The sequence below is a fragment of the Triplophysa rosa genome, linkage group LG17 (assembly GCF_024868665.1).
Source record: "Triplophysa rosa linkage group LG17, Trosa_1v2, whole genome shotgun sequence".
Classification (NCBI taxonomy): Eukaryota; Metazoa; Chordata; class Actinopteri; order Cypriniformes; family Nemacheilidae; genus Triplophysa; species Triplophysa rosa.
In genome coordinates, this window is record NC_079906.1 from 15,616,033 (window position 1) to 15,902,900 (window position 286,868).

A 286,868-nucleotide genomic window follows, 5' to 3' on the forward strand; every position below is an offset into this window, starting at 1 on the left:
GGGTTCACAGGCAATTCGGTCGGTGTTAAAATTCCATAGAACTGAAAAGAGAAAACCATTGACTTATTTTTATGCTCCTTTACAAACACCAAATTGAGGTTGTAAATAAATCTCCCAGTGCTACTGATCTGGCATTCAGCTGTAAGAGGTGAGGTCTTGTGGTGCTGATTCTGTGTGCGTTTATAGAGGTGTGTTGGTGTGGCCTGCCCCCTACAGGCGAAAGGAGGTAGCGAAAGGGCTCTTTTGACTGAAAAGGTGACTGCCGTGTCGACCTTATGACCCTGAAAGGGATCTAATAAGATTATGTTGTAGTAATGAACAACTAGCCTCCAACATATAAATCCCAAGGTGTAAATTCACATAGCAAACGCTGAACGTTTTATATTCATGTATGGACGCACCTGTGCATAAGAATATAGTTACACCTATGTCCACCAGGGGGAGCCAAAAATATACACATACAAATGACATACATGGGCTAGACTGTTAGAGGTAGGTGAGGGAAGTTACAAAATCAAACAAAATCCACACCCTAAAAACATTAAGGGCACAGCAGATTTGGTCAAAATGCCACTTGGATCTGATACATGTGACCCTAAGCAAAGGCTGACATAGTTACCCATAAGTCATGGTGACCCAAATGACGTCCCAGAAGATCTAGAATATCACTGGTATGATCTTTAAAGAAAAATAACCTGAAACCTTGTCTCAGCCCCAGGAATATTACATAACCAGCCTCCTCACCAGGCTGGAGGGAGGGGTGCTATTACATTTTTATGGCCTATCCCCATGAATTCAAGAAACATCTTTTAGGATGATATGAAATCAAAGTAATCCCACCCCAACAATATTTATTTTGTTCTAATCAACAATATAAATGGTAAACCAACATGATAACAATGGGAAAAAAGTGAGGTCTTCACGAGGGGTTCATCATATGCAGGGCTGGAAATAGGGGCAACGCTGGGGAACGGAGTCCAGGGAGTGAATTTCAAGGGGCGACAGAGTTCCATCTAAAAGTATAGAACATTTCCATCTTTACAAAATGTGAATAAAATGAAGGGGGATGAATACTTTTGCAAGGCACAGTATGTAATGGCCTCCAAATGATATGTACAATTTATACATTGGCCTGAATAGAGTGATATTTTCAGCAACTATGGTTTAAAATTTTAAAATTGTTTTCTTGTTTTGTGTCATCATGCTAGTAAAATGTTGCAGTGTTAATTATAACAATTATTAATTCCTTTCAAACTAATTTATTAATATTAGGCAAATTAATTAAGACTAATTTAACAATTTATATAAAAAAATATGTTTTTATTTTGTCCAGACACAATGGATCATGGACTATGCAACATAAAATCAAGTTCTGACAGGATTAAACTGGTTGCCTTAGCAGCTCAACCAACACCCATAAACTAGTAATTTTATTTTGAATATTTCGTTGCTTCTTTATCCTCTATCCACATTAAAACAATACAAATATCAGACAAAATATAATATTCATAAAGTATATAAATTGCATAGTTTCCTCCAATCATTGAATCATCTGCCGCTTCCGTTCTGTGATCCACTAATGTTACATCATACACAGAGTCACGCCCCTCACCCCGCCAGGGGGTGTTTCCCACCTGCGTGAGAGTTCTCGCTTTACCGGCTAAATTTGTCAACAGATATCACTCCAGTTCCTCGTGGGGTGTATGTATAAAGGACTTGGAATCTACTAGAAAGAAGACAAATCACGCATAATACATACTTTTTATTTAGACTAATTTGGAGCTATTGTAGGTTATTTTTTAGGTTATTATTGTGATTTGCACAAATAAATCTCCGGACTGATTATGCATTGTGTCAAAACGCTACGAGCGTCCAGCGCTGGAATTTTGCTCATTAGAAATGCTGTAAAATGGGAGAGAGTTGCGGGATGTTGCGGAAGAACACAGACATCTGTGCGGCTGCTGCACACGAGCGCGTCACCTGGTCAGCATCCGCGCCATCAGCACCTGGCAACAGATACGGACTCAGCGACGTACAGGTAATTCCCTACAGATGACGTTGCCTTATCATTGTGTTTTTGTTTTTAGAGAGTGACTGCCTCTTGCCTGCATTCAATATTTAAATAAGGGTGATTTTGATTATACAGGTGAAATTATAAAAGTAATGTTGTGTTGTTTTGTTTTGAGAACTAAGAGGGTGGTTGCTGGGTTGGAGGACCTGTTGTTCTACACCATCACCCAGGGAGAAGAGAAAATCTCTGTGGCACGTTTTCTAGCTGTGAGTAGCACAAATAAAGTCACATTGCTGATGACAACTACAGTATGTGTGTGAGATGTGCAGTGACTGTGTACACACAAAGAGAACAAAATGTAATAGTTAATATCATTTAATATAGGCTACATATTATGTATAATTCAATGCATTTAAAGTTACAGTATCTGAACTTTTTGTCCCTTTAAGGTATGACTGGTATGAGGTACATTTAGAGTTACTCAGTAACAGTCAGAAAAATGGTGGGTATTGTATAATGTTGTTACTATTAATACGCATCAGGTTTGGGTCATGTGGTTGAACCAAGCAAGAGCTACAGTCAAATAGCCCCAACATATCCATGACAAAACATACATGGTCCAAGTTTGGATATTTGAGTTTATATTATATGGAGTAATAAATAAAAAACTATGTAAAACAAAACCTAAAACACCCAGAAACATTCACCTCTTTATTTCTACACATAGTCCTGCATAGAGAAACCAAGCATTTACATTTGTGTGTGTGTGTGTGGGAAGGGTAAACCCTACGGTATGGGGACAAAACGTCCCCACAAAGATGGCAATATCCAAAATCTTTGTCCTTGTGGGGACATTTTTTGGTCCCCATGAGGAAGCGAGCTTATAAATCATACAGAATTAACTTTTTTGAAAATCCAAAAGAGCAGACAGTTGTGTGTGATTGTTAGGGGTAGGGGATATGATATACAGTTTGTACAGTATAAAAACCATTGCGTCTATGGAATGTCCCCATAAAACATGGAAACCCAACACGTGTGTGTGTGTGTGTTCATGTTTATATTTATTACCTAAACCTGAATGCACACCAACACATGGGGACTCGTGTCACCGTGGGGACCAAAATTGAGGTCCCCATGGGCAAAAAAGCTAATAAATTGTACAGAACATTTTTTTTTAATCTAAAAATGCAAAATGTTTTCTACGATCTTTAGGTTTAAGAGTAGGGTTAGGGATAGGGGATAGAATATACAGTTTGTACAGTATAAAAAAACATTACGCCTATGGACTGTCCCCACGGCGATAGTAAACCAGACATGTGCGTGTGTGTGTGTGTGGACTTGGTTTTTATATGTTAGTGGGGACCTAAACCTGAATGCACACCAACTCATGGGGACTCGTGTCACTGTGGGGACCAAAATTGAGGTCCCCACAGGCACAAAATCATATAAATTGTACAGAACGATAATTTTTGAAAATCTAAAAATGCAAAAAGTTTTCTATGATCTTTAGGTTTAGGGGTTGGGTTAGAGGTAGGGGATAAAATATACAGTTTGTACAATATAGTGTGTGTGTGTGTGTGTGTGTGTGTGTGTGTGTGTGTGTGTGTGTGTGTGTGTGTGGGCGTGCGTGCGTGCGTGCGTGCGTGCGTGCGTGTGTGTGTGTGTGTTTCAGTGCACATGGCTCCCTGAAATAGAAACAACTTCACAATCTCACACTTAAATGTCTGCTAACATATATATGCATGATGTTCTTTTGCTATATATATGATGGTCACCCCACCAATAAATCCATCATATATCAAACAGCTTTGTGCATAACTGAAATGTAACAGCTATATATTACTGACTGATGAAAACAAATTCATACGAAATGACTGATGGTTAAGACTATTATTAGACTAATGTAAGCACTGTCACACTGTAACACAAGTGCGTCAGATTTCAGCCATAATTAAAGATATTCATATACTGTATATCACAAGTAGCGCACATATACAGTACATACTGTAGCCTATATACAATTAATGATTTATAGGGACAAAAACATATCACAACCCTCATATATATATATATATGTATATCTTTGTATTCCCTCTTCAAGCAAATAGTCAACTAAATATTGTACTAAACACTAAGCAATAAGCCATTTCTTTTGAAATAATAAACGGTGTGTTTATGTTTTTATAGGCCCTCAGAAGCACCGGGCTGCTCACATCGGACCCCCGTTTGAGAGACTGCATGCGACAGATTCACCATGCAGTCCTAGATTTTGTTGGAAACGCAATGATGGACCAGGAACTGTTCAGAAAGTGAGTTGGATATTCACTAAGCAATGTAATTCTATATGCATGTGTTTATTTGTGCCTTTAAAGGGATAGTTCAAAAATGAAAATTATGTCATCATTTAATCACCCTCTTGTCATTTCAAACCTGTATGGCTTACTTTTTTCTGCAGAGCACAACAAAATATATTTTGACAAATGTTGGTAACCGAACAACAGCGGTACCCATTGACTTGCATTGGTTTTGTGTCCATACATTAGAAGTTAATGGGTACCGCCGTTGTTTGGTTACCAACACTCTTCAAAATATCTTCTTATGTGCAGAAGAAAGTAAGCCATACAGGTTTGAAATAACAAGCGGGTGAGTAAATGATGACAGAATTTTCATTTTTGAGTGAACTACTCCTTTGAGGAACATAGAAAAGATTTTGGTGTGCACCACTAACAGTTTACATCAGATATGATATATGTCAGAATGTTGGCACACGCAGGGTAAACAGGAGCCCAATGTTCCTGGAAGACTGAAAATACTATTCACACACAATCATAAATCATACTGTCATACACAAATAAATTACCCAACTCTCTGTCCTCCAACAGTAATAGAAAAGCACCTGTCACATTTGTTTTTGCATGTGAGTGTGCGTGCGTTCTGCTGGAGCATGTGTGGAGCACCTGAGACTTGTTAAGCTGTGACACAATATCTGTTTGTCGTCTTAGTCGTAGTTTATCTCTGTATCAAACCGGCTCAGCAGTGTTAATGAACGGGGATCAAGTATCCATGGTTGGCCTTGTAAAACTCTCTTAAACACATTACACTTCACAGGTGGCTGTTTAGTCACAGTTGTGTGACACAAGCATATGTGTGTTTGTAGATGTGTTGGCAGTAATATTGTCCTGCTGACTCAAGCCTTCCAAAGGAAGTTCATCATTCCAGATTTCGAGGCCTTTTCATCCCTCATCAACCACCTGTATCATAACGCACAAGCTCAGGAAGGAGGAAAAGTGAGTTATATACATTTACTTCTCTGTTTAATCACCTTTATATTCACATTTATTCACAACCTCTTCTGTGTTTGTATGGGTTTGTATAGGTAGCCAACTACATCCCTCAGCTGGCAAAGTTCAGCCCTGATCTCTGGGGAGTTTCTCTGTGTACAGTAGATGGTCAGAGGTAAAATCGAAAATCTTCAAACACTCTTTACTCACATGCATGCGATGAGAACAGAATCCAGAATAATCTTCAGACAAACAAGACACAACTTACACAAACTATTTCTCTTTCTAGATTTACGTTGACTATCTCCTGATTTTCTCTTGTTTTCATTTCTGTAGACATTCTATAGGTGACACAAATATGCCGTTCTGTCTTCAGTCCTGTGTGAAACCTCTGGAGTACGCACTGGCTGTGCATGAGTCCGGCACTGAACAAGTGCACAGATACGTTGGAAAAGAACCTAGCGGCCTTAAATTCAACAAACTCTTTTTAGATGAAGAGGGTGAGAAACACTTTTTCCTGTGATTCAATGATACGGCCACATAAGTACTTAAGTGTACCTGTAAACACTCAGGTGACCTACAGGTATTATAGAAATTTTCCCAGCTGGTTCCTGGTCATTTTTACTGAATGTGAGAATGTAGTTCTCATAAAGTTTCCATCTTTAAAATAAATGTTACGTCTGATATAATTACACAGCTTTTAAACTAAGGGCATAAGGTAAATTAGAGATATGATCAATAACCTTTGTGTTCCACACTCTTAAAAATAAAGGTGCTTAAAAGGTTCTTCACAGCCATGCCATAGAAGAAAACAATTTGGTTCCACAGAGAACCATTCAAAGGTTCTTTAAGGAACCACATCTTTCTTAACTTTTTATAATCTGAAGAACCTTTTTCGTCACAAAAAACCTTTTGTGAAACCGAAAGGTTCTTTGGATGTTAAAGGTTCTTTATGGAACCATCTAGACAAATAAAGTGCTTCTATGGCATCGTGAAGCATCTTTATTTTTGAGAATGTACTTTAACCAAGTTAGAGTAAGAGGAAGTTATTAATTGTAGAAATCTTATCTAAGAATTGTATCACCTCTGGGAAATATTACATGAAATCGTTTTCTTATGGAAGGACTTTTTCAGCACCTTTAATGTTTTTGTACACTGTTTTTGTTTTTTTCAGACAAACCCCATAATCCCATGGTGAATGCGGGGGCCATTGTAATTAGTTCTCTGATAAACGTAAGTGTTAAATTGTTCATATATTTGTTGTTGTTAGTTTAGTTTGTTTGTCAGTAAAACTTTAATATACTGATCAATTTGCATGTTGCCGACTGAAGTAGAAACTAAGATAATTGTTTTGGGCCCTTTTCTCTTGACAGTTTAAAATAGATGAAAATGTGTCTGCGTGATGATGTGGTAATTGTGTTGTGAAAATGAATGTCGGGTAGGAGGGGGTGGGCATATGGGGAATAACATAATATGACCTACAGTGGCTCAGGAGGTGTGTCCAAACAACCAATCAGAAAGTACGCAGAGAGGCACAACCCGTTTTACATGTTCATAATAATTTCTTGTTTTACATTTATGCATTTGGCAGACGCTTTTATCCAAATCGACTTACATTGCATTATACTATACATTTTTTTCAAAATGTCCAATCCCTGGGATCGAACCCATGACCTTGACGTTGCTAATGCCACTCTCTAACCACTGAGCCACAAGAAAATGAAAAAGTACAAAAAAAGAGAAAATAAAAAGTACATAAAGAAATGTAAATCATTTAATGAACTAATAGATTTATGATCTGACCGCATGCTTTTTCAATTCAATGTAAATGTTGTAACTCTCATTGTACGTACAAGTTCAAAAGTGCAAAGGTTTGTCATTAGATCTGTTAAGGTTATTACACAACATGTTGTGAACCAAAGACAAGCACTTTTTAAGATGGAAGACATTTCACAGCTATGATCGCATTGCACTGACCTTTCCTGATAGACCCTGCCACCTGCCTTACAACTAGTCATCTTTACATCATATTTTTAGGACACATGAAACAACATGTGCAGCAGTTTCACTTTCACTTAATGATCAATTTCACGAACGGTATAGTCATAACTTTACTTTACACTTTACTTTACTAACACCTGTTTAATGTTGTCCTCATTATTTTTATTTTTCATATTTTAGAATAATCTGAAGCTGCTTTACTATCCGGCCCAACTCATTTATTATAAAATAGCAAATAATAACACATACACAAAAAAAGATTTTTAAGCACAATGTATATTTGTTTACATGTTTATATTTTTAAGATCATGGGACATATATTCAGGTGTCCAGACCTTTCACTGGTAGTGTAGGCATGGTCATAGTGGACTAATTGTGTAAGACATTTTTTATTTAGAATTAAAATAGTTTTAATTGAAGATGCAGTTTCTCATTTACAATTGGCAAATGCTTTTATTCAAAGCAACTTTTTATGCCTTTAAAGTATACATTTTATGCGTTCGAACTCATGACATTGGTCTACCAGTTAAGATACAGCAACTATCAGAGTTGGTAGGGTCTCACACACATTCAAAATTTCTAAATGAATGGTCTCAGATCGCACCACGTCTAACACACTACGTGTACACACTGCCCTCGTGTGTCAGACTGTATACTGCACTCTTTGTAAAGGTATTTATGGATTAATCCCAAAACAAACTAGTTTATTTGGCAAAATGTGAAGATTTGCAGTGTTAATATGTTATTATGCATGTTGTAAATTTTATCAGCATGAAAAATTATTATTTTTTTATTATGTATATATATATTGTTTTTTTATAGCCTGGGTCCAACAAGGCAGAGAAGTTTGACTTTGTAAGTAGATTGCACCATCTTTGCAATATATTTAACGTCTGCTGTTATCTAGTTTGTTATTAATATTAATTTATCTTTCAGATGATGGATTATCTGAATAGAATGTCTGGCAGAGAATATGTTGGGTTCAGTAATGCCACGTGAGTTTTTGACTTTACAATTTAAAATCAATGAATGTTCTGGTTTGATGGTGTATTAGTAATATGATTCATAATAACTTTTATTGTTTTTTAAAGTTTCCAGTCAGAGAAAGAAACCGGTGATAGGAACTATGCAATCGGCTATTATCTCAAAGAGAAAAAAGTATGTTTTCATATTCTTTCTTCACTCCAGACTGAAATTTATTTTTGGAGGTCATGATATTGTCACTCATGTTCCTTGCATCTGTCCTGTAGTGTTTCCCCAGAGGAGTTGACATGATGGCAGCCCTCGATTTCTACTTTCAGGTATCAAATGGCTATTTGCTTCATTATTGTTGACTGTAGAGATCAACAGATTAGACAGATTTGTAGTGCTCGCTTTTATCGTTCATACAGAGTTAGGAAACAGTTTGTCTTGCACTGTTTGTGATATGTGCATGAATGTTTTTATTACTACTATTTTAAGCAATATCAATTGAGATTTATGCCTGATGCCAAATAAATGGCAGGAAAAATCCCCCACACATTGATCAGAACACTCTAGCAACTGAATCACCCAGCACAGCCCTAGTTGTCTTTTAAACCAATATCTTCATCTTTTTATGTCTGTTTCTTTCTTTAATTTACAGCTATGTTCTATCGAGGTTACATGTGAATCCGGCAGCGTCATGGCAGCTACATTAGCTAATGGAGGGATTTGTCCAATCACAGGCGAGCGTGTACTCAGTGCAGAGGCGGTACGAAACACACTCAGTCTCATGCACTCCTGCGGCATGTATGACTTCTCCGGCCAGTTTGCCTTTCATGTAAGTCCAGAAGGACTTTCATGCTGTGCAGATGTCATTTTTAGTACTTTAAATATTAGGGGGGAAAAAACGAATTTACTTGCTGTCATGTCAGGTCTGTAAGAGTGAGTCAATTAAAATATTTGAGGAACTAAATTTTGCGGTCACCTTCCACTTTAATAAGAAAATCACAATCCCTCCTTTATTTTGTGTGTGTGTTCCTCAGGTGGGCTTGCCTGCCAAATCTGGGGTGTCTGGTGCCATGCTACTTGTGGTTCCTAATATCATGGGGGTGATGTGCTGGTCTCCTCCCATTGACCGCGTCGGCAACAGTATCCGAGGAATTCACTTCTGTCAAGTACTTTACAATCTCTTTTTCTTCTACTGGGTCTCTGTTTGGAACAAAATACTAGCCTAAATTGAAGTACAATGTAAAAAGCATAATGCTATACTGACCACTACTCAGACCTGCATCTTTTTTTTGTAGGAGTTAGTTTCCCTCTTTAACTTCCACAACTATGACAATCTGAGACACTTTACCAAGAAGCTAGACCCTCGCAGACAGACAGGCCACGATAGGGTAAGACCAAATCTGATATTCCATTCACAAAGCGCCAACAAAGAAGAGGTAACAATAGATGTATATTTATTTATTATGTGTGATATTGCAGAACAAGTCAGTGGTGGATCTGATGTTTGCTGCTTACAGTGGAGATGTTTCGGCTCTCAGAAGGTAAAAAAATATATCTATATATTTCTTTTTTATCAAGAAAAATGAATTGAGGTGTTTCCATATGTGCAGAAATTTATATCAATAAGAGATGTATTTGTTTTACAGAATCGCTCTGTCTGCGGTCAATTTGGAACTGACTGACTATGACTCCCGCACTGCCCTACATGTGGCTTCAGCAGAAGGTAAGAAAGTCAGAAAATCTCTTTTTTTTGGTTTTCGGACTCAAAAGTTGTTTAGTTAATAATAATAAATGCTTTAATTATACATTTAAAAAATCCGATCCAAACCACATTCAGTGTTAGTCAGTCCTATATTGGGAAATGAAAATTGAGTGCAGTATGTCTCTAAAACTAGAATATGTCTGATTTCAGGACACTTGGATGCTGTCAGGTTTTTAACAGACGCCTGCAAAGTCAACCCAAATGCAAAGGACAGGTAAAAACACCACTCTCCTTTCTGTTCCATTTTATTACTGCCTCTCATTTTGTTAGTAACGCACATCAAATCATCTTCTCTTCAGATGGGGGAACACACCATTCGATGATGCTATGCAGTTCGGGCACGATGCCGTGGTCAAGGCACTGCAGGAGTACCAGAGCATTTATACGCACACACTAATACCTGAAGAGCTCAGTACAGACACGTGCCCTGATTCCACAATGGATGCCGAAGAACTGAAAAGCATGGAAACTCTGGAAGGTTTGATGTGAATGAGCATTACCGTGGGAGAATCCTACACCATTGCTCATGACTTCAGACTGTAATGAAGCATGTTGTTGTGAGATGCCAATCAGGGGCCCTGAACATTTATGACAGCCTGTAGAGGAACATACTGTCCAGACATGCATCCAATAATGTAGTACTAGGCTTCAAACCAAAGCTGTACCTTATTATACTATGGAATATGAAACTACAAGTGGTTAGACATTTCTGGTGCAGTTCACAGGACAGTTTAGTTTATTGGACCAACATAGAAATGTTTATGCTTTTACTTTTTATACAGAATTATATTTAACAATATTTAACATCTTAACTGTTGCTTACACTCCAACAATGGTAAAGTCATAGAAACTTAACAGCATCTTACAGGCTTGCTGAATTAAGACAAACATATAAACACATAGAATAACAATTAAGCTGGTTATGAAATAACCCAACTAGAAAATGTTTCATTTCCATGTCACTTGGGCTATTAATATTATAGAGCAAAACATTTTTGAGCAGATATTTGTATATAGGTACAATTTTGTAAGATGTTTTAGACATGTTTGTAAATTATTATGTAATTTAAAATGTTATATTAAATGTTGGGCACAAAAGCTTTAACTTGAATTTGGCAAGAAATAAAAAGCATTTGAGACTTGTTTGTATATGCACTTTATCGTTTAACGGATAGTTCACCCAAAAATGAGAATTGTATCATTATTTATTCACTCTCTGTGGAACACAAAAAGAAGATATTTTGAGAAATGTCTAGATGGTTTTGTGTTCATTCAGTGGAAGTCAATGTGGGCCCAGTGTTGTGGGGCACCAACGTTTTTCAAAATTTATTTTGTCCTCTGCAGAAGAAAGTCATACAGGTTTGGAATGGAATGACATGACGGTGAGTAAATTATGACAGAATTTTCATTTTGGGGTGAACTGTCCCTTTAAGGTGTCTGTAAAGTTAAAAAAGGATACGAATGGAAAGACGTAAATTAAGCGAGAAGAGGAAATTGAGGTTAGAAACTGTAAATAAAGTTAATAAAATCACAAGTCAAGAGTGTCTTTATTCAAAAGCATCTGTCATGTAAGCTGGACCAAACACACTGTACTCAAACACTAATGGAAAATGAAAAATCAGAAATGACAAGTATTCTTATGTGAATATGTAGGTTGATCAGTTCACCTGCATGATCAAAAATGGCACAACATGAGAATGTTCTCAGCAGCAGGATGGACAGACGCTGGGTAAATACGCAGCTTAGTCAAGTTAGTTTAGGACGGCAATGAGAAAGGGCCATAAAGGGCTGTGTTCTTAGTCTTTCCATATGGCCCTTACTCCCCCTTCTCTATCCATTAAGAGGCATGTACCATCCGTGCGTGAACGAGCACACACGTTACTAAAGTCCTTCTGGAATCTCCATCCCGGAGTGTGTAAGCAACTCTCCATCCCAAAGCCCAAACGCAGGACAGACGGGAGAGCGGAACTGTGTTTTTATTGTATGCACCACTTGAACTTTCTGGGTGTCCACCAGACTGAGACGCCCAGCCTCGTAGTCTAGCAAGAGCCCAACCCGATCGGGTTTCCCCACTAATGGCACCGGGACCTGCTTTCCGCTGGTCATGGCAAACCACTTCCTCTGGACATATGCGAACACCCAGGAAGTGGAATTTGTGCCCACGCATTCATCACGTGAGGTCAGCACGTCAGCCACGCCCACCCGGAACTCATCAGACTTTTTGACCGTGACCTCCCAATAGTGACAGCCAGAATCGATGTGTGCATCAGCAAGGACCACGGCCCAGTCACGGAACCGTAGAGGGGTGTCCTGCACAAGGGTGGGATCCACACCGAGAATTCGATAGATCACACCTGTGTCCTTTTTAAAAAGATCCAGACTGCTATGAGCCGTCCGTTCTTCAAGCTTAAACTGTAAATCTGTTGAAAGACACAGCATCTTTAATAATATGTCTAATACGTCTTCAACAGTACCATGATTTTAGTAGCTTTTTTATCCTATGCCATTCTTAAAAGTACATTAAAGTATATCATCTAAAAGGGGTAGTTGACAAATAGACCGTACATGTGTCCTATAGTATAACAAAAAAAACTAACAATGTAGAAAATTCTCTCTTTTGCTATTTTGGTTTCTAATAACAAATATTAATCATATAAAATAATGTTAACAGTTTGCTGTCACACCATAGGACACATGGAACGGTTTATCTGTCAACTACCCAAATATCATGATATACTGTATGAACATGGTAATTCAGTATCTAATAGTGCTTTCCAAACTGTGGGCTGTAGTGGTATTTTAGGGGGGGTGGCTTAAGCAAAAATAAAGATGTAAAAATTGCATTACAAATATTGATATGAGTTTTCATTCAAAAAGATTTATGACTGTGTAGCTTTTGTTACATAATTTGATGTAATTTGCAGTGTTATTGATTACAAATACAATTTATTTATAGATATCTTAAGCATATATAAGCAGCATATTTTAGCCCATGCAAAAATAGCATAGTATACTATAGTATTCTGTACTGTAGCATTAAATATAGTAAAGTGAAAAGCCGTACTATATGTTCAAAACGGTCCGTATTGTATATGTTTAAAAAAGTACAAAATCTAGAAATATTGAAATTACTACAGTACTATAGCAATGTTTTATGTGGGAGGGCACAAAATTCACAAGAAGCCCTAAATTTACAAACTAGTAATTCATTTAAATTATTCAAAGAAATTTTGTTTACTAAAAATATATTTAAAAAGAATATGGGGGTATGGATTTGATGAGCTTTACCCATCTGTTTGCAAAGCTCTAGTCTAATAACATTACTGTGCCACTGTACTGGAACAGTGTATTAGGATAAGGTTACCATTGAAGTGGCAACATATCCATTTTAATCCCACCAAGTATCAAAATTAACTGTGATATATTTAGTATTTGAAACTAGTATGCCAAAACCATGGCAAAGGTCAGCATGGAAAGCCATGACCATACTGAAGGGTAAAAGCATGACCCTCTCATGTTGAGACAATTGAGTACACAACGTTCTCGATGTCAATTTCTCGAATGCATGATACAGAGGTAAATTAGCTTGGGCTGTAATTCACTTGGGGTTATTATCACATCAATATCACAAGCTGTTTTCCCCTGTATTCTAAGATCGTGCAAATCGTCTTCACTCAAACATGTGACTCTATAGCATGTTCACTACCGAGTTCACATCTATGTGCCATTTCATTGCCATTGGTGTAACGTTAACTACTAAATAACAATGGTTAAATGCTGCACGAAAATCTTATCCGTTTCTTTTGACCTCCGACTTTGTCTGGACTGAGACGTGTGTGGATAAGATTAAAAGCATGCGTTTTACTCACTGTTCGTCACACTGGTAGTTATATACCATCTCCGGCTTGTGAGGGGTTTTCCACGGCTGTAACCGAGTACAGTCCCTAAAGATCGGCCTGTCAAACGGCACAAATGTACCACACCCGAGGACATCGCCATGTTGTCCCAAGTGCAGTACGTTTTGATTCCGAGTCCGACCTGCCACAACGTCTCGCGCTCACAATTCCTGCGCGCTACTGCCACCTACTGTGAGGAAAAGCAAAGCACGTCACCCTATTGACATGCTTCATTATCATTGCAAGGCATTCCTTAAAAATAACGAGATAAAACATTTTATCATTAACACTTTGCCTCGTCTCCTAGACATACATAACGTAAAAACATGTCATATGAACTCTTTATTTAGTAGTTACTAAGAAAAACAAAAATGTAATGTGTGTAATCCAAAGAAAAACAGCTTGAATATTGTTGATTGTAAATGCTTAAACACATAAAAGATACATATATCAAAAGTCATCAGCTAATATTATTAATGTTCTGTTTTGGCACATTACACTTTTAAAAATAAGTTAGTTAAAGCCCATGTTGTATTTACTACCAATTAGTAATAATAAAAATATTAAAACAGTAACAATGATAAAATAAATACACATGAAACCAAAAACATACCTAAATACTAATTTCATATGTGACGGAAGATTATAATATAATATATAATTTAAAAAAGGTCAAACGTAATCCTACTGCCACAGTAATTCAATGTCTTAAGGGTCACTGCAATATTGGAACAGTTTCCTATTCAATACTGATTTTTTTTACAAAATGTTGGCATGAATTTCAGCTTATTCATTCACAGCCCTATACGAGTAAATGTATGACCATTAATTAAGTCATTTGGCATGTCTGTCTTTCATGAAACACAGCGAGCGGGTGTATTCTGATTGTGAATCGCAGCATGATATAAGCTTTAGTGAAAAAGCAACAGCAGATACTCCATTTGAGATACAAATAAAAGAGGTAAACTAAACCAGACTGAAAACAATGTATCAACCACTACTCCAGAGTAATCCTGTTGAGAAAACTTTAATATTTAGGTTAAAAATAACATTAAATAAATCGCAACTTTTTGCATAATTGCATACATTTCAAGAGTACTGACTGAGTCTTGATTTGTGTAGTTTATGCATTACAGAAAACTACTGAAATATTTACTTTCTTATCACACATCAAGAATTTTCACCTTAGACAAAATTAAAACATACATTTTTCCTTATGAATAACAGTTTATCTGATCCTAAATCTATCAACAAAAAGAACAACAAAGTCTAAGCTTTATTTGTTAGTCACAAGGTATTGATGAATTCAGTATTGACTATAAAGATTTAAATATTAAGACATATTTTGGAGTGCTGTGGTTTGAAAAAAGAAAACCTTGATGCTCCATTGAACTTCAGGTAGTTTAAAAAACTGGTACTTCCTGGGCTGTGCTGTGGCCGAACCAGCTGTGTGGAACCATATTAAATGTAAATCATTGTTTTCCCGGATTTGTGAGTACTCTGTTCCACAGTCAAGTTCATCCAGAGTTCACAGTGATGTAATAAATGGCTATGGCACCTCCGCGGTAATCCCACATGTTTTAGCCAATCAAAGTTTATTGCTATCTTCTCCCATCTCTCTTCGTCTATGTAGGTTTCAGAGTTTAAAGAATAAGGCGATACAGGACCCAAAGGCCAAAGGTCAACCAGTGGCTTGTCCAGCTAAGCTGTGTCCATTTCTGAATGGTGTGACTGGCCATACCATCCTGTGGACAAAAATATAATTGTAATGACAATTTGTAGACTACATGCAAGGAGATTAGAGTGAATAAAGTTTTTCGAACCTCTTCAGAGTCCAAGTCATCTGTGCTGGAGCCGAAAATGGAGCCAAGGTATGTTAAGTGTAGCACTGCTAACATGCTAAATGTCCAGTTTATTAAATATACCCACAATGCCTAGAGAGAAGAAAAAGATTTGAAAATAAAATTAATTGTTATAATGTCCTAGTCTTTACTAAAAATGATGTTATGTATTTACCTGTTTAAATGTTATGGCAGAACAACTATCACAGCTCACTTGAAAATGTATGACTTGTTTTAACAAGTGCTTTAATAGCCTTAATGACATGTATAATACCTTTTTGTTTGGATGTTTGCAGTCAGATGGGCATTTCCTGGAGAGGACGCAAGCATTTAAAATCACTGACAATCTTTTCCTAAGCACTGAAACACAGAATAAACAGAAACTGAATAAAAGCACAATCCATCAGACACAAAAACCAAAAACATCAACATGAAAAACAATAAATAGTGTTGAAAAGTCTCTATGCATCTAATCATCCCTTAAGGAAAGAAAATATGTTTTCCTAAATAAGAACTATCAATTTAATAAATCTTGTAATATATATTTGAAAATACATAGAATAAGACATTGTTAATGTATTCCAATATTTCAGTATATTGAATAATACACAAGGAATTTGCACTTTTCAAATATTGAAAAATATAAGCACTTGGTTCCAACAAATGGAAATGTATAGTTTAATATATTGCATTATATTTTCCAGTATGCTCCTGTATATTTTTGTTTTGTTAGGCAGCTAAATGGCTTAATTAATTTTTTTGAAATGTCTTATGCATATACTTACCATGCTCAATGTATGTTATAAAGCCAAGAGTAAATAATACTGCCCCAATATGAAAGCTCAGACCCTGAGAGAACCAAGTAAATTGTTTTAAAGTACTGCACGAAAAGGTGTGTCTAAGAAAAAATGCACTACATTACAATAAAAATACATTAGCAAGTGTGCAATGCCAAAGTGCCACTTACATGAAGCAGAGTGCTAGCTGTGTATGTCAAGATGATAGCGGTGAAGGATCCATATTTGAGAGACTTCTTAAACACATCTAAAAGAGGAGCATAACTGTGAATTACAAATATATATGAAGGAAATACAGAAAACACACACAACATGGGTTAAATAAAGGTAAATGAGACCATTTTTGGTTCATCAATCAAGCCCTATAGTGTGACCACTCCTTTACAACAAATATCTAAAAAGCAAATAACACCATCAATAAAAAAACACACATACAGGTGTTGAGCCAGCTGGACATGGGCAGGTTCCAAGAAGTTACAACCTCCACCATAGACCGTGGAAACTCAACATTCAACGGCTTTGCTATTGGCATGTCCCTGAAACCACAGAAACAGCACAACAGAAAGAGTGAGTGAATAAAACACCATTGACCATTTTTTTACATTGAAGTCTGTCACATTTGTACAAACCACTTAAGGTTGTCTTTCTCCTCTGTGAATCCAGCACCGGACAGTGTGGTTGTTGTCTCACCCAGGTAACTCACAAAGTAATTACTGAAATGGAAGGACAGAGTGTTCTCATAGGCCTGTAGCCACCTGGTGAAAAGAAAACATGAAGGTTACCAAAGACTAGACAAAACAACAGTCGAGTTTATTCTGTACTAACATTGTGACTATATGCTTGCTTACCTTGTTATGGAGCCTCTGAAAAGCATGAAATATTGAAGTAATATTCAATAAAAAAAATTATTAAATATAATCTTAAAATTCTTAATTTTTACTAATGGACACTAACAGACTAAACGTAAATAAACAAAGCATAGAGAATTCTCTGATCAAATAGGACGTGTTGCTTCAATCCAGAAAATGTAGCCAAAATATAATATATACTGTATATAACATTAAATTCCTTTTCTTCACAGTCAATGATTATTTATGTGTCATTTTGACATTTTTATTAAGTATTGATTAATAACGTAAGCAGAATAATACCTTATCTTTCGCCTTTTCTTGCTGGGGGAGTAAAAGGAAAAAAGAAATTACTCAAGACAAAAAGGGAAAACCTTTAAAAAAATCCAAAGCAGCTAAACAATCAAAAAGCATTATTTGTAAAACATATTATCCAATCTATTCAACTCTTGGTAAGTTTTGAAAAAGAACTTATAATAACAAAATATTTAAAAAATATTATATTTGTTTCCTCCTTTTTTCTTCGGATAAAAGCATCTGTTAAATGCAAAATGTACATGTAACATCTCCAAATGATGTATTATCAAATCATAGTCTAATGATTCAAATCTCTATACTCACTTGCGAAGCAGCTTGTCTCCAAACACTGGAATGAAATAGGGAAATATATATGGTGCAATACAATTAGAGATGACTAAACAGACTTGACTCATCACACAGCTGCAGACTGACTTTACAAACCAGGAGAGGCTCTGAAAAAAAGACAGACTTAAAGCAAACTCTAAAGAGCCTAGAGAAACACATTTACCCAATTTTGATCTTATACTGAAAACTGTTTAAATTGACACTCACAAGTTTTCGACTCTCCACTGCATCCATATAGCCGTTGAAGCTGATCCAGGGCCCAAAGATGACTGTACCCACAAAGTAAATGTAGCCCATGAACTCCACTGGAGAGGGAACTTTCTCCACTATGCCTGTGTCAAGGTCAAAGGCAAGAGAAATTGCCTTCATGGCCACTACCATCTGGGAACCTATGGGAACACAGTCATGTAATATCAAACTCAGTTACAATCTAGTATAGTAAAGGTATATCCAGCATGGTCTAATGATCATTATTAGGTAACAAAACAGCAAACTCACCTCTCATTTTATGCCAGGTCATTGTATCCATCATATGCAACTCTCTAAAACAGAAAAAAAATCTTGTTTTAAGAATGTATTCTGCTTGCATTTTAGATGAGCTTTCAAAAAATGTTTCTTTTTCAGTCTCATGGGAGTCTATGAGAAGCTACATTTGTTTTTGAAGATGGTGGACAGATGCAACTATTTTTTGTTTTGGAAAGCGTTGCTAGTCTTCATTTTTCCAAGGGCCTAAACATTTTCCCAATTTTCCCAAACCTACACTGTTTAACCAATAAATGACATGACTGTCCCAAAAAATCTTTCAATATTTTTTTTAAATCACTTTCAATGACTTCCATTACAAATAGCAATTTCTAGTCAGCGAAATAAATAGTTAGAGACCATCGAGTAGCTGGTGACCATCGAGAATCCTTTTTTAGAGAGATAACGTTCACATATAAAGACGAAAATGTGTTCAAAAATGTTTTAAAACATTAAATTCTGAGATTCTTATTGCACACAAATATACGCAAATTGACTATCTTATGCATACACTGCTGTTAAAAAACACACACACAAGATGTAACATGATGTGTTTTATACCCTAACAGCAGGTAGATGAGGATAGTAATGGACAGGAATGGACCACGGCTGCTGGAATGACGACACAGGAAGAGAATGAGGTAGCAAAGCAGGCTAAGAAGCACCACCCAGACCATGTGCAGCTCAAAGAACAAGTACAGCACGTAAAATCCACCCACCACCGTACTGAGATGTTTCAAGAAAGGGCGCAAACCTGTTAGAAAAACACAATTTACAAAATCCGTTTCTTCAGCAGCATTACATTTTGCTTTGAATTGTTTTGTAAGTGTAGAATTTAGGGATGTAACGATTCACCGTGAGCCGGTTGAAAATCGGTTATAATGAGTGACGATTCAAATCGGTTGAGGTGTGAACTGAATCGCAATACATTTTTTGAACAGCAGGGGCCGCTATTTTTACTGCAAATCTAAACGTGGACATGTTGATATTTCTTAAATGCAAAAAAATCCAAGAAAAGCTCAGACAGTATTAGTTTGTTTATATTAAAGAGACTTTTTCTATTATTAATTTGTTATGAAATTGCAGTTTAGTTTTGTTATTTGAAATAAAACATTATTTTATTATACAAAGAAACATGAAGCATTTAAGAAATAATGGAAGGGAAATTGTTCATTTCTAATTTGTTTCAACTCAATTTGTAAAAATAAATCGTGAGTAAATCGTGAATAAATCGCATCGTGAGATCAGAATCGTGACTCGCATCGCATCATGAGCTGAGTGAATCGTTACACCCCTAGTAGAATTATTACTATAATCATAAGACTACATAAACCCTCTCACCCAATCTCCACAGCAGCCGACACACTAGGCAGATTAGTAAAAGTTGCCATATTTGTTCTAGACCCTGCTGGAGAGTTGGAAGCAAGCAACCTGATCCCAGTTCTTGGAAGAACTCTTGTCTGCTTAGAGCTACCATTGCCCTGTGTTTCAGAAAAAATATATAATTATTTTATATGTCTGAAATATACACCAATTAGCCTAACTGAGGATATCTGTTGAGGTCAGAGAATTGATACATGTGGACATCATTGAAAACACACTACTATATGATATAAACATATCCTCTTGACTTTAAGAAGTTGGGAGTTAAATGGGAGAAAATCTTTGTTTATGTTCGGTGTGATTTTTTATTTTAACCAAATGCTTTATGTTGGATCGTAATTGCGTGTCCAGATTATCATACCCCTGCAAGATTTTAATACTCTTACACCTTAAAGCAGACGACAAGCATCTATAAAATCGTGGTCGAAAAGAATGGAAAATTAGCTGTGAAATCGCCAAAATGTATTACATCCCCTAAATGTAAAATATACAGCACTGCTCAAAACCTAAAATGCACAAATCGTTATACAGCAGACGAATGACAGACACGATGCCCCCACGACAGACACCGACGTCCGGCGTGTTTCGGTAAAATGTACGATTTGTATGAACTGTCAAATGTTGCTTACCTAATTCAACCGAAAAGCCCTTAAATCTTCTGTCAGGTTTTAATCCAAATATGGACAGTTATGCCTTGCTTCCGGCACAATTGGTCCAGATGATGCGCCTGATGTGGCTCACTCCCATTGATGCTATCCGTCTTTCAAGTTTACAGCGTCGCAAAGGGAAACCCAACGGCCAAATCACCTTTCTAGACTTCTGTGGCTACACCAATCATGTGAGTGAATCAGATTGAGGGGAGATGCTCATCCAATGGGTGACAGTCGTGTTTTGAAGTTTATTCAAAGCTTTAAATATGTGTACACTGTGGATATTTTTTAACTGCACACAGAAAAACACATCTCGTTTTTAAATTATGTTTGTTAAATATTTTATTACTTGCGTTGTCTAGCTTGGTAAAGGTAGGGGGAATGGGTTGTTGGAGGGGTTAGCCTTATGTTTTGTACGGGAGGAGGTTGAGCAAGACAGCGCAAATCGTCAGAACACCGGTACTTTTATTTTGAAAGGCGTGACAGATCGTGTGAGGCGGAAGTAAAGAATGAAATATTAAAGGTTAAATTTTTTGTTGTCGAAATTTAAAGCTTTTAGAAAACAATGTTTTAAGGCATTTAGTACATAGATCTATTGAAAAAATAAAAAGAGTTGCTAATATTTTATTGGTAGCTAATTAATTGTTGGCGGTAAATTGATCGGTTTATGAGCAGCAACCCTGCTTTCATTCAGTAAGTCGGATGACAACAATAAACGTGAGACGGACTATTTAAAAGTTAAGATCGATTTTGGAAGTTAGTAGGAATTAGGAATTTATAACGTCTTATCTTGTAAGTTGCATGATGACAGGTTTTCTCTCTACCCAATATTATTCGTCGTTGGGTAAATTAAAACTACTAAGGAATCAACATGCCCTATCAGTCCTAACAACATCTCAGCGTAAATACAGCAGTAAGGATGCAGCTGGGATTGAGTTTTTGCAAAAAAGTGTCGTCCCGACCATGCACTATCAGAAGAGCTTACCAAGGTAAAGTTACCTGGATATATCACATATGATTTATCACCCAAATTATAGGCATAATCGCTGTGATGCTTTTATTTTTTGTCAGTACAAAGAAATTGTGATATTGTCGATGATTTTAGATGTAAATGCTGCAATTGTCACTTTAAAAACGCTAATTTTAAGATATACGATTGAATATAGGTGAAAGTGCAAAGTCTACGCCTGAGTTCCAAGGGATGACACGGTGTTACATGTTATTATGTTCTCCTTGCCTGAATTTCCGTTAGCCCAGTCCCCCAGTGTTTGTACAGTTATTTACAAAAAACTTAATGATAATAAATGAACATAAATACGTTTTTAAAAGATTATACAACATTACACAGACCCATAAAATACCCAAAACAGTTTTTTGGATGGCTTTCAAAAATGTTTCCATTTACAGGTTACCAGTCCCAAAACTGGAGGACACAATACGGAGATATCTGGCAGCTCAAAGACCCCTGCTGAATGATGAACATTACAGGTACTTGACAAGGGTCTGACTTACTCATCTTAATATCTGAATTAGTTTCAACAGTTTTTCTGACTACTTCTGTGTCCTTGAAATCCAACAGTAAAACGGAGAAAGTAGCACATGATTTCCAGAGTGACTTAGGTAAACAATTGCATGAAGAACTTGTGGCCTTAGACAAACAAAACAAGCACACCAGCTATATATCAGGTGATATATATATATATATATATAGTATAAATATTTTGGTTCGTAACCAATATTTCTATATTGCAAGCTCATTTATGAATTTCATTTTTCCTTGCAGCTCCATGGTTTATCATGTACTTGTCTGCCAGGGAGTCTGTTGTGCTTAACTTCAACCCCTTCATGTCCTTTAACCCTGACCCCAAACCTGAGTACAATGACCAGCTTGTGCGGGCCACCAACATGGTTTGCTCAGCCGTGCGGTTTATGAAGACCCTGCGGGGTGGTCTGCTTGAGCCGGAGGTGTTTCATTTGAACCCTGCTAAGAGTGACACCAATAGTTTCAAGAGGTTCATCCGATGGGTGCCCTCCTCCATCTCATGGTTTGGAGCATACATGGTGAATGCGTATCCTCTGGATATGTCCCAGTACTTCCGTCTCTTCAACTCCACACGCATACCCAAGCAGAAGCGAGACGAGCTCTTCACGGATGATAAAGGCCGCCACTTGCTTGTGATAAAACAAGGCAATCTGTATGTATTTGATGCACTGGATCGGGATGGTAACCTGATGAAACCCTCTGAGATTCAAGCTCACCTGAAGTACATACTAACAGACTCTACCCCAGCTCCGTCATTCCCCTTGGGTGTTCTGACCAGCGAGAACAGAGACACTTGGGCAGGCTTAAGACAAAAGCTACTGGATGCTGGAAATGGTGAAGTCTTGCGGTTAGTAGACAGTGCTTTGTTTTGCCTCTGCCTGGATGAGGAGGTAATGAAAGATCACATTCACATCTCCCACAACATGCTGCATGGAGACGGCTGCAATCGCTGGTATGACAAGTCCTTTAGTATCATCTTGGCTAAGGATGGGCAAGCGGCCATCAATTTTGAGCACTCCTGGGGTGATGGCGTAGCCGTACTCCGTTTCCAGAATGAGGTCTTTAAGGACACCACTGAGAAGCCTCTGGTTGGCCCCAGCTCCCAGCCAGCATCTGTGGACTCAGCCTCTGCAGTTCGAAGACTGGATTTCAAACTAAATGAAGAGTTAAAAGCAGGGATCGTAAAAGCTAAAGAGAACTTTAATTCTGCTGTATCAAAGCTCACCATCGATGCCATGGAGTTCAAGAAGGGTGGAAAGGAGCAACTTAAGAAAAAGAAGCTTAGCCCAGATGCAATTTCCCAGCTGGCTTTCCAGATGGGCTTCTTACGGCAGTACGGGCAGACTGTTGCCACATACGAGTCCTGTAGCACTGCAGCCTTTAAACACGGTCGCACAGAAACCATCCGTCCTGCTAGCATTCACACAAAGCGTTGTGCCAAGGCTTTCGTGCAGGAGCCAGGAAAACACACAGTTGATCAGTTACAGGGGCTGCTACACGAATGCTCTAAATACCACGGCCAGCTCACCAAAGAAGCAGCCATGGGTTAGTATAGAACTTCAACAGCATGCTGCTTTAAATCTGTTTATCAATACTTAGCAATTCATTATATATTTTAGGGTAATTGTTCCCTTGTTGGTATCAATTTCTTTGTTCATTTACATCTAGGTCAAGGATTTGATCGCCATCTTTTTGCCATGCGCTACCTGGCTAATTCTAAAGGAATGGCACTGCCCGGTCTGTACCTGGACCCAGCATATGCTGCCATAAACCACAACATCCTGTCCACCAGTACCCTCACCAGCCCTGCAGTCAGTCTGGGTGGGTTTGCTCCTGTAGTGCCCGATGGTTTTGGAGTGGGCTATGGTGTCCACGATGAATGGATTGGGTGCAATGTGTCCAGCTACCCTTCCAGGAATGTTCATGAATTTCTTAAGTGTGTTCATAAGTCATTGGAGGACATTTTTACAGTCCTTGATGGAAAGCCCATTCATTAGTAAAAAGCACTTATTCTGTTGAAGTCAATTAAACCATTGGGCATTTAGGATTCATAATATCAGTTTTGTTGATTTAGATAGGGATACATCTGCAAGCTTCATATGACATAATTGTCCTTAACGGCTTATTGTTCTGTTAGGATAACCATGTGTGATTGCCTTATAAATCTTATTGTGGTAATAAGTTATTGATCTAAAAGCAAAAAATATATTATCAGTTAAAATCATCTAAATATTTGTGGCACGCAAATATTAAATATAGGCCATTTTTGATGTTTGGATTATTTTATAACACACTACTGTTGATGAAATCATTTTTCTCCAAATACAGGAGAGTAATTAAGATTCATTGTAAGAGATGCACACAAGTAAACAGACCACAGATCTTAGGAAAATGAAGTTGGTGAAATGTGAGGCTTCTTTCTGTACCTTATCTGAGAATGTAACGGAACAGACAAGAGAACGTGGCTACTTTACAAAACAAAATGGTGAAAACAGCTGTGAGCAGCAAAGCGTATTAAAAGAATTTCATGAAACAGCTGGCATAAAAACATTTGTGACATATTTGTGTTTACGAGGTTTATATTGTCATTAAAATATTATCTGACATAATATACACCCCATAGTAGAAAGATGAGCCTTTAAAAGGAACGTAAAGAGAGACAATGATAGACCAAGTTTTATTTAAAAAAAAAACAATCAAGACAACAAAACTGCTAAACAATGTACAAATTCTGAAAACAAAAAATAAAAACATTTTCAGCCAGACTAAAAGCAGCTGAACAGTTAAATGGGCTTGATTTTGAAGTGGAGGCCAATGAGACTGAATACAAGGCATTTTAAGTCCTGAACCAGATAGTAGAAGACTCTGAGCCCCTCTGGGTCCCTGAAGAGTAATATTAAAAATACATGTGAACACTTTTATAATGACTCAGAAAAACAAAGATACTGAAATTGCCTTAGACTTAAGGAGTTACATATGAAAGATGCTTACTTGGACTGGTTGACATCAATTAAAGATCCAATCTTTGAAGTTGTGAATGAGATGTGTTCATCACCGATGACAATCTCCAGTTCCTTATAAAAGCATTTAGTATGTTTTATTACAAAAGGTCAAAACACTGCATTTGTATGTAAACAAGAACTTTTCCCCACAAACCTGTCGGCCAACTCTGTCTGGAGGCGGCCACAACGCATCATCTTCTTTTGTGATTTCACTGTCGTCAATGATCCTCTTTAACTCTTCCATCACGCTTTTATGAACATAAGCCTTTAGTAGGAAAAATTACCATAACTTTAATATAACACCATTGACTCACATTATACAACCGTGACGTAATCAGGCAGTTAAATTCACCTCTTTTCTGATCATGACGTCGTTCTTGTAGTTACTGTTGTTTGCATATCGCAGCTTGCCTGGAAAACAACACAAATCATTTATAAATCAAAATGTAAGCACATCTTTAACAGTCACACTGACTGAACCTTTGACCGAACGAAAATAACAGTCCAAACATTCCTTGTAAAGCTAAACAACTGTACCATTACAATATTGGTAACTCAGTTTTAACTGGTGTACTGATAAATCGCTTATTATTGGGAAAAATAACTCGTGTTCAAGTACTAAGCGTAAAACAATAAGCAACACAATCCAAAACTGCCAAAATGATGTTTGGTTTGGAAGGAAAGCATGCAAACATGATTTCAATAGAAAGGCTGTTAGCATGATAGCTAGCTAAAGTTGGCGCCTCACTTACCGTCAGGTCTGAATTCAAATTCCAGAAATTCGTGGCCGAATTTACCTTTGTGGCCAACATAATACCTCAGGTAAAAGTCACTCGTAGACATACCTGAAGAATACTAACGTATATGTTTGTGTACCTAAATTACCCCACGCACACTCTTCGTTAAATACAACGTTTGAGCTTCCAACGAACAATATGGAATCTCGTGCGTCTGCGTACTGAGGACGCGCTGTGACGTCATGTGGAAGGCGCATAATGATGACGCGCACACAGTAACCACAAAAGTTCCACTGTGTTTTTATTTAGCCAAAGATACACATTTCAAAAATGTATCCTTCTAGTAATTTTTTGAATGTACAATTCAATACTGAGGATTCTCCATGTTTTGATGGAGAATGAGGTTGATAAAGAATGAGGTGGTTGCTGATGGCTCACATTTATCTACAAGAATGTATGGGTTAACCAAAGAAAGACTGTTGTAATTTGTCTTATTTAATTAACAATATTGTAATATTGCCCAAATACTTAATTCATAAATGTAGATCATAAATCCCCTCCTTTATTCATTGTGTTTAGGAACGAGTTAAAACATTTCTCAAAAGCCCATCCAAAATGAGGGGCCATAGGCAAGGAAACTGTTAGATATGCTGCTGACCTACGATTTATTGTGAATTTTTATTTTATTTTATTTTCCTTTTTGATATTATTTATTTAATTTATTATAACTTTAGTTAGTTTATTTTATGTATGTTATACATTATGATATTGTGTTGAGCCTTTTTTGTCTTTTTGATGTATGCCTAGATTTGCCTTTGTTGTGATGTGTGTTTTGTATTCATTCAATGAAAAATACTGTTTTTATTTTTATTTATTTAAATTATCCTTTAATTTAATTTTGTCGAACTAGTTTATGTATGCACCTTGCATTTATTTGATGTATATTTACTTTATCTGTGATGTTCTGTGTTGAGCCTTTGATGACACCAATTCTGTGATATTCTGTAATTTAGTTCTACTTTAGACCATTAATGCTGTTCACCTTGCAATAAAGTTCTTAAATATTTGTCATATTTACCCTGATACAACCAAATACGACCACATTTCTCAAATGGACATGTACATTTAACAAACTCGGTACAAAAACTTTTATTCAGCTTTGCTGTCAATCACTTTGTTATACAACTTTCTGCAACTGTTTACACATTTACATGATGATTCAGATATTATGGATTTATTAAACCACAGGGACACTTAAAAGGGAACAAAAAGAGCCCATCTATTTCTCCAGCTTCTAGAGTTAAATATTTTCAAATAATGTGTTGTTAATACTCCTTGACACAATGTCACAGAAACTGTTTTAAAGCCTTGCTGCCACCGTTTGGGCCAACGTGTTTTGAGCATGCAACAATTTCATCAATGAAAACAATTCAGCGGTCAGTTTGTCTTTGTCTTTCTTTCCATGTGGCACCCCCTTTGCAAGTATCACAACTCAAAGGCATCATTAATAAAAAAATTAAACGTTTAAACATATAATGGTCCATCATGCAGAACCCACCCCAAAGCAACAAGGACAACCAACTGTTCCAGACAAGTCTCTGCAAAACCAACGCAAATAAATCAACATAGAGGTTATCACATGTTCTGATTAAAGCATTTACCATATTTACAGACAGTATTGTGGGACCCAACAAATTGATTCCACATTAAATGACAACAGCTTAAATCCCAAACAATTCAGTAAAAAAATTACTATATTTGCATCATTTGAGTCAAGTAGGAATAGGATTACACAGTGTGCGCGAGTTAAGACAGAGATGATAGTTGTGAAACCATGATTGTATCGAGGGCTGAGTTATGTGAAAAGTTCAAAAGATGGTGTTTAAATCTGTGCTGATGTGCCCAAACCCTCTCTGATGGTGGATGAGATGTCTGAATATCTCAGTTGTATGTGTTGGGTGTTTCGTTAACCCACCAAAGTATTGTTAAGAAATGTAATATTTACAAAACTTTAGCCAAGCCATGTAACATTTTGAAAGGGATTTAACATTTAAAATAAAGGAAAGCGTTTCTAATTTCAACATAGAAACATATATGATGACTTTAAATGTGTTGCATTGGTTTTAAATGTCAAAACATTTGGTCATTTCAAATGTAAATAAAGCACAAATGTATAAGACTGAAGCAAAAAAAAAAGACTTGGACACAAAATAATTATTTATATAACTGCTGCCAAACAAATAGCACAGGGGTCAATACAAGCATTCAAGTCACAAAATTTGATATTTTTGCATGTTGCCCAAATAAAAAATGATTATGATTAAAAAAATAATCTTAATGAGTTTACTCTCATGTCAAAAACAAAAACACACATATATTCATAACTGTTTTTACACTGGATGGCAAATGAGTCACCCTGTTTCATAGCAGCAATGCAGAAGAAAAAAATATAAGCTAAGGTAGAAAATATGTACAACATAGTGAAGTGCAAAATAATGGGACTGAATAGTCCTTAAATGATTAACCCATTTATGTGTGAACATTACACAAAGTTAAAAATTTCAAGATCAAAGGAAAGAGACACAGGATCAATTCAGAGTCAAGGTCAGATTGTTTAAGTGAAAACCCTGGGTCAACGGTTGGGCATTTTACAACCCAAGTCCCTGAATGATTGGAGCGGAGTTAAATGAAAATACTTTTCTGTACCTCTGCAATCCCATATGTTTAGCTACACGGTAAAATAATCACTGCATGTGTAATGTATATCAAACAACTTGAAATGTGAATGGTTAAAAAATACTAAATTAGTTTAATCAAATACTGACCAAGTTGGCATCATGGTGTATATTTTACAGGTGGCCAGGTGGTAAATCATTTAAAAATAAAAACCATGAAGGAGACAATGGAAAACTGCAAGTAGAGACAATGGACAAGAGACTTTGAGAAAAGTATAAATTTCAAGTAAACATCAAACTTATTTCTCGAAATTCCACTCTAATGAAAGTGTCATAAACTGAGTGTCAAAATGCATTATTAGAGTTAAGGGTACAGTGCATAGTACATGAACAGAAATCTCTTAATAACTAGCTCAAAATCATTGACTGGCACGTATTATTCCAGGGGTCCAGAATTGAATCAGCATCTCAACTTTGCCACCCGACAGCACTTCTGGAATTAAGAAGTGAGCAAGATATACCCAACTTAAATGAGCTCCTTGAGGTGGATATTTAATCAATAAAGCACTATCTCAACTTGATATGTTTTGTCTGGATCATCTGAAATTACGTCTCGTTCCCTTTTAGAATACAGTACAAGTTGTTTTCCATTATAATAACTACACCCTGAGAGGAGTGTTGTGACTCAGCAACACTTCCTGAATTGTTCAAGTGAAACGGAGGAAGTAACAGTTATCTTTCTGCCATAAACACTGATTTTAGAGGGACGTCGTAAAAAAACTGACATACCACTAAAACACATCACTGCCAAGCAAAAAGTAAAACAGAAGGGGTTTCAAAACTCCAATCATCTTTGGCCTTTGATACGTTTTTCAGTGATGAAAAAAACAAAGTTTGATCACAAAACTTTGTTTGCAAATGAAAGAGCAGTAACAGTTGAAGATAATATTACAACATTAAAAAAATAATGCAAGTAAATCTCAATCCTTTTTAGCATGGAGTCACGTAATAGTCAAATATTTTACCCCTCCCCATTTAACCAACAAACACACTTGCAAATAGTTACAAAAAAATACTGAAATAAATACTGAAGAAAAATCAATGTCGACCTTTAAGTATCCCCGAACTCTAAACTCCTAAAACATCAAGCGGAGCCAGTCCAAAAAGTAGGAAGCAATAGGAAATAAAAAGGCAGTCTTTGAGATTCTCTTTCTTGAATACAGTGTTGGCTATTTAACAGAATGCACAAGCAATCGTTCATTTCATCCAGCCAGTCCTTTTGCATCCCTCTTTCAAACATTCTTTTCCTCTTGCATTCCCCAACTTCCTGTGAGAGGGCTGGTCAGTGCGGCCTGCTGCTGGACTCTGAGGGATGCCGTTTACGAGGCGTGTTGTGACCGTTGAGGTAGCCGTTCAAGCGTTTGGTTAAGCCACCATTCAAAATATCCTGAATGTGCTGCACTATTAAATTTATGGCAACTAGAAAGAGAAAAAAAATCTGACGTAAACATCTTTTGTATAGAAACTATATCAAATTTAATTAATTCATTATATATCTATATATATCATGCAATACATTGCATAAAAAAGAAATTTAACACCAAAAAAATGTGCACTAGTTTTACAATCCTAGTTTTGTAGTTAAATTAACTCTGAATAAGTTGCACCAAGAGTGAGGAAAACATGTTGGAAGACTCTCAAAACTCAAAGTGTGACCTTGTTTGGCACCCTCAAAACACTCCCACTTTCAAAACTATGTATACGATAATCCCTTTCAAAAACTATTTCATATCAAACGATTTGTCCCTCACGTCTTCCAAGGAAGTCTAATAACATATTTGGACAATAAACACAAACTCAAATCTCACCCATATTATCAGCTCCCCTTGGAATGATCACATCAGCATACTTTTTCGTCTGACAGTAACATAAATAAGAGGGGGAAAAATTAAAAGAAGCCCTGAGGGGAAGAAAAAGCAACGTTCCACAGACCAAATATTTTGCCACACACATCCTGTTGATAAGATGCTTAACATTTCTTGTTCCATTGAAAACCATTAGGGATCTTATTATTTTTAAGGTGCTGTGTGTAATTTTTTGGAGGATCAAGTGACAGAACTGCAATATAATATAAATAAATATGTCTTCAGAGGTTTTTATTACCTTAGAATGAGATATTTCTATCTACATACACTGCGGGCCCCCTTACATGGAATTCACCATATTGTTTATACAGTAAGCTATATGGTCAAACTGCTTTACAGAGTATGTTTCGTAAATATGTTATCTCCTTTGGCAAAGAAGCGCAAACGTGACAACATCTTTGTTCCATGTTACACCGTGTCTACACCGGACGCGACAGGCGCGACGCAACATGACAACCTGCTTGTTCTTAATGGGTTTGTCGTGTCGCACCGCGCCGCATCCAGTGTGGACAAAATTTGAAATTATAATGGGTTCTAATGCGTTTCTAATGTCTGGGACACGGTGTGGACACGGTGTTAGCCTCCGTAGTGCTTGGAAAAAGAGGGGTGGAGTGAGCGTTAGTTGCACTCGCCACCAGATGTCGCTAAATCTCATACACTGGACCTTTAAATCTTTTTTCAGAACTTTTTAATTTCCACTTTAAAGCCGAAGACACTTTCTAAGCACTAATAGTCAGGATAAAGATTGGTAGAAAGAACTCACTGGCAGACAGAACTCCTCAAAGGCAGGTTTGACAAATGTTATGTATTGGCTCAGCACTTGCTCTAGGTCACGGCCCCTTTCACTGATGTCTCTCAGGACTGTGGACGGAGGAGAAACATGGGCCGAAAAAAGAGAGAATTGAAGGAGGATATGAATCAAATTACTGTGAAAAACTTTCAACGCCACTCTGTAACTTACACTCTTAAAAATAAAGGTGCTTAAAAGGTTCTTCACAGCGATGCCATAGAAGAACCATTTTTGGTTCCACAAAGAACCATTCAGTCAAAGGTTCTTTAAAGAACCATCTCTTTCTTAGTGAAGAACCTTTTTTCGCCACAAAGAACCTTTTGTGAAACAGAAAGATTTATGGAACCAAAAGGTTCTTCTATGGGATAAAAGAACCTTTTGAAGCACCTTTTTTTTAAGAGTGTAGTTCAGATAAACAAACTGCTAGATCTGCCGTGATATTTGTTGCGATTGTTTGATTCCGATAAAGCCCACACGCACCTCTGCGTGACAGTCGCGTATCTGCGTCCGTGTCCACAAACAGCTTCATCTGAAACAGATCTCGGATTTCTTGCGAGTAAAACATGAGGATTCCTTCAAATAAAACCACATCTGCTGGATACACTGTGACTGTCTCCTCCTTTCTGTGTAAAGGAAAGGAAATACCTGAACAACCAGACTACTAAACCAAACTCAAACATGTCCAAACAGACACAATGGGATGATATGTTTATCTATTAAAGTATTGCCTGTGCTGACCTTGAATGGGTAACAAAGTCATAGACTGGAATTTGGACGGTACTTCCGTCCATGATATCGCACAGGGTTTTGACTATCAACTCATTATCAAAGGCATCTGTGGGACAGAGAAACAGAGGATGAGAGAGGCTATTGCTGCACAGAAATTGTTCTGTTTGCCTCATTCACAGGTGGTGGAATTCCAAAAACATGAGATAAGCCACCTCTGCTAGTGCAGAACATGGGTGAGGGTGGCCTAGTCAGGAAGACAGCTGCAAGTACGCAAAGTGCATCTACTGTCATATTCCCTCCCAATAACACATTGGGCTTGTAAATAAAAGTACAGAGATATCCGAATAAATGGGAACATGAGGTCTACAGCTTCTTTACCTGGGTGATCAAAGTTGAATTGTCCTTTTAGAGCCTTGGACTTCTGATCAGGGGTGAGTACCCTGTAGAAACTGTCCTGGCTAAGGATGACCACCTGCCTCTGATGATGGTCGATCTTATTCTGTCCAAGAAGCTCCATTATCTTTCCACATACAGATGACTGAAATAGAAAAAAAAATTACAAAATCATAAAAAGGTTCTGTTCATGCACCAAAACCAAGTTCCAATACTTTATTCTAACTGTGCTTGCGTGCAATTCAGTATATTCAATAAATGTAATAAAAACTGACACGCATTAAAGGAACAGTTCACCCAAAACAGTTCACCTGTCTTCATTTACTCACCCTCAAGGTTGTTCCAAATCTGTATAAATTTCTTTGTTCTGATGAACACAGAGAAAGATATTTGGAAGAATGCAACCAAACAGTTATTGGCCACCATTTACTACCTGCAATACTGTTCAAAGTAAGGAAGGAAGGAGGCGGGAACCAGCGAACGATAACCAACTTTTAATAATAAAATAAACAAACAACAAAACGAAAGTAAAGGGCCGACAGCTACCTCACGGTCAACTGCCGGCCACACATTAATAAAACTTAACACAATGTCCAGGCCTGGTCCTCTCTCGTCGTACACTCCTGTCACTCGTCCTTTTATGCTTCCGTAGCTCCTCCGTGACAGATGCGAGACCGGTGCAACGCGCAGCTGACACTCATTATCACTCGCGTCACCGGCCTCGCACCGTTCCCTCACGGCTCTTGTCCCGCCTTCCTCATTACACTACCATAGTAGGAAATATTGTTTTATCCATTTCTTTGTTCTGTTGAACACAAAAGAAGATGTTCTGACTACCATTGTCATTTTTCCTACTATGGTAGTCAATGGTGGCCAAGAACTGTTTGGTTAAAAGCATTCTTCCAAATATCAAAACAAAGAAATTTATACAGATTTGGAACAACTTGAGGGTCGGTAAATGATTGGGTGAACTGTCCCTTTAAAAACAAATCACACAAAGACATCTCCCCATATCAAGGCATAAATATATAGAACTTTACATAACAAAACTGGCTCTTGTTAAATGATTGCATAACAAGACTTTGTCTAAACAAGAAACATGCCTTTAAAAAGATAATACCAGGAAAGAACGCTAAAGCCTACAAACACACACAGGTGACACCCTACACTTAAAAACCACAAACCTGGAGCAGTTATATTAAACAAACATAGGCAGGTGCATGCTTGCTTTGTCACTGAAGCATGAGAATTCTGCACCCTTCTGCAATTTAGTAATCTCTGATAGACCGATCTATATTCCAAAAATGGTTTTAACAGGACGAGCCACGCAAAACACAGACCATATGATTTATATTTTAAGTAATTTAAAAACACACAATTGATGTGGATCACATTTTTGGTGGAACTAATTTTACAAACAATAAACATTAATGCTCACATGATTGTTAAGTGTTCAAATATACACACTGTACTCACAAAAATTATAACCTCACCAATCACCATACTACAATGAAAACCACCAGTGAAGGCATGTGCAATAGAATTCTGTAGAACTTCATCTACAGCATCTAACTCAGACTGGTGCTTAAAAGTCTGACAAAGCTTTCCTTCAACAGCTGCAATGCTGTCAATCCTTTTAAAACATAATCCACAAACGGTACAAGCTGTTCCAGGCCCTGTGTAAGAAGCTACATGCAAGCATATGTTAAAGGAGTCATCTGATTTTTCTGTGTTTAAGTGCTATAATCCGGTCCCCGGTGCATCTAGCAACCCAGAAAATGTGAAAACCAAGATCGCAGTTAGGGTTGGGCCGATAGACGATGACATCATGTTGTTGGGCGGGCATCGTGATTCCCCTGCATGACGCAATTTTCGTCATCAGGAGGGTCCGCGGTCGTCCGCACATCCTGTCCGCGTTCGCGTACAGCACATTCCCAAGACAAATGTTGACAGCCGAGTCCACAGTATGACTTTCTGGGCATGTGATAGGAATCTAATCTGGAGCACTGATATAATTGTTTTTAATGTTTTGGCAGATGGCCATCTAGCAAACTGATATACCCCAACCCCCAACTCGCCCCACACCACCCCCCGATGTCATCGTCCATCGTGATGTTTCACTGTAGGCATCGTCCGATGCCAATTTGGTAGACATGTTTTGATGAGCCTTTCCCTGCAAGCATGTGAGAAATGGAGCCGTTCAGATTTCGCTCCTGTTGTGACGTAAAAGCAGGATTTTATTATAATATTACCGCCCCTTAATCTACACAATTCCACCCACGGCGCTGCCGCCATTGTGGTGTACGTGTGGTGACAGTGGTGTACGTGACACCACAGCTAAAGTTCGTGGAGAACATGCAACATGCAATGTAGTCGCTGCACAGAGTCCTAACCTCGGAAGAGACAGGAGTGGATTTATTTTATTTTTTGTGGAAATCCCTCAGAAACCATAAGTAAAAACCTGCTTGTTTGCGCGAATCACTTCAAGCCGGAGTGCTTTATCAACCTGGGACAGTACAAGCAGGATTAGCTTCAAAGTTGTTCCTCAAGAGGGATCGAGACCAACTGAACGAGACAAAGCAGCTGTGCGCCGATGTAAGTAATATTTATCAACCGTCTGAATTGACGTACATGTACAGTATATATAGGAGGATAATGTTAGCATATGATAGCAAAGGGAGCTAAGTCAGTCACGGGCTAAATAGAACATTCAAAGCCAGTGTTAAACTTACTCTATATTTATATGTTATTTGGCAAATGGATACTTGGAGTTTAGCTGTATGTATGTTAATTCATTATGTGCGTTAATATGTTCAGCTGCGGCAAGCTGTTTATGCTAATGAAACAGGGGTGAACACTGCTGTTAGTTTTGTTTTAAACGTCTCAAATCATTCGTCCTTAGGCTGAAAAATCTGTCACAGCATACTAGTTATGCTCTCACGTTGTGTGTGTAACGTTATAACTTGTCAATGACAAGCGCTAAAATCCACGTAATTCCACTGAGATCTGCAGGTGCGCATTCCGTGGATTTTAGGCAAGCATACACGCAAAACGTGAGCGCATTAGGATGCGCTGTTTGCTGTGACGGATTTTTTAGTCTCTGGAAGAATGATTTGAGATGTTTTAAACGAAACTAACAGCAGAGGAGTTCAGGAAAAATAATTTAGCTAAACCATTGCCATGGCAGTAATACAGGTGTGTTGTAGTGGTGGGCGGATCGATCCTGAAGTATCGATACTGAGGTTGTATCGAAAAGGATCGATCCTAACATAAAAATATCGATACTAATGTGTTTTTAGTTTTTATTTATTTACTAATGTAGCTAATAATTGTATAATGAAGAAAAACTATTTCCCATACACCTAGTTTTGCACACGTTGCTCCTAGCTCCCTGCCCTGCTGTGTTTTGTAGTCCGCTATCACGTGACTCAGCAGCGCCAAGCGCAAGCACGCAGATGCTGCTGCAGCCGGCGAAAAGAAGAGGAGCATCGTGTGGAGTTTTTTCACCTCGGTGAATAAAAACACTGCGAACTGCGATGTATGGCAGTGGGCCTTTGGGGGTAAAAAGCCAAAGATTGAAAGTACTTTATTATTTAACTTTATTTACTTTGTGTCGCAAACAATTGTGTGCACTTTGTTTATAAATTCACTTAAAAAAGTGTAATGAAAGGGAAACATGTTAATTTGTTCTATTATTTTGTCTAAACATTACACTGAACAAAAACGGACAAGCAGTTTTAAAATCTTTGTTCTTGAGTAATAAATTTGTCCACTTTGTTTTTTTTTAAAGCTAGAGAAGTAGTACCGGGATAATGATAAATTGTTTTGTTATATATCGTTTTTCTGTTCTGTTAATCTGTTATTGTTACTATTTTCCAGTAATAATTTGGTGCAAAGTTCATGTTTGCAAATTCGATTACAGGAATAAATAACTAAATAAATAGATTTATTTGGTTTAAATGATGTTTTAACATCTACATGATTAATTAGCCTACAGGCACATTAAGAGCACAAATCACAAAATATTTTAGTGGTCATGAAAATGTATTCAGATTGAGCATATTAATGATGCATTCATCTGATAAATCATGACATTTCATCTACAGGAAAGTAAATGTAAGTTCAAGTGAATGCTTTTTAAAAGTAAAAAGTATTGGTATCGGTATCGAAATCGGCAATACTGGCCCTGCATTTACTTGGTATCGGATCGATACTAAATTTTACAGTATTGCCCACCACTAGTGTGTTGTGTTGACACGCCAGACGGAAGGGGGGTGGGGTGCGCTGTAACTCATTATCATTTAAAGGTACAATGCGGGATGTTTTGTATGATCTATTAACAGAAATGCAATATAACATACAAAACTGTGTCTTTAGATGTGTATAAAAACCTTACGTAATGAAAAGTTATGTTTTTATTACCTTAGAATAAACCAGTTGTATCTACATAGGGAGCGGGCCTATCTACATGGAATTTGTTATGTAGCGCAGCCATGTTTTGTACAGTAAGCTCTAACGGACAAACAGCTCTACAGAGCGCGTTTCGTATATGTTGGTCTTCTTCGTGTGTTTTTTTAGACGCAGCTTGCGTCATCACTGAGTTGAAGATGCACAAAGTAGTAAGTCGTAGTACGGAGAGAAGGAGGAGCAGTCGTCGTCTAGCTGAAGCAATTGATTGTTCTGTCTTAGAAGTTTTGATAAAATGGAGGACCATGCGTATTGTGCACAAGAGCCGACAGAGCGTGAATCTCCGTCGTCAAAGAAGCACAAACGTGATGCTGCCAGACGAATTAGAGACAAACGGCGGCAGAAATCCAGGATAAACATCGGTGTATCTATTACCAGATGGAAGGCACTGTTGAAAGACAAATGTTTTCAAGGCGACGCCGAAGTTGCCTGTTTTCTGCTAGACTGGTAAGATAATTCAACATTTTCAATGTTTCCACTTTTTCAATGTTTACCAAACAACTGTTTTGTTGAAATGGTAACATTAGCATTTTATACAAATGGCCATATAACCTCCGAATAATAATGTTTTTCCGTCCCTGCATTACATACTCCGGTTGTTCCTGACTTTACAAAGGGGGAGACAAACGTCTACTAACTTACACCTAACTGCCTATCAGTTTGATCTGACAGCGACGTCAGATCAAACGCTTTGAACAGAGTTGCTATTTACGATTAGCTAACTTTAGTTACTTCACTACTCTCAGCATGTACTAGATAGCACGCAAGAAATATATCTAATTATAGAATTGTAACAGTAACTTTCGCAATAGAATACATGTTAAATGATTAATTACGTTAATATATTGCCTTATCTTTGTAAAGAAACATCGTTGCTTGAATCACTGCTATCCGCTGTCTCATCCGCTGTTTTTTACTGTTGCGGCCACCGTCGTACTTCGAAAGGGAGGGGTGAGCAAATGACTCAGAGATTCGTTGCAAAACTATAATACAACGCTAGTGGCCGCTGATTTTCAAGAACTGCGCCTTTAAAGAGACATGCACCAAAACGGGTTGCTGTGAGCATAGCTTTTTGACGAGGCAAAAGGGGTTTTGTTTACACAGCCATTGAGTGTTTTTAAAGAGTACATTCCTCGAGATCATAAAAAATACATTTCATGAAGTGTTTAATTTTGCCGTGTTTGAATGTAAGCAATCTGCCAAGTTGTAAATCCGAAGGTGAACGAATAACAAAGTTATTAGCTTATAAAAAAGGTAATCGACTCTGAATCACGCGAACAAGCCATGACCTGTCCGAATCTTTAACCACAATGTACCTACGTCACTAGAAAAATCCCCGCCTACTGACTGCGAAAACTTAACTCTCTCCTCCCCAAACACTGTACTAGCTCGTTCGTGACGTGTGCATCATGTCTAAGAGAAGCTGTGTTCTATGTAGTGAAACTAAGTCAGTCTTATTTTCACTACCAAAGGAAGAACTTCTGAGGAAAAAATGGTTACTATTTATTTTTCAAACGACACCAAAGGAGTATAAACCGAACGTTTTACTTTGCGCGCGTCATTTTACCGAAGATTGCTTCATCAATCTTGGCGCCTTTACTGCAGGATACATTAAACGTCTTTCCTTAAAAGATGTTGCAATACCAACTTTATTTGGACCTGTAAGCTCCACCGAATCACAACCTGTAAGTGTGACTCTTTATTTTTGTCTTTACTTAAAATTAAATTTGTGTGACGTTATCTCATGTCTGTGTTTAGCTAACGTTACCGTTATTTTTGGGGTTGTTACTGTTTGTTTACCTAACGTTAGCTATAAACTCGTTGCGCTAATGTAAGTGTTCAACCATATTAACTCGCAAAGTCTTTATTTCAAGAACTGCGTGGTGTACTATAGTTATAATAACATCTGAAGATACGAACACCGTACACTGTATGCCGTGATAACTAACTGTTACAAGAGAAGTGTCTAAAACAGTCCTTTTTCTTACTGGCATCTGTATAAGGATTAAAGAATGATTCGTCAGACTCGGGCTCGAACTGGTAAGGTAAAATCGACGCCATCTCTCTCTATACACTGTTAATATCCAACCACCTGCAAACCGTAATACAGCAGTAATGACAGGCGGTCCATTTGCGACACATGCTGAACGCGTTTGACCAATCACAGCAGACTAGACCATTTGACCAATCACAGCAGACTAGACCATCTGACCAATCACAGCAGACTACACTATCTGACCAATCAGATCAGACTACGCTGGCGGAAAGGCGGAGATTACACAGATGAATCGCGGAACGAATCATTTGAGAGTCAGTCAAGAAGTAAGGTAAAAAAAACTGCATATTATTAAGAAATAATAGTATTTTTACATAATGTATGTACATAAACTTGTTGTCGGACACTCCATAAACCAAAATAAGCCCTTAAAAATATTGAGGAATGTACTCTTTAAGCAAAATATGTTCCAGACATTTCATGAAGACCCTAATAAATCATACCAACTTGTTGAAAGTGCTCATCTGATGAGTCCTTTAAGATGCGCCAGTCATGAGCTCCCTTAGGAAGATGAGGAATAATGGATCAAAAACTATGTCTAAAACAATTGTACGTCATAAGCAGGGTGAGGCTGCACATTGAATGAGGCAGCACTAGTCCACCCAGACTGAAGACAGGTCCACCCAGAATTCACAGTTAATTGTTTCATGCTGCACAGTTTCAAGAAACATTATTAGAGTAGAATACCATCAGATCATTGCTGGCATTTCTGTTTTGTGGTGTCTTATATCGTGAGAAATTTGTATCGATTACGGTGAGCTAAAGAAAACCACTTATTGTGTACACAGAAAGGACCATGCACGCAGTTGAAGGGCAATTTATTTATATAAATCTATATAAATAAATTACAATACAATGGCATGCACGGTCCTGAAAATCCAGCACGCAAACCACAATAATGTGACGCACAAAAACCACATAATTTAGGCCTGAGAGTCACTTGATGGCACTCCGTGGTGCTGGGACCAGAGCCCTGCGTGAGGGTGCACCTACTTAGATATTTCTTACTTATTTGGATAATTACATTTTTTCCCCAACATTGTTGCTCGAAAAGCAAGAACATGTGGTGCAGTGGTTTACACAATCTGAACATTTGCTGGTGCAACCTGTCGTCACATTAACTCCAGACAAGCAGTTTTTAATACGACTGTCTTACTTGCCTGCACGCAGATAAAGCCAAATATTTCCCTTTAAATCATTTAAGTGACGTTTAGGGAATTTTTAAACAAATAAACCCTACATTAGATTAGCGGAAGAGACCACAGTTCTCACTGAGCATCTTCCCAAGCCTAGCCTGTCATCATCAACATCCATAACAGCAGGCCCTAACTTAGTCTTGCAAAATATTAAATGTGCAAATTTACCAAATAAAAAAACTTGCAGTGCAGTGCTGAATAAACTTGCTAGTTCATTCCCAAGCACAGTCACTAGCAAATTAACATTTAAAAGCATTACGTGCATTTAGTGTTTCTCTAAAGTGACATACACTGACAAAATGTATACCCTGAATGCACCTTTTTTTCCCTGAGTGGTTGAAACCACAACCTTGGCATTGCAAATGTTGTGATCTACCACTTTCACGAACACATTATCTGTTTTGGTTGAGCATTTTCCGTCAAAATGTAAATACAATCTGCGTCCTTAAAACAACACACTAAAGACAGAACATTCAAGGCATAACATAGCGGTGGACAAAACATTCAGGGGAGAAGTGCCCACAACAATGATAGCATACTGATTTAGGGAGACTAGCCAAAGATTAAGTGAGAAAGGAGACAACACATTCTCCCATGCAGAGTGCACAGGAAGAGAAGTATGTGCACCTGACAGCTGGGAAGAGATTATTAGTCACACCATAATAGATAAACGGCAGAAAACTTTAAACATGTATGCTTAAAAGTAAGCAAATAAATTAACAAAGGAACAGACACTACAGAGGCATTTTAAATTAAATTGTAAATAATTTAATAAAAAGTAATTAAAAATACTGCGCAGCGTATTTAAACTGTTATTCCTACCTATACACTATAATAAAGACATGTACAGAAAAAAGTCCAAAGGCATACGTCAATAAAGGAACTGTTTTGACGCACGCCACGCACGCCTACAACGCACGTAATGAGGTCATATGTGACACAAATTCAACGTGCCGTTGACCTCAATAACGCTAGCCACCCAAAAGCTCCGCGATTACTCATATTGACCATCCAAAATTCTTTAGTTTGGTTTGACGTTAAACACAAACAAAGAGACGTATATGATTATGTGATTTCACCACACACCGTCATCACGTGAAACAAAGGCGATGTTCTTTGTTTCTGCTAGGATAACAGCTATGGTACTAGACAACATCCGACAACATGAACATCACAGGCTCAGACAAACGGTGTATTCAAATACAACCGCAAAGTCATACGTTCCTCCAATCACAGTGTGTATTTAGCTTAAAAAATACACCTAAAGCGTTCAACAGCTCATCGGATTTGAATGAATCTGAAGGAATGTCCGAGATGCTGGTTGGATTTTAACCGGCGCGAGTTAACGTTATGCCTTCTAACAACAAAGACAGTCGATACATGTGTCGTCTCGACGGTAAACAATGCCTAATACATAGCAATACTGTCATTTTTTATTTATTATGCTATGTTGAGCATTCCATATGGAAATGATATTAATTAATTGATCATTAATAAGTTGGTAAGTTTACCATCGTCGTAACGTATGGCGATTGTGCATGGGTGGGATGTTCTAAGCACGGAAACGATTAGCTTTATCAACGGCTATATTATAAGGGATATAAACAACCAAAGTGCTCACTTTTCTCCTAACATATAAAACAGCTTTTAAAAATATAATCACTTATTTATTTTTATCTACATACATAAACATGAAATGTATTCAAGTAAATTAAAACACATCACAAATTAAAATTAATTTCGTGTATATTTGTTGTATGACAGATGTTAAATAAATAAAAATGTAACCAGCACATTGATGAAACCGTGTGACAATGAGCCACGCGGTCAAGTGTGAGCGCATCTCACAAACACAACGATATAATCCGTAATATCTCCTAAAATGCATGTTAGGGAAACCAGAATGCCAACCTTGCCGCTGGCAGTGCCGCCGGCCACCCCGATGAGAAAAGGTTGCCTGACAACATTCTCATTTTCGGCTTGATTGTCCAACTTGCTCTCGCTGTCTCCTGTCATGCTGTCAGTGCGCCCACTGAAGCTGTCGGCTGTTTTTACCATGACAGGCGGCGGCGCTCCTCCTCTCCTTCCTTTCAATTGTATATTTCCTTTGGAGCGTTGTGTGTTTGTTTCCATGCAGACAAAAATAAAGCGTAAACTTTTACTTGAGTCTTGACTACTAGAAAAAGAAACATTTCCATGAAGTTCTAGTTATTACGTGTAAATATTACGGTTATATTTTGCTAACAAGTGAAACAACTTGAGAAATACCCTTACAAGTACAGAAGGCAGAACGTTTTGAATGCAGTGCCATGGCCAGAATGAGGTTTGCAACCTCAATGCATGTAATGCTGCTACAACCAAAGTTTGCATTCTGTAGCCTATGTAATGTAGAAATTCCGGTTTTGGTTTATAGAGGGGCGTCACTTTCAGGGGCGGATTTAGTGATTTGGGGCCCTAGGCAAATCCATGTATGGGGGCCCCAACTATGCACCATTTTACATTACTGCAACCCTTATTTTTCTTCCTCCTCAAAGCACACAACTTTTCACCCCCAGTCAAAGTGACAGGGGGAAAATAAGCTTAATAAACACAGATGCTGACTAATAAAAATATATATAATAATGAATTCCCAAGTGAAAAACATGGGATATGTGTCTTAACAAAACACTTATATTAAAGTTCTAAAAAAAATTGATGAAATGAAAACTAATATGTTATATAAAGCATTAAATTTATTCAATCAAAAAGAAAAGTTGAAAATTTTAATATAAGCCTTTTTTATAAGACCTTTAGCCCATAAGTAACCAGTCTAACTAAATGAGCAAAGCTCATTCACACCCTACTTTCTCTTGTAGTTCACTGAGCTTTGAATGATTCACTGATCTCTTAAATTCTGTGTAAACGAATTGGTTCAAAGGAGTCATTTGTTTGCGAGTCATTCTGATCGCAATTTGCGTTCATACTGGCAAACTCGCTGTGTACAAAATAACGCTGATTCAACAAGCCAACTTCACAGCTAAAAACATTAGAATGATGTACAGCAAGTTAATTTAGGAAATCTTTTCCATAAATTCAAGAAAATGTAAATTGAACGTAAAACTCCTGAACAGCCGTGAAACACAGCTAATACAGCTCCTAATATAGCTATTTTACTGAACTCTTCAGGGTCTCACTGCTGGTAACGAAACAGCGCCTCCATTGTTTCGTAACTGCAGTTACAAATGACAATCTGTTCAATAATGCACGCTGTGTTTTTTGTGAAGACACTCGACATATTTTTGACAAGAGTCTAAGGCGGCACGAAATTTGATTGAGGCAGCTGCCTCCAATTTCTTTATGCAGGAAAAACCCTGATCTGGGATTACTATATACAAAGTGTGCCCTCTCTCCGTCCTTTCATGCATTTAAATGTGACCAAATTTCTGTACTAGTGGTTACAGTATGAATCGTTATCACTGCACTGACGTTATTATATTATGTCTTTATGTGTCCATCGGTCTGCGCAGCGGAGTCAAACCTTTCTACCTTTGAACTGGCCCTCTCCTACCAAGCGCACAGCACTCTTTGTTTGACAGATGTTTTGGTCATCAGTCATTATAACTGTGTTGTGGGTGTTCATGGAGAAATACTCACCGGCACAGTATCATTGCTCGTGGCCGGGAGAGTGCAGTGTCTGGCGGGAGAGAGAGGCGCTGCTACTGTAGGAGCAGCGGTGGAGTTTGTGTGGGGAAAAAGCAGAGACTTTGGCAACAATCTTTTGTAAATCGTCTTTTTTCCTCTCCGCTGCATGGTGTAGCTGCGTTCTTTGTTGTTTTATTTCCCTGCGACTTTTACTTCGTTTTGCAGCTAATGTACCACACAATGACACTCGCTGTGGGCAGTTCAACTAATTCCGCCGCTGCGTTAACTTTCTCTAGCTGGTGTCGAACTCGTCTCGCGCATGTACGGTGCTAATGGGAAGGTCCACTCTAATCTATAATGGGGGGATTGCCTTCGTACAGATGTAATAACGTAAAACGTTAACAGGGATATCCCGACTATTTTTATGATTACTTGGGGCTCTACGTTGCTGCTGACATGGCTTATTGGTTAAGTCCACCCCTTCCTTTTGGGGGCCCCTGGTAGCTCGGGGCCCCAGGCGATTGCCTACCTTTGCCTAATGGTAAGTCCGCCCCTGGTCACTTTTAGTCAACATTACAGTTGGCCAATATTAAAACGTTATTGTAAAATTGACTACTATTAAAATGTAATAGTATCTAAGCAAATGTGTAATTTATTTGAGACAGCGTTCGACGTCATATAGTTATGCCACTACAAACTTATACTTATCTCCAATGTTTTTTGATGTCCGTTCTAAATGCAAGTAGGTACTGCTCAGGGAATTGTCCTTTTTCATAATCCTCATATTGCCTGCAGTCCTGTGTTAGTGTATTTAGTACATCAAGGGTCTTCAATGGTGGCCTTGATATCTAGTGGTACTTGGTGGTACTGCAAAGAATTCTCAAATCGTTGTTGAATATTGTTTGAAAAATATACCATAAAAAGTTTATAATATATTATATCAAAACTTATTTAAAGTGAAAAACATAAATTCACATTAAAGCTTTGCATGCCAGGAATGATTATTTTAATATCTTTGTTAAGTAAACATCATAAAGTATGCAAACCCATTCAAATATGATGTGTACATCTGATTTCTATAGGCTTTTCCAGTTGTCACTCCACAGCACAGACTGTAGAATGTATCTCCTAAAATGATCCTAGAATCTTTTAAGAAGAAATTACTAAATTTTTAAAGCGTGTCCTGCAGGGTTTTGCATTCTTGGACATATGGGGAAGTCTGTGTTGTTACTGACTGGCTGTTTGTGGGCAAAACATTTTGTCATTTTTCAAGTCATTTTTATTTTTTTCAAGTCATTTTTATCAGCATCATAAATTTATATTATTTAAAAACACCATGATATTATAAATGAGCTATTAGCATGTTAAACAACTCACAATCTTTAAATGTTTAAAGGAACTGTTAGACTTGGATATACTAATTATTACATTGAAATTATTACTAATTAATTAATTACTCAGTGAAAATATTCAGTAATAGCTACATATGACAAACGTCTTTTACAAATAATCATAAAATGTTCATATTTACCCGTGAATTTAGAGGCCTGTTTTACTGGAATTACCGGGATACTGCCACTAGTGGGAGAAGTGGAGTCGCGAGTTCCTAATTTAACACCAACGAGAGACCCCGGCGCACGCCGCACGTTGATGACGTCGCCATATTAACGCTGACGCCGCTGCTTAGTAGGGGGTTGTTCGTGAACCACAGTATTCTGCAGCTTTAGCATATAATCACAATATCTCACCTTCTTTCAAAATGAGCACAATGTTTGCAGATACGATACTGATTGTGTTTATATCTATTTGTACAGCATTACTAGCGGAAGGTAAGTACGCTGTCGTTCATCGGCTTTACATGACATGAAGCAGCGACTGACTGCTGGGAAAATATACTTAGCACAGCAAATAGAGGACAGATTCATTAAGTAAGCTCTTTTTAAAGTGATAGATAACATATTGCTTTTGTTTATGTACAGGAATTACATGGGTTCTGGTGTACCGCACAGACAAGTACAAGAGATTAAAGGCAGAGGTTGAAAAGCAAAGTAAAAAACGTAAGTATGAGTATTTGACCTTTGTTGAATTCAAGTGATCATATTTTGAAAATGTGCAACTTGTTTTAGTGGAGAAAAAGAAAGAGACAATTACAGAATCAGCTGGGCGTCAGCAAAAGAAAAAGATTGGTAAGACAGTAAAAGTATTTACTATTATTACGTGTATTTTTTACAATGTGGTCATTTAATGGTATAACTATGTTGTATTCAACAGAAAGACAAGAGGAGAAACTCAAGAACAATAACAGAGATCTGTCTATGGTATTGTAATGTTCAATTTGATGACATAACTAAGATTGTTTTTATCAATTTCAAAGTAAATGTTGTGTTTATACATGGTAAAAGAAAAAATGTTTTTTATTAAATTTATTCTTTTAATTCCAGGTACGGATGAAGTCAATGTTTGCCATTGGCTTTTGCTTCACAGCTTTGATGGGCATGTTCAACTCCATGTATGTAGGCTCATACATTTTACAGAGGAGTTTTATTATAAATGTTTAGTAATAACTTTTGATTTTTGATGTGAAATGGCCAGTTATTTTTTACTTGTGTGTATTTGTCATTACAGCTTTGATGGTCGTGTTGTGGCCAAACTTCCATTCCTCCCTTTGTCTTATATCCAAGGCCTCTCACACCGTAATCTCCTTGGTGAAGATTACACCGACTGTTCCTTCATCTTCCTCTACATCCTGTGCACCATGTCAATTAGACAAGTAAGGTCTATCTGTTATTTTTATATAAAGTCCTTTTTTTAACTCAAGCTAAATAAGAAACTCAAAGGAAAAAAGCTTGCTGTTCATTGGTCCACAGACATATTGTCATTATGACCAAGTCATAATCTTGATCTCGGGATACTTGGGGATTTCAATATTTTCACTTAATCAAAATAATACAGATAATGAATAAGAGGACATGCAAGTATTATAAAGAGAAGAGCAAATATTTGGACAAAATAATGAACAGCTACTTGGAGACACTGGGAGGCATTTTAATTGAATGTTTTTTTATGTTTACTTCCAACACAAATTCTATAAACGTTATTACTGTAGTTTATATTTCTCTATGTACTTTATTTCTGTGAGTCTGTATTTCAAATTCAGAGTGTTACGTAATAGCACATTATAGGATACCTTTATTTTGAAAGGAGCTTAAACCTTTGATGCTGTTAATTCAGCTTACTATAATGCATGTTTTAACTTTTACCTCTGATTACTTACACCTCAGAATATCCAGAAGATGCTGGGTCTTGCTCCCTCACGTGCCGCCACTAAACAGGCTGGAGGATTTTTAGGACCTCCTCCACAAGCTGCCAAGTTTTCCTGAACATTTGGAGACAGTGACATTCATACATAGAGGCTCTATACTGTAAAAGGATGAGAGTGTTAGTCAGGTTGTGCAGCTACACGTGCTGACTGCTGAAGTCATGTAACTTCATTTTTTGTTTTTGATTGTTTGTTTTGTTTCTATGTATAGGTTTTCAGTTATCATAAATGTATAAGTTAATATGTAGTCAAGTTTTTAACAGTAAAGTTCCTTGAGCAAAGGATGTAAATTCAGTCATCAGCATTTTTGTAAATGTATATTTGCATGTGTATCTATATTTGCAGATACTTCATTGCTCAAAGGGTACAATGATTCTTTCTTAAAACTAGTATTATTTTATAATCATCCTTAAGCTATATTAATTAATATTAGACTGAGATTAATTTTTTTTTAATTTCCTCTTTTTGACAAATGAAAAAACTATTTGACCCCGGATTGTTATCATGTTTCTCTGTAAATGTTTTATTTATGGAAAATAAAATTTGTGAGTTTAGATCTCATTTCATTCTTATGTAGTCTTTTTTTATTTCTCAATTACATCTGAGTTTAAGTATGCAAGAAAAGGCGTAGGTCCTATTCATCATTTTGCAATTGGAGTAAAGTGTCAAGTTTTAGCCTTGCAATTGCTCTGCATTTTTGCCGTGCATGCTATAATTTTCCTTCGTTACAGCTTCATTCTATATTATGGATAAATAGGAATAGTTCATCCAAAAATGAATTCTGTCATTTACTAATCATCTTATCAGTTCTAACTCACCCTCTTGTTATTTCAAACCTATGTGACTTTCTTCTGCAGAGCACAAAAAATACTTTTTTATTTTGGCTTTCTTCTGCAGAACACAAAATTAGATATATAAAAAAAAAAGATGGTAACAGAACCATGGTGGTACCCATTGACTTGAACCGAACAACGGTGGTACCCATTCAAGTCAGTGGGTACCACCATGGTTCTGTTACCATCTTTTTTTTTAATATCTAATTTTGTGTTCTGCAGAAGAAAGTCACACAGGTTTGAAATAACAAGAGGGTGAGTAAATGATGACAGAATTTTCGTTTTTGTGTGAACTATCACACACATGGCAGTTAAAACGACTGGACGTCAAAAAGGGTCAACCTATTTGGCTAAAAACATTAAAACGTGCCTTGTCGCTGTACATTTCATTCGGCTTTCCATAATTAAAATGAATAGCATGCAGCCAGGTGCTGCGTGGATTTTTACTTATGGCTGCAGAATGGATCAGGTTTATACAGCCAAATGCAAAGGAGTTAAAAAGTTAACTGGGATGAAAAAGCACGTTCTATAAGGGTGGAGCACGACCCAGTTTATAATTCTTTTCTAAATCCCTGGTGGGTTTATTATCTGAAGAGTGCTACAGTAGATTGCCTGCAATTGCTCTGTTCACAGTCTATCTGCCACACAATTTGAGGGGAAACATTTATAGATTATATTCAACCACAATAGGGCAATGGTCAATAATAATTATCATCTAATTGGACACAAGATTGCCTCATTCTAGAACTTCGGCCAAAATGTGTTGAAATCCGAAATCTGGTCAATGTCAAAGGCGGTGCCAGGTAACACGGTGTCCCACCCATATTGTGCAACCGAGTCAATTTAAGCAACAATCTGCTCTAAATTCAGAGACAATCAGGCAGCTGTCCTCCTTTTCTCACGACAGAAGAAGCGTTCTGTACTTTGTAGAGATCAACTTTTTATTGAAAAGGTAAGGAGCATTCATACGACTGCAGAGTGCGCAACTTCACTGCATGCATTGCTGTTAAAATGGTCATGTTTAGCAAAACTTCAGTATTTATATAGCGCTTTTATACAATTTGCTTCAATGTAGCTTCAACAAAAATAGTGCAAATTGGACAGTAAATCAGTGCTAGATGAGTTTGAAATGTTGCATGCAACTTACATACATTAACTCGCTGTTGTACGGTTGTTGCTAGAAGGGATACAGCTACGGTCGGAAGTGGTGCAAAATCTCGCCATATAATTACAACAAATTACATTAGCTAAAGCCTACCCCAACCCTAAACCAGCCTTACAATAAAAAATATTAATCAACTGTTTTGAGCGTGACAAAAACTATGCAGTATTGAAGTGCGCATGCCCAGTGGGGCGTTTCCACGTTGTGGTAGCAATAGCAAGTATCTAAACTGAAGTGAACTGCATACAAGCTTGTTCACACCAAGGACGATAACTATAACTTGACTACAAAGTTTAAAAATCGTTTTCATTTGATCAGAATAACAAAAGTGCACATCAGAACGAACGATATCGCTGGTATCACTTGAAAAGCGTTGTTATGCTGATGAACGACGAAACATTGCAGCCAATCAAAATCCATTCGAATTTAAAGGGCTGGCACAACTAAAATGTGAAAGCGTACAAAAACATAACGCTATCGTCCTGGAGTAAACTTTATTGTTATATTCTTTCTTGATCTTAAGTCGCCTGAACGTGCATACAACTTTAACATTGCACGATCTGCACTGCACATCGTCGATTTATGACCTGCGTTACCTACACACTCCCTTGCAGATCACAATGGCTCAACAACCGCTTCTGTCCCTGCCCGAGTTTCAGAACGTATCCATGGCCACTTTGGTAGTGAAGGAGCCTCTGAACTTCTGGGGAGGACAGAGAGTGAAGCCGAAACATGAGAAGAACGCCGAGGCAGTATACGAACCTGCAACTGGTATGTGTTATTTTCACTAGTATCTGAAACATGCATGTTCAGTGCTTAGGGGCGTGTACGTGCATGTTCAGTGCTTGGAGCGTGTACGTGCATGTCATGCAACTCCTCATGAGTGCACCCCTGTGACTCTTCGTTGACCTTTAACTGTCTGCAGTTATTGATTTACTAGCTTCACTATCCTAGAAGCAATATGGAGACTGTTATCTTCAGTTTAAATCTGGACATCCAATTCATTCTCTCTCTGTTCCCAGGCCGTGTGCTGTGTGACATGATTCCCTGTGTGGAGGAGGAGGTAGACCAGGCCATAAAAAGCGCTCATTCTGCATACTTACAATGGCGCAAGCTGTCCGGTATGGAGAGGTCCCGGATCATGCTTGAGGCTGCCAGAATTATCAGGGTAAATTATGTTGTGTTTTAAGATTATATAGCCAAGAATAGTCTTACAGATACCGAGGCTCAGTAAAGTTATAAACTAGCTTCATCTAAAGCAAGCATTGACTCTACCACTGCTCATGAAATGTCTGCAAACAGTTCATTGCCCACATTACGTTTATGCATTTGGCAAAGTATACATTTTTTTCAGTATGTGTGTTCCCTGGGAATCACACCAACAACCTTTGCATTGCTAATGCAATGCTTGACCAACTACAGGAATCCTACACTATATAAACAGTGAATAGGTTATTAAATCATTATGAAGACTTTGCACAAACGTCCATACTTGTATGAAGATTTGCATTGTCACCTAATGTATAGTTGTACCAATTACTAAACAAACTAACCATTGATCTTTTGTGCAGGAGCGCAGAGATGAAATTGCAAAAGTGGAAGTGATCAACAATGGCAAATCCATCACTGAGGCTGAGGTGGATATTGACATAGCCTGGCAATGTATTGAGTACTATGCTGGCATTGCCCCCACATTGTCAGGTAGGTTTGACAAACCCATAGCATCCTACTGTTGTGCCAATTTACATTCATACATTCGATAGTCACGTATCTAAAATGTATATCCTAAATACACGCCATTTCATTTAAGCAGTTTATGGGTGCCCTTGGAATCAAACCCCAAGCCAGGGTTGCCAGGTTTGCGTAACAAAACAAAAATCCTAGTTTAAATACCAAACTTCAAAATATGGCACTCCTATAGCTAAAATACATCATTTACAATCATCGTTATGCATTACACACAATTTCTTACTAAAAATCATAAACACAGTTTGTAACTTAATCTTACCCTTACTGGCGCTGATGAACAAAATCATTCCCCTTTCAACCCGCAGAATAAAAAACAACCTACGGCAACCGTTTAAAAGTAGGCCAAGACGTAGCAAGGCCCTAGCTCAGTCACTGGTGTAGAGCATGGTCTACTAGTTGAGGAATGTGTTATTTATGATTTAATGCTTACTGATAACCTTTGCCACTCTCAAAATATTTTCTCTGCCATATCTTATAATCTTTGTCTTAAGGCCAGCATATACAACTTCCAGGAGGATCTTTTGCATATACACGAAGGGAGCCGCTGGGTGTTTGTGTCGGCATAGGAGCCTGGAATTATCCCTTCCAGATAGCTTCCTGGAAGTCAGCCCCGGCAATGGCCTGTGGTATGAGCTGAAATCCTGGATTTTTTTTCAAGCCATTTATCTTTTTGAAAGAAGTCAGTAACACATTCCTGAGATACTTTTATGTGTTTTTTCTTTGGAGTATTCACTAAGTACGTTGTGTATGTTTAGTTTGTTACCCTTTGTCTTCTCTCCAAACCATTTCCCCCATTTAGGCAATGCTATGGTCTTCAAACCATCTCCCATGACTCCAGTGACAGCAGTCATTTTGGCAGAGATCTACAAAGAGGCCGGTGTCCCTGATGGACTCTTTAATGTGGTGCAAGGAGGAGCTGAGACTGGATCTCTGTTGTGTCACCATCCCATGGTGGCTAAAGTGTCTTTCACTGGCAGCGTGCCCACGGGAAAGAAGGTATGGCATAGCATGAAAAGCAAATCAACCTCGAATAGGTTATAATGGTACAAGCACTTTTAAGTGAATGTCCTTGTCTTTATTGGATAAAGGCTATACATGCTCATTTGCCTGCAGAAGTGCTTTGTTTGAAGAATGTAAGAATGGATATTACAAAATACTTTTAATATGCATGTTTGTTTGTGGCATTTTAAAACTCTTTAAAGGTTATGGAAATGGCAGCCAAAAGTGTGAAGCAAGTGACACTAGAGCTTGGAGGGAAGTCACCTCTTATCATCTTTAAAGACTGTGAACTTGAGAATGCGATCAAAGGAGCCCTCGTGGCCAACTTCCTCACACAGGGAGAGGTGTGTTAAAATGAATGTGACCATCTTTAAAGCAAACTGCTCATTTTTAACTCTAAAGTTATTATGAAATCCGCTCCACTCTACATGCTTTTTGCTGTCAAACATGAATGGAAGGTTATATGTTACCTGCAATATCCTTTTAAAGCATAAATTCAACAACCCAGAGGGAATTCATACCCATAATCCTCAGCTCCTAAGACTGATACCATATCTGTTAGCCCACTGGGCCCTCTGCTACAGTTTCAGTAGTTTTTTTAATCAAAGAATGCATTGATAAATATACTTTAGAGAGCTAGACTCACTACGTTTGTCTTTAGTCCCAAAACTTATACTGCTCCTTTCACAGGTAATATGAATTGTTGAATAAATCCATTGTTTTAAAACGTACCCAGGTGTGCTGCAATGGAACGCGAGTGTTTGTGCAAAGGGAGATCATGCCTCAGTTTCTTGAAGGAGTGGTGAAAAGGACCAAGGCCATTGCTGTTGGCAATCCCATGCTACGAGATACACGCATGGGTGCGCTTATTAGCAAACCTCACATGGAAAAAGTGTTGGGTTTCATCAGCCAAGCTAAAGAACAGGTATGGCAGAACACCTGTTTAGGTGAAATGTCACGTTTTTCAATGAGTCTTGTCTTTTCTTGGTTTGCAGTTTTTTTCTTTTTTAAAGTCTTTGTTAATTATTCATTTTTTAGGGTGCAAAGGTGTTGTGTGGAGGAGAGCGATTTGTTCCCAGCGATCCCAAACTGAAAGAAGGATACTTTGTTTCTCCATGTGTGTTGGGTGAGAGAACTTTATTATTTGTTATATATTGAACCATAATGTTTTTAGCTTGTTTCAAAATCCCTATGAACTGACTCGAAGTGTGCAGTTATATTTCCCCTGTTGATATATTGTATTAAAAACGGATGTTTTATTAAACTTTTAGGTTACGTCACAGCCAGTGTTCAGTATACTAGCACATAGGTGGTCTCAAAGCTAGTTAAAAGGATTCTTTCTGTAATTACACACAGATAACTGCAGGGATGACATGACTTGTGTGAAGGAGGAGATCTTTGGCCCCGTGATGTCCGTTTTGCCTTTTGACACAGAGGAGGAGGTTCTTGAAAGAGCTAACAACACAACCTTTGGCCTGGCGTCTGGCGTCTTCACCAGGTAACTCCATCATTTGTGACATTATTGTTCAGGCTATTTATGTATTCTCATACATATAGATACACATACATTTCTAATATTTATTTAACACTCTAATATATTTTTATTTAGGGATATAGCTCGAGCCCACAGAGTGGCTGAGAACCTCCAGGCAGGAACGTGCTACATCAACAACTACAATGTTGGCCCTGTGGAAGTTCCTTTTGGAGGCTACAAGATGTCAGGTACGCAATATGCTACATTTAACGAGATAATCATTAATATATCATCTGCAGATATGCTGTAACCTGTGAATCTGTTTGACTAAGTATCTCAGTTTAGAAAAATATCTGAAAGAACATCTCTTTGCTTTTTTAGGTTTTGGGAGAGAGAATGGACAAGTGACCATTGAATACTACTCTCAGCTCAAGACTGTTGTGGTGGAAATGGGAGACGTGGATGAATTCTTTTAAGCTTGTGGGGTTAACAATCAGCATTTCTTATGACAATGTGATTTTTACAGTGTTCAGATCAATAGCTTTTTCTGTGAGCACATTAGTGAATGGTACATATCTGTCTTCCGTAGGCTTCAAACAAGGATACACATATATGCAAAGTTGCTAAGTGTAAAAAGGAATACATTGGGCAAGAGTGGTACTGTAGTAGCAATAGTTGAATGTTCTTCTAAACTCCAGCTTTTCCCAAGGCAATATTTCTGTGTTCTTTGTTTCTGTCATAATCCATGGAAACACTAGAACAGGATTAACCGTTAACCATATGTATTTTACAGTACTGTGAAGTATAAGCGTTTGTCATAGTAGTCAAAGCTAGCTAGTTTTCAGATACAAAGCAAGTGCCTTCCTGATTATTTACAAGTTTATAGCATTTAAAATAAAAGCACCTGGGTTTCCACAAAACAAAGTCTGTTTTTGTTTATTTTTCAAGTAACTTGTGCACAATATTGGGAGTTTTTGTAACATTTAGTTTACAAATAAATATTTTTAGAATTTCTTTGTGATTTTCATATTTGCTATATTTTTAAGTCCATGCTAATTTATTTTAAAGGTTAGGGTTAACTGTACTGAACTGTAAAATCTATCCTAATGAAATGTATTTGGGCGACAGAAGTTTCTGGTTGATAACTTCAAATTGAGACAATTTAGATTTTTCCCCATTAAATACGATTCGTTTTATTTAATTTTATTATTTTTAGTGCCATCTGGTGTTGGTTCGATGGAAAAGACGTGTAATGCCATTGTCTGCTCTCTGGAGGCTTGTAGATTTAGTTATTTAATTACTTTCAATAGGGTACAGATTAATTCAGATACATATTCTCAACGACTACTTTGTCAAGGTTTAGATATTATTGGTTTGAAATGTTGAGTTGAGAGTCAGTAATGCATTATGATGATTACATCATACATTATTTTAGGAAAATAACACATGCGTTTACTCCTTATTTGATTTAAAATTTAATACAATAATATTTAAAATAATATTATTTATAAAAAAACAGGAATTGGATAGGGAATTAACGTTAATCAGACGTAAAACTTATTTTCGTACTTCTGTAAAAATGACTAAATGTAAGAAGTCACCGAAGCCTACAAGAGACTTAAGAGAGCTAACGTTAAAACAGCTACGGAAAGGGCATCTTAATATACAGTTTATTATTATTATTTATTTATTAAATTATCTATTTATTTGCTCTCACTAAATCCTTGGTGTTTCGAGTCTGACGTCATCACCCAAACGTGTTTTTTCGTCAATTTCAACAATCATAGGTAGTTTTGATGGTTAGAGTAAGGTTAGGGTTAGGGTGTGGTTTTAGGGGCTCTCACTAAATCCTTGGTGTTTCGAGTCAGATCCGTGGGCGTGGCTTGTTGGTTTTGACTAAATCCTTGGTGTTTCAAGTCTTACGAAACCTTTACCCTAACCCACACCCTACCCTAACCTTACTCTAACCATCTAAACTACCCATAATTGTTAAAATTGCCTAAAAACACAGTTGCGTGATGACGTCAGACTCGAAACACATGTTGCCTTGCCGTGAACATGTCCGTCTGTAGAAAAATCCGCGGGAAACAATTCGGTAAATCAAACGTTCCTAGTCCTTTAGAACAACCAGTTATCAGTTCCTTGTGCACAATAGTGGCGCTATCGGGTTTGCACTTGGGACTTGACAGTGCAAAATCCCGTACATTCGGTAAGTTTGGTTGCTTTTACGCACTAGCAGTGAAATATTCCTATACATTATGTAACGTTATCCGATAAGGTAACTTGGTCACCGCAACAAGCAGTTAACGTTACTATGTGATTATTGTTGGCTTTAATTGACTTTTATACAATTTGTACAGCATTTATTATTAATATTTGGACGTTTTGCGTCTCATATACGTTCGTTTTGCATGTTGATATAAAGTGTCTTTGAGAGACTGCGTGCTTTCATTTTCTGCACGTATTCATTGCTGGTATGAGATGGGATTGTTGTGTTTCAGGTTATACCTGGTTGTGTCTTTCGTTTCGTGTCGGCAGGTCATTTAACTTCCTGTTTGTCTTTACACTCAGGTTCATCTCAAATGCTTTGCTACAACACACCTCATTTATAAAGGAAGCATTTACCCAAGAACAATGGCAGAAAGCGGTGGTAAATAATCATACACACGCATTATGTAGTTTGTATATCTTACAGTAACTGCTACATCAGTTTTCTTTTACAGACACGGAAATAAAGTTAGAACCAAACAAGGGAAGTGATGATGAAAATGACAGCAATGATCGAGTCTCCTCCCATGTAGCGGAAGGTAATTGAATCAGTTGTAATATTATGTTTTATATATATTTTATTATACATTTGATACATTTAAGTTTTGTATCGTGTTAATCCAAGTCTATGTAGTAGTTGGCCCAAGTGGTTCTAGAAAAGAGAGGGTTGTAAGTGTGGTATATTTGAATTCAGATGTGTATTGTTGTCATTCTTACAGAATAAAATGTTAAAACTGTATAATAATAATATAATGTTTAGCATTTTTAATCATGTTTATAATCAGTCACAGAAACTATTCACAACCCTGGAGACACTGATTCAGACACTAAACAACACGGGGACGGCCCTCAATCCAACCCAAGAATTACTACAAAAGTTGACAAGGGGAAAGACAATGAAAATGGGCAGAGACCAAAAGGTATTTATGAGTACATCAAATCATTGAAATACAACAGGATACTCATATATTATATATAATGTAATATAATTATATAAATTATGAGAAAAAAACGATTGGAATATAATTTATAGGCCAAGCATTGTTGCATCTTGCTGCATGAATATAGAATGTCACAGGTGTGTGTTTAAACCTAAAACATGCTTCATCCATTCAGAATTTGGAGCCTATAAAAATATTTGTTTTATAAAACGCCACTTTTCCGTGTTTGACATACAGGGTTGACTGGAGAGAAGCAGAATCATGAACAGAAGGACGTACAGAAGACTGCACAGGAGGTCAAACAAGAGAACAATGAATCCAGCGTGAGAAAAAGTGAAATAGATCATGACTCCTCCCATGAAGGTGATATATTATATTCTGTTTTCGTTTAGTACAATTTTAAAATAAGAGTATGTAGTATGCAGTAGTTGACCCAACTGGTGCTTCTTTATTAAATAACATCAATAAAAGACAGGGTAGTAAGTGTACTATATTTGAATTCAGATGTGTATTGTTGTATATTCATTTTATAAAACACCATATACTTTTCGGTATTTGACATACAGGGTTGATTGGACAGAAAGAAGAGGCCGAACCTGAGGCCGAACCTGAGGCCGAACCTGAGGCCGAACCTGAGGCCGAACCTGAGGCCGAACCTGAGGCCGAACCTGAGGCCGAACCTGAGGCCGAACCTGAGGGCGAACCTGAGGGCGAACATGAGGGCGAACAGGATAAAATACATGTGCACGAACAGGATGATATACAGGAGGACAATGAATCCACTAAGAGAAAAGAAGGTAATTTCCCACTGGAGAGACAAAGGAATGATACTAAATTCTCCCCTGCATGCGGACCATACTGCATAAACTAATTTGGGCGGTTTCTAGGGTTTAGACTAGTCCAAGACTAAAATAAATGTTACAGCTTGCACTGACATATCTTAAAATACATCAGTGCCTCTGTGCTGTCTCAAAATGCACACAAGTAATGTTTTTTTTGTAAGGCATGTTTGTTAAAATACTTAAATTTTCAAATTAAACTAAGGCCTAGTCTAGTCCTGGTTTCAACTAATCCCAATCCGGGAAACTACCCCATTATGTGTCATAAAGAAGTTTTTTTATCGTTGTTTTACTCATTTTCACTCAATAATTTCTTCCTTTACAGAAAGGGATCGGTGGATTCTTATTGCCCTTGCGGTGGTATTTGCGTTCTTTGCTTTGCTATATCAGCTTTCTTACTCAACCCCACCTGTGCAAAAAGATGTTGATGTGGTGGATGTGTTCATCGAAAGAATGGAAAAAGTTAAGTCTAGCTTTCCAAATCAGCGTCCAGAGCTCTGGAAGAGAAGTCAGATTCATATCAGCCGCCACCTAAAGACTATTAACCCCACTGAGCCAGTCAGTCTGATTCTGACATCTGGTTATGGCGCCGAAAGAACGCTCGGTTGTCTGGCTCAACGCTTGGCTGAGTCCTTTTCCGGTGCTCTTAATTCTTCAGTTCTGAACATTGATGGAAAAAGCAAAACGTCGCAAGACAGTGACCAAGTCAAGCTAGACATTGATAGTGATTTGAGGGAAGCCTTTGGGGGTGAGAAGCTTGCGGCAGTTATACAACGCTTTGAGGAGCTCCCACCTGGATCTACTCTCATCTTCTACCGTTACTGCGACCATGAAAATGCGGCTTATAAAAAGGTCCTTCTGGTGTTTACTGTTATGCTGGATGCGTTAGTGGAAATCCCTTATAATGCCTCTCTAGCTGGAATTGAGGACATGGTACTTGAGCAAATAAAACAGAAGTTTGTCTCCTCGGACAAGTCAGCTGTGTTTAATCAAATGGACGTGGATAAATTAAGTGGACTGTGGAGCAGAATCTCTCACCTCATCCTGCCGGTGGCTGGAGAGGAGATGATTGAACAGCAGGGCTGTGGGTCTGAGGGTGAATCATTCTGAAAATAGTTCATGGACGTTTAGACTCTTTGCACAAATTACTACTTGAAATATTCAACTAATTTGCCTCTTAAAAGAGGGCTCTATACTTTGGATACAAACAATTGTTTATTTGAGTTGTTGTGTGCTTCTGTGTGGATGATGACCCTCCGAATTGTTCATTTAACATATTAAACGCATGATATTGATTTATTATGAATCTGAGTGCTTTAAACAGAAGGAAATGTTTTTTTTTTCCCATTCAGAATGTTTGTATCTAAATTATGTTTTAAACGTCAATGAAGGTTGTTCTTAATCTATTTGGTTGGCCAGGGATTGCATTGGGAAATAGTTGTACTTGGTGTCTATGATTATTATTTTGTTAATTTTTAACCATGGCTTTAATAGAGAAAACAACAGTGCCTTAATAAATACACATTCTTCTCTCAAGTTCTGTCGACGTGTCATTAAGTTCAAAATTAATGGATCTTGGTGAGAAAAATCTTTGCAGTGACTTGTGAAAGAGAAACTAACTAGGATTGATAACTGCTTCCGGGTGAAGTGTGTTCCACTAAAACCGCTCCGACAAAAACCTTTAATCAAAGTTTCGTCTTCCGGTCTCAGCAGCTACGAAACGGTAAAAGTTTCGAGCGAGTGGCATGATTTGACATGAAACAAATGGATTCGGGTGATTCTAATGAAGATCGATCTAAAACTAGAAGGAGAACCACCAGACAATCATCCAAAACAGGTTTGTTCATCCAAAAAAACGTATGTCAGCTGAAAATGGGCGGGACGGAAACTTACTGATTAGCTTGAGCATTTGAGCTGAACAATTTGTGTACTTTTCATGCATTAAATAAATTATTTAAACATATAATCTGTGTAATTGTTATTTACAAGGTTTTATTATGACCATAGTTTGTATTTGTTGTAGTTGACGGTCATCGCGTAACGTTACAACCATCTGTCATTATTTAGAGCTGAACTGAAAATAGTTTAACTTCTTTCTGGTTACTGACAAACTAACAAAATTCGTTTATTTACATACATGCACAGAAAGGTCGCAGGAAGTTAATAGCTTAATACATTTTCCTCTTTAGATTTCTATAGTGCTGATCTTAAGCCCAGACCTCCTTTAAAGAGAACCCGGAAGGTGATGGAAGAGGAAGCGCTATCGCGAGCTGTCAATGGATCCGAGGAGACGAAGATCCTTACAGAGAAAGACGATGACGGTACGGCAAATGAACGAATATAAAATTCCCTTACGAAAATTTACCATGGTTTTACTACAGTTAAAACCAAAAAAACATGGTTACTGTAGTAAAACAATGGTTATCACAAAATAACCATGGTTTTGAAAACCATGTTTTTTGTAAAAACCATAGTAAATGATGGTTACTGTAGTAAAACCATGGTTTTGCCCAAAGTAATCAATCCACCAAAAACCATGGTTACTACACTTGTACCACAAAAAAAAAAAACATGGTTAATTTTTGCAAGGGTTTGTTTTTAGATATAACATCTATGTGTGTTTTTGGTTGATTTTCTTCAATTCAACCAACACAGAATCCCCTGTTAAGGTCCAAAAGCTTCAGGAGCCCGATGAGGCAGGGTATGGAAATAACAGGGGTGATGGAGATCAAGCAGATGTGGAGATGGATGAGAATATGGACCAGGATGAAGATATGAACTCGGATGAAGAGGCTGAGCAGGACCTGAAATGTAAGATCCTATTTGAGATGTTAGAATAAGTTAGGTTGTTTTGAAAGTTGACATTATATATATATATATATATATATATATATATATATATATCTGTGGGGTCCTTAGTTAAGTCCATAATAGATGACAAGTATGCTGCAGATGTACAGGAAGAAAATCTACAACCCAAGATGGTTCTGAGGAGCCGAAGATCCATTCATAAGGCTGTGGAACCTGAGCTACCCAAACCCAAAATGGGTCAGACATCAAATTACTCTACATTTAGAGGTTTGCTTACACAAATAAAGTTTACACAAAAATAATAAATGTTTCGAAATAACGTTTATTTATAGTAAATCATAAATGTCAGTCAAAGTTCATTTAAATATTTCTTTGCAGAGTCCTCTAGTTTGGGTGCTGTACCTGTTCAGCTCAAAACATTGGAGAACCTAGAGGGGTTCGAAAGAAGAAGTAACATAAAATATTTGGACCACAGAAATGAGAAAACAAGAGGTTCATAATTTTTTAATAATTTCTATTTCTAATCTATTGTAGCAATTTTAGTTATTTAGCAGTTTAGTTTATTTAGTGTTGGTTTTACTAAATTAGCACACATGTACACATTAAGACAATAACTTTTATTGTTATTATGCTACAATTATATGTTACAAGATTAGAGATTGAATTTTCGCAGGTGCCTTCAGAGGTTCACTTCCTGAGAGTGGGCACAGGTGCCAACAGTCTGAACCCTATATATTTTCGGTACACCACACAAACAACCGTCCCATCAGACAAAAAGACCCTCAGCTCAAAAATGCTGGTAAAAACCTATATTTTTACTAACTTGTTTTTCGTGTGTTAAATAAATGCTTGTCACTCATTTGACGAATCTCTTCTTGAAGAACTGAAAAATTTTAAGGTATCGCTCAACTCAAGAGCAAGTCCAGCTTCCAGCTCTAGAGGTATTTTTTTTCACCGACCGCTTATCCTTATAATTGTTTTTTCCACCAGAAAATTCAGAAATTCTTGTTCTTTCTAGGTTGTATGTGGTACGTGTGTAAACTTCTGCAGTGGTCTCTGATACCAATAGTATTGCTGGCTTTGAGCTTGTGTGCCTATCAGTCCTCTTTGCTTAGAACTGATGTGGTCAAGCCGATTATTAAGGAGAAGTTCAAGATAGAGATAGCTGCCCTGCAGCTACTTTTTCCAAGTCAGCTCTCCGTGCTTTGGACTAGGACTGCGAAACATCTTGAGCGTCACCTGCAGACAGCCAATCCAACTGAACCAGTCAGCTTGATTCTGACCGCGGGCTTGGGGGCAGAAAGGACATTGGCTTGTCTTGCACGAAGCTTAGCCACAGCATATTCCACTTCCCTCAACAAATCTTCAATCTTAGAAATCGATGGGACTACCAAAACTACGCAAAATAGTGACCAGGTCAAACTGGACATTGATACAGCTCTGAGGAAAGCTTTTGAAGGTAATGAAACTGCAGCCGTTGTCCACCGTTTCGAAGAGCTTCCTCCTGGTTCTACGCTCATATTCTATCGTTACTGTGACCACGAGAATGCAGCTTACAAAAAAGTTTTTCTGGCTTTCACTGTGATGGTGTCAGTGGATAAAATAGACCCAGGGACCAGTCTGAGTGCCGTAGAGGACATGGTATACGATCAGATAAAAGAGAAGTTTGTCTCCTCAGATAAGTCAGCTGTGTTTAATCAAATGGACGTGGACAAACTAAGTGGACTGTGGAGCAGAATCTCTCACGTCATCCTGCCGGTGTCTGCGGAGGAGAAGATTGAACAGCAGGGCTGTGAGGCCTGATTGAAACCTATTAGACCCCCAACTGGAAGGCACAAAATCTCCTTTGATATTTTGTACAATTTTGAGTTAAACTTTTGTGGCATTGCGGCCACATAAATGTACAAAAAGAAAATTCTCATTCCAAAGAAGTTTTTAAAGGACAACTGTAAGATTTATTTGTTATTAACATTTTATAAAAATGCTTTTGTATTTGTTTATATTTTGTTTCTGTTAATATGTGAAAACCATAGAACACCATGTTCAACCATGTGTGATGGCAAGCACTTGATAATATTTCATCAGTGCTTTTGCTTTATTCAAAAGCATGTGAGATCCAGTATAAATCCGCTCATGAATTAGTTGTACAGCATTTCCTTGTACTTGTGTTAATGTTTAAACTGTTGCACTGAATTTTTGAAAGTTTAACTCTTTAAATCCAAGCTTGATTTTTACAGATGAAAATTTTGTTTTGCTTGATTGTTGTATTTTTGTGTGACTATAAGATCAAATATAAACAACTAATTTGTTATCTTGTTGTGAGTTTTCTGCTCTTGCCATGTTGTTTAGCCAATTACATCAAATTTCTTGCCTCTTTAGATATTTTAAAGGTGTGTATAATTTATAGAATTTATTTGTAATTTAAAAAATATTAGATGAACGTACAGTTGAAGGTAGATACCTTGCCCTGGCTTGTCCTGGAGTTTGATAAGGGTAACTTAAAGGCGGGGTAACCGATTTCTGAATTACGCTTTAGCCAACTGAGTCGGGCTGAGTACCAAAACAACCTTGCAGCCAATCAGCAGTAAGGTGCACAGAACGGACATTAGCTGCTGACGAAAGCGAAAGATGGGGTTAGGGATGTGTTTGTTTTGGTGATTTGAACATCAACAACGGCTAAGAGAAATCGGACACCCCGCCTTTAACAGTGTTTTATTTGTAGGTTACTGTCCATTTTAACAGCATCTAGGCAACAGGTGTTTGGAATTCAAAAGGTTTCATATGAAACTAAATAAGTGCCAGTCCTTTTTTATGTTAAGGTACATCATGGCATTTGTGAGTTATCTCCTCAGTGCCAGGTATAATGTTACACGCTCAGACAAAATCTGCAGAATGGTAAAATGTGTTCAACAGAGTTGTGTGTGAATACTTTCATGGTCTGATAAAGGGCATGATCAGATTATCAGGTTGTTTTAAAAACCACAGAGTAGGTAGGAAATGTCCTAGAACTGTGTGAACGGGGGCCGAGGAGCTTATCTGGAATTCTGTGGGTGTAATTTTTATTTGAGTGTTCTGACACTTAAGTCAACACTCGGGTGCTGTAAACAATTCCAGCGAACTCACTATGATGGAAGTGATTGGTAAAGAGATCATTAAAGGTTCAAAGGGCTTTTAACAACAAAAATGTGATTTGTTATAAATCTGTTGGTCTGTGCCAGTGAGATTAAAATTACAGTGAACCAGGAAGATAAACAGAAAGTAATTTATTACTGTGAGAAGTTACACACCAGGAAATGTCAGATAATATTCCAATATATTTCTTTGCACAGTTTTCAGTATTCAAGCACTACTTTGTCAGAATATCTATGTATGAACTGGTGAACTTTACTAAATAATGTTTATTGCAGATCTACATGGCAGTCGTGGCCTAATGGTTAGAGAGTCGGAAGGTTGCCGGTTCGATTCGGGCCGGCGGGTAACGACTTGAGGTGCCCTTGAGAAAAGGCACCTTAACCCAAGTTGCTCCCCGGGCGCTGCAGTGATAGCTGCCCACTGCTCCGGATGTACGTGTGTTCACTACTCACTGGATGGGTTAAATGCAGAGGTCACATTTCGGGTGACAAATAGGTCACTTTCACTTTTTTCACTTTATGTGGGAATGCTGCACAATTTTGTTACATTTATAATACTATCAGCACTCAAGTCCACCGGCTCAGGAAAAGAGTTCTTAGATGATGGCAAAAAGGACTATGACCATTGTTTAGACAGCAAGATTTAAAAGCATGAACCAACATGCTATCATTTAAAAACTTTTCTGATTTGAAAAGTTGCAAATACATGTAAAATATTTATTGTGCCACGATTCATCATCACCTTTTATATTCTTGCTTCAAATCATACACATGTAACATGCCAATGTGCAGCTTACTTTAGGTTAAGAGTTAACTTCACAGTTTCTATCAAAAAGCTTCGTAAAGTAGCACATTGTGAATTAGTAAATGACAAATCTATGCACATTTATTTCAGCTAAATTCTGTTTTAAATAATTACATTTTACTGTAATAACCCACAAAAAACTGTAAACAACGAAAAAGTAGAGATCTAGGGGGAAATATGTAAATATACAGTAATGTGATAGATAGATAAATAGCAGATTATCAATATCAGAACGCTTTCATCATACAAAAAGACTTTGGGGTAGTTTCCCATACAGGACTTAAGACTAGACAGCTGCACTGACATATCTAAAAATATATCTGTGCCATTGTTTTGTCTTAAAATGCACACAAATAACAATTATTTGTAAGGCATGTTTGTAACTATTTAATGCCCGGTTTCACAGACAAGGTTTAGGATTAGTCCCAGACTAAAATGAAAGTTTGAGCTGTCTTAACGGAAAATAAATTGCCCTGACATATTTTTAATATGTAATTAATATTTTTATGTAAGACATTTTAATAAAAGCGATTTAAATAACCTAATTTAACTAAGGCATAGTCCTGGTTTAAGCTAAGCCTTGTCTATGTAACCGGGCCTAAATGTCCTAATTTAAGTCCTAGTCAATCTAGTCCCAATACCATGGAGGTCACAAAGACTCCTGTTATAAGTGCAATTGTAAACATTATATTAAAAACAGAGAAAACGCCTAAAACGATCGACTGGAGTATCTGCAAAGAAAACAAATTGAAAATGTGTGATATGACAGTGTTATTTCGAATCCTATAAAAGAACAACAGTATAATGTTTACATTGAGCATTTAGTAAACTGGAACTGGAATTGTTTTCTACAAGTATAGGATAATATATGAAAAGTTCACTTACCCTCCTTCTCATACCCTGATTCTGAATTCCTGCTGAGGTAAAAAAAAGCAATCAAATAAGATTAAATACATTTAACAGAGAAAATAGCTGGTGGAAGTTCACACAAAAGTATGATATAACATAGGAAAAAAGTAAAATATGACAAATTCATACGTTTTGAAAAATCATTCTGAGAGTATGACTAATCACAAATAGTATTCTGTATAAAGTCTACTAAATATAGTAACAAGCATTAGGTGGAGGATTTTTCTCTAGAATCTTAAGTGAGTCAATGTTTTTACCTCCAGTGTGTCTTCTTATCTGTTTTTTTTCTATTTGGTCACACCTAAGTGAGATCAGGTGAAGCAAGATCTCCCAAATTACATAAGCACCCATTAAAATTGGTAGCCAGCGCCCTTGAAAACACCACACTCCAACAAATATTGTAGCAGCTAAAATGAGAGTACAAACAGAAACAAAAGAGATGAGGGAAAACAGGTGGATAAGAGAATAAGAGAACAATTGTGTATTGATACTGCAGCACATTTTTAAATGTTATTATAAATGTAGTTTATATTTACACCTATGCCAAACACTAAATGTGGAAGTAAATAAACAATTGCTTTGAGCAAAGAAACAAAATTACAGGTTTGGAACAGTAAAATACATTTTAATAAAAGTCTTTGACATGATCACCTTTGCCTAAAATATTATAATATTTAAAATTGTAGATAAAAGTAAGTTCAACAACATATAGCTAAGCTGGAAAAACCTATTCACTTTACGTTAATGGTAAGTTGTACAAAATATGAACAGAAATTGTATGCACCGATAAGGACTGTGAAAAGCATAACCTTACTTGTGATGCAAGTATTTAGCAGATGAACCACTATGGCAGCACAAAGCCAACACTTCCTTCTATAATTAAAGTTCAACACACACACAGTTAAATGCAGAAATGATAATGCAGGTCACAGTAATATGAGCTGATCTGAATACAAACATAAAACTCCCTGTATACTCTGCCTGCAAAAAGCTGTATAACATTTAAAGATAACACTCACAACTCATGGCTTGGTCCACAGAAAAGGAAAATAGTGATGGTGTGCAGCAAACTTAAAACCATGGCAATCCCTGTCAAAGCAGTAAATTCAACCCTGAAACCAGCACACTGCCACACAGATGGGTACTAAAAAATGCTCATAAAGGAGAAAAATTGTGATCACTTGAAATTTTATCTACTAAATTAGGCAACAATTATAAGATATTAATATAATATAAAATATATAATGGCAGAAATGCAATTTCTTACTTTTTTGGCTCTTATCAATACGAGGATGAAAGCAATAATTTTGGATGCTAATTCAAGGACAAACAGAATTTTGGCGACCTGTGAAGAGAGACAGTTTTTGCCATCTGTAAAAGTTACTAAATATACAGTAATTTGGATGAATCGAAGAGATAGGAGTCTAATGCAAGTGATGACATTGTGTCAGTTATAAAAACAGACTTGGTACTTCAATGGCAGATATGAAAAATGTTTTTCGTGCATTTTAAGACACTTAATTTCTTACATTTCTCTGAACAGGTGTAATGAACTGGACAGACCATCCACCAAGAAAGCACAGACGACTGAACAATAACAGTGCTAAAACACATCTCTGAAATGTGTAGTGTGCAAATATAAACAAAAAGACAAACAAATGCAAAGTTAAAAAAAACATAATATACACAAATTAATTAACTAAAGCAGTTGATTTATGGACTAAAGATCGAGGTAAAATCCAACACAATCTCACAGCAATTCATAACTATTTTACGAGGTGACTGATTTGTACCAATTTGAACAATCTCCTTCATGCGCTTTAGTACGATTCGTTTTCACTCCAGTGACTGTCAAGTTAGGGGTAGCGCTTCAATTTAGCTTTTTTCTTTTAATCATATGTTTTTGTAAGATTAACATTGTACGAATACATATAAACTCGCCTTGTAAAACAGTTTTGAACTCCAGTGAGATCAGGCTTGTATAATTAAAGAATGTGGCAAGATAGCCTTGCAAGACTTATTAGATTTGTAAAATGCAAATAATGTGCATACCACATAATCCATAGGCACCGGAGACAGTGGTGTGACTACAGGTAAATTAAAACAAAAGTTAAGTGTTAGAACCACATAACAAATAAACACTGATATCTTCTTTTGTCCTGTACATAGAAAGACTTTTTAAAATATGCTTTTGATAGAGGTACAGTTATACAGAGGACTTGTAATGGTTAAAGTGTAAAGATAATCAAAACGTGAACTGCAACATATACATATAAAACTGAAATATTAAAATGAGGAAGCATGAACAAGAACAAATTAACATGTATATGCTTCATTTGGTCCTGCAAAAACAATGCAGATCATTGAGTACTGAAATTACTGCATTTTAAATGCAGAGAAGTGAAAACTTGAAAGGAGAACATGTGGTGGTTCTTGCAGTGAATGCAGTTGTATCTGTTTGTGGTTGCAATGGTGCCTGCTGTGATAGCTGCCCCGGTTTTCTTTTTTTATTGTTTCAGTTTGTATTGTTTTGTTTGCTTGTATCTGCAGTACTATTTGCTGTGATTGCAGTGGTTTCTGCAGCTGTGATTGCAGTGGTACCTGCATTGTTGGTTGCATTGGTTTCTGCAGCTGTGATTGTAGTGGTACCTGCATTGGTTTCTGCAGTTGTGATTGCAGTGGTACCTGCATTGTTGGTTGCATTGGTTTCTGCAGTTGTGATTGCAGTGGTACCTGCATTGTTGGTTGCATTGGTTTCTGCAGTTGTGATTGCAGTGGTACCTGCATTGTTGGTTGCATTGGTTTCTGCAGTTGTGATTGCAGTGGTACCTGCAGTGGAGCCTGTATTGTTGGTTGTGGTAGCAGCATCTGTTCCAGTGGTATATGTAGTGGTAAAAGCGGTACTTGTGGTGGGGGTTGCAGTGATTGAAGTGTCTGCATTGGTTTCTGAAGGGGTTGCTTGAGTGGTTGTTGTGGGTGCTACTGTTGTAGCTTGTATCGGCTTTCTTAGCCAAAAGACACTGAAGGTCTGTGTGAATGCAGCTCTAAATGGAAAGTCCATTAAGGTGCAAAAATTCTGGCATTTTAATATGAATACAACATGAAGCATGAAAAAAATGGTTATAGAGTTCTATTATTTTGTTAAAAAGAAAAAGTACCTGAAGTGGAAGGTTCCTGCCGCAGGCACATGCCATTTTACTGTGATGGAATATTTATTGAAGTTATTACTGTGACTTACAGCTCTGTCCTGAAAAAGGCCATATAAGTAAACAGTACAGTATTTTCATCATTAATTTACAGTAAAGTTACATTTTTATCATTACTTTAGTTAACATACTAACAATGGACAAAACATCAACAGCGTTTATTAATCTGTTTCTAAACTGTAACTAACATGAACAATGAGAATTGTATTAACATTACCTAAGATTAATAAAGGCTACAAATATACACTAATCATTTTTAGTTCATGTTAGCTGACGCATTAGGTAATGTTTGTTGGTGAACTGAAGTTTGAACATTTTTTTAACTCACTTTCTTAATACATCGACCCGACCTAAATTTGTTGTTGTAAATGTATTGCCCTACATTCTTCTTGAGTTTCCTGTCTCACTCCAAAAATACATTGTATTACAAAAATAAAATGGGTTGGGAAAACCAAAGCATTTGCAATTTAGATTGAAGTGTGATTAAAGTGTAAGAAGCCTTTTTAAAAAGTGAGAGAACTCACAGAATGGCCATCACATTTCAGGAGGACTGTGCTGCTCGGGTCAGTCAAACTGAAAGTCCCAGCAGGTTTACACCCCTCACACTCATAAGCCTCCAGCATAAAACCATTAAACGGAGATGATGTAGTTGAAAGCACCACTGTGAAAAAATGACAGATAAACAATAACACATTTTAGATTTGGTAGGCCTTTAAAACCCACTATACCTTAAAATCTGTGTTTGTGTAATTTTCATACGTGGGAGAAAGAAACCTTTTTTTATTTTGTTTTATTTAAATTTCTCTTTTGCTATTTTCCTTCATTAAAATACGTACATTACCTTAATTTAAAAGAAAAATAATATGTTTATTAATAGGCTTTTGCTTATGTTATTAATAGGCTAAGGCTTATTTTATATTTCTAATTTAATGATATAGCAGTATTAATAAGAAAGAAAGAAAGAAAGAAAGAAAGAAAGAAAGAAAGAAAGAAAGAAAGAAAGAAAGAAAGAAAGAAAGAAAGAAAGTCTATAACGTTAATATTTTGTTCTATTTCCGAATTATTATATCATTATTTTAATGTCAAAATCACATATGCAAAAATAATTGTTGCCCATCTACCGGAAATGTTCCTTCCCACGTATGAATCATTGAAGGTTTCGTTCTCTGGATCGACGGTAAACGGCGATTCGCTGTTTTGTGGTGGCTTTCCGTGGTTGATGTTCATTCCTTGACATTCTTCTTCCAATAAAGATCCATCACTGTAACAGCAAATCAACTGCAACATGGCACAGCCAAATAAAAGAGAAAGAATACTCCCTGGGTTCATTTGAAATAACAGAGCAACGCTGTGACGAGAACCTTTGAGAGCTTTGAAATGATTCGTACCTTTTCACTGTTCCATATAGGCTACTGCCTGAACCCGCCTTTCAAATGTTTTAACCCGCCTATCAAATGTGTCAATGCGTGTATTTAGAGAGACGTCATTTAATACACGTTAACTACATATGCGAAACTATATTTTTGCTTTTTATACTATTCTAAAATATTTATTACAGGGCAGTAAGTCCGTTTTAAGCAAGTCCCATTTTAAACTTGAAAAAATATGATGATATTCGTTAAACGACCAGTGTGGGGCAGCCGTCTGCAGTGTCTGATATCAGACACATCCGAAGAAAGTTCTCTTGCCTTATTTTGAATGCATCGTTTTTTACAGTAGCTTAAGATTTGGGTTAACTGTTATAGGCCTACCTAGCAGCACTGCTGTCCGTCCACCGGATAGTATTATACATTTCCTTGCTATAAGTAAACATTTAAAAGCTGCCATTCAAAGATTGCAATGTCCTCGTTAAAAAACTGCGAAATGCTGCGTTTCAAATACAATTATTACATGCGATTTAATGCCGACTGCATTGTATGAATTCGTGGTGCCATCTAATGGCTGTGTGTGTGGAGCCTACGGTCAGTGCCCAAGGGCCCTTGACTCCATGAGCCCAACGGGCTCATCCAGTTTGGTACAGAAAACCCAACAACAATGAAAACAAATGTTTATCTATGTTATCTATGTTTAATATATGGGTCCCATAGCCGATACATGGCCTCTGTATCAAAATGGTGAAAATCATGGGTTTGATTTCCAGATGTATATCTTGATTTACTCTACGTAGGTCTCTTTGGATAAAATGTCTGCCAAGAGGCATGCAGCACAATACTACCTACAATGTGTGAAATATGCTGTAGTTGTAGTGATATTTTACATTTTACCATTAAATGCTTGTATGGCTTTTCTTGCCCAGGAAATCAGAAGTGAACCTGGGCCCATATTTATCATTTCACGCCTCTGAGAATTTCACTAGCAGTTATAAGAAGTATTTCAGTAATACATGTGGATGAATTTCACTAAGCTCGATCGATATTTTTATTTCACTAGTGCTTGTAAGAGGTATTTCAGGCACACGTATGTGGAGGACTAAACCTGCAAAAACTATAAATAAATGAATGTATAAATAAATAAATATATAAACGAATAAATGTAATAATATGAAAATAAATACAGGACTGAATGGTTTGATAAAACAAAATAATTCGTTTTAGCTATTATTGATCTTAGCTTTAACTTTTCTTTTCATTTTTTAAATTAATTTATTATTTTTTGTGTCCATTTTTAATTATTTTTAATTATTATTATTTTTTATTTTTAGATTATTTTATTTATCATTTCCTTTTATTTTTACATTTATTTATTTATACGTTTATTTATTTTTATATTTATTTATTATCGCATGTATTTATTTCCACTTTTATTTATTTATTCTTGTATTTATTCTTACTTTTCTGTGTCTTGTATGATAATTAGATGGGTTGGTCTTGCCTACTATTGGTTCAGCGTAGATTGAAGCGTTTGATCGATTACTCTTGACTTGTTTTGGACTAACGTCACGTCACTCACTGATCGTTTGCTTCGTGTATAACGTTAAGTAACTATGGCGGGCGCACAATTAGCTAGAGAGTTACAGCATTTAGCCAATGAAGTCGATAACCATGCATCAAATGACTATGTGTCATTCAGATTAGATGCATTTATTGATGATTTATTACAGATTGACGGCGAGATAAATGACAAAGTTCTTCAAAATCTGTGCGAGTCAGGGGGTGCTAAGGTGGTGACCAAGTTCCGGTTACAGGTCCTCTGCCAAAGAGGTGCATGAACGACCTCAGCAGATTCGTCGATTCTGAAAGCACAAGACGACTTGATATTAAGATGTCTAATAAACACAGACTTTCTTGTTACATGATTTTGACATTCTTGTTAAGATTGCAAATTATTGGTATGATCGCCCGTAACGGCTGAAGCGAGGTGAAAAAATAAATAAAGCGATTTGACACGGGATTCGTACCCATACAATAAAGCGAGGCAGCGTGTCACTACGGTAACAATCACACTAAGCTATTTCGCAATGCTAGCTGCTGCGGATCTTTGCAATAATATCAAGATGTCACACAACAATATGCAGCTGGATGAATCAAGGGAATATGCCCGTTTTAACTTGTGACCTCTGTGTTATTTATCTCTTATGGAATGTAGTTTACGAGTACCGTTTAGTAACCACGTCTTTTTAGAAGGAATGGTTTCCATTTGATGGCCCCTGTAGTGAAAGAACGATGCTCATTACTACCGTGTTAACTTGTGACTTAAGTTCACTATGTCTCAATTCATTTACATTATGTTACATCATGTTACATTAAATCTTTACGCTTTTTCTAACCGAAAGGCTGCTTATAACTATCACTTTGACAAAGCGTTAGCTTGCGACTTCGGTTTACAAGCTCATCTGTGTAGTTAAACCTTATTACATTTTGTGCTTTATGATTTTCACCAGTTGAACTGTAACGCCACCATAGCACCCTCTGACTCGCACAGACTTTGAATGTGCTGCAAAGAGGCTAACAACCGAGGGAGAACTTTGTCATTTATCTCGCCGTCAATCTGTAATAAATCATCAATAAATGCATCTAATCTGAATGACACACAGTCATTTGATGCATGGTTATCGACTTCATTGGCTAAATGCTGTAACTCTCTAGCTAATTGTGCGCCCGACATAGTTACTTAACGTTATACACGAAGCAAACGATCAGTGAGTGACGTGACGTTAGTCCAAAACAAGTCAAGAGTAATCGATCAAACGCTTCAATCTACGCTGAACCAATAGTAGGCAAGACCAACCCATCTAATTATCATACAAGACACAGAAAAGTAAGAATAAATACAAGAATAAATAAATAAAAGTGGAAATAAATACATGCGATAATAAATAAATATAAAAATAAATAAACGTATAAATAAATAAATGTAAAAATAAAAGGAAATGATAAATAAAATAATCTAAAAATAAAAAATAATAATAATTAAAAATAATTAAAAATGGACACAAAAAATAATAAATTAATTTAAAAAATGAAAAGAAAAGTTAAAGCTAAGATCAATAATAGCTAAAACGAATTATTTTGTTTTATCAAACCATTCAGTCCTGTATTTATTTTCATATTATTACATTTATTCGTTTATATATTTATTTATTTATACATTCATTTATTTATAGTTTTTGCAGGTTTAGTCCTCCATACACGTATGAATGAATTTCACTAAGCTCGATCGATATTTTTATTTCACAAGTGTTTGTAAGAGTCATTTCAATAATTAAGGCCTAAACGGCTCCTCATAATTTACAGTATATGATATATTATAGATTACTGGTTTAAACTAAGAAAGATAATGGTGAATGTACTGCACAGTAGTTACAGTGTGACAAACTGTCAGCTTTGTGAAGACATTTTCTACCAAGTGTGCCAATAACTGCAAATTTGTTGTTATTTATATCAGATCGATACAACAATTTGATTTGACAAGAATTCTCATTTTCTTATGAGAACATGGATATTTTGTACAAGTTGTTAGCAGTTAGCACCAATAATAGAAAACCAGGAGCAAAACATTACATGCAGCGCGCGGACAGAGACTGTCTGATACTGGGGAGCGAGCGGGAAAACACGGAGCGGATAAGCAGAATCAGAGGATGTTTAGCTGAGGGTTAACAGACATATTTTAGCGAGGACCTTTAATAGATGCCTGCCCGGAGGTGGGGTTGGGGTTGAGAGGGGCACCTCAGAGGATGAGGGGCAGTTGTTTTGTTTTTATTTGCTTTAGTCGAGTATTTTTGCTTTAAATACAATGTTATTTTCGGTATAAATATTTTCTTGCGTGTGAAATCACACATACCATTGAGAACAATACAGCATAACGAGAACGCGCAAAAATTATACAAATTCATTGCGATAGAGCATAACAAGATGACCCATAGCAATACAGCATAACGAGAACGTGCAACAGTACTGATGATCCATAGAGCATAAGCGTACGATCGCACAGAACGCGCTTTTCATGTTCGAAAACGCGAGGCGCGCTGCGCTGCTCTTTTGGTTGACTCTTTGAAAAGAGAAGCGCGCAGCGTTTTTTATGTTGCTAGGTAACCATCAAAACAGCTGTCCTGTCAGTCAAGGATTATAGCGCGAGCGCTCTAGTTCCTGTTAACTGTCTTATTATCAGAAACTTTAAAAAGGTACAAGCAGAGGGCGTTTGCTCGGACCTTTCTCGGTTAACCAGTGTCAGCCAGCACAAGTTTCTCCTTCATCATTGCAGTCTCCGGACGTTTCAATCAACTGTAAAGTTTCGTCACCGTATCGGAAGGCCCGCCTCTCCACTCATTCAATTGGACAATGGAAAAAAGCACACATGACGTCAAGCGCTTTTCTGCTCAGAGTTGAGATTTTTTCATCGTGTGGTCCCATGCCATCTTCGTCCTCCTCCTACTCCTCCACCGCCTCTCATATGCACCGCAATGTTGTGCAACATAGCTGTTACTATTATTACTGCACAGCACTTTTGTGGAGCAAACAGAAGACCACCGCTGGACTGGTGAATAGCCTAAAAGCGCAGCTTCCACCTTCCTCTTGTGCGTTCCACAATACTACGTGCAACACGGTGTCCTTCATTGAAATCTGTGTCCCTGTTATTCATAGGATTAGTGTAGCGAGGAAGGCGGGACGAGAGCCGTGGGGCAGGAAGGCGGGGCCGGTGGCGTGAGTGATAATGAGTATCAGCTGTACGCGCACCGGTCCCGCATGCCTCACGGGGGAGCTAGGGAGCATAAGAGGACGAGCGACGGGACTGCCGAGGAGAGAGGCATGCGGGACCGGTGCGCGTTCAGCTGATACTCATTATCACTCACCACCGGCCCCGCCTTCCTGCCCCACGGCTCTCGTCCCGCCTTCCTCGCTACAATTAGACATAGGGGTGAAGAGATATGGCCCCAGTGGGTAACCACTGTCCTCAAGCAGCCTCCACTGTCCCTGTGTGTTTTGTGCCTCCTGACCCACAGATGAATTGGTTAACATGTAGGAGTCGTGTGTGCTTCCGGGCCACCTTGCCACAATGTCTGTGATCAAAACCTTATGTTCACAGATCACCTGGCAGTTGACAGCTGCATAACCTTTGCGGCATACATATACATGGCTATCCACAGATGGTGTAAGGGACAAGACAAAATTTCTCCTGGTGGCACGCATTAGTTGAGGTCCAATGCTATTCGGCAGTTGGGCTATTTGTCCTCTTGGCAGACGGTATCTCCTAATTATAGCCATGTCATCAAGGATATCCAAGGGGTTTTGATGCTGTCTGATAAAGGCATTTAATGTCACCAATCTACTTCATGGTCGTCTCTGTCGTTGTCTTTCTCTGACCCTCAACTGAAGAGCAGCCATGATTTGCTTTGCAAGTCTAATGAGGTGTAAGCTCTATATACTATCCTAACTTACTTGAAGAAACCATGTGAAGGTTATCAGGCTGTGATAATGTTCACACATTCCACTGCCTATCATCAATTTCAGTAATCACATTAGGCCCTGCCTTGAAGAAAGTGATGGCGTTGCACGCTTAGAATTTGTATAGATTAAGGCCCAATCCCAATTCTACCCCTTACCCCTACACTTTCGCACGTTCATGTGAAGGGGTAGGGGTGTCTCAATTCTCTTTTGGTTGGAGGGGTAGGGATAAGGGCCAGATAGCCCTTCAAACGAAGATTTTTCGGAACCTCACTTCAAACAAAGGGCTAAGAGAAATTTCCAACATGGCTGCTCACTCGAGCAAGCAGACCCATAAAGGTAAGTAATTTTTTCAGTAATAAGGATTTTTATGACAATTTTTCATTTTATGTATGTTACATTCAATCTTGTGTTTGTATTTACGGTGATGTTTTTTTAACGTTTGCAAAAAAAATCGCTAAAGTTTGCTAGTGGACAGCACTGATTGCACGAAATTAGAAAATATATTTTTATGTCATATACCCGTGCATCGGTGTATGTCCTCTGATGTAACGTTAGGAGCTAGCAACGACGTATGATGACGTATACCAGTGTAGTAGTGGTGTCCCATTTCTTAGCGGAAAATTTGTAACCCTTCCCCTTGCCACTTTGTTTCAAGGGCAAGAGGAAGGGGCAAGGGGTAAGCGAAGGGGTAGAAAATAGAATTGGGATTGGGCCTTAAGTCTTCCTTATATCCTCTGTTTGGAATGACCAAAGGTTGTGCTTCTTAATATGTATACATAGAACAGTGCTGGTAAAACTGCAATAAACTTATTTTTTCTGTACCTGTAGAAATGTATTGGCTAGATTTGTGCTACTGTCACCCTTAATATATGTACTTACATGCTTATGTCGGAAAATAATTATCAATCATTAGCAATTCACTTCAGAAACACTTGGAAGAACTCCGAATTTGTATGCTATTTCACAGGGCCTTAGGCCTTGTGTGGTTCAAAAAACACATGGACATCAAAAACATTGCAACATAGTTTTATTAATTTGGGTTATTCAGTTCCCCAGGACCTGCAAAAGACATTGTACAGTGGGATGAGTCATAACTACATATAGAAAACATTTCTGATTGCACAAGAAAAGACAGAAACTGAATGAATCCCCATTGAACAATACTCATATTACCTGACTCTTCTGGCAAGAGAATTGGCACAGAAAGGGAGGGCCTTGCCAACTTCATCTCCTCCAGTGCAAGTCTCCTCTCTTCAAAGGCCAGCTTGGCCTTCTTGAGCTCAATGAGCTGCTGTTGAAAATTGTTGTCCCTCTCCTTGGCTTCTTTTAGGCATTCTCTGATGTCTTTCAAAACATAGTTTCTCCCTCTCCAGCTGAACTAAGTCCTGACTACAAGTACAGGCATTATCAAACCGCTGAGGTGTTGTGGCTGCAGTCTGGACAAGAAGAGAAGAAGAGAGAGGCTGAGGCCAGTTTCAAGAGCGGTCATTCCACTGAGACTGCGCTGCTCTCTGTCATTGAAGCCCTGAGACTGGCAAGAGCCGCCTCGAACTCATCTGTACTCATCCTACTGGATCTATCTTCCGCCTTTGACACCATTAACCTTGTCGACCCTCAAGTCTATGGGTGTCTCCGGAATGGTGCTACAATGGTTCAGGTCTTACCTCTCAGGTAGGTCATTTAGAGTATCCTGGAGAGGTGAGGTCTCTGAGTCCCAACATCTTGATACAGGGGTGCCACAGGGCTCAGTGCTTGGGCCGTTGCTCTTTTCTGTATACATTACATCCATTGGCTCTGTCATTCGGAAACATGGCTTTTCCTATCACTGCTATGCAGATGACACACAACTCCACCGCTCATTTCAGCCTGACGATCCAACTGTGTCTGCACACATTTCAGCATGCCTGAGCGACATTTCGCTCTGGATGAAGGACCATCACCTGCAGCTGAACCTTGCTAAAACAGACCTGCTTGTAATCCCGTTCGACCCTAAGATCTATCACATCTTCTCCATTCAACTGGGCTCATCAACCATCACATCTTCCAGAACGGCCAGAAACCTGGGAGTGGTGATCGATAATCAGCTAAACTTCACAGATCAGGTTGCCAGCACCACTCAGTCCTGTAGATTCATCCTCTACAATATCAGGAAAATTAGACCTTTCATATTAATAGTAAACAAACTTGGTTTGCTGTCCTCGAAGATGGCACGAACCCAAGGCTTGGCTCGAGCATAACTCCCCTTGTAATAGAACTGCACAGAGGAAGAATAAAAGCTAAGAAGCTGGAGATGGGGAGGAGGAGGGATGCCGGAAGGATTGGCGCTGGGTGACGTGGATACTGCCGGTTATATACTCTCTTAATGATGATTGACAGGACTAAATGTTTAGGCTCAACTTCATAAGAGACACTGATTTTATGACGATTCTGTCTTAGTTTGTTATATGTGTGTAGTGCAATAAAAATGTATGTCAAGAAGGCCAAAAAAACTGCAGGCTTCATATACAGCACTGTTATGTTTAATTAATTTAAATGGAGAATGTTTATAATGTACTACATACCTACAGGGGAATTAACAAAAACAACTCAAAACAAAGAATTTTACAAATCTGCAGTTATGTTGTGTCTTGTGCAAAGATTTTCAATGGTTTATTGAAGGAAGCAAAATTAAATGCAGGACTTGAATTGTAAAGTTGCAAAATGAAACAACAACATATAAAATATGAAATAAGAAGGAAGCATAGATAAGAAAATAAATATGTACATTCTTCATTTGGCCCTACAATTGAACTTCTCAAAAATAATGATTCAGATCACATTTGATTCAGATCAACAAAGAAAGTTAATTTTGAATGAGATTTTTCTTTTACAAAATTTTTGTTAAAAAATAATAAAATAGAAAAACATAATAATTAATTGTGTCTGCAGCAGTATTATTTTGCACAATACCATTTGTAGTGACTGCAGCTGTGTTTGCTTGTGGTTGCAGTGATGTCTGCAAAATACCATTTGTTGTGACTGCAGTTGTGTTTGCCTGTGGTTGCAGTGATGTCTGCACAATACCATTTGTAGTGACTGCAGTTGTGTTTGCCTGTGGTTGCAGTGATGTCTGCACAATACCATTTGTTGTGACTGCAGTTGTGTTTGCCTGTGGTTGCAGTGATGTCTGCACAATACCATTTGTTGTGACTGCAGCTGTGTTTGCTTGTGGTTGCAGTGATGTCTGCACAATACCATTTGTTGTGACTGCAGTTGTGTTTGCCTGTGGTTGCAGTGATGTCTGCACAATACCATTTGTTGTGACTGCAGTTGTGTTTGCCTGTGGTTGCAGTGATGTCTGCACAATACCATTTGTTGTGACTGCAGTTGTGTTTGCCTGTGGTTGCAGTGATGTCTGCACAATACCATTTGTTGTGACTGCAGTTGTGTTTGCCTGTGGTTGCAGTGATGTCTGCACAATACCATTTGTTGTGACTGCAGTTGTGTTTGCCTGTGGTTGCAGTGATGTCTGCACAATACCATTTGTTGTGACTGCAGTTGTGTTTGCCTGTGGTTGCAGTGATGTCTGCACAATACCATTTGTTGTGACTGCAGTTGTGTTTGCCTGTGGTTGCAGTGATGTCTGCACAATACCATTTGTTGTGACTGCAGTTGTGTTTGCCTGTGGTTGCAGTGATGTCTGCACAATACCATTTGTTGTGACTGCAGTTGTGTTTGCCTGTGGTTGCAGTGATGTCTGCAAAATACCGTTTGTTGTGATTGCAGTTGTGTTTGCTTGTGTTTGCAGTAATGTCTGCAAAATACCGTTTGTAGTGACTGCAGTTGTGTTTGCTTGTGGTTGCAGTGATTTCTGCAAAATACCATTTGTTGTGATCTCAGTGGTTTCTACAGTTGCGAGTGCAGTGGTTGGTGTTGATCTGGGTGCAGCTGTTGTAAGTCTGGCTATTGGCTTTCTTAGCCAAAAGTCACTGAAGGTCTTTGTGAATGCAGCTCTAAAAGGAGAGTTGAATTAAACAAAATGTGTACATGTTTGTTAAGAATTTTAGTAGGGGAAAAACTACCTGAAGTAGAAAGTCCCTGCCTCAGGCACATGCCATGTTACTGTGATGGAATGTTTATCCAAGTTATCAGCATGACTTACAGCTCTGCCCTGAAAAAGACCATCAAAGTAAACAGTTTGTTAGCAGTGTGTGTTAATCAAGTTTGGTGATAAAACCTAACAATAGATTTTCCTTTGTAATACTGGCCAAATATGTTAGTTGGCGGAACAAAAAAGAAGACTTTTACCATTAATTAAGCCACAATGAACTTACATAAACAAACAATAAACAACTGTATTCCTTAAAGGTGCTGTGTGGAATTGTTTAGCGGCATCTAGGGGTACGGTTGAGAATTGCAACCAACTACTCACTCCTCCCTTTCGAAGCACTACGGAGGCCGAGAGAGGACATCGTCACGTTTTCGCTTCTTTGCGGAAAGAAATAATACATTTACGAAACGCGTTCTGTAGAGCTGTTCGTCTGTTTAGAGCTACTGTAAAAACAACATGGTTTTTGAATGTCAACAACATTCCATGCAAGGGGACCCGCGCTGTATGTAGATAGAAATAGCTCATTCTAAGGCAGGGGTATTCAATTAAAGTTCCAAGAGGTCCAGTCTTTATACTTTCTTCCAAACGAAGGTCCGGACAATGTTTTTTTTTAAATAACAAAAAATAAATATTTAATCAATTTATCCCACTTGGATATATATATAAAAGTTATGATCTTTTATGAGGCCATTTATTTTATATTTTGATATCCACAGTATGTATGTATTGTAGGCTCTGTGGCTTTAGGGGAATGCCCTCTTAATAGAAGTCTGATCATTAATATTTGTAAATAAAAAAGCTGCAAACAACAAATTTAATGTAATAATTAAATTGCTCTCATCATGAACAGAAAACATTACTTACTAAATTAGCCTTTCCATGCCTTTCATACCAGAACTACTTCTATCTTTAAATTCCCAATTAGAACAAAATGTGATCCTGTTAGTGAAAACACAGCGAGTCTTTTTACTGTTTTCTACATAAAACCATCCTACAGAATATTCTGTGAAAATACAACAACAATATATTCAATATTGACTGAATAATGCCATTTCAAAGATTAAAATTTTAGTTAATGCTTGAAATTAATCTTTGATGCTTGTTATTTAATAATTAATTCGTTTATGAGACTTTAGCCTGGGTTTTCAAAGGGACACACATGTTTACATGCTGATCAATAATGCTAATGATTAAATGTAGGCTAGATAAAAACGTTCATAAAATATCGCAAATCTGGTTGAAAGGTTGAATACATATAGCAAACAGTAAACAGACAGAAACAAATACTTTAATATTGCTGCATTTTGTTTACTGTTGTGTCTCCATTTATCTGCTCTGCGTGTCTGCACTAGTGTTGTTAAAATAAGCATGTGTCTGCTGCTCTTCATGCGGCGCGTCTTTGGCGTGAGAAAAGCCACGCACGCGGAGCGGAAAGGGTTCAAATGAAGCGCGTTTATACCTAAAAGATATCGCAGGATATAGCGACAAAAGATCAATTACATAAATGTCCCTGAGAGTATGCGTGATGTGATTCTCCGTTGTGTAGACGCGCGGCTCAATTTAAACAACTGAAAGAGTCCAAATTTTAAATGTCTCGCGGTCCGGATGAAACGAAGCAAAGGTCCGGATCCGGCCCGCAGTCCGCCAGTTGACGATGCCTGTTCTAAGGTAAGAAAAACATAACGCTTCATTATGTAAGGTCTTTATACACATCTGAACACATAGTTATGTACCGTATATTATATTGCATTTCTTTAAATAGATCCTCCAAAAAACTACACACTGGTCCTTTAACATTAAGTAAGGGATAATCCACAGCTAGCCGTGCGTTAAAGGGTTTTAATGCACGACGTGGAGGCCAAGAACCTCTGTGGTTGCCTCTGCGAAGTGCATTAAAATCCTTTAATGCGCGGCTAGCTGTGGATTATTCCGCTTATACCATGGTCATTTGCCAAGTTAAATCTTTTATTGATGTTTACAGTGAAATTTTAGATTAAACAGGTGAAAATTACAGTGATTTTCTCAGTTAAATTTCAAATGTAATCAAACTTACTGGAGCTACCTGTGAAGGGTTTTAATGCACACCTTCCAGCCAATCAGAATCCAGTATTCAAAAAGACCATGGTATAACAAAGATTAATAAATAAAAATATATTTCCTTATGTTAGTGCAGGTTTTGTTTTTGTCAAGTGTATTGTGTGTATGTGTGTTGTCAATTTAAATCGAACCCTTCTCAACATGACGTTAAAATTAAGCCTATTTACTTTTCTACTTTCAAGTAGAAAAGAAACTTTTTCTGCCCTACTTTTTACTGTAACATGCATTATTTTACAAAAGGAAAATCTGCTGTGAAGCCATAGCATTTGGAATTTAACACACCCATTAAAAGAGTAAGAAACCTATTAAAAAACGCAACAGCACTCACAGGTTGACCATCACAGGACAGGAGGACAGTATTGCTCGGGTCAGTGAGACTAAAAGTACCAGCAGGTTTACACTCCTCACACTTAAAAGCCTCCAACATGAAGCCAATAAACGGAGATGAATTAGCCGAAAGTTGCACTGTAGTAAAATAACAGATAATCAACAGATTTTAGAATCAGTAGGCCTGAGAAGCCCACTATACTTTATACCTTAGTTTGTGTAGTTTGCTTACATGATCAATGGTTTATTTGAATTGTATTTTGTCATTTGTTCATTTCCTTAAATACTTTTACACCTAATGATCTTTACTTAGCATGTTTCTCTGCTCTTCAATGTGACGTGGTAAACCAGACATTTTGCCCTAAACCCTGTATTAAATGTAAGCTATGAGATGATGTACATTGATGTTTTTTTTACACATTATATGTGAGTATACTGAATGTAGCCTTCCCAATCTATTTTCATGAATGAGTTTAGCCATTTGGGAAGTAAACAAAAAATAGACTTTTATGTGTATTGTTTTATGTAAGGAAAAATATAAATAATTATAATAAGAATTGAATATATTAAATATTCAATATAAGGAATTATAATAAGAATTAAGTAAGTTAATTAATGTTGACTAAGGGGGGGGGGTTGATCTGCCAATTAGCTAAAAAAATAATTTGAATTTTGTTTTTTTCTTGAAATCCTAATCCAAGTCTATTTGTTTTACCCCACTAGCATGCAGATTTTTTGCTTGTTTTAAACAAACTTACTTCATTCTTATATTCTCTTTCATAAAATAAGTCTATATCTTAGGTCACTTTCCTTGTCAAGTAAGCCTAAATCTATCTTGATTTAAGAATTTTCAGTTAAAAACAATTATAAACAACTAGTAATAATACCAGTAAAGAAGAGAAAACTACCGGTAAGGGTTTGTCCCACTTCTGAATCATTGAAGGTTTTATTCTCTGGTTTGACGGTAAACGGCGATTCTCCGTCTTGTGGCGGCTTTCCGTGGTTGATGTTCATCCCTTGACATTCTTCTTCCAACAAAGTTCCATCACTGTAACAGCGAATCAACTGCAACATGGTACAGCCAAAAAAAAAAGAAAGAAGACCGCCAGGATACATTTGTAACAACAGAGCAATGGTGCGATGAGAGTTGCTGAGAGCTCTTAAGTGATTCGCATCTACTCGCTCTTTCAGGCATGAACCGTGAACCCGCCTATCAAATGTATCAGTGCGTGGTTTTAAAAAGACGTCTTTCATGAACACTACATGAATACCTTTCAAACTATTCATGGTTGGGTAATCAGTTTTACCGAAGTATTTTTTCTCAAAAATATTAATTTTATTGCCCAAATGGTACAATGAAAGAGCTGCCCTTCTTACGAAAATTGTTTTTACAATTTTTTTTTTAAAAAATGCTATAGTAAAACCAAGGTAAATTAAACATTGTTTTGCTACAGTAACTTTGGTTTTACGAATGGTAAACAATGCATTAAAATCATGATTTCTACTCTTGATATATGATGAATTTCGTTAAACAACCAGTATGGGGCAGCATCCGCAGAAGCTGTCGGACATTCAACGGAGGCGAAGAAGTTCTCCCGCGTATTTTGAATGCATCGTTTTTCTGTGATAGTTTTGTCCTGCATGTGATATTTGGATAGGAGAGACTGTAGTTATAATTTATTAAAATAAGAAGTCTGAAAAGATGGGGAGTCTCAGTCGAGAGCTGAAACGTTGGGCTGTTGAGGAGCTTGAACTGCCAGCAGTGAGACTTCCGGATGATGGTTATATAAAGACGTAAGTTAAGTTTGTTATGAATGATCTCAGCATAGTATTTTTTATTAACGTTAAAGGATTTACATTTTTATGTTTGTATGGTTATATGCTTTGTTGTTGTTTAGGTTGTGTGTCGGTCCCGGTGCTTCTATTTGGAAGTATATCACGCAGCATGTTTACAAAGAGAGGTGACATCCCAGCATATTAAATCCCAGTTTAAATGATTTCTTGCTCATAAAATTTAATTTCATTAACTGGTTCTCAGTTATATAAGTGTATGTTTCTGTGCTTTTTAAAATGATGTACAGGAATGTTCGAGTTATGAGGGGGAATCTTCAATGGTATCCTTTTATCTTCTCTGCCTGTTTTAAATATAATAAAATACGTGACATGAAATTTGAAATCCATGACGCATAAAAGTAAGTTATATAGAAAGGGCCATTAAAGTCTTTAGTTTGTATATACGTATACATATTAAAATATTACATAATAATTTACAATATTTTTTTGAGATGTTGAAAATGTATTTAGTCCTTGACAATCTCAACCCTAAGGTACAAGGTATTGCAGGATAAAGAGGTAAGAAAGTTTACTTTCCAATTTGTTATGTGCCACAATAAATTTAAAGTAAAATAATTTATAACCGTCTTTGTTCTGTGTAGCTCAGCCAGTTGAAGAATCAAAATAAAGATGCAAGAAGGCTTGAGCTTCAGAGCGAGATTAATGGCCTTCAGACTGAACTGAATCAACTGGACACAAAGATCAGCAGAGTAGAGGATCAGCTTGCTACTGCAGGTTAAAATCCTTTCTCTTTCTTTCTTCTATTGCTTTATACCAAGCCCCTTTGTGGTCCAGTGCATTTCCAATTGTATAATGGGCCATCCACATTTATTTTCTCAATAAATATCTTGTTTTACTTGAAATCTACCATGTGATCATAACCAAACAGTTCTTTGTGTCTGTTCCTTCCTAATGTTGCTGTTGTATTGTTCTTTTATGACTAAGCAGATCAAGATATGAACAAAAACTGGGAGAAATTCATGGACGGCAGACACAGACGGCTCCTGATGGATTCCTTTAGGCAGCGTTGCGCTGAGAAGAGAAACTTGCTCTCAGAGGACACGCACATTATTGGGACACAACGGCAGGCCCTAGAGGACCTATCCAAGTGAGCAAAAGCCCATGAAGTTTCCATTAGACATTTGCATAAGACATGTTTAGAGTTACTAAGGTTTTTCATAGGTTACACAGATATGTAATATGGAAAAGTAAGTTAATTGTAGTGGTATTTTACATTTTACCATTAAATGCTTGTATGGCTTTTTTTGTCCAGGAAAGCAGAGATGAACCTGGTGTTTGGACCATCTGGCAGTGGAAACAGGGAATCTGGCACAGATCCCATGATTTTAGTCAGTGCTTCTCTGTTTAGTTGGATTCGTGTTGTACTCTTTTCAAAAGCATCCTTTCATCAAAGTTGATTGCATTTTTTACTAATTTCAGAGAGATGTCCGAGACCTCTGTGACGACAGAGTTCTATTTTTCCGAACCTTGCTAGAAAGCGAACTAAAGGCAAATCAGTCTGCAGAGTAAGAACAAGTGATCTCGAATATCCACATTATACATGCAGTGTATTAGATTTGACGTTATATGTTCCTGTCTTTTCATCCAGATTTACTGTTGATCAAAGGAATGCTGTGATTCAGCACTGGATGAGTGCAGCGCAGGTGGGCGAAGACATGTATTGCAGGAGTATTTTTGCACTGTTCTAACCGTGAAAATATCAACATGTTTAATTTTTTAGAACGTCCTGTGTTCTCATCCTCCAAACCAAGTGCTCTCGGCTCTGCAAGCCCTGACCTCCAGGCAGCAGGTGGAGCTAGAAGAAAAGATCGTAAATTTGGATGTGGGCCGTGATGTGTCGGCTCTGGGGTAAATGTTTACATTGTCTACCAAAATCAAAAGCTTTTATTTTGTAACTTATTTAAGCTGCTTTTTGTAGGATTCGATATGAGAGCGATCACCTAATAGATGTGTCAGCTGAGCAGAAGGAAGAGTTAGCATCTGTTCAAAGTCTATTACAGGTGATAACAAGGGATTTCAATTCTGTTTTCCTTGTATAATGCTGTAAATAAAGCACTTTCTCTTCACGCTGCTTACTTTGTGTTCAGTCAGCCTGGGAGGAGGTTGAACGGAGTTATGTTGAGTTGGCTCAGACTCGCTGCAGACGTGGGCAGCTGGAGGCTGAACTCACAGCTTTAATGAGTAAGCCGGCACTGGCCCTGGCCCTGGACACAGACCCACTGGCCAGGTGAAACATTGTTCATCTAAATGTCTCATACGTCGGCCTGCTATATAAACTTTTAGGCTGTGTATGATTTGTTATGTGCTGGGAACAGAACTGAAAGCCTTGTATCTGTGTGTAGGAATGTGTTTGAGTTGGAGCTGGAGGGAGTGAAGCAGGTGGCGGTTAGAGACAACATCAGAGAGCAGTTTACCCAGCTGCAACTACGGGCCAGACAGGGACAGGAAGCCATCAGGACCCTGCAGACACAGTGGCAAAGTGTCATGGACTTTAGACAGCTTTTGGTGGGTCGTCTTGGCTTATTTATTGGTCACTAAAGTCCCTTGCTGTATTGTTACCAAATCTCAGAATGTTGGTTTCGAGCCAAGTGACGTTTCTTGTGGGTCTGTAGGACAGGAGACAAGAACAGATTCGGAGCTTGATCAAGGGGAACTCCTCTTTGAAGGCTGAATTAACTCGTGTCCAAGCTGAGGTACATATCTACTTTTTTACAAGCACTGGCAACATTTATGTATGCATGTATGCATTTGGCAGATTTTTTACAGGACATTTAAATACATTCATAATGCCAGTTGCATCAAAATGCTTTGTTTTAATAAAGCTTGATGGTTTCCAGGTTAACCGGTTTGTCCAGGAAAAGCTTGGTCCTCAGTTTGGGAATGTGATTAAAGCTGCCAGTGGACAGCGCAATGCTGTGTCACAGGGGGCCAAACACCTTAGCTGTGTTTCACTGGCTGCGTTGGACTGTAGGGTCATGAATAGGTCAGCAAATATATGTATTCATTTTTCTCCACTTTACATTTTACAATTTCATCACTTAGACCTGGTGTTAAAAACATCCAAATTTGTGTAACATGGTATAGCTGCATGATTGGATGACCTGAAAACTGTGAATTCTGTAATCTGCAGAGGCCAGAAGGTTCCAGCAGCTCAGCTTTCCATCCACCGGATACAATCTCCTGCTTTCCACAAACTCTGTGAAGGTCTTTCATTTCCCATGTATATGGTGAGATACACAGTGTTTTAACAAGCATTAAGTAAATGTTTAAAGTCGCAATGTGTAACTTTGTACCCTGTTCTATGTACTTGCTTAATAACTAATTATTGATTCAATTTTCAAAAAACGTACGGATTGCAGTTGTAAGTAAATCTATTGTTTTGACCACTTTAGTACTGCATTTTTGATAAAACGGATATTTCAGAACCAAAGGTGAAGGTTCCTAGACTACAAATGAAGTGTTTGGTTCCAAAATGAGATTACATTTTTCAAAAATCATGTTTTTATTATATAAAAATGTTTTTACTATTTATTTTTTTAGTTATTATGGCTTAAATCAAAACAAACCAACTGCAGTTTGATTGATATTAATTGGAATGCACAATAAAAAAACATAATTTTTGATCTTATTTTGGAACCAAACTCTTCAAATGTTTATGCCATGACTTCCAATTTAAAGTGATAGTTCACCCAAAAATGAAAATTGTGTCATCATTTACTCACCCTCTTGTCATTTCAAACCTTTATGAGTTTCTTTCTTCCGCAGAACACAAAATATATTTTGAAGAAAGTTGGTAACCAAACAGCACTGGGCCTCATTCACTTCTATTGTATGGATACAAAACCAATGCAAGTGAAAGTGGACCAGTTAACGACATTCTTCAAACTATCTTCTTTTGTGTTCTCCGAAGGAAAGAAATTCATACAGGTTTGAAATGACAAGAGGGTAAGTAAATGACAGAATTTTTATTTTTGGGTGAACTATCACTTTAAGTGTCATATGCTTCAATCATGTAGTCTTCAGAAATCTCCTGTTGCTGTTAGATGGACTACTCATGTGTCTGTCAGGTATCATTTTTGGTTTCTGTTTGCTAGGCTCCCGAAGAGCTGTGGTCTCAGGCTACGAATCTGAGACTGGAGATCCGAATTCTGTGCAGACTTCTTCATCTTCTCTCCGAGTCAACAGCAGAGCTGCAGACGCTGAATGCGCAGTTACCATCACCTGATCAGAGTATGTCATCACACTGAAATTTCTGGTATTGCTGAAAGTAAATATAAGAGCCTGATCAAAAATGCTCATTTTAACGAAAAATCGTCTGATGGATTTACAGGGTTGCATCTGAACTCTTCAATTACTACTGCATATGAATTTGTTTTCCCAGTTATCCCTGGCTACATTCAAAAAGAAAATTGCTGAACTTCTGCACCACAAAATATGGTTGCAACAGTATTTCATTTTTAAAACCGGTATTTCTCGAAACGTCATGCACTGTTGCTGGTCGATCAAGCAGAAAAGCCACACCTCAGACTTGGTTCTGATGAACTGATGAAAATCAACCTATAAATAGCTTATAAATAATAGTCAAGATTTCTTTCAGCCTTGCTGCAGCATGTGAAGATGACGGATGAAGAGATTCTGGAGACATTGCTCCCTCGGGCCCGTGAGCTAACAATGAGATGCTCTAAAGGCCTGGTTTATGCAGAACAAGTAAAGACTGCCATCGCACACTGGTAAGTGCTCTGACATTGTAACATTTGCAATATCTCAGGTGAATCATGGGATAAAGTTGGTTCACACTAAAACCTGTAACAAGAAGTAATACTACATTGTCAGTTTGACTTTTATTCACATTGACAGTTTGTTTTAACACAATATTTACTGTGTGAATGCAGGTGGGAGCAGCCCGGACAGTTTGCCCTGCCAGAGATGCAGAGAGAAGGTCTGACTTTCCAGCAGTGGTTACAGAGATGGAAACTGGCATCAAAAGAATCCTGACTTGCACTTAAAACCACTGTTCATATAGAGTGATTTCATCTGCATAGTTTACACTTCGCGCTCATGTTCATATTTCTATTCACTCGATGACAACAATAAATAAAGTGATCCTTTACCTGCATTCAGTTTGTGTCTGATGTTGAATTCTTTTAAGGAATATTGGAAGGTTGAATAGAAAATGTATACGCATGTTAATAAATAATTGACATACTCTAGAATGAAACGTTTGAATGTCTTCTGTGGTAGTAATGCAAATCTCTTTACTGCAGGTAGAAGTGTGTGATAACCAAGTGCCCTGAGATGCTCCACATTTTGGAAATTAGTGGTGTCTTCAATATAGAAGCGCTGTGCCATGTTGTGAGCCCCTAAAGCAGTGTACTTTTAATAAGATAACCAGGATAATATTTCCTTGTGAAATGTCTAACACAATACACCTGATCTGGATCTTTGTTTTGACCTCAGTTCTTGAGAATGCTAAATTACAAAAGGCGAGAGCGACCGGTTTGACAATTTTTGCTGGCCAAGGACAACAATGGTGTAACTTAACAGAACAATGCTACCTTGTGTTGAAATCTTACATTTTTTTATACCTGCCACAATAACCACCCTCTGATCAATCCACCCATTTAAATATTAAAACTGCTCATTCAAATCTGGTGAAGAAAATTCATTCCTTATGACAAATAAACAAGACAGTTTTTTTCAGGGTGTTTTATAATACGTTATAATCATCTCAAACAACTCAAGTTAAAAACTGAATTTTTTCATAAACATTTTTTTCACCCTTACAATCAAAAGAGCACCCCATTAGGATTCTCACAAACTATTCCAGAGGCAGTTGTTTCACAAATGGCAATTTTTCTTTAGACCCTGATTCAATGGCATTATGATCTGGCTTAAGGCTTGGATGACATACACGTTCATAATAGACACTTCTTTGTAACCAAAAACAACCGACACATAAAATAATGAACTGAACTGTACACATAAAAGTAACGTCTGAACTTAAAATTAAATGACAAATGTCCCATGTTTTGTGTATGAGATACTTTAGTGATATGCTGTCTACTGTGTGTGAAATCGACGACATGGATATACATCCCTTTTTCAGCAGCCAAATTATCGTATTCTGGTAAACAGGTTTAAAACTGACACAGATTCCTGAAGACAAAACAAACAACAAATAAGCACACATTGAAGAAATAAATGCAAAATATAAAAAACGGAACTTGCCTTTGTTGATCGTGTTTTACTAAATACATTCCAAAAGCGCAGAGTTTCATCACCTGCTCCTGTTACTATTGCTTCCCCATCTGGAGACATTGCCTTAAAAAACAAAATCATAGAATTAGCAAAGTCACGTGTATTTTAACTATTCAAATACAGTAGCAGAAGAAAGAGGTGCTTACCAGATAGAGCACTCTGTAAGAATGGCCGGTTAATTTGGCTACTTGAGTGAGCGAGGGGTATTTCCACACGAGAATCTGATTCTGAGAGTAACCATGTGTGCTTACCTGGAGAAGACAAATCATTTAATTAAACAATATTTTTTTTTTACAGATATAGAATAAATATGGTGCGGTTTTCAACTGTTTCTTTGTTAAATGATCAGAATACACATACCAGCTCATTGGTGTGTTTGGACCAGGCCAGGTTGCAGACCTGTGACCCTGTGTCAATGCACTGCAGTGGCTGCGCCGTGAGTGTGTTCCAGAAGCGGATGCAGCGATCAGCCGTTCCCCCTCCGGAGGCGAGCAGCCCGTGCTGGTGAGGAGACCAAGCGATGGCTTTCACTGCAGCCAGGTGCTCTGTGTACTGCTGCATAGGCAACACGCTGGAGTGGTTCCACACTAACAGCTGCAAAGATCATAGAAATCCTTCTAGAGCAATGCACTTCTTCTCAATCAAATGTTTTCCCCAAGACAAAATGTTTAAAAATGACAGGCTTTGAAATGTAAGTTCGATCTCTCAAGTCTAATTGAATGGTGGATAGAACGCAGTCTCATAAATCACACTTTTTTAAGTGTTCCATCACACAAGCAGTTACCTTATTGTCATTTCCACCGGAGGCCAGCAGCTGGTGGTCGGTGCTCCACTTGAGTCCGCACACCTCCTGCCTGTGGCCCTGCAGCCTGCGCTCTGACTGCAGAGGTGGTGTCCTGATATCTCTCTGCAGGATCATGCGGTCCCGACTGCCCGATGACAGCTGATCTGCATTCCAGGCCAATGCACCTTTGGGCACATGTTTACAGTTTAATTTGTGCAACCTCTTTGATGAACATAAAACAAATCACTAAGTGTTATAATGAAGCAAAGAAAATAATTGAATTTGCAGTAAACGTCACCTAGAGGTATAACAAAAAAGTTTCTTACCCACTCTTGCTGTGTGCCCTTCCAAAGCAAACAGTTTTTTGCCAGCTGTAGCATCCCAAATTTGTACAAAGCCTTTATGCGTGCCAACAGCAACCAGATTACCCTATAACAGAACAGGAGGCGCTGTTAGGCATCTAGACTTAGGATAAAATACCTTCTGGAAGAGGTAAAAGGTTTAACTTACTCTCTCTGACCAGCCGACAGACGTGACTGAGTCTCCTTCTACTGACAGATCACACAGTCGTGTTACCTGCAGACAAACCAAAGAGATACAATCTTATTAAACTTCACATACTGAGTTTCCTCAGGGACAAAATTTCAGAACATTACAGGTAGGGCTGTGCAATATATTGAAATATCGCACATGTGCATATAGCAATATGCATATCGTGATGGTTTGCGATAAATGAGCTATTTAATTCTTCGAAAAGTTATGTATGGTCCAAGTTTTAGGTCAATTCGGATAGTATAGTATCTACTGGCACGCGGATATTAGTTGGGATATGCATGCGTGCGCATGATAGCTTGTTTTATTTATTTTTGTTTGTTTACAAAATGTCAGATTTGTTTAATGCAACAGTAAAACATGGCTGTTCACTTTCTGAAGTTGTAGTGATGCTTTCTTTTTCCTAAAATAATGTGAAATATATGTTGGTTATATCATTTCTTTAATATATTTGAATGCAATTTAAATAGATTTTAGAAAAATAACTACTGTATCGCATATCGCATTATTTAGCATGCTATCGCATATTGCACTTTTCCTCAATATCGCACAGCCCTAATTACAGGTGTCAAATGTTTGAGAAAATGCATACTTGACTGGTGCAGGCACTCCAAAGGTAAACACAAGTTCCCAGTCCAACACTTAGCACATTTAGGGAGGACCAGTCCACTAAGTTGAGGTAGAAGTCATCCTGAAGCTCAGGTGCATCAAGCACCTTAAATGGAATCTTGGAAATTTTGCGTGTGGGTTTTCTTGGCGACCGCAGCAACTTTTGACTATAAACAAACAAAGCATGACATTTAAACAATGCGTTCCACTGTCAACAATCATGCCTTTTTCAAAATAATAATGAAATACCTTTTGCTGCTAACAGGTGACAAGGAGTATGGGGAAACACTGTTATCATCGGGCGTGGATCTCTTGGCACTAAGAGAATACTGGGCATAGACACAGAAGTTCAGAGCTAGAATTTAACACAGATTAGTAGTATGTATCATATGACCACAGAGACATACACTAAAGAGGCTCCTCCTCTCTGGTGTGGAGGGCTGTAGTCTTCTATCTTCTGTCTGAGGATCCAGGACCTTCTCAATCCCAGCTCCTAGCAACTCATTCTTTAGCAGGGCAGAATACGCCAAACCATCCGCTGTAAATCAAATCAATACGAAGGAAACAGATGTTGCATTAGACTTGGAGTGCATTTAAAATACATTTTTATTACAGAAATTTTATCAGTATGTGTGTTCACTTTTTGTTCGTTTAAGGAAAACAAACTGAAATGTTAACAGCATTTAATATTCTTTGGTGGTATGCAGAAACTGAATTTACGAAAAACAATCTTTGAAGAGACATACGAGTCTGAACCTTTAAAGGAAGTACACAATTGTCTTGAATATAAAGAGGCACATACAGCTTGGAATTTTTTTAAACTTAAGTAAACAAATACGTAGGTTGCAAAAACGACATATTATCTCCATTTATATCTAGTCTAATGGAGGCAGTAAAATAGTTGATAGAAAACACTGCAGTTGCTCTCTACACACATACCTTTACCAGTGTCTGATGTTGCATCTTTGGTTTTTTTATTCTGGCTTGGGGATTTTTCATTCTCCTATTATAATGATAAAAAGAAATATGCAAACTTTAAACTCAAAACCAAATAGCAAGAGATGTTATCTAGATATTAAGCAAAAGATATCAAGTTATAAAGCTAAAATTCGTGACCCACATTTATTCTGTGGAAGTTGATGCTCCAGTTTGCTCCAGCTCGAGAGGGTATAAACCGGTCGCCATGCTTGCTGGGTGATGAAAGGGGTGATTCCGGAGTTGGCGTCAGATGACTGATCACATCTCTTACTTTCTGTTTGTGACAGGAGAAATACAAAAACAAGGATATAAAGAGGAAAATTATTAGTAAGAAGAGATATACTTAGAAACAGATCATATAATAAGAATCTAACCTACGTAAAAGAAATGGAATGCAGCACATCGACTTAAAAAAAATCAACTTTTAAATTACCATGGGGCTGGTGTTGTCATTCTGGACGTTGATCTGCCGCAGTAACCGGCGCTCATAGTCCTGATCCATGGATGTGATTTGGATGCCTGGGTGTGTGGAAATCCAGTGGCTGACTACATTCAAAAACAAAATACAAACAAAGAGTGTTTTATACATGAAATGTAATAGCATTCCTGACCATATGGACCAACTAGAGCTATAGATCTACATTTAAGTTACACTTATTTGTTGTCTGGTTAACGAGGCAGAAAGCTGTTCAGAAACTCGTCAGCAGATGCCATCTGCTCCCACAGGCAGGTGTTAAACAACAGCTGCTTAAATCGACAACCTCAAACAATGAACCATGGGCACATAGACACAAAAATGTGCTGGGTTGCGAATTCTAGTACATGACCATTCAATAAGAGTCCCCAAGTCTTTGCATTTATTCGATTGCTACCCTAAGCTAACAATGACAGCGAATCGAACATATATACATAACATATCTTTAACTCTTGTTCAAATGAAACGTTTTAGGCAGAGGAAAAATCAACATTAAAGTAATTTTATTCTACCCTGAATAATAGTTAACTCTGAATGGCTGTCTAAATTCCTTTATCAACATTACTACCGAGATCAGCGTTAAATGCCGCTTTACGTTACCAGTCTTTCTGTGGTTCATCAGCACATAATATCCGCACTATTACGCATAGTAATAAACACAGATATACTACAAAATAATACACTCAATATTAATGTCTCACAGTTACTCAAATGCACTGATTATTATTATATTGGTTATCCACAATGGATCACCGAGTGGCTAGTTAAGCTAATTTGAACCTCAGAAGTCATCGGACCTACCTTGACCACGATCTGTTTGGTGATTTTATTCTCTAACCGAGTCGACTTCAACCACAATACAGCATTCGAGTCGAAAACTTGATAAATAAGTAGAAAAATGATTAGAAAATGTGTGTGCTGCTCCGATACGGTTAGCAAGCCGATGCTGTTATTATCGATGGCACCGCAAAGAATCATGGGACTGTCTTAAACGGTGACGTCACGACATTTGAAACAAAACAAAAAGCCACGTTGCTATGGTTTAAATGTAGTAAGGAAAGCGCTAGTTTAATATAATCTGCACGGACAAAATCATCTATTTGTTTAAATGTCATTGAACACATTACGTTATGAGGAATGTGCATTTGGATAATGTATTATTTATTATATTAAAAGGATAATTATAGATTTCACCAGAAATATGGCAGTGAAAAGCAGCGGGGCAAATCAATGAAATTACACCACAGACTGCCCAAGGTAACAATGCTGAAATATAATTTTTGTCGTGAATATTCAAGCAACCGTTAAACTTTTATTTTGACAAACCCATGGGTCACCGCCGGAAAAGAGCTGTTTCGGGCATGTGCACCGTTTATTTTCGCCGTATTACTTCATCTTCGACTTAGTCTGTTAATAAAAATGCTCCTAAAATAATAAACGCCACTCGGTATTATTTTCAACATTTCACTCGAAAATGCTGCGTTCATACTTGAAAAAAGACGAGGCGAGAGATGCTGCTGAGATGAAACACTTGCTTGCCTCAAAAATAAGGCGGCGAAAGGAAGAGATCAAGAACTACTTATTAGAAAGGCGAGCTGAAGTTAACAAACGAATCCGATATCGAAGGCATCTCTTCCAGACTTATCTGAAGACAACGGTACATGTGTAACTTATATTGCAATGCATTGGCAGTCATTGTCTGTACATTAGTTAGTTTTACAAGTAAAATCAGTTGAGCTGTATGTATAACACAGGGCTTGTCTGAAATCCATATTAAACGTTAAAACATGTTTTTCATTGACTCTCGTTCATTTTTCTGCCTGTGTGCTTTAGTTGCCTTCACCAGATGATGATGATGATGAAGAAGAAGATCTGCAAGATCATGTTCCAATCCCTGCAGACCCAGACTGGTGGGAGCGAGTTGTCATGACAGAGTTTGGACCAGATGACTGGCTTGACAAGTTCCACATCACAAGAAACATTTTCTTTCTTTTGACCGCCAAACTCAAACCCCAGCTTGAGCAAGTGCACACACAACAAAGCGGGCAAACCATTACACTGGAGAGATGTGTTGCCATGGCCTTAATGCGCCTGTCCACCAGCACAGAGTATTGCTTTATAAGTGAACTCTTTGGTGTCTCTATTTCCACTGTTTGCCAATGCGTGAGAGAAGTGTGTGAAGCCATCATTTTGTTACTAAAACCGCATTACATGCAATTGCCAGCTGACCATGAGCTGGAAGATAATGCCAATCAGTTTCATGCCCTGTGGGGTTTTCCTCACTGCATTGGCATCATTGACACCCTGTACATCCCTATTCAAATGTCCTCTACGGACGACCAAGAATGCTGGGACCCGAGAGGGTGTTACTCTGCTGTTCTTCAGGGTGTGGTGAATGCACACGGCACTTTCTGGGATGTCTGTTCTGGATTTACAGGCAGCACTGATGACATGATTATCTTGCAGAGCTCAGAGCTGTGGACCATGGCTGAACAAGGAGGCCTCTGCCCTCAGCCACCCAAAGAACTTATGGGTCAGCCGTTGGGATTTCTGCTGCTTGGGGATGCAGGTTACTCACTGCAGACTTGGCTACTGAAATCCTATCCTCCGTCTCCAAATCTAACACCACCACAACAAACGTTCAACACTAAACTAATCCATTGCCTTAAAGTCATTGAACACGCTTTTCAGCACCTTAAAGCTCGCTGGCAGTGTCTACATAACAGGAATGACAGTAACTTAGACTTGGTGTCCAAGATGGCCGTAGCTTGCTGTATTTTACACAATATCTGTAAGGTGCATGATGTCCCTTTTAAAGAGGAGTGGATTGAAGCATTACATCAGAATGAATGTCCACAGCCTGCAGATGAATCTACAGTCTATATAGATGATCCAAACGCCGAGGCAGTTCGTTCTTTGCTTTGTAGTTATTTTGAGCAGCAGAAACAGAGCAAGCAATTGGATCAGTCTCCATCTACCAGTTCTGTTCTGCCTCCAGCACCAGAGCCTCCTCTAGTGGACAGTAGCGGAACAACATAGCTTGTGCTTTATTTTGTTGTTCTGCCCCAGACAGTTAATAGTCTGCCAAAGCTGTCGTTTAATACTTTAAATATCAAGATGGGTTAGCTGGTCGACAATAGTCACCTGAGATTATCTGTTATCATCTTTAGAAGTTCAATAAGGTGTATCATTTATTACAATACAATTAAAACAGTGCATATGTCAGAATCCTGCTTTATAAAATAAAGCAGTATTTTTGTTGAAATAAACTGATGGTAATACGTGTTTGAAAGGTGCGTAAATTACTACTGACTGGACTGCTGGTTTGTGTGTGTATGTATGTACTTGCGCTAAATTCCTCCACTCCGGTAGGTGGCGCTTGAATAATGCGGACTTTCCAAAACTCACTGCTGAAATTCACGAGTGAAAGCTCGAGCGTGAGGCATGGAAAACACCCTATGAACATATTTAACAGTGAGTTCATTTGATCTATTTTTTAAGTATACTTTGTCAGGTTTTACGCATAGTCAGCGTCAAAACGTTATCAAAATTATATTTCGAAACCGTTTGTATTACTGGCTACATAACGGACAGATGACGTGCGTGTTGTAAAAGCTCAACAATAGTATCGCAAAACATCTCAGTTATTTAAACGGTTTGATACATACCAGAGCCCCTTTTTTCCATGTTACATAATCATAATGTGCATTGTAAACGTTTCAAAACAGCTGTCAAGGTAGACAGCCCACCAGTTTATGAAACACAGCATACTGTTTCATTTGCCACTACGACGTACTAGTCATTCATTCCTAAACCCAACACAAACCTGTTTTGCTTTTCATTTTAGCTGCTGTGTCTATGCTGCAGAAATATCCTAAAGGTCCAAGGCATCCTGTTGTATAACGACATAAGTCATAAAACTTTCCTCATGGCAAGTGATAAAGACGCAGCGGCAGTGGGGAGCGTTCTTGTGAACTCGAAGCAGGACCTGACAACTCGTTTTAGAGCACTTTTTACTCTGCGTAATCTCGGTGGACCTGAAGCCATTAAATGGATCAGTGAGGCTTTCGCAGATGAATCTGCACTCCTAAAGCACGAGCTGGCCTACTGCCTGGGCCAAATGCAAGACGAGCGGGCCATTCCTATTCTAGAAACTGTGCTAAAAGACACCAGTCAAGAGCCAATGGTCAGACATGAAGCAGGTATGAGACAAAATCTTGATTATTTCTGTAATGGATGTAATTAGTAGTATTGTCATTATAATGTTTTATCGTTTTAGGGGAAGCGTTGGGAGCCATTGGAAATCCCAAAGTCCTGGATTTACTGAAGCACCATGCTGAGGATCCAGTTATTGAGGTATTCCTCCAATACCTTGTTTACACGTCGTTTTTACATGTAAATCAGGCATTTCCTGTGACCACTTGTGAATGTTGTTTGGGTGACCAACATTTTTTGAACCTTTTTAGCACTAACACTTTGTAAATACCAGGTGTGAACGTCGCCCAGGAGTCAGTTTTGAGTTAAAACCTGAACATTGTGTTGCGCAATACAATCTTGCCCCATGCTGTTTTTATAAAGATGTATATTCTCTTACGAAGGTGGCAGAGACGTGTCAGCTGGCGGTCCGGAGGTTGGAGTGGTTGATGAATGGAGGCGACGAGTCGGCAGAGAAAGATTTGAACCCCTACTGCTCCGTTGACCCTGCACCACCAGCCCCTAAAAAAAGCGTCTCAGAATTGAGGGTGCAGCTCTTGGATGAAAGCTTTCCCCTGTTTGAGCGTTACAGAGCGATGTTTGCCCTGAGGAATCTTGGGACTGAGGAGGCTGTTCTCGCTCTAGGAGATGGTGAGGGAAAAAAAGCTTTAGTTTTCTTTAAAAGTTATGACCACTGTCCTCTTTAAAGGTTACGCCCATTGAAATAAAACAAGTTGTAATAAGAAGTGACCAAACAATAAGGATTTTGACATAATGTTCCTCTCTTAGGTCTTCAGTGCAGCAGTGCCTTATTCCGCCATGAGATCGGTTACGTGTTGGGTCAGATCCAGCATGAAGCCAGCATCCCTCAGCTGCAAGCTGCTTTGGAAAAGGTGGAGGAGAATGCCATGGTCAGGCACGAGTGCGCTGAGGCACTGGGCTCCATTGGAAAGGAGGCGTGTTTACAGATCTTGGAGCGCTACAAGAAAGACCAGGAGCGGGTTGTAAAGGAGAGCTGTGAGGTGGCACTGGACATGCTGGAGTATGAGAACAGTTCACAATTTCAGTATGCAGACGGACTGCTGAGACTGCAGGGCACTCAATGAAACCGTTTATCCACAGTTTCTAAAACATGTTTGTTACACAATTGGCTCATCTTTTAAACTTACAGCTGGGATAGCAATTCAATGGATGTTTTGGCCCCTTTTGAAATATTTAATACATGTCAGTCTGTATTCTCACATAAGTGCAAACATTCACTCCCTTGCAAATTCTGTACAATTAAAACCTGTATATAATAAACAATTCCTTTGGCCACATATACTTGTATATTTTGCTCTTAGAAATTTTCCCTAAAATTAGTCATTTGCTCACTGTCATGTTAACAACTCTGTATGATTTTTGATGAGTTTTTTATAGCAGTATAATCGTAGTGAATATTTGTGTTTTATTAATTACATTTCCATAATTACAAATCCACTCCTGGGATGATGTGATCAGGGCCGATAAGACAGTCTGAGCTGAGAGCAGTACTCAATATAATGACTAACTAATCCTAACAGCAGTCTACCTCATCCAATAAGACTGCTCATCTCCAAACAGGCACATGTAGAATTCAAATTCAAATGCTCTAATATGTAATGTAAGTGATTGTTCCTGATTAGAATATTACATAAAATTACTGTAAACCAACAAAAATGCTCTATGATTACTTTTGTAGCTATTTAATTTCTGTAAAATTACATCAGATACAACCAATTGGCAGACTTTCTACATGTCCTAAGAAGACAAATGTAATTGTTCATTTACTTATGGTGAGCAGAAAGAGAGGTGGACACGGAACAACGTGGTCAGCAAAGACTGATAATTTTTAAGTCTTTTAAGCTTAGTTACTGAAGCAAGAGGAGGAGCCTGGTCATGAAAACAGTGAAAGTAATATAAAGAGAAGAGATGCTGTAACAGCAGTCAGAGGAAAACATCGCAAACATGGTACACCCTTTAATGATTGGCATTATTACGATTAATACGTCCATGACCATTGCATACTGGATCTTTATTCTGACAGAAGCTTTTCATAAAAAGACTGAAGATGAAGACAACCCGGCATAGCCAACATAACCCGTGTGTAGTTAAATATGGAAAAGTTTAGGGTCGAGTGTTTTTATACATGTGATTTATTTATTTATTTTGAAAACCCCAGGAATGTTTGCCTTTTAAATCATCCGAATTGATCCAGTCTCTCGCAATACAAATTTTCCAGGGACTGCTTTACCTCCAGGTAACATATTTTGAAATTATTGTTAGCTTTTTGTAGCTTTTTTTGTGGCGCAAACATTAAGGTGTATATATGTTTATGCAAAAAGGCAAACAAGAAACATTTATCTTATACCTTTCTTTCTGAATCTGTATAACACAGGTATGAATGCAGAGGGTGGGTGTTCAGTAATACAGAATCAGATTCATTCATACAGAGGATCATAGCTGGAAATCTGGGTCACTTGCTCAGACATAAACAAGATCTTCGTCTGTCAGTCAGAGCACAATATTTATACATTATCAGCCTCTAGTTTTGAAGAACATACCAACTGAAACTAGAAATGCATCCTATATTGATCAGCATAGTGACCGCCAACTCGACTTTAACCATTATCTACTGGAACTTTCTTGTGTCTCAGATTTTCTCCAAGAATATCAAGGATGAGCCAGAGCCAGAACCAGAGGAAGTTCCTGTCTGAGTAAGTAACATTTACTGTGTCGAAACACTTTGGGTTTTATTGCCTTAATCATCATTTAATTGAATTGTTAGTTTTTTATTAGGTGTTACATGCATTCTGTGGTTATTTTAAGAATTTGCTAAATAATTTAGGCTCGGCTTCACAGACACGGTTTAGTTTAAACCAGGACTATGCTTTAGTTGAATTAAGATATTTATGTCGCTTTTATAAAAATGCCTTAGAAGAATACATTACTGGTGTGCATCTTGAGACAAAACAATGGCACTGATATATTTTAAGATATTTCTGGGCAAGTTATATTCAGTTAAGACAGGTCAAACATTCATTATAGTCTGAGACTAGCCTTAAGCCTTGTCTGTGAAACTGGGCCTTAATGTTTCAAGGATTAAAGGAGAAAGAAAATTCCTAATTAACAGAAAACAGTTTATATTTAATATATATTTATGAAAAGTTTATATTGTCAAGTCAGAATTTTCTTTTAAATCTATCTGAGCTTTGTCCTGTTTATTAGTCTTGATCTGGTCCTTTGTTAGTTTTATTTATCCTTAATTTAGGTTTTTGCTTTGTTTCAAATAATCTATAATTGAAGCCTTCATATAACTCAGTTTTTATTATTTTTTATAAATCACGTTTTTATTGTGTTATTTTTTCATTGTGATTTATTGTGTTAGCTGTTTTTTAAGTTAATATTACCTGATCAAAACAACCCAACTGCAGTTTGATTGATAGGATAGAATGCACAATAAAAAACATGATTTTTAAAAATGTTTAAAAACGAATCTGTTTTTGCAAATGAACTCTTCAATTACCAAAACAATACCACTTAGAATGCAAAGGAACATCTCTGACAGGATTAGTTGGATTACAGCGTAGTAATTCTTTCACCTTCATGAAAGACGACTGCAATTGACCTCAATGGAATATCAGAGTCAGCGAGATGATGGCCAAAGTCTTAAACTAGGATTAAGAGCTTTTTAGACCACATTCTCTGACCTTAATAACAGAATACACTCTGTTGTTATTAGCTCATAGATCTACAATTAGAGACAAATGTTACACACAGAGTTTCTTTTTCAGACCGATGAAGGTCTTGACCCTGAGCCTGGTCATGATGAAGAGGAAGACCCATCCAAATGACTGTGAGAGGAGGAAGAGGGATGATGGAAAGAAAACAAGAATAAAGACTCAACAGATGTGACCCAGACGAGGACCAGAAGAGAAATGTTCCATGATCAAAACCACTATTGTACTCTTTTCCACCAGTCATACAAAGCTTTAAATGTGTTTAAAAGATGTAAGGGAGGATGTGTTTTTGTAAAGAGAATTTTTCGTAGAAATCTTAAAATTCTTGTCATAGATATTGTAAAAATATTAACTATAGTTTGCTCAGTTTAGAATGTTTTTAATTTCTTTAGCTAGTAAACTGGCATGTATCGTTTTCTTAGTAATAAATAAATAAATAATAGAGTACAGGGTGTCATTGTGATGCTTGTCCATTAGCTCTTTGACCCCGCATATAGTCCACTTTGTTAACCTAAAAGTTGCTGCCTTAAGATATTTAGATCATTTTAAAATATTTGAATAAAACATAATGAAATATGTCAGAAACTGATTTAATGTAATTAACAAATGTTTTCATCTGAAATCTTTTCCAGACACAAGCTGACACAATTCACATTTGTCTTTATTGACGTCATTGGTTCAGTTGCACTACACAGTACATCAGGTGTTAAAATGCAGACAGTTAGAAAAAAGACTATATCCAGGCTCAAGTCGCCGCCTCATGGCACTAAGAACATTAGCTTGATTGTCTTCTGCTGTTAAAGCACTCCAGGAAGGAAATACACAGGAAGACCAGCCATGGCTACTACAGAAGAAATAATTGATATTACTGTGTGGCACACTGTTGTGATTCTACAAATATGCAACAGGAAGGAAAGCAACTGAGGAGCACTGAACTCAGAAAGAGAGAGAGGGGGAAAGGGTGAGAGACGATTCAAGATGATGGATGATCGACATGTCAATGAAACAAAGCTTTGCAAGTGGTATGTAAACATGGCTACTGAGATCCAACTGCAATTTAACCCAATTCTAACTACTAACCATATTGTCAAATGTGTTGTCAAAAGACAGCATAAACAGTTTCTAATAACAATCATTTATTAAATTGCTTAAAAAATAGATATGAATATTAGAAATAAATAAAAATATATTGATATTTATTTATTGTTCTCACACAGATGAACAAACGCTTGTGAAGTTGTGGTGCCTAAAGAGACACATTGGAAAAATATATATGGATTTAGAGCAAAAGACAGATAATCCTATCAAGGAGGATGTTTATTTCAAGGACTACAAACCTGTAGAAAAAGATCTGATCACTTTACCCAAGCTTGTCATATACCTGCTGCTGGCTGTAGGTGTGACCGGGATCACCCTGTTCGCCATCATTAGACACCTCATCAAAGATCTCCTCCATGATCTGGCTGGTACGTGACCTGTATTTTTATAGATGCATGTAGAGACTGATGTACCCTGTCACTGATGCATTACAAATCTTCTTAGCACATCATATTTCTACATTGCACATAGCATCTGAAAACTATTGTAAGAAACAATAGGTTAAACCTGTAAAAAACACATCTGTACACTCTTTAAAAAAAAATTATATATATATATATATATATATGTTGTCTTTTGTCTATATATTTTTTCACTCTTTGTATATAGTGCATTATTGTTTTTATTTAATTTCTCGTTTTTTCAATCTTAATGTATATTTGCACTATGTTTGCACCATGTGTACACTTTCTTCTGCACTAAGCTCCTGTCGCCAAGTCAAATTCCTTGTGTGTGTAAACATACTTGGCAATAAAGCTCCTTCTGATTCTGATTCTGATTCTTACAGTTGTTGTATTTTCCTAGAGGCGTCATGCTGGTAAAGAGAAGAGATTTTGCTCTTCTCTTTTAAAACAATAGTTCATCCAACAGTGAGAATTCTCTCATCGGCTATTCACCCACATGTTATTTCAAAGGTCTATGAGAAAATGAACCAACATCTGATTTGTGAACAAATGGTTCCTTTGAGTCAGAAAAAAATACATAAGAAACCCACATTAAAAACCCACATTAGTTAGACAGAACTGAACACGCTCACCTACTATATTGTGTCTGACCGTGATGATTTAGATTTCCTGTTTGGAGAGCAGCCGGTGGAAGAGCATGAGAGTCCCTGGGAAAGATGGGAAAAGTTCAAGGCAAGCTGGATTCCAGAGACAAGCATTGAGTTGGAGGAAATGGTGAAGGAAAGTGAGATCCAACATCTCAAAGAAGGCACAGTAGACCTACCATCTCCATGGATTATAAATTGTAAACTTCAGCACACTCCTTATCAAATCTCAAAAAAGCAATTGTGTTCCCCAAAAAGGAACATTAACTTTTTTTCTGATTTTGTGTCATTAATATATTTTTATAAATAGAAAACCATTCAACATAGCAACATGTTGATTCTTTAGCGTTTAAAGACCTTGTGTCTGTAAGGATTTAGAACAATATAAGCAGCCATGACTAAACTCGTCAGTATAGTTGGTGGTAACTAAAACTTTTATCTTTACAACATAACAGCACATGAGAGATTACCTAAGCATAGTTATGCATAGTCTTCCAGTGATCTGTGATCTCTCTTATGGCATTTGCACTTTGGTCACTAAGAACCCAGCACATATTTACAGAGAACAAAGCAGACTGCGTCTACATATTGTAAATCCACAATGTTTCATCTAAAGAATATCCTTGCCTTAATATTAATGTCTGCCTCTATTTGTCAGGCTAAAACTGGTGAGTGAAATTAAATACATTTCTATAACTTCTGACTTTTCTCTTTGTGTTTTCAGTATAGCTGTAAGATTCTGCTGTGTTACACTGTTATTGTTAATACTTTTAATATTTTCTGTGCAGGTTGATTTTTAATTTATTTCATTCTATCTTAAACACAAAAATGTCAAACTATTTAAAGATATAATACATATAAAAAAATTAAAACTGTAATTATATACTTACAGTAGATTTACACCGTGTCTACACCGGACGCGACCGGCGCGACACGACAAAAGACATTAGAAACGCATTAGAAGCCATTATAATTTTACATTTTGTCCACACTAGATGCGGCGTGACACGACAAAACAGGTTGTCATGACGCGTTGCGCCTGTCGCGTTCGGTTTAGACACGGTGTTATTTGATACAACAACAGGGTGACAGGCAGAATGGACTTTCAGTCTTAGTGGCGATTCACATTTCGCGTCTAAAACCGCGCGGAAAACGACCCCCATCTCGATGCGGCGCCAACGCAAAAATGTGCGCGCCGACCGCGTCGCTCCCTATTTGCGCGAAATGTGAATCACCCCTTAGTCACTAGTCACTTTCATTGTATAAGAAAAACAATGTAACAATGTTGTCTTTCTGTTTCACGAAAAATGATGTGGTTCTTTATTTAATGTAATATTACTCAGGTGGTCTACGGGCCTCAGATACTACAACTAAAGTGACACTACAGCCTTGGTTGGTGGGACTGGCAGCTGTTGTAGGCTTCCTCTTTATTGTCTTTGTGGTACTTATTGTGAACAGACTCTTTTTCATGAAAGACAAGTGAGTAAACTTACTGACCTTTAAAATGATGCGTACAACCAAAAATATAGCCTACAACCAGTCAGTTGAACCTAAACAAAAGTTATTTATAATTTATATTCCGATATGAAAATCATCAGTTGTAGTAATGCACAACTTTTTTCAAGTGTAATGTTTCAGTTTAATGTATGAGATCATAACTTAATGTGCATGTGGATTTCTAGGTTTGAAATGGCATTAATGCTGTTGTGACAGTCATTAATCATACAGGTAGTTACCAAACAAAAATTGTGACAGTCATTAATGACATTGTAATGATAAGATATTTATGGCTCTTAATTGTTGTCAGTTTATTAGGCCTACTTTATCTTTTAAGAGTCAAAGGCTGCATCCAGACAGAGCTGGTTGTTCGTGATATTATGACATAATGCACGTGGACAGAGTCACAATATATTTTTAGCCACTTTTTTCATTGCTTTCTAATGTAATTTTTTTATTTCTATATTAAGCATAAAAAGTTACACCGACCCCCAACACACAATCTTGTTTGAGTCGGTTTGAGTTTAGTTTTAATAATTAAACTACATTGCCTTGGTGAAATGTTACTTTTTAAACAAAGCATTTAAGAAAAGCATGTGTCTTTTTTTTGCAGAGATGAGATGATAGAAAAGGAGATAGAGGACTTTACCTTTGAAAACAAAGCAGCTGATCTGGAGGCAAATGAGGAGACCAAGCAGACCACTTTATAATGAGAAGATCAGATGATGATAGAACATTTCACTTTTAAACTCTGTGGAATTTACGGCACAACTTTGATTGAGCAATTCTTAAAGGAACGATAACCCAACAATACATTTTTTGTCATTATACCTTCAAGTCTAAACCTGCATGTTTGTATTGGTTCTGTGGAATACTTAAGACATTTTGAAGCGTTAAAAAAGCTGTGCTGTATTTTAAGATTCTAATATTTTTAAAGATTCCTCTTTACTTTTCCACAGCAAAAATAAAAACATACCGTTTTGGAATAACACAAGAATGAGTAAATTATGAATGATTTTTCACTTTACTTTTTTGATTAAAATGTTCATTTATTATATGTGAACTTGAGTAATTTATTTGCGTCCCTGTTGTTATTTACTTATGAACTAAAAGTAAACACTTGCGTCAGATGTGTTTAGTTTTGTTTTCATTTCTTTACACATTTTTGAGTGTTGTTCTCTAAATCAACCACTAGATGGAGTACCCTTCACCCAATCAAAACCCTGGGTGCAAGCAAAGCATAAGAACCATTTTTCGCACTTTCTCATAGTAATCTTTACTATGTTGTAACTGAAGCATACTTTAATTCCAAACACATTCATTTGGTTAGGAAGCATAGAAAAATACAGGCTCATTGAGTTACAGTCTGCACATAATGCTCTCATTAACCGGGTTTTGACTTGTGCGTTTTGGTTCGGCATGTACAGTATATATGCTAAACGGACAGGGCTATGAGATCCATTACTCATTCTGAGTGACAGTTTGGACATGTTAAATGCTTCCAGTGAAATGACGTAGCATACAGTTGCGAAGAACTTTGGTTTTGGAACTATTTGTTGGTCCAAAAAATCTGTCAGGTGTTCAGTTGTATTTAATGGTGTGCACCCAATAATCAATAAAATAAAATAAGTGGTTGAACTGTAGTTCACATAATGCCAACACCTAAATAAACATGATGTGCTGTTAGTGATAATGGAGAAAAACTAATTTGAGGATTTAAATAGAAAATCCTTTAGTGATAATTTATCCTTCCCAATACAAAGATGATGAACTTCTTCTTTTGTTTTTCCATAAACAAATGGTAATTTATTGAGCTCATTCCAAACCTGAATGCTGTTTTTACTCCGAGGAACATTTTAAAAAAAACATTTTAGACATTTTCCATACAATGACAGTTCGTAGCGGCCACAGAGCAGTGCTCAAGATGTTTGGGAGTCAGTAACATCAAACATAACTGTATTGTGACCTGTCTGTGAAAACCCAGCTGAGGTCAGTTTTTGTGATTTATGTTTTCTACATAAAATAATTCTACATAACGTAAAACACAATCTATGAAAACATTATCTTAGTAATACTGACCAAGTAAGGCCATGTCGAAAAATTAAAGCAATGTTTGATTATTTACAGGCCGTTTTGAAGCTTGACAGTATGTAGTTACTAGAGTATCTACAGACGGTTTTAGACCAACGACATAAACAAACGTTACTGTGCATGCATGCTTTTTGTGGCCCAAACCTATAACTTCGGTAAACATCCGCAGAGAGTCCCTGTAGATTATTTCTGAAAACAAGCAAAAGAATTAACAAGTAAATTACATTAGCTAGCAAGTTAAAAGTAGGCCTATGTCTAGCCATTATTATTTTAGGCTGTTCATGAACATTGGAGCTGATAGCTGCAGTCCCAAAGTACACCAAAAAATGAGTTACTAAAATAAAGGTTGGGGCTGTGCTTGTCTTCTAAGAGAGGTTAAATGTGTTTGAGCTCAATTGCTCGAGGTTGTGGGTTTCTATTCCAGGAAACACAGATACTGATAAGACATGTATTGACTAAATGCACTGTAAGTCATTTTGGATAAAAGCGTCTGGCAAATACATGAATGTAAATGTGTTACTTGTGTTATGTGTATTTAGAGTTACAGTTTTTCCCTGTTAATACAATTTCCATGCATCAATGTCATTTTATTGGGCACAAAGAAATTTCTACTTGTTTGTTCTGTTGTATAACAAAATGTCTGATGTTTTTTTTTCCTTTACATTTTTTTATTTTAAGGGCAACACTTTACAATAAAGTCCTTTCATTGAAAAAGTGTGTTTTTTTTATTTAGCTAAATTTGCTAGTTAGTAAAATAAGTTACTTAATTTTTAGTACAGACAATAAGCTACTTTAAGTTGAAATGAACTTAATTTTTAGTACAGTCAACTTGAAAAAGTATATGTTTACGATTTTCAACTAAACCAAGTCCAAATAACTTTAAAAAAGTTGTTGGGCCAAAAAAATTAAGCTATGTCAACTAAACTTTTTAAGTTGAAAGTACTTAGTTAAGTTTTAATTACTTAATCTTCTGAGTCAAAGCAAAAAGATAACTAAAAAATTTTAGTTGAGTGAACAAATTTATTTTACAGTGAATCTGGCCAGTATTATTTTAGATACTTGGCTAAACTTAAATGTGGCAAAATTACACAATCCATTCAAAAAAAAATTATTTAATCAAAGTTATATACAATAAAATTCAACAAATTGTCTATTTAATACAAATATGACACAAAAATATTAATATAAATGAATACAAATATAAATTAAATAAAATATAAATAGTTATATTATTAGCCACTAGCCAGACCGATCAACAAACACAGACCGGGAGTTAATTTCGGGCCAGGCACGTGCATCTGATGAAACAGTCTATAGAGATTCTATAAGAACTCTTGTTTCTTTTAATAAAAAAATAACGGCATAACTTTCATTGTTGTCTAAACAAATCCTTTAAATCAGAAAAGCTCATTTGCATTTCCTCATTTATAATAAATTCATAAAAGGCGCATGAAATATACAAGAAAAGTCATATTGTGTGTATGCAATATAGTCTTTCCCCCTCCCTTCCTGAAACTACAAATAATAATAGACCACAAAACTCATCGCAAAGACTCAGGGAGAGTGACTGTGGGAAGCGGGGGTCACATTATGCATTGGCACACAGTTCAGACTGTATGCCAGAGTGACCTGATTGTGGTGGTATTGCAGAGAGGGGAGTCCTCAGTGAATGACAATCCTTTGTTGAGACATCTGCAGCCCATTACTGACGCATGCTTTTACAAGCCTTTCACATCACATACTGTAAATCGAGATATTAAATTCATGAGCACAGCCAGAGAACTGGAAAGCGGGGAGAGGAGCCACTTTGAACCTGCGAGTCTAAATAGATATGATCAAAACTGTCACCGTTCAACCTTGTGCAGCTCTCAGTGCATACCAAAGATACATATCAAATCTGTAAAATTAACGAAGCAAGAAATTAAAAGACAAAGAAAATGAACTATTTGCGTAACCAAAATGGTATTTTAAAGGTCCAGTGTATGAAATGTAGCGGCATCTAGTGGTGAGATTGCAAATTGCAACCAGCTCCTCATTCAGGACTTACATATGTTTAGATGTACGCATGGCAGCATTGTAGTGTCCTCTTCAGCGGCCTGAAGTTAAAATGTTCCTTCAGAGGCTCTTGAGAATTTTCATGAATTGAGTTATGTTTCCTCTCGCTCATGTGCTGCAGTTCACGCAGCTCCTGATGTCTCAATGTTTTCATTGGAGTGAAGAACTGTGATTTCAGATGTGCTGGAGGATGACTGACCCAGGCTTCAGGGGATGGATTGTAAGCACTTCATTATATGGCCAAATGTAAAATAAAATAGTCACACGACACAACATCATTACGGCGTTTCATTATGTTGACTTGAACAAAACCATATAAATAAAATCAAGTATATGTGATACATTTATTACCTCAATAGAGTTATTAGATAATTTAGGCCCAAACAAAGAAAAAATACACTGAAAAAAGGGTTTCATTCAACCAATTAAAAAATTTTAGGGTAAGGATTCACATCTACAGTATATTTTATAACTTAAGTCAATGAAAAATAATAAAGAAAAGGAATACATTTTTAATTGGCTCAAGTTATAAAATTTAGATGTGAATCCTTACCCTAAAATATTTTAATTGGTTGAATGAAACCCTTTTTTCAGTGTAGAAAATAAACACAATCGGACTAATATAGCATTTTTTTTATTTGGTTTGATTTTGTTGAAATTAAACAGACACTGGACTGGAATGGCCACAATATATCTAGAACTGTACTGAATGATTGCCATATTTACATGTCATAGTATTTACATATTTTTTAAGGTACTTCAAAAGCTACCATGGTACATATTGAAAAACAAACAAACACGGTATTGTCATACTGCATGCCCAGTAAATTCTGGCAGTTGCATAATATGTTGTTGTACTATAATTAAAATGATTATATAAAAGCTTTTCTTATAAAGTACAGTAACTGCAAGCAAGACTACAACTGAGTGTTGGCGAACCTTTCATGAAAATCCTGAACTACACATTGAAATTCACCAGGTACTTCTGGTTCATGTCTTCTCGTATTATGGAATTCGACTCATTCCGCAGTGAGCTCATGTGGGGCGCCTGGCAAGATCACGCTGTGCTATTGCACTCGTTCACCCCCCTTTATATGTTTAAAGAAGAAGGAATGTGTGCTGGTTTGTGCTATTTTCAACCATTAAAATGAAATAAAACTTGACTTACTTTCCAAAACTGAAATTATACTTTTCCAAATGTGGCTCCAGCAATCTTGTATGTGGGATAATGGATTGAGGTATGATTAGAGTCAGGTGCATTACGCTCCGGAGCCAAGCTGAACTGAAAACAAACCTCAAACCACAAGCATTCGGTGCTCTCTTTCTTCTACGTTTCCCTGTTCTCTGCAGTCCCTTCTTACAGAATTAAAACTGTCACTTAAATGATCTGGTGAGCCAAAGTTTGTTCTGCAAAGAAATGAGTCATTCTCTTACTGGGTTCCTGCTATCAAGTGACAATTACCATAATAAAATCTATCATCTTAAATGTATCATAAAAGAGTATGCTGATACGTGCTCACGGAGCACTTGGCTGATTTTTTTTGGCAACACATGTACCCTAGTGTTTAGTTTAGTCAAATAAATGTGCTTTTTTGAAGAATTGAGATATGGTGGCTTCCGTCAATGGAAATGATGTCACAGTACCTAAATACAGTGAGGGAAATAAGTATTTGATCCCCTGCTGATTTTGTAAGTTTGCCTGCTTACAAAGAAATGAAGGGTCTATAATTTTTATGGTGGGTTTATTTTAACTGATAGAGACAGAATATTAAAAAAAATCAGGGAAAAATGTTATATTTAGTTTATTTCACTTTTAAAGCACACAACTATTGTTGCCCAAGGTGCTGTACAAAACAAAGTAAAACAAATAAAAACCAAAAAAGTTACGAAGATAAATGCAAAAATAAACACTAAAAATACAGAGCCACCCCTCAATACTCAGTAGAATTAAAAGCCTGCGATAATAAATGCACTTTTAAGCGAGTTTTAAAAGTAAATATAGTCGGAGCTGCTCTAGAGAATTCCACAGTCTAGGTGCAACTACCGAAAAGGCCCGGTCACCCCTAAATTTTAATCTAGACCTAGGAACAGTTAGAAGCAGCTGATCAGAGGATCTAAGGGATGTAGAAGGCGTCTGTTGTTTAAGAAGGTCTGCAAGGTATAGAGGAGCCAAACCATTTAATGATTTAAAAACAAACAGTAAAAGCTTGAATTCTATTTGGAAACGCACTGGCAGCCAATGTAGGGAAAATAGAACTGGTGTAATGTGCTCTCATTTTCGAGTACCTGTCAGCATCCTAGCAGCTGCGTTTTGGACTGCCTGCAAACGCGACAATGCTTTCTGGCTAATTCCTATATAAAGGGAATTGCAATATTCAAGCCTTGAAAAAATGAAGGCATGAATGACTTTCTCAAGGTCTTTAAAACAGAGAAATATCTTCACCTTAGCTTGAAGCTGGATTTAACGACAGCATTATATTAAGGTTATAAATTGATTTGCATTTCAGTCAGTGAAATAAGTATTGGATCCCCAAGCAAAACATAACTTTGTACTTGGTGGAGAAACCCTTGTTGGCAAGCACAGAGGTAAAACATTTCTGATAGTTGGTCACCAGGTTTGCACATGTGTCCGGATACATTAAGTCCACTCCTCTGTCAATCTTTAAGGTTTCTTGGCTGTCGCTCAGCAAATTGGAGTTTTCGCCTCCTTCACAGATGTTCTATAGGACTATAGGGCCCGGTTGCATAAAGCACCTTAAGTGTAATTTTCCCTTAAGTGTGTCCTTAAGTATACCTTAAGTTTTACTTAAGTTATTCTCCTATTGTCTTTGGTAAAGGAAAATCACCCCTTAAGTGTCATACTTAAGGGAAAAACTTAAGGTGCTTTATGCAACTGGGCCTAGGGTCTAGAGACTGGCTAGGACATTTAATGTGTTTCTCCTTAAGCCACTCTTTGGTTGTCTTGGCAATATGTTTTGGGTCTTTGTCATGTTAAAGGCTCATCCATGACCCATCTTCAGTGAACTAGTTAAGGGGAGGAGGTTCTCGTCCAAGATTTCACGGTACATGGGCCCGTCCCTCACCCCCTCAATGCGGTGAAGTCATCCTGTATACCCGTAGCAGAGAAAAAGCCCTAAAGCAGAATGTTTCCAACACTGTGCTTCTCTGTAGGGATGGTGTTCTTGGGATCAATGTCAGCATTTCTATCTCTCCAAAAACAAGAGTCAATTTTGGTCTCACAGCAGTGCCAGCACTTTCGCCAAAGCCTTTTCTGAATCATTTTGATGTTCATTGTCAAACTTCAGACGAGCCAGGCGGGCCTTCTTGGGCAGGAGGACCTTGCGGGTGCTTCAGGATTTCAATCTATTGCGGCATAGCGTGTTACCAATGGTTTGCTTGCTAAATGTGGTCCCAACTGTCTTGAAATCATTAACAAGCTTCTTCCGTGTAGTTCTGGGCTGATCTTTAACCTTTCTCATGATCATCTTTACCCCATTGGGGAAATATTGCAGGGAGCTCCAGACCAAGGGCAATTGATAGTTATTTAGTATTTCTTCTATTTCCAAATAATCGCACCAACAGTTGTCTCCTTCTCACCAATCTGTAGCCTATTCAAGGTTTGTGCAGGTCTCCAATCTTGTCGCTGACATCCTTTAAAACCTATTTGGTCTGGACCATGGTGTTGGAGAGGTTGAACTGGAAGATACAGATTCTGTTGGCAGGCATCTTTTATATACATAACAAGCTGACTTAGGAGTACTTTCTTAAAGTGACAGGACTAATCTGTGGTCCATATAGGCACATAACCAATCTGTGGAGCCAGAATTCTTGCTAGTTGGTAGGGGATCAAATACTTATTTCACTGACTGAAATGCAAATCAATTGTAACCTTTATATAACATTTTTTCCCCCTGATTTTTTTATATTCTGTCTCTATCAGTTAAAATAAACCTACCATAAAAATGATAGACCCTTCATTTCTTTGTAAGCAGGCAAACTTACAAAATCAGCAGGGGATCAAATACTTATTTCCCTCACTGTATATCCTGCCGCAGGATGCTGCTCACCCATTTAACACACCATTACAAACTGTGACATTTCTTCCTCCTCTGGCTTTGTAACCGTGATGGCGAAAGAAGCTCTTTCCTCACCCAGGGTCATTTTGAGCTGACCTGCAACTGAACAGCACAAGACATCCAACATACACACAGCAATGTTATTACACCTTCAAAGTACACATGACCGATGATCAAGATCGGTCAACAAACCCAACCATTCAAGTCTGAGAACAAACTTCCGTAGTCACCGAACCGTGGTTGAAAGAAAAACGCAACGTCATTTCTGAGTCGTAGCATAGCTTTGTTTATTTTTATTTCATTTTAATTTTATTTACTTTTTTGCATAGGGAAACATACTCACTTCCAGTATTGTATTCATGAGCGTTTTTTGCGAACAGCGATGGCTGAATACAACGTTATAATGAAATATTGTTAAAGCTGTAATTTCCCCCTCACACCAGTTAAAAACACATGGCAAATTTAGTTGGTTGTGCATATGAAAGACACAAAGTCTTTTCTCATCTGCTTTCAACCGACATACCGACTTTTGCTGATAGGTTACAATTTTGCGAGGTTCTAGAGGAACACAGACGAATAACAGAAAATCTGATGCTTTCCAAAAAACACGGATGCATGTGCCAGTCGTGTGAATCATTCCATAAAATGTGTCTGAACTAAATGTCCACATGCCCCTTCCTGGTGTGAAGTGTGTTTATCTGTGCAGCAAGCAAGCGTTTAATGAGTAACTACTATGGTAATAATTGTAAAGAATAATGTGATAAAAAAAAGAAGAAGGAAAACCAACAAAAACCTTGAAATTTAACACTGCATTAGAATGCTCTCTGAAACACATTTCATCCTTCGTTCTTTCAACTCAAAATCAGCCTCTAAATTGAGAGAAAACAGCATGCTTTAAAACAAACAAACAATAGAAATATTCATAGAAACGAAATCTTAATTAACAAACAGAACAAAACGAAATCATTGTTCTAATGGGGAAAAAAGGGCACCGTGAACCAAAATGATGTGAATATGAAGCATTCACGTGTTACTGTTTTTAAGGGCATTACACATTCGGGGACGTCATGTTAGCGGAGCAGGCGGTGTGTCAGGGTATTTTTGGCAATTCACTGGTGATAGACTTAAATATTGCATAACAGCGAAGCCCATTAATGGCTTTTCTCCCCTTTGTACAGAGACTAACACGATGTCTTCACCCCCTTCAAATAGCCATTCTGAATCCCCTTCCTAGCATCTCCTCACACAATGGTTGATGTCAATATGTTGCAGAAGGTAGAGGTGTGTTATTGAGAGGCTTTGGCATATCTGGCTCCTTGGTTGGACTGTACAAAAGCACTGGATAAACAAACGCCCAGATGATGTCAGCAGTACAGTGAAAACTCGCGTAACAGCTAATGGCTTACAGAGAAACATGACTGAAGAAAACAAACCAAACAGAGCAGTAAAATGACAGGCACTGCAAGTGTTTTCAACCCATTTTTGACTATATTAACGTATATAGCTTTGATTCGACTTGCTGGTTTGCCAGGAATGAAAAAGTGGGCATAAAAATAACTAGCCAGTTTACAAAAAGTTTAGGATGTATCTTCATTCAAAGTTAAATACTCAATCTGTGAGTTCTCGAAACTGTCACCATCTTTTTTTTTTAAAGTTTGATGAACATACCAACATTAACCCAGAGTTTAAATTGAAAAACACGATTGCCTCAATCCATAACATGTCTATTCCAAACCTTATTTTTTTTTAAGGAGTTTGAGTTACATATTTGGTTAATGTCAGTATGACCTCACATATATACAAACAGATCTGTGAAACCCTCTTATATGACGACATGTCAACTCTGAAACTGTTTAAACAGACCTACAGAGACCAGCCCAAACACACTGAGGATGAGTTATCAAATCCATGTTTCTCATTTCTTTTAGACTGCTATAATGGAAGGTTTAGCGTAGTATGCATGGCTTTGGGCAAATATTAAAACGTACTTAACATTATATCTGCTCGGCATGACGTTTTGCACAAAAATCTCATTAAAGCTATAGGATTCATTGCATAGCTTTTGTTTACCCAAGCACATTCCCAGATGCCTTTAGTGTATTACTACTAGTTTGCTTTATAAACCTCGCCTGTTATCCTAACACTGCACATTATCCATCCGTGCAATCCATTTCAAATTCACCAGCCGCTGTCTCAATTTAACAATTGATAAGAACCGCAACATCATATCTGCCAAGTGTCACAACATTTACAGAGCCCTTACTGCTAAGAGACAAAAGATCGGAGTACATTTCTATCTACATCAACCGTGCAAAGTTCATATTGCAGGGTTTGGATTACACAAACCACAAAACGCTACAGTGCAACACTCAGGCAAATTTAATATTCAGACAGATGCCTAAGTAGGGTCTCTTCATGACAGAGTGTTGGGAAATTGGACTATGGGACTAGGCATTACATGCCTTTACATTCTATGAAGTGGACTTACATGTGTCATTGACTAAAGTGCCTGGTCCTCAGAATTTAACAATCTTTTAAGAAATACTGAGCACATTCTGCCAATTCTGGTAAATACAGTACAGTCATGAGTGGGAAAGATCGTATCACGAAAGGTCATAGACCCTAAACCCACATTCAGGAGTTGTAGGGTGAATCCAGGAAGGCACTCAGAACAGCTAGGTCTACATTTCTGCTACACTTACAAAAAAGTACCGAAAAATTCCTACAGGTATTATGGTTTTGCTATGTTTTTGTTACAAATGGTACAATAAGGAATCGCAATTGAAATATTTTGTACCATTACCAAATATATGGTACACGTGAAAGAACCACGGTATTACCATCTGACACCATCACTGTACTATTTTGTAAGGGTAGTTATGTTAGTCTGTCTATACACACCGCATACAACTTTCAACAGACTGAGGTACAGTAAGTCAATCATGCCATTGATTGTCCAAAACAGACTGCGCACGATTTTATCTCAACAATCCAATATGACCAACCTTGATATCTGTAGTGCACGGAAAGTTGACATGGCCTTAAAAGGGTAAATTTATCATGAAACGACAAGATTTAAATAAATGGCGCCATTCAAGCAGCTTCTTTCTCGCGTTCTCATCGAAAGTCTCTGTGGATCGAGATGCATCAAAAAGGCTGAGAAATATATCCAGAGGAACAAACCTTAAAACAAGCATTATTAGATCAATAGCAGATTATCTAGTGCAATCTTCCGAGTAGAAGTACCGGAAGGAAATGTTCAAAATCTCGAAGCTTGCGTGACGAAAGAGAAAAACAAAACAAGTTCAGAAATTTAAAATAAGTGTTGGAGATAAACTAAAGCGATGAATTCTGCATATACCCCTCAAATCTAAGTGCAACTGTTGGCTCTGTTTAAAATGACAACAAGTGATGCTGAATTTATTGATGGCCGTATTTTCTAAGCAAAATGAAACCTGTTTGACATGAGTGTGGTGAGGGTGCGGAGTTTACTTACAGATCAGATCCTTCAAAAGGATCTTGCATTATTTCTGTGGCTTGGCCACAAGCTTATGACTAAATCCAAATGTACGAACGAAAACGTATCTACTCATAAAAAACACATTTTATGTACATTTAGCTTTTTCTTATTCTACTGGATATATGGTAAGCATTTATACACAAGAAAGCCGTGTTCAAAACGTAACTTTTCGACAACACGCATACAAACGAAAATGACTGCTTCTAAAACAAATATTAGTCAAGCGCTTCAAAATGAAATGGTAAGATAATGTTTGTTTTTACATGCATCAGCTAACAAATGCATTATCAATCATCACCTGTGGCCACTTTAAAAAACGCACGTCAGACAACGTCGCGTCTCGTGAAGCGTTTCGATTCGTCAGCCTTGCGTAGCCATTTTATTCATTACAAAAGCAAACAAGAAGTCGGCACTGTGCCGGCGAACCCATGATCAGCCCCCTGTTTTTCTGAGCCCACAATCCCACCCTGGCCAGAGGGTTTAAACTGCTTTAGAAAGATGAACATGGAACAGTGCAAATCTTCACAGGACAGACGGTGGGCAATGCAAGTCTGAACTGAGACGTAATTCTTTACTGGAACTTCAGGTCCCATTGTGAGGCATTAAAAAAAAAAAAATTGTCCAAAAAAAAGAAATCAACGTGAAATGATTCCAATATAATATTTTACTGTGGATGCAATAGAGGTGTTTGGGCCTACAAGCCCACAACCAACCTGGACTCCGTGTCAGACCCGTGACCCATCGCCTGTCCTGTTAAACTCAAGGTAATTGCTTGCTGAATGACTCTAGCACTTCTGCAAAAGTTTGGATCATGGTACACATGGAATGCCTTTCTGCGTAAGCACTCCATTTTAGCCAGGGTGAAAAAAGTGGGCTTACAAACTTTCTGCTCTAAGATCTTACCGGAGCATCATGTAAACAAAACTCGTTCTTTTTCAACTTTAAATAGCTACCAGCAAATTGTATTAGCTACCAGCGTTGCAACATCCATTGCAGAAACAATACTGTACACTGCATCACATACTACCTCATGGCCCTTCCTGACCCAGCTCCAGAAATATCTTCTCCTATACTCCCCTGACACCACACAGTACGAAATTATAAATTATTTCCTACCATCTAATTTTAAACAAGAATCAGAAGATGCAACCTGGTGCGTTAATCATTTTGAAAGAAGATGCAAAGTCAGCAGTTTAAATGGTATTTTGTGGATTTGACTCATTTCACTTATTCTCTAAAAATGCATTCTACAAATGAATGTATGGACATATACAAGGGACGAAATAACTAAAACAAATCTGTCACATGTTACTACACAATCTATCGCAGTCAGTATTATGGATCCCATAAGTTTACATCTTTTGGTTAAGCACTAAAAGGGATAGTTCACCATTTATGTCATCATTTACTCACCTTCAAGTTGTTCCAAATCTGTATACATTTCTTTGTTCTGTTGCTCAAATATATTTAGAAGAATGTGGGAAGCCAAACAGTTCTGCGGCACCATTGACTGAGTATTTTTTTCCTACTATGGTAGTCAATGGTTCCCCAGAACTGTTTGGTTACAAATACTCTTCCAAATATATTTTGTGTTCAAAGAAATTTGTACAGGTTTGGAACATCTCGCAGGGGTGAGCAAATGACAGAATTTTCATTTTTGGGTGAACTGTCCTGAACTGAAAGGTCTTACATGTGTTTTAAAATAACGTAAAAAATGTTGAGCAAATAAAGTCAATTGATTGCTTGTTGACAAACAGTTAAACATTTAGTTGTGTGGTTCATATCTTAACTGATAAAGATTTAAGATCAATTTTTTTCATCTTTCATGGGAACAAACTCTGTTGTGAGAGATTAAACACAAAATACATTTTAAATCATTTTAAAGAAACAAAAAACGTTAAACGTTATCACTGAAATGGAGAGCTGTTACTCCATCAATCACAGATTTTGTTACATTCCAATTACATTAACCAATGGAGGAAACGCTAACAAAATATTAAAATGCATGGAAGGGCGATTTCATGCCATGGACATACAACTACGGTGCTTGTAAAGGAGGAACAGTGCCATAAAAGCTTCTCTTACCCAACCAAAACTACATCTATTGGGTAACCAGTTAGTCTTAATCTGATTATGACAGGCAATCAAACATGCAAAAAAAATTTCCCATTGTGACACTGCTTACATAAAAATCGACTTTTTAAAATTATTATCTATTATTGTTCTTAACTAAAGGCAAGGCACATAATATGTTTTATAAAATATCGTGCAAAGTAGAAGAGGGATCGTTGGATAAAATTCAAAACCAAGTGTAGTACAAAGGTAAAATTCACGGGTGTCATTGGCTCTTCGCTCAAGGTGGGGGGTTGTCATAAGGAGGAATCGGGGAGCGTTTAGCTTCAAAGTTAATACTAAGATTATCTGCCATGCGCTCATGTCATTTGAGCTTAATTCTTGTGATTTTTCTTTAATAAGCACCATGCAGTTACATATAATTTATATATAGAGATTTCCATATTACTTTCATATCAGCACCATTAAAACAACGTTGTATGTATTCTGAATCTTGCTATGGTGAATGCAACTAAACGTGTATGCAAAGCCATATAAAAGGTTAAGCAAAAGCAACCAGACTGTGTGGATATTATTCTTTATCCGTGTATATATTTGTGGGGGAAACCTATAAAATTTCTGACATGTGTTGATTTTGTCATGTTCTGGCAGATTACAAGGGGGTATGTTTGCTTATTTTGTTCTCCATATTGCCATCTTCGCTACCTGCGGCTAAATGTGAGCCTGTGCATATCATATCTCTTTCTCCGGGTATAAAAAAGAACCCCTTCACTTCTACAACAACCCACAGTAGATGAAGCAAACTTCCCAAAATAAAAGTCATAAAATAAGACTTCAAATGAATATCTCACAATGTCTCAGGCACTTTTCGTGGCTTCGTGATTTGAGTTTGGTAGCGTTGTAAAGCCCTGATGTTTTTTTGATAGTACAAATCAACACTTTAGAGTGCAGAAAAACGCGTTCCTGTGGCAACCAGTCAACAACCAGCCAGTAGAGACTTTTCTGCGATAGAAACATGGGAAGAAAAGGATAACTTGTGTTTGTTTTTTCTTAAACTATGGGATTGTAAAAGTGTAATCACATAAATACATAGACACTTATGACTTCTACAATAAAAATGTTGCATTGTTCTGATCAACCTCTTAGCTACAAAAAACAACCCTCATCTACCTTGCATTCAGAACATGACAAAAGAAAACGAATGCAGCATTCCCTATGATTAGGCCAAAAAAAGAATTTGCAAAAGAGGAAACTTAAAAATTCAAAGTAGTGCAATGCCTGTAATTTTCAATGCATTTGAAACAAATTACACAGAGAAAACTATCCTCTACACCCAATACTGTCTTAGTAGTGACAAAACTATATATAGTTATATAACTATATATTTCAACTCCCTTTGTCACTATGTGGAAAATCTCCACCAACCAACATGAATCAAAAACCTTGTTCTGTAAAATCACAGAGATGGATAAGGGACTACCAATGTTTATGAATTTTGCGTGCGCACACACACACACACACACACACGCACACACACACACAGTCCATGAAATCAGGGGCTTTCATATTGCAAAGAAAGGAAGGTGCTAGTTCACCCCTGGTATTACCTGGTTCGTCCTATTCGGGCTGTTTTACAGCTCACGCACACCTAGTGTAGCCTTAACAGTACATGCCTTTGCTCTAAAGCCTATATATAGGTGTGTTTATACGTAAGTGTGTGTGTGCGTTCGTGCGCGTATACACACTGACTGTGGTGTATGATGTCACAAGGTACCACTATTAGTCCTCCGATGTACAAAAACATGACAGGCTTCCACGAAAAAGTGGAACTCCGTTACAAATGGTGGAGAATGCGATTTAGAAAATGTCACCCTCTGAACAAAACCAAGGACGCAGAAACATGATTGTCAATAAAAGTGGATGAAAGTAGCCGAAACGGCGTGTGAACGGAAGCATCGACCAGTCAAAACCTTTCGGTTTCCTTTTCCACATCACGTCACCCCTATCCTCCGTGAACCTAAAAAAGCAGACCGTGCTCGCCTCCGAACCTGTGGCGCGATACAACCCGTTCCTCTGGGTTTCTCTTCCCTGTCTGTTAAGAAAATAAAGGATACTTATTTTGCATATTGGAGGAAGCAGCACCTGTAGCGGAAGAAGGGGATAGAGGAGAGGTGATCCGGGAGGCAGAGAGTCAGGGTGGGCCGTTTCGACACATCCGCGAATGTACCAGCCATAGTTCAGACTGCGCCCCAAACCCAGCAGGAAAAAAGCAACCTCCTTGTCTTCTGATCCATCCATGGCCTTTCTCTCACTTTCTCTCCTACGTTTCCATTGTCTTTTCGAAAGTGTATTGAAGCATCTTATACGTTGTTATGCATATATAAATATGTGTGCACATATATCTATACATGCACACATATTGTGTATATATATGTGTGTGTGGGTATATATACAAATACTGCATATATAGCTGATTTTCCCTCTTCAATCTCGTTCACGATTTTTTTCTTGTAGATTCCACAAAAACTTGATTTTCAAATCCATGTCCGTGTCCTCTGGTTCATCTGTGTGTGTGTGTGTGTGTTCATCAGTTTCCCAGATACCAGGACTGTAAAGAAGAAAAAGAGAGAAATCAAAATTAGTAAGGCTGTATATATTTAAAAAAAGAGAAATATATCCATCACTCTGACAACATATGTAGTTCATATAGATTTGATTCGTCTAAACTGAAGGTGATGTACCCTGATAAGCTCAAGGTCACTTATAGGTGAATGATACATAGAAAACATAACAACGGATGAAACAACATAAAAAAAGAACAAAAAGGACATAATGGATGCTGCAATTCACCATCTTGCAACCCTGAGTGCTACAGGTTTGAAGAGAATTTACTAGGACATTGCGACGTCCCAGTAAATCTACAGCATCGTACCATTGCGATCCAGAAACCTGAATCGGCTCTTTGCACTCGACTGCACCACAGCTCTGGACATGTGCCACATTCTAATGCTCTTCTCTATTGTTTGGTCAACATTTGATGAAGCACTACTGCTATGATCAATAAAAATGTAGAACAATCCTTTTGAGTAAAAAAAAGAAAGACCAGTCTGCTTTGCGTGTCGCACAGAAGTAGCACTTAAATCTATCAAATAAATCTCACATGAACAGAAGGTGGTAAAAAGTCCAGTGTGTAATATTTAGGAGGATCTACTGACAAAAATGCAATATAATATACATAGCTATGTCCTCAGAGGTGAATGTTTTTACATACCTTACAAACAACCTTATGAAGCGTTATGTTTTTATTACCTTAGAATGAGTTATTTCTATCTACATACACTGCAGCCACCACAGTGCTTCAAAAGGGAGGGGCGGAGTGAGCCGTTGGTTGCAATTCGCAACATCACCACTAGATGTCATTAAAATCTCAACATTGCTCTTTTAAATAATGCATTATTTTGTAACATCTGAGGCATGTATTTTTTTAACGTTTGAAGGAAATTCACTTTAAAGTCGGGGACCTATTAAAACTAATACAGAGCTCAAATCTGCCAGCACCAGAAAGTGAGAAATAAAGAGAGGGAGAGAAAGAGAGCTCAGCAGGATCCCACCCAAACCTTTTAAAAGCATAACAGGATTTTGGCTTTCACTCACAGACCGCTGAAGTCTTTTTAACATTTGACAAGGCTTAAAAACAGAAAAATCAGTTCAGCCTCTGGCTCCCATTTTCCACTAAGGTTTAAGTAATTTCACAGCAGTCTAACAGACATCTTTAACTACACCCAAATGCATTGATTTAATAATGCTAACAATGGAAAATGTGTTTCTATTGCCTGCAGAGACGTTTGTATACATTAAACTGCACCAAATCACCATCTAATCACTCCCTAAAATCATAGGCAACAAATATATAAAGCACACTATCACTAGAATCGATTAAAATACATTCAAATATAACATCAGATGCAACTCTGAAGTGTGACTTAGTAGTTCTTGCACTGTAAAATAGCCCGACAATTCTCAATCTATCACCACAGATATTAATCTATAATCATAAAGTGCATTAACAGCATTTCACCGTCTGAGTTCTTAGTCTAATGAAATCAGTCTATTTTGACTTCTGCCTGCTTGCTAGATGAGATCTACTGTTATTGGAAATGGAGCTAAGTTTAACCTTACACAACCCAGGACACTTGGGCATACTCAATAAACTACTGCCAGGAAGTGAAATAAGTTTATAATGACAGCAGACGCTGCTGGGAAATGCAAAGATGTCGTTTTTTGAGTGATTAGTACAGTGAACTTTTCCCCAAATCATATTTCCTGTTGATTACTGGATCAAATATGAGCCCGGGAGAGTGTGCAGTGTGGGAATTTCTACTTGTTTTTATGCCTTATACTGTATGTTTGACAGCAAAATTACATCCATTCCTTTGTCAAAACTCATTTAATCCGAAACTGAAGTGAGCTAAACTTTCTTTTTGAATATTTGAGAGGGAAAACTAAAGGTATATATATATTACTGTATCTTGGATAATGTAATGTGTGTATATTTTAGAGGTCTGGATATCATCTTGACTTTGTGTTAAAGTAACCACAAGGCATTTTATACTAAAATGTCTCTTGATGAGATGAATACACAATCCTCTACTTCTAGACAATCATGTTTTATTTACTATATTGTAGTTTATGCAACAGAAACTCAGTCCTTGTTTTGTAAGGAAAATGGGCCACACAATCACATGTTTGGTTTGACATTTTTGAGTTTTTTTCCCCTCACATGACCTTTGGCCTGATTAGTATTTTACACTTAAAAATGATCAAAACAGCTGTCGAGTGAATGTCATGTGTAGCATCTGTTCATGTTATTTCATTGAATAATGTGGACCAAATCCAAGTGCTGATACATGCAAACCTATGTAAAACCACTACTGAAGTTGACTTAAGAAGTATGCTTAAGTCAACTTCAATTATAAGGCTAAGCTGCAAAAATCGCTACACATGTTATTAGTTCATATAACGACTATTAATACTGAACATCAAACTGATGTTTCTTAACATTTTCTATACACCGAGCACAAATTCCTTGCATTATCCTGTCTTCTTTTGATTGACAGGATTTATCGGCCTTGATTATCGGCTGTTTTTAAGCTATCGGCCGATAGCTGATAGTATGAAAATCGCTTTTATCGACCGATACCGATTATTGGCCAATATATCGGTGGATCTCTAGTAATAAACTTATTTAAATTTTTAATGACTGTGTTTCTAAAAGTTACACTTCATTAAGTGTCGAAAATCAAATTAGTCTAATCACTTTATAATCTGAACTTTGTTAAAAATATATACATTTAAAAAGTATAATATTTATTATACTTATAATAATAAATTACTTCTATTATTTAAAAAGTATTTAATGAACATATACATTAATAAATGACTATAGGCTATTTACTAACCTCTGAACCTTTGACTATATTTAATTACTAATTAAACACATTCAACGATCCAAGTTAAAAAAGACAACAACGAATAATAACAAAAATCACATAAAAACACAAAACTGTTTTAATTTGCCAGGTGCCAACATGATATTTTCATCTTGCACCAGGGAACATTCGAGGCAGAAATGTTCTGAGAAGACAATAAGCAGCACAGCCCAGGCTTGGTTCATTCCAATCTAGACATTTAAAGGCTTTGTCTTGGTGACACATGGTTTAGGTTATACAAATATAAAACTGAGACAAGGGCGGGTTCTTGGTTTAAGTAGGGGACGCATTAGGCCATAAGGGCCTTACAAATGACAGTCTCCCTTCGGTAAGCTCTGGAGGTGAAGCTGAAATATGAGCGTCTCCAAAAACAAGAATCGTTAGCAATGTCCCCTTTTCATTACAGGAAAGAAAGACAGAAACTAAGAAAGAAAAAAAGCTCTCATAAAGTTACACTGAAAAGAAACTCAAATTTTTAAGCTTCATAAAGGACACAAAAGAAACATAAAACAAGCCCACATGAGTTCAGGACAATGAGTAAATCACAGTTCAGTCCAGTGCTTTTCTCGAGCAAGCAAGACAAATTGGTCAATCTGAATGGTCTAGCGGACTCTTCCTGCTCTTCAATCACAGGGCTATCCGACAAATTACATCATGTCTGGTTTCCCCAGCAACCAGACAGCCTCGGACGTGACCATCCCGCATGTGAACAGGACCTCTTCTTCCCCCTTTGTTCATTTCACTCACTCTTCCCTTTCAACTGTACTCTCACCTCACTGGACCTGAGCTCACAATACCCTCACAGGAACCAGTTTTGACCCCCTGCCTTTGACGGTAAAACAACAGTAACGAAAGACTGTGACAGCGGGTCACGACATCACCTGCTGTTTGTAAGGCTGAGGGTGTTTATACATGCACACTGACCTGTGGCTTTTAAGAAATGACTCCACACAGCACAAACAAGTCCTCTGATCTCTCTTTGTTTCTCTCTCATCACACGCTTCAGTGAAGTGCATTTACGCTTTTTTCAAGGGACTGAAAGCACTGCAATGCAGCACGCTTGAACTCCTGAGCCCTGTGGTTCACACACAGCCAGACTCATCTCACACGCTTGTGATTTTACCTGTGCTGCTGCATTCCCCAGAGCCATTACTGCAGCCAGAAGGATTCTTTGTTTTACCGGTTAGATTTCCTTGGAGGATTTGTGTAGGATCCCAGATAGTCAAGATTCTTTTATTCTTTTTTTGTTTGTTTTGTTTAACACGGTAGGGGTCGGGAATTTGCTAAGCATGCAGAAGTTTGCTGATGGCAATAGATAAAAAATGAGAATGCATTAATAGAATTTCTCTGTGTACAGTATGATTCAAACCAAGAGCGATACTTACTACTAGGGCTGGGCGATTAATCGAAAAGTAATCGAAACCGACATTAAGAAGAAGCTCTAACAGACGTTATTTCGATGACTTTCCCTTTAATATCCATGTCGACGCGTGCCGCTATACCTCACTTTTTTCTTATCCGAGCAAAAGAGACTTAAAATATTCGATTTATTTTGGGCATACACATATATGTAAGACATTATTAGAAATAACTAAAAAAAACCTTTTTGAGGATGGCCTGGTGTCAAGAAGGGCAGCAAAGAAGCCACTTCTCTCTAAGAAAAACATCAAGGACAGACTGATATTCTGCAAAAGGTACAGGGATTGGACTGCGGTAAAGTCATTTTCTCTGATGAATCCCTTTTCCGATTGTTTGGGGCATCCAGAAAAAAGATTGTCTGGAGAAGAAAAGGTGAGCGCTACAATCAGTCCTGTGTCATGCCAACAGTAAAGCATCCTGAGACCATTCATGTGTGGGGTTGCTTCTCAGCCAAGGGAGTGGGCTCACTCTTTTGCCTAAGAACACAGCCATAAACAAAGAATGGTACAAAAACATCCTCAGAGAGCAACTTCTCCCAACCATCCAAGAACAGTTTGGTGATGAACAATGCCATAAGGAACTAAGTGGCTCGGGGACCAAAACATCAACATTTTGGGTCCACGGCCAGGAACCCCCCAGACCTTAATCCCATCGAGAACTTGTGGTCAATCCTCAAGCAAAACAAAAACCTACAAATTCTGGCAAACTCCAAGCATTGATTATGCAAGAATGGGCTGATATCAGTGAGGATGTGGCCCAGAAGTTGATTGACAGCATGCCTGGGCGAATTGCAGAGGTCTTGAAAAAGAAGGGTCAACACTGCAAATATTGAGTCTTTGCGTAAACTTAATGTAATTGTCAATAAAAGCCTTTGACACTTATGAAATGCTTGTAATTATACTTCAGTATACCATAGTAACATCTGACAAAAACATATAAAAATCAGTGAAGCAGTAGACTTAGTGAAAATTAATATTTGTGTCAATTCTCAAAACTTTTGGCCACGACTGTATATTTCATGTGAAAGACTACATTTCATTCAGCTGCTGAGGGTCCAGTAGCAGATATCTCTGATCTATAATTGAACACAGATGTCTTTGGTCTCACACGGAGTGCACTGAGCTCCTGAGGGCACAGGGTTCAAGGGAAATTTACAAGTGCTGTTTGAAATCAAGATTGAATTTTGAAAATGTCACGGTGCTTAGGTTTCCTAAAGTTATCAAGAAAGTTTCCAGCGGATAAAATATAGTTATTCCTTTTAGTCTATAATAAGCATTACAATTTCATTTAAAACCAAGTGTGTCTTTGTGTCGGAAAGTGGTTTGTGTGTGTGGATGCAGGTGTACATTTATGTGTGAACCAAATGGGTTTCTGTGGAAAGGGTTACCATCAATATTTCATGACTTTTTTACTATTTGTGACTATTGCATGGAATTTGCAGAAATCATTTCGCAGGGTGGGTTTCCGTTTATCCTATTAATGACAGTGGGAAGCCTGTGTATACATTTTGTATAGAGGATTGTATTGTGATACCTGTGCCTGATACAGACTGCCAGGGTCTCGAGGACCAATTCCTACGAAGGGGCGGTTGGCAGGTGTCGTCCCAGGAGCAGAGTACGCTGAGAAAAAAACACGTTAAATAATAAAATGCTTATTTTTGCCCATCAATTCTAACTCATTTCTATATACAGTATCTGCACTGTTTTACTATCCGAGAAAGTACAACAGAATCTGGACCAATCAGAATCCACAAAACCAGCTTTATGTCTTTTAGCCTATATGAAGTGCATTATACTATATATTATATAGCCGTTCATCATGAGCTCTTCAATCACGTGTGAGCACGTACAGTGTGTGTGTTACACAAAGAGGCTGCGCTGATGCTGCACGTGAGTCAAAGCTTATCAAAATGCTCTTTGAATAAGAAGATTCTATCTGAATAATGATGTGCATCATTGACTCGGGCCATGTGATATGATAAAGAGTCAATCTATCATTGGGGATTCTGCAGTGGAACGGTCAGGGAACATATTGAGCTGTTTTCTGCATTTATTAATTCAATTAGCATGATTAATGGATGGGACAGAAAGCACTGGCCCATTCAAGCTTTTATAAAAGCATCGGTGTTTATGAGATTTTCTGATGGAAAGACAATTGATGGGTTTCTTTCAAGATGAAAAGTCTTCTGTAAAACTTTACGAAACAGCGATATCTTTGAAATGCTAGTTTGCTATATTGGTTAACAACATAAACAGTTCCAAGTCTTTTATTACAGTGAAGTTGCAGTCATTTTACAAAAGCCACTTGAAAGAGTGCACGACACTGATTTTAACACAGTTGTTAAAGGGATTGTTCACCCAAAAATGAAAATTATGTCGTCGTTTACTCACCCTCTTGCCATTTCAAACCTGTATGACTTTCTTTCATCTGCAGAACACAAAAGAAAATATTTTGAAGAATGTTGGTAACCAACATTGACTTTTGTATCCATACATTCAGAAGTGAATGGGTACCGTCGTTGTTCGGTAACCAACATTTTAAAAAATATATTATTTTGTGTTCTGCAGAAGAAAGTCATACATGTTTGAAATAAGAAGGTGAGTAATTAATGACCGAATTTTCATTTTTGGATGAAATATACCTTTACATTATTTAATGCATCCCACTTCACTATATTGGGAATGCCACTTATCCAAGGCAAAATAACTTCCTCATGATTTATTGCCTCATTATGTTTTGCATAAAATAAGTGCAATATAAACATCAAAGGACAAAATGACTCATCCAATTCAAAGCAGCCAAGACTCCATTAAGGTAACAGTGACCACACATTAACAACGCACGTTGTGTCTTTGTGACTGTGTGACATGAGCCAGACCACAAACTTTGAGCCAGACACATCATTTGTCTTCAAATGATCATTAGTGCAAAGGTAGCAAAAACATGAGTGTGTTTACGCATTACAAATTTAATGAAACACAGTCCTGCAACTGGTTTCTTGTCTTTAAATAATTCAAACTAATATATAGATCGTGGGGTTTAACTCTATTATAAATTGGTGTATGTGCTCATTTTATTTCTTTTTGGCTACATAGCAGTATTTCCTAACTGTAGCCCTGTCAGAGGTGGGACAGAGGGGGCCAACGGACGCACGGGCATTGCATGTGTCCCACTTACTGGGGGAGGTGGGTGAGCTGGCTGCTGCGTCTGCAGAGGTGGTGTTGGATTTGGACTCTGGGGGCAGCGTCAGGCGGGGCAGACCAGGGGGTGGCAGGGGGGCCAGCATCTGAGAGGAGATGTAGTGACTGGATACTTTCACCTGACCACTGCCATTCAGCTGCAGAGGAAGAGAGGGCAACAATCAGCCACTGAGGGGAGGGACACCTCACTGCCTCTACACAGCCAACATCACAAAACATGCAAGTGTCTATCTACTGCGTTCCTGATTCTCTTTTCTCAGTAAAATTCAATTACCATTGTCGCCCCATTGTCACTTAGTAGCTAAATCAATGTCAATACAAAGTTAATACAGAACGTTTCCAATACTTTATTTATTAAAGGTGTACTACTGCATTCCAGCTTGAACAATTTCGGCGGAAAGGTTCAAACTCGACTTGGCTGAAATGTGAGAGTATGGCATCATGGAACATGAACTCACCCTGGGGGATATACAAAGTTAAGGGGTAAACTGTTGGATTTAATAAAAAATAATATAATGCATTTGAGTCAAAGTTCTCATATTTAGCAAATACATTTTCAAACTTCTTTGTTAACTATAGACATAACACATTAGCGTTGCATCAAGCAGGAATTGCCAACATTTTTTCAAGTTATATATTTTTTGGTCTTTTAGACCTTTAATTCATATGACATTATATAGATTGGATAGGAAAGTACAGGGTGGAGAGAGGGGAACAAGATCGCTAAAAGACCTTGAGCCAGGAATTAAACTCAGGTCACCGGAGGTGCGGGTGTGATATGTCGGAGCATTGCCCACGAGGCTTTCGACTCTGACAGAACGTCCCACATATGACTTCAAATGAATCAAATACTGTGTAAATAACCACATTTGGGTTTTTCTGACTCTTCGTTGCCCTCTTAAACAACTTCGAGTGATGTATTACACCCTTTGCTGCCCCCACTAGCTCTGGAGCACTCATGGCATTGGCAAAAAACACATGACTTCACCTCATACGTACATGATTCTTAACATATTTGTCAAAATCACTTCATTTTGTCAGGTTGAAAACTATTTTAAACAGAAAAAAAAATTAGAGCCCCCTCTATTGAAATTACTTAAAACGGCACAAAATTGACTTTTTAGAGATGCATCTTTAATCCCAATTCTATACAAATTAAATATCCCTCCTAACTCAAGTGATTGTTGCACCGTTCAGTCACAAATCTCCTTCCCATCCTTTTCTCTTTCCATCAGCAGTTATACGAGAAAAACAAAGTAACGTTCTCCGCACCGAGAACTATTCCATCGAACAACCCATTACGCATCACCTGTTTGTTCTTCCCTGGCCACGAATCCATAAAGCCCTCCATCATGCTCTCTCAGAGGGCTTGGCTGCTGGTTGCATTCTCTCTCTGTAAAACTGCACACTCACTGCCCTACACAACAATAGGTGCTGAGTGAGTCAGCGGCATTGTGGGTCGGTGCGGTTGTTCTTTGTGACTGCAGCAGGGGGAATTTCAATGAGTCTGCAGAATCAGCAGGGCCCGGCTGCCACAGGCCAAGATTCAGAAATGTATCTCTCTATTTCTCTCACACACAATCTCTCTTCCATCGTTTCTATGCCAGCATCAGCAACACCCCAAGACACAAAGGTCTCCTCCCTCTTGGCTGTCTTTCCTGTTTCCTTTCAATCTCTCTTTATTTTGACGTGGAAACGGCAAAAGGAACTGGCACATGGCTCGGGTCTCATAGGGGCACCCCTGTGGATAGATTATTCACACTTTGTGTTAGGTCCTTTAGTCACTGTCGGATTCAAGCCATTCAGCCAGTGCACAATATTCATTCACGTTTAGAACTGAGAGGAAGGGACTGACGCTGCTGAGAATGTGAGTTATAACAACAGGACAAGACATGCATCATATTTATTTGCTTAAATATGATGCAAACATAATTTGCAGAGACTGCAATATAATATAATTAAAAAAATTCTCTTCGAATCCCTACAAGAAAAACGATTTACAGATTTGAGCTACAGATTTATTAGATAGTTGTATATTCATAATTTCTTGGCAACAGTCATCCCATCTATGTCTATTTCACTTTCTCTAAATAAATTTGAGGAGAAACATCAAAGACAAAGCTCTCAAGCTTTCGAAGAGCAAAGGCTGCCAGACAAAATAATATCCAGCCAAAGAGGTATTTACCTGAAAATGAGGATAAAACAGCTGATAAAGGGCCTCAGAATGACTAAAAATCTAGATATTTCTTAGTCTTATTGATGTATATTTTACATTTCTAATTATACCACGCTCTATTTTATACAGTAGAAATTGAGGGTGGGGGGACTCACATTTACATTTACGATTTTATCCAAAGCGACTTAAATTGCATTATACTATACATTTGTTTCCAAGTATGTGAAAGACTTTACAGAGATACTCTAATATTGTTGTGGTCAATAAGGAATCCTTTAAGTAAAAAAGGTTGAGAAGCATTGCGCTGAAGGAATTTGTTCTGTGAGGGACACCGGAGTTTTGGACCCTGTGTTGTAGGCTACATGTTATTTTAACAAAAATAGAGAAATCTGACCAAAACTTGTTTCTCTATCACCTGTGTGACTCAGATGACTGTACACATTCTACAACAGTGGTTCTCAAACTGGGGGCCGTGGCCCCCTGGGAGGCCCCAAGATGGATCCAGAGGGGCCACAGATTTTGCGTCATTTAAAAAAAAATTTTTTTGGTTTGACGCGCCACGTTAAAAACTGGCCAACCAATGAGATTGGCGCTTTTGTTCACGTGCCTGGAGCTTCTGAAGTTACAGAAAAACACGACTTTGTGGCGCTCAAGCACACACGAAGAAGAAGCAAGATGAATTCTTCTTCTTGTGTATAACAAGCTAGTGTCAGAAGCATAAAGTTGCGCAGCACCACCTTGTGTACTGCGGTATTTCTGTTTTTCATTAAGCGGCATCTATGTCAGGGAGTGAATTTGCACGTTCACTCGGCTCATCGCCAGAGAAAATCGTTTGGGTATGAACGCCGAAAAACGTCTCAAAAAACGCTGGAAATAAGCATGTGTGATTATCGTCCCGGTGTGTACGAGCTTTAAAATGTCAGATTTGTTAAAAATCATCTTGTTTTAAATTTTGGGATTCTTCCAAAGAGGTGCTGCTGATGGAATGATAATGTCCTACGTTATTACATTGCCTTGAGAGGTTTCGTTGACGTATATAAAGATGTATTTAACACTGTCTGACGTAAGAATCCGCTGATATTCAAGTTTATCAGTTTAGTTTTAATAAATGTTTTCTTAAGAATAGCAAGAAAGTCACAAAATGTTCATATAATACAGCAAGAAAATTTCATTCATTGCAATATTACATCTTAAAGTACAAATTGATCATTTTAATTTGGCATGCTTACAAGACTGAATATTAATATGAATGAATGCGACAGGCTCAGAGCGGTGCTTGGCTCATGTCCCACAAGGTCTTACCAGAACTACTGTATAAGGCTGCTTATTGGCTAAAACTAATCAAGCGAGACTGATGATTGAATGATTTCATCAACATACAAAAGTATGTTATGATTATGATATTGTTAGATCTTTGATTAGTAGAGTGTGGATGACAGGTTAAGTCATATAAATTGGTTCTAAATTATCAGAGGGATGATCTCACCGGGCTGGGCTGTTGATTGGACGGGTCACAGGCCAGAGAGACCAGGTCCTTCAGCGGGTCTTGAGAACTGAGGTGCGGGGGGTACCGGATGGTTGTGTGGGGGAAGTAGGTGGAGGCAGTCTGGGGGAGGATAGGGGCGCCAGGAAAGTGGAGAGATGAGGAGGGATGTGGACTCCGGGAGATACCTGAGGGAGACAAAGACATTATGAATACGAATAAATTGATGAACACTATTATTTATTTATTATGGATGTTGGTTTTAAGGGAAACAATCAATGCCCAACCATATTTGATAATGTGCCATATAGACAGTTTCAACAGCAACAACATAGACAAACGTTGTGTGGCCCAAACTTAACTTCCGCTAGACTCCCGCAAAGAATCAATAACTGTTGAGTAGTTTTAATGTAATTTAATACGATGAATATACAATAAAATATTAACAAATTAAATATAAAATAAATTGTTATATTTTAACACAACACAGTTAACTTCGGGCCAGGCACGTACGACCGATAAAACAGTCAATACAATGTAAAAAAAAATTTTTCTTAAAGGAGTCATATGACACGGCTAAAACGAATATTATCGCTTGTTTAGGGTGTAATGCAATGTGTATAAACGATTTAAGGTTCAAAAACGCTTTATTTTCCACATGCCGTGCTTGTTTGTATCTCCTCTTTGCCCCGCCTCTATGAAACGTGCAGATTTTTAACAAAGCTTATCGCTCTGAAAAGCGAGGTGTGCTATGATTGACCAGTGCGTAGTGATTGGTCGAATACTGCAAGCGTGTGACAGAAATGTAACATCTTGTAAATGTAAATGTAACATCAGGTTCCAAAGCAATTGTACTGACAGTACATTTGGGCGGTCTTAGTCAACTCATACCACGAACTGACGTAGATTTGTGGGGGTGTGGTTACACGAGGCTTTCAGGCAGGTCTGGGTGAGCATTCGCTTTTAGATAGAATGCATGTTTTGTTGCGATACTTTAATTTTTGCAATTTTACGTGTCTAATACATGCATGGGCAACTTATAACACACCAAAGACACAGAAAAAACACGTGTTCGCGCCATATGACCCCTTTAAGCAAAATGTTGCAAAAAAAGCAAAAAAAATTGAACGTTTATGCGTTCAAAATCTGCTAATGGGGTCAGTAAAATAAACTTGAATTAAACACTTAGAAAATATATATTTGTCTTGTTTTAAGCATAAACTTGCCATTTTTACGGAAAAACGGACTTAATATTATTTTGTCTTGTTAATATCAGTTTGCCTATATAATTAATTTAATTTTAAGTAAATGTATCTTGATTTAAGATTTTAATAATTTTTTGACATTTGTACTGGAAAACAAAACAAAAATACTAATATACTAAAAGTATTAATAATTTTACTAATACTAAGTAAGATTTTTTTGTGTGTGTAATTGACATCTTAAACAGAAACTTCACCCAAAAAGGATCACTTTGAGTGAACTATCCCTTTAACTAAAGAGAGTTGTCAGCTGTCACACCCCGTCGCATTCAACAAAAATAATTTCTAAAGAATCCCATCGGGTATGTGCGGCAATGCCCAGCAGTGGTACTATCAGCGCAATGCTTCTGTGCTGGCAGCATAAGGGTGTCACGCTCCGCCGATTCATCTGAACAGTCAGGCTAATTGTCTGAGCACAACCCAGCCAGCTGTGAGTCTCTGCAGGATGACAGATCACTCTTCAGTCTCCCAAAAGCAATGACCTAACAGGGACGGTATCACCCACCTGACTCTCTTCTCAGTCCTATAAATAATACCATAATTCATCATTAAATTACCCTCATGTCGATCCAATCTAGTAAACTGTTATTTTTAATGGAACACACACACAAGACATGCTCCTTCCTTTGAAGGCGATCCATCCATCTATTATCCAAACCCTCTTGTCTGGGGTCAAGGGTGGTCAAGGGAAGCACCCTGCTGAGATGACCAGTCCATCCCAGGGCAAACACTCGTAAACCATTGCAGTAGAATGAATTATTATATAATGTATTTTTGATTCCTAACTATCCATTACTTCTTATAAAACACTGCTGTGTGTTTGTGTAGTTAGGCCCAAGATAAAAGAACAGAGATCTATATGCATGTGTGTCTCCTCACCGCTGTGCACTGAGATGACGGGTCTGTGATGCTGTGTAAAGCTGAGACGTGGAGAGCTCTCCTGAGGGGATGGACTATCCATCTCTGTCTTCTTAACAGTGGGGGATATTCCTGAATAAGAGAGAAAGAAAAAAGTAAACAGGGGAAGAGAGCTCACTTTGCTAATATAGAATTCTGCACATTCAGCGCCATTGTTCTACGCAAGGACAAATTTTTTGGAGTCGAAAGCTTAGTCAGCTATTTAATGAGCACTGCATGCCTGGTCAGTCTTGTCTCTGTCAGGTCAGTAAATCTGCCTGCAGTTACCCCAGCTGACCGCCGGGTGGCGCACTGTGCGAACCGGAATTTTTCCATTGCTGCAGTGCATTACAGAGTGTGCATTGGACTCTCTTCTCTTGTTGCACCCAGACCGGTGGGATTATGGGAAAGTATGTTTATAGCCGACGATCCGTGCTGGTTATTTAAGGTCAATCCAATGATATAGTCTCCATATGGATTTTCGAGAGTACTGCTGCATTTAGATTCCTCCTTTTACGAATTTTCCCAACAAGTGAATCATATATGTCTTAAGTTTCCAGTAATTGCTTTGTTTTCAAAGGGAGAATATGCAGTCATCTTTCCATCAATGTTTTCATACTGCTCGCGGTTGGCTCGCTGTCATTTAAGGTTACAGATTCACAAACAGTACGGTTTCTCTCACACGATCTGCCCTCAAATGAAATATTCTGTTGGTCTACAGTTTCTGCTGAGAACGGGACGTCCCGTGAGCCTAGTCTCTATAACCAAGTGCTCACCAAATCTTAAACAATATGTTCCTAAAAAGCCTGAGCACAGAATGATCTGATGGGCTCGTTAGAAAAAGAAACTCGTTAGGATCGTCTAGACAGGAAGTGAGGTGGGCAGGGCCGGTCTCCTGCTATAGAGTTTCTGATCTGAGATCAGTTCTGCCATTTCATATACAGTGACAGAGTTCAGATGCCTGCTGGTTATACATCAGCGGGAAGCCGTGAAGCTGATCTCCTGAGATCTTTAGCAATGCCTGGAGAGTTTAATGGATATTCAAGGGTGTGACAGTAGCTGGATGCTACGCTAGGCCTGAAACGCTAACTCAGCAACTTTCTCATCTCACGATTCTTAGGGGAACCAGGACAAACTTGCAGACTTCTTCACTCTTTTCTCAAAGAATAAACCGTATTAACATTTATATATGCATATGAATTTCAATTTGTGATTCTTTTACCTTGAGGACATTATAGTCAACGGGAATAAATTTTACTTATAGTATATTTTAGTCACAAACAGTGCAGTGGACTACCACACAAGCACTTTTACGAGCATGCACAAGCTCTCGAACCGAGATTGCTCATAGAAACTTTCCCTGTATACATATCAAGAAGTGGATTACAGTATTGTTTCTATATCTACTGCCTGTCCTACTTTCAGTGCAGTTTAGCTGGTTCAGCATTAAAAAAAGAGCTGTCTAAATGGTTTTAAGAGATGGCTGTCAAAAGCACTGATTTCTCTATTTTAATCATTAGTTATGCTTCAACATAAAGTGTGATTGTTCTGTTGTCGTATGCAATGTCTCACACTCTATTCCCATGAGCACTCTCTATAAAAATCTATGCAAACAACATGTAAATAATGCATAAATCTCTGTCCTTGCATGACACAGGGAAGGTTTAGAGAGAACACAATGTATATAGCAAAAGGAACACTGTATTCAGAACGACGGACAATTAACACCACGGAAAAAACTTCTAGATCCTCCGTAGAAAGATCCAATATCAGCGCTTTAGAAATTTTCATCTGACACACTTCCCATAATGGCAATATACTATAGTAAGAGTGCATGCAAAATCGTCCAAGCAAATACCGTAGGAGTTACTGGCATGCTAGCCTGCTATTCTGCTCCAAAGGGCAGAGGAGACAGCAGAACTGCTTTCTGCAGACTTTCACAAAAATGAGAGTTCATGAATTAATGAAGAATTTGGCACTATGTGACGGAATCTGAAATCCAAATCTAACGTAAGCCTGCGCTTTTAGACTTCCTTTACTGGAGCTGAAAACCTGATCTGTTTGTCATCTGACTGTACTTTAAAAAGAGAGGACTATGTTTGTGGAGATTAAAACCTAGAGCAAGGAGATGATGGCAGAGTTCATGTTTTACATGTATAAGGTCCTGGAGAAAAGAGGTCCTTGCAGTTTGACATAGTGTAGTTGGCAAAGGTATGAATTAAATGAATACTATAGGGCTGTCAAACTATTAATCGCGATTAATCGCATCCAGAATAAAAGTTTGTGTTTACATAATATATGTCTGTGTACTGTGCATATTAACGTTGTGTTTATAAACACATACACAAACATGCATATATTTAAGAAAAATATAAAATATAAAAATTAATAAACGTTTATATGTAATTTAAGTTATTGGTAAATATAAATAATAGATCTCAAAATTGTATTAAATATATACATTTATGTGTATGTTTTTGTATTTATAAATACTAAATTAATATACACGGACACATATTAAGTAAACACAAACTTTTATTCTGGATACGATTTATCGTGATTAATAGTTTGACAGCCCTAATAAATACATTTGAAACGTATAATAAATACTTACATAATATATCATGAAGTCATATTAGCAGCCTAATAAGAGCTGCTTTATTTTACCTAGCAAGTAGCGGGTCACATGTTGAGATAACATGCCAAACACTACATACTTTATCTTTTTGGTACGGTATTTGGAGGCATGTTTTATCTCTTTTTAGTCTTTTTTTTCATCAGACTTACTCTGTCGAAATTCACTATTTAAAGTCAACCATAATCAATAACATTTACAATTAAACATAAAACACTAAATACTAATGATTAAATCATCAAAGCACATTTGATGTTATTTGGCACTTTATATACAGTATTTACTATTATTATAGGACTGAACACAAGCTAACCTCCTTCCATCTCCTCTTGCCAGTTACGTGAACTGCTGGCGGGGGAGTTGGGTGAGGTGTAGTATTCGCCCCCTGGGCTGGTGTCTATATCGTCCTCCATGGATCCCGACTTGTGTCTCTTACTTCTGTGTGAGACAGATAGTGAGACAGACAGAGAGAGCATATGGAGAAAAACGTTAGGTTTGGTCCAAACTTTTTCACGCATTCAACATAATTCATCAAGCGTTACAGACATACACCCTCCTTAACTTCTGGACGTGTATTATGGACATCCCTCAGCCCGGTTTTCTCAGACGCTCCGCTACTGCAAGCATACCGGCCAACACTGACATTTGGTTTCAGCTTTGCAGTGTGTTAAATGGAAAATAAGAGCATCAATCAAGACTGAGGCTTTGGCTCACCACATAATACTAATAAATCAAATAAACTGCCCTCAGATGAGTAGCAAACCTGAGCGAGGCGCTATATTCCACACTCGCTTATGATTCTCAGGTGCATGTAAGGATGTAATTTGGTGATGCTTTTATTCTGTCTTTTGCTCGCCTGAGGTGGTTTTTTTTTTGCCTTGATGCACCCTTCACAAATTTTATTATCAAGCATCAAAAGGAATCTGGCTGCCTCTGTCTAAAGCAGCCAATACTGCTGTTAACAGCCAACATTTATCATGGCGAGACACTGACAGGCACATATGAACCTCTCAAAGTCATGGCTAACAACCCTAAAATCCTCTGCATCCTCATTTCGCTCCAAGGTTTGCATAAGCAGGCCAAACCGATTCTGGTTTGGACCAATCAGCAACCGCTGCAGGCTGTGCCAATCAAAGAGTAGGACCACCAAACTCAAAAAACATCAGCTGGAGACTAAACATCTACAACATGGCCACAGTTTCTATTAGTCTGTGATGTAGTTCCAATGGTAGTTTTTGGTAGTCCAATGTTTGCCTCCTGCAATTGAGTTTTACAGGCACCTTTATGAGGGCATTGTTACCATATAAAACCACACAGCGTGTGATCTATTTATGTCAAATACTTTAAGTTCTCAATCTAAATGTTTATGGCTGTTAGTCCAAACCAACATCAAATACCAAAGTAGCTGTGAATAATGCACTTGATATCAGAACACACAGAACAATCTGCAAAGATATGTTTTTAATAACTGTATCATCCCTGTGTTAGATTAAACAGCTGTTGACTGTCACAGCGATTTGATGTTTTCATCACGTTCATTGTTTTTTAATTTAGTTTCTTCTTTGGGGTTGCTTGAATTATTTTCTTTGTTACTTAGCCAAGCTGACTCAATGGCTCTGGTATGAGGATGGTTTCAGGTCCACCTGACCGCCCGATCAGATGTGTGTTTTGAGGGGACGTCCTAAAACACAACGTTCAGTTTAAAAATGCAATAAAAAAGTGCAGATCATGGCGCTGTCAAAAGTCAAGATCTTTTCTGAAGAAAAGCACAGCATGTCAATTAAAGGTCCAATGTGTAATTTTTTGGAGGTTCTATTGACAGAAATGTAATATAATATATGTTATGTCTTCAGTGGTGTATAAAGACCTTACATAATGAAGTGTTATGTTTTAATTACCTTAGAGCAGAGGTGGGCAAACAACGGCCCGCGGGCCTCATCCGGCCCCACAAGCAATTTCATATGGCCGAGAGGCTGTTTTTAAATTTATTCAATAACATTGTGTTTAAGTTAGGATTTTGGTGAAAATGACTAATTTGATGTAATGCAAACAAAAAATCCATTAGATGGCGCGAGTCTGCAACGCTGCGTTGAACCCTGCATTCGCGTCTCATGTCTTTTGAACGAGTGTTATGAGCTTTTGGTGAAATATGGCATGGCTCTCAGCAAATCAGATTCGAGAACCAGAATAATTGTAGGTATAGCTCACAATGGATATAAATTTAAATGAGAGCTGAAATGTTTAACTCGGACTGTAGTATTACAATGTTTTATCTTTAGAACTGTATATTACACATCTGATTTCACATTTGTATGTATGTATATAACCAGTGATATGCACAAAGAATAGAGATACAGATAAGTGTATTAGTGGTTTTTCTGTTTTTAAATATAAAAGTGTTAGTTTACATCAGACATTTGCAGCATTTAAAAAGCCATAAATTCAGTATTGAGCAGAATTAAGTTTAGGCTTTTGATTCAGCCCTTCAGACCCATTTCTCGTGGCCCCTTGGGATTAATTGCACACCCCTGATTTATAGAGGAATAATTGAAAAAATGTCAAGAATAAAAATGTATACTGTATAATGTATACTGTAAATTATGATAAATAATATGTCTTATCACAATGTGCAAATGTTTTGCCATTTTTTCCAATATCCTGTAAAAGTGTTTATAAAATACAGGGCAGAAGGAATTGCATGTCCATACACTACGGTAGTTATCAAATTTCAGTTAGGAATAAATAAAGGTTTAATTCGATGTGCGAATAATATGCTGCCCTTAACATGGATTATAAAATTTGATGTGGCCCTCAAAGTTTGCCCACTCCTGCCTTAGAATGAGCTATTTCTATCCACATACATCGCAGGTCCCCTTACATGGAATTCGCCATGTTGTTTCTACAGTAGCCCTAAACGGACAAACTGCTCTACAGAGCACGTTTCGCAAATGTTATCTCCTTCGGCAAAGAAGCGAAAACGTGACGACATCTCCTGTGTCAGCCACCGTAGTGCTTCAAAAGGGCGGGGTGGAGTGAGCCGTTGGTTGCAGTTCGCAACCTCAACGCTAGATGCCGCTAAATTTCATACACTGCACATTTAAGCACAGCACACTTATGAAAATAAAGAAATAGTTTTTAAAAGCTTCACTAAACGCAAAGGCTACCATTGTGACCTATCAATCTGTGTGATTTTAGCCCCCAAACTAGTTAAATTCTGACCCTGTTGGCAGAACAAGTGAAAGTTATATCAACATTAAAAGAACACAAAGATCCTTTCAGTTCACTGTGGCAGACATGTGACCACGCACAATGCCAAAGCTATCTTGTAAAGATGTTTGCTCACTGATTAAGATCAGACTAAACTGCTGGACCAGATCAGAGTTTGAGATCTCATCAAAGCCAGAGTCAGCTTTCTCCTAATGTGAGAGAATTCTGCATGGCAATAAACAGATGTTGCTTCATTTTCTTGTTCTTTTGCAAACCACATAGACAGGTTGGACTCATCAATAGCTCAAGGACAAAGTGCTTTTCACAAGAGGGTTCATGCACGCTGCAGACAGATGTTGTTGTGTGTGCGTGTGAAGGTGTGTGTACAGTAAGCATGTGTGTACTGACCCGCTGGAGGAGGTGCTGGGTAGGGTCCTCCTCATTCCCACACCTGACGGGTTCAGATCGTAAGCAAGATGCCCCTGCAGCTCTCCGAGGGAAAAGTTGGGCCCTGTGCCTGTCACCACCGGTACTGCGTGCACATACACAGAATCTGTTCAAGAATAATATATATCGTTGCTGTCCTTCCAAAATCTTGGATGTCCGATTTCGCTGTTTTTCAGGAAATGGTACTTTTTAATTGATGTAATACTGTTTTGTAGTTGACTTTTCAACCATTTTTTATTGGTTAGATATTTGCAAAACCCAGTGACAAACATAAAGGGTGATTACTAACAATGATTTATGGCAAAAAATAAAAATCACAAAATATGGAGATATGAAGGAATTGTGTTGAAGTTTACTGGTAAATTTGATTTGTAAATGCCGATAAAATGCTAACAAATGCACTCCAAGGCTTATATTTTCCTCATCTGGTTTAATTCCTCCGAAAAGTGGGTCATGGAACAGTTTGTTGTTTAGACAAAACACACCGGTCTCTTAGGACATATGCATAATCATTACACAACATCATATTAGACAAATAAACACATTATATTTGTCAACCCAAAGCCAAAAGGGTCCAGATGATGAGAACTTAAAAAAAAAACTTGGCGTTCTAGTCTCCTCGGTGAACCACCGACGATAAGCATGAAACCACAGCATTTAGTTTCTGTGTCACACAGATGCATCGCCTTAGCTGTAACACCGTAAAACTCGACGAAAAGAATAAGATATTTGTCTCAGGCAGCTGACAGATGATTTATGAATGCCTTTACCATCTTATTTTATTTGCAATCCATCAACGTGTTTGTAGAAAGTAAAAGCGCAGTGATTACACACAGGTGTGAGGGCCGCCCAGGCTCACGTTCATTAACACGGGCCCTTATCTGATTACCAGTCAACAGGAAGTCTGCTGGGAAAAGAAAATAATTTCAGCTAAATGCAATCAATTATGTTGGACGGATTGGCGGGATTCTTTCTCTTCTAATGAGGAAAGGTCAGTCTTGACATGAAGCAGCTGTGAAATTGACAGTTAAGTGTAACACGCGGCGAGGCCTTGTGGGGAAACGAGAGCCGGGAGGGTTGAGAGAAAAGACGAAAACCTCAGGTGCTATATGTGGGTGAACAAAATGAGTGGCTAAAATAAATACCTTCAAATGCATGCTGAGAAAAATACAAATTGACATGGATAGAGGTAGGTTTTCAATTTAATCACCTGAAGTTGATGCTCAACATTTTGATGATAATCAAATATGATTATCACCTCATTTTCAAAGTGCCATTTATTGTGTCACTTGTAGCATCACATAAAAGATCAATATGAAACTATTAAACACAAGCCTCCATTTCAGAGTCGCGACCCTCACAGATGCGTTCTCTAGTAGTTAAAGTCTTTAATTCGACTCGGTCATATCTACATCAGCAAGGGTAACACTACACCATAAGTTGCTGGACAAAACATCTTGATACTGGAACAGTTATACTATTTTAAAAACAGCTGAGCTACTGTCTCTTTTCTTCAGGGCTCCTTATCTCGGCAGATTAAGATCATGTTCAATTATTTGGGACGAGATCGAAACCAACACGCTAATGTGGGCCAGTAGAATTAATTCGCAGTTTTCTGCAGCTGTGTGCAAACCAACATTTTTAAAGCAAGTCAGTGCACTTGGCGGCCATATTCATTACACCCCCAGGCAGCTTTTTCCAGTTGTGCAAGTAGACCTCAGATGTACTTTAATTGGGAAAGATAGAAATCTCCAAACCTGTTAGTCGAGATTACAGTGCGTTACAACAACACGCTTAAATCAGAAATGAAATCTAACATCATTGGTATCAAAATTACGCGTCTATATAGCATACATTTCTTTGTTCTGATGAACACAGAAGGATATTTGGAAGAAAGTTCTTGGCCACCATTGACAAAGTAGGAAAAATGACAAAAGTGCCCCAGAACTGTTTGCTTTCCTACATCATTCAAAATATATTCTTTTGTGTTCAACAGAACAAATACATTTATAAAGTAATTCTTCCTACTTTGATAGTCAATGGTGACCAAGAACAAAGAAATGTATTCAGGTTTGGAACAACTCAAGGAAGTAAGTAATGATGACAGAATTTTCATTTTTGGGTGAACTGTTCCTTTAAAGCTAATCCAGCTAATGTTCTTTTGCATTTTAGAGGAATTTATTTTGCCAACTGTATGATTTCTCTGACTACTTAGCTAGTATTGTTGGGTAACTATTCATAAGTCATTTAATAGCTAGACAGGTTAGATAAATTATACACATATAGATCCCAGAGGCACCTTTTGTAATTGTATTAAAACAAATGATCTCACTTCTTGATACTTGCACCAGTTCTGTTACACTGAAGACCCCCGAAGTCAAAAAGCTCTCTTGAAACTCCGGAGCATCTGTTAAAACAAAAGAAAACATGGAATAAATGATGGATCGGTGCTTTTTAGCACGCGGATGTCAACAGCATGTCATGCACACAAAGACTCAATTAACTTTCCATTTCGAAGTCACTTTGGATAAAAGTGTGTTTTGTGTTTATCGAAACCATCGCACCCCAAAAGCACAACAGCAGAGGATTATGGGTAAAACTGCCATGTGGGCTTAACCGCCAGCCATATCGCAGAGATGCTATGTTTGGCACTTTTGTGGTGCAATCTGGTGTCACAAACCAGAATAAACCAGTGCCTTGTCAGCTAGTTGTGCATAGGGGAATGTGGGTAGGAGTGTGACATGAGCTGGGCAGAGAGAATGAGAGAGAGAGATTGTGTGTGTGGGTGTGGGTTTGCGAAGCCGTACATGTAGGTTGACTTGAGTAAACAGGATGTTTGTATAGTGCAAGAGAGAGCGCTTACAGGACTGCACCGCACTGTACAAATGCTGCAGTCACACACGTACAGTACATGCATGTTTGCTGCAGGTATTCTTGCATTCTTGCAAGTGTATTTGTGTATGTGTGTGCTTTCTTACCTATGGTGGCTGCTCGGCTGTCCTCCTGGTCTGAACCGATGCCTGTGCGAGGACTGCTGCTCTGTTCAGCTTCTGAGAGAGAGAGAGAGAGAGAGAGAGAGAGAGAGAGAGAGAGAGAGAGAGAGAGAGAGAGAGAGAGAGAGAGAGATAAGTCCCTACTCAGCAGATTCTCACAATACATACAAAAGAGTTCAGGTCAATGTTCTGATTTTGAACGCTGAACAAAATGAAGTGGATTAATGACTGTTCAAATCAGTTATCACATGTTTTTACTATTAAATAAGTATTAAATGTTGAACACTGTTACTTAATGTATGTTTACTACATTATGTTACTTAATGTTACTTCACTGTTAATGTATTTTTTATAATAATATTATAAATGTGTTATTTTGTTCGCATATTAAAAATGATTTGAACAACATAGACACAGAAGTCTATAGAAAAGTGCTTGTTACTTATTGAATTAAAAAATAAATCCTATAAGGATAATGTTTTTATGACTAGACATTTTACAAAAAGTTGCATTAGGGAAAAATCTAAGCTTGCCATTTAACAATATATTCAATGATGCAGTTAAAAAATACATACTTTATCATCTTATATTAAAAAAAAATGTGTGTGAGCACTGTTGTGTACAGTATATTAAGTTCTGTCCAGCACAAATAAATAGATATATAATTACAGTTGAAAGCAAAAAAATACAACATTTATTCAAGAGTCTGAGTCTCTCATGAGGAAGCTTTTTTCAACAACAAAAAAATGTTGTGGTTGATCATGTCAGCGATAGCTATCGTAATCTGACATAAGAACACATTTCTGTATAAACAGCAGAGAGAAAGAGAATACTCTGTATGTTTTATAATTATCACTCTTAGGTTACTGATACAACCACTTGCATTCTGATACCCGGGCAAATCTTTGCCAAATGTCTCATAAGCCTTGTAAATGAGAAACACGCTGTATATCAAAGTGCTCCAAAACCATTCAAATATCAACTTGTTTGGCAATGACGAGAGTAATCTTGTTGAACCCTCTTCATTGGCAGTGCAGGGGGATTGTATTGCCAAAGTGTAAACTCAATGAAGCGACACAATAAAGACAAAACAACCTAATCCAACCATAAAAACCTTCCCGTTTGTCTGCATTCCGGCTCTTTGCCACGCGGATGTGAGGGAGAAACACAGATAAACATATCAAACTCGAGTCAAGAAGTGGCAGAGGATTTTCTGAATACGGAATGAAAGAATGGTCGGGTTAAACACAAGGACTCTGGCAGGCGTTCAAAGAAAAGGCAGTAAAAAAGCTTGCGCTGGATAAATAAGAGCCCTCCCTATCAGATGGGCCGCAGTTCAAAGCTGGGGAGAGTCCAACCGGCTGCACACTTCTGAATTGTGGTCTGCAGGACTCGGACGTCCACTACAAACAATTGTTATGCATGGATATATTTATATATTTTTAGATATATTCATATTTATTTATTTTTCTGTCAGGTGGCCTGTAAAGATGCCGGCTCACTGGCTTATATTGTTTTGGATGTGGTGCTTGTGGCCTTAGCAGGCTTCTTAAAGGGATACTCTACCCAAAATGAAAATTCTGTCATGAATTACTCAACCCTAAATTGTTCCAAATTGTGTCAAATGTTTTTTGTTCGGTTGAACACATAGAGAGATATTTGGAAGATAGCAACTGACAGTTCTGGGGTAGGCCTACTATTGACTACCATATAGCAGGACAAATTATTGTATTTTTTTGTTTGTTTGTTTTGTTCTGTTGAACACAAAAGAAGATATTTTGAGGAATTTAGGAAAGCAAACAGTTCTGGGGAACCTTTGACTACTATTTGAATTTTTTCTCTTATGGTAGTCAATGATGCCCCAGAAGTGTCAGTTGCTAACATTCTTCCAAATATCTTTCTTTGTGTTCAACCGAACAAAGACATGTAAACGGATTTGGAACAACTAGAGAGTGAGTAATTCATGACAGAATTTTCATTTTTGGGTGGAGTAGGCCTATCCCTTTAACAACTGTAAGAGATTGGCCAACCAGGTTTACCATGAAGATCCTGTCCCACAGGCATGGGAAAGAAGAAAGTGTAAAGATCTCTTTAATATCTTAATTGTTTCTTCTAGATAGCAATTAGATTAAGACATTTTCCTTAACTCTTCTGTTTTGCATGGAAAACAGACAGACCCTGGTTATCTCACATGTGTGTCTTCTAAAATGTGTGTAAAATATGAAAAGAAACATCGGAAACAAAGTTGATATGATATAAAATATAACTGAATAAATAAATAAAAATAACACGAGAACCAGGTTTAGCGTGGCTATTCTGATTTACCAGCACCAAACCAGCATTGATTTTCATGCGGACATAAGCCAGACTTTTTAGCTTGGTAGTACAATATGCAACCTAGACTTCCATCTGCCTGCTGGGATAATGACGGTGAGTATGCTTAAATTATATGCGCACACAATAGCGTAATTATGTTTTCATAAGTAAAATACACATGCTTTGGGAAAAATAATTTTATAAACCCTACAAATCTGTTTATGTTCCATGACATTTCAAAGGAGCCAGTTGGCTCTGTGCCATATAACTTGGTGTTTTGATCATGAAAAATTGGATAGGCTTGCAACAGCAAGAGACAGATGGACGCTACAAGATGGAGTTTGTTCCAGAGGAGAGCAGCAATGCTTAAAATCACAACAAATTAAAAATAATAAAATAACCCAATACAACAACATAAACAAACACGTCTGTCATCTGAGCGATTCTGTGCAGGCCAGGATGATTAGCGCTGCCAGACGCACACAGGGACCCGCTCCAGTTCTCTCTCTCGGCTTTCCTATTCCATAACTGTCTTCGGTACGCTCCTGCCAAAATCTGAAGCGGTTTGTAGGCAAGCAGCCCTCAAACCCAATCCTTGGCAGAGAGAATCGGAGGGAAGGAAAAATAAAAGTGTCAGTTTGAGGCAGAAATTGGCACCGAGCACCTCCGACACATCTTAAAATGGCCCGTGTCAAAAAGGGCCCGTGAAACTGAGGGCACAAAAACATAAATAAGTGCTGCTGAACCTAATCGAGAGATCCATATTTCATCTTTTTATAAACTCAACAACAAAACGCAGATGGAAAACATGATGCAATAGTACTGAATAACGTCCATTTTGCCTCGTATAAACGTTTGCCATTTTGTGAACTTCTATTTTAAAACCTTTTGGTATCAAAGTCAATCTACGACATGACATCAAAGCCATTAGAGGGAAAGTCTACAACTTTTAGCCAAAAAAGTTTTTGTTAGCCGTTACAATTTCTCCAACTGGAAGTATTACAGACTCCTCTATCTCCCTATAATAAGAGTATCTCTGATGACATGTAATCCTGACATGTGCTAGTCTAGTCGAATAACAACCCACAAATTATTTTCTAACCCATCGCTATTTCTTCCTCAACAGATAATTTTTGCCGTTGTACTCTGACCTCTGCTTTCTGTAATATCTTTAGCATCTTGACAATTTAATGGCCCACAGCTTAAGAACTTTTTGTCCTTGTACAGTATGTGCTTTCCATACTGAAACAGCAATAAAAGTGAGGTTACTTCTGCAGAAAGTTGTAGCTATTTCTTTTTAAGCAAGCTACAATTCTAGCCAGGAATCATTCATCGGACACAGCCATTTAAGTTTTTTTTTCTGTTTTGGCAGACATTTCACGAGCACAGAGGAGTTTGCCATTGGCAGCCATTTTAGATTTCTCTTTCTGCTGTCTGTATCTCTCACACTCTCTCTATCCCTCCCTCCTTTTCTGAAGCAAGAACAGTAAGCCTATGTAACCCTACTAAAGACTGCCAGCCTGCCCATGTGCCAACTCACTCTGTGCGGGGCAGTAAAGAGAAAGAAAGAGACAAGACTAAATGGCCGCTACTAAATGGCTGGCAGACACTCTGAGGATTCGAAAAGTTGGAGTGGGCAGAGACAGAAAGTCACAGAATGAGTGAATGTTTTAGTTGTGGAAATGACCGTACGTGAAAGACATTCCTATGCACTACCTCAGCTATTAAAGTGACTAACAGCTAAATAACAACATGAGCTATTACGCAGTGAGTCAGTGGCAGGAAAAGTGAGTGAACTTTTACTCTTTTGGAGCTTTAAGAAAATAAATGCAGCCTGCAGATGAGTGCACAACACCAGTTAAACCTTTCTCTAGAAATTGTTTAAAATAAAGTTAAAAAATAAAACCCTTCCCTTGATAACTAGACAATATTATATATTTATAGGCCTATGTCGCTGTCCTTCTGAAACCTCAGATGTTCAAATTCGCAGTTTTTCAGGAAATTGAAAAAATACTGTATTTTTTAAAAGATTAAATACTGTGTTGCCAAAGTTGACAAGCACTCTTTAATATTTTTTCATTGGTTAGATATTTGCAAAACCCAGAGACAAACATAAAGGGTGACTAATGATAATGATTTACTGTATGGCAAAAAATTTTTTATCACAAAATATGAAGATATGAGGTTTCAGCAGGACAGCAGCGATTATTAAATATGCACAAAAGAGATGAGCAAATAAAATGCCGTTTTATTTAATATTTCCAAAATAGTGTAATGTTTCAACACAAGGTACTTTTTCCAATCCTAAATAGCAGAGTGATAAAACACGTCATTGATGGTTTATTAAACATTATATTGCACTCGCAGTGTTGCAACTGAGAAAACAGTGGCTGTAATTTTTGAGTCTTTCTCTCTCTCTATCTCTTAGTCAAACGTTGCTGTTTAAGATATGATGTGTTAAATTAAGTTACAACCTTTGCTCTACCACACCCGAGTGTTCTCCATCACTCTGAGAGGTTATTCCCTGGAGGAGAGCGTTACATCCAGAGACAATGAGACAGTTGGACTGGAGGTCACTCAGCTGCCGAAATACTGAAGTAATTATGAGCTGTTCCTTTACACTACAACTGTGGAATTTCACATGTAATAGAGCGCGAGCAGCCCTTGTTAACCTTGTGTTACTCACACAGCAAATGTTAACATGAACACTTCAGGCACCCTTTAAAGATCCTCAGATGCTTCACTGATTAAATCCTAGGCACTGTTTAGATGAGAATATTTACTAAATAGACTGTAATATTTCAGGTGGCTTAAACCTCTCTAATGGTAGGGTTATTGAAGGAACCATTGACAATCATTAGAGTTCATGTTGTAATTTTTTTTAGAGTAATTTTTTTAGAATCTTTTCATTTTTATACTCCAAAGTATGTTTGGAAAGTGTTTAAACCATTTAACCAAAATTAAGCAATCCTGCACATTCCCGACTCTCAAATTTAAGGAAATCAATGGAGGATCCAATGCCAACAATCTTGAAATGATTGGAAATGATTGCTTAGCTGGATTCATTTCAGCTTTATATAAAACGCAAGTCACAACACAGCACCACATTGCAACAACACAACCTAACACAACATTCAATGAATATGTGTCTCATACAGTCTCTCTCACTCACTCTACTTCCTTCACTTCCCTACTTCCATCTCTTTACTATCTTTTTCTCATTCTCTCTTTCTTCAACTCTCCAAATCGCTCTGATTTCATTGCTGATCTGTTTTCTGCTGAGGACAAAACACAGTAAATGCAAATCACTATAAAACAGTCTCCCTCGGTTTCCTCTTCTGTGTGTGTGTGTGTGTGTCTCTATCTCTCTCTCTCTCTGCTGAGTGCAGGAGACATCGTGGTAAGCGTTATTGATCCTGACCATCAGAGTCACAGCCACCCAATAAGTCATCTGCAGTAAAAAAGACTGCGTCTGTGTCAGAAATGAACTTTTTTATTAGCGGGAAACTGATATTCAGAGGCATTTTTACCCTTAATGTTTAACTTTACAATATAAAACACACAGTGTGCTAACCGTTTACTTTAGTCAATTAACACAGAATTTACATATATTTTGATATATTGTTATTTTTGCTTTGTTAAATTAGGAACTTATTGTGCAGTGAAAGAAAAATATGGCATCGCTGAGCATTTATAAGTCTGGCAGACTGCTCAGGCTCCAGGGCCTTCATGGATGTGAATCCACTGGGAAATGCTTAACTGGTAATCCTAATATCTTATGAACACCAGTGTTTGGCTAAATTCAATGCAGACCCTTAAAAATGGGAAAGAGCCAGGTTAAGTGATATGAGCAGTACAAGAGCAGGCTTTTTTAAGATCATCATGTGTCAACAAATGCTACAACGCTCCTTCATTTCAGAGAACCCACAAGCAGAGAGGAAAAGTTTGGAAAAAACATACAGCACTTTAGAAAAAAGCGTACATGAGTGAAAAAGAGAGATAAAAGAGAGAGAGAATGTCTACTCTTAAATCTTTCTATGAAGTTGCTGAGGTAAGGGGAACAGGGTCGATGCCGCAAAGCGGTCGCTTAGTGAAGGAAGCTTTTGCTTTTATGTGGTCCAGCAAGTTGGAGCTAATATGAGAGTAAGAGAGAGTCGAATAAATCATAATATAATATAATAATCATAATTTCACTTTGTAAATAACTTTTTTATTCATTATTTTGTCAAAAGAATAAACAAACAACATTTTAAATTATAATTAAACCTGCATCAGTATGGCTTTAAAACATTCTTGATCAACCACCAATAAAAAATAATGAGGAAATGAAAAGTGGACAGGGCAACAAAACGAGTTAGATAAATGAAAAAAATCATTGTGTTCGGGATTAAAAATAGAAAGAAAATGATGTACTCAAAAATAATTTTCAGTTGGGACAATCCCTCACAGATATACAACAGAGGAGGAAAGGTCAATGTCCAAGTTCCAACAGCTGCAAAAGCCAAATGACAGTCTTTAACTTCTCATCCCAACCACTGGGGGGGGGGGGGCTGTGAGGAAGGAGTAGGCGAGTGATGCTAAGGAAAAATAGTAGGTGGGGGTAATTGGTCCATCTGACCTTTTCTACTAGATTGCAGCTTCCTGTGGCAGAGGGGCATTATTGGGCGGCCTGACAGTAATAACACCCCAGCTATTTGCTCAATCTAAACGCCTTGAGAAATCACAGCCAGCTGCTGGAAGACAGGAGAGGCTATACAAGAGTCACACTGCAGGTGCGCACGCACGCACGCACACACACGCACGCACACACGCACACACACACACACACACACACACACACACACACACACACACACACACACACACACACACACACACACCTATGAATCATATAAATCCTGAACTCAAGTGTCTAACTCAACAAAAATGACTATGTCAAAAAAGGAAACCTGTTTCAAAACATATTTTTTGCAAAAGATTTTTGGCGATTCCAGTTGCATACAGTTTTCAAATTTTAAACAGCTCATTTTTTAAAAAAAGCTGTAAGAATTGTGAGCTAATGGTTTACAAGTGTTCTTAACACAAAGACAAACCCACAGACAGTATGTCTTAAACTTAAACAAAAGAGGCATGGGTATGCAGCGCGATTCCAAACACATGACAATGCTAATTGTTTTTTAAGAAAAGCATTTACACGTCAATTTGCCAAACACCCTTTAAACTGACAACACACTTATGAGATAACTACATTATAATCAGAAACATCTGTCTCGAGTTTCTCTCATCAGTGAACAATGCTGGCTCAATAAGCATTTTACACTTCTGAAAATATCTACACAAACTGGCTTCTATTTATCATTAAGTCTGTATTAAGTGACGAGATCTCTTTTTTATCATTTAATAACCCGCAAGTCATTCCAAACCTGTATGACTTAATTTTTTCTGCAGAAGACAAAAGAAGATATTTTAAAGAATACAGGTAATCAAACAACATTGGGCCCTATTGACTTCCATTGTGGGGATACGAAATCCACATTGATTCACTGAGACATTTCTCAAAATATCCTCTTTTTGTTGCACAGAAGAAAGAATCATATACTGGTTCTGAATGGCATGAGGGTGAATACATGATGACAGGGTTTTAATTTTGGGGTAAACTACACCTTAAAGATATTACAGAGATCTCAGATCTTTTCCATCAATGAAGTTAAATAGACAGCAAATGGAAACTTTTGTCTCAGATATTCCTCTTGAGACCCTAAATCTCACAAATGTCTCCATTACAGTTTCAGAAGAGATCTCAACCAACAATGTCACAAACTGAACTGAGGTTTATCAAGTCTGCAATGAAAAGTCAATATTATTGATGAGTTCAATATGAAAAAAAACATCAAATTTTAATTTATCAATGTCCAGATTATTTTACCTACAACAATCTACATTCATTTTACAGCTCCATACTCTAAATGTATTTAACGTATTGTCTCAGTTGTTTCGGTTTTATTTCTCCTAATCAATTTTAGGAGGAACGTCTTATTAAGTTAATACAGGATTTAACTGAAACACTGAGAATAAAATCTTCATCATAAAAAGCCTTGAAAGAGCAGCCTTTGAGCAACACAATTTTCCTCTGGGTTGTCATACAATAAAGGAAATAAAACCAACTTGGGGTTCAACACACATGTAAAGTAAATGTACAAGAACTGGAAACAATTTACTCACACACAGGTGTAACAGTGCTATACAGTACATTTGAAAGACAACAAGAAGATCTTAGGACTGGTAAAGTGCCCTGCCAGCTTAGGAGGTCCTTCACTGTGGCCCAGAGAGCCATTCAACAACAATAGTGATTGAGGCTGAAGTTGAAGAGGGCACTCTGGGGCTTCACTCGCATTGTGAGCAAAGAATTATAAAGCTCCTATTTTTTCTGCTTTTCCGCAAGCCACAATATAAAAACCAGATGTGAATGGCGTATTCCTTTCAAGTTATTTTTGGACGAGTTTCATAGACATATTAAAATATATATTTATATAAAATGGCTTGAACCACCCACCATAGCCTTTGGATCAGCTATAAAGCACTCTGCCTGCAATTTGAGCATAGCATGTCATTTGTGAGGACTCATGCAGAGCGCACAACCCCTGGCATGCGATATTATGATGGTAAATGATTCTGCACATATGTGGAATGTACCCAAATTATATGCACATTCATTATACAAATGCATGTACATTATGCATACAGTATTTACAAAAAGATGTCCTGCACAGACGCTATGAAAATCAGCATTGCAACTATTTCAATACGTGTAATTTATGTCTATGGTGTGTGTGTGGGAAAGCCTTCACCGGCTAACAAGCCTTGCCTCCGCTGTCCAATATTTCCATGATTATGGGGACGGAATTGAGAAAAGATTTAGCTTGGGTTTCCATCAAAACATTCGCTGACATCTCTAATTGGCCGTCAGAGCAAACGAGACAGTGGAGGCTAGAGAAGGTCATGGCATCCGGGCTGATCTCAGGGCACATTGCCCGGCTTGCCCTCCATCTCCATTCCGGGAGTGGAAGCAGGGCAGTCTGGGTGAGCGCAGGGAGGGTGTTTGGTTTGGAGAGGGCTCCAAGGCCAAAGTTGGGTCTCACCCTTTAAGATGTGGTCAGAGATCCATAATAAATAGTAAAGTTCCTCCACTGAGGTCTGAGAGGCAGCATTCTCCTCTGATCTGACACCCGGGTCTCCGGTTCCCGCCCTACTTTAACAGACTTTACCGGAATGGGCCGGCCACAGAACCCAAGCCACTGAAATGAACACAAACAATGTAACTTCTTCAGGAATCACAATAATAGTAGCTGATATCCTGCCTTTTACATACATTTAGATGGAACTAGTCTAATTGTGCAGGGTTTTATTTGATGTTTAATATTACACTGATCACATTTTAAATGGGATTGTATTGGTATGGATGCAAGAGGCATGTATCAACAGTAGGGGGCAGCGTTGCTGGAGCAAGTGTCATATTGATGAATGGTGAACAGCATGGTTTGTCATGAGACACACTGCCTAGACACGTGAAATTTCCAGTACCCATATTCTTGATTCCACAGGCTGATATTGATCGTAATACTTATATAGTTTAGGTAATGCACTGTAAGGCAACACTGTGTTTAATGCACAAATCTAAAAATTAAATAAAATGATTCAATACTGTTTGAACTAATCTATGTACATTACAGATGTACAACAAAATAAGTCATTTAGCATAATGAAAGCCTACAAAACACTGTTTATTTCATCTTACAAAAAAAAACTCATAAAGCTGTCCAGTTCGGTCAGCGCACAAAGCTGCAGCCAAACGCAGAAGCTTTTCATGCCTCCGCCACATGTCATGTCATGTTTGTTCTTGGGGAATTAGGGGAACCACAAAATCAAGCCGGGTGTCTGAGGGTGCAAACCACCCCATTGTGGTGGAGAAGCGGCTGTGTTCCCTGTCTGAAACACAGATACACACTGGCCATTTCTGTCGCTCTCTGCCTCGGGCTGCTGGATCCTCCTGCCGTCACGTGATGGTCTTCACTGCTTAAGTGCGGCTTGGCTGCATGCATTCAGGCTCTCCGTCCAGGCCTGATGAGGGCTTTCCTCATTCAGAATGCCTGGAAAACCTTCACTAGCGGCTGTGTAGTCTGAGCCCTGACATGTTATGATTCATCTTTACTGTTTTGCTTTTTCAAAGCAAAGTAATTAAAATAATTGAGAAGTTAACTAACGTCATTCAGTCAAAAATTAAACTTCCTTCAATGTTACAATCATTTTGCATATTACAGCTTGAAGTGCAAAAATACCCGAATGCAACATAGATGCAACGTTTGAAAGACGTAATACTTCAGTTTAGGTAATGCGCTGTAATGCAACACTGTGTTTCAGGCTCAAATCTCAAAATCAAATAAAACGATTAGGTTAACTAACATCATCCAGTCAAAAAAGTGACGTGCTACCTTCAATGTTACAATAATTTCGCATATTACAGCTTGATGTGCAGAAACAACTGTAATGCAACGTAGATGCAACGTTTGAAGACATCCATCTAAGCACGTTTACATTATGTAAACAATTAAAAAACAGGGCATGAGAGTGAACGGGTCCAGTCACGTGTCTAAAGCATAACGGTTATCATACCTCACTTTTTCTGTTCTCGCTCACTCAGGGCACGTCACTTCTCCGCAGGACGGGTCGATTATCAGTCCAGACAGAGCATTACTACTGCACTCTGTTTTTACTCTGATTACACCGGCTGCACGTTGCAACCGATCTTCTATCTGATTTACTTGAAACATTTCCATTTAAACCAACCCTATTCACGCTACCCAGTCTGACAACGTAACTAAATCTCCAACTTTGCAGACATTGTGAACGTGACACCCAAACAGTATGTGGCACAGATTCGATCTCATAAAATCCTGTCTGCAACATATGGCGGTAATACATCAAAAGCTCAAACTCTGTGTAATAGTCAGCGATTGTAAACATACATGGAGAGAATATGCATTTATGTTAAATATGACACCGTCCCATTTAACTGGAGACAGTGTGTAAAACAGGAAGAGCACGCAGCACAGAGATTACAACAGTGACGTAGCACTGCTGTCCTCAGATGCCCTTTTCTTCAGCGCAGGCCGTCTGTGCCCCTCCTTCAGCAAGCTCACTTTCCCTCGCTCTCCATGCCATCGATTTTGCCTCACTCCCTCTCTTGGATTTTTATGATATGCTCTCTGCTACAATGCAGCAATGTGGCAAACATTAACATGAACCTCAAGCCATCTGGACAACTCGTTATAAAAAGAGCAATATCTGCTTTTCAACCCCCCCTCAGTCTCTAACTCTGTTTTTTATTTCTCCTCAAAGCCACATTAACCCACTTCAGCAGTTTCCTGAACGTTGTCCAAGCAAACGCTGCATTTGATGAAAAGAATTATAGATCATGGAACGCTTCAAACGGAGGAGTCGATAAAATTAAATACACAAATTGTGAACGTTCAAGCAAACTACTGTTTTTGAAACTCTTAAAACGCAGGGTTTGGTTTTTACTTTAGCACACACATTAGCACAATGTCTACGAAATTACACAAACGACAGGTAATTGCGTACAATAAAGACGATATGACTCAAAGTCTAACCATGGCTAACACCTTAACCAGATGTCAGAAGTGACTTAACCCAAGCCACAAACGTCGCAATTAGCTAAAACTGTAAATCAAGCACGTTAGTGTCTGTGGAATATTTCAGCCCGAATTTCCACAGATCACCACAGAGCATCTTTCAATGTGTCCCTCCATCAATCTGAGTAATGTGCAGAAATAACAGACATTATGGCGGAGAGCTGAGCCCCAGCAGGGCCAATGAGCTGCTCCAACAGAGTGCTGCAGGGACCTGGGTTATAAATAGCATGGAAAACCCTGATCAATATTAGAGAGACAGACAGCATGAGGCAGCCAAGAAACTCAATCTCTAGTCACTAGCATGCAAGTGTCTGGCTCTGAGTGCTTGCAGGTTTTCTCGGCTATGGCGAACACATAGCCATATACTCTCACTAGTATACTCACTAACAAACAATAATTTGCAATCCACAGAAAGTACAGTACAGAAGTAAAAAAACAAAAATGGCCGACAATTGGCTATACTTGTGTTGGCTTGTAAGTCCTCATGAAAAGTTCATTTGGTCAACATTTAGTTACATTCCTGTATTCGGTTGTTAAGTGGTGACGTAAGGAATACCGTTTCCCGGGTCCAAGCATCTATTCATTTCAAGAGGGGCTACAGCTTAAACAGCTGTTAATGAGCACTGTTTACTCACATCGCATATTTAAGCAGAGCATTTATTAACTCACAGTATGCACTACAGTCTCCAGGCTTACGGAATCTCTGACATCAATATTTGAATAAATTATGAAAAAGGAATCACTGACTGGCCATGTGGGATTTCGTTACGAAGATAATATACGATAGCGTATATTAGCATTTTTTGTTGTTTGCCTATAGCATGTTATTGAGCGTTTGGACCCGGAAACGTATATGACCTCCCATATGGTGGTGCGTGACATCAGACTTAACAACCGAATTGACAATAACTGTATTATTAATATCTGTGATTATCAATATTGTGTTAATATTGTGACACATATGATAATATCATACATAATTCAGCACCAGTACCTGGTTGACACAGCATTTAACATTTGGCCAAATGCATAAATGTAAATGTAACATGTGAAATTTTGCCTCAAGAGCCACTAAGGTTATGTACTCAATATGAGGTTACTCAACTCAATATGATTGGGCAAACACAAAATTAAAGATTAATTTGACAGATAGATTATTAACTTGTTTTATTTCAGTAGATATCACAATAATATTGTCATCATGAAATCTTTTGGCCTAATATCGACTAAAAGTCACAAATTTTGATTCAATTGGGTCTATAAGTTCTTATGACATAAGTTTGGTCACTTTTGCACCCAACACCTTACAGTATCTGGCATTTCCTCACATTGTGATCTTTTTTATCCTCTGGCACAAACAAAGAGAAACAATGAAACAAAGAAAGAGAGAGACAGATGAGAGGCAAGAGAGAAAGTATGAACCCAGAGCAGTTAGAAAGAAAATGCCAGTGTACATGTCACGACTCTTGGTGAGCAGTTCTTGTGAGGACTAAATATGAACATATTTACTAGACATTTTTGAGGCACAGACTGAGAGAACTGTTGCTCTAAAAGGGTTGTTTTTTAATCACTCGACATAAAGACTCAAGGTTGATGAGTATTTTAATTTGGCACTCTACTGTACGCCTCAATAACACGTTCAAAACAGACTTCTTTGGCCACCTCAAACTCTCTCACTGTTGCTTTTTATTTAAAATAATAGCACTGTAAAAAGTGTGTTGAGATCCCTGTATACTGCTCTTTTCTGTTATGCTCAATCTATTTCTCAAACGGGGGGGGCCTCAAAAAACTTTCAAGCGTAAGTTAACAAAAAATATTTATAACAAGACAAATACGCTGAAACAAAATTCAATTCATTTCTTAGTTTACACATACATTTTCTATTTATGTCAAGTTCTAGATCATTTCATTGGGAAGAAATGGTGAGTTGGGAGGGGGCATTCAATGGGGGGACCTTGAGGTCAAAAAGGTTGAGATCCATTGATCCAGCACCAAAATATGTCTGATGTCAATGCCCCTATAGAAACACATTATCTAGACTAAATATTTTTATTATACCTTCCATAAAACACTGTATATGTTAGTGGGTTTTCTGAACTTACATTGAAAATAGGTTCAGTATTACCCACAATCTTATGCGTAAGCCCCAGTGCAGATTGTTTGATTCAGATTGTTGAGTACAATGAAGGACATATTATACGACTCAAATACCCATCAATTCCTATGCAGTCAAATCTCCTCTGAGCTGTTATCTATCTAGTATGCATGTTTCAGGGTAATTTATGGGGCAGAAATACCTAGAACAGACTAAGGGCAGAGCGAAGCTTTGCGGGTGTGGTGTGTGGGGGGGGGTTCACGGAGGAGCGCAGCTGTGTAACTCAAACCTCCGAAACAGCTGGTGCCAGCATTTTCTCTCTCCACCTAATCCCCCAGCATGCCATTTTATTCCAAATAAACAGACATAGAGAATGTTCCATATTTTTCAGGGTGGGCTTAAGCATCCCAGCACTGTTAGGCTGAGATTTTCCTGCATTCAATCACTTTAATAAGCAATGGGACTGAAAGCGAAAGTGAGATAGAGAAAAAAGGAAGAGAAAAGAGCGGAAAGATCGACGCTCTCTTTCCAGGCCAATAATTTTACGTCTCTTGGCTGATCCTTAAAAAATGTGATCTGGATTATATGAAGAAAACTTCCATCTTCAATCGCTGCGTAAATGGGACCCTCACGCTTGAAACACAAGACCCCCTTAATTAAGCAAATTTGACCTCAGACGCACTATAAAATGCTGAAGAAGTGAAATGTGTATTTTTTACTATAAACCCTGAGTATGTTTTCTGAATTCTTGAATGTCACCGTGTGTGCCAAAATAAACAAAGGCAAGAACAGGCGATTTGTATTAGGAAAAAATATAAAAAGCTCTATGACATGTTAAATGTAGCCTGTCAGTTCAGTCATCCTTTAAAGTTTGCAGACCCTCCCATACACACCTGTTGTTTTTCTTATTTCTAACATGAGTATTTAGATTGGAAGGATGGATATATATCCAGGCACGAGGGTCGAGTAATCTAATCATGCCAGTCCTTCGGATGAGACGTTAAACCGAGCTCCTGACTCTCTGTTGTCATTAAAAATCCCAGGATGTCCTTTGAATAAGAGTAGGGGTGTAACCCTGGCATCCTGGCCAAATTCACCCATTCGCCTCTACCATCATGGCCTCCTAATCATCCCCATATGTACTAATTGGCTTCGTAACTCTGTCTCCTCTCCACCAATAAGCTGGTGTGTGGTGGGCATTCTGGCGCAATATGGCTGCCGTCGCATCATCCAGGTGGATGCTGCACATTGGTGGTGGTTGAGAAGATTCCCCCTTCCATTTAAAGCGCTTTGAGTACACAGTTAAGCGCTATATAAATGTAACAAATTATTAATTATTATTATACAGGTCTTTTATTGAAAAATTATGATTTTTTTATTTTTGATAAAGCACAGAGCAACATCACAGAATATATAATATCTATCTGCCCTTTGTTACTAATCAAAATTCATGAATAATTCTGATGCAATGTACAGAGATCACTGGCATATCAAATCTTTTTTACCTGTCTCCCTTTGCACAAACACACACACACACACACACACACACACACACACGCACATGCTTTGGTTGACTATTGACAGTCCATAGGCGTAATGTTTTTTATACTGTACAAACTGTATATTCTATCCCCTATCCCTAACCCTATCCCTAAACCTAAAGATCATAGAACACAAACACACACTTACATTATAAACAACACCAGCCTGGTATGTGCCCTTCTTGTTACCTTATAATCCCAGGAAATTTTTTTATGACTGGGCCTCATCACCACTGGACCCAATGAGTAGGCTATTAACATTCTGCAAATAGCAATACATTTGTCAAAATTGAGTAATTGTGTTGACCATGACCTGTTCTGACACAAATCTACTGTATATCCAAAGAAACCAAAGAGTGAAATTTACACCTTTCCAAAATCAAACTCACATTGCCACAATGAGCACCATAGCTCAATATGGTAACCACTAGCCTACGTCAAATGAAACCCGTAACAATTAAAACTTACCCCACTTAACATCTGGGTCTGCAGAACAGAGCTTTACCAGAACCTGCATCTATGCGTGTTGCTTCATCTCAGTTTCCTCAATACATTGTGTGACAAATGCTTGTTTTGGTCTATAGTGTCTCACACAAAACTTTCATTCGCTGACACCGAGAAGTCGGGGGGTTTCCCTTTTTGCTGGTAAATATAGATGTAATTAAAGCAGAGAAAGACATAGACAGTAGAGCGGGGTGCATTTGAACGAACAGCAGGATGAAAAGGCAGAGAGAGATCGGGAGCGTATGGCGCACCAGCCTGCACAGTTGTAATTGTTCTGTGAATTCAGACTCTCTCTCTCTCTTGCTCACAGCTGTGTGGAGGTTTTAATCAAAACATAATGAATTAACTAAGTGTAGGGGCGCAACAATTGAGTAAACCAAAACAACCATATAATTGCCTTATCTCTCTCTATTTCTCGGCTGTCATTTCCAAGTATCACCCCATCTCTTCCACCTTTTCACCCTCTCTTAAAGTGGGCAAAGGGCCTGATGCCAACCACGTCACCAGTGGCATTGACATTGTCCCAGCGCCCCCAGTGATGTTGTCCGCTGATGTCAGGAGCACTGGCAGCCCACAGGCAGCTGTGTGTAAGATGGGAGCAGGAGGGAAAGGAGGGTCCAGGAGAGGGGACAGGGACGCTACTAAATGCCACATTTCAATTAAAATACTGAATAAACTGAAATGTTCTGTGGGGCTTTGAATGATAATATCTAGATCTTTGGTGTATATATTTTTTGTATGTATACATAAACAAGACTTAGAATAATATAGTCAATATGGGGTAATCTTTGCTTGTAAGAATAGTATTATATATATTGTATTAAAGAATTGTTAATTTATATATTTTAATATTTATTTCTATCCTCATTATAATATATAATATAATGTAAAATATAAAACGTATATAGGTAGTCAAAAAATATATGTGTCCTATGGTATGCCCATAAAAATCCAATGTTTTAAAAAATCCGATACCTCAATTTACAGGAATAAAAAACATCAAATTGTTAAGTATGTTAAATATTTGGGGGTTGAAGTTTCTCAATAAAGGGATCCTTCAGAAAATATATTTTTTCCAAAAATACAGAGAAATGAGCCACTAGTAACTGCAGTGTACATAAGGCTACATAAATGTATTTTCTAGATTAACAAACAGGACACCACATGCACACAAACTATTCGCATTAAAGCAATTTCCTGCTACTAACAATGCTGCAAGTGTGTTGCTAGTGGGCTCCTGCTGGTATTAGCCAATCCCTACATCCCGAGCAGATGGACTGCCAACAGCTCTTCTGTCCTGCATATACAGTACAGTGTCTGAAATCAGGCCTGTGACCTCTTTAAAACAGCCGGATTATCTGTGTGTGTGTATAGAATAACACATTGCAGACATCAGCTAAACATCTTATTTCTAACGATGTGGGTGTTAAGAGTTAAAAATGACGTATTCAACTTAACCAACGCAAGCCTCTTACTTTGTGTGCCCCTTTTGAAATCTACAGTAGCCTACTGGCTTATTTACACCCATCTGTAACATACGCCATCAAGAAACCAGCTTGAGGGGCTCACGCTCTCACATACACAATTGAGTGAAGTCACAGTTATAAGCCCTTAGAGCTATTTTGAACGGTTCCCTAGTGTAACATGATAGACTAGCGTACCTAAAGCGAACTTCTTTACATTGTGTGTGAAGTGTGAGTAAGTGTGCTTCTCAAGATTTTCTCCAGGATAGAGTGATTATTGCGATTAATGATGACTCGTCACCCACAACACCTCCTCACCATACACACACATACTGTACACACACACTTAGTAGGAAAACACACCATAGTAGGAAAAATTGCTTTATAAATTTCTGTTGAACACAAAAGAAGATATTTTGAAGAAAGTAGGAAAGCAAACAGCTCTGGGCACGTTTGACCACCATTGTAATTTTTCCTATTATGGTAGTCAATGGTGGCCAAGAACTGTTCATCTGAACAAAGAAATTTATACAGCTTTGGAACTTGAGGGTTTAGCAAATGACGACAACAGAATTTTTATTTTAGGGTGAACTGCCCCTTCAAGTACATTAAATATTTGAGGGTTGAATTACAAAAGTATGACATGAAATGAATTATAAAAAATCATATCATAATCTATACGTTGATACATAATTACTCATATCGTGATATGAGATGTGGGTCATATCGCCCCCACCCTAAATCAATAGGAAAATCCACACAGCTCGGTGAGTCATTACTGTACAGAGTTCAGACCCAGCTGACTTATCAACGAGTGTTATGATGCAAATGGCAGAGAAAGCACACAAAAGTGTGGCTTCATGTTCAAATATAAGGTGTAGGCTATATGCAACCCACAGTGATCTGAAAGGATAAAATGAAATAAAAGACAAAAACGAACAAAAAAATCTAGAAATAACCCTGCCCTGAGGGCACCCAGCATGCCACTGGACTTATGCCAGTTATCCATCCCACATACAACTTTCCTTCATTAGAACCCTGAGGATGGCCGAGGCAACCGCAGGCGCTATTAGAGGGAAGGCCAGTTTGGGTTCTAGTACTGGGGTTAGCGTTTAAGCTGCGGGGAGCAGATTGTTTCCAGCACATGTCATTCCTTTAAAACTCGTTCCAAATGCTACAATAAAGAGTTACAATACGGAAGCGTGTTTGGGCACCACACACAGCGCTTGGCGTTGAGTTTTAATGGAGAGCACGATGTTAATGAGGCTTTTCAACGTAAATAAGACATATGCTTGAGCAAAGGAAAAAATAACGGACCCCGGCGTGACCACAATGGCTCTGCAACAATATTTTGCCACATTTACCGGTATTGTTATTTTTGACTCCAACTCTCTGTATTCACTGCATGATTTAAAAAATCAATATTGACAGTGTGATGCTTGGTAGCCCCAAAACACGAGGTAAGAAAAAGGAACATTTGAAAAAACCCATTAGCGCAACCGCGTGTTGGAAGGGGACGAGAGGAGAAAGGAGAGAGGCGCATAAAAAACAAGGAAGCAAAAACAAATTAGAAGGCAGCTAGGACTGGCACAGAAGAAAAGAACACATAAAGATGGAAGTTAACATGGAAAGAAACACAAATAGAGAGGGCAGGAAAAACCGATCAAAGCCATCAGTGTAACCTTGTATTTTTCACACAAGAAGACGTATAGCATCTGACCTCACTGTAGCTATGACAAGAGTGGCAGCTACCTATTGAGAGAGGTCAGGATCTCTCAACAGGCCAATCATCACACAGGGGAGAGGTGGATGGGTGGGGTTAACAGATGTCAATCACAAAGAATTCTGAGTGAACCCTTAAAGTTGGTGCTATGAATGAAATAAATAAATAAATAAATAAGTAAAATATTACTTATTCAAACATTATGCTCTTCAAGTGTAAAATAAACCAACAGGTTGAATTTGAGACAGCAAAAACACTAAAGAACATAATACATGCAGTGTAAAAAATCCAACTTCATTTAAAAAAAATAGATTCTTTTGTTACTTTTTTATCACTATGGGTGCTTACAGATACAAATATTTTTGCATAATTTACAAATTAAATAATACAAAAATGTTTTCTGTAAAGCTTTAAAACAATCCACATTTGAGAAAGCAAAACAAAATGTAATTCTTTAATTTCATCTAATATTATATATGTTTGCAGACTTCAAACAGCTATTAGATTTTTAAACTACATACTTAAAGGAATTAACATATCAGTTTTACTTAATGTTAAAAGTGTTACATGTAAAGCAAATAAATGATGTCGCAAAAATTGCAATGCGCGGGAGCTTCAATGAGTCCACACGGCCGCGCACGTGCGCTGCTTAAAGAGAACAATGGTTGTAATATTTATGTCCCATGCTTTACATTTTTTTTTAAAAGTTGCCTTTGGGTAAACAGTAATTAGCGGACCCTTTGCAGCTCCAACGCGGACCCCCGGTTGAAGACCCCTGCTTTAAACCACAGATTCCTCAGAAGAGACCAGAGCAGCTTGCTGATGTCAGACGGGGGTTAGTTGACAGCGGTCCGCTCTGTGTGTAAAAGTTACTGTAAAAAAAAACTCAGTATACTGCCGCAGAGCTGGGGACCGTAAATTAAAGCGACAGTTGGAATACGTCAAACCAACGAACCAGAACATGCCTGCCCGAGCCAAAAGTATGAAGTGCACCCCGTTCAAATCCTGTGTGCACAATGAACAAAGGATATGGATTAAGATCTCACAAGGTGCTTGCCAAGCATTAGAGGGCGAGGAGGCGGAGCTCCTTGCTAGAGTAATTGCATTTGAAGTCCGCAAAAGACGTTAATTAAGGTTGACTTCCCTTAAACATATAATGTGGTTTGAACCATGAATCAGGCAATATGGACTGCATGGACTGGAAAGGGCAGCTGATTTTAGAGATAAGGTAATGCTAATGAGTAAAAGGGAGAGTCCTTTTAACATGTGATACAAAGGATTTGAAATATCCTGTTGTAAACATTCTCATTGTGATCGACTATTAAAACCAGTGCTCATACTAGGGATGTGGAACATTTAGCAAATAGTCAACCAGAAAAAACCTTATTTGCAAACTGACATAAGAGTGATTACAAATATATAAATCTTGCTATTTTTATTTAACTGTAGTTTTATTGCACAGAATAGATTGGTTAAGTTATCATATTTCAAAACTATTAAATCATATTTTACATTAAATTTCAATAATTTAATTTAATTAAAATATTAAATTATTATATTTTTTATTCAATATATAAACAATAATTAATAGTATTTACTGGTCTGTTCTAAATTCAAATAAAAATGTTTAACTTTTTTAACTGTGCACCATATAGAAAAACGTACAAAAAGGGACAAAAATTCATCAATCACTTTTTATTTTGAAAGCTAAACAAATCTGGAACTCTGTTGGGTGACCACTGGGATGTCCATCAATGTCAGTATCTGGGTCTCGAAACCGGCTAAATAACACACAAACTCACCCATTAAAGTGAGAGTTCACCCAAAAATGAACATTCTGTCATCAATGACTACGTTTACATCCACCCTCATAATGCGATTATAATAGGATTTTGGCAATACTGCGATTAAACTTTACCTCATGTAAACGCAATCCTTAGATTTAAATAATGTGATTAAGATCTAAATCGCAGTAAGCATAATCAAAGTAACTTATGTGGTGTACGCTGGTTTTAATCGCAATATGAAGGCATGTAAACACCTTAATCGCATTTATGATGCTCTGATCAAGGTGCGCATGTGCTTCTGTCACGCACCTTAAGCGCAAATTCATGGTAAACATGACAGTCTGAAGTTTAACCGTCAACACAGGTTGCTGTCAGCGGTTACAGAGTAACAGATTAGCGTACACCACCGTTGCAGAGACATTTTCCATCATATTTCTATATTCAACACGGCGACAGTGTTTTGCATTTGATGCAATTCACGCGAATATATTAAATCGATAGCCAGTAACACACACCTACTGTACCCGAGAGCATCGATTGTGCTCCGTATTATAGCAAATAATCAGACAAATAAAACTTCCATGTAAACGGGAGGTGCTCTCACGTCATGTAAAAACATGTTACTGCGATTAAGTCCTTACTCCGATTATTGGAAATAATCGCATTATTAGTGCGCATGTAATCGTAGTCATTAGGCTACTCACCCTCTTGTCATTTCAAACCTTTATGACATTCTTTCTTCTGCAGAACACAAAAGAAGATATTTTGAAGAAAGTTGGTAACCGAACAGCACTGGCCCCCATTCACTTCTATTGTATGGACACTGGGGGTCAGTTAACAACATTCTTCAAAATATCTTCTTTTGTATTCTGCGGAAGAAAGAAATTCATACAGGCTTGAAATGACAGGCTTGAAGAGGGTGAGTAAATGATGAAAGATTTTTTTTATTTTTGGGTGAACTATCACTTTAAGTCCAACAACACTAGCTCATACAAACATCTGGTCAAGCTTCAGGATCTGCTCACATCATCATACAAAGTGACTGATAATGGAAATGGCAGAGAGGATAAATTGTGGCGAGGGGCAGAAGAATATCAGGAATAGAAAGACAAGCGAGATTGAAGGAGGAGTGATGGTTTCCATCTGTGCTGCACGGAAAATTTTACCATGAAGTACCCTGCAGACGTTCATCAGAGTGACATGACTGATGTGAGGACATAGTCAGGCTATACCGTAAAGGATAAACTAAGATTCTTATAAGAATACATAAGGATAGTTCTGTTTTACAGTCATATATCTGGATGTATTCACATTACTACAAATGAATCACCAGTTCTAAACACTGACTGTACGGCTTAAATGACACAAAGTTCAGTAAAAAGTGATGATACATCACCACTAAATGTGGATTAAAGGTGAATGTTGTAAAAATGTCATTAATCGACCACTGGAACACATATCACTGAGAATCAATACCTAACTTAAGTTTGATACACTCAGCCACCGCTTACAGTCTGCACACAAGTAAATCAAGTTTTGATTCTTCACTTCACACAAAGTTCACGGTAGTTCACAGTCTGACCCACTCAAGAAAGTCTGGACAAGCTTTTTCAAATGGGGCTCCCACTCCAAAACAACCACTTATGCATCATTTGGCCGTCAATGCGCTTGGCAATCTCGCTCTCTAACTGCAGGGATTAAAGGCAGCCTCTTAATTGCTTCCTTTGAGGGAGGGAGGATTAGATCAGAGGGAACGCTGAGGTGATGAGGACCCCGGCACCTAAACTGGGCCAAGACTTTCTCCCAGGATTCCCCAGTGTAAATCAATGGGCATGAAGCGCTCATTAGTGTGAGACCCGAAAATGACTTCTGGGAAGGGATATCAATGACTTGTGAGGCATCGCTGCTGTCACGGTGCTATTTAAAGATGCTAAACTTTACAAGTTATGTGTTGAGTGACGGGTAGGGGAATCGGGTCTTGCGCAGTCCACTTCTTAGGTGGTGTAGCTTTGAAGTCACAGAACCGGACCATTAACCGAGAGGCTTTAGGTTCAAATCCTACAAAGAAGCAACATCACTGTTGAGTGAGTTTTATGTGATGAAAGCAACCTAAATGGCAAATTAGTAATTTGTACAGTCAGTTTATGACCTATACAAAATCCCACACATTCTGAATAGAGGGTCTGCAACCGAGATGGCAGGAGAAATGAATGTCTGTGTGTGGTTTACACCGGGGGTGGGCAGACGTGCTTTTGTCACATGCTGCTGGAAGACGGCACTACAAGACATAACAAAAGCCACAACCCACTACACAGAGACCATGTGCGCTGCACAGATAAACACGCATTAGATGTGACACAACGGCACCATTCAAGACCAGCTAACCAGCTCACAAAAAATGTATCTTTTACAGCCTGCAACTATAATATAGATATAATATAAAGAATAATGCCACAAAAACTGTACATAAGCCCTACATGATATTGGTGTCTACGTTTAATAATAAAGTGTGCATTTGTCCTCACGTTATAAAAAGAAATAAAAAAAATCACAATAAACTGCATATGAAAGTGTGCGTCATATCTTTAGCACTAAAAGGAGGATAGTATGCAATGCCAAGAAGACAGGATGTCAACCCTGTCTGGCCTGAGAGCTTCTGCACGGCTCTCTCCTCTCTGTCTTTCAACCGTCACTCCTCACTTTCACCACTTTGATCTGCTGCTCTCTGTCAAACATCTCTCAGCCTTAAGATATCATTCCTCCATGGAGCAATAGCAAAGCGACTTCAAAGTCAGACAGGGAGAGAAAGAACGGGTTGAGTTTCTTCCATGGCCTTCTGCTCGCCGAGTACTGTAACACACTGTGCAGTGTATTTCACACAGAGCTAATACTAGGCTAACTGTAGCTGAATGTACTGAATGTAAACAATGAGAAACTGCCAAACAAACATGGCAAATATTTAACTAACAAACAGCACAGTGTCAATATAAAACACACAACTGAGTCAAACTAAATTATTAGAAGCAATAACTGAGTGTAACGATAACTTTTTTTACTATAAGCATTTTTATCAGAGGGAACTTTGATATTTTGAGCATCAAAGTAGACACAGCCAAAAATGACTTGGAGAAAAGATTTTGAGAAAAAAGTACTCAAATTTTCATTTATAATACTGAAATTAATTATCTTAACAACGGAAATAATTCGATTTTATTAACAATACATTTTCCTGTTGTCCACAAAACATTGGAGGTTGACTTCATAAACTTTGATTTTAATCTCTGACATAGCCTTATTCAGACATTATTAAATATACCAAGGTTATATGCTCTTAACATGATGTAGGATGAATTTATGTAGAAAACACACAACAACAAAAATCACAAAAACTGTGTTTTCACAGACAGAGTCACATACAATATGTGAACATGTGCATCATTTTGCATTTCAAGATGTAATTTTGACAAATTAAACAAATTAATCAAACAACATAATAGTATGATACAACAAATGTTAGCTATGAAATAAACCTCAGTTAAATTTTATTTCACCACAGATTGCCAAACACATCACGTGCTTCAGATGTGGTTAAAAAGTTAACTGTTCACAATTTTATTGCGTACATCCGTGTACAAAACTCCACATCTAAAAGCCCCCTGCATTTCTTAACCCCATCAAACATCTGGAAAGGAATCAGATGAAGCCCCTCAAATGGTAAATGACAAGTCAAATTGTCTGACTCATCAATTCAGCTTAAACACGGTAGCCAGAGAGGGAAATTTTGGGGTTAAATGTGTCATTTGGTGTAAAATACGTTAATGTGTCATCAGCGATGCTGTCACAGCGCACCACATTAAAGCAGAATTTTGCTATCACGCTGTTAAAGATTCTGGTAAAGTTACAGATGACTTGCGTCAGCGTGCGTTAAAGTGCGTATATATGAAGTTTCATTTATAGCAAAGGAGTTTCAGTAACAGCATTTAAACGGAGCTGTCAACGATGATGAAAAATGAGAGTGTCACTTCCTGTTTGGGGAAAATGTCTTCCGTTGTCGTCATTTCAGACATGGTTCTGAGACGGATTGAGTCAAGATGGAAAATGATACCAATATAATTTCCCATTTGTGGTTGCAAAAGCATTAGTTAAGACACATTATGAGAGTTAACAGCATCAACGGGATCCAACCAGAATTGACAAAGCTGTCAAAAATCTGTGCAAAAGGTAAAACTTTGGTCTAACCTAGTTTCAATCTAAAATTTCAGTTTCGGTCCCCAGACGGTGGCATCTTGCTGAGTGACTTTCTATAAAGTCAACATTACTTAAAGCTGCAATCTGTAAAATTTTATTGGTGAAAAATAAACAAAAGTTACTGAGCAAGTATATTAAAAAATCAGCGTTTAAAACTGTAGCCTCGCAATTTATAAACTTAATCTATAAGAAGTCGGGTAAGATTTCACAGGAAATGTCAATTTGACGTCATTTGACTTTAACCCACATGAAGGTAAGTGCAATTTCATGTTTCAGACAGATAAGACAACAGAGGCAAAAGTTACGGCTTGCAGCTTTAAAAGTGGTTCTCAAACTCAAAAACTTTTTTATTTACCAGCTGTTTTCAAACTAAAGAACTAATGTTTTGTTACATGTTTTTCAAGTTAGTCAGCAGTAATAGTGAACACAAAACATTTTTCTGTAGTGCACTGTAAACAGGGCTCTGTAAATTACTTATATGGGGGATTTATTAAGTTTGTGGGGACTTGCAGAAAGACTACAAACCTATATTAAAGACAGACAATGTGGAAAGAATATTTAACACAAAAGATAAATAAATAAAATATACGTATACTTAAACACCAAGAGAACAGCTGTATATAACCAAAGTCCGATATAACAAACCGAGACTCACAATTCACAGCAGCGGCTCTTGTCAAAGTGGCGCGTCAAAACTAAATCGCAACACGCGCTTCATTGATTTAACCTTGAGAAGATGCAGATGCGTGTTGAATTAGCACTTTACAGCATTAACAACAGCTTTTAACAGCGGTTCAGGTTCAGAAATACATAAGAAACTTAATTTACATGCAGTACATCAGAAGAGAAGAATGATGAATAAGTAAGGAATAAATGACGACGGGCTATTCAATTATTCGAAAGTTAATGCACACCCCGAGGTAGTAATGCGGCCGCGAAGTTAATGCATGCCCATAGAACGTTTGTCAACCAATCAGATTGAAGCATTCAACAGCCGCGTGGTAAAAATTAAATTAAATGACAGCGAGAGAGTGAGATACTCACAAGCACCTGTCTGCTCCCGCTCTGTGTTTGAGCTGCCTGTCACATCGACCAATGATAAATAAAAGATCATTCATACAAGTATCCACCTTATTTTTGAACGCGGAAGTAAACAATGTGACGTACTTCCTTGCGCAGTTATATATAATGAAATTGTTAATCTGGTTTTCATTTTCCTCATTTAATATATTTATTTAAATTCGGCAGGATTTGCCTTCCATAGATCATAGGGTGCGTGACATCCAGATTCAGCTCATCCAGTGCATGGATTAAGGTAAAAACAAATGTTTTGTAGACATTTTTTGCATTTACACCAGCTATTATGGCAACCTCTAACTGCACACATTAAGCTTGTACCTTTGGGTTCCATAATAAATATTAAGCCAGTCAAAACAGCACGCTTGTCTCACTCGCAATACGACACAGGAAGTCTACACTGCGTTCCAAATTATTATGCAAATGATATCTTTCTCTGGTTTTCCTAATTTGTCGATGCAAATGCCAGTCAGTATAATTTTCAAGTAATCAACAGTTAGGGTACATTTGGAATTTTATTGAACAAACCTCCCACTGACAACAGTATTTATTTAAAAAATGAAAAACTCAAAATGCACTGTTCCAAATTATTATGCACAACAGAGTTTGAAAACATTTCATAGGTTGTAAAAAACTGAAAATGGTCATTTGTTGAATTTGCAGCATTAGGAGGTCATATTTACTGAAATCAAAAGCTATTTCAATCAAAAACATCCTAACAGGGCAAGTTACATGTTAACATAGGACCCCTTCTTTGATATCACCTTCACAATTCTTGCATCCATTGAACTTGTGAGTTTTTGGATAGTTTCTGATTGAATTTCTTTGCAGGATGTCAGAATAGCCTCCCAGAGCTGCTGTTTTGATGCTAACTGCCTCCCACCATCATAGATCTTTCGCTTGAGGATGCTCCAAAGGTTCTCAATAGGGTTGAGGTCAGGGGAGGATGGTGGCCACACCATGAGTTTCTCTCCTTTTATGCCCATAGCAGCCAATGACACAGAGGTATTCTTTGCAGCATGAGATGGTGCATTGTCATGCATGAAGATGATTTTGCTACGGAAGGCATGGTTCTTCTTTTTGTACCATGGAAGAAAGTGCTCAGTCAGAAACTCTACATACCTTGCAGAGTTCATTTTCACACCTTCAGGGACCCTAAAGGGGCCCACCAGCTGTCTCCCCATGATTCCAGCCCAAAACATGACTCCGCCACCTCCTTGCTGACGTCGCAGCCTTGTTGGGACATGGTGGCCATCCAACAACCATCCACTACTCCATCCATCTGGACCATCCAGGGTTGCACGGCACTCATCAGTAAACAAGACTGTTTGAAAATTAGTCTTCATGTATGTGTGGGCCCACTGCAACCGTTTCTGCTTGTGAGCATTGGTTAGGGGTGGCCGAATAGTAGGTTTATGCACAACTGCAAGCATCTGGAGGATCCTACACCTTGAGGTTTTCGGGACTCCCGAGGCACCAGCAGCTTCAAATACCTGTTTGCTGCTTTGCAATGGCATTTTTGCAGCTGCTCTCTTAATCCGATGAATTTGTCTGGAAGAAACCTTCCTCATTCTGCCTTTATCTGCACGAACCCTTCTGTGCTCTGAATCAGCCACAAATCTCTTCACAGTACGATGATCTCGCTTAAGTTTTCGTGAAATATCTAATGTTTTCATACCTTGTCCAAGACATTGCACTATTTGACGCTTTTCGGCAGCAGACAGATCCTTTTTCTTTCCCATATTGCTTGAAACCTGTGGCCTGCTTAATAATGTGGAACGTCCTTCTTAAGTAGTTTTCCTTTAATTGGGCTCACCTGGCAAACTACTTATCACAGGTGTCTGAGATTGATTTCAGTGATCCAAAGAGCACTGAGACACAATACCATCCATAAGTTTAATTGAACAATATAAAATTAAATGTTTACGACACTTAAATCCAATTTGCATAATAATTTGGAACGCAGTGTAAACTACTAAAACAGCTTCATGTAAAGATTGCATGTGTGCAACATTGTGCGTTTACTTTTAATTACAACAAATACATTATTACATTATACAGTGAGGGAAATAAGTATTTGATCCCCTGCTGATTTTGTAAGTTTGCCTACTTACAAACAAATGAAGGGTCTATAATTTTTATGGTGGGTTTATTTTAACTGATAGACACAGAATATTAAAAAAAATCAGGGGGAAAAAATGTTATATAAAGGTTATAAATTGATTTGCATTTCAGTCAGTGAAATAAGTATTTGATCCCCTACCAACTAGCAAGAATTCTGGCTCCACAGATTGGTTATGTGCCTATATGGACCACAGATTAGTCCTGTCACTTTAAGAAAGTACTCCTAAATCAGCTTGTTATGTATATAAAAGATGCCTGCCAACAGAATCTGTATCTTCCAGTTCAACCTCTCCAACACCATGGTCCAGACCAAATAGGTTTTAAAGGATGTCAGCGACAAGATTGGAGACCTGCACAAACCTTGAATAGGCTACAGACAGAAGCTTGGTGAGAAGGAGACAACTGTTGGTGTGATTATTTGGAAATAGAAGATATACAAAATAACTATCAAATGCCCTTGTTCTGGAGCTCCCTGCAATATTTCCCCAATGGGGTAAAGATGATCATGAGAAATGTTAAAGATCAGCCCAGAACTACACGGAAGAAGCCTGTTAATGATTTCAAGACAGTTGGGAACACAGTTAGCAAGCAAAACATTGGTAACACATTGGTAACACGCTATGCCACAGTAGACTGAAATCCTGAAGCACCCGCAAGGTCCTCCTGCCCAAGAAGGCCCGCCTGGCTCGTCTTAAGTTTGACAATGAACATAAAAATGATTCAGAAAAGGCTTTGGCGAAAGTGCTGGCACTGCTGTGAGACCAAAATGGACTCCTGTGTTTGGAGGGAGAGAAATGCTGACTATGAGCCCAAGAACATCATGTCTACAGAGAAGCACAGTGTTGGAAACATTCTGCTTTAGGGCTTTTTCTCTGCTACAGGTATACAGGATGACTTCACCGCATTGAGGGGCTGAGGGACGGGCCCATGTACCGTAAAATCTTGGACGAGAACCTCCTCCCCTTAACTAGGTCACTGAAGATGGGTCATGGATGAGCCTTTAACATGACAAAGACGCAAAACATATTGCCAAGACAACCAAATAGTGGCTTAAGGAGAAGCACATTAAATGTCCTAGCCAGTCTCTAGACCCTAGTCCTATAGAACCTCTGTGAAGGAGGCTAAAAACTCCAATTTGCTGAGCGACAGCCAAGAAACCTTAAAGATTGACAGAGGAGTGGACTAAATGTATCCGGACACATGTGCAAACCTGGTGACCAACTATCAGAAATGTCTGACCTCTGTGCTTGCCAACAAGGGTTTCTCCACAAAGTACAAAGTTATGTTTTGCTTGGGGATCAAATACTTATTTCACTGACTGAAATGCAAATCAATTTATAACCTTTATATAACATTTTTTTCCCCTGATTTTTTTTAATATTCTGTGTCTATCAGTTAAAATAAACCCACCATAAAAATTATAGACCCTTCATTTGTTTGTAAGTAGGCAAACTTACAAAATCAGCAGGGGATCAAATACTTATTTCCCTCACTGTATCTATCATGTACTAAACATTTAAAATTGTATTTAAAACATGAAATTTAAATTAATATATAGAGTTTTAATGTTATGTTGTGTTACGTACTACCAGGGTTCTCTCCAAGTACCACTAGTGGTACGAGTACCACAGTTTGAGAACCACTGCATTACACAGTCTCAGTTATGATGAAAAATACCTGTTCACCTAGATACTCTTTATATTACTCATATCGCCCGATACAGGCCTAAATTTAGATTCTCACAAGTTAGCTTCTCATGCCTTATATTGCATAAATTCAGCACATAACACAATGACGCATTTCACATGAACAGAATGCTTTTTGCAGATCCTGAAATGAAAATTAATTAAACACCGAAGATACACAAATTATAAGTACATGACCACAATCAGGAGTTCACAGCCCGTATTCATATTCACAACAACGTATTTACTGGCAGCTGTGGTGAAGTTAAGAAACACATGCTGACACATTCCCTTACATACACACGTGGCCTGGCATAGGCAAAGAGTCAACATAGTTGTCTATCTACACTACAACAGCTGGGATATAGGCATTTCAAAATATTTTTTAATAGGACTTTTGTCTGCCACGAACAAACTCTCACTTTCTCACTCTATTCAAACAGATTCCTTCATTTCTTTATTCACACCCCCACAGTGATTAGCAGAAGTAGCAAGACTTCAACCGTGGTCTTTCATTCAGGCAGAAAGCAACAAACAGTAAGTATAATGTAAACGGTTCTCTCACTACATACCGCCTGCCAAACCCTATAATATGTCCCAAGGACATAAACATGAGGATCTCTCTCTCTTAATCACACAAACACACATGTTTATTTTTCTGTCATGATGGGGACTTTCCAATAACTTCTATTGTTTTATACTGAGCTAATGAGGGAATTTGTATCCCCATCCCTCAGGCTGTGTTGAACTTTAAGATATTAATTAAAATATTAGTTCTTATGATTCAAGAATCTCCCTATGTTATATACTTTAATATAAAGTTAACATCATCAATGTAATTTATTCGCTGACAATTGATTGGCCATTTTGAAAGCATCTTATAGTGCAGTATTTAAATACATTTCATATATTTAATCATTTAATATACAGTTCTTCTCTTTATTTCTAAGTTTAAATTCGATTTCCAGTGTGGTCTCAGACTTTGGACCTCACAGGTATTAAAAACCAGAATTAAACAATACAATTATTACACTGCTTATTACAAGGCATCCCTGCAGTAAAGACATTCCCACAACTTATATATTAACAATTCTGAAAATGTTTCAAATTACAAAGCAATAAAGACGCCATAAAATCTATCCAAATAGACCAACGTGTAGTAAATGAAGCCTCAGCAGCTCCAAAAACTTAAGTGGCCTCTATTAAATTTCCTAGAAGCAGAAATGTTGAGGGAGCTCCAGATGGTGACCTGTTACAGTGGTTTAAGATACAGTAACGCAGTGGGGTTTATCAGGGAGTCACTGTTTAATCAGGGAGTCACGGTTTAATCAGTGAGGAGCCATGCCTGCTTATCACCCGCTCCCTTCAGAAGGCAACGCAAGGTCACACTTTTGGTGCACGCTCATGTTGGGTTGACCGTCTCCTATCAGATGTAGTTTGGATGCCCTTTGATAGAAGACACCGTTCTGTCATATCACCTGATGGCCAGATTTATTAGATAGAACATGGTGTTCAAATACTTTATTGGGACATTTTCACAGGTGAAACCCAGCTCAGCAACAGATGGATGGTGAAAAAAACACACACTTTCAAATGACAGAAAATCAGAAAAGTTATGGGTCAAATTTGTTTTTTAACAATTCATAATTTTAAAATATTTTTTATCATTTATATAAAATGCCACCTGTTCGCAGTATTTTAATACAAATCAGGCAGTGTATTAGCTTCTAGAACGTTTTCTTTTTACATGGAGCATGCATTGCAATTCCTATACATTCCTATAATTTGGTTGAAAAGTTACTACTTCATGAATGTGATCTGTGTTAGCATGGCACAGCAGCGAGCAACACTCAGCACTATGAGATCTATTCTACCCCACACATTGATCTAACAGATTGATCACCATACAGCTGCAATGCTACTGAGTTTCATCTCTGACCTCTTACTGCAAACATCTCTCTCTCATCACAAGTTCTAAATAATCTCATAGTTTTCAATTCTCTCTCTTTGTTTTGCCCTGTTAAGAGTCAATATTTCAATCTATTCTTTTTTTCTAAAATGACAGTACCACAATACAGTGATGATATCAGATGGCAATTTCATGGTATACTTTGATTTACTAAAAAAGTATATCTTGTATTTAAACAATGGTATTACCTTGTTACTTTGTGTAAGTGGTTTTTGCTTTTCTTTTTCAAAAATGACAACCTAAATAATACTGTAAGTTTTCTCAGAGAACACCATGTACTGTACCATGGTACTGTATGGTTCTTTCCAAAAGTTAAACAGCAACAAGAACAGAGACCATAATGTTAACAGAGGAATCAAAGTTTCTAAATATCAACATATTCAGAGTCGTGCAGAAACCAGCAGGATATGTTCTTGCACACAGAGTGGTTACAGGTGAGACTCGTTCTCTCAGAAAACCCTCACTTGGAGAGCACAAGCGTCCTGTGAGAAGCCAGAAGATTGGCTAACAGTAATTTACTGTGATTACCAGGAAAACATATTTTCTCTGAAGCACCTGAAGGTTCAGTAAAGTGTGAATAGAAAGTTTGTGGGGTCGGAACACTTTGATGTTTTTTCGTAAGACCCACAAGCTTCAGCCGCAAGTGAGCAGGTCTCGTTTCGTGTCAGGAAATAGTGCCGTATCTCTGCTTTAGTATCTACGATATCCAAAATCGATTTAAGTTGTTTAAACTTTTTTATGTTAACTTTCCTTTTTTGTACTTTAAAATAATGTAAACAAGTTTAAATAAAAGTTAAATGTTCAAGAATCTGTCATTGTGAAACCTCATACGTCTACGGTGGTTGGCCCTAAATATGTGATGCCAAGCAAAATTATTACTGCAATATACAACATACTAATTATTACAGTACCATACTTGAACTGCGTATCAGTTTATTTTCTAAAAAACACTCGAACCGAAGAGATTGCAACAGTCTAGACGTCTTCTGTTAATACGCTTGTCTGCAATAAAACAGCATGTGCTGAGATGCTGCTGGCCCTTTAAGAAGATAAGCATGCCGAACACCTCCCCCTGTTGGAGGCCGGCGGCGCTGTGAACTTGACCGGATCTGACCCCTTTTCTCCCACCCCTCCCAAATTTCCGCTGCCAGAGCACTGGAGCACATTCCAGCTCCGCTGTGTTTACTGAACATATGTGTATGTGCGTGTGTATGTGCCTGTGTGTTTGCACTTGTCTGTGCTGTATCTTCCTGTCTTACAGTGCACCAACAAAGTGAAGCTAAGCAACACAGTGTGTTTTTATACCTCCTCGTTCACTGTATGCAGAGGGGGAAATGACAGGATATGGAGGCTCATAGAACCCTTGCTTAATATCTTCTATACTGACTGGCAAATTTACAGAACTTGCAAAAACTCTGTTATTCAGTTATTTCTTATTTTCTTCCATTGAATGCAGGCAGTAAACTGACTTTTATGTTGTAGAGATTGTTTGTTTACATTGAATCCGGCAGCATTCATTTATTAAATGTTGGTCAAATGATGGAGAAGCACACATTCAGCATTTTAAAGAGCTAAAATAGGTGCCTGGGTCGCAATACTGTTGTTGTCCCAGTACTTACTGTATTATGCTCAGTTGTGGTTCTCTGCTGCATCCACCCAAACATCTCTAAACCGTTTTACCAAATGGTAAACTGCAAGTGCACACGGCGTTCAACTCACATTTTGTGGGCATGTTTGCACCATAACCAGTTTGCATAAATCATTTTGCAAACCAGGCGGCAGAAGCTAACCCAGACAACACGTGCAAAAAAAAACTAAACACCCTGATGTGCAGAACAGGTCATGTGATATTTCTACAAAACAGATAAAGCCTGAAACAAACAGCATATCAATCTTTAAGCCTTAATTAAACCTTAAAATGTAATTAATTCGATTGTCTTTCTAGGGAGCCGTTTCACCCCATGAGGTTTGCGGTTAAAGCAATCGTGAGTGAAATATTCTGTTGAACGAGAGAGGGAATAAAAATAATAGCCCCTGGTTCTCTTTCACGCCTCCATTCGGGACCACCCCACTCTGCGCTCCATTAGCAACGATACTGAACCAAAGCTGAAAGTTTCAGCACACACACACAGCTGCTGGAAGAGCTAAACACTACAGGCCCTGTAATGGAATTTCAGCATGGCGCTGTGCCTTTAAGAGCAAATGCTGACTGTATGACTGTTTTTTGAGGCCACTCCCCCTTTCCTTGACTTCTCTCTCTCTCTGTGGTAACCATGTGGTTAGTAGAAGGGCGAGCGACACAGTTTCTTATCAGAGGGTTTACAGCAAGGAGTTTGCAGGCTATTAGGCAGGTCAGGTGACACGCGGGCTGCCTGCCTGACCCAGACAACTGAGGGTGAAGGTCGCTGAGAGGGTGGAGAGACTAAAAGGGGCGGAAAGGAGAGAGAAGCAGAGTAAGGGAGTGAAAAGATAGAGAGAAAGAGACCCAGCTGTGGACCTAAATCATTTTCACATGCCTGGGAAACATTTTTCTCTTTCTTTGGCTTTAATGTTTTGTTTGTTTTCTTTTTAATTGGTTTCTTGCATGTACACTACTGCTTTAAAGGTTAAGGGTCACAACTTAGTAAAAATTTTGAATAATATTAAACTTTATATAATTTTTTAAAAATAAATTTTAACAAAACTATGGAATACCACAAATGTAACTATGTTATAGAAAAAAAATTCAAAAAGAAATCTATAAGAATCGTTTTTAGTGTAGTCGCCTTTTGCACAGAATTAACAGTAATGTTCTCTTAACAATTTATCAAGTTATAAAATGTATCAAATGTGATAAAATTTTGTTTTTGTAATAAAAGAAACTTACATTTACACAATTAAATGTTTGTCTATAAAAAGACATTTCACTCAAGCTACTCTAAACTTTTCAAAAGTATAGTGTATTTATGTAGCAAAAAATGTCAACTGCACATGTAACACGATTGTATATTTTTACAAGCACTGACACACAGTCACACACATGCAGACACACACGCGCACACACAAGAATCTCCTGCAAGTCAAAGGATGGCGAGTGCAGTAAAACACTATAAACATAATTCCTAAAACATAGCAACTGGGTAATTGGATAAAAGGTTTGTAACACATAATCTAGTATTTGAGAGAGCTCTCTGACTGTTCACACAAACTCATATCGCTGAGTCATTCTGCCTCCATACACACACACACTCCATCAATCAGATCCAGTGACCACTAAACTGAACTCATAACTGTCACGCTGCCTCAGCAAGTCAGCATATACATACTCCAGTCCAGCATACTTTTACTGGCTAAATAGGCAGTCTAAACAGACTTTATTTTAAACATATCATAGCTGAGTAACTGGCCACCTGTGTCCTCAATCTTAAGTATTTCTTCAAAGTTATGTACAGCTTAATGTGCACGGACAGCATCTGAAAATAATTTGTACTTCAGAAAACCCCACACTTGAAGTGCACAGAAAAAAAGAAATAAATTGTGCACAGGATTCATTTATAAATTGTTTTGCATGTCATGTGCAGGGCTCTGTAAATAACAAATGAAAACTGTGTTTACAGTAATGCACATGTACTGGCAGATACCACTGAAATATCACTGGTGTTCTGTGAAATCACACCTGTTCATATGACCATAGACAAAAACGTCAGGGGGCAATCATTAACAACAAAAGGGCTAGATTTTAAAACCAGGATGTGATGAAGAGATAAACTTTTAATCTGGATGCAATTAATCGCAATTAATTGTTAAACGGCCCTACAAGGAACTTTAAAGTCCTAGTGAAATAAAAAATGACAATTCTTATTTTTTCATGAAATATTGCAGCGTTTATAGTAAATAGCTTATCAATGTGGGGTCATTGTCTTTTTAAAATTCATGTACCCTCATAATCTTCAGTTAAAGTCTGAAAATGCACTTCCGACTTGAAATGACTATCAATCTCAGATGACGTAAAAACGGCTTGGCCGGAGCATCCGTTAAACTCCTCCCCTTCAACTGTCAGTCTTCTGCCAGCTTCATTTCAAAAATAAATGCAACAGCTGTTTTTACACATCCAATCAATTCAAAGTGAAAAACGCAAATCATGCTAATTTTCTCCTTTGAACTTCCTTTTCACTCAGAAATGTGTCAGAATACAGAAGTAAAAACGATGGCAACTTACAGGTTCACAGAGACTTTAAATTGAACCACTATAGAAGTAACAATCAAAACTCAGGATTGTAAGCATAAGGTCAGAGGTTAAAATTCAGGTGTCAGGAATGAAGGGTTTAGCGGTACATTAGAGCGCAGCCATGAGACTGTGTACGCCAGCAGCCTTCAGAGCGGCAGTAACTTGGCTGGCACAAGCGGTAAGATCATCAGCTGGCTTCCAGGCAACCTCCTTTTATACAACACAGTAAATTGAAACACATCTCTCCGCCTGCCAGTCGAGCCCACTTATTTTAAATGAATCATAGTGTCAGTGCTTGGCTCCGTGTGAATCTTAATTTCCCTTTTTTCCAGTCTCTCTGGTTTAAAGCCCAGTTCAACACAAGCCCAGCTCGACACAAAGTTCTAGGACCTTGACAGCTGAGTTCTGCTTTTGAAAAGAATGGCCAGCGGCGTGCCTCATGGTACATTCTGAGGCCTGCAGCAAGAACATGGCACTCCTGGTACCAAGCAGAACAGGAGATGAGTCAACAGCTTTCTCAGAAGAACAAGCCAGAACATCTTCTGTGATTTACGCCATGCAGTAAACCGGCGTCCGTTTTCAACTGCCACAACGCACGCATGGGTTACTCTGTGCATTTACACAACAACACTTCCAAGTACTGCAGTCACAATTCAGAGGCAGCACAATTCTGAGAATCATCAACGTCAGGTATTGAACGGACGGGGACTCGTTCACACACACACATAAAAACAATGTGAAACCAAAGTTAACATAGCGCAGTGTGAATTTCCATGCTGTCTCGGTGCTGGTTGGACCAGTATAGTTCCTTGGAGAAACAGGAAGAGATCTTGTATCCTGGTGAAAAAACTAGCAAAGCCACAGTGGAGACACAAAAAACAACATATGCACATCACTCACCTCTCTCCTGCACAAAGTAGGCGAGGTAGAGGTCCAGCTCTTTGACGGACACGCTGATGTGATGAGGCTGGACACAAAGGATGGGATTGGAACACTGGCCGCCCTTGACTAGCCGCTCCCCATCTGTACTCTCCAGCGGGATGCCCTTGAACAGAATCACCATCACCAGGTCAAGACGCCACACCTTATCCGCCTGTCGCAGACAGTCAATGCGCCTCATCTTCCCTTTCTGGTCAGGGTTCGAGAGGACACAACACGGAGGCTTTTTCCCTGTGATGGCAAGCACGAAGTCCTCACGACACTCCGGACGGATGTCTTTGCGGAGCTTGGCTAGGAGGCGTGACGCCCATTTCTGTTTGACCTCGGGCTTCTCGCCCAGGAGTTCATCTTTGACGGCGCGCTCTTCGTCCTTGGTCATCCGCTTCTCGTGCTTTTTGAAATACTTGCGCTTGCGGGCCTGCAGGTTGAACCATGTGTAGGCGAAGGCACGCACGTGCGGCAGCAATGCCTCAATGAATGGATGAAATTCATCCTGGAAAAGAATAGAAAAAACAGATTAGTTACATATCGAGTTTGGTTTAAATCGTTTTTGTGCCCCTAGTGGCACTAAACTGAATTGCAAAAATAAAAACGTATTAAAATCAATATTTTTGGGGAAAATTAAATTGATGATCATTCAAAGCAGGTCTGTGAGGCAAACAAACTGCAGCAAAAAAACGAAATAAATATTAAAGAAAAATACTAAATAGTTTGGTTCAGTTTTGGTATAGAAATAAAGTTAAAACAGAAAAACAAGGTGGTAAAAAATAAACCATTCACCAATATGATTTCATGACCCAGAAACCCATGTATTGTCACACTGCAAGATCTTTGCTCATACCCAAGTCTACTTACACTGTAGTTGTCTCATAAAGCTGCGATGTGGTAAAGTATCCCACCATCCAAAAAATAACACTCACCTCAATAAAAGGATGGAAATCATCCTGAGAAAAATGAAGGCTTACTCATCAAACTGTTTACTCAAAATCTATTTCTGACAAACAAAAGCCACGTCTGAAGTTCAAAGAGGATATGAATCATTCCATTTCTTTTCTGTATTGATTCACTTTGTTGAAATGCATTTTTTCCGTTCTCTCTTGTTTACAAAAACAGAAAGCGTAAATTCCAGATGTAATGCTTTGAAAGTCCCAATGATATTCTACAGATTTCACAGCTAAGTGTGTTCAGAGTTTACAGCAAATCAAATGCATCCACGCTCTGCCGTTGCTTCCATTTTTGCTAAAGCACCATGTGCAGTCATCATTTATCCAATTATGCTTTGTTGACTATTTTCACATTCAGTGGTAAGTTTTTAACAACAACAGCAACACCACACACATATGCACCTCCCGGGCACGTCGCAAACCACAGTCCCCTAACTGTTTGGGGCTGGATAATTCTGCAGCATTCATTTGGTCTGACTAATTACTTCCATATTTTACCATTTCTAAAACCCTAAACTTGCACCAGGCCTTGCTATGAATGTTACTAAAACCCCAACTGAACATTAAACATTCACATCTATCAATTATCATTAACAAGACTTCAAGCTCAGCGCACACTGCTGTGGCTATTTGTGCGTGTGTGTGCATAAAATAGTCATAATGAGAGCGGAGCTCTAGAGTTCTGTGATAATCATCAGTCCAAAAAATCCCCACATGTGAATGTAGTTCAATAGGAGGGGTTTCGCGCTTATGGCAAAATAATGAAACTCAGACTTGCTCTGAATGATGTCAGCTGTGGAATCAATATAGCATGACATAGTCACCAGCGTGTCAATTTTGCTTAGGTATAATGCAACCGCAAAGAGAGGAAAAAAGAGAGATGCTTAGGGCTGCTTGACCACAGTAATTCAAAAAAGAAAAATAAACGAAAAAAGAAAACACAGCAGCCCTCAATCTGGTTGTGCTGCAAGCAGTTTTTTGTAAGCAGGAAAATAATTAGATATGCATTCGGCACGCTGTGAATCTCATGCGATAAACATATTCTACAGCTTACGGCGGTGAGAAACGTCCAGAACCCACCTACAACATTTTCCTCTAACACCTCCATAACCATCTCATAAAGTTACACTGTATAAGTAAAGAACGATGTCCTATGCCTTCTGTTTGCATATATACTTCATAATGAATGAAATATACTGTAGTTTTGATCAAAATTGATATCCAACCTTTGAAATGTTACATCTCCCCTTTTCATTTGAACACATTATTAAAGATATATTCTATTCATGTTGCATAGTTGTGCCTGAAGTGAAAACTGAAAAATTAAAGGAGACATATAGCCAAAAAAAATTACACAACACATGTACAAAACTTACAGAGTCAAGGCCCAGGAGAACGGCTACAAAATATTACTACATGAGAGGATCAACAAATATTAATAATAAAAAAAAACTGTGATCAGTGTACATTTTATTTCTTGTAAGCTTTTTGGGTGACACATTACAGTAAGGTGCTATTTGTTAACAGTACTAAATGCATTAACTAACATGAACTCATGTTAACAGTTACAACGTTTGATTTTGAAAATGTATTGGTAAATGTTGAAATTAACATTAACTAATATTAATAAATGCTTTAAAAGTATTGTTCACTGTTAGTTCATGTAGTTAATGCATTAACTAATTGTTAACAAATAGCACCTTATTGAAAGGGTTCCCGTTTATTGTTTTACTACAGTATGCATTTTTTGTATATTTAAATAAAACCAATATTCCCTAAAATGCTGTAGTTTGCCCTTTAATTTCCAATATATACCTTACAGGGGGTTTCCCAGACAGGGTTTAAGCCTATAGTCCCAGACTAACTGAAATGTTAGAGGTGTCTTGATCGAAAACAACTTACACTGACATCTTAAAATATATCAGTGTGATTGTTTTGTCTCAAGATGCACATAGTAATGTTTTTTTGTAAAGTATGTTTTTAAAATCACTTAAATATTCTAATTTAACTAAGTAATAATCCAAGTTTAAGATAATCCTTTCCGGTAAACTGCCCCTAAAATATTTAAAAGTGTTTTATATCATTATATCATTGCTTTTAATGGTTGGAATATTGTGTTTGCCACCTGAACATCACTTTTGTCCACTTCTGTACTGTATATGCATACAGCATATGTCCACTTACAAAACTATAATTTTTCATATCTAAACCTCATACTCAAATTCCAGGTTCTATAAAAAAAACCTTATCTTTAACACACTGTACCTCTATAAACACTGATTTTCCCTCTTTGTGCTACTTCAGAAGTCTTTGAAAACTGTAAAAACCTGCTTTTCTAGAAGCTACTCTCGCTGAGCTGGACTAAAGAAAGGAAACCAGATTTAACATCCTTCTTTTACCCAAGAGCAACAGCAGAGCAGAACATGCTTATATTTCTAGTTATTTCAACTTTTGTGCTGGGAGAAGCTGAAAGCAAAATAGAGTGCAGTAATTGTGAGGTAGAGAAGCCTGCAGACAGCAGACAGCAAAGTACACACATTCACATCTGTAATCAGTCGAGTCAAGCAGATCCGATACAGTTACTGAGTACACTCTACCAAGACTTACACGAAAACACAGACAGAAAAAGCGTTTTTTGTTTTGTTTTTGATCAACTGCACAAATTTATAGAAAGTAGAGTCATTCTAATGAACTGTAAAAATAGCCGGTCCAGAAAAAATAAATCTGAGTATATGGGTATTATGATACAGTAAAAAAAATATGTATTGTAGAGCTATAGGGACGTTGTTAAGATATGATGCCTGTTTAATCCTACACTCAAAAAAATTAGTTTTACTTAATACATCCTTGTTCACAGTACATAAAGAATGCAAGTAACTGAATTAACGTAAGTTAACTATGTTATTTATACTAAAAATTTAGATCTGTCAGCTTTACTTAACAAGTGTTTGACTGGTCAACTTAACATTGGTGAGTAGAACGTAAAATAGTTTACTTAATATAAACAAGTTAATTCAACATGACTGGTTGAGGGGGATTTTCAGTTCCCAGCATGCTTTGTGTAAGACTGCATTTAGGCAGTAAATTTGAAATTTAGTGTTATTTTAAGTGTTTTTCAGTAAAGAAAAAAGACTTGTTTGTGCTTAATGTTCATTTATCTTTGAGGTTTAAAAGACTGTTGTATTTTTTAGTTTTAGAGAAGAGTGGTACATATGCTTAGGCTGTGAGAGGTTAAAGTGCACCCATGATGTCTATTGCATCATTCAATGAGCTTTAACTGTGCTAATGCCAGTATTGAGATGCCTCTCATCTGATTTGCTCATTGTGCAGTAAGTCTGTATATAATTTATGTATGAAAAGTACCATTGAGAAGGATAAATATTGAGTTCAATTAACTTAAAATTACTGGTACAATCGGAATGGTTTGGATTTACTCAAAAAAGTTTTGTCAACTTTACTTAAATTTCTTTTGTTCATACAACTAAATTGTTATTTGTTCAAATTACTTAATATTGTTGCGTGGAACCACTTGATGCAGCTTTTTTAAGTAAATTCAACAAATCAATTTTTGAGTGTATTGGTTGACCTGCCAACATCTGACCTCAATGTATGTTTTAATGATTTATTTACGCTTTCTTTGTATTTTTTCTTAAGATTAGAGGGTTACTTCACCCAAAAATGAAAATTCTGTCACCATTTACACGCCTTTGAGTTGTTCCAAATCTGTATGAATTTCTTTGTTCTGATGAACACAGGGAAAGATATTTGGAAAAATGCTTATAACCAAACAGATTGACTACCATAGTCGGAAAAATTACTTCTGTTGAACACAAAAGAAGACATTTTGAAGAATGTAGGACATAAAACAGTTCTGGGGATCTTTTGACTACCATTGTATTTTTCATTGCCATTTTATTTCTATTAATATACAGAGAAGATTTCTTAAACCTTGAAAGTTGATAATTTTATACACTAAGTACAACAACAAATGTTACTGAAAATGGTTAATGATTTGGAAATAAATCTGTTATTTGCATTTGTTTAATTTTTTTATTTGGTTCAAAATATTGTTATACTATCATATTGTGAACTAGGGGTGTAACGATACACTCAGCTCATGATTCGGTAGATATCTCGATGCTGGGTTCACGATACGTCACACATCTCGATATTTTGAACAAAATAAAAAATTCAAATAACATTTATTTTCAAAATACTTTCAAAACTTATTTTGTTGCACATACAACTTAATAAAGAATTTTAACATTTTAAGTTTAACTGAAATTAGAATTAAGATCAGTGTCAATTTTGACAGCAAATTTTGATTTAGTTTTAGTCATAGTCTTTTGCATCGCGAAATATCGTAATACGAAGTATCATTACACCCCTATTGTGAACCCAATACGGTGCATTGCATCAAATCATGAACTGAGTCTAACTTTACAACCCTATCTGAATATGTATGTTTAAGAAATACAGTATACTATGGACAGACATTTAGATGGATATTCCTGTCTTCTCAATGAGCGTCAAGGAATCAAGGCAAGTTTTATTTGAACAAAATGTATTATGGAAAGTGCTTTACATATGAAACTCACTTAAACTGACTAGGGGAGTCCAGACCTGAGCCATTGATAGAGAGAGTCGCGTCAACTCCGTTGACTCCATTCGAACAGTTTTCACAGCAATGGCAGTTCACGGAGCCTCTCAATAGTTCCCGAAAGTTACTAGCAACGCATGGAGCTGCGGCTAAACAGACCAACTGAGATAAACTTTTAACACATTTAAAGACGTTTATCTTTAAATTTATCTTAACACATTTAATGAATGAAAAAAAATGTAAAAGAAATTTTTAAAAGTATTAAAAGAAAAAAATAACTTCCTGGAACTATCCGAACTTCCGTTGTCGTGACTCTCTCTCTCTCAACAGCTCTGGTCCAGACAAAACTAGCACCTTCTGTCTGCAGATGTTATTAAAAAGCTGGGAGGAAATGGTGAATTCAGGAACAGAGGGCAGTGAGAGATGGCTCTATTTCTCTGCAGATGTCTGTGAATGTGTTTTCTTTCAGTTTGGGATAAAGCTCCTCTTATTACATTTGCTGCAGAAGCAGCGAATCCGCCAACCATTCTTTGGCAAAATTAAACATTTGTTGGGATTTTTTCTCCTCGTAAATGCGGATAAAGCTAAGAGGCAGGTCAAATAAAGCACGGAACCGGCCGAGGCACACATGCTTGGGGCAAATATCTCATATCTCACCTATATTACCATTCTAGATTTACACAAATTTTTACCTCCCTCGACACACATATGAATTACTTACTACAAGTAAAACATTTGATCCCAAAATATAATAATTCACAGATTAATTACAAGTCTGGCATCCTTGCAACAGCTTAACATTATTTGACTCTTAAGTTAAAATAAAAAATAGCAGACAATGCTCTCTTTATAAAAGCTGAAATTGTAAATTATAAATCTAATCAAATACTGACCTGAAAATGAACTTTAATTTACAGACCTTCAGTATTTACAGCATCAAGATATGAAAATCTTATTTGAATTCTCTTCTTTCCTCCACTTCTGGAAAATCCAATTTACACTGGTGACTGGACTTTGGAAAATTGATCTTATTTCGTACATTCTAAACCGGCCAGCGTGTTTAAAAAAACATCTCGACCAAGAAGCTTACACAAAATCGTCTACCAGCATTACCATCCACCACGTTCCCGAACACAGCTACCAGCTTAAGATAGATTTTCCAGCATGATCTTTTTCTTTCTCTCTTTCCATATTTGGCCTGGACAGGCTCCAACGGAATGCTCTGTTTTTACTACAATCAGTCTGAGAGGAGCGCTGCGACTGGATTTCGTGTGCAGATTAAGAATGAGAATGTTATTGATAAACATGGCTGATGAATGGCTTCATTAAGACAGAAGAACCCGAGTTATTGGATCTGCTGGAGGATGATGGCTGGCTGGCTATCACAGATGGTTTGGTGAGGAGCGGTGGCTGCTTTAGTAAAAAAGCCAGGCCTAGCAGCTCTGCCGCTCTCTCTCTGTCAGCCACACACACACTCACACACAGCTGTATTTATGCAGTAATTGAATCATTTTGTTATTGCGGGGCTCAGGGAAATGTGTTTTTATTCCTGTCCGTTGCTCGGATACCATCTTTATTATGTCTTAAACAGAGAATGTGATTTTTTTCTCTTTTGGGTAAATCTTTTTCCAAGACAAAAAGAGAGGGAACAGAAAAGTCTAAAGATGACAAAATGTGACCATTGCGGTCACACACCCTGACACAAAGTGTTGCTATGGTCACCCTGTGTGTCACAATCATCTTAGCTTTTCCCTGACAGTTCTTGCCAAAATTGTGCGGTCAGGAGAACTGGATACTAAAGGAATAGTTCAACCAAACATTTAAATTCTGTCATCATTTACTCACCATTTTGTCATTTTTAACCTGTGTGACTTTCTTTACTTTGCACAGCGCAAACGATATTTTGAAAAATGTTGATAAACAAAAAAACTTTGGTCCCCATTGAGGATGAGTAAATGATGACAGAATTTTCATTTTGGGGTGAGCTATATCTTTAAGCCTGGTTTCTAAAGAATTAAGAGATTTTTCAAAGCGCATCATTAACAATATAAACAACTGCAGGCTTTTAAAGCTACTATTTTAGTAACACCATGTGCACAAATAAATAACATCCAAAATCCCTGCGTTTTTCAAATTTCACCATTCACCTTTCACAGCCTGCCAAGGAAACGAAAATGCCAGTGAGCCTTGAATTTTTGTAATGCTGCAATTTACCCAGGATGCCCTCTGAGCATTAACAGCAGACAAACTTCCCCACCCTTCCTACACTGTTGCCAAAAGCATTTTCACTCTGTTTCTAATGACTGGCTATGAAGTGGACCGTCTAGGATCTGGATAATGGATTCAGCTTTAACACTCTTTCAAAAGCCAATGCAACAAAACAGAGAGTCGGCATGCTTTTGTTTGGGATACATACAGTGTGAGAGATACAGATATTCATTTTACTGCATGTTTACACTATTGCTACAGTAGTTCTCATTGCAATAAAATAAATGCACAAATGAGACTAAGAGAGACATTCAAGACATTCTTGAAAACTACGCGGCACAATAATAACACAAAATACTGGGTTTGAATTTTAATCTATAAGAAAATAATAAAGGTTTAAAACTGCAACTGATAAATAGCTAAATAACTAATGTTTTTTTGTTGTTGCCTTTACCTTAAAAACTGCATGAATGCTTTAGCTAAAGTGTACTTGAAACACATCTGCGATTTTAACCATGACAACAAGTTCAGTCTCTATTGTCAGAGAATAACCAGACACAGAACAGCTGCAGTCAGGTTATTTCTCTGTGCCCAGTGGGCTGATGGGATGGGGTTCTGAATGCTGAGTGGATCAAAGGGGATGTTCTGTGAGCCACACTGCTTCTTTTTCCCCTCTCTCTCTCTCCCCCGCACAACCGCTGAGTCAGCCCTCAGCCATGCAGCATCATAATGGAGGGAGGGGATGCTGGGTAACCGTCCTCTCTCTCTGGAGAAAAGGCAGTTTGTTAGAGGATGTGCTGCAGTGGTATTTGGGTTGTTCTCTCTCTCTCTCTCTCGCTCTCTCTCTCGCTCTCTCTCTCGCTCTCTCTCTCTCTCTCTCTCTCTCTCTCTCTCTCTCTCTCTCTCTCTCTCGTTTTTTTTATCATTAGTTGTTCTTAAAGAGTTGTACTGTACTTGAACAGTTATATGAAATCTTAATGTAATTGTCAATTACTTACTCAAAAAATGACAAAGACCCATTGCTGCATGTGACTCCCATTGAACAGAGTCACAACGTTCATGTTCCCAAGCCAGTTAAAGGCACCTGTTCCATTAGCATCTGAAACGGTATAAACCTCCATTGATGGAACACAGAGAGCGTTTGTTTACTTAAGATTTGAAACAAAGAGACACCAGCATCATTATGCACGACTCAACCTTTGCAACAATTAGTACCTTAGATCTTCATGTTTTCAGGCATCCCGGGACTCAATGACAAAACACTGTCTAGACTGATTCGTCTGTGTGTCGATTAGAGCAAAGTGGGGGGGAGCTTTCTTTAAGACACTGCTTACAACATGGGAAATGCAGCCTTTCGCTTCATCCTTTACTTACTGAGCTTATTTCACTCCATCTACAGTTTCCTTCATTTGGAAAGACATCTAAAAGCTGGAAAGTATCACTGTGCATGCAAAGAATTCACTGTCGTATGGTTATTTCCACTTAACAGTTGCTTGGAAAATTTGCAGGAGGGGCTGCCAGTTATGTAAAACCTCCCCAAGTTGGTTTCTAAATGAGTAAAAAAAAACATTCTTGCGAATAATGAAATGAAGCTCTGAGGTGCACGCTTTGCACCTTACCTACGCATACAAAAAAAGTACAAAACTTTTTCCTTGAAATTATCTATCATTATTTATATTAGCTATTGAAATTTCTTTGGTCAGAGCCTGACAGAACGGTCTTCTCCAACAGAGCCGTAAAAGGCAAAAAGTAACAAGTAAAGCCCATTGCACATTGAGTCCGAAATTAGCGTCCGAAATTTTCGCACGTTAAAAAATAAATACGACCTCACGTTGTGTCAATCACATTTACACACTGCCTCCGATATTTTCGTCCGTCATAAAAAAATGGACCGGGTTCGATTTTCTGTGTTTTTCGCATCAGTCAAGCATTTTGAGTGGCCTTTTTTAACAATTCAGAGACACCGTACAAACGAGAGCCAAATACGAAAAAATGCATACGAAAATTTCGGACTGTATGTGCAAAGACCTTAACTCTGTAAGTCTTGTTGAAATTCACTCTTTATTAAGGAACAATAAGTACAACTGTATTACTATTTACTGTAGATATTTTGTAAAATAATTCTTACCTAAACAATGGCAGCATTAGTGATATTGACATCCAGCAATACACGGCCAAAATATGTTTGTTATTGTTATTATTTCCAGATTTTTTTGGTCTACTTATATCGAGGAAGTATCTTTTCATTTTCATTATTTATTTGATGCATCTTAAATAGATAACAAGAATTCGTCATACAGCTTCTATAATATAATTTATTTCGCGGTTTAGAGGATTTTATAGGCTAACATATCAGGGCTCGACATTAACGCTTGTCCGGGACAAGCTAATGTTTTGTATGGGCAAGTGAGAAAGAATTTTACTTGCCCGACCGGACAAGTAACTTGGAAAAAAAACAGTGCGACATATGTAGAATAATAAGAATATGTGCATTAGACAGAGCTGCGTGATTGTGTGAAGTGCGTTTGTCGTGGTTGTGCTTGTTTGTGTGTGACAATAATCAATCAGTCCGTGCGGACGCGGAATCCTGTTATTTAAATGTCATCTGGCTGTTCTGCGTGTCTGAGTGAATTATGTGCACAGTTTAACATATGACACACGAGTGATGGTCGAGGATTTATCTGCGTCTGCTCTGTATGAGGACATGAACACATGAACTTCATCTCCAGAGTTGCTCTGAGAGTTTATTTTACGATCGTTTTACTGTTTGAGTGATGCTATCTGCAAACACACAAAACCTCAAGCGTCTTCCCGAAGACCCGTCAAAATAAAAGTCCCGTTAAATTGAACACTCAGACAAAAAATACTGTAGTGTACTATAGTATTTGTTATTGAAAATTGAAGTGCCCTTGTAGTAAATTAATAAACACTGTATACTATAGTAAAGTTCAAAAACAATATAGTAAGAATTTTTACTGCAGTTTACAGTCTACAGTCATTTATGTGGACAAATATATCACTATTGTATAGTAAAAAAGGAAAAACACAGAACGTAGAAATATTAAAACAAATTTAGGTAATCTAAAAATGATATGGCCCTAATTTATCCATCTGTATGTAACATGAATGTCTTTTGTCAGTTATCTGCCTATTCATAATGAACTACACTTGCACATTTCTGCCTGTGCTACCAAACTTTAAACCTCTCTAGCACCAGTGCCATGTGCAAAAAAAATCAACTTACAGCCTTAACACTAATAATAATTACTGCTTGCCTTTGTTTTATAGCAGTCACGGAGAGTAGGCCTATAACCAAATTCAGGCGGCCAAAGCGGACACTAGTTAAAAGGTTTAGAAGCAAACTTGACCAATCTAAATCCAAAACAACTATATTGATTATATTATATTATAATTCAAATGTAATATCATTTTTTTATCTTTTGACAAGTAATTTTTGTACTCGGACAAGTGAATGACAAATTTACTTGTCCGAAGGACAACCACATGACAATGCTTAATGTCAAGCCCTGCTTATTATAAGTTAGTATTATTGTGGCCTTGGTTACGTCAGCGGAAGATGTTAAAAATACTTTCAGATATTAGGCTTACATTTTGAATGTTGATAAAAGATTCTACAAACAAACATTAGGAATATTTTTAGACTATTGATGGACCACCACAACAAGACAAGGGATATTTATTTGACAATTAAATTGGTTCAATTTGATACGTTGACATTAAGCACTACTGTCAAACAAATGTGCCAACTACTAAAAACAACCTACATTGTCTTTCAGTCTGGTAAAATAAATTAATTCACCACAACATTTGTCTGTTCCACTCCCACATGCTTTCAGAAGAGGGACATCAGCAGCTTCATCTTCTTAGCATACATGCTAACCACATAACCGCAAAAACAAACAGCCCAGTGACTCCAAACACTCCCCAACAAACACTCTGGCAACAATTTGTTCTTAAGCTGTTTGAGCATTGGGAAATGCTAGGACAGACTGGGGCATAGTGGGACTCCTGGGTTTATGGGGGGAAACAGCTGTGCCTTCGCAGAATTTATTTGTTCAGTGAATTACAAACTCACACAGAGCTTTTGTCTTAATGGCATTCGATACACATTGTGCCACTGTAGCTTTCTGCGTGTCTTTTAACAGTTTTACTATGATCTACTGCAAATTATTACTAAAACGGAAACATTATTTAAAAATTCCTTTTCTAAAATAAACGGGGTCATTTTTGATTTCATGTTGACTTTAAAGTCTGGTGTCAGTGTTGCAAGTGTCCCAGACAGGTTGAACAGCGGCAGTAGTACTGAGTTTTCCAGACTCATACGGTAAATTAGAGCAGCACGCAGTCTGGAAAATGCAATGCACCCACTCCACTTGAGCTATGACCTTTGCATGCCAGAACAATAGGCATCCATTATAGAGGATTAGAGAGGGAAGCTGGGTCACCCTACTACAAGCCCAATCTTTGTATGAATCCAAATCTCTCTCTAAACAGACGGGCCCCAGATGCCCCGCCTCGACTAGCTTAAGATCGGCTCATACCTTAACTCTCAATTGTCATCAGACAGAGGTCATGACTCCTGGATCCTCTAGTTAGACATGCATGAAAACATCAGCCTGCTTCACAAATATGAGCCACAAAAACAAGGTCTTCACTACTTAAAGGGACAGTACGCTGAAAAAACCTGTATATGACTCCTTCTTGGAACACAAAAGAAGATATTTTGAGAAATGTCTGAGATGTTTTGTGTCCATACAATGGAAGTCATTGGGGTCCAATGTTGCTGAATTATAAATGATGAAAATAATTACACACTCGATTAAATCGATTAAACGATTTTTTTTGGGTGAACCATCCCTTTAAATGATTATGATACTATAGACATTTCATTTATCAATTTCCAAAAAGGAAAATTCAGTCTTCATTTACTCACCCTCAAGTTGTTCCAAATCTGTATAAATTTCTTTGTTCTGATGAATACAGAGAAAGTTATTTGGAAGAATGCTTGTATAACCAAACAGCGCTTGCAACGCCAAGTTCATGGGTTAGATCCCAGGGATTGCACATACACAAAAAACAAATGTGTAGTAAAATGCAATGTAAGTTGCTTTGGATAAAAGCGTCTGCCAAATGCATAAAATGTAAATTGGTGAGAAAAATTACAAAAGAACTGTTTGGGGTTTTGCATTCCTACGGTTTTGTTTTTCTGTGTTAAACAAAACAAATATTATTTTTCTACTAGTCAATGTTGGCCAAGAACTGTTAGTTACAAGAATACTTTCAAATATATTTCTCCGTGTTCATCAGGACAAAAAAAATTATACAGATTTGGAACAACTTGAGTGTGAGTAAATGACAGACTTTCCATTTTTGCATTAACTGCTCCTTTAACTAATATTCTATTGACATGTATTGTTTTGTGACATGTTCAAGGTAAATATGCATATACTAATGAAAAATATAAGAATGGTTAAACTGAACACTTTATTTGAAAGAGTGAGTTAGTAAAATAGTCCTAATAAAAGAGAATTGCCACAGGCATCCAAATAGATCCTACCACGTCAGGTCTGCAAACAATGACACAGTTACCTCAGGTAACCCTCGAGTATTACCCCGCCTGACCTTACGGACACAGTGAGCCCAGCGGTGCACTTAGACCTCTCTCAAATATCTCTCCAAACAACCAAACCACACCTCTCAAGTCCAAGTGCATTACAACTGAACTGGATGTGCAATGGTCCAACATAATCTTGGTTAAGTACAAGCAATCGGAAAGCGTCTGTCTCAAGGGTTTATACACAGATCGTGTAAAGCCTAGGTGTGCCACTCACTCTGCACTCATGCAACAGCTGTTTGACTTATGGAACGGTTCATCTTTCATGTAGGCTAGGCCAGAATGAATAAAAACGTAATGTATATTTTTTTTTAAAGGATTTCATGAGACCTAACAGTGGTTTAGTCGTGGGTTCTTCACACTGTGTTAAAATGCTGATTTAGATCCTGAAGTAGTGAGTCACTTAAAAAAGCCTTTTAATCTGTTAATCAGACTCTAAAAATAATGTTGATATGTTCCAAATATGCTTTTACATGTTTTAAACATGGTGAAATTACTAAAATGGAAGACTTTCTCCATTACAGTAGACTCAAAACCCAAATGTTGTGATGATATTTCCATTCTGAAACACCTCTTGTTGATTCAACAGGAGTAAAAAAGATCCGATTCACATAATATTTTCTGATTCAGTGAATAATATACTGCGGTAAAGATGCTTTTATCTTTCTCACTAATATTCCAACTCGGTAGGTAGGAATATTATCCTGAAAATAATATTTCTCTCCGGATCATATCTTGCAGCATGTGTACTACAACGTTTGCCTGACATGTTATTAAAATCAACTGTGATGCAAATAAAAGCCAGATCCATAGCCAAATGTGCTGAATATACATTTTCTGAATATAAAACAAAAGCTAGCAATAGAGAAAATAATAGCTCAGCATTTACAAGCATATTAATTATGAATGGGTGTAAGACAAGCAAACATAAGCACATCATTAGTATTAGGAAATGAACAGCTATTAAAACATGCTTGTGAGAACATAAGCCATTAGGGGTGTAACGATACAACAATGCCACGGTTCGGTTCATACAACGGTTTTGGGACCACGGTTCGGTTTGGTTCGGTTCGATGTGAGGGCAGGGTTCATGCCATGGCACAAGCAATGCTACAGAACACTAGAATCGTTTTAACTTAATAATCATAACAACAACAATTTCACTTGTTTATTGAACTTTATTGACTTTAGTTTTATATATTTTTTTAGAGGAGTAAGCCTCAGTAAACAAAAATTAAATAACACTAATGTAAACTTAAACTTGTCAGAACAGGGCTCTAGACTAACACTTGAGAGAGGTGGCACTGGTGCTATCAAGTTATTCAGTTGGTGGCACCAGCCTTTAATTTAATAGCACCAGAGTCGTGGGGTGAAGTATAAAAAAGAATCACTAAAACTTCATTGAAATGTATTTAATACATTAATAAATCAATTAGATATTAATACAAATCATTGTTTATGATTGAATTCTTTTATTGTATATGTAAACTCTCTTTCAACACTTTACCATATTTAAAGCACATCTTTCTTAAAGCTACTTTCTTCCTTTATTTGTTGTGAACAACTCCTATTAGAGAACACAATTCCTTTAATATCAGTGAGTGTTTTAGGGCCCGTCCTTTGTTAATTGATGAACATTATAAACAGAGATCTTTATTATGCTGCTGCCCCTTTAAGAGCTCGCGCAATATACTGGAACACACATGTTTTGTTTCCCAACTGTTTGGTCACGAAACTAAATACCTTTACAAGGTTTCTTTTTAATATGGGAATATTGACGTTATTTTGTGTTTATGTGTCCTTTTCAGAGTAAGAAGGCGTGAAAGAGAACTCCGTTTAGTATTTTGTGCTCTGACTCTCTGGGCGCGCGCGCATATCTCAAACAACCCGCGAGACCTGAAGGCTTTTAGTGATTATTCTTCATGAAAGCTGCATTGATACACGTTTGGCTTCTATCAATAGCGATTTACAAATAAATAGTATTTAGCGTGATGTATAACGTGTTGTATGCTTTGGAGTATTGTTAGAGAGCTTTATACAATAGTTCAGTGCTTAAGTTTAAACACATGTTTCCTGCATTAGTTTCACATGCATAAAATACTCGCAAACACATTTCGTTATCTTTGCTGTTTTGTACCTTAGCCGGAGAAATTCTTGCATTCTGCATATTTATTTCAGTTGCAAGATGCTCTTTCCGTCCTTCGCCTCTTAAGCCACGTTTATACTCGCGCCTGGCTCCGCTTCGCTTCGCGAGCCGCTGACTGCGCGCGCACCTCTGCAAACGGACGAGGCGTTTACACTTGACGCGTTCGCCGTTGAGATATTCTTTGAAACGACAGGGGGCGCACAAACGAAATCGTCCTTTAAATCCGCAGAAAGTAGAAGAGAAGTAGGAATTTTACCGGAAATACGTCAGATCATTCAAGATGGCGTCTCGCGAGCAGCTGCTCGACAAGCAAACGGAGGATATTTTGTGTTTGTTGCTACTGTCAAAAAAAGGCGAACTTGCAAATACGAACTACAGTCCCACACTAATTTTATAGAGACTACACACTTGTTTTTTGTCCTTTATATTTGTATTTTTATATGTTGCAGCTTTGATAGTTGCTGGACTCAAAAAAATCTGACGAATGGGAAGCGGCGACCTGACAAAAGCTGAGATGATAGAGCTGGATAAAGAAGGACGCGGTCACCTGACACGTCTTCATCACAAAATTTCAAATGCTATTAGATTATGAATGATAATCTTAAACAATAATTTACCTTATTATTAAGTTTATTTATTTTATTTAGCCTTGTTGTGCAAGCTCTCTGGAGCTTGTGCAGAGGCAGCAGCTTTTGCCAGAGGGGAACTGGAATCCCCTGGTTGGGCCTGGGTTCTCCTGAGGTTTTTTTTCTCAATTAGAGTTTTGGGTTCCTCGCCACCATTTGCATACTGTTTTTTGCACTATTTGCCTGGCCGGGGGGGGCTGCTTTACAATTTTCAAGTTTTACTTTTACGTGTGTGTGTGGCTATGTCTATGTGTGTTAGTACATGTGCATATTGTGTGTGTGGAGTGTTTTGTATGTGGGTATGTCTGTCTTCTGTGTTTTCAACTTTTTCTTGTTTTTGCAGGTACAACTTTAATTGTTTTGCTTATAGTCAACATGTCTTATGTACAGCTGCTTTGTAACAATGAAAATTGTAAGCGCTATATAAATAAAGTTGAGTTGAGTGGACTATTTTTTGTTGATTTAATAAAATTTTACATCAAACTTTTTGCTCACTCTTTCATTTCTGTGCATAATGCAGACACATTTCAACATATTGTTGGTTAGGGACTGCTAAATGTACTTTAGATAGATTAACCCATGTGATGTCTTTGTTATATAAACTGAGAATATATAAGAACAGTTCAAAAGAGCAATGTTGATAAATATTGTTTTATTCTGAATACAATATAATACAGACACATTGTTTTGTGATGCAATAGAATAGGATCATAAAGATGTCTGTACAGGCGTACCTGTTCAGCCAAAAGCTGTTCATGTTGACTGCGGCGCAGCGCGAACTGTTCGCTCGAGTCACAAAAAATGCCGTGCACACCGCCACGGGAAATGAGGTCGCGCTCACCCAAAGAGAACTTCCGCTAACACCGCGATGACGTCATATTTGGCGCGCGCACCAAAGCGAACGTGCGGATGCGTCGAGTATAAACGTGGCTTTACCCGCGAATTACGTCTTTGGGGGCGGGGGCACTGATAGATAAGTGAGGAGACAGCAGCGTATTTTTGGAAAGTCGCTTGACTGTTTAAAACACAGATATCACTTAGACGCTTTTAATGAGAATTAGTTACTGAATATGTCTGTTGTTTCTGTCAATCTATCTGCATTCTGCCCATTAACAATGCACTGTCATCACATTATTGAGCGTGATCAAAGTTGCTGCACTGCTGCTTCAACTTGCGAAGTGATATGCTCTAACCTGCGCAAGGAAAAGCGCGCTCGTCACGCGCAGCTGACGCATGTGATGGATGGGGCCGGGGGTTCGCGGTACACCATGGGAGTTTCGCGGTTCGTATCGAGGGAGGTGTATCGCGGATCATTCGGTTCGGTTCGAATATCGTTACACCCCTATAAGCCATGTAAATGTGCTTTAGAGACAATGCTAAACAAACTTCTGACCATGCTTTTGAACGATAAGCCTCATTCAGCCATTTTTATTTGTAAAATAAATGCACGAAACACATGATGTTTTTAAAACACACGAAAAATGAAATGACAGAAGTTTTGTTTACGCTGCTGTCCGTGCAATAAAAATGGATGAAGATCAGGGACGGTAAAGCTCAGAAAAAGGGCCCATAAAAGCGTAATAAATTTAATCTATTCCATATAACTTGAATTCATACAGGTTTCAGTAGATCCATGGGTAAACAAATTATGCTTTTTTGATGAACTGTTCCGTTCCTTTAAAAGATCTAAAAGTTAGGTTTCAGTTTTTGCCATTACCCCAATGGGATTCACCCTGCATGCATACTGTATATCTGTGCATACTGAATTATTCTCATAATGTCAGAAAAGGCCACTAAAAAAGCATGCAGGTGATTTGACTTATACTATATCGGAGTGGTTAATTGTGAAATGATGACAGAGGTAAAGTTGGCTGTGATGAGACCTTCAGTCTGTCTGCAGTGTCTTGGATGCGGGCTCACCATGAAAGAGCAGGACACTGTGTCTGTCTCTCTGTAGGATTAATCACATTAGCTCTGTAATTGAATTTAGCCGTAGCTTCGGCTCACTCTCTGACAGCACGGTTCTAATACTGGAGAACCCTGGGAAAATGAACTGGGTCTTCCCCTGCTCTCTCCATCTCCCTCCATCTCTTTTGATTTTTGTTGTGCCATGGGAGCAGATCACATCTGTGGATCCCCAATCAAATTAAATCTACTTTCACGTGGGATGAATAATTTATCAAGCGAAAAAGGGGAGGTTACAGAAGGGTTAAAGGACTGCATTTTCAGCGTCTGTCTTTATTTCCTCAAAAAAGGAACCTGGGGTTCTTATGTCTGAGAGACAACAGGCAGGTCTTCATCAGAGTCTGAGACCATTAACTGTCCCTGTATCGACAACCTATTTCAATTTAAAAATTCAGTTGACTTTTGTTTTTGATTTTAGCAATTCAGTAAAAGTAAAACAATGATTAAATTATACTAAATCTCTGCGCTTTCAAATTGTGTTGTAAGCAAAAGTACAAAAATGCTATTATAAAACAGTCAGTTCTGGTTCTTGATTCTGATTGGCTGAGCAGAGTTCTAAGCCGTTATAAAATACCCCGGTAACCCACTGCTTCTTGGGGCTTATTGCTTTAATACGTACACACCAAGTCTTCTTGAAAATGAACTAAGCCTATACGGAAACAGTATCGAGAACCTATATTAGAGACAGTATACAAGGGTATCTGCAGTTTTATCTTCATTTACTTGAACATTTCACAGAGTCATGCGTGCCGTTAGCGCTGGGCGATATACCGGTTCATACCGGTGTGTATTTTTATTATGATATGAATTTGTAATATACCGCATTACCGGTGTATGTCGCTTAAACAATGTGCGGAACGCGGCAAGGCGCGACACTGTTTCAGTAGGGTCCCTTTTCACTGTTGCACTGTGACCGGCCATTCACACAGAATGCGTCTTTCTATGCCGCGGCACTACTTTATCATAATTTTATCATAAATTTTTCTATATAAACTAGGGGTGTTCGGTTCCGGGTTTTTTGGAGTCGACTCCGATTCTCGACTCCCACTTTTGGAGTCGATGGAATCGACACTTCGACTCCATTTACTGTCATTCAAAAACCGCCCAATTGGAATTTGATTGTGCGGGTAATAATTGGCTTGGGCGGGTGGACAAAATTTGGGCGGATTTGGGATCAGTTTGGCGGGTTTGAAACATGTACATTGTATAGGCTTATTATTTAACAAAACCAAAGTGTGCATGTACTCCATCCAATTAGTAATCGTGACGTTACTAAACACGCCCGCTGACGAGGTCGCAGGCAGCTCACAGGCTAGCATGCGGCTTTTAGCCAATCACGAGTGATAGTTTGCAACCGCCAAAAAAGAAGCAGCAGCCAGCACTCAGCGGGAAATATAAACAGTCAATATGCCGAAGTGATTCTGAAAAGTTGCGTTCAGCTGTGTTCTTCAGCATCCTGTCAAGTTACAACCGACACCCTGTTACTGTTCTGCATTTAAAGGTAGGCTTAAGATCTCCCTCTCTCTGTCTGTCTGTCTCGCTCTTACTTACACACCTGTATATAATGAGTAAATAGTAATAATAATAGTTAAAATAATAATATTTGAAGTATAAAATATAATTTCAATACACACTGTTGAACTCGTTAGTAATGAATTGGGTATGTGAATGATCTTTAAACTAAATCTACACTGTAAAAGTGCATTGTGTGTGGTGTGAGGGCGGGGCCATAGATGTGAACGACTTATGTTGTCATTTTGTTACTGTGGTTCCATTGCTGCTGGTGTATGTCGCTAACCATAGTACATTAATTGTGGCATTTAAAATAGCTAAATATTGATCAAATTTAACCAAATATTAATCAATTATTTTGGGTGTTTTTTTGTGTGTTTGGGTGGGTTTTGGACCGCTTTTGGGCTGGAAACCTTCAACTCTATGTGGCAACACTGCACGCAGCACAAGGACATGACGGCCCAGGTCTAACCGTAGCTGTAGACTTATGGTAAAGCTAAGACATTTCGTTTCCTTTATTGTTTTTATATTTTTTATTGCATCGATTTTGGAGAGTTACAGTTACACAAATGAATATGTTTTGTACGTAAAGACACCGCGTTTCATTATTTTGAATTGAGGCTCCGTACATGTGCGCTAAACAAGCCTAAAACATTTATTTATTTATTTTCGTTTAAGAGTTTATATACACCCTGTGCTAAGTTCAACACTTAAAAAAGACATTGAGCCTACCTTGTGTTCTTTTCTTAATGTAACTCATTGCAAAATAACTCAAAATATCAACATGTAATTTTAAAACAAAAACAAATATGCTATAATAATAACCCAGCAAAAATAACTTAAAAAATCAGCAACAGTCAGGAAGTCACAAATCATATATTAAGTTTTTAAGCTGGATGAAACGCTTTATAATTTGTTTCCACAAACTTGATTTTGATTTGTGTCCAGTTATGCGCACAGACTCACATTTAAGCATAGTGCCACGCTTTCATTTAAAGCAACTTACAAAGTCTTAACAGTTGTTTAGAGAAATAAAAGCTTGAAGAGGGACAGACGAAATATAGGACAGTTTTAATAAGAATTTTTTAGAATTTAATGAGATCGGATTGAAATATTGCGTGTACTTTTGTCAGCGAACAAGTAGGCGTCGCTCATGCTCTAATTAACGCAGTGTTTTGGATCGGCTGTAAACGTGTACAATCAGAGAGAGTGGAGGTATGACTTTTATCTGATTGGTTTTCAAATGTTATTCGTTGCTTTGCGCCAATCACAAAGACAATGTAACCGATTTGAGTCAATGACAACATTCAAAATTACGGAGTCGACGAGTCGATTCCTGTCTTTTAGAGTCGACTCCCCATCCCTAATATAAACATGCGCTAAAGGGAGGCGTTTGGATGTCTGCGTGCTTCTCGCGCATGAGCGGTGACGTTACATATTTCTTTCCCGTCGCAATGGGAGAGCTCACCTCGCGGCTGAACAGCAGTACAAGTGTAGCAATAGGCCCTTTTCACAATGACGTCACTTAACTTCCGCCTTTTCGCAAAGCAGTGTAACATAACATCCGTCTTGCAACAAACAAGAAGAAGAACTTCTGTTTTGCCGTTGCGCTGGAATTTAACAACAGTGGGAAAAAAACTGACAGAACACGTATTCAAGTACTTATCCTAGCACCGTCGCTATCTCAAAAAGAAAACAAAACACTTACCCTTCCTAATCAAACAGGTACTGTTCAACGAAGAATTTGTATCCTTTCTCTAGCTTTGATCTTGTCGTTAGCGAAAATTTGTCTGCAAGACGTTGTACATCATCTAGCCGTATTTGTGGCCGATGTGCAAGGGACTTGGAACTCTGAGGCGCTATAGCGGAAGTAACTTCTTCTTGAGTTTTACTAGCGGTTGGCAAACCAGCTTATAGGTGCATTACCGCCACCTTATGAACTGGAGTGCTAGCGGAAGTAACGATACACTGCTTCGCGGCAGAACGGAAGATGCGTGACGTCATGTGAGGCGTATTGGGCGTATTGCCCAGGGCGTATTGCAAGTTCGCATTACGTTATATTAAATATAATCACGAACAAACATTTTCAAAAAATGCTCGTGTTCCCCCCATATGTTTTTAGTTTGAACTGTTTCTCTATATGCTTTGATGAGAAATAAGGGTCAGTAAGGAGGATTGACAGCGTGATGCGATCGCTTTCCTCTCACATATCTAATTTAAGCCTTTGTTTTATGATTTAAAAATATGATTTCAGGAAATCATGAAGCCATTGTGACTATGTAAAACACAACAGACATCACATGCATCTTTTAATGGTAAATTGTTACTATTTTGTTTTCAACTATTCAACTATTAATTTTTGGGTGGATGCTCCTAACTCTTGAAGATGGGAGCACCAGTGCTTCCAAGGAAAAAAGTTAATTTCGAGCCCAGTTCTCTATTTATTTGCTTAAATATTATGCATGCAAGTTACCTTCGCATGCTATTCAGTTGTTAAAGGAGTCTAAACTTTGCAGTTATTATAGGGGATACTATCACTGTCACCATAACGGTATGAAAGGGCATTTTAAGTCAATCAACAGCACTATTTCCTCTCTCAATCAGTAGAAAATGTGGTAAAAAAAAATACCGCCATGTACCGGGAAACCGGTATAAATCTGGAAAACACCGTTATATTAATTTTTGGTCATACCGCCCAGCACTACGTGCCGTATACAAGACCAAATCTATATTTCCTTTTAACTTTGACTTTTGCAGATGCATGTGAACAGGTGAACTTCATCCACAATAATGCTGATAATCAAACTTGGCGGTTTGATCTTAGGAGGGAAACGAGAACGATTTCTGAGACACGCAGAAACGCTTCGACCCGCCTATGAGAGTGCATGAACTCTTGCATTAAGTCAGTGTTTCCTTTCAACCACATCGAGCGAAAGGAAGCCAAAACCTGTGTGACCCCTCTCTGACCTTACACCGCCCATCAAACAAAGGTGGGACAAAGGGAAAGCCCTCTCTGTATCTTTCTCTCTCTCACTTTCTTCCCCATTGTCTGTCTATGTCGCTCTCTCTTGCACTTGCTTTCTCTCCCTCGCTCTCCTCACTGTTACATTCAATTACATAACCAGATAGCCTGCTAATCTCCATAATCCGAGTCGTGCCACGACAGGGCCCCGTACAGAGCTCAAGAACAAAGCCTGCACTAAAAATCTCTTGTGTTCCTCTGAGACTTGAGGAGTGTAGAACGGTGCTCTCTGAAAGCTCAACAAAATGTCATTCTCACAATCAGACCGGGGATAGGTGACTGCTTGCCTACAAATAACAGTATCTTATTTCACTGGTGATGTGTGTCGATGGCAATATGTTACCAAAAACCCTTGTAATACCGTTACCTGAAAAGAACGAATCGCAGGTGTTGTTGGAAGAATGTTGGGGGAATGTTTATAAACGCAAGATGTTTTAAAAATAGATGTGTGGCTTTTACGCCATGTTTGTTAGATTTAAGAAAATCTACATGGTGGGTGTAGTTCTAAACACAGACAAAATTCACTTTTAGCACATACATTGATGACTCATCTTGCGCTGCAGATTTTTATCCAATCAAATACAATCAGTTACAGATATGAGAATGTCCCTCCCACTAATACTGCTTGCAAACAAACAGCAAGTACCAAATGATGGTTCATGGCTATATGTAACTATAGACCATTGGAAATGGGACAAACCTGTCAATATGTTCCACCCAAACGTCCTGGTATGTAAACACAGGAGGATTGTCCAACAATTTAAAGAGATTAAACATGGTTTTTTTTACTTAAAAATGTATCAAGTTAGTTACCAAAGGGGGCAGTACCCCTTCAAAAAGTACTCCTTTGCACCTGAACAGTGCGTATTAGTACCTGAAAGGTACATATTGGTACCAAATATATACATATCTGTACCTAAATACATATAAGGACCCTTTTAAAGGGTGACAGCACTACCATAGAACACTAAGCTTATAATAATCATTTACTGCATAATTTGAGCTGTCAGATACAGTTTCATGGGGAAAAGTTTGACGTCATTTCACAAAATTTCACGTCATGCAAAGATAAAGATAGGTAAAGTAACCTGCAATTTAACGTTTCAAACAGTGATGGTGATAGAGATGCAAAAGTTACAGATTGCAGCTTTAATTAACCGAAAGTACAGTTTTGTGACTAAATAAAAAAATAGCTTTTCATTCAGCATTTCTTGCCCAAACCGCCTATTCACAGAGACTAGGTGGGGCTGATATAGCGAGCATATATTAAAGCAATAAGCCCCAAGAAGCAGTGGGTTACAGTGCATTTTATAACAGCTAAGGGCGTTGTGGCACAACGCGAAGCAGATTTTTATAACGGCTTAGAACTCGGCTCAGCCAATCAGAATCAAGGACCAGAACTGACCGTTTTATAAAGACAATTTTATAATAGTGAGTCATTAGAAAGATTTGTTAGCAGTAAGTTTTAGATAAGAAGTAGTAAAAGTGTATATAAAAATCAAGATTAATTACAATTTTCGGGTATTTCACCAGCCCTAATCTTTCATCAGAACCGAACCTCTAACCTCAACTCTCCAATCCTCTTGCACATCACAAATAGTCTGCTTCTCCTATGTCCTTAATCTATGACCCCATGCAGCCACATTCTTCTCTGGAACGCATCCCTCATAATGTGATCAAGTGCTGCTCTGGTGTGTTTTGAAGCAGTTCCTGCCTTTTTACTACGTCTCAAAGTGCAAAAGTGGGAAATAATTTACCTCTGATTTGACTTTAATATAATTCTTGCCCAAACCCCTGTCATCCTAGAATCCTCCAATATTTCACAGCAACAGCTTGCAGAAACATTCCAACAACTGTTGAGATGCGCACAACTCTTTTAGAAATTCAGCTGTAGCAAACCACAAAGCCCTGCACATAACCCCCCCCCCAAAAAAAAACACATTACTAATAAAAGAAAAAATAAACATCATTATACATATTGAAATGACATGTGTATCTAAGGAAGAGCTGCTTCAAAAAAGCTACCCCGTTTCTGCCATGTTGCAAGGCGAAGTCATATTAGGTCATAACCAAGTGTTGACATGTCCTCTTGCTTTCCCAGCTCTGCTTTGTTTGGCTTCAATCATAATTCATAGAGATATCTGTCTAGGCCTGTGGTGTTTAAACACACACATCTAAAGCATATAGGCTGTCTCCCCTTAAAGCTTTGACACCTTTAAATCTGAATTATATGTAGAGAAGGACGAAGCGCACGTGAGCAGTCACCTCGAACGGGGTCAAGAAACGTCAGGATGGACTTCAACATCTGCCATGAGGCAAAGCGTGAATGGACATGAATGGATGTACTATATTCTCTCCCTCTCTCGCTCACTCACTCATGGAGGCAGTGCCATTAACAAAAAATAATCTTGCTAATAAGAAAGTGAGAACTAGAGGGCATTTGAAAGGCTATTATCAGGTTTGACTGAAAAAAAAAGTTTGGCAATTAACACAGCTGTACTCACAGAGACTAGGTAGGGCTGATATAGCGAGCATATATTAACAATTTTATTAATAGTGCGAGTCAATAGAATGATTTGTTAGCAGTAAGTTTTAGATAAGAAGTAGTAAAAGTGTATATAAAAATCAAGATTAATTAAAAATGTTTGGTATTTCACCAGCCCTAATCTTTCGTCAGAACCGAACCTCTAACCTCAGCTCTCCAATCCTCTTGCACATCACAAATAGGTTGTTTCTCCTGTGTCCTAAATCTATGACCCCATGCAGCCACATTCTTCTCTGGAACGCATCCCACAAAATGTGATCAAGTGCTGCTCTGGTGTGTTTTTAAGCAGCTCCTGCCATTTATCAAAATAACAGATTGCTGTCACTACGTCCCAAAGTGCAAAAGCGGGAAATGATTTACCTCTGATTTGACTTTAATATTTCTTTGTTGGAGAAGCAAAAATAATTTCACTCATATTTGGGCTGCGTGCCTGGGAATGAGAGACAGCTAATGCCAAAAGGTCCTATTCATAATTTTTCCAGTATAATAACAGCCATGTAGCCTAATTCACCACATGCAGGTCCAACCCATCTAAAAAGGCTTTTACCTTCTCGTAAGAATCAGGACTAGTTTATTGAATCTACATTCTCGAATTTCCATGAATTAAATTCCAATCAATTCAGTTGCGATCTCAATCTTAAGTACAACACAATGGCTATGTTTACATGCGCCCATTTTCGTCAATCCGAAATCATTCAATCTGATTGCAGATTACGAAAGTGTTGGTTACATGTCCCCTAAACATTGCAATACGATTAAAAAATGTGTTTACATGAAGGCTTTTCAGTCCGATTGAGCCATCAATTCGATTGCAAGTGAATTATTTGGTTGCATGTAAACGTGGCTAATGAGAAATATTGTCTTGGACATCAGAACTAAAGAGTATTAGGAGCTTTGGGTTCACTACAGTTCAAAACGGCGAATTTCGCCAAAAAGCAACCAGTTTGCAGGTATGATTATTGTAATTTTTCCTACTATGGTAGTCAATGGTGGCCAAGAACTGTTTGGTTACAAGCATTCTTTCAAAAATCTCTGTCTGTGTTCATCAGAACAAATACATTTATTGATTTGGAACAACTTGAGGGTGAGTAAATGAAGACAGAATTTTCATTTGTGGGTGAACTGTCCCTTTAACAAGAAAGTGTAAATTGGGAAATCAAGCATGCCAGAAGTTTCAGCCTATTTCAAGTTCCTGCAATACTAAATTAAATGCATCGCCAGAGGTACTTATTCATTTGCATGTCACTGAAACAATGAACAATGCGTCAGAACCCCCGCGGCATACCTTAAGAATTCTGTTTGCATGTCTTTCTGTATGAAGCAGGATCTGGATTGCCCCTTTTCTTCAGAAGGTGTCTTAACCTGCTCCGGGTGGGCAGGCACCTGAATCAAAGCTGCCTATAGTCAAAGTTGTCAATAGCACATACCCTCAGCCTTATGTGCACATCTCATTATTGTCTTGGCTGAGAACTTGAAAGTCCATCATGGAGGATCCATAAACTCCCTGTAAAATAACAACAGATTATGCCATCTATACCTCCCCCTTAACCCACTCAAACACGCGCACACACACACACTCTTAATTAAAAACAGATATATGCTCAAACTGTAACACATCACTCCTTTAAATCACAGTGAAGTCATTCTAATTTTATTGATCTTTGGAAGCTGGGAAAAGTAGAGATACTACTGTATTTGTCTGTCTGTGTACAGTAAACATTGAAACATCACAAATGAAGTCTTATTTTGTAATATCACAATCTTAAATGTCCAGTGTACGAACTTTAGCGGCGAATTGCAACCAACGGCTCACTTTCGAAACACTGCAGCAGCTGACACCAGGCTAAGATGTTATAATGTTTTCACTTCTTTTCCGAAGGAGATCTCAGATTTGCAAAGATACCAACTTTTTGTTACCTTAAATGAACAATGGTCTCATTTGTTTCTGCCTTTTCATGATTATAATAGTAGTTAATTCTTTAATGACATCTCCTGAGCTATGAAAGAGTAACCTTAAAGAAATACAAATTTAACTTTGAAAAGACAATATGAACTTCAGCTAAAAGGTTCGCTGCACTCTAGGACACAGAGATCCAGGCCTTTGCCTTCAAATGCACAACAGCAGAGGCAAAAAAACAAGTCGCTTATCTTGCAGTATTGGAGTCTCCATTACACCACAAGCTCGGTGGCACACTCGTCCAGACACACACACACACACACACACACACACACGCACACACACACACACACATTTACAGAGTGGAAGAGGGTGAAAGTTTGCTCAACGACCCTATAAAACCATTTGCAACAGTGGAGAATCTTTTGATGGATTATGGCTTATAAGGAATGCAACCAGTGACATGGGTCTTTATGCTTCCATTCATCATCCGGTTGCAACCCTGGAACATTAGCAAATGATCAAAGAAGCATTGTGTGCGAGATATCCGTAATATTTACTCTCGCTTCCAAAAGACAAAACACAAATGGGCTACCTTTGAAAACCGAAAGAAAACATTCCATAACCTGACTTTTATGGGTTCTTTGCGCATAGTGTTCAATAAATCCACCCCCAGCCATTTTAAAATTTGTCAGGATATGTATATTCAGCATTTTTGTAGCTCATCTGAAAACTGCAACACCAAAGTCGTGGGTTCAATCCGGGGAACAATACAAATGTATACCTAGAATGCTCTTAGTAGCTTTGGAGAAAAGTGTATGCATAAATATAAATATACGTCTGCATGTATATCTGCACCAGAGAATTAAAAATATTTATCTGCTCTATAATAACAGATGCCGTTATATCACATGAAGTGCACCTGAAACAAAGGCAAAGAGCTCTCAACAGCAATTTTGCATAAGTGAGATGCAATCAAAAAAAGCTCATGCATTCACGATTTATTTGTCTGCCTCGTCACAAACAAACGATTCATATTGTGCGGCGTTTCAGCATCGGGGCTTTGGAGAGCAGCGGAGGGTGTAAATCAGATACCAGTGCCAACCCCCCCCCCCCTGCATCTGTTCAAACTCAAATATAGTGCAGGTTGAAGCAGTCACATTTTCTGGAAAAGCAGAGCCACAGTAGTGGAGAAGAGGTAGATTTAGAGATGTTTTAAATAAACAACCCGCTTCACCCTGCCACGCCAGCACTGCTCTTCTTGATCGCCTTCCAGTTGGAAACATTTCTTAAAGCCTTCCCAGCAGAGCCGACACTGCCAAGAGCGGAGGTTCTTCTAAAAATGACCTACTACTGTGACTCCAAAGCCCAAGGCAGAAGTCGAAAACTCTCTCCCTGCTACAGACAAAGAGCAGCAAATCAGAGCCAGAATATCGAGAATATAAAAAATAGACTTTAACATCTCCAAAGGTAAAAAACGACTTTCTGTCAGGTAACAGCATTCTGACCAATTCGAGCTATAAATTATTCACCATATTCCAAGATTTGCAGATGTATCGGTACGCAGAGGTGCTCACAGTTTTGGAGTCAAACATATTTTGTCTTTGTACAGTTGATTAAGTTATTCCTAAGGTCGAATTCTTCGAGGTTCATTTAAAAAATGTGACTCCAGAGGCTGAGCACGTCTCTCCTAGAAAACAAAAACAAACGCTTCCTCTCCTATATACTATATTGGCATGGAGGAGAGCGAGAGGCTACAGGCTCAGGTGGAATCTAAACACATCTTTATAAAGTAAATATTTAGGGTTGCTCACCATTCTCCCCGCAGAGGAACCTGGGTGTGATATGAAATGCAGCCAACCTTCCACAGACATCTCCAGTCCTGGCCACATCAAGTCCTCTCCTCATGCCAAGAGCTCGGGCCTTTATAACTGAGGCTACTCTTTGTGCCCGACTCTCCTCCCCATCCCCTCTCCAAAAATCTCCTCTCGATGTCCTCTAATGAGTATCAGCCACTGGGATCTACACATGAAAGCTAATGCTCCACTTAAAATTTCTGACCCTTTTATCCGAAACGCTCCCTGGCACGAACAAGCCGACGAATATCTAAAAAAGTTGTGATAAATGACAGCCGGATGGAAAACCAGGCAAAGGGGGTGATCAAAACAGCTTAATTAATCTGTTAACGGGCACACAGGGAGCTGCCGCACTGGGACAAGACCGTGACTGTGCCACTCAGGGCTGTCAGTCGAAACTGGGGCAACTGAGCCGAACGCAAGAGCAAACACTCCCTCCTGAAAAAAAACCCCTGAGGCAGGCAGGCAGGCACGCATACACGGACCAAGAGAGGACCAGTAAAACACACTGCGGGGGTGTTCTGGACCGTTTGAGTGCCCAGTAGCGGCACTTCAAACACAAAGTGCCCAACCATGGAGAGGGGTGGAGAACATTTCAGTGCTCATTACATCAAGGCCTAGTTAGACTGCTTTCCCATGCGCACATAACCGAGATGAGCAAAACTTTTATGCTGAAAATAAACAACAGACCATGCATGCATGTATTTAGAGTAGGTTTTTTAAATCATAAAGAATTTGGAAAGAAAAGAGCCTCAGTTCTGGAGACAAACGTTTTGCACAGACCTATGAAAATAAAAACGCACTTGTAAAACGTCAACGTAGAGTAAGTCTCATAAGCATCCCGATTTCACATGCTATATACTTCATGGGTCGGTGCGACCGAGAGTCTCTGAATGGCTCGCCGCTCGGATCGGACCTCCCGAGGGGGACTAATTGCGGCTCTAACAGAATGAATCGATGAGGAATGGGGGCAGGACAGCATGTTGCCAGCTCAGGGGAATAGAGCCTCTCAGATCTCCCACTGATATTACTCTACACTGTGGGCAAATACGCTTCATGCCGCATACAGCCAAACCAAATAAATCTGAGCGCCGAGTAACTGAATTAATAGAGAAAACTGGGCATGACCTTTTTACTATATTAGATCTTCGATGTCCCTTCTATATTTAATGATTACTAAATTTTCAATATTCTGTATTTTCAATATTGTGCACTTATGTGACCAGCTTTGAAAGTGTCACAATGACAATGCAAATATTTACTATATTTTCCAATAAATAATTATTGACTATACAACTTAAATAAAGTCTTAAATATAGTATAATATTGACAAAAATATATGCATATGTTCTGTTTGAAATGAATTAAATTTCATTTGATCAGTCACAGCTAATAAACACAGTGTACCGTTTAAAAACAAATTAATTAAAATTAATTAAAAATCTTAGCAAATCTTTATAAAAAAACTTGTTGGATGTTCCACAGCAAAGAAGCCAGTCAACAACAACATATCCTTGCTTTCCTATCTAGCTAAACAAATTAAGAGTCAAAGTTCTTTACCACGACCAAACTTTCAAGAGCCAGTTTTCACACTAAGGACAGATTCATTACAATGAAACCATAAGGAACTAACTTGAAATCTAGATATTATAGTATGAAGCGTGTTTGTGGAGCGAAAGGCCCCTCTGGCTGTCAGCGGGGCTGCGGTGGAGTCTGGCACACGCTTCGTCTGTCCCTCTCGCTCTCTCTCTTTTGGCCCGACACACTCACGCAGACTACAGCCAGAACTTCTCTGCACACCGCGTGCTCTCTCACAAGCGCTGCGGTCTGCAACATTAGATTAAACTATCACCAATCCCAAACAGCCAGTGGACACACTGAGTGCTATGAAAAACCCTAAACCTTGATACAATCTGCACAGTATCTAATGGAACAGAGATTGTCTTCCATTCAACAATTTACAGCAACCTGTTGATATCTGCTCTGAGTGTAGAGTATTTTTTTGCTGTGGAGTTTAATGCATTATAGTTTACCAAAAAGAACTAAAACGCTAAAATAGCATTTGGTTGGTGGACTCTGGTTAATCTTGATGTGTTTCTTCATGTTTGGACAGAGTTTGCTAATCCAATGCTGAAGTACGCATCTGTCACGAAGCACCCAAAAAAACATCAGAGAGCACTGAAACATAGCCTCATTCAATTTATTTAATAATAAATTCAGGCGCTGCAGGGTGAGGCGTGTATTTTACTGTTACCTGTTTGAACACATTCACTAAGTGCAGAAAAGTACAATACATATTTGTGGGACTTAATACCTTAAATCCCAATGGTTTCACAAGCATTTGTTTAGACAGCGTTTGATATGGACAAATAACCAAATTGCAACCATTTGCTACTCATTAAACTATCAACAATAAATTTTGACCTCTAAAATAAACCTACCATCTACATATTTTCAGTGTGAAATTGACAGGTATAATAAACCGTTATTAGGTCTGCCAGTTGGTATTTTAAAATTAAGCATATGGAACAGCTCTCATACCAAGATCTAAAATAAAACCTTTTATAATTCTATTTTTCCCCAACCTGCAATGTAATGTCTAATATTATATGTTTTTTTTATCATTTTAGTCAGTAATATAAATTCTTACGTTTACATGAGAAAAGGAGAGCAGTAGTTGGGCAGTGGAATGCATAGCAAAACTTTGCTGTAGTTTTTGCAGCAGGTTTGCCAGTGACTTACTGTAGATTTAATTACTACTTAATATACTTTCCAATTAGTACTGTTTTCATTTACTTCAATTAAAATTAAAACACTTTGACTTTTGAGATTCAAAATGAGCAAGAAGAGACTGGCATTAGCACAGCAACACTGCAAAAAATTACATTCTTCCTAAGCATTTTTCTCTTGTTTTCTGTAAAAATATTTAAAACTTCATAAATCACGATACATTTACATAACAAGAAAAGAGACCCAAGATATTTAGTCTTGTTTTATGAAAGAAAAATATATAAACTAGGTACGTTTATGCTTAATTATTTAATTGTACATTAAATCTACAGTAAGTCACTGGCAAACCTGCTGAGAAAATACAGCAAAGTTTTACAGTGACATGAGGGATCTAAAATTTTGAACAAACTCTTGAACAAAGCAAAAGTACTCACTTTTTCTGAAACCAAAGGTACAGTCAAAGCAGTGGCCACCAGCCAGCCATCTAAATTAGTGACTCATATTGATAGGCTACACATAAAGCAAAATATGACACATTAAATTGACCTTCAGAAACCCCTGAATAAACCTTTTTCCTGCCTCAATTCAGAATGCTGAGAGATTTAAAAATACCATATTTAAGCTCAAACACAATCGCTGGCCATAAAATGTTAAGATGTTTCCTAATTGTTTTATTAATAAGCAGCAACTTTGTTCAGGCTCTAAGTAAATTATGATGGACACGTAAAAAAGGCAGCTTTATTCTTTCTAGAATGCAAAAAGTTGTTTCTCTCTTTAAATGACGGTCTCTTTGTTGGTCAAATATAAACAGTCTCTGCAATTATTGCTCAATAGCATTTTCATTTTGAAAACACAGGAAGAGGTAAAACTGTCGGACAAAAAAACTGCTTTGTGAATGTTATAATAATATCCTAAATATCTCTGTGAATAACTAGCCTATACATAGATTTTATATATTTGGGGATTTTTTTCTTTTTGGTTAAAATGTCAAAATGACAACTTTAACAGTCTTGGCGAAATAAACATTAGCCTACTAATACACTGTCTGTCGTGGCAGGATGCAAGAACTGATATAACCCGTGTGTTTGCTTCCACCACAAGCAGCGGCCGTTGAAATGTAGGCTAGATATGCTAACTTTACACATTTTAATCCCATTTAGATAGTGGCCAAAATATTACACATTTACTATAACCCAAATCAAAGAAATATAAATAGTTAAATTAAATAATAGTAAAAATTGACAGTGTGATAATTGCTTTAACTTTCTTATCTAAGATCTAAAATATGATCATGCCTTTACATTTCTGTTGGACAAACTTAATCAAAGTAGCCTAAATAAAACGGAATACAACAAATTATGTCCTATTTACGTTGATTTTTCGACATTGTGTTTACAATAACACGACAATAGGAAAATTACAGTCAAATATACTCAGCATGGGTAAACAGCATGGTGTTACATGAATGGATATGCAAAGAGATATACGGGTTCGCTTTCATTGTGGAATGAGCCAGCGCTCAGCCCGCCCTTTTATGAACTCAAATCTAGTTTTGCGACCACAAGCAATTCCCTCAGTTATGAACAGAAAGACACAGAAAAAAATCTTTACCTGAGTTAGACAGAGAGGAGAATACATCATGTTGGAAATGGAGCGCGTGACTCGAAACGTGGCAAAACACTGACACGCTAGTGGATCATTTTTCACAGTTAATCATGGTGAGCCTCATTATGATTAACACTTCCACCGCTGCCGCCGCTTCAAGTCCGTTAAACTGTCTGTCGTCCAAAAACCAAGGGAAGCCCAGAAAAACAGAGAGCGCAAACTGTGTACAAGTCTGAAACCAAACTTTGCAGGCAAGAAAGCGCGTGGTGTGGTGCAATCTGTTCCATTTAGGAAATGGTGGGAGAAAGAATCAAAGAAAGAGAAAATGAAAAAGAGGGAGGAATGAAATGACGTTATGAAAATAGCCCATCCCAAAGAAAGAAAGCACTTGAAGGAGCAGGGCAGGCTAACTCTGCTTTCCCCCGTCAAGGGACATCCGTCGACTACACGAAATTAACAAATAAGTCATTTGCCTCGCTTTCTGGAGCTCATATGGTGCCACCGGGTTGAAACAAAGCTCGAAATGACTTTCTCCAGCTTCACCGGGGCGCGCGCACAGCCGCTCTTTCCTCTCACGCTGATCCCCTTCTGAGCGCAGTAATGTTGTGCCCGCGCGCGTATCCCAAACAATTTTACTGCAACACGCACTGCTACAAAGTACGAATTAGAACCGAGCTGGCGCGGACATTGCGTCACAGAGAGCGCACATGCATGAATCCATTCATGGCAAAGTGTTCGAGGCTTATCGTATGGCGATTTGAGTGGATAAACACTCAGCCCGCGTAAAATGTCATAGGCAGCGATAAACGGTTCATCGATATGAAATGGGCTGTGCGTTCTGACTGGTATTGCGAGATCAACCTCTATAACTTTACGCGAACAAGCAATTTCCGTGAAAGTGAAATATGATGGGATGACTTGGCAGTCAGTCACCCGACGTGTCTGGTTATAAATATATATTGAAAATCATCCATCTTACCAATAGAATGCAAAAAGGTATTGGTATCTTCAAGGATTTATTGACAGGACATTTTACTAGAGAGTTTTTTGTTAAGAAATGTAATTCCACCGTGCTGCAGTGCTCACACGTCTTCAATTGATTTCAATTGACCTGGCGCGCAGGTTATAATAAACAACACCTGTTATTTCAACTTTAATATAGGCTACGCGTTGTTTGCTAAGAATAAAAAAACAAGTAAACGCCATATAGCCTACCGTGATTCTTTACTTTTGCAAACGTGTGACATTGTTTGACCCTCAATTATTAAATGATCCCTCTGAGCGAAAGAAAACGATACAAAATATAGGCTACATTCCTAAAACCTAATACCAGACCATTAATAGCCTATAGGCAGACACAACAAAACAATAAACGCCTAAACTCATTGCAAACCCGAAATGTGACTGTTATTAACCCAAAACAAAGAAGAAAGTATACTTCCTGAAATTAAATAAACGGAAAATATCCCCGCAGAGCGCAAGTCTTGGTGTGTTTTTAAATAGATTCTTGTATTTAGTCACACCCGTTAAAACACAATGCAAACTAACTGATAAAAATAGTTAAAGTGACTAATATGTTCTGTTGTTACATGTCTCCTTAAAGGGCTGAATGGTCTCTTTATTAAACATATTTAGATAAAAGAATCAAATTGTGTACATATAGGCTACTCGTCATTTTGTCCCTGGCTTGTGAAGAATACTCTCATTTAAAGCATCCAACTGCCACACGAACATGGCACGGTTTTTATTGCACTTATACAAACTGCTGAACTCCCGGTTTGTGCGGCTGTGTAACGACGGTACACCGTCTGAGACTGAGTCCGGGGAGGGAGCGCCTCTGTCGGTGTGCATGTTAAATTCATTCCGGCGAGCCTGCGGCTTCGGCCATTTTCTGCTGAGTAAACTACAGACGGGCATCTGCATCTGCTGGCTTTAAACTTCAACTTGGCCTTCGGAGTGCCGTGGTTAACACACATCTTGCACCGCTTTTATCCAACTGGCAAAGACCTAATAACTTTCACTAGAAGAGAAACGCCAAATCGCCGCGCGTCTTGATCCTTGCGCGTCTCTGTAGCATAAATAACACGACAGCGTTTGTAAGCCTTTCCCACAAACCTTACGTTTGGCTCAAAACCAACGAGAAAAAGGAGTAACTGGATGGTAGGAGAGGAAGCAGGGGAAAAAACGAAACACGCGGCGCCTGTGTGATGATGATCTCATTTGACTTTAAGAGTGCACAACTCGTGATCTCCTCGCGTCTTTTGGAGCAGCAACAAATAATGATGAAATTATTAACGTACCATTTCCAAGCGAAACTGCCAACCTCCCCCAAAAAGTTAGAGCTCTGAAGGTTTTGTAGTAGCCTATTGCAGTTCAACGCCTGGTCATCTCGTCGGGGTGCTTTTATAACTCCGTATCCATGTTCGCTAAGAAGTAATCCGTGCTCTCCGGATGGGAGGAATAAACCCGGACGCTGACCAAATACAAACGTCCCACGCAAAGTCTTCAAGCATCGAGCGATCTGAAATCCTCGTTACAAGGTACAGCACGACAAAACGAACATTTACAGTAATGCACCGCTTACTCGAGATCTGGCATGGCTGTTAGCTGCGGAGTGCACTGGTTAAAGGTGCTGGTTACCGTGCAGTTTTATTTATTTATTTTTTCTTCGTGTATCCTTAATTTACAGTGCTGGATCGACGGTCTCATAGCTTTGCAGCATTGCACATGCAGCACGCATAGATGTCATTGTGGATAGAGGAATCAATGCCTCGTCTGTTTTTTTGTTTGTTTGTTTCTTACTCCGCGAAAGGCAACACGGACGGCCCGTGCGACGAGCACCGTACACACATCTTACAGTGTTTGCGGTGAAGGAATGGTTGAAATACGGGGTGAGTGCGTGCGTGTCTGTCTGTGTGTGTGCGTGCAATGGGACAATTGGTTTTAAAAACTGCACTTAATGGAGAAGTTTATATACTGTATACACTTACTTGATATGTATAATAAGATCTCAGTTGGCGCACGTCTAATTTAAATAATATATCATTATTAAATAAATGACTGCCTGCCTGTAAATGAGCGTGTAATTTGCAGGTGCGTCTAAAGTATACAACCTGAGTGTGTTCCACTGTCTCCGAAATAAAATATCAATAAATCAAAGTGAGTGTGTCTACACACACGTGGTCATGCGATTTTTGTTTTGTGGACACGTGGGTGTTCTCCTTTACAGAGATAGTACATAAAACAGAGTTAGAAAATAAAATAGGCTATTCATTCTGCAGTTGTATAACATGTAAATACATATTCAGTTTAATAAAGAAATTCTCGAGTAGCATATAAGTGATTTTTTTTGTTTGAATATCTGTTTAAGTCATTAGTCAATGTCTGTGCCACACTCAGTTTTGTGCTCTTTTTTTTTAGAGGGTTGCAATATGACGGACAGACTTGACCCTGTGTAATATAATAAACCAGTATTAGTAGGCCATCCGGGAAATGATTGGAGTTTTTTAAAGAAATGTACGATTTAGGCCTGGTAGCCTATATATATTTATCTTGCACGCTGTAAGAAGAAAACAAGTTTTATGCTGACTGGATTATACTGTGGCTGGCACAGACTGCAATGTTATTGAACTCACCCTCTTTTCATGTATTTTAGCTAGCAGCACGTGTTCCAGTCTGTACAATACAAGAGCAAACCATATTTTTAGAATATATTTTTTCTTTTGTGAACTTAAATCTAAAGTTTAAGTTGCTGATCAATACACAGATCAGAGACAAATGTAAAAGTTGTTGCTTGGAGGAGAACTGTCTTGGCTCAAACTACTCTTAAATTCAGGTGATTTGATTACATAATTGGGTTAAGAATATTTATTGAAAAATAAATGCATTTCAATGCTTTCTAGAATATGAGCATGACGATTGCTAAAAATAGAATGTTTGTTTGATAGCCTGTAGCTTGAAAATGAGTGTGACATTTAGCACTGCCTAATAAACCTGATCATTTTCTGGCAAAATCGATTTTTTTTTTTCATTTGAAAGACGTGATTTCCTCTTATTTTATTTATTTATCTTTCAGAATGTTCACTAAGGCTAATAATTTGTTACTAACTAAAGGCTTGATATCGCAAATATTGTGCTACAAATGTATTATTGTACAGTATGTGGTGGCCATAAACTTTACATCCCAGAGTTCAGATATTAAATCAATAATTTTCTGTATTTGAGATACACGAGAGGAAATTATTTGAAATAATCACATTGTGATCATTTATATTAATTCATCATATATTACAAATGACATTTCAGTTTCCAAAAAAACAAGGTTACCCTTTTATTTTAAGATAAGTCGCTCGACTTAAAAATAAATGCAACCCATAGACCTTTTGAGATAAACGTTCCTCCAATTAGTAATATTTTGATCATTACAAAATATCCGAGGTTGTCTTCTGATTGGGGTTCTGCAAAATCAACAGGTCCTAGCCTGTGCTGCGTGTTTGGATCACTCACTGGTTTCATTTCTCAAACTTCTCCTTTCTTTCTTTAATCACAAAATTCTTTTTTTGACTTTGACTTGCTTTTTTATATTGTACATAGGGCCTACTTCTTGAAAAAAAAATCTGTGATTTTTGTGATACTTATATATTTATATAAATTACAGTCTAGACTTATTTTACATAATGCATACACTGTAGCACAGATTTGATTTATAGCACATATCATTTTAGTTATACTCAGGAGCAGGGTTGGGTGTACAGTAACTATTACTAAGTAATTAAAAACTGTAATATAATTACTTTCCCCTTAAAAAAGTAAAGTAAGGGATTACTCTTATTTTTTCTGTAATTTAAATACAGTTACTTAGGATGTTATTGAACTAAATACTGTGAAATGTATACAATAGTGGAATTGACATTAAAATTCAAAGTCTAACTTTAAAATGCATGCCTTAATGTATCTTTCCCACATTTGTAATACTTAAGTCAGTTAATAAGAGTACTTTATGTAGTTTTATATAATTTATTTGAATGAATTAGAGTCGTTTCGTGTCTATCCTTGAATCGCTTAACTAATCAAGATTGATATAGTATACAGAAAGTAATAAGGAATTAAATACATTTTGGAGAGAGTAATTTGTACAGTAATCTAACTACACTATTGAAAATGTAATTAGTAACTAGTAATTAATTACTTTTTCAGAGTAACTTATACCCAACACTGCTCTGGAGGCACGTGTGCAGGATTCCGCACATACAACACACATAAAAAAAGTTTCAAAAACGTACTGAACATGTATTCATTTTTTACTGTCAAACCTGAAATCATCTGGAAGAGAAAGAACAGACATTTAATACAGGGAACTGCAGGAGGAGAGACCAGCATTGGCCACAGACAGGCAGTTACCTGCTCACAGCAAAGTTTAGTGCTGAGTAAGCTGCCCTAGCGTGCCATCTGCCTCAGGTAGAAATATGAACCAACACTTTTAAATGAACCAAAGTTAATTTTGATTAAGAAAGACTTTTCTTGTAACAAACTAATTTAAGATGCAAAGGCATCTGCATGTTAGTAAAATATTAATTCTAATTACAACAGATATATGCACATCATATATAATAAAAATGAATATAAATATTGTTGTATCTTTGAAGGATTACTGTCTTTTACTTGGAAAATCTTAAATATTTATGCTCTTGTATTTGCTACTCTATGTATTTGTTTTAAATGTCAAGTGTCAATAATTTTATCAATATGCACAAAATAAAAAAGTATTTAATGATGTTGTTTTTTTCATTCTCATCTGATTGGTTACTATTCAACCTCATGATCTTAAATGAAAAATCCAGGTTTGTAAGTGTTATGAGATCAGACAGGTAAACACTATGGTAAGGAAAGTAAAATGGAGGAAGAGAGCAAAACACTGTAAAGACTGAACCAAATGCTCCTTCTCATTAGTTTTTTACTATCAGAAAAAAATCATATAGGACACATTCAGAAATGACACTGCACAGATTTATTGTATTGATACACGAGAGTTAGATCATATTCTACATAAACTTAAACTATTCGGCAGAAAACTTGTTTGGTCTGTTAACCACGCAAGTAAGAACATCATCTCTGAACAAACACCCTGTGGGTCAGTAATCTCACATAGGCCTATAAAGTGAACTTTCTCAAGAGGGCAGGCAAAAATGGTGATATTGTTTCGTGAAAAAGCCCAGATAATTACACATTCATAAAATACAGTTATGACATTTAAACAAAAACAATATGTTAAAAACATAATATGTTAAAAAAATATTATTCTTTGTTATAGTGAGAAAGACATAGAAAACATTTTGTCTGAGTATTATTATGAGTACTGAGTATCAATTACTGTCCCATCATGTTCTCAGTGTTCTTTATGGTGTCATACGCGAACTAGTGGTGAGATGGAGGAACTACAATGTGCCACAACAGAGATGTCTATGATTAAACCTAGATGTTTTCTTTTTAGGTACCATAATTCAATTTGTACAGCACTTTTCAAAATACATATTGTACCAAAGCATCTAGTGTCTTACAAATTCCCTTTAAAGCAGGCCAAAGATGACAGCGGTACTTTAAATGGCCTAATTTATCAAAAATACCCTCTAATAGCTGGCTAATTAGCTATTTATCTGTTATTTAAGTGTCTTGCAGATTTAACATGTCAGGTTTTTTATTCTGTTCCCATCTGTAAATTGCATCATTGTGCTTGCTCGCAGCATATGCGGCCCCTGCCATTATGTGGCTTTTTCTGTCATGAAATCACAGGCGAGCGTGATGCTTAAACACGATTGGCCTGTTCAAGGAGACACACAAATACTTCCCAGGGTTAAATCCGAGTTTCCAATACAGCTCCACTTTTTCAAACTACTGCAATTTTAATGGGGGGAGGGGGACGTGTCTGGAAACTCTCAGGACACAGATCCAAGCCAAGCAGTCAAATGCCAAAACTTTTCTCCTTCTTTTCAGAGAGGAACAACTTCTCCTTCACTGCTCTTGCCATCCGAATGCTTACTAAGTGCAAATTGTGCATAATGTTCCTATTTTGGATCATTTGTGGTATATTATGGTCACCGTCAGGCTGAGCCAAGCAATTCCATCAGAAACAAGAAGTCAGTGGCACTCTCAGTGCACAGTTTGTACGTCTTCATCCGGCACAATGGAAAAAAGTTAGGTCACCTAATAATGTACTTAAACATGATGTACTGTATGTTCTGTACCTGTGAAATAGTCAGGACAAAAAATAAAATGTAATCTTCTAAAAGTTATAGGAGGTGGAACTAACTCCTTAATGTAACAACTGCACATTTGCAGGTTTTAAAGTGTGTTTATGTTTGCTCTAAATAACATTATATACTGTATATAATGAAATATTTTTTAACATAGAGATGGATTTTATATTAACAGTGCTATATTGTAACATGCAAAATGCAGATTTCACAACATGCAATATGCACAACTAAAATAATCAGTGTACACAGCACTGATGGAAAAAGTTATACACACAGACACACACACACACACACACACACACATGGATCTATACAGTAGATGCTGCCATGACAACATAACTCTTCCAATGTGGTAGAGCAGAATAGTCGTGGACCATTGGATACGATGCTGAAAAAAGCTTGGCTTAGCATTAAATATCCTGCATTTGCATAAAGTTGAGTTTTAATTTATAACTGAATCTCCGTGGGACTTCACTCTATTAGAAAACGATTACGCGGCAATAATCCACCAGTGATTATCCTGTGATGAACTAATGACCCTGAACACTACAGGAACGTCCAAGTGCTAATTACATGCGGAAGTGTCAAACCCTAAAACATAAGACATGTTCGTATATTTAACACTACAGTCCATGTAAGCTGCTGTTTCAACTAATGATCTCTTCATTTATTGAATGACATATAATAAATTCAGGAGGGGACTCGCTCCAAACCTGTATGACTTTCTTCTGCAGAGCACCAAAGAAGATATTTTGAACGTTGATAACCAAACAACATGGATCCTGTTAGACGTCCATGGAATGAGGATTTATTAAATATCTTCTTTTGTGTTGTCATATAGTCTACAGGTTTTGAACAATATGAAGGTGAATAAATGATGATTCTTTTTAACTGACCCTTTAAAGATGATGTGTTTAATTTAGCCAGAAAGGGAGCAATTAAATCATATTTAAAACATGTTTTTATTACAAAACTACTGCAACAATATTAAGAACTCTCTAAATATAAACAGTTATTTTCGCTCCAAGCCATATAATCAAATAGAGCAGGTTTACCTAAAGCTTTACTCCATACACAATAAGACTGTGAAGTTATGATTAAGCTTGAATCATTGGAAGCAAAAACAGCAGTATGAATTTGAAGTGTTTTTCCTTTTACGTGTGTTTGTAGAGCTGTCCTTTATCCCACTGTATGATATTTTCATGTGCTTCGAATTTCTGTTTTGGAGACAACTCAAAGCTTGTGCCATTTTCCAACACAGATAAAGTAGAAAATAATGCCACATGTTTACAATACTACGAAGATAATGCATGAAGTTTGGCTTCAAGTGAGTTCCAGCTGTGATTCTGTATTTTTTAAGGGTTGGGACACTGCCAATAGCTGTGACTTGATGCTGATTGGTTGGATTTGTTATGAACAACAGAAGAATGCAGAATGCCAGCTCTAAATCCCATGTTATGAAAAGTCCATAAAGTATGAAAGCAAAACAATAAAATAAAATAAAATAAAGCAATATTTTTGAGTAGGCTAATAGAGGGGCAAAAAATCTATAATAATACCACTAAATATAATGATTAATGCTCTAAACTATAATCAATCGTTATGGTACGATTACAAATATTATATTGTCATTTCTTTGAAAAACTGTCTTTGGGAAAATATGTAAACAAAGCATCAAGGAAAAGGTAATGTGTTGTCTCCCCCTTGTGGTGATAAATAATATTCACCAATATTCAGATATAGGCTAACGTTTTTAAGATGCGCTTAAAAGTGAATTAACACAAAGAGTTTATTACTAGAATGTGATAAACGTGTGAACTTTACAGTAAATAATTACCTTCATAGACACTCAATTGAATTTATTTCTTCGAAACACTAATTCAGATGCAATAATCATGGTTTTGGATAATTCGATTCCTTTAAATTATTAGGCTACATTTAATATGCAATGTTTAGCACATATTGTAAACCGTTCCTGCCCTGAACAAATCTCTCACAATCCGATTATTAACGGCCTTTACTGAATATCTTTGTAGGCTAGACGTTAATGCAAGATGAAGTTTGTATTCTGCTTCAGTATTCACTGTCTACACTGCAGAATAAACACATCATTGCATGCAGCTCTCTGTAGATCTCCTCACACATATGGCTTCAGGATTATACTGGACGGCTGGCAGGCAGAACGCAAAACAAAATATTTTCCCTTTTTAAAGTGTCAGATAATCCACAGCCATCAGATTGCCATTTCTGTGCCTCAGCTCTCCACATCATTAAGAGACGAGCGCTAAAACTTTAAGATCCTCTAGGCAGAAGACAAAATGCTTAATTGCACGGCGAGACTTCATTTAATTCCTGTGTGTTTAATGTAGTTGATTTGACATGAGCTGTAAGAAACAGTTCATCCGAAAATTAAAAACAGTTATTATCATTCATGCCTTATGGCTTTCTTTTTATTTGTGGTAGTCTAGAACGTCATATAGCTACTCGTTTGCATAATGGAAGCGAATGATGACCACATCTATCAAATTTAGAAACACTGAACTTCTTTTGTGACAGAAAGGTCACATGATCCCAAATCGTACGGGAAATGACAAAAAATGTAAATGCACACTGTGAGGACAGCTCAGCGGGCTCTGATTGGCTGCATGTGCAAGGGAGGTTAGTGCGCCTCCTCAATGACCAATTGACCATTCTCTCTAATTTTAGCTGCTTTGCTGTCTCTACAGCTGGGAATGATTCATGTCAGTTTCCAGACGTCTGAAGTCAAGAGCTAGAACCACAACCCCCGTACTGTCCCACTTTAATGCTGTAGAAAATCACTATAGGAAAAGATTCATGGGCTTTCAATGCTCTGTTAGAAATGTTGCCATCCTCTCTGTTTATAGTTCCCATCAAACTCTTGCGTTGCCCGTACAAGCCCGATACGCACTTCCTGTTGAGTCTGAGGTGTAACGCATGCTGGCATTCGTAATCTGTGCCACAATGATGTCACTGCACCGTCACAGCGTCACAGACAAAAATAGATTTGTTTTCCTATAACACAAATAATGGATACATTTACGGTGCTACATTGAATCTTTTTTTATTTTTCTAGTTGAAAGTTGTGGGGCTTTTTACAAAAGTAAAAAAACAGTCAAACCAAAATGTATTCAGACACCTTTAACATGTCCCACATTTCACATCGCTATAAAGTATACTTCGAAAATGGTAATATGACAAGAACTCAAGAGTTGAACTCAGAACAAATTAATTTTGAAGTACACAATTAGATAATACCAATTTAGGGCAACCAATTACCAAGGCTAATGCTTTATTTTGTTCAGTCTGTCTGGTAAAAGGCTTTCCTGCATGGAGCTAGCAACGCCAAGGTCATGGGTTCGATCCCAGGGGATTGCACATACTTAGAAACAAATGTATAGTACAATGCAATGTAAGTCGCTTTGGATAAAAGCGTAGGCCAAATGCATAAATGTAAATGTAAAAAGGCGCATTAGCAATGAAAGAAATAAACACGTTAAAAACATGGTCAGGTCAAAGTGTCTGAATAATTTTTGTTACCAAATTTTTATCAATTTTACTGGTAGTCCACTATATAACGAATTTTTGGGTTTAATATGTCACAATTTACTTTATTTGGCTATCCTCACTTACATAAATGAACTACAGTCTCCTGCACCCACTAGTAAAATAATGTAAAAAAATAAAATGGTTTGACTAAGAGATCCAGTCCTCAGACCAAAATGTTAGGCTATAAACCGCCCTGTCTAAACACAACTCATTAAAAGTATACTTTAAAAAAATGATCTAATAAGGAATAGCATGCGATCTTTAAAACCCAAAAGTTTGATCTACCCTGAGCTTTAATTTAACAGTAAAGCTGTAAGTCCAACTAAATTTTGGTCATGTGGTGTAAATGCTTCCGTTTAATTTGAAAAACCCCATTAAACATTACAGCCAAACATAATCTCCTCTCTACAATTTATGCACTGCTTAAGGAAATCCTAAATTCTCTGAGATGTTCCTTTGATTAAGTATTTACTTTGGGTCCTCTGACCATAAAGAAAATCTGATTCGTCTGTATCCACAATGTAGTCCAGCTGGATCTGGATGACAGAGTTGCAGATTTTAGTTATGAAAAATCTTTGGCTGCTAACTTGCAATGAATAAAATGACTTTTCCTGCCCTGCAAAGTGTCACACACACCTGATCATCTAAGAAGCCCACAGGTTTACACAGCACATATGGAACATACGCAAAAAATTACAGAATGGGTTTTTATAATTCCATGTACATAAATCACTTCATTGCCACTGTTTACATAAAGACCTCCAGCACTGATGTTACTATGAAGAGAGATTCTAGAGGAACCAAGCAAGCACACGCTTTTTAACCCACGAGCAAATGACAGAAAAATAAGATGAATTGCAATCACTTTGAAAACATTTTGCCTCTAAGTTGATTTTCATTTTCCGCCTGTCAGATGGGATTTCAAAGGTTGCGGCCACAACATCGCAACTTGTAACCCACCCACATGTCCTGATCTGGGCCCTTTAAGTCAAAAACAGAGCGTATACAAACCCAGCACAAAACTGCATTTAGCACACTTCCCGCAGACGCATTATACCTGATATATTCATAAAGGGATAGTTCACAAACAAAGAGAAAAACTGTCATTTATTCACCTTCATGGGGTTCAAAACCTGAACATAACTCTTGTGTGGAACACAAAAGAAGATGTTATTTCAAGAAATATCTCCGTGGTTTTGAATCTATACAATGGGAGTCAATGGGGACCAATGTTGTTTGGTTACCAACATTATATATAATATCTTATTTTGTGTTTTGCAGATGAAAATAAGTCACACAGGTTTGAAATGACATTGGGGTTAGAAATTGATGACAGAATTTTAACTTTTAGGTAAACTATCCCTTTGACAAGCAACTATATGTAATTGCATTGACAAGCCTAATCAGATACAGAGGAAGCTAACAATATTTTGTCTGTCATGAGAAAGACATCTAAAGTTGATCTTAACTTTTCCTAAAAAACAACGGATTGATTCAGAAAATGAAATATACTCTTCTACAGAGAATGTTCTGGAGTATGTACGGAGAAAGAACGATCAAAGCATTTGTAGAAAGAAAGATTGAGTGAGTGAATGAATGAGAACATGTGTGAAACATCGGCTGGGTGAACATGACCATTTCTCAAACTGGGCTTGACAAACAATGAAAAGCCCTTTCATTCTGATTAGTTATTAGTAAAGGCTCGTAGCAAATGTTAATTGCCAAGTTAATTTAAACAACAGTGTGGGTGGCTAACACTGTAAGGGAGAAGAGGAAAGAGTAGGAGAGAGGAGGGGACTATCACTTTTGAGAAGAAAGAGAGTAGCATCTATCCATTATAGATGAATAAATAAGCAAAACTGCAGACTTGAACATAAAGCAAACAAAGAGCATTCCAGCAGAAACTGGCTGAGAGAAGAAAAGATCTCTCCAGCTCTGGAGAATGTGGAGAGACAGCACTGAAAAAAAACCGTGCAAAATAAAACACATGGACTTAAAACAACTTCATATGCTAATGATATAGTGAAATAAACAAAATCAGAGACAGGAGCGAGTTGAGATCGTTCACACTGTAACATTCAAATCAAATCAAATGCAAAGCAGAACATCTGCATCAAACAACACAAGAGAGCATTGTGGACAGTAATATCAGGTATAATCAGAAAATTTGAAAACTTGTTTAATTTTAAAATGAATACAACTGAATAAAACTTTTTTTCACAATAAAAAGAGCCTATGGTGAACTATTGAATGTGATTTAAATAGAAAAGATTGAACTTCGGAATTCAAGTATTTGTTATTTTATTTCACTATAGGGAAAAATTCAGCTTTTCTTTTAATCATAACAAATGTACTGTGCAGCTTTGAAGATTTATATAAAACTACGTTTTAACCTTGTACAATTTTAAGAGATTTTGGTTAAAAAAGATCATACAATATGCTGATGCTAGAAAATACACCAAAAATACATGATTTAAATCTTACACTAAAAAACAAGAAAAGATCCGCTCTATTCATACAATGCTGTGCTAAGCTATTACAAAAGTCATCTGAGGTCACTTGCTGACCACACAACAAATAACACACCAAACCTCTCGAAGAATTACTCCGCAACCCATAATATCATAACTGCATACAATAACTGAAGAAAATGTTCATCAAAGCACACAACAACAGGTATACAGAATACACAGTATAAAGGAGGGGTTTTTTAAGCAAACGTTTTTCAAGGTATATACAACCATACTCACCATCCACCAGGTTTTAGCTGTCATGTCATAACACAACTGCCATTTCACAGGGTTCTCTACAGCGCTGCCACTCGTCTGTGTGATGCTTGGGAGCTCCATAAAGACAGACGGATACAAGAAGCGAGAGAGAGAGAACGATGGAGAGATATGGAAGTTCTCAGAGCAGCCCCAAACTCTGCCAAGCTGCAGGAATCAAAGCAACAACACCACAAATCCTCCTCAGCCAGTTATTTCTTGCTCCCATCTTTACCTCCCTGTGTGGCACAGCGAGAGATTGGACAGTTTAGAAAGAGAGAGAGAGAGAGCGAGAGAGAGAGGGTGAGAGCAAAGGGATTAGGATTTCGGCAACAGTTCCCACTTAGGAGTCCACAAGTCTCTGAAGAGAACATCCAGTAGACACCCAGACCACACCAACACCACCACGAGCTGCTAGACAGACCGGTTAATGCCAGCTGTGCTAACAGCCAAACACACACGGGCAAGCACACGCGCACAAAACCACACGTATGAAGACACTGGGAAGGTATGCCAGCTAATCCTACTAGAACATACAACATGCTTACGGTGATGTTTAAACATGTTATTTACTGAAAGTACAGCAGAGAATGAAGTCAATCCTACGTGAAGACACAGTGTAATACAAAATCATTCAATCTTTTTGTCTCTTAACCGTATAAAATCACACGTTTGCTGGACGTCTGAATAAAATATCTGTCATAAAACTACAGCACGTATTGAAAAGACACAGCGTGAATGTTCCTCGTGGAGACCCAACCAACTGTGTTCGGAGACCACACAGCTGGCATCAGTTACCATTCCGTCCTCTCCATCACCTTTGATTCACACAGCACTGAAAAGAAAACCTTTAGCCTTGTTGTCGGGAGCCGGCAGCACTTAAATTACTTGAAAAAATGTCTTCTTAAGAATGGGGAAATTAAAATGCTGTTTTTCCACCACCTCCATCAACCACACGGCAATGAGAAGTCCAGCCCTCGCACGGCCGCAGGAGTGCTGAGTGTGTGTGTGGGGGGAGATGTGGGCAGTATTTGTTTTGTTTCCTTGCTTTTTCTTGTACTTTTTGTATTTTGGAAAATGTTGATTTTATCGCATCAAAGGACCAAGTGTCAAAACACCAGTTCTCTCATAGGTCCCACATGCTTTCCATCAAAATACTGTGACGCAGCTGAAATATTGCTAAAGAATAGTGCTAGTAAAGCTGTTATTTTAATATGAATGTGGATGAAATTTATTTAGATTCATTTAAAATATGTAGGTGACTGTGAAAGTATTGCCTCGGTGAATAAAATAATATTTCTTGTTAAACAAAAGTTACAGATGTTACTTGAATCAAAGCAAAAGCAACTTCAGATTTGTAGTAATTATGGAATAAATAATGATGGATGTCAATTACCTCTGTCTGTTTCAATTACAAAAAGTATAAGTTGTGTAAATAAATTGATCCAAAATTTAGTTTTGTTTAATAAAAATCTATATTTTGTGTAAAAAAATCGAAATTTTACACAATTTCAGAAAATTGAATACGAATAAGCCACCTCATAAAATAGTTAAGAATTCCCATGAGCTCAGGTTGGTCTTTTCCTTAAATTTACAAAACTTTAACTGAGCCAAAGGAAACATTTCGATTCAACAAGTCCCTAGAAAATTTTAAGAGCGTGGAGAGTTGAAGGAACATTTTGAGATTCATTTTTTCCACAATTTTCTGAAATGATCTGAAACAGACAAAAGTAATTGGTACTTATCATGGTTTATTCCATAATTAATACAAATCATAATTTGCTTTTGCCTGATTTCATACTGTGCTGTCAAAGTTGACAAGCACTTTTTAATACTTTTTATTTATACTATTGTTAGATATTTGCACAACTCAGTGACACATAAAGGGTAACTAATAATAATGATTTATGGTAAAAAAAAAAATGGAGATACGAGGTTTCAGAAGGACAGCAGGGAAATGTTTTTTATTCTTGAGTCAGACATTTCAAAACATAACTCCCTGTGATGCCATTATGAACCACATGTTCGCTCTTTACAAAAGGCCATGACAATAGACAAAGAGCAAACCTCAGACGAAAATGTCATCTGGACTAACCTAAATGATAGTGGGGCCGGCTGCAGTGACTGCATGAGTAGAAATGAAGATGGTCAGGTTACATCTGTACCAAATCCTTATGTTATTTATACATGACTATAATCAATGAAAACCAGGCCTAGTTTACAAATCAACCAAACATCATCCACCAATGCACAATCACGGCACTTGAGGTCTGTGTGAAATAAATCACGGAACGATACCAAAAGAGCAGCAACGGAGGTCAGGACATGAGCTGATCCCTGACGGATTCAAATCCGGTTCCAACAGGTTCGAGTCAGGCCTCCGTCCCAGCTGGGGGCTGGAAACCTCACTCGTGTACATTCTTTGGTCATCCACAATGATTCGTGATGTATCTTTATTCTGACAATAATCACATGCTCTTCACCAGTAACCTTTTCTCTCTCTAATTGACTTCTCTTAAAGGTTTTTATGATTGTTGAAAGAGAATATGTGGTAAGACTGCAGAGTCACTCTCATGGACCCATCAAACAGCCGCATTTTTCTCCAGCGAAAAATCATACCATAAGCTTAAAGCATTTCACGCACACTATAAACATTAAAGTTGATCTAGACCAATGCTAATGTGTAATCATACAAACCATGCCCAGTGGCTTATTTTGCGTTTTATGCTTCATGTTTACATGCTTCATGAGTAATACACAACATTTCAATAGCAGTCAATGGCAAAATTTACAGAAAGTCATGTACAATAACATACCATCATACAAACTGTGCTTCCTGAAAATTTGGCTAAATACAATCTTCAGTCAAGAAAAAGGAGCCCAAAACGTACATTTACCGGAATATTGATATAAAAACAACGCTGGACATTTAAATACAACCACCCGATGAGAAGAGTTTAAAATACAGCTCTGAATTGTCAACATGGTCTAGATATGAATGGTCTAAATGTCAAGTTTCTGTTTATACGCGAGTCGCTGCTAGAGATTTTTGGGGGGCATCCAGTTTGGAAAGACATCCAAACCCACAAAAATCAGATCCTAGGGCAGAGGTTCTCAACTATGGCTCTGGAGATTCACTTCACCGCAGTTTAGCTTCAACGCTGATCAAGCAACATGATTGGACGGCTACAATCTCATTTGTGTGATATGGTACATTCCTGTGAGATCAGGTTGGCTCAAACACACCTGAAGAAGCTAAATTGAGATGATGAGATTTTAAAAACATCAAAAGTAATATAATTTGGCGTCACGTAGTGATCAGCATCCCTTGGCTTGCAGACACCAATGGAAAACACAGGGACAACAACTAAACCTGACCTGAATGACCTATATACCAACTCTGACTTCATTTATAATTTTCCAAAAGCATATAAAGCAAAGGACTTGGCATCTTATTTGTGAATGATGTGTTTGACCTCTCTCAATCCCTCCATAAACCGCTAACACACTACCCACCCCAACTGTACTTGGGTGGCTGTCCCCTACCTCTTTTCCCTCCCGATGTAATCTTATATCATTCACACCACTCCGCCTCCATCCAAATACAGGCCACGGTCCAGACTCCAGTTAGTGGTCACACTAACAGGCCCTCAAATTACCCACAGCAGCATGTTTAAAGACTTGCAAGGGGGCACTGCCGCTGGCACGCCGTAGGCTGATACCCAGAAGTCTGGCAGCTCTGGTATAATTAAAGGGTGTTTTGCATTTGTTTCTTTCAGTTCTGTTTAAGAAAATTCTTTCAGATGGAAATGCCACCCAGTATTGTGACTCCAGTGTATTCAGGTATTGTGGTGGGAAGACATTGATGAATTATCTGCGGAGCTCCAGGAGGGCTGCTGGTCTATAATCTCGAAATGAGGACAAGATTAAATGACAGAGGCGTTTAAGAAATCAGCTAAAAGCTTAGTTGTGTGAATAGTAAAACATTCTATCGTGCCATGTAACCCTCACGGTATAAAATGTAAAGGGTTACCGGTGCTTTAAAAAAGTGAGGAAACTGGTTGTCTTAAAATTAGTATTAAAAAAACGGTCAGTTCTGGTCCTTGATTCCGATTGGCTGAGCCGAGTTCTAAGCTGTTATAAAATACCCCGATTTATAACGGCTGACCGTATTACATAGCCTAAATATAATTTTATTTACTTTACTTTATGAAACCATGCTACGCATATGGAATAAGCCCCGCAAAGCAGTGGGTTACAGTATCATTTTATAACAGCTAAGGGGGTTTTAGGCACTCCGCTTCGCGTCGTCATTCGCACCTGATCGTCATTCCCTGGACACTTTTGCACCGTTCATCACCATGATTACACCAGCATCTGATCGTCTTGTTGTAAACTGTTGTACTCCCGTGGATGGTTACCCTTGTTGACGCCTGATTTCAGGGCCAGATTTTTAGAACCACTCTACTGGTAACACTGATGCGTGATGTATTTTACTGCTTTCAACTAAGTGAACTGAAAAGTGTTTGGCACTAGCATGTGCCATTTATTTAAGAAACTCCAAAACAGCATTTGCACAGAGGTTGACAAAATGTATAAAAAACAATTTCTCATTAACCCTTATCTAAATAATAATAACAATCAAATATTCACCTATTATTGAGAAAACAATTTGTTTTATTTTATTTGCAACATTACTTTCAAACAATGACAAGGTAATTAGAAACATTTTTATTACAAATATTTGTAGTTGTTATTTATTTACTTCCTATTTATGTTAATCACAATTCATCTTATTTTCAAATAAATATGAATTTTGCTTTAAAAAAAATCATCTTTATTTATTTATTTTGTATGGGGGGGGGGGGCGCAATCTTAAATCTTGCCTAGGGCACCAACAGAGGCTGGGCCGGCCCTGCCTGATTTGTTTTACTTACCTGGACTCATTAAAGGCGTGCTGCAACGATGTGTCATGCATTCTGACTTCTTTACAATGTTAAACGTGCTGTCTTCTCATGCTTAACATGGTCAACTTGTCAATAAACGAGTTGGGCGTATTGTGTAGTATTTCTGTGCTCGATACACTCCCCCAGCGATCGTACAAGTTTCGTAAAGTTTTTTTCGAACATATAAAACTGTTTCGTAACAATTTTTCTTACTCCCTTGTTGGACAATTCTCCCAGAAAAGCATGCGGCAGCAAGGAGAGCAGGAGAAGGAGCATGCGCAGACGTCAATTTCACTGTGTGCAGGAGAGAGAGCATACATTCGCGAAGTTCAGGTGTTTGTTTGTTCACTGCATTTGGGTGATGAATGTCATATAAACGGTGGATATAACGCTGGATTTGGAGATCATTTGAATATATGGAGCCGTCCCAGCGCTGAAAGGTGCCGGACATGAACCGCATGCGGTGAGTGAAACCGATGTCTGTCTTTTGTTGGCAATGGGTGCGCACGTGCTTTAGTTCAGCCAACCCCTCCCCCCCGCACGCGCCGTATGCTTTCGGAAAAAAACGTACAGCTGTATCTATCTTTTATAAATGTGATCAAACTAAATACTCTTCGAAGATACGAAGTATGCAATACTACTCTATAGGTACTCAAGATTAATATGAGATTGGCAGAAACCGCTTGTGTTAGGGCCGCTTTAAAACTCACTCTTCACTTACCTGTGTGGAATCGTCCGTCCTCTAAGAGAACTGTTACAGAAGACTTGACCACAAAACGCGATGACCACTCCATCACCTTACTCATTACCGGACCCCTTCGCCACCCTAGAACTCTTCACTGACCCCTATTCGGACCTGGACTATGACATCACCTCTCCAGAGACCCATCTGATGCAGCTCTGCCAGGACGGCATGTCTCTGGAGAGGTATACGGAGGATTTCTTTGAGGCGTGCAGTCTGGTGATTTGTAGCGACCCCGACTGTAACCATTTATTTCTGTCGGGACTGGATGATGAGCAACTCGCTCTCATTATGCTTCCCTACGCGGATGAATACCCCCTGGAGGACTTTATTAACATAATCCTCCAGGCAATGGGGTGTTCTGCGTCGGGGAAATCGATGAGAGCGAGTACAGTAGTCATCCGGTCCCGGCCGTAAATGGCGGGGTTGTTTCGGCTCACCCTGAGTGCGCGCCTCAATCCTCCGGAATGGATTTCGCCTCGAACCAGAGACCAGCTAGCCACCACCCCTCTGCACGGAGCGCTTGCCTGACGTCACCGCAGACGGAGAGCCTGAGCCCACAGCGACACCGATGCCAGCACGCAAGTCAGCGACTGAGCCTGCGTTCGCCCTGGAGCCTGAGCCCTGAGATGCATCTGAACTGGTGTGTGAGCCGGCAACATCGTCCGTTGTGGGAGTTCTGGTGAACTTCAAGGGCTTTGAGGGAAGCCCCGCCTTTACTCCCGCCACTGAGGGTGAGCGGCAAACTGCTGGACTCTATGACTGGATAAATGATGTAGACTTTTGGCTGCTGCCTTCCCCGCTGGTCCCGCCCAGCCTTTCTATGCCCCCGCTGGACCTGCCCAGCCTGTCCATGCCCCCGCTGGTCCCGCCCTTTCTCAGCAGCCAACTCTCCTTCACCAGTCACCAAGCTCCCGCCCTCCCTCCCTCTGCCTCCTCTCCCTTCGTCAGCCAGTTGTTCAGCCTGGATGTGTTGGCAACTGGAAATCCCTCTGCTCACCCTCAGCATGCCAGCACCGTTGGGTCGGATGAGCCTCTGGATCTCCAGCCGCCAACTACATCTGAAATGGAGTATCCCATGTCTCTGCCCTCAGACTCCGAGACTCAGACTCCACCTCAATCCTCCGACCCAGTGGCTAAACATTGGCTCCTACCTCCCTCGTCATCACTGTGGCCCATCATCCCTCTAGCTTCACCAGGCTCCCTCGTCCCTCCGGCTCCGCCTTGGTCAGTCGTCGACCATCCGCCGCCTCGGGGCTCCTCTCCTCTGGCTACACTTCGTCTCTCCACCCCTCTGTCTTCGTCAGGCTTCTCCTTCCCCCCAGCTCCATCTTCATACTCCGTCGCTCTGGCTTCGCCGCGGTCTGCCTTGGCCACGCCTTCTCCTCGGTCGCCTGAGCCATCGGCTTCGCCTTGGCCCTTCGGACTGTCTGTCACCTGGGCTCTCCCCCTGCGTGGCTCCACCCTGGACTCCACCCTCATCATCTCCGTCGCTCGTCCCCAGGGTTCCATCTGTCTGCTCTCCACCATGGCTCCTCCCTCCCTCGACTCCGCCCTGGGACCTCCTCCTGGCTGGTCTCTGGGTCATCACCCTGCTCCTCCCAATCTGGACTCACCCCTGGCTCCTCCCGCTATCTACACTTTCACAACCCCATGGACTAACCCCTGCCACCTTCCCTGTGTCTACCCCTCGGCCACCTCCTGAGCCCCCACACCCCCTCCCCGGTTGGTTTGTTAAGACGGGACGGGGGAGTACTGCAACAACACACGGACTACTCTCCCCAGAATGCTTTGCACCCGTTCATCACCATGATTAAACCCGCACCTGATCGTCATTCCCTGGACACTATATAACCCTTGTGTTTTGTCTTGGTCAAATCTTGTTGTAACTGTTGTATGTTGTAAGCTGTTGTATGTTGTAAGAAGTTGTAAATCGTATAGTTGTGATTTTGGATTTACAAGTACTCTCGTGGATTACCTGTTTTTTCTGTGTTATCTGTTGGTTTTTGTACTCCCGTGGATGTTTACCCTTGTTGACACCTGATCTGTTTTACTTACCTGGACTCATTAAAACTCACTCTTCACTCACCTGTGTGGCATCGTGCGTCATCATATTTAAGTTCACTTAACTTTGTGCTCATATAGATTGTACTAAAATAATGTTGACTTAACATGATGTTTATAGCGTATTTAATGATTTTACACCAAGTATGAAGGAATTTATGACTGACTCTGTCAATCAGTAAATTAATTCTGAATTTTCGACACGCATCTTCCTTTTTTCGTGTAAATAAACTGAAAATACTGAACAGGGATCATGTTCACCAAAGCAAACACTTTCACTTCACAGACTAAACAGTGATTTGACAGGTTTTGTTTTTCTCTTTCCCCCCTTTCTGTCTCTCTCTCTCTATCGGTTACAAAACAATATCAATAATTTTAAAAATAGCATTTGGTTCATTGTTTTTGAACATTTGAGGTAATGAATTCTCTAGGTTAGAAAGTTAAATAAACCTATAAGTGACGTTTTTTAAGTGTAAAACACAATTTTAAGTTTATATTACTTAATTATTCTCGCTCTTTGCAGACATGCTGTTTGAGTAACTAATAGAGACATAAAATGAATGAAAATGAATTCAGAAAAATATATAATTCCTTTTAAACATGAATATCAAAATGATGACAAGCGTAATTAAGTCATTAAAAAAATACAAACTACATAAACAATCCTGAAATTCACAATAGTCACTCATCTTCTTGTTGTGTCTCCCTCTAGTGGATAATGACTGTAACTGCTATTTAAAGCACAACAGCTGAACACAAAATGTCAGTGCAGAATTTTATCCTGGTCCACGCAGAACGCAGAACGAGGCGTAACTTAAAGTAGTAACCTAACTAAAATACAGAAAGAGCCCAAGCCTAAACCACTGCAGAAGGACAAAGCGTCTTGAGCACATTAAACGCAGCCACTTCCAAAACTTCCCAAATAAGCTTTACAGTGCTTACATAGTTATTGTAAATATTAGTATTAGTAAAAGTAGGCTACTACTCCACTTAGTGTACATAAGATGAAGACACGCCACAGTAGGGTGGTAAGGATCTGGGCTTAAAACCCAAAGGGTATCAGGTGTAAACCCCAAAAGAGACTAAAATGTATTTATCTCAATGTAATTATTGTAGACTGTCCCTGCAGTAAAAATAAACTACAAGTAACCAAGAAATTCCGGTGGCATCTTATAAAGATGTTTGGGAGCAGTCAAGAAGAGCATAACCGTGTCATGATTGTTAGTCTGTTTACATTGTTGTCCATGTGACAGAACTGAGCTCGTATTACACATATGACTCACAAAGACTCGTAGGAACATTCGTAGGAAATTGCATATCTAAAGTGTTGAGACAGGCACCCGGGACCATAGTGGAATGCATTTTCAACTTCCTTATTCCTGGTGAGTGACAAAAGGAACACAAGTTCCCTCTGCAGTGAGTCCTGATCTGTCGGAGAATGTCGAATGAATCCATCAGTTCAGTCTTCCATTGATCCTACAGCTGTTCGTCTCATCTTGTGTACCCATCAGGCCTGTGATGGCCCCGGACATGAGGAGGAAGTGAATTTATAGTTGAAATATGGGTAATAAAAGCAAAAGAAAGTAGAGACAAGACATTACCTGTTATCACACAATAATGCAGCAAATAACTAAATAAAAAGGGGATAATATTGTTAATCTGCTAACATAAACATGAGCATATACTTCCTCATGCTTCCTAAAATTATTTGAAGACTTTGAGCAGCAAACTGCATGTCAACTAAGGAACTATCAAATGTTGCCATTTAAATAGCAATATATATGTTTGGAAATATTCAAAACTACAGATATTCAAAGTACAAAAGGCATGTCTGGTACTATTGAAAATTATTCTTTTTCTATTTTAAATTAGAGCAGAGATCTTTATCTCTCATTTCAGTGGTTGAACAATAACACAATGAGTATGTAAATCATGAGTTTTTGTCAGAGATTTTTGTATAAAAGACTCACATTGGCGAATTCTGACTGGCCAAATGAAAATGGTACAGAGACAGAGGGCTGCCAGAGCAGCCACGCCTCCAGTAACAATCACCATCACATTGTGGTAGAACCCTATGACATCAGAGTCATGCATACTGCGAAGAGATAATAAAATAGTATATTTAATAATAATAACATGTAAATAGATACAAAACAATTAAACTAAAAGTACAAATATGCACAAGCACACAAGACAATAAATAACTTATTTTTATAGTTTCTTTGTTCACACACACACAATCCTTTCCTGGGACCCGGAATGTGTATTATTAGTACAATTTACACATTACTGCAAATAGTCAACATCTTTCTTAAAATGAGACAAGAAGATTACCCAAGCACAACAAATAAAGCCACTGTGCATTCAAGATATGATCACACTGCAGACAAGGAAGGTATTCGAAGATTCTACATTCCTGGCCACTATGGACCTCTGTCCTGCTTGTTTCAATGGGTCTTTTCACAGACATGCAGGATTTATACTCACTGAGATGGATGTAATGTCTGTATAATCATAACTCCAAGTCCATTAGCCACCTTATCTGTAAAGCTCATTGCACCATACACGAAAGCACCACTTTGCTGTTGAAAAACAGATTTAAGTTAATCAAAATGTTAACTTGTATGATCAGACAGTCTATTATTTGCTATTATATACATTATTTGTCTTCTTGATATCAAGTACCGTTTGACTCCCAATGAGATTGGCAGTCATGGACAGTGACATGACCAGAATGACAGCGGACCCAGCCCCCAGCAGAACGGCCGCTCCGTACACCCGAGGACCCATGTTCACATCCATCAACACCCAGTATGAAAACACCATGATCGGTAAGAGACCTACAAAATAGGTCATCTACAAAGACGGAAATGAGGTATGATACGTTTCATACACTTCAGTTTAGCACGCTGAAGCAGAAGAAATGAGCAGGAGAAATGAAACACTCACAGACGTGCCGATCCGTTTGTTAACAGACTTCATAACCAGAGAAGACACAAACCCACTGAAAAACATCACCAGGGGGATAGTTGCAATATATTTCTGGAAAAAAAAGACTATGTAGACATGGAGATTTTCGCATGAGTATTGTGGTTTTGGATGATTTTTTTTACCTTTGGCAGAGATAGAGAGTTTGTCAAATACATAGGGATATACGTTTGGGACAAATTTACAATCAGTCTTGTGCACATATATAGAATGGCAACCTGCAAAAAAACCCCAAGACATTTTCTTTGGTTTATGAAAAGTTATTGTGAAATTTTAAAGAGTGAGATGCCCTTAAGAGTTGACCTGGTAGAAAGCAGGCTCAAAAAGCCAATCCTTCCATTGGAGCAGAGGTTCAGAAGCCGCAGATAAATGTGGGATTAAAGGCTCATACTCCCCAACTTCTGCTTCACTGTCCTGAGGCTGGACTCTCTCTTTAGTGCCCAGGTGAAAGATGATGGCGAAAACCGTACCAATGCCCCAAACAATCAGAGCCAAATACTAGGGCATAAGGAGAGCAGATAAAGTGATGTTCAAAACATATTGTTTATCATATACAAAGTAAATATAACTATTTAAAAAACTGAGCATATTTTTCAGCTTGATAGTAAAAAAATATGTACATTGTCATTTTTAAAAGGGTACATTGGGTCAATTGTTATATTGCTATGTGTTTAAAATATTTGCGGTCACGTACTCTGAATGTAGGAACATCAGCCCAGCCCAGATTCTGAGAGACAGATGGGTCTTGTATATCTTGCTGGAGGTGGAATAAGAGCCACGCCACACCGTATACAGTGATATTTGCCATAACGGTAAAAGCATACCTTCACAGACAAGATGAAAAAACATGTACACGTATGTCTGGGATCACATCAAATGAGGAAACAAAACATTTGTGGTTTAGACACTGTTTTCCGTAGTAGTCCATGTCTGATGATGTAATGGAATAGATCATAGAAGGCCCTTAAAAATATCACCACACAGATAGAGATCTCTACTACACTTTTAAGGGCACGTGTTGGGTTATTTATGCATTTAGAGGTAGAAATACCTGTATGATGTGAGTTCCACTTTGGCGTGCTCACACTTGACCAGCTCGGGGATGAGTGACAGGTGGGATATTTGAGTGGCAGCCCAGCCAAACTGGAAAATGATAACAAACGGGACGGCATAAATGAGAGCTTCTGTCTGCGGGGTGTTCTCATCGCATCCAAAACAGGGGTTGAATATCAAGGGGAAAGACGCAAACACACTTAATGTTCCTGTGGGGAGTGAAGAAAAAGTGCAGTTCAGAATTAACCATATCTTTATTTCTTGCTCAATATCATCCTTTAATGTCATTGTATACACCAGCAGATTTATGTAGCCTACAGTATTTGATTCCTAGAGCTTTTTCTCAATCTGCTTTGTTACAAAGAGGCTTTACAGAAAACAAAGCAGCTTCATAGAAAACAAAACTGAACCTCTGCGTAAGCACAAAACATAAAAATGAGTTCCTAGACATCTTGAAAAAAATCGTAGACGTCATCTGTAGCCGGGAAGCTGTTCAAGTTCATTTAAGCATGCACTAAGCTACACACCCTTACTTTTTCCTTATTTTAGTAATATATGATTTGCGAGTACAAGTGGTCATACCAACTAAATGCCATGTCTTTCTTTTCCCATACGTCGCACATCGTGACGTCCGATCGGATTCGTAGCCGATGAAAGGAGTGCAAATCCCATCCGTGATCTGTCCGACCAGCAGCAGCACACCTGCGTTTGTGTCCTTGAAACCGAGAACCGAATGATAGTAGACCAGTAAATAAGTAAACCACATAGACGCGCAGAGATCGTTGAAGAAGTGACCCACGGCGTACGTCAGTCGCCTGCAGAGGGGTAAAGTTACCGGCTGATCTGACATTGTAGAGGAAGAAAGCAATAACCCGCTCTCTGTTCAGATTTAGTGTGAAAGAGAGACGCATTGGCGGTAATACGCGCAGTTCGTGCCAACCTCGCAGGAGTCTCAGGTGTTTTGTGCCAATCAAAACCGTATCTTATGCTCCTGGCATAAAGGTACTTGAGAAAATAAAACATAGTCCTGCATTTAAGTTGGGATGCATCGCAAAATCGGCTGAAAGATTCTGAATGCGTCTTCAGAAGCAAAAGTGAAATCGTTTTCTCGCGTCCATCAGCGACGATTTGCATCCAGTCTCTCTTTTCGCTTTTATGACATTGCGTTATCCCAGGGGAGAAGCTAGGCGGGGGATTTCTCGTAACATACACTCTTTTAATAGAGAGAAGTAATCGCATTTGTATTTGTAAAGTAATTAAACTTGATGCACTCCGTATTTAACACACTGGAATAAAGTTAGCTTCCTTGTCATTTGTGAGATAAAATAGTATTTTAACAGCCACCCATATTTTAAGAAAGCCCAAGTTTTGCATTTGCTTATTAGACCCTCATTTCGCCACCTACTGGCGTATGGAACATATGAAGAGATGGTCACTGGACGAATCATTTTAATGAACGAACACACCTCTACAGGGCACATTTGATGAGACTTCTAGTGGCGTCCCACGACCCAAGGGTGAGCACCATAAACTGTGGGAAAATACATAAAACACGTTGCAGGACAAATTATGAAGATTGATACCGTACGTGTGATGCATTGCTTTAATAATCAGCACCATCTTGTGGTCGTTCAGAAAATATCCACTGAGGCTGCAGTTGTCTAATGTGTAACTTGATTTATTAACGTATCCAAAAGCAAACCAAAGCGGTCTCATATGGCAAGCAGCAGCTTACTTGAACAGCAGACAGGGCATCTTCTGACAGTTTGAACAACTCCGGATTCTTTTCAACACACTTTTCAGTTATTAGCTGAGATCACTGGTATGAGATGGAGGTCTATAAGATTTCACAGCTGCTTGATGCTTCAAATAATATGATGCAGTCAAAAGACACAGACCTGCTAAATGCAGTCAGTTACATGTGCTTCAAAATACCTTTTGTGTTCCACAGAAGAAAATGTCATACAGGGTTCGAAAGGAATGAGGGTGAATGACGACAGGATTTTTATTTCTTGCTGAACTGTCCCTTTAAATGTTAAACTTATAAACATCTCTGATATGTTGTCATTAATAAATGTTTTCCTGTGTTGGAGGTATTGCTGCAAATTTAATTAGTAATTTAATCGACAATTAGCATTTGTTCAATTGTACACACACAAATTTACTTTGTTTTGTCATGCTCGACATGATTTGGAGGTGGTCCCATCCTGATCACGCGCACACATGTACGTGTTTTATGCCTTCAAATAACAATCAACTACTATACAAAAAAATCCAAAACACATCTGACTGATTGGGCTTATTTGGACATGTAAAATGTGCCTTGTAAACTCACCTGTAAGTGAGTAAAGCACCTAAGGGAAGTCATATTGGAGCCAACAGAAATATAGCGGTACAGATCTGTAATGCCCAACATCAGCATACCATGAACAGACACACACACACACTTAGACAAAAACAATCACAAAACATTTGCATAATTTTTAAACATTTTACTTGGAAAGGCACAAACTATGATTTCCTGGTAAATAAATTTTATGTGAGAATTAAAACTGAAGTACATCATCTTTTCCTTAAACGGTCCTTGAACAGATATCAGCCCTGTGTAGGAATAATCCCACATCCGTTTGCATTTCGATGTTTAAATCGTCTTTTTAATTTCAAGCCCACTGTGTTGCCTTCTTTTTTCCAAAAGTGCAATAACAACATTGACAAGAAAATCATATCCATTTGTCTCTTCGTCCTACACAGTACTCGAGGCCAGTAACTGTGCTATAGAGTTCACACTGACAAAAAAAGGAAATGGGAGTTTATATTAAAAAAAACAAGAAAATCGTTTTGAGGACACTACAACTGCTTTACAACCCAGGGATTCCTCTGAAAAGAAACAGAAAATTACAGAAAAACAAAAGACTCCAGAGTCTGCTTGAGATGAAATAGGTCTCTTTGTGGGTGTCAATTCCAGTGCTCGAGCCGAGTCCTGCCCTCACATTTGCCACATAGAAGACCTATTCCTAAGAAAACTTAAATCATTCCATCAATTGATGTTTCATCGCCGATCAAAAAATGATGCACAATCTGCATGGAATCTAGAATACACCAACTGTTTCAAATAGCATCTGTTCATGTATCATCATTATTCATCTTTTTCTATTATCATTTTCTGTGTAATTCTCTTTTACACATCTTCATTTATTCTCTTTTGTAGGATCCAGAGTCTGTTGGACAGTCAACAACATTCATTTGCACTCCATTAAGTGGCCAAGCCTTTTTAAAGAGTGACGGGCACTGGGAGAGCGCGATAGAGAGAAAGAAAGAGAGAGATCCGTGTATTTGCTTGCATTTTAAACTTAACAGTGACCAGAATGTTTCAAGTTCTTAAAAGCTCTCTTCATCACTTGTGCCTCTGGAGGGCTTTCCTCTTTCTTCGTTTAAAGAAACAACAGCACCTGGAGAAACAGCGGGAAAGATACATTAAACAATGACCAAAATTTGTCAGCCAAAATTCAGAACAAAGCGAAAAATGCTTGGAAAACCATGTCAACAATTGTTGGCACCCTATGCAAATTTAGGACATGGCATTATGCACTGCTACAACGCTCTCCCTTTCCGAACTGTAATCTTTCATAATAAGAAAACTGATCAGCTGTCAAATTAGAATTGCATCTTACATTGACCAGAAATATATATACTTTAAACACACTGTCTGCTGTCCACCAATAATGGAGTATCAACCAAAAACAGAAATGGGCACTATGACCAACAATACAGCCACAAGGGGGCAAAGATCACTGTCAGTGCGAATGGGCCTTGAGAAGAAGACTCCAGGCTTACTTTGTGTCGTCTGCCACCTCTACTTCAGCCGGTGCGGTGATGGGGGCGTTGGAGTGTCCTGCGGTTGGGTCATCCGTGTTCAGCTCTCCATTTGTGGAGCTCATGACCTGACGACCACACAGACGATAGCAAAACATTTCACACACTCGGTAATAAAGATTTTAGTCCAGTGCGTAACGTCATAGACACACTAAACCATGAAACCTGCTTAGAAATGACAGAGAAGGGTGAATTGTAAACTTACATAAGATTTATATGACTATAGAAGCTCACTTCTTTCAGAAGCGTGTAACATAATTTTGTCAAAAGCATGACACGGCTGATATTTGGTCAAGAACATACAGAAGTAGTACTCTCCAGCGACTTCTTTATACTTTTTGAAATGAAAAAAAAACTCAAAAGTTATTTGGGGTTTGTAAATAATTGTCAGTTTGACTGATTTCAAGCTCTAGATAATAAAAAATATAATTTTTTTAAGCAAGTTCGCAGTGTATATACCCCGAGGCCTGTTTAGACCACAGAAAATCATTCTGAAAACCAACACTAGGTGGCGCGTGAGTCTCAACAACAAGCTTGCAAATATTTAACAAAACGAGTTTGTAGTCAAAGAAAATAACAAATGGCATGTTTCTCTTTCCGTTCTATCAGTATCCATTAGATCCCATCACAACGCAAGGTTTTTATAAACAAAATGCTTGATGGCTTCCATTTAATTAAAAAACATGCACAAGAAATGACAACGCGACCATCAGTAGCATGCTCTGATGCTCTGAGGAGGCAAACCAAGTGTAACGGATGAATCAGTCTGCAAAAGATAAACAGAAAGCAGCCAGAAGGCACATACAATACACTCAAAAGCGTTTGTGCAACATATTAAGCGCAAGCAGTACCTGCACTGAGCCCCCCAACATCTCCACTGTGAGATGCGACCCCAGCGTCTGCTTAGTGGTCACAGGAGTGGGCTGGGACTCACTTCCTTTGGGTTCAGGTGACTGACCGACAGTGGAAGAGCATTATGGGTAGGAAAGAGTGAAGTGGGGAGAGGGAGCAGGTTGTGGGTGCAGATTTAGGGGACCGGCGGGTAAGTGCAAACACAAACAAATGAAAAACAAAAACATTAAAAAAGGGAGACATCTCACATGCAGAAGCCTGATCAATACTGAGACTAAAAAGTTGATAGTGCATTAAATACAAAATCAGACTGAAAAACAAACAAGCAAACAAACATGCAGAATTTAGAAAGGCTGCTATTAGAAATTAACATGTGATTTACAAATAAAAACTAGAGCGGCAATGTTATTAAAGTCCCTCTATATTAGCTATTAAAGATGCAAGCACAAGCAGAAGAGCACATAGAGGTATATAGCAAACTGCTATATACTGGCCTATCATGTTCATACAGCATTAACTAAATTCTGTTCTGCTCTTGAAAAAACAACATCCAACAGTTTCTTCCACTTCTTTCCCAATCATTATGATTTCAAGACAAAAACAGATCCAAAAACAATCCAGATTTTGGTTCTGCAGCGGTCAACTTTGTCTTTAAGCAACCATTTATTTAAACACATTTGTTCACATTGAGCAAGTCTTTGATCGCACCAACCAATCACACTGTAATATTTTCTGAGGTCGTGTTGCACAATCTTAACACAGTGAAAAACTTGTGTGGCAACTCCAACAACATCAACCAAAGTGTTACCTTATGTCCAAAAGTGTCATAAAGTAAAAAGCATAAACTAGGCTTATATTTGGCTGTACTAGCATCATGCACTTAACAACAGGCTAAAGAGTCTACTTCAAGTTATCCGGCCTATACCAGCTAAGTGGCATAAGTCCTGCACTCACCGTAGACTAAATGAGGTCTGCAATACTACCTCTGACAGATTTCAGTGCTTCACCCAGAAGGTACGATATATTGTGCTATATATAGATATGTACAAGTTATATGTGCGCATTGCTCACCTGATTTTTGGTCTGCTGTTGTGCTTTGTCTCTGCTGCTGGGCTGGGGCGTGTCTGTGGGAATGGGGCCTATAGGTGTAGGCTGTAAAAGAAAACAATGATCTCACCGTTGAGCACTTTCAAAAAAATCTGACGCAGCATGAGTGGACAAAAGGTGTTTAAAGAAGAAGAGATTTGAGCAAGTGTACGTAAGAAAACAAACTCACGAGTGGCTTGCCGACCCAGTCGTACTCGTAATCGAAGACGTAGCCGTTCCTGTCGAAAAGATCGGTGAAGATTTTCCTCAAGTAATCGTAATCGGGTTTTTCGAAGAAGTCCAGTCTTCTCACGTATCTCAGATAGGTGGCTATCTCTTCTGCAGTAGGGGAAACAGGAACAGACAATTAACTTAGCTTTACACACCAATGGGTTTGGGATCATTTCAAAGTTGGAAAGATCATCTCAAATTATTTACTCTGACATTTTCTGGAGGTTAAAGGTTTAATTTATTGGAGGATCTATTGACAGAAACGGAATATAATATACATAACTTTGTCTTCAGAGGTGCATAAAGACCTAACATAATGAAACATTATGTTTTTATCACCTTAGAACGAGCTATTTCTATCTACATACACCGCTGGTCCCCTTACATTGTTTCTACAGTAGCCCTAAACGGACAAACTGCTCTAGAGAACGCCGTTATCTCCATAGTGCTTCAAAGGGGCGGGGTGGAGTAAGCCGTTGGTTGCAATATGCAATCTCACCACTAGATGCCACTGCATTTCATACACTGGACCTTTAAGCACCTCCTGTCTTAGGTGCTATCAGTGTCCTATTCATGAAAGTGCATAAAAATGTTGCCGAATTGACTGCACAAACCTGGAAAACTTTCACAAAGCACTTCTATTGGTGTAGCTCGCTTGGTGTCCCCTATTTTCTGGTAGCGTTCCTTCAGAGTGTCTGCCTATTTGGGAAAAACACTGAGATGAATCCTTTCATACTTACAAGCTATCGCACAAATTCTCATAAAATACGCAAACCTTCCCTAAATGTAATTAAACGCATGCAACACATAAATCCAGGGCAAGATATCGCCAAAGGCTAATTTTATTGAAATGTCAATGACACACAAAAAGGAGATGCACAAAAGGGAACGTTTTACTTCTGGTACTTTTCATTCTCATCGTACCATACATCAATTCTAGTAATGATTTAATAATAGTGTGTAACACTCCTCTGACACATGGCTGAGCAACTGAGGTAACATGAGCAGCTGATATGTGCATGTCTTGCTGTGTCATCAAGCTTTCGCGCGGAAACTAAAAGACGCAGACGTTATCCTGTGGATTGTTTTAGTAAGACCACAACAAAGAACAGTTGCAAATTAGTAGGTTCTAATCAAACACACACACACACACCAACATAAATGAAGACAAGACTTCAAAATGAAACTAGAGTTTCAAAGAAATGACAAATGCATTGTTGGAAAAAGAAGTACGAACCTTCAAGCCCTGCCAGGGCAAACTGCCTCTCAGGAAATACATAAACATATGACCCAGTGCTTCCAGATCATCCCTTCTGCTTTGTTCTGATGGAAGAAATGAAATAAATGTATGCACACCCCACTAAAAAAGGGCAGTTTACTGAAGCTTTGAGGTTAAGCATTAAGCTCACCTTTCCCCAAGTGTGTGTTGATGCTCATGTATCGAGCGGTGCCAGTCAAGCTCTTATGCTCCCGGTATGGGATGTGTTTTTTGGTCTCGGGGTCTATGTATTCTTTGGCAAGGCCGAAGTCAATAATGTGAATGGTGTGCTGCCTCTTAGAGCCCGGCCGGCCCACCAAGAAATTCTCGGGCTTGACGTCTCGATATATCAAACTCCGTGTGTGAACGTACTCCATCCGCGTTATCTGAAAAACAAGGATGATGTGCGTGACGAAACGAACAAAACAAAACCCACACAAACACGGCAGAGCTAAATGATTCAGTAGGACGATCTAGAAACCATTAAAGCCAAAGATATCCTAAACATTTAATGAGAACAAAAGTGCTGAGAGAAGCTAGCTGGCTGTATGACAGGATGCTTACCAGTTGGATAGCTATCATTAGGACGGTCTTGAGGGAGAAGGTGCGGTCGCAGAGGTCAAACAGGTCCTCCAAACTGGGCCCCAGTAGTTCAAGAACCATAGCGTTGTATTTACCGCAAGGCCCGAAGTAAAAGACCTGAGGAACCCCCTCTGCAATAACAAATGTGAGAAGATGCTTCATCAATCTGGTCAAATGCAAACAACACGGGTTGCAAAAATGTACACATGACCCTTACTAGGTCAGCCCAAACAAACATTTAATATTTAATACAAACCGTTTATTCAAACAAAGCTCTGTGACATCTCGAAAAAACTGTCTTCAGAGAAACTGTGTTGCATTATCTTCTCACACGACCAAATGTTTAGCCTCCAGTACAGAGACCGTAAGGCCACTGTCTCTGATAGGTCCCATAATTACACCACCCTGAACAAAACATGACTAACAAGCCCTCGGAGAGAGAGAACATCATGAAAGTGCCACGGCTATCTCACGCTCCGATAGTTTGCAGAGGCCTGTAAAACAGCCGAGCTATCTCACACACAACACATCCAGGCCCCACAACACGTCCCGTTTCATGATTCATGCTCTTTCTACTTTGTCACCATTCAAATAATACATTACAAATAACAGGTGTCGTACAGGATTATTTTATTTGATGTACTCTCAAAAAATGCCTCAAGGACACATACTTCCGAACTGCTGCCCATGGCCTGTGTTTCCAATTTAAGTCGCATCCTGTGCCAATTCCTGTGTGTGTTCTAAAGAATCCCCCAATGCTCAGAGATACATGTGGCATACACACACAGTGAGTCTAGGAAACCCCAGCACCGGGGGGATTAAAGGAGGATTCACCTGATCTGCCAAACGTCATTCCCACGGATGGGGGCGCAAAACACACACGTGCACTTGCCTGCCCTTTGGCCAGCCGGATCTGCTTGGAAACCGCAGCGATGACGGATATGCCCACGGCAAGACTGCAGCCAGGAAGCCGACTCATCAAAGCATCTGATCTGAAGTTTAAGCCCAACGCCAACACGGCAATCAGAGGGAAGAAAATTACAACCATGCCCGGCCGGAACGCTTCCTTGAATTGCAAACAAGGCCATTGTGGGTTATTACCGTTAAAACGGTCAAACCGCGGGGATGTGAAATATTCCAAGAATTCAACTTTGAAAAGAAGCTATGAAAGAAGTAATGCTTGTGACAGTGTTATGTGGGCAATCATGTTTTTTTTTTAAGTTAACAGTCTCTGAGCAACACCAAATTGCAACAATTTCTCAAAACCCCACACAAAACGTTCACGTCACTAATCGAGCTCCACAGAAAACAACAACTCATTGTTCATCAAACACATGTCCACTCACAGCAGATGCACTGGAATGTCGGTCTAGCGCACATGCCAGCCCGTGCCAGCCGAGTGAAGGCCGAGTATTAAAGATTCAGCACGCAGCCGGAGAACAAGGCAGTGATTCCATTAGCTGGACGATAGAGAAGAATGAAGAAACGTGATCTTTCTATAGGCACAGGTCCTAGCGTGATTCGCAGGATGAGAGGGTTTGAGTAATACGGCCTGCTGCATATAACATCCACAGCCTACACTGCAAAAAGGTTTTGTGTGGTACTTCTTGTACTATGCACACTAGGGTTTAAAGTGATGGGTCACTCGAAATAAAAATTCTGTCATTATTTACACACCCTCATGTAATTTCAAACCTGTTTGACTTTCTTTCTTCTGCAGAACACAAAAGAAAATATTTTGAAGAATGTTGTTAACTGGCACCCATTCACTTGCATTGGTTTTGTGTCCATACAATAGAAGTGAATGCGTGCCAGTGCTGTTCGGTTACCAACTTTCTTTAAAATATCTTCTTTTGTGTTCTGCAGAAGAAAGAAAGTCATACAGGTTTGAAATGACAAGAGGGGGAGTAAATGATGACAGAATTTTCATTTTTGGGTGAACCATCACTTGAAGAAACGCACATGAGCTAAGTGACATTAGAAGCTTTTTATGCATCACAAAAGAATAAAAACTGCAGGACATTTATTATGCAAAACTAAACAAACAGGTGGAAAAAGAGACCTGATTTGTTATCAAAGGACCAGTGTGATATCAAAATATAAGAAAGAGGATACAAGACACCAGAGCAACAGAGCCAGAGAGGTATCCTAAGATGTCCGAAACTCTTTCCAGGTCATTGGAGAATTACTGTAACTCTTCTTTAGCTGTATGTTTTAGTGTTAGATCCTCTCAAAGGAATCTCTGCCGGGAAACTAGAGGGTCTGGGGTGGTTACGTGTCTTCATAAAATATTTACATCAGAATTTTACCACAGAGTCTAAAATGCACGCTTTGATTTGAGGGCTGAACATCTCACATGCCTGGTGGTCTTTTGTTCATCCCAGTATATATTGGTATGTCCTGGGACTGTGTCTTGTGGTTTAAGACTCGATCCAGGATGAATTACATGGACCAAGAAAAGGAGGAAAGATCCTTTGACCGCAAGTCACGCATTCAGTCCGAAGCAGCCAAACAAAAGAGCCAACATCAAAACTTTCATTTTAGAGACAAGGCTTAAGCAACAATGTTGTGTATAACTTAAAAACCTAGATTGAGCCGAGTTCTGTCATGTTCAATCTAGTAATTATATTGAAGATCTTTTCATCTCAAGAATGCAAAAAACTGACTTTAGAGAGCAAATTGTATTTTGTTGGCCTATATAAAAGACTCCTTAAAGGCACAGTTCACCCAAAAAATGCAAATTCTGTCATCATTTATTCACACTCTTGTCATTTTTAAACCTGTACGACTTACTTTCTTCTGCAGAACACAAATGAAGATATTTTGAAGAATGCCGGTAGCCAAACAACTGCAGTACCCATTGCCTTGCATTGGTTTTGTGTCCATACAATAGAAGTCAATGGGTACCGCCGTTAATCGGTTACCAACATTCTTCAAAATATCTTCATTTGTGTTCTGCGGAAGAAAGTAAGTCATACAGGTTTGAAAGGACAAGAGGTTGAGTAGATGACAAAATTTTCAGTTTTGGGTGATCTATCCCTTTAAATATCTCTAAATATGTCTTACACCAGTAATCCTGACGGAGGACGTTATTTGACAACAAACAGAAGCCAAAGAGCTTTCATTCAGACATTTCCTGAACCATCTTTGTGAAAATTCTCAGTTTCAACCAAATCTGGATCATAACACCAATCTCATATATTTCCTCTTGGTACAGTACTGGAGACGCAGCTTTCCTTTCAAAGGGAACCAGTCACGTGCTGGACATTTGATAATGGCAACCGTGCCACGAAGAGTCGTGTAGTTATAAATATAGCAGGCCTGCCTCACTCGCAGCACTTTCTCTGGCTATTAATGTTGCAGGGGCGCAGCAGCGGCTCCAGTGAGCTGGCAGAAGATCAGATCTCTGCTCTGGAGACATGCATTCGGTGAATGAGATCATTGCATTGCTGGGTAGCGGTGTGTGAGTGGTGGCTATGTGTCAATGCGAATACTAGCCGCTCTTATGTTTGCGTGCGTGTAGCGAATCGGGCCAGTCAACCTTCTGGCTCCGGTGATCAAACGGACAAATGCACCAACGATTTGTATAAACTGCTCCTCCTTTTCATTGAAGGACTTAAAAGGATCAAAGTTCATCCTTCTGGCTCTGTTAACGTGTGTGGTAATTACAATCAAAACGGTCGGGTGTAGCTCTTCGACCGCACCGCGATTTAATCCATTATAACCTCATTCATAAAGCAAGAGATCATTTTAATCCAAGAGGCGGAGACACATTATGAGTCATTACACAAAGTAAGAACTACTATGGCCATTGGTCATACCATGATAAGGTTTTGGTCAAATCACCCACTCCACGCAGGATAACCTCTGATATCCCCCTTTAATCTCCCCATCTCGTTTCTCACTGTCATTTTCTGCTGATGGGTGAAGCAGCCACATCAAAGACTGCAGCTCGCCGCCCCCATAATTCTCAGCGCAAAACTGAGAGACGTTCCATCTCACACCGGAAGAGGAGGTGGTAGCTTTTCATAAACCACGTTAACACAATGATTTTGGAAAGGCCGCGATTCTTACCTGAATTTCCCAGCTGTTTATAAAATCTATACTCCAAATGGAGCTGTGGCGCTCTAGATTTGATTGGCTCCTGAAAGAGAAAAACAGAAAAGCTGGGCATTAGGAACTGTTGGTAAATCAATAGTGACAAATACAGAAACAAACTTCAGCATCACATTATTAGTACAGACTAGATATAGAGGCTTATCAGTACATCAATGATAAAGATGAAATAATTTACTGTATGATGAAACCTAAACAGCACAGCTCTTTTGGAGAAATAAAAAATATCACTCAATTTGGTGTGTGAACAAGCTCTTTTCAAACAGAATCTGGTTGTCACTCCCCTTAAAACCCAAAGCCAGTGCTGAACAGGATTAAGCACTCAAGCGTGGTCGCAGCCATAGACAAACTGATAAAAGTGCTAACCGAGTAGCGTTCATTAGACTTTATTGAAATCATCAAAATCTGCAAAAACAGAGATGACAAAGATCACATGCTCTGCTAAAAACAGAGGTGGGAGGAGAAAAGAGATGCAAACGCCTGCATCAGTTCTCACGGCCAAACTAGCTGAGACTGTTCCACCATCCACCCACATTTGCTTTCTGCTATAGGAATCCATCCCTGCACCCTTTAGAAAGCTCTAGAGAGGAAAAACTTTCCAGTGGTTAATGGTCTGTAACAGAGAACACAGAGCGAGTACTCAACCGAGGTCGGGTCTGGGAGTCATGTTACCGAGCCGCTGGAGTTCAGCAGGCTGGCCTCAAGGTGAAGGAGCATCCACCTCACTACACTACAGATGTTTGAGCAATAGCATACCTGAGATCACAGCGAAAGAAACATGAGCTTAATGGTGTAATATCCTGTGATTGAAGTTCTGGTAATACAAAAGTTATGGCTTCAAACACAGGTAGGGGTGGCCCATAAACTAAGGGTGCACTACAAACTAAAGTACCCTTAGAGAAAATGTCTTGGTGAATATTCTGCATATTTCTAGCTGTAGATTCAATGTTTTTCATTTTGTGGCTAGATTAAAATCATTCAGTAAATTGTAAACATATCAACCACATTTTTCTCTTTTCACAGCATGTACACAGCTTCAGACACTCACAACCAATACTGTAATGGCTGGGTGGTTATAACACTACAGATTAAGAGGGTTCAGTGTTCTGGGTTCAAATGGTTCAATCCTGCTCATGTTACCCGCTCAGAACGCAGCGGTGCAGGGCTGCATCTGTTAAGCTGTGATGTCACCGCGCTCAGACAAACACAAAGCTCTTCCAGGAAGAGAAGAACAGGGATCGGACAGATTATACACACCCGAACTTGCATTCAAAATGTCCCAGTTGAGAGTAAAGGAGGTGAAAAAGATAATGTGAGATTTCAGTGACAACTAAATGACTAAAGGTTTACAATCTGCAAAAATTACAAAAAACTTCAAAACTAACCCTTGCACGTCCATTTATTTTTATAAAGCATCAAATAATATGAAACATGAATATGATGAGCCATGGCCTTGCGGGGTCAGTGTGTGTTTATCTAGTATCCGGTATAGAATTGATCAAATGCAGTTACATTGTGAAAACACGATAACAGATCTGCTGGCCTAACCGGGTTAACAGCAAAAAATCCTCATCATTGAGCCCTGTCTGTATGCATTAAGAGCCATCCTGTGTCAAACCTGCGGTGTGGTATTTTTGCCTTAGGCTACACTACAATGAGATGGAAATGATCTGAAGCAGTTAGTGAATTCTATGCAAACGTTTCAGTTCATCCAAACGCGTATTTCTGCTATAAACAGGATGCGCAAGGCTTTTTCCTAAGAATAACATGCAATTCATTATTTATAATGACAACTGGAACAATAAGACTTAACAATATGAAAATGTGAGTGAAAGTCTTTTTTCATTTCATGTTAATGAAAACATGTATTTACATTAATATGACAGACGCAATACTTTATTTCACACACCCTCAACTGTTTGCATGCGTAAACATGTACACAGTCAATCTGTGTTCCACAAACAACTACTAGAAGTCTAACCTAAACCAGAAAGTTTCTTTTCACCTGACAGAGCTTTGAGCACGTACGTTTCTGTAAGCAAGCAAGAGGGGGAAACCGTTAAAAGCAATTTTACCAAGTGAAGCTTTAACGCCATTTAAAAGTTTGACTGACAACACCGAGAACAAATCCATTGCGTAAGAATCATGAGTCTCATTTTAATGTGATGCCTGCGCCATTACACACATCATCACGCACAATCACAAAAGCATTGTCCAAGTGTTCACATGTGCCAAAGTTAAAATACCATAGCTCAATCATCTGGATGAATAGGTGACTAAGATTATCTTGAACTAACCAACACTCAAGAAAGCCGGAGACTAAAGCCCATTGCACATTGAGTCCGAAATTTGCGTCCGAAATTTCCGCACGTTAAAAAATAAATACGACCTCACGTTGTGTCAATCACATTTACACACTGCCTCCGATATTTTCGTCCGTCATAAAAAAAATTCGGACCGGGTTCGATTTTCTGCGTTTTTCGCATCCGTCAAGCATTTTGTGTGGCCTTTTTTAACAATTCAGAGACACCGTACAAACGAGAGGCAAATACGAAAAAACGCATACGAAAATTTCGGACTGTATGTGCAAAGACCTTAAAAGCGCATAAACAACTTTTCCTAAAATATGTCCCAAACTAAATGAGACAGCACTTCTGGTAGCACCTGCTATGCCAACTGTGTAGGTATGTTTTGATGATGTGTTAGAAAAGCCAGGTGTGGAACCCATTAACAATGCTGACTCGGGATGAGAAGGGCAGGTTGGCAGCCAGCAGGCCAGAGAATGAGGTGCTATGAATGTTTCTTTAAACGTTTTTAAAACATTTTTAGGAGGAAAAAATATCAAATTCGTATGGCTTCATAATCAATAAGCGGGTTTCAATTAGGGCTGAACGATTAATCGAAATCGAATCGCGATGTGAGACGTTGCGATTTGCTAATCGCAAGAGGCTGCGATGTGGAAGCGATGTGAAAAATAGGAAACGCGTCTGTTCCAAACCCGCTTTGAGTGGCATTCTTGCTAACCAACTGAGTGAGCGCACCTCCGTTATGCCTAATCAGCACTGCCCCAGCCAACTGCATAAACGTCCGTCATTAAAAAACAAACATACAGAAGGCAGGAGAGAGAGAGTGTGTGTTATTATGGCATCTGCAGAGTCAGATCGATCATTAGGCAAATAAATACTAAAGAACCGTCCAATTCAGAAGACCGCACACACAGCCTATGTCATACTCGCGCGACTCTTCCCCGCGTTGTGCGTCTCGCAGACGAGCCGTTTAAACTTGACGCGCACACACAGCCTGTCATACTCGCGCGTCTCTGCCCCGCGTTGCGCGTCTCTGCCCCGCGTTGCGCGTCTCTGCCCCGCGTTGCGCGTCTCGCGGACGAGCCGTTTAAACTTGACGCGCATACACAGCCTGTCATACTCGCGCGTCTCTGCCCCGCGTTGCGCGTCTCGCGGACGAGCCGTTTAAACTTGACGCGCATACACAGCCTGTTTCGTAATGACGTTTATAGTACTTGAGTCCGGCTCCACATGGGCATCTGGCAATATGGACGAGGCTTGACGCACGCGCGCACCCTGTGTAAACTCACGCCTAGCTCCGCGTTTCAAACAAATGTAAATTCTATCTAACTGTTTTGCTAATTTCACTTGGATGAAATTAAACATTCAGCACATTTTTTACTTGTTTTAAAAAATCCCACATACTTAAACAATAATAAATCAGCCTATGTAAACTATGAACTATTTTAATAATTCACTAACACAATAGAAAATGTTATGGATTTAAGGGTTACAATGGGAGTTGTATTTGTTTTAATGGAAACTACAATAGTGTACACTGGTATTTGGATTCTATTGGTGTGATGTAATCTGGAAGTTGGGAACCAATTGAACAACAGTAAGACCTATTTGAATAATGCCCAAAGCACACTACAAAAATTAATTTTGTAATGGTTTTAATGGAAACAATTAAATGTTTCTATTTTTGTTGTTTTCTTTCAGGGTAACTATACCCATACTGTGCTCCACACAACAATATTGAATTGAAGCTTGAATTAGAAAAGTTAAAATCGCAAATCAAATCGCAATCGCAATGTCTGTCAAAAATATCGCAATTAGATATTTTCCCCAAATCGCACAGCCCTAGTTTCAATCACTCTGGTTTTATTCGCATTTTGAAGTTTCGCATCAGAAACGAGTGATGGAAACGGCAAATTTCGAATTAAAAACCCTTAATTCGCAAAAAAGTTTTTACGCTCGCTTGAGGTGGTTTTTCTTTTTTGCGAAAAAGGGTTAATGCGAATAATGGGAGAAGGAAACGCATTTGCCGAATAAATTCCTCAAAAAAAGCCCCGTAACTGCACTATAAGACTAAGTAACCTGACTAACCAGAGAACTGATCTTGGTACACAGCATGAGAAATGTTGTTACGGTCATTCTTAAATGCCTGAGCAAAGTCGTCAAAGTATTCTGTAATTGCCTCTTAGAACTGTCACGACTGTGTTTCCCAAACAGCAGGCCTCCACAAAAGCAGCGCATTTATTGTGTTTCGTAATCGTCTGCTTGCGCAAGTTTTATTATATATGAAAATTATTATATTCAGTGGCTTCTCTTACTTTTCTTACTGATATTTAGTAGCAGTAGCAGTAGTACTTCGTAGCTTATTCGAAAATGTTTTATGCGATATTCCAATTTTGTGCATAAGCTAAATTCGCAACTTTGGATGGAAACCCGGCTAGTGTTAATGGTTATGCTTTAGAAAATTCTGCACTTTAAGACAATACAAAATTTGAAAAAACAGTAATTGCCAGTAAATAAAAATAGAGTGGGATTTGATTCTATCCATCAAGATCTGATTGGACAGGCTAATATCACTCATTACATCACACGAGAAACACACAAAAGCTTATTAATGGATCAATAAATATACAAAATCAAACACTTTTAATACCATGCACTTATGAACCCTGCACAACAACACCAGAAGAATCAAGTGAACAGGGTTCATTTAGATCAATACTCAAATGGTGCATTTCTCTTGAAAACCTCAAAGCCAGCTGTAGCGCACGACACTATAACCCTAAGTCTCAAGTCTTTATGGGCAAAGGTGTTGAGGAGTCTGGATAGGACAGAAACAGTTGGTCTGTGTCCACCTTATTCATCCTCACAGCTCCAGATCAGATTTCAGAGTTGCAGATGGAGCGAGAACAGCTGCAGAGGTCTAATAGCTGAGCTGGTACACAGACTGGTACCACTGTCACTAGTGTGACCGGCCCAAGGGCAATAAAACAGGATTCCAGAGCAGTCGGTAATTCACGATGCAGTTGAGGAGCAGATGTGACAGGCATAATCTACTCAGATTGAATCAATCGTTCGCTTACTGAGAGGATGTTACAAGCAACCCATTTCATATCCTTGACTGGATGAGTCTACGAACAACATTTTAAAATGAAAGACAAACACATGCGGCTCCAACAAAGTCAAACAAAGTAGAACAAAATATAAGGGGATTTAGATCATAAAAACGGTAAATGCTAACATCCTTTATTGTTCAGCAATGTAAAAAGGGAATCACTTCAAATGCATTTATTCACCACTTCCTACAATAACAAGAGGGATGTAGGGTTGGGAAGTATGCAGTTCTATACGACTAAAGAAATGTCATCTGGTAGAAACGTAGACAAATTTGAAGTTTTTATTATTATTAAAAAAGATTACCACCCACATAGGATGAGTATTGTAGATTTCACTCTCTCAGGCCTGGTTACTGTCAGTCACGTGACAGAAGCTGTCAATCAATGGATCGAAAATCCAGTGATTCATTATTAAACAAGTGCTAATGGACACCGTGACAAAACCAATCTTCTTGCCTAGACACCTGCCAATTTATCCGTTCATGCTGGAAACACATTCCTCTCTCTCTCTCAACAAATAATAAATAGATGAACAATTTGACTTCTATCTCTTTCCTACTCTTTCACAAAAAAAAAAAAAACCTTAGCTCTGTATACTGTGATGGGCTATATGAGACCAATTTTCTTTTTGCACTTATGCTTTTTGTTGTCCTTATGTTGTTCCAATTGCTTCCATTGTTTCCCTCATCTGTAAATCGCTTTGGATAAAAGCGTCTGCTAAATGACTAAATGTAAATGTAAACAAGAGTACAGAATTAGAGACAGACTGTATATGGGTGGGGCACGAGCAACTCGTATTGCACAGAAATGAAATACACAGGAACGACGGACAACCATCACAGGATCTCTTACACTGACATCCGCGACCACAGGTTCAAACAAACCAAAGCTCTTGAATTACTCCAAAGTAGCTGTTTTGGAAGCTGTCATACATGTGTTACACAACTGGGGTCCCCAAGTGAAATGTGTGTGAGAAAGACTGACGAGTGTTTCCACTCTTTCACTCTGTTCTGGGTCCCCGGTGAGCCTCTCAGTATGAACTGACAGCAGCACTGTGTCGACAAGAACCGGGGAACAAAGAAGCTTTCATCAGCTGTATTCTCTCTCCAGCTCCTCTTGTATTTTATTTTTCCACTCTTACTGTGACTCTGTCAAAGGGAAGTACTTGTAGCTCTTTTCTTTCTTATGATCACGTGGTACAGACGTGCGACACTTGTGTTCACCTTTGCTCCAGGTGCGGTTGCCACAAAACAAGGAACAAACAAAAAAAAAGAACTGGCTAATAAAAACTCTGAGAACCAGTTAGCAGCGTTTCATAACTGGCAAAGTGAATTTGATAAACATTCCCGATAGCAAATTGTATATCGACAACAATCCTACATTGGACCTGTTCTAATGGGTTTTATGTGGGAATATTGGGACTCGGAGTTAATCCTAAACTTGCTGCAGGAAATCTGGAGCAAACATCAGCATTAATGCAGTTCATTTTCAGGCTTGTCAGATTTGTCACAATAAAACAATCATAATCATATATTAATATAATGCATTCATAATCATTAATAATAATTAATGATAATCATATCCTTTACTGAAGGATCCGGTAGGGAGGATGATTAAGTGTGTCTATGATTGTCAATGACACTCTTTTTCTCAGGGTGCCGAGTTACTCGACGGTCATTTCCCAGAACATCAACAGCCTAATATGATCCCTATACAAGTCCTATCAAACAATAAAACACAACATGGACTTTAAATAGCACTGAACTTTGAGCTTCTGTTTGGGTGCAGCACAATGAAAATGTCACGAGTACTTTCAGGAATCCCTTGGTTGCGTTTGTGTGCCAAGTGCAGAAGTGCGAATGAAAATACGATGAATACAGAAACCATTTATAAATGATAGTCCACAAGGGCAGTAAAATCTCCTCACACTTACCAGACAGAAAAATGGATATCAGACTCGTATTTCCTTAAAGGACCTTGTCATGTTTATTAATAATGGTCATTACCATTTCACTTGGTTTGGCAGAAGTACTTTATACCTCACATTGCCAACCAGCCAAAGTTAGCACAATTGAAAAAATAAGTGCCATCATATTTCTCGCAAATGAAAACCGGACAATATCACTCATCAATAAACGTCTTTTTTGCTCATTAAGAGGGCAACAAAAATTGAGGATGCAGGGCTCTAGACTAACTTTTTGCACTGGTTGCACTGGTGCGCCTAACTTTTTTTCTTAGGTGCACCAGCACAAAAGTTAGGTTTTCCGACCGCAAAATTTCGACCCAAATTTTCGACCGCATCGCATTTAACACCGCAGTTTTCAAGTTCACTTTTTTTTTTTTAATCGCTGTCCATATAGGCAATATTGACTTGTAAATGATTAACTAACAATCTGGTCAACATAAAGTTCTTTATTTGAAGCACAATTCTACAAGAAAGCAGGGCTCTAGACTAACACTTGAGAGAGGTGGCACTGGTGCTACCAAGTTTTTCAGTTGGTGCTACTAGCCCTTAATTTGATAGCACCAGAGTCGTGGGGTGAAATAAGAAAAAAGAATCACTAAAACGTCATTAAAATGTGTTTAATACATTAATAAATCAATTAGAAATTAATACAAATAATTGTTTGATTGAATTATTTTTATTGTATATGTAAACTCTCTTTCAACACTTTACCATATTTAAAGCACATCTTTCTTAAAGCTACTTTCTTCCTTTATTTGTTGTGAACAACACCTATAAGAGAACACAATTCCTTTAATAACAGTGAGTGTTTTGGGCCCGTCCGTTGTTGTTTGATGAACATTATAAACAGAGATCTTCATTATGCTGCTGCCCCTTTAAGAGCTCGCACAATATACTGGAACACGTGTTTTGTTTCCCAACTGTTTGGTCACGAAACAAACTGAATACCTTTACAAGGTTTCTTGTTAATATGGGAATTTTTAGGTTATTTTGTGTTAATATGTCCGTTTCAGAGTAAGAAGGCGTGAAAGAGAACTCCGTTTAGTATTTTGTGCTCTGACTCTCTGGGCGCGCGCATCTCAAACAACCCGCGAGACCTGAAGGCTTTTAGTGATTATTCTTCATGAAAGCTGCATTGATACACGTTTGGCTTCTATCAATAGCGACTTACAAATAAATAGTATTTAGCGTGATGTATAACGTTTTGTACGCTTTGCAGTATTGTTAGAGATCTTTATACAATAGTTTAGTGCATAAAGTTTAAACACGTTTCCTGCATTAGCTTCACATCCATACAATACTTGCAACACATTTCGTTATCTTTGCTGTTTTGTACCTTAGCAGGGGAAATTCTTGTATTCTGCATATGTATTTAAGTTGCAAGATTGCGGATCTCATCATCCGCGGCATCAGAGGGGGGTCTGCCCTTCACTATCTCTGATTGGTTTAGACCACGATATGGGCCTAATGTGTCTGTTGTTGAACCACAGGGAGACTTTCGCAGAGACTTTTTTTCCCTCGAACGGCTGGTCGCACCGGTACGACCTCCGATTTTTTTTAGTCGCACCATTGAGAAATTAGGTCGCATGTGCGACCAAATTGGTCGCACTCTAGAGCCCTGGGATGCATCAAAAAACAGTCATACTGATTTATTTTGCTTGCTGAAAGCTGAACAGGGAAACCACTGTGTGCTTCTCGATTAGCTATTACCCAATTCTGTATCCAAAGTTACACTAACTACATTTATTAAATCATTGCCCAATCATTGTAAAAACCTGTCTGTGTTTCACTGAGGAAAGCTGAACTACTGTGCACTACCAGGATGCTGTGGACTTCAATACACACTAACTTCCATTAACTATATGTGTATCTAGAGGCAGACGTCTGTGAGAAAGTCAAAAAATAAATCAGTCTGTCTTATGTTAGAATCTGTAACTTCTAGGGTTGTAACGGTTCAAATTACTCACGGTTCGGGTCACGGTTTTAGGGTCATGATTTCGGTTCGGTTTGTGCTATGTTCAGGGAAAAGGGACTACTGACAAATAAAAATAAGAACAAATAATCAATCTACAAGTAGATTGTAAAATAAGCAGAAAATAAAATAAGATACTATATATATATATATATATATATATATACATACCTTTTAAGGTAGAAATGGATTACAGTAATCAAATAAAACAACATTGCATATGTACAAATTAAATAAAGATGAATCATAATTGAAGTTACAGAAGCTATTGAGTCACAAGCAGTGAGTGATTTCCTTGACTTTTAACAGACAGCAGGAATATGCTGCTGTCGCTTTAAGAGGAATGAAACAGATCCAGTACACTAATACTGTACACATACGTTGTTTTTCATCTGTTTCGTCCGTTCACTTAAAGGCGGGATAACCGATGGTAACCGAGTAACCGAGTCGGGCAGAGTACCAAAACAACCTTGTAGCCAATCAGCAGTAAGGTGCACAATGCACAGGACAGACATTAGCCGAGCCGAGCGCTGACGAAAGCGAAAGATGGGGGTAGGGGTGTGTTTGTTTTGGTGATTTGAAAATCAACAACGGCTAAGAGAAATCGGACACCCCGCCTTTAAGACATAACCTACCATGTTTGTTAAGATACTGGACAAGAGGGGCATGTTGACCTACTTCGTGTGTGAATTTGTCCATTTAAGCGCTTCAAAGACAACTCAATATTTGCGCCATGTCTGAGACTTTCCTAATGTGCGCTTCGGATCTTCTCAGAGCTCGCAAGCGAGTTTTCTTGTGCATCATCTTGCACTTAAATGTTTAAATTGGCAAGGCTTGAATGAGTGTAGTTTAAATAGCAACATGTGCTGTTCAGGTCTCACCTGCACTCGCGCGCTCACAACACCCGGGTGATGAAAGCATATGACTGGTCATAACAGCATACGTCAATCTTATTGAAATTTGTCTACGTTATTTGATTTTTTGTAGGTATTTGTCGTAGGAATCCATCGACAAACATACATAAGCTGAACTTTGTCAGTCTGTTTTACACCTTATAATTTCTAACGAACCATATTATAAATGCGTCATCAGATTTAAGATGAGCCGCGTCCAACGCCGAACCGTTGGTGGAGAACCGTGCGGTTCAATTTTTTACCGAGAACCGTTACACCCCTAGTAACTTCACAATTTATTGCATCTGCAAAAACTAAATTTGTGCTTGATGAAAAATAGAAGACATCTGTAAACAATTTAATAACTAGAGGGATGGAAATATGCAAAAGAATATTAATATCTGGATGTAGATACAATACTTTTGCAATAGTTTCGGTTGCTGTACAATTCTTTAAAAATGTAATGTTTATATTTTATCTGCATTAGTGTTCTGCACAACTTTATTCTTAACTCGAGTTCATTTTGGCCAAATAAAAATTATTGAACAATAATAAATGAGTGTGTGCTTCTACAGTGCACGCTGATTGGGAGTTTATCTTATTTTCCCCAAATTTTTCACCCCAAAATACAGTCTCTTTATAAAAAGATTCTAGGCATGAGAAAGAGAATATCAATAAAGTGAAGCAAAATATCCGAAATGTCGATTTTTTTCTCCTCAAATAAACATGGCAACAAGGGGCTGCAGTCATAAAAGAATACGTTTTGGCAACCATTGCTGACATAAATCCAAATGTAATTTTTCCTGCCCAATGAACATTTTCCTCTCCTCAAAGTTGTTTTATTTCAATATATATGGCACAGAGAGGCCATATTGATACAGTAAATAATGTGTATAATAAGACAATGTATAATACTGGTACAGTGGGGATGGGGGAGCTCTGTTGGAGCATTTTTTTTTGTTTTTCATTTCAGTTTGTTCTTGTTACAGCCGCTGTACTGTATCATGTAAAAAAAAAATGTTTTAACAAAACCATAATCATTGATCTTTGCATGACTCCTTACCAGTTTGATGGCCACATATTCATTGGTGTAGAGGTTCTTGCCCAGCCGCAGTTCACCAAAGTTTCCACAGCCGATCTTCTTCCCAACTCTGAAGTTGGGGCCAACCATGAGGACCCCAGAGTTGGTCCCCGTTCCCCGGCCCGCATGTCCAGTCCTACTACTGGCTGCTTTAGACATCTTTTTCCCTTCCTCTGTGTCCCCCTTCCCACCTCTCTTCTCAAAATCCATAAGCTTGTGATACCCTGGCCTCTCCACGGTTACTCCCCTGCCATGCAAAACAGAGAGGTTTCAAAACAACCCCCAGGGAATGTGTGGGGACGGTGGCAAGAACACAAAACAGGTGAAGGGGTTTCGAAGTATCTGTGTATCAGTGATTTCAGAGGAGTAGAAACTGATGTCTCCTGCAGAAGCAGTGGGTATCACCGGACGCGTCCTCCTCGCATTAATCCTTTGGATGGGAACTTTCCTGTACGGTTTCCCTCAGAGTAGCATGTCACTGCCTGAAGCAGGCAGGTTATGCTAGCATACGCAAACATACAGACACACGCACGCTCGCACGCACACACATACACCCACACAAGGTTTTCAGCACTGACACATCCACAATTCCTGCTAGTGGAACCAAACTGCAGCCAGTGAACGTCCCCGTGTGCTCCTCATGGTTTCCTTGAAGTCAGTCTTAGGTGATACAGTGAACATTCTTCATGTCTTAACACCGCTGTGGTCAGACCCAGACTGAACCAGCGGTACCCTAAAAAGAATTCAAGAGACAAGCAGATTACCAATGAGAATCAGAAAAACAATCAAGTTTCATTACATGGCATTCACCAAACTATATAAAAGCAAGATATCATATGAATGCATGTACAGAAATGTTAAGGTCATGCATATTTAAAGCGAGTCGTCCTCTACAAATCAATGCACAAACACAAGCGATGGATGACGCTGGGCTGAGGCTCTGAAACACAGACACTAATCCTAGCCTTCAATGTTCATGGAATCCATTTTCAGATTACCTCAAGGTCCAATAAAACAAATCAATAATAGCAAGCCATAACAGTGCATACTAGGCAATGTAGGCATGGCACGTATACACGATGTGAACGTATCCTCTCTAAAAAATAAAAAAAAAGTATTGAAGACCAAATGGATAACACTCATTTAAAAACAGAGAGAAAAACAGCATTACAATTCTGGTGGTCCAATAAATTGGAGCCAGTATGACGCTACACCAACTGAATTTGTCTGGTCTGCCTCCAGGTCATGGGATTTTCAAAGTGTGGAACCGGATGGTTGAGAATTACAAGCCAAACAGTGCCGGTATCAGTTTCTAATTCCAACAGGAACTTTGATGACACCTGTGTGGTTGACAATGGAGAGGAGAAGCGGTGTAGAGGGTCAGAGATCTCTATTCCACACTCATCCACCACCCCCATCCAGGGTGAGCATTGCTGTTAATGTAAATGGAAAATAGTCGGAGCAGGTAATGCAAGAACTATTGGAAAGACGGCTGTGCTTTCCTTCAGAAAATGCACTTAAACCGATCAATGGCTGCCTGACAGTGGAACAGTCCTGAGACTGGCTGTAAAAGGATACCAGACCAAAGCTGATGACGAGCAATGTACAGCTTAGCTGAAAAAAACATCTGACACTTTATCTGTGAATTTAGTCCTTAAATTCAAAATCCATGCCACTGCTTATTCAGCAACTCATTAGATTAATGCACTGCTCAGTTTTTCTAGACTTGGAAAATTAAAATACTGTTATGAAATCATACAATTATGAAAATTATGAAAACAAGATGATTCCTCCCTCCCTGTGCTACAAACATCCATCAAGTAGGCTTACATTTACACAATAAAGTCTTTTTAAATCAGACTAATACCATTTTTTTGTTTTTTAATACAATATCGTTTTTGCGACTGTAGCCTGGCTTCTCCCTGTTTACATAATAATCAGGCTACAGCCGGGTTCACTGTTGTATGCATGCTCCAAAACACAGACGTGACACAATTACGTATTGTGTCATGTAAACTTGGTTAGACAGATAAAGACTGTAGCTACTAGCTATGCAAAAACTCACTATAGCACGATTATAACCATGCATATAAACACAGAGAATTATGTTTAGTTGCTGGAAGAGGGACTGAATTTTCAGATATCAAGGTAAACAGTTACAATCTCAGCATATAATGATAAATCTCCACAATCGCTATCAGAATCTACACTGCACACTGTTTTACTGTAGATGCTACACAAAGGTGAACAATAAAAGAACAGGTTACATAAGGTATTCAACTAGCAAGCTGTATTACAAGGAAGTGCACATTGACGCGATTCTACATAATGTGAATAACCTCAAGGCTGGGAAAGCAAGTGACATGGTTTGATTAGTCATATTCTGTGGCACATAATGCATTTTGTTGGGTCGGGATTGGTTACCTCACCAGTTGTTGCATTCCATTAAATGTTGATTACAAGCTTATACGAGGGTGAAATGGAAAGCTATGCCACAAGGCAACAATTACACAAAGCTGAGAATTAATTACAAGATATGGTTTTCCAGTAGAATAGAAATAGTGCACATATACTAATTATTGTAAGGCATATTATCGTCTACTAGTATAATTGTCTTTCAAACTAGGTAAGAAAACAAATTCACATTGTGGGCTACAATAAAAACAGACTTCACCTGACAATTTGAAAGTTTATAAGAGATGAATTTCAGAGATTAACAACAACCACAGCCATGAAAAACAATTTTACTTTAAAAACACAGTCATTGAAGCCAAAATGATGATTATAATAACATGCAATCTACAACTACGCATGACAGATTAATAGTGGTTGCTGTGTTCATGAAGTTAGTGTTCACAGCTGTTTCGAGCCACTCTGCCCACAAAAGAACTAGATAAACAGCCAGCTACCAATCTGTTTACCCCCGCAAGAATATTGAACACAGCCATGGATAGAAACCAAGCCTTTCAAGCTTGTCATCATTAACCAATACAACCTCCCCCTCATATGTGAGCTTAGCTTTCAAAAAGGAAATATGCAAGTGTTACAGACTGTAAAAGCCAAGACATTTACTTCTACTTTCTCAGATGGCTAAAAGAGAAGCTGGTCTTGTTTGCGAGTTTGAACTTTTGTGGGTTGTTAATTTGGGCCTGGGACAAAGAAAGATAGAGAGAGCAGCTTGGTCATCTATTTCCTTGAGCACTATGTGCTTTTCCATACTAATTTGTTTGGCCTGTAGTGAAACTGAGAGCTGTTTGATATATTTTAAGTCTGATTGCAGGCTAGAACTAGGACACAAAACATCCAAAGACAGTTTACACGATCTGCCATGCATTAAACGACACTTTACACACTCGCATATCCGCATTATCTTATTTTAACCTTTTTAAAATGACAGACCGTTTAGTTGCTAATGACGACTTGCGTGTCCACTGCAACACAGAAAACGTCGTTTTCAAACTGGGTCAACAAAATATAACTTGAATACAGCCATTTTCACTTAAAGTGTTATCCGTCCATCAAATGTTTTCAGGATTATGTCCCAAATCTAGATTCCAGTCATGTCCTATCTAAATTACATATTTTTATGCCCAACCATCACTATTTATGAAACGTATAATACCATTTTAGATCCTTTTCATTCGCAAACCTCTTTAAAAACGATCTTAAAATTAACGACTAACTCGCATAACCGTCAAAAATGAAATAAAAACACGTCGAACTGGATTTCATCATACATTTAAAGCAAATTACATTCTTTTCGTGGACGAATAAAAATGGGAAACGCAGAAAACCAGTCAAACAACTACATTTTCAGACAAACATAACAATAATCCTCCACAAATGAACTAGCTTAGCAACGCACCGGCTAAGCGAACATCACATTAGCCGCTTAGCAGCTAACCTTTCAGTTTTCGATTAAAACGAGGGGAGGGCGTTTTTATTTATGGAACACAAAGATGATTTTACCTGCGTGTGAATTTCCTACGTGGTATGCCGCGACATGGTCCTTTATTTACGGCTAGAAATTTGATTTAATTCTTCCTTGAAGACTTGCCCGGCTTCGCTGTTGTCTCTTTAAGCTAACGTTACCCGTCTCGGTGAGCGAAGCTCCGGCGTCACCCCCCGACACTCCCATTGCTAAGACTACGCTCTCAAAATTGCGTACCTTCATTGGTGAATATGCAGCTGTATTATAGCCCCCTATCAACCCCACCCGGTAATGAAATAAAATGTTCTCCCTATTTATCAACAGTTGGTGGTCTGTTTAGGAAATGCTATTTTAATTCATAGAATAATTTGGATTGAAATTACTGTCTTTAATTGATAAATTGAGAGGTGATCATAGGTTGCCATGTTGAGTTCGTTAATTGCTTTTATGTACGTGTTTACACTTTTTTTACTGAGGTGAAAATGTATACAAAAATTATTTCACACTTTTTCTGAACACAATTTTTATATGTTTCAAAGAGTTTTTTAAATACACTTCTTTCAAACCAATGTCACAGCTTTGTTAAATAACAGGTTGTGTACTATTTAATTCACATTTATTTGCATTCAGAAAATATGATGGTCATACATTAGTGTATATATTGTATAAAAATAGACACTACACAAAAATACTTATTTATGCTATTGCTACCGACATTTTAATACAAATGAAAATGTAGTAAAGTATAGTAAATTGTTCTATTTACAGAAAACAGAATCTGGTCAAATTGTTTACCGGCAAAAATAGCTCCACTGTAACTATTGCCTCAATATACACATTGAACACAAGTGATTCAGGTCAATATCTGTTTGGGTCTTCACGTTTACATATTTTCAATATTCAAATTCTGCTGTAAGAATAAAATTCATAAAAATCTTCAAAAGTGCTCAAAAATATGTGTGCAACACAATGGTTTTTAGCAATGCTCCAAGCTAAGGAAAGTTTTCTTATAAGCATGGAGGTATAAGCCTGTTAGAACAAATACAATCAAGACCACTTAATTGAATGAAAGTTTAAAAAATATCCAACCCTCCCAAGTCATTCATGTAAAAGTTTTATGATGTTGTTGTGAGTGAGGGACCAGGGAACATCTGTTACCCTGTTTACGCCCCAAAGTGGACAACTGTCAGTGGGGCCTCTTGGTCGGTGGTACTGCTACATGTCCAGGTGGTGGTGTACCATGGATTTAGATTGACAGGCAGACTGAAGCATGAGATTGCTGCATTTTCCCATTGGCACCAGATTGACAGCCATGTTGGGCTGCTGCTGCATTATGGGTAAATATGTAGGAGGAAATGGAAGGCCAGCAGACAGTAGCCCAAGTGCATTATGCATCGATTGTTGGTAGAGTTCTCCTGTAATGAATGGAACAACAGCAGAGGAGTGTAGTCTGGGGTGGGGCTGAACATGAATAGAGTCCGTTGAAGATGAAATTGTGGGTTTGACTTTGTCGTCTCTGATTGAGGTTTGAGATTGTGAATTGGAGTCTTCCTCCTTCATTTCTTCTTTTCTTATCTTAGGCCTACTAGAACAACGATGCACAAGACTTTCCTCTTTGAGAACAGGAGCGAAACGCTGACCTTTTCGAAACTTGGCACGGCGGTTTTTAAACCAGACCTGAAGAAACATGTTTTTTCAATTTCAAATATTTAAGGGGTCTTGATACTATATTCAAAAGTAAGGTTAATTTTTATGAGTGGTCTAATGCGTGGACAGGTCGTCTCACCTGGATTCTGGCCTCTGGGAGGTTGATGCAGACTGCCAGCCTCTCTCTCATACCTACATCTGGATACTGCGTTTGCTGAAAGGCCTTTTCGAGCGCTTGTAACTGCGACACACTGAAGGCTGTGCGGCTGCGGCGCTGCTTTTGCTGGTTCCCATAACGCGCCTCAAGAATGAGCTCTAAATGTGTAGGATAACTTTATTATCATTGATATTAAACAATTGTATATTTATCAACTAAATATTGTTTATTTTAAAAGAATAAGTCACGGTATCTATTATTCGTATACATGTTGGTCACCCACCTGCCAAGCGCTCCGCTACTGTGAAAGTTTGCAAGGGTGACGAAGCGCTCGCCGTATGAACCTGATACTGCCGCGCCATCTGCTGGTGGTGAGCGTCATAAAATAACGAGTTCACGTGTGGCAACGGAAAGGCCCCTTGGCTGCTTCTTGGTCCACAGAAGTACGCAGAATCCATTTTACTTGCTGTGAGAATACAATTTTATGTAAAAACCTGAATTTAGTACAGATGTTTAGATTATAGTTCATAAATATGCATTAACAAAAGGCAAAACGAAAAATAAATAGCTACACTTACGATTTCCAAAATGATCCAAATGGTACCCAGCAATATGAGTTAAAGTACGTGTAACCCAAGAGTGCACAGCAACTTTATTCTCATACGATGCTAAAAGGCTAGAAAATCCGAAAAAAATAGATGAACTAGCATTTAAATTTTCGTCAGACAGACCGTGCGCTCCATATGCGTATTTCAAGCATCGGTTTAGTTTCTCCCCAGCTCCGTTTCCACTATTTAAGAGGCATTAACTTCAGCTTCCTTCAACCATTAGCCAATAGAAAGAAAGGTATTAGCCTGGATTAACTGGGATGAGGGAGAGAAAGGGGGGTCTTGGGGCTCAAGTTTTTGAAACTATTGAACTTGGAAGATTTAGGCAAAGCATCTCCCATCAATGAGCGGGCATTGCGCTCCCCCCCCCCCCGTTTAAAACAATTAAAACAATGTGCTCCGCTAATCTCTGGGGTTGGGCAGATTAAAATAACAGCCTTTGATTGTCTGTTGTTCACTTGCTTCTTTCTCCACCGTTTTCCAGCTTTTGGTAGTATTAACTCCAAGGGTGGGTGTTTGTCTGCCTGGTTTGTTTTGCTAACTGGACCCATATTTTGCCCAGAAAATGTCAGTTTGAGAATGCACCCTGGAAGTGGCCTGTTAGGGTAATTTCTCAGGGCCGATAAAGAGAATTTTAGTCATTAGCATATAAAATAACAAAACACTGTTCTCAAGACACAGAGGACGAACAAAGCAATTTGCATCAGGGTGAAGGCATCTATTTGTTTATGTACCTACATTAACGATATTTCCATTCAAATCTCACAGACGGTTATAAGCGCAAAAAACCTACATTTTTTTCACCAAAAAGTCAGTGCTTGTCCTATCAGCCATGTCTCGAGACACTCGCACACTAAGATCAGCCAGCAGTTTAGCTCCATCTGAAACCTTAGTCACCTCAGATCAGATCATCCTCAGTTAAACTGCAGCCGAGCGGCTGGGAGCGGCTCAAGAGGTTCAGAGATGTAAATTCCACTAAGTCCCGACACTGTGCAGCTCAGGGCCAGCAAGGCGAAGCATGTGGAGGGCTAGATTATGTTTCCCACGAGTATCAGCACTGTTGCACACTCCTGGGTGTGTGTGTGTGTGTGTGTGTGTGTGTGTCTCCGAGAGGACATGGGCACTGTGGAGCAGGCCTACTGGCATAAAAGTGGCATACACATACAGAAAAAATACTTTTAACTCATTCACATAAACATTCTGCTCACATTTCCACCATGGTTGGTTTGTCTGTAAATGTAAAATTACATGACTCAAAAAGAGTCTATTCTCTAAGACTCTAAGAGCATTATTCATGTAAATATTTGTTGGTAGTGGATTGACTGCTGTGAAATTTATTTAACCTTGAGATTTATCATTCTTATCGCTCCTTTTTGTTTCTTTTTTCATTCAGACTCCCTGTCAAATGACAACACGTTTTTACATCAATACTTTACACTTTTCACACCTGACTGACCTACCAAACAAATCTTGGAATTGTGAGGAGCTTTTTCTCCCGTATCCGAGGTTCTTTGCGACGTTCTTGCCTGTCAAGCTGTATTAGTGTCCGCTCAAAATAAGTCATTTAGAGGAACCTCAGCTGAGCAGCCTCTGAACCCCATTAAAAGCTCGGAGCTCAGAGCCCAGAAGCCTTTGTCTCCTCTGCCTGCGGGATTAGTGGAGATTTGCTTCTAAGAAAAAAAGCAGTTATTTCATGGCACTTTCATGATGAAACCTGGCCAAAGCTGTGTTGGCTGGAAGGATTAGAGCCACACAAAGGCGCTGGTTGTGTGTGACCCCCCTCCCTGAAAACCACCGCCCGGTGCTATGCCCTCTCCAAACTCTAAATACACACCATCCCATACCTCATCAACCCGCCTCGATCTGTAATGAGAGCTGCGTTTTCATCATCAGCCTAAAATTGCTCTTCGGCTTTACCCCGACCTGCTCACCAGCGGATCTGGAATTTTCTCATCTCCCCTCAACATTCAGATGTTTATTTACGTTGTTGTAATTGGATGCAAACTACTAATTTGTCTTAGCACAGAGCTGTGGGCAAGCTTAGAGCTTTGAAGGTTTAGGTCCAGCCTGTAGAGTTTAAGGGGTTTAGGGGATATTATGTGCAAGTGGATCCATTTACAGATTAGTGCTATTGAAATACAGTCTAGACTAGACCAGATTTTTACAGAGTTTAAGGTTAAACTCATAAAATTGCTTACTCCTAACTCAGGCGAGTGAGAAAAATGCTAAACAAACAGTAGGCATAGATAAACCAAGAGAAAGATCTATATACATTTTAAATTTATGTCAAAAAGCATTTTATTCTCAAGTCTGATGCATAAATAGAGGTGTTTAACAAAAGACACATGTTGTTGATGACAAAAATTTAATTCAAGGGTTTCTTTGTAATCAATAATATCAAGTAGGAAAATCATCCCAGGCATCACATTATGAAAAAAGTGTACCGAGCTAAAGACGGCTTCTTCAAAGAAGCTAAATAAAAGAAATCAGTTTTTATTTATTTCATTTTATTTATTGTATTGTATTTTTTCTTCTACAGTATTATATCATGCCAATATTATAATTTTTTAATTGTTTCGAGGACTTTACTATTATTCAAAAATGTGGAGAATAATAGGAATAAAACCTAGATGTTATGTCCAAACTTCTGGCTGTACTGTAAAAATAATTAATTTCACTACATTATATTTTAGTAACACTTAAGATATTATTTATGAAAGATAAAGGTGAAACCAGTATAGATTCCACTCTATAGACACTAAAAAAAGGAATTTTGCTACTTCTCCAAGTTACTTAATTTAAACACGTTAAATCAACACAAGTTTTGGAAAATTTGGCCACAACATGATTTTTTCATGTTCACTTATGTAACTTAATCCATTCATGTTGGCACTACATGAATGCTTTGTGTTGTGTTCACATATAATTGTTACAACTGGGCAGAGGATACATTTTCCCAGAATGCTTTGCATAAGACTGCATTGTCAGACATGTGCTGCGTCCCAATTCGCATACTATCCGTCCTAAATAGTATTCGAAAATTGAATTAGTATGTCCCCATAGTATGCTGAAATGAGTATTCTCAAAGTACCCGGATGGTCTACTGTTGTTGTTAAACAAACATAAATTGGACAACTTGAACATAGATAAATTATTCTGAGTAAACATAACTTCATTATGTGCAACCGATGTACATAATGTTTTCATGTTAATCCAACAGATTTTTTTCCAGTGCACTTTGGAAAACAAAAGCAACGCTGGTCCGTCAGAACTTTCTGTTTCAGTTTTTTAACAAAAAACAAACATTTGCACAAAATACAACCAGCAGAACATTTACAACTGAATCAAAATGTAAAACAAATATCTTAAGATTTAATTATATATGTAAGATTTAAAAATAAAAGAATAAAAAATGTGTTTACATCTTACGAAGTGGCGTGCAGAAACAAGCAGTCGGAATCAATCAATTTTGAGTTTGTGGAAACGTTTGCGCTCTTTTGTAGAGCAGAATCCCCTTTCCGAAAAGAACCTACCCTTTTTTTTATCTCTACCGACTTTCTAAAGCTGCCACTAACTGAAAGCATTTTAATATGCTTTGGATTGGTTAAAAACTACAGGGGGGCCCTATAAGAGGACTGAAGGGGTTTATTTAGCCTTTCACAGGTTTTGTTTACAGGTCCTGTTTAACAGATGTTGGTGTGAGGAGCAGAATGCTCTCCCTTTCATTAATTACCTATCAATAGGGGAAATTTGTATTGACAAGCACCTGTCAAGAGGAGAGCTTTGTAGTTGTCAGTTATCTTAGAGAGCCGCTTAACCAAGAGGCCCCTCGGACACTTGCTGGATCGATCCCAGAGAAGCACAAATGGCTCTCCGGGCAGCTCTGTGTGGACAGGAGTGTGCGAGGGGGGCCGTTGGAGAAGCGGATGGGGCTAAACACTTCTTCATAAGGGGAAATCGATGTGGCCGGCTTGGCCTCTGACCCCACGCAGCGAGGGTCCGGGAGCTTGAGGTCAGTGGCACGGGTTTGAGCTTCAGTAACAGGCACCCAGAGATATTGTTAAAAGAGCTCAGAACACAAAAACCTATTGAGCTCAGAGACAAAAAAGGAAGAAAAACTGAACACACTGTAGGAAAGAAACGTGCAGTAGATTTTTATTTTAGATAACGGACTGATCCTCACTAAAAACCTGCAGAAGAAAAGTATTTGGACATTTAAGATACAAAGACCAGCGAAACTTTTTTAAAAGCAGAAATTATTAGCAAACAAATGATACACAACAGGCACTACTAAACCGTTATAAGAGCACACTAAAATAAATGTTAGATGCCTAAAGGCATAGTTCACCAAAAATCGTCTATATGAATCCTCATGTTGTTCAAAACTATGACTCGATCTTCATAGGAACACAAAAGAAGATACTTTGACAAATTTCTCAAAGAAAGTCAATGGGGTCCAATGTTGTTTGGTTACCAACATTCTTCAAAATCGTACAGGTTTGGTATGACATGACGGAGAGTAAATATTTTTTGGATGAACTGCCCCTTTTAAGCTGCTCACAATTTTCATGTTGTTATATATTATAAATATGTGACACTATTTTAAATACTTTACAACTTCAAAACACTGTATTTGTGCGATTAACCAAAAAGGACTGACAGCCGTCTTCAAAAAAACACAGACTTCCAACTAGGCTCCACTTGTCCACGACTGACAGACCTGTCCCCAGTGACCTCCAGCAGTCAAAGGTGATCAGAGGAGAGACTGATCGAACTTGATAATGAAAGACTTTAAGCTGTATCGCTGCACATGCCCAAAGCTTTAAATCACTCAATAAACACAGCGAGAATCGCCCCCACCTCACGGCCACCCGGACATGTGCGAGATATTGATCCTGCCATACTTTTTAATACCTGGGGTCTCTATAAATGAGAAGACTGCAACATGAGATGCTTGGGGCCCGGGTAAACACATGAGCCTGGGGTTAGATGAATACAATAGACCTTCCCTCTGTCCCTTCACAGCCCTTTTGTGTCATTTTGTTGTCCAAGAAAACAGCTGCTGAAGAGAAGGTCCTTAGTCAGGCACCTGCTTGAAAGGGTCTCGTATATAGACATACAAAATAACTCGAGTGAGTGGGGCGAAATGGAACAGTTGGAAAGATAAAAGATTACAGAATCCATGCCTGACATCCATTTGGAAGTGCACTTGGACACATGGGCATTAGGTAATGAAACACTGTGAAACATCAGACGAACTGCATTGAACATCCATGACACATAAAATACAGATGAACACTAAGATGGGTTTAAACCATTTTCAAGAGTTTATTTACAGATTTTAATAGAAAATAAAACTAAACGGCTACAAAAAGTTTTCATACAGCCTATTTACAGCTTATTGTAATGATGTCAGTACATAATATAACAAAACATTGTACAACCATCTTGATTTGATCTGACAAAACATTTTTTGTTATAAGCAGCAGTTTTTTGGAAGCGATACATTGCTTTTTTCTAATGCTAGAAAAAACATTGTGACATTTAGTGCCAGTTTACAAAACATTGTATTGTTTAGCTGAAGTGAACAACAATCTATGAACAACAAAATGAATTGAACTAAACAAAAATTTTGTTTATTTTTTTTCTAATTGTCCTGTTGGTTCATGGAAATTGTGAACAATCCATAACAAACGTGTAAACAAACTGTCCCAAAATATCAAGTACTACATGTAGTACAAATAATAATAATACTGTATAAAGTCTGATTTACAAGGCATCATGAAAATGTTAAAGAATAATCATTTTTAAATAACTTAAAGCTAGACAGATACGGGTTTTGCAGTGTGTTGATTGCCATGTTATTACTATAGGAAGTGACATTGCATCAGTGCTCAAAAAAGGATTTCAAGTATAATCGTGGATTTGAAATCTCAGATTCGATAACAAATTGCCGTAGAGTGCAACACATTCATTCACACATTATAAGGACACCTGCAGCCACATAACAAAAGTTCATTCACTGATGATTCGGAGGAAGAGTCGCTGATCAGATGGAATACTGACGGGATGAAGGGGACATTTATCAAAAATATAAAATACTTTTTTAACTTAACAAAAACGTCAGTAAGCCCCGCCCCAAACAATCTTTTCAACAAGAATATGGCACTGATGACCACAGTCAGGTTTTTTTAGGATCATAGAAGCCAGGATTGCTTGTTGCACAGATTATTTTGATAGGAAACTCCACAGGTCTCCTCCCCGTTGACTCTGTCTCTCTTTCAAACCACAGCGTTTTCTCTTCCACAGTTCATTGCGACGCCAGTACCGCTCATAGAGGAGAGCTTACTACCTTTTCCTCAATGTCAGTCTTGTCAACAAAAAATAATTCCAGGTCATAGCTTGGGAGAGAGCAGGGGTTAAAGGTCATCTCTTCACCTTTGCATCTTCTTTGAGCTTCCATATCATGAGCTCCATGCAGGCCCGGGCATCTTCACTAGAGTCATGCCCCCCCACTGCCAACAAGAGTCACATACATATATACATTGTCTGTTATTTAAAGCCTCTTCTATTTTGCATGATATCATAAAATGTTACATTGCTAAGCTTTGATCAACAAACCAAAGAATTTGAGCAGTTTCAATATATATATATATATATATATTTTTTTTAGACGCGTGTATATACAGTATAATTTTCTTGGAAATGAAATCAATATTTTAACTTTAGAACAACAAATACTACTATAAATGAATGTGTCACGTATTCATAAATTAAAGTAAATACAATTTTAAAATTTCTTTTTATGATTGTAAATATAAATGAGAAAATTGTTTTCTATTCATTTTGGTTTTTAACAGATTCCTATATATATAAAAATATATTACATTCTGTCGATAAAGGAATCTGTTAAAAACTGTCCCAGTAGTTTTACCCAAAAATGAATAGAAAACAATTTTCTCATTTATATTTACAATCATAAAAAGACATTTTAAAATTGTATTTACTTTAATTTATGAATACGTGACACATTCATTTATAGTAGTATTTGTTGTTCTAAAGTTAAAATATTGATTTCATTTCCAAGAAAATTATTGTATAGATTAGAATAAGAAAAGAGTAAACAGTAACACAGGCATGAGATAGACAGTTGCATTACAGCAATAAACTTAATAATTTAGGAGAAAATGTGCGTAATTCTCACGACCATAAAATAAAAATGTAAAAAAATCTCCTCTCTGAGCAAACTCAGTTTTATAATTCGTTTCTTTTGATTTTAAAGTTGCATTTGATATTCTACATCTTTTGGATAGATTACTAAGAGTAACATGCTCACCGCTATCCTGTATGATGCGTTTAAGGTGGTCGGCCATAAGGTTGCGCAGTGCACGTTTGTAAGGCAAACCCAGACGATGAGGAAACACGATGGCTGTGTCAACAACCGTGCTGTGAATGAGCTAATAAACAGAGAACATACAGGCACAAGATCAGAACAACAGAATAAGAACAGTCTGCACCATTATGTTATCAAATATACATTAAAAGACAATGAAACCATTCCAAAACCCTTCAAACTGCCCACCGTTTGTATCTACTCCCAATACATATGTAAAAATATCCTACAAGCCAGCATGATTTGGCTGCATATTGTTTGGCAGCTTCCTGACTGACCTTAAGGGCGAAGAGATCACTCTCAAGACTGTGACCAATCAGAATGGACTCAGCACTAAACATGCTCAGTAACACAGCCTGAACATCTCTCAATGTGATGGTGGTGTTCTCCAGATCCTCTTGCGTCACACCCGAGAACCTGGACACGTTCACATAACAGGAGCAGATTTAAAAGAACGGCTTACACAAATATTAAAATTCTATCACTGAAATGTTGCGATGATTCCAGTTCTTACCGTGTGTTGTAATCCACCACTTTGCTAACTGGCTTGACGAACGTGTCGTACACGACCTTGAGGTCAGAGTTAATGACAGTCACCCGGGTCAACTCCAAGCCTTGCCTTGTGTAGCACTATAGGACAAGTATCCAGATGCAAGGTTGCGTCAAATACATCAAGTTTAGAGCTGTTTGTAATATGTACTGTAAATGTTTTAAACATGACTAACTTTATTCATCCACAGTTGCATTTTAGCTAAACAATGTGTGAGCATATTAGAATGACTGTTCTCTTACCATCTCGCAGTCCAAAGCGTAGATGCCTCCATTTCCGTCAACAGTTAACTGTTTGCTAAACGTCTTCACAAAACCATCTAAAGACTCTTTGCGGCCATCTTGTACGTGTTGCTGAAAGAAAATAAAACGAATAAAATTAAGTATTCCGATCTTTCCGTGCCATTATGTACATGTGACACTTACTTTTCCCACTTCACATCCAGGAGAACCAACAGCCCCAGAACAACAGTTATAAAGCGTCTCCCAACCTCCAGGAACTAAACAACACACACATATGCATGCAAGATGTGATGCAAACGTAAAATCTTTTGTTTGAATTAAACAGCTGTGCTGTTATTGTGAATCTCACGTTTTCACATGCACATATACGCACCTCTGTTTCTGCGCAGTCTTCCCCAGTGATGACTGCACTCCTCTTTACGCACACAGTTGCCGTTTGCGTTTATCTTGTACTCAGCGCCACATCGATAACAAACTTTGGAAAACGCTGAGAAATCAAAACCAATATGAAAATGTATAGAAAGATATTCCTTCATGCAATTCAGTTCTGTCACATATCATATATACTGTACAAGCAGAACCACAAAAACATCTGAGATTTAAATGAAATTTAAACCTGGAATTAACAAGAAGTTTTAGGACTTCAAAGAAATGGGTAAACTAAAACATCAATTTACGTTCATTATGAAATTACAAAAATGGCTAAAACAGAAGGACCTTCACATGTGGACACATTACTTTTTGACCCCACTTTAAATTGGCTGAAGTAACAATAATATTTGAGCATACTGCCACCTAGTGGTTTGTCTGTTTGTTAAAGGAGTCATATTGCACGGCTAAAACGAATATTATTGTTTGTTTTAGATGTAACGCAATGTGTATACACCATTTAAAGTTTAAAAAACGTTGTATTTTCCACATACCGTGCATGTTTGTATCTCCTCTTTGCCCCGCCTCTCTGAAACGCGCTGATTTTTTACAAAGCTCATCGCTCTGAAAAACGAGGTGTGCTATGATTGGCCAGTTCACCAGTGCATAGTGATTGGTCAAATACTGCAAGCATTTCACGGAAATGTAACGTCTCTTACCATATTTGGAACATCAGGTTCCAAAGCAATTGTACTGACAGACGATACAATGAGATTTACAATTACGCCCACCTTAACTACGTGTAGATTTGGGTGGTCTTAGTCAAATCATGTTACGAAGTTACGTAGATTCGCCGGGGTGTGGTTACACGAGGCGTTTCAGGTAAGTCTGGTTGAGCATTCGCTTTTAGATAGAATGCATCTTTTGTTCCCACACTTTCATTTGTGCAATTTTACGCGTCTAATACATGCATGGGCAACTTATAACACACCAAAAACACAGAAAAACACGTACTTCCGCCATATGACCCCTTTAAGTAATGTTATGTGAACTACTGACAGCGTACAGACATTGAAAAAAACGTACGATCATTGTTCTTCTTTTCCGGAAGGTTATGCACGACAGCGTGACCTGAGATCTCAGGATGTGGTTGTGGGTAGCCATGTTCCTGTAACTGTTCCTCTGTCATAATGTACTTTTTCAATTTTTTGTAAAGAATGGCACCTGAAACCCAAAATGATGAACAATCACATATATACACATAAATATCCTTTGAAATTAACCCAATTATATCAGCCAGGTTTCATGATTTCTGTCATACCTTTAAGATTGACGTCCTGTTGTTTGCCGGAGCGATTGATGGTGTAGCTGGTTGTGGCAGCGAGCCGTCCACCGAGCACTTCTTCATGAGACTGAGCTTTTCTGTTTATTGATAATGGTGGAGTCTCTGAAAAAAGTATGGATTTAAATAAATGCCATAAGTAAATATCATATTTTGTGCTCCACAGAATGAAATGAGGGGGAGTAAATAATGCAAGAATTTTCATTTTTTCTCTTTACCAAATCTCTATAACAGATTGCTTTTAAAAAGGATCTTAAAGGGGTAGTACGCCTTTATTTTCCAACGAAAGTGTTTAAATAAAAAAATCTGTTTTTACAATGTAAACCTTAAAAGCGCAAAAGAAAATGATCTGTGTGTGTGTGAGACGCACTGGTGGCAGGAGAGACAGGTGTACTCCTGCTGCGGAGCTTCTTCAATGTGTTCACAGCAACATTCAGGTAAATGTTTTTACTGCTGCTCCTGTCATACACCACCTTCTCCTCATCCAAAGCCTAAGATCAAACAAGACACGAATGAATTCAACTTCCATTAATAGTGTGTGCGAATGAAACAGAAACTAAACAATTATCCAACATCACTAAAACATTAGAGGGAAAGTTGGATGACATACTGTCTGAAAAGCTTCCTGTTCAGAACAACAGAACTTCACACACTCGTCTATAAAAATGTTGAGGTAACGTTGGCGGATGTTAGTGGGCACCTTGGCCCCAAATTCAGCAGGAATGACAGGACGCTTCATTGCAGAGCTCTGCGGAAACAGACAATAGAATGAGAACATGCGAAAAGAATGAATACTTTTATATGAATACGGCTTCACCTTTAAGGTGGGGGTGTGAGCCACTCTCTTCTCCACTGTGGTCGAGGTTGTTTTAGACAAGATGCCAGCTGATGTTTGAGCTTTGACAGATAGCTGATCTGTCGACAACCTGGTGGGCGACAACACCCGACTGCTAGCATCAGCCAATCCTAAAAAACAAGCAAATACTGATAAGATAAATTGGATAAAGAAATGAGGCATCAAAGCAGCCTTTGCCTTTCTTCTTGTCATGAAAGAGCATACGTTTCATATTTAGATTCATATCCCAATTTTAGATTTTATACATTCAAAATTCTGTCTTCATTTACTCACCCTCAGATTGTACCAAACATGCAGAAATGTCTTTGTTCTGCTAAACACAAAGGAAGATATTTGGAAGAATTTCAGTAACCGAGCAAATCTCGTCCCCCGTTTACTGCCATAGAGGGAAAATAAATACTATAGGAGTCAATGGGGGACGATATCTGCTCGGTTACTGACATTCTTCCATTTCCATCTTCCTTTGTGTTTAGCAGAACAAAGAAATGTATAAAGGTTTGGAACAACCTGAGGGTGAGTAAATGATGACAGAATCTTCATTTTTGGGTGAACTATCCCGTTAATATCATAACATTTATTTAAATTTAGTGTGCATATGCAAACTCTCATACCAGTAGCCCTCATAGCAGGCTTTGGGGAGGACAGGGAGGCATTTGGCCGGTGTGCCACTCGTCGTTTCTCTCCAGACATCCCCAGTACTGGATTGCTAGAAGCAGAAGAGCTTTTAAAAGCGGCGGCCAGCTGTGCCGCCTGCTGCTGTGCCTTCTGCATCCGTTGGTAACACATCTCCTGCGCAGTGAACCTCCGCTGTGGCATCGGTGAAGCGCTCAGTGACGTCTCTGACTAAATGAAGAGAATCCATGATTGAACAATTTGTTAACCCCGATTTCTTCCTTTCTGTCCGGTTTAGATTTTTCATTTTTATTTGGACAATCAAAAGAAATCACACAGAATCTGTGCCTACGACAACAAGAGGAGAAAACAGGCCCATCTACATTCCAACACTTACTTTTCCTTGAGCTTTAAAATGTGACACCCTCTTCTTCTGACCAGGAAAGAGAGTAGTTAAAGTGCTTTCTGTCTCATCATTCTCCTCTAGCTCCTCCTTTGGAGGCTAAAATGAACATGAAACCGTCAGGTGCACCAAAAACATGTTCAACTGAAACTGTCAGACGTGCCAAAATAAGATCAGAAAAACCACCAGCGTAAACATTTGCATAACATCATAAATTGCAAAATGTGCAATACTGTAAATTTGAAGTTAAAGAACTGTTTCGCGTGCAAAGCATCAGGTGTGCTGGTTATACAATTTATCAGTATAGAAGTCAATACAATTAAAACTGAGGCAAACAGATGTTGTACCTGCTTGGCTTGTCTCCCTTTATCTTCCGTCTTCACCTCTTTAGATTCATTAAATATCCGCAGACACTCTTCCATCGGGTCAGAGTCGTACTCCATCTCCGCCTGCAGGCTGGAGTAGTCCAATGCATCATCATCGCCCCCATCATAATCATCTTCAGAATCATCCTCCGTCGATGATGCAACTTCAGAGGCTTTCCTTTTATTATTCACGAGGCTTCCCACTTTAAAAGCGGAAGCCAACTTCCTTACTATCCTCTCGTCGTCCTCTTCAGCGCTCTCAGCACCAAACAGGTCTGCGTGACTCAAGCTCCCCTGTTTAGTTTCTACTGTCACTTTTTGACCCGAGCTGCTCTTTTTAATTTTCTCTTTACTGCTGCTGCTGACGCTACTGCTGCTTTTCTTCGTGTTCTTCTCTCTGCCGCTGGTCTCATGTCTTCCGTTCTTCAGGTCTTTAAACTTGGACGATTCCTTGTCTGTTTTCACTGGTTTGTCCATTTTGCCCTTTTTGGTGTCGGTACTCCCTCTGTCTTTATCCTTGTGTTCACTTTTTAGCTTGGTCAACTTCTTGTTTTTCTCTTTGCTGTTCTTTACATCCACGGCTTCTTTTCGGAGCTTCTCTGAAGACCTGACTTTAGATTTAGTGCTCCCCTCCACGTGTTTATTTTGGACTTTTTTCACACTCTCCTTATTTACACTCTTCAATGTTTTGTCTCCACTGGAACTTTCTCGTTTTTCTTTTTGACCGCTGCTCTTCTTCCCCAAGTCTTTCTCATCCTTTTTTTTTGTTTTTTCGGATATATAACTTTTCGACTGACTGATTTTTCCTGGCATCTTTTTCTCTACCGGCTTTATGTTCACATTCAGGGACTCAAAGTCATCATATTCGCTTGGCGAAAAAACATCTTTATGCTTTCTTTGTTGTCCCAGTGCACCTGATGCTCTTTCTTGTTTTAAGGCTGTGTTGATCCCCTTGCGCTGCAGACGGCTCAGGGACGTCGGACGATACTCTGTCCCTGAACTCTCCTCGTCGGATTCTGAGAAACTAGCGGTGTATTTCGAGACGTTAAGTGACGATGACTTCGGTTTCTTTGCTGTTGGAACGTATTCCTTGTTCTCTTCCTGATTTGCAGCCGGATACAATCTCTTTCGTGCCTCTCTATTTGAACACAAAGTCTTCTGTTCTTTAACACGCAGCTTGGCAGAGTAGTTTGACAGAGGGTCGTACTCCATGTCCGTGGAGGGTTTGGAACCATCAAGCGTGTATTTGCTTTTGACAGGTAAGGAGCCGGATTTAGCCACTGGGGTTGGCAGGACATGAGATGAGGGTGGATGCAATGTCTTTTTAACACTCCTTTTTGAGACAACAGTTGGCACGTACTCCATTGCATTGCCAACGTTCCTACTGTTCTCAGAGTCCAGGGTGTATTTGCTGGAGCGTGGGGTCGGGTTGTATTCACTAGCTTGGCCCATTTGGTACCTCCCAGGATCGTAGCCCTGATGGGATGATGCAGCAGCAGGCCTTTGTCTCTTACATGAGCTGGTGGTGGGCTCATATTCCTGAACTTCAATCTGAGACAGCTTCTTCTTGTCCTTCTCCATCTCACTGCGAACAGCCTCAATAGCCTTATTGACCAACTCAAGCTCCATGGTACCCAGATCCCCATCCGGGCCCGACGACAGGCTTGATGGTGGCTCTCCATTATAATGCTCTCCTGGTCTTACAACCTCGGGACTGAATGGATCATAACCTTGATCTGTGAAAACAAAATACTGTAAATAGATATTTAATTCAATAACATTTCATACAAAACATCTAAACGAGGAGCTTCCATTTATATATAATATTAACTATTCATTTTTAAATTAAACAATGCCTAATTACTTCACATTTTCGTGATCAAATGGCATTACACTGATTTTTTACAAAGATAAATAGTATAAGGTTGGTTTAGCAGTCATTTATAAACACTGCTTACAGGAAATGTACATGGTGTGCATATATCATAATAAATATAGTGTATAAACGCATGTTTTTCAGCTGTCCCATACACAATGTTCATCATCGGTCATACACGCTGGATTGCCTGACACAAAACAGACTTATACACGTTAAAAAGGCTTTTCTGTATTTAAATACATATGACACTCGGAAACCTTATTATGAAGAAAAGCATGACAACAAAACAAATGTCGATTTACCGGTAGGATTACCTGAAGGCGCTTTAGTCTTTCCGATGTCATATATCCCAGAGGAGGCTCGTCTTTGTTTGCCGTGTCTGAAGTGACAGTAGGGTCTAGCGCACCCATCCGCACCGGTTTTTCCTTTATTAGTCTCACAATAAAACGGGCAGTCGATCCCACGGAAGAATCCCGTATATCTCAACATTGCTATTCATAACCACTGTCACCCTGTCTGTCTGGTGTGATTCTTTGACTACATGCGTGGTTCTTTGCATATCCGTATGTTGCCACTTTCTTTCCGACGACAACAACAGACTTCCTACGACGCCATATTTTATGGGCGACAACATGAGCGCAAGGACCCCGGAACGTCGCGCTCTTTACGTAACACAGTTGACTGAAGTGCTCGCCTGTTTGGATAGTTGCATTTCGTTTTTGATTTCGTTTGTTAATTAAAGCGGTGTAAAAGATCATGTAAACACATACAACGTTGATTTGGGATTGTACACTTTTATTATAAAACTTTTGCTATACTTTTTTTATAAACAATAACGTGGTAACGCTTGAGCTCACAAGTCACCGCTTTATTCCACAAGCTTGGTGGTGTGGTTGCATGTATTATAATGAAATCGTATGCGTTTGTGGTGGAGTATTGTGATGGTTGTATTAAGTCCAATAGAGAGGCTGTAGTTTATTAAATAAGAGTCTGCACATTGAATAGTTTATAATAAATGATGCCACACAAAAGTACTTTATTTCAAACATAGAAAAATACTAGTTTCCTTTCAATATCCGTGGAGCTTCTCGTGTCCGAAACCAGAGCTGGAAAGAAAGAAAAACCCCACATGGCATCATCACATAAGGGTAGCAAGACTACAACGATCAAGAGTGCCTGCTATTCACCTTAATTCGGCTATTCACCATATTTGGCCAAATTATTCTGACCTATTAATGTCAAATATTTAAAGTCAAATACATGTTGATGCCGTACAATAATAAACCCATTAACACCTGTCAGGAATGTCCCAGTCATCATTCATCAATTTACGTAACGTTACCTGCAGTCCACTAATCTAACGATATCTTACGTAACATATTCCAAAAAGTGAAAAACTAAAAAAGCCTGTAACGTTACATAAGAATTTACCCAAGTGACTGCGGTAATGATCCGTTTTTGTGAGAGAAAGTATACTCAAGATAAAAGTAAACTTACGACTGGCCTGCCATTTCAGTCACACTTACCTCGTTCCAAGAGTTCTAAACGCTGTCGCACCCTTTTGATGTCCCTTTTATAAAGGTGCATACACCTGAAAGCCATTAATCAAACTGTTAACGAGAAGAGGTAGGGCTGGGAATCGATTCCAAAAAGAATCGATTCCAAGGCGTTGAGAATTGAGAGTCGATTCCGATTCCATTAAATGAATCGACTCCTCTTTAAGAGCCTTCATAAGCACAAGCCCCGCCCCTTAGCCGATGTTGACCGATGACATCAGCTAAGGGGCGGGGCTTGTTAACTAGGTACATTAGTTTACCCCAGACACTGTTTTCCCATTGTATTAACTAATGTACCTAGTTAATAAGTTGATATTATTAAATAGGTACATTCGTTTCTTGTCTAAAACAGTACAGACTTCAGAAAAAACTGATGGATGAAGTCCAGAGCTGTGGAATGACAAAATATTCTGCATCCATAAAAGCAAAAGCTTTGTTTGCACACAAAATGCAGATATAATAACATGTGTGTACACATTTAACAAATCATATAAGTATGTTTGCTTTTCAGACGGACTGTAAACGAACCGTCTACTCTCTACCGATGAGCTCAGTATGTGCGTGAAGAGAATTACACATATATATAAAGCACAGTCTCACCACATATTTACTTGGACGTCTGTTTAAAGCTGTTAAAGCTGGACTGAACTTTTTCAACATCTGTTTGCACCACTTGCATTTAACAGTAATATTAATATGCACAGTATTCTTACATATTTTAATACAAATTTACTGATTATCGATCTGTCTACATAGCCCTCAAGTATTTTTTGTGTACAATGCTGAATAACTTTAAAAATAGTTCATAGTAATTTGACCTGTGCTTTATTTTGAAAACAGCTTGTAAATTAAAAACTGAGAAAGATTATTAATGATGTTATTAATGATACATGGAATTGCATGACAACATGTTTGGTTAAAGAGTACATTCCTCGAGATCATAAAAAATACATTTCATGAAGTGTTTAATTTTGCCGTGTTTGAATGTAAGCAATCTGCCAAGTTGTAAATCCGAAGGTGAACGAATAACAAAGTTATTAGCTTATAAAAAAGGTAATCGACTCTGAATCACACGAACAAGTCATGACCTGTCCGAATCTTTAACCACAATGTATCTACGTCACTAGAAATAATCCCCGCCTAGGACTGACTGCGAAAACTTAACTCTCTCCTCCCCAAACACTGTACTAGCTCGTTCGTGACGTGTGCATCATGTCTAAGAGAAGCTGTGTTCTATGTAGTGAAACTAAGTCAGTCTTATTTTCACTACCAAAGGAAGAACTTCTGAGGAAAAAATGGTTACTATTTATTTTTCAAACGACACCAAAGGAGTATAAACCGAACATTTTACTTTGCGCGCGTCATTTTACCGAAGATTGCTTCATCAATCTTGGCGCCTTTACTGCAGGATACATTAAACGTCTTTCCTTAAAATATGTTGCAATACCAACTTTATTTGGACCTGTAAGCTCCACCGAATCACAACCTGTAAGTGTGACTCTTTATTTTTGTCTTTACTTAAAATTAAATTTGTGTGACGTTATCTCATGTCTGTGTTTAGCTAACGTTACCGTTATTTTTGGGGTTGTTACTGTTTGTTTACCTAACGTTAGCTATAAACTCGTTGCGGTAATGTAAGTGTTCAACCATATTAACTCACAAAGTCTTTATTTCAAGAACTGCGTGGTGTACTATAGTTATAATAACATCTGAAGATACGAACACCGTACACTGTATGCCGTGATAACTAACTGTTACAAGAGAAGTGTCTAAAACAGTCCTTTTTCTTACTGGCATCTGTATAAGGATTAAAGAATGATTCGTCAGACTCGGGCTCGACTGGTAAGGTAAAATCGA

The 286,868-nt window shown here is 38.3% G+C and overlaps 21 protein-coding genes and 1 long non-coding RNA gene across 39 annotated transcripts; 10 read left to right on the forward strand and 12 right to left on the reverse strand.

The window, feature by feature from the left end:
- Positions 1-1,683: 1,683 nt before the first annotated feature.
- Positions 1,684-10,669, forward strand: gls2a (glutaminase 2a (liver, mitochondrial)). Of its 2 annotated transcripts, none has more exons than XM_057356543.1 (18): positions 1,684-2,038; positions 2,187-2,277; positions 4,199-4,320; positions 5,169-5,298; positions 5,388-5,467; positions 5,629-5,792; positions 6,467-6,525; positions 8,116-8,148; positions 8,230-8,288; positions 8,385-8,451; positions 8,544-8,594; positions 8,918-9,094; positions 9,300-9,431; positions 9,561-9,653; positions 9,745-9,806; positions 9,912-9,988; positions 10,178-10,241; positions 10,327-10,669. In XM_057356543.1, exons 1-18 carry the CDS (start codon positions 1,845-1,847, stop codon positions 10,514-10,516), a joined length of 1,845 nt encoding a protein of 614 aa, XP_057212526.1. In that variant the 5' UTR covers positions 1,684-1,844; the 3' UTR covers positions 10,517-10,669. The 2 variants fall into 2 exon arrangements, with proteins under 2 accessions (XP_057212526.1, XP_057212528.1); XM_057356545.1 differs by having other exon boundaries at positions 8,918-9,025.
- An 886-nt stretch (positions 10,670-11,555) lies between these two features.
- spryd4 (SPRY domain containing 4) lies at positions 11,556-14,085 on the reverse strand. The gene is made up of 2 exons (XM_057357528.1): positions 13,897-14,085; positions 11,556-12,447 (listed from the first exon to the last, which is right to left on the reverse strand). The coding sequence occupies exons 1-2, from the start codon at positions 14,024-14,026 to the stop codon at positions 11,909-11,911; spliced, it is 669 nt and encodes a 222-aa protein (XP_057213511.1). The 5' UTR covers positions 14,027-14,085; the 3' UTR covers positions 11,556-11,908.
- A 787-nt stretch (positions 14,086-14,872) lies between these two features.
- Positions 14,873-20,771, reverse strand: porcn (porcupine O-acyltransferase). Of its 2 annotated transcripts, XM_057356998.1 has the most exons (15): positions 20,589-20,770; positions 19,918-20,057; positions 19,138-19,330; positions 18,553-18,596; positions 18,262-18,443; positions 18,031-18,161; positions 17,713-17,733; positions 17,410-17,424; positions 17,191-17,316; positions 16,997-17,097; positions 16,732-16,808; positions 16,550-16,613; positions 16,039-16,124; positions 15,747-15,857; positions 14,873-15,668 (listed from the first exon to the last, which is right to left on the reverse strand). In XM_057356998.1, exons 2-15 carry the CDS (start codon positions 20,051-20,053, stop codon positions 15,567-15,569), a joined length of 1,389 nt encoding a protein of 462 aa, XP_057212981.1. In that variant the 5' UTR covers positions 20,054-20,057; positions 20,589-20,770; the 3' UTR covers positions 14,873-15,566. The 2 variants fall into 2 exon arrangements, with proteins under 2 accessions (XP_057212981.1, XP_057212982.1); XM_057356999.1 differs by lacking the exon at positions 17,410-17,424 and having other exon boundaries at positions 20,589-20,771.
- Positions 20,772-21,093: 322 nt separating this feature from the next.
- cpt2 (carnitine palmitoyltransferase 2) lies at positions 21,094-24,687 on the forward strand. The gene is made up of 5 exons (XM_057356515.1): positions 21,094-21,598; positions 22,017-22,097; positions 22,189-22,295; positions 22,393-23,697; positions 23,821-24,687. The coding sequence occupies exons 1-5, from the start codon at positions 21,411-21,413 to the stop codon at positions 24,147-24,149; spliced, it is 2,010 nt and encodes a 669-aa protein (XP_057212498.1). The 5' UTR covers positions 21,094-21,410; the 3' UTR covers positions 24,150-24,687.
- Positions 24,688-24,806: 119 nt separating this feature from the next.
- Positions 24,807-26,114, reverse strand: magoh (mago homolog, exon junction complex subunit). The gene is made up of 5 exons (XM_057356518.1): positions 25,907-26,114; positions 25,507-25,565; positions 25,309-25,419; positions 25,144-25,226; positions 24,807-25,035 (listed from the first exon to the last, which is right to left on the reverse strand). Exons 1-5 carry the CDS (start codon positions 25,995-25,997, stop codon positions 24,936-24,938), a joined length of 444 nt encoding a protein of 147 aa, XP_057212501.1. The 5' UTR covers positions 25,998-26,114; the 3' UTR covers positions 24,807-24,935.
- Positions 26,115-28,090: 1,976 nt separating this feature from the next.
- On the reverse strand, positions 28,091-42,222 carry uck2a (uridine-cytidine kinase 2a). Of its 2 annotated transcripts, none has more exons than XM_057356516.1 (7): positions 42,034-42,222; positions 32,389-32,548; positions 32,020-32,116; positions 31,762-31,904; positions 31,255-31,352; positions 30,435-30,483; positions 28,091-30,045 (listed from the first exon to the last, which is right to left on the reverse strand). In XM_057356516.1, exons 1-7 carry the CDS (start codon positions 42,178-42,180, stop codon positions 29,909-29,911), a joined length of 831 nt encoding a protein of 276 aa, XP_057212499.1. In that variant the 5' UTR covers positions 42,181-42,222; the 3' UTR covers positions 28,091-29,908. The 2 variants fall into 2 exon arrangements, with proteins under 2 accessions (XP_057212499.1, XP_057212500.1); XM_057356517.1 differs by lacking the exon at positions 42,034-42,222 and adding an exon at positions 33,880-34,315.
- Positions 42,223-45,387: 3,165 nt separating this feature from the next.
- On the forward strand, positions 45,388-47,588 carry tmco1 (transmembrane and coiled-coil domains 1). The gene is made up of 7 exons (XM_057356918.1): positions 45,388-45,572; positions 45,723-45,800; positions 45,870-45,929; positions 46,015-46,061; positions 46,185-46,252; positions 46,369-46,513; positions 47,025-47,588. Exons 1-7 carry the CDS (start codon positions 45,503-45,505, stop codon positions 47,121-47,123), a joined length of 567 nt encoding a protein of 188 aa, XP_057212901.1. The 5' UTR covers positions 45,388-45,502; the 3' UTR covers positions 47,124-47,588.
- A 1,127-nt stretch (positions 47,589-48,715) lies between these two features.
- On the forward strand, positions 48,716-54,203 carry LOC130568025 (4-trimethylaminobutyraldehyde dehydrogenase A). The gene is made up of 12 exons (XM_057356636.1): positions 48,716-48,847; positions 49,672-49,828; positions 50,080-50,225; positions 50,629-50,758; positions 51,298-51,432; positions 51,606-51,802; positions 52,009-52,149; positions 52,542-52,730; positions 52,844-52,931; positions 53,162-53,303; positions 53,415-53,527; positions 53,661-54,203. The coding sequence occupies exons 2-12, from the start codon at positions 49,678-49,680 to the stop codon at positions 53,753-53,755; spliced, it is 1,527 nt and encodes a 508-aa protein (XP_057212619.1). The 5' UTR covers positions 48,716-48,847; positions 49,672-49,677; the 3' UTR covers positions 53,756-54,203.
- Positions 54,204-55,362: 1,159 nt separating this feature from the next.
- On the forward strand, positions 55,363-58,857 carry zgc:112962 (uncharacterized protein LOC548348 homolog). 2 transcript variants are annotated; one of them, XM_057356893.1, is made up of 7 exons: positions 55,363-55,488; positions 55,851-55,929; positions 56,003-56,086; positions 56,333-56,467; positions 56,726-56,851; positions 57,055-57,285; positions 57,653-58,857. In XM_057356893.1, exons 2-7 carry the CDS (start codon positions 55,914-55,916, stop codon positions 58,435-58,437), a joined length of 1,377 nt encoding a protein of 458 aa, XP_057212876.1. In that variant the 5' UTR covers positions 55,363-55,488; positions 55,851-55,913; the 3' UTR covers positions 58,438-58,857. The 2 variants fall into 2 exon arrangements, with proteins under 2 accessions (XP_057212876.1, XP_057212877.1); XM_057356894.1 differs by having other exon boundaries at positions 56,339-56,467.
- A 148-nt stretch (positions 58,858-59,005) lies between these two features.
- Positions 59,006-62,435, forward strand: si:dkeyp-82a1.6 (torsin-1A-interacting protein 1). 2 transcript variants are annotated; one of them, XM_057356861.1, is made up of 8 exons: positions 59,006-59,164; positions 59,517-59,648; positions 59,983-60,138; positions 60,247-60,405; positions 60,517-60,630; positions 60,812-60,937; positions 61,020-61,079; positions 61,157-62,435. In XM_057356861.1, the coding sequence occupies exons 1-8, from the start codon at positions 59,083-59,085 to the stop codon at positions 61,939-61,941; spliced, it is 1,614 nt and encodes a 537-aa protein (XP_057212844.1). In that variant the 5' UTR covers positions 59,006-59,082; the 3' UTR covers positions 61,942-62,435. The 2 variants fall into 2 exon arrangements, with proteins under 2 accessions (XP_057212844.1, XP_057212845.1); XM_057356862.1 differs by having other exon boundaries at positions 60,280-60,405.
- Positions 62,436-63,103: 668 nt separating this feature from the next.
- LOC130568607 (putative ferric-chelate reductase 1) lies at positions 63,104-70,657 on the reverse strand. Of its 4 annotated transcripts, none has more exons than XM_057357563.1 (12): positions 69,311-70,657; positions 68,714-68,850; positions 68,142-68,230; positions 67,585-68,027; positions 67,036-67,070; positions 66,513-66,599; positions 66,251-66,328; positions 66,003-66,127; positions 65,798-65,856; positions 65,241-65,390; positions 64,960-64,988; positions 63,104-64,805 (listed from the first exon to the last, which is right to left on the reverse strand). In XM_057357563.1, exons 1-12 carry the CDS (start codon positions 69,516-69,518, stop codon positions 64,698-64,700), a joined length of 1,548 nt encoding a protein of 515 aa, XP_057213546.1. In that variant the 5' UTR covers positions 69,519-70,657; the 3' UTR covers positions 63,104-64,697. The 4 variants fall into 4 exon arrangements, with proteins under 4 accessions (XP_057213546.1, XP_057213547.1, XP_057213545.1 ...); XM_057357564.1 differs by having other exon boundaries at positions 63,105-64,805; positions 64,960-64,991; positions 66,003-66,109; positions 69,311-70,656; XM_057357562.1 differs by having other exon boundaries at positions 63,106-64,805; positions 64,960-64,991; positions 69,311-70,655.
- A 9,583-nt stretch (positions 70,658-80,240) lies between these two features.
- LOC130568299 (putative ferric-chelate reductase 1) lies at positions 80,241-82,809 on the reverse strand. The gene is made up of 3 exons (XM_057357058.1): positions 82,496-82,809; positions 81,589-81,725; positions 80,241-80,826 (listed from the first exon to the last, which is right to left on the reverse strand). Exons 1-3 carry the CDS (start codon positions 82,701-82,703, stop codon positions 80,749-80,751), a joined length of 423 nt encoding a protein of 140 aa, XP_057213041.1. The 5' UTR covers positions 82,704-82,809; the 3' UTR covers positions 80,241-80,748.
- Positions 82,810-83,168: 359 nt separating this feature from the next.
- haus5 (HAUS augmin-like complex, subunit 5) lies at positions 83,169-88,557 on the forward strand. Its single transcript, XM_057357553.1, has 19 exons — positions 83,169-83,381; positions 83,486-83,548; positions 83,669-83,701; positions 83,915-83,939; positions 84,023-84,155; positions 84,369-84,528; positions 84,694-84,769; positions 84,861-84,946; positions 85,030-85,084; positions 85,162-85,289; positions 85,360-85,441; positions 85,529-85,668; positions 85,784-85,946; positions 86,054-86,134; positions 86,279-86,424; positions 86,572-86,668; positions 87,536-87,671; positions 88,039-88,171; positions 88,334-88,557. Exons 1-19 carry the CDS (start codon positions 83,290-83,292, stop codon positions 88,434-88,436), a joined length of 1,932 nt encoding a protein of 643 aa, XP_057213536.1. The 5' UTR covers positions 83,169-83,289; the 3' UTR covers positions 88,437-88,557.
- A 130-nt stretch (positions 88,558-88,687) lies between these two features.
- fzr1a (fizzy/cell division cycle 20 related 1a) lies at positions 88,688-94,067 on the reverse strand. Its single transcript, XM_057357554.1, has 14 exons — positions 93,899-94,067; positions 93,056-93,168; positions 92,765-92,896; positions 92,584-92,647; positions 92,052-92,182; positions 91,894-91,973; positions 91,628-91,811; positions 90,994-91,059; positions 90,810-90,912; positions 90,484-90,668; positions 90,060-90,293; positions 89,846-89,950; positions 89,670-89,762; positions 88,688-89,597 (listed from the first exon to the last, which is right to left on the reverse strand). Exons 2-14 carry the CDS (start codon positions 93,122-93,124, stop codon positions 89,556-89,558), a joined length of 1,488 nt encoding a protein of 495 aa, XP_057213537.1. The 5' UTR covers positions 93,125-93,168; positions 93,899-94,067; the 3' UTR covers positions 88,688-89,555.
- A 375-nt stretch (positions 94,068-94,442) lies between these two features.
- On the forward strand, positions 94,443-98,971 carry LOC130568072 (deoxyhypusine hydroxylase). 2 transcript variants are annotated; one of them, XM_057356714.1, is made up of 6 exons: positions 94,443-94,754; positions 94,931-96,571; positions 96,945-97,299; positions 97,377-97,453; positions 97,696-97,942; positions 98,081-98,971. In XM_057356714.1, exons 3-6 carry the CDS (start codon positions 97,026-97,028, stop codon positions 98,395-98,397), a joined length of 915 nt encoding a protein of 304 aa, XP_057212697.1. In that variant the 5' UTR covers positions 94,443-94,754; positions 94,931-96,571; positions 96,945-97,025; the 3' UTR covers positions 98,398-98,971. The 2 variants fall into 2 exon arrangements, with proteins under 2 accessions (XP_057212697.1, XP_057212696.1); XM_057356713.1 differs by lacking the exons at positions 96,945-97,299; positions 97,377-97,453; positions 97,696-97,942; positions 98,081-98,971.
- A 188-nt stretch (positions 98,972-99,159) lies between these two features.
- LOC130568352 (uncharacterized) lies at positions 99,160-103,528 on the forward strand. 2 transcript variants are annotated; one of them, XR_008964691.1, is made up of 6 exons: positions 99,160-99,280; positions 99,492-99,569; positions 99,708-100,026; positions 101,104-102,071; positions 102,267-102,515; positions 103,216-103,528. It is a non-coding gene; the product is annotated as an uncharacterized LOC130568352 (long non-coding RNA). The 2 variants fall into 2 exon arrangements; XR_008964690.1 differs by having other exon boundaries at positions 99,160-99,569.
- A 45-nt stretch (positions 103,529-103,573) lies between these two features.
- Positions 103,574-105,422, forward strand: smim24 (small integral membrane protein 24). The gene is made up of 3 exons (XM_057357150.1): positions 103,574-103,863; positions 104,539-104,674; positions 105,306-105,422. The coding sequence occupies exons 1-3, from the start codon at positions 103,797-103,799 to the stop codon at positions 105,400-105,402; spliced, it is 300 nt and encodes a 99-aa protein (XP_057213133.1). The 5' UTR covers positions 103,574-103,796; the 3' UTR covers positions 105,403-105,422.
- A 7,762-nt stretch (positions 105,423-113,184) lies between these two features.
- nfic (nuclear factor I/C) lies at positions 113,185-217,090 on the reverse strand. 5 transcript variants are annotated; one of them, XM_057355827.1, is made up of 11 exons: positions 216,695-217,090; positions 181,065-181,596; positions 143,701-143,772; positions 143,055-143,129; positions 140,684-140,828; positions 137,382-137,506; positions 134,416-134,526; positions 132,278-132,462; positions 128,593-128,752; positions 126,949-127,034; positions 113,185-121,115 (listed from the first exon to the last, which is right to left on the reverse strand). In XM_057355827.1, the coding sequence occupies exons 1-11, from the start codon at positions 216,695-216,697 to the stop codon at positions 121,095-121,097; spliced, it is 1,515 nt and encodes a 504-aa protein (XP_057211810.1). In that variant the 5' UTR covers positions 216,698-217,090; the 3' UTR covers positions 113,185-121,094. The 5 variants fall into 5 exon arrangements, with proteins under 5 accessions (XP_057211810.1, XP_057211808.1, XP_057211809.1 ...); XM_057355825.1 differs by lacking the exon at positions 216,695-217,090 and adding an exon at positions 214,401-214,956; XM_057355826.1 differs by lacking the exon at positions 216,695-217,090 and adding an exon at positions 214,401-214,952 and having other exon boundaries at positions 140,684-140,807.
- Positions 217,091-236,302: 19,212 nt separating this feature from the next.
- Positions 236,303-240,991, reverse strand: mfsd12b (major facilitator superfamily domain containing 12b). Its single transcript, XM_057356875.1, has 10 exons — positions 240,355-240,991; positions 239,771-239,981; positions 239,414-239,543; positions 239,023-239,217; positions 238,845-238,937; positions 238,681-238,773; positions 238,417-238,587; positions 238,219-238,313; positions 237,702-237,826; positions 236,303-237,244 (listed from the first exon to the last, which is right to left on the reverse strand). Exons 1-10 carry the CDS (start codon positions 240,620-240,622, stop codon positions 237,186-237,188), a joined length of 1,440 nt encoding a protein of 479 aa, XP_057212858.1. The 5' UTR covers positions 240,623-240,991; the 3' UTR covers positions 236,303-237,185.
- Positions 240,992-242,249: 1,258 nt separating this feature from the next.
- csnk1g2b (casein kinase 1, gamma 2b) lies at positions 242,250-267,240 on the reverse strand. Of its 2 annotated transcripts, XM_057356994.1 has the most exons (12): positions 267,071-267,240; positions 263,084-263,834; positions 251,729-251,798; positions 247,637-247,785; positions 247,224-247,458; positions 247,052-247,137; positions 246,429-246,513; positions 245,774-245,922; positions 245,569-245,649; positions 244,497-244,598; positions 243,607-243,713; positions 242,250-243,221 (listed from the first exon to the last, which is right to left on the reverse strand). In XM_057356994.1, the coding sequence occupies exons 2-12, from the start codon at positions 263,309-263,311 to the stop codon at positions 243,167-243,169; spliced, it is 1,347 nt and encodes a 448-aa protein (XP_057212977.1). In that variant the 5' UTR covers positions 263,312-263,834; positions 267,071-267,240; the 3' UTR covers positions 242,250-243,166. The 2 variants fall into 2 exon arrangements, with proteins under 2 accessions (XP_057212977.1, XP_057212976.1); XM_057356993.1 differs by lacking the exon at positions 244,497-244,598 and having other exon boundaries at positions 267,071-267,237.
- A 462-nt stretch (positions 267,241-267,702) lies between these two features.
- Positions 267,703-269,491, reverse strand: zgc:101100 (uncharacterized protein LOC445169 homolog). Its single transcript, XM_057357540.1, has 4 exons — positions 269,415-269,491; positions 269,120-269,302; positions 268,819-268,994; positions 267,703-268,709 (listed from the first exon to the last, which is right to left on the reverse strand). The coding sequence occupies exons 2-4, from the start codon at positions 269,292-269,294 to the stop codon at positions 268,248-268,250; spliced, it is 813 nt and encodes a 270-aa protein (XP_057213523.1). The 5' UTR covers positions 269,295-269,302; positions 269,415-269,491; the 3' UTR covers positions 267,703-268,247.
- A 5,257-nt stretch (positions 269,492-274,748) lies between these two features.
- On the reverse strand, positions 274,749-285,127 carry rexo1 (REX1, RNA exonuclease 1 homolog). Of its 3 annotated transcripts, none has more exons than XM_057357417.1 (17): positions 284,982-285,127; positions 283,758-284,561; positions 281,559-283,312; positions 281,206-281,310; positions 280,808-281,039; positions 280,158-280,306; positions 279,951-280,088; positions 279,711-279,831; positions 279,320-279,445; positions 279,085-279,222; positions 278,003-278,116; positions 277,813-277,886; positions 277,630-277,740; positions 277,352-277,467; positions 277,116-277,254; positions 276,781-276,901; positions 274,749-275,959 (listed from the first exon to the last, which is right to left on the reverse strand). In XM_057357417.1, exons 2-17 carry the CDS (start codon positions 283,942-283,944, stop codon positions 275,871-275,873), a joined length of 3,714 nt encoding a protein of 1,237 aa, XP_057213400.1. In that variant the 5' UTR covers positions 283,945-284,561; positions 284,982-285,127; the 3' UTR covers positions 274,749-275,870. The 3 variants fall into 3 exon arrangements, with proteins under 3 accessions (XP_057213400.1, XP_057213403.1, XP_057213402.1); XM_057357420.1 differs by having other exon boundaries at positions 281,559-283,328; XM_057357419.1 differs by having other exon boundaries at positions 283,770-284,561; positions 284,982-285,126.
- Positions 285,128-286,868: the final 1,741 nt, after the last annotated feature.

Coding starts and splice junctions, on each gene's coding strand:
- gls2a (XM_057356543.1), top strand. CDS start 1,845: ATGCATTGTGTCAAAACGCTACGAGCGTCCAGCGCTGGAATTTTGCTC. Junction 5,468..5,628: donor TGTACAGTAGATGGTCAGAG/GTAAAATCGAAA, acceptor TCATTTCTGTAG/ACATTCTATAGGTGACACAA. Junction 9,432..9,560: donor GAGGAATTCACTTCTGTCAA/GTACTTTACAAT, acceptor TTTTTTTTGTAG/GAGTTAGTTTCCCTCTTTAA.
- spryd4 (XM_057357528.1), bottom strand. CDS start 14,026: ATGGCGATGTCCTCGGGTGTGGTACATTTGTGCCGTTTGACAGGCCGA. Junction 12,448..13,896: donor AACTACCAGTGTGACGAACA/GTGAGTAAAACG, acceptor GTCTTTCAACAG/ATTTACAGTTTAAGCTTGAA.
- porcn (XM_057356998.1), bottom strand. CDS start 20,053: ATGGTAGCTCTAAGCAGACAAGAGTTCTTCCAAGAACTGGGATCAGGT. Junction 19,331..19,917: donor TCGGCTGCTGTGGAGATTGG/GTGAGAGGGTTT, acceptor TTTTTCTAACAG/GTTTGCGCCCTTTCTTGAAA. Junction 17,734..18,030: donor GGAGACAAGCTGCTTCGCAA/GTGAGTATAGAG, acceptor TTACTCCCCCAG/CAAGAAAAGGCGAAAGATAA.
- cpt2 (XM_057356515.1), top strand. CDS start 21,411: ATGATGACAGGTTTTCTCTCTACCCAATATTATTCGTCGTTGGGTAAA. Junction 21,599..22,016: donor TATCAGAAGAGCTTACCAAG/GTAAAGTTACCT, acceptor TTCCATTTACAG/GTTACCAGTCCCAAAACTGG. Junction 23,698..23,820: donor CACCAAAGAAGCAGCCATGG/GTTAGTATAGAA, acceptor ATTTACATCTAG/GTCAAGGATTTGATCGCCAT.
- magoh (XM_057356518.1), bottom strand. CDS start 25,997: ATGTCTACGAGTGACTTTTACCTGAGGTATTATGTTGGCCACAAAGGT. Junction 25,566..25,906: donor ATTTGAATTCAGACCTGACG/GTAAGTGAGGCG, acceptor GTTGTTTTCCAG/GCAAGCTGCGATATGCAAAC. Junction 25,227..25,308: donor CAGACAGAGTTGGCCGACAG/GTTTGTGGGGAA, acceptor TGCTTTTATAAG/GAACTGGAGATTGTCATCGG.
- uck2a (XM_057356516.1), bottom strand. CDS start 42,180: ATGGTAAAAACAGCCGACAGCTTCAGTGGGCGCACTGACAGCATGACA. Junction 31,905..32,019: donor GACTTTGTTACCCATTCAAG/GTCAGCACAGGC, acceptor TCCTTTACACAG/AAAGGAGGAGACAGTCACAG. Junction 30,046..30,434: donor AAGGGGAGCTGATAATATGG/GTGAGATTTGAG, acceptor TTCTCTTTCTAG/TTGCCATAAATTTAATAGTG.
- tmco1 (XM_057356918.1), top strand. CDS start 45,503: ATGAGCACAATGTTTGCAGATACGATACTGATTGTGTTTATATCTATT. Junction 45,573..45,722: donor TACAGCATTACTAGCGGAAG/GTAAGTACGCTG, acceptor GTTTATGTACAG/GAATTACATGGGTTCTGGTG. Junction 46,062..46,184: donor ATAACAGAGATCTGTCTATG/GTATTGTAATGT, acceptor TTTTAATTCCAG/GTACGGATGAAGTCAATGTT.
- LOC130568025 (XM_057356636.1), top strand. CDS start 49,678: ATGGCTCAACAACCGCTTCTGTCCCTGCCCGAGTTTCAGAACGTATCC. Junction 51,803..52,008: donor GCGTGCCCACGGGAAAGAAG/GTATGGCATAGC, acceptor AACTCTTTAAAG/GTTATGGAAATGGCAGCCAA. Junction 52,932..53,161: donor TGTTTCTCCATGTGTGTTGG/GTGAGAGAACTT, acceptor AATTACACACAG/ATAACTGCAGGGATGACATG.
- zgc:112962 (XM_057356893.1), top strand. Junction 56,087..56,332: donor CTCCTCCCATGTAGCGGAAG/GTAATTGAATCA, acceptor GTTTATAATCAG/TCACAGAAACTATTCACAAC. Junction 57,286..57,652: donor ATCCACTAAGAGAAAAGAAG/GTAATTTCCCAC, acceptor CTTCCTTTACAG/AAAGGGATCGGTGGATTCTT.
- si:dkeyp-82a1.6 (XM_057356861.1), top strand. CDS start 59,083: ATGAAACAAATGGATTCGGGTGATTCTAATGAAGATCGATCTAAAACT. Junction 60,631..60,811: donor CAGAAATGAGAAAACAAGAG/GTTCATAATTTT, acceptor GAATTTTCGCAG/GTGCCTTCAGAGGTTCACTT. Junction 61,080..61,156: donor TCCAGCTTCCAGCTCTAGAG/GTATTTTTTTTC, acceptor TGTTCTTTCTAG/GTTGTATGTGGTACGTGTGT.
- LOC130568607 (XM_057357562.1), bottom strand. CDS start 69,518: ATGAACCCAGGGAGTATTCTTTCTCTTTTATTTGGCTGTGCCATGTTG. Junction 68,028..68,141: donor GCAGGAACCTTCCACTTCAG/GTACTTTTTCTT, acceptor CTTTCCATTTAG/AGCTGCATTCACACAGACCT. Junction 66,600..67,035: donor CGGTGCCTATGGATTATGTG/GTATGCACATTA, acceptor TACACATTTCAG/AGATGTGTTTTAGCACTGTT.
- LOC130568299 (XM_057357058.1), bottom strand. CDS start 82,703: ATGTATCCTGGCGGTCTTCTTTCTTTTTTTTTTGGCTGTACCATGTTG. Junction 81,726..82,495: donor AGTGGGACAAACCCTTACCG/GTAGTTTTCTCT, acceptor ATTTTACTACAG/TGCAACTTTCGGCTAATTCA. Junction 80,827..81,588: donor TGTCCTGTGATGGTCAACCT/GTGAGTGCTGTT, acceptor TTCTTACCTTAG/AACAGGCATCGTCAACTGGC.
- haus5 (XM_057357553.1), top strand. CDS start 83,290: ATGGGGAGTCTCAGTCGAGAGCTGAAACGTTGGGCTGTTGAGGAGCTT. Junction 83,940..84,022: donor AGGTATTGCAGGATAAAGAG/GTAAGAAAGTTT, acceptor TGTTCTGTGTAG/CTCAGCCAGTTGAAGAATCA. Junction 84,156..84,368: donor GGATCAGCTTGCTACTGCAG/GTTAAAATCCTT, acceptor ATGACTAAGCAG/ATCAAGATATGAACAAAAAC.
- fzr1a (XM_057357554.1), bottom strand. CDS start 93,124: ATGGATCAGGACTATGAGCGCCGGTTACTGCGGCAGATCAACGTCCAG. Junction 89,951..90,059: donor CCAAACACACCAATGAGCTG/GTATGTGTATTC, acceptor TGTCTTCTCCAG/GTAAGCACACATGGTTACTC. Junction 89,763..89,845: donor CTTACAGAGTGCTCTATCTG/GTAAGCACCTCT, acceptor TTGTTTTTTAAG/GCAATGTCTCCAGATGGGGA.
- LOC130568072 (XM_057356713.1), top strand. CDS start 94,572: ATGCTGCGTTCATACTTGAAAAAAGACGAGGCGAGAGATGCTGCTGAG. Junction 94,755..94,930: donor AGACTTATCTGAAGACAACG/GTACATGTGTAA, acceptor TGTGTGCTTTAG/TTGCCTTCACCAGATGATGA.
- smim24 (XM_057357150.1), top strand. CDS start 103,797: ATGTTTCATCTAAAGAATATCCTTGCCTTAATATTAATGTCTGCCTCT. Junction 103,864..104,538: donor TATTTGTCAGGCTAAAACTG/GTGAGTGAAATT, acceptor AATATTACTCAG/GTGGTCTACGGGCCTCAGAT. Junction 104,675..105,305: donor CTCTTTTTCATGAAAGACAA/GTGAGTAAACTT, acceptor TTTTTTTTGCAG/AGATGAGATGATAGAAAAGG.
- nfic (XM_057355825.1), bottom strand. CDS start 214,430: ATGATGTATTCTCCTCTCTGTCTAACTCAG. Junction 143,773..181,064: donor CTACTTTGTGCAGGAGAGAG/GTGAGTGATGTG, acceptor TCTCTCTCTCAG/AAGCTGAACAGAGCAGCAGT. Junction 132,463..134,415: donor CGTCATCTCAGTGCACAGCG/GTGAGGAGACAC, acceptor TGTCTCCCTCAG/GTATCTCCCGGAGTCCACAT.
- mfsd12b (XM_057356875.1), bottom strand. CDS start 240,622: ATGTCAGATCAGCCGGTAACTTTACCCCTCTGCAGGCGACTGACGTAC. Junction 239,544..239,770: donor GTGGAACTCACATCATACAG/GTATTTCTACCT, acceptor TTGTCTGTGAAG/GTATGCTTTTACCGTTATGG. Junction 237,245..237,701: donor GCCAGTCAGAATTCGCCAAT/GTGAGTCTTTTA, acceptor GGGCCATCACAG/GCCTGATGGGTACACAAGAT.
- csnk1g2b (XM_057356994.1), bottom strand. CDS start 263,311: ATGGATTTTGAGAAGAGAGGTGGGAAGGGGGACACAGAGGAAGGGAAA. Junction 251,799..263,083: donor AATATGTGGCCATCAAACTG/GTAAGGAGTCAT, acceptor TTTCTCTTTCAG/GAGCCAATCAAATCTAGAGC. Junction 247,459..247,636: donor TAATGATAGCTATCCAACTG/GTAAGCATCCTG, acceptor CTTGTTTTTCAG/ATAACGCGGATGGAGTACGT.
- zgc:101100 (XM_057357540.1), bottom strand. CDS start 269,294: ATGGATTCTGCGTACTTCTGTGGACCAAGAAGCAGCCAAGGGGCCTTT. Junction 268,995..269,119: donor AGTAGCGGAGCGCTTGGCAG/GTGGGTGACCAA, acceptor CTACACATTTAG/AGCTCATTCTTGAGGCGCGT. Junction 268,710..268,818: donor TCCCAGAGGCCAGAATCCAG/GTGAGACGACCT, acceptor ATGTTTCTTCAG/GTCTGGTTTAAAAACCGCCG.
- rexo1 (XM_057357417.1), bottom strand. CDS start 283,944: ATGTTGAGATATACGGGATTCTTCCGTGGGATCGACTGCCCGTTTTAT. Junction 283,313..283,757: donor GCCTTCAGGTAATCCTACCG/GTAAATCGACAT, acceptor TTGTTTTCACAG/ATCAAGGTTATGATCCATTC. Junction 279,223..279,319: donor ACAGGACGTCAATCTTAAAG/GTATGACAGAAA, acceptor TTTGGGTTTCAG/GTGCCATTCTTTACAAAAAA.